The 252,858-nt window shown below is 44.8% G+C and overlaps 1 protein-coding gene across 2 annotated transcripts; it reads right to left on the bottom strand.

Moving 5' to 3' along the window:
* Nucleotides 1–15,037: 15,037 nt before the first annotated feature.
* Nucleotides 15,038–241,480, bottom strand: abcb6a (ATP binding cassette subfamily B member 6 (LAN blood group) a). 2 transcript variants are annotated; one of them, XM_068034765.1, is made up of 20 exons: nucleotides 241,459–241,480; nucleotides 232,824–233,355; nucleotides 226,064–226,201; nucleotides 217,377–217,566; nucleotides 204,214–204,306; nucleotides 198,077–198,269; nucleotides 190,463–190,584; nucleotides 182,679–182,788; nucleotides 168,387–168,452; nucleotides 167,327–167,452; nucleotides 166,876–166,952; nucleotides 164,441–164,504; nucleotides 161,448–161,533; nucleotides 129,376–129,433; nucleotides 127,127–127,231; nucleotides 70,809–70,983; nucleotides 67,432–67,544; nucleotides 64,611–64,705; nucleotides 36,640–36,708; nucleotides 15,038–18,991 (listed from the first exon to the last, which is right to left on the bottom strand). In XM_068034765.1, the coding sequence occupies exons 2-20, from the start codon at nucleotides 233,337–233,339 to the stop codon at nucleotides 18,844–18,846; spliced, it is 2,544 nt and encodes an 847-aa protein (XP_067890866.1). In that variant the 5' UTR covers nucleotides 233,340–233,355; nucleotides 241,459–241,480; the 3' UTR covers nucleotides 15,038–18,843. The 2 variants fall into 2 exon arrangements, with proteins under 2 accessions (XP_067890866.1, XP_067890865.1); XM_068034764.1 differs by lacking the exon at nucleotides 241,459–241,480 and adding an exon at nucleotides 240,729–240,864.
* Nucleotides 241,481–252,858: the final 11,378 nt, after the last annotated feature.

The raw sequence follows: 252,858 nt of genomic DNA, 5'->3' as shown, positions 1-252,858 counted from the left end.
CAACACTCCGAGTAAAGAAATTTCTCCTCATCTCTGTCCTAAGTGGCCTCACCCTTATTTTGAAATTGTGTCCCCTGGTTCTAGACTCCCCAACCAGGGAAACATCTTAGCTGCATCTACCCTGTCTAACCCTTTAAGTATTTTGTAGGTTTCAATGAGATCACCTCTCAATCTTCGAAACTCTCAAGAATACAAACCCAGTTTCCCCAATCTCTCTTCATAGGACAGTCCCGCCATCCCAGGAACAAGTCTGGTGAATCTTCGTTGCACTCCCTCTATGGCAATAATATCCTTCCTAAGGTAAGGGAACCAAAACTGCACACAGTACTCCAGGTGCGGTCTAAACAAGGTTTTATACAATTGAAGCAAGACTTCGCCACTCCTGTACTCAAATGCTCTTGCAATAAAAGCTAACATACCATTAGCCTTCTTAATTGCTTGCTGCACCTAGCTTTCAGTGACTTATTGACGAGGACACCCAGGTCCCTTTGTACATCTACACTTTCTAATCTCTTACCATTTAAGAAATACTCTGCACATCTATACTTCCTACCAAAATGGATAACCTCACATTTTTCCACATTATATTCCATCTGCTACGTTCTTGCCCACTCACCAAGTCTGTTCAAATCCCCTTGAAGCTGCTTTGCATCTTCCTCACAACACACATTCCCACCTAGTTTTGCGTCATCTGCGAACTTGGAAATATTACCTTTGGTCCCCACATCTAAATCATTGATATATATTGTGAATAGCCGGGGCCCAAAGACTGATCCTTGCGGTACCCCACTAGTCACAGCCTGCCAATGTGAGAATGACCTGCTTATTCCTACTTTCTGTTTTCTGCCTGTTAACCAATCCTTAATCCATGCCAGTATATTACCACCTATCCCAAGTGCTTTAATTTTGCTAACCAACCTCCTGTGGGGGACTCTTTCAAAAACCTTCTGAAAATCCAAGTATGCAACGTCCACTGACTCCCCTTTATCAATTCTGTTGGTAACATCCTCAAACAACTCCAACAGGTTCGTCAAACATGATTTCCCATTCATAAATCTATGTTGACTATGCCCAATCAGATCATTATTATCCAAGTGTCCATTTATTACATTCTTTAGAATAGATTCTAACATTTCCCCTACTACTGATGTAAGGCTAACAGGTCTGTAGTTCCGTTTTCTCTCTCCCTCCCTTCTTAAATAGTGGGGTGACATTGCTACCTTTCAATCTGCAGGAACCGTTCCAGAATCTATTGAATTTTGGAAGATGATCACCAATGCATCCACCATCTCCATAGCTACGTCTTTCAACACTCTGGTATGTAGAATATCAGGTCCTGGGGACTTATCAACCTTCAGCCCCATTAATTTCTCCAATACAACCTTCTTGCGAATCCTAATTTCCTTCAATTCCTCATTCTCCCTCGTCCCTTGGATCTCTAATTCTGGGAGATTCCTTGCATCTTCTTCAGTGAAGACTGACACCAAGTAATCATTTAGCTTCTCTGCCATTTCTCTATTCTCCATTATAAATTCTCCTGACTCTGCCTGTAATGGACCCACATTTGTCAAAGCCAAAAGTTTCCTTTTTACGTACTTACAGAAGCTTTTACAGTCTATTTTTATGTTTTTTGTTAGTTTACATTCATATTCTATTCTCCCTTTCTTTATCAGTTTCTTGGCCCTCCTTTGCCATAGTATAAAATCCTCCCAATCCTCAGGCTTACCTAATTGTGGCAACTTTATAGGCCTTCCCTTTTAATCTGAGACAATCCTTAATTTCCTTTGCTAGCCAAAGTTTGAGGTTTACTTTTGAGGTTTTTGCCTCTTAAAGAAATGTATAGTTGCTGTAAACCATGTAATAATTCTTTGAAGACTATACATTGTCTATGCACTATCATACCTTTGAATGTATTTTCCCAATCCACCTCAGCCAATTTGCCCCTCATACCTTCATAATTTCCTTTGTTCAAATTTAAAACCCTGGCTTCAGATTGAACAAACTCACTTTCAAACATAATATAAAATTCTATCATATTATGGTCACTCATCCCTAAAGATTCTTTTACAAAAAGATTATTTATTAGCCCTTTCTCATTACATAATACTATTACAAAGAACCATAGAGAAAGTACAGCACAGAAGGAGGCCATTCAGCCCACCGTGTCTGCACCGGCCGAATAAACTATCTGCCCAAACTAATTCCACCTTCCAGCACCTGGCCCATAGCCCTCAGGTACCACCTCAGGTACATGTCCAGGTACCTTTTAAAAGAATTGAGGTTCTCTGCCTCCACCACCAATCCTGGCAGGGAATTCTAGACACCACCACCCTCTGGGTGAAAAAGTTTCACTTCACATCCCCTCTAATCTTTCTACCAATCACCTTAAATCTGTGCGTCCAGGTAACTGACCTCCTCACCAGGGGAAACAGGTACTTCCTTTCCACTCAATCTAAGTCCCTCATAATTTTGTACACCTCAATCAAGTCAGCCCTCAGCCTCCTCAGCTCCAGGGAAAACAATCCTAGCCTCTGCAATCTTTCCTCATAGTTGCAAACTTCAAATCCTGGCAACATTCTTGTAAATCTCCTCTGTACTCTCTCTCGAGAGCAATTATGTCCTTTCTGTAATGTGCTGACCAGAACTGTACGCAACACTCCAGCTGTGGCCTAACCAGTGTTTTATACAGTTCCAGCATCACATCCTGCTTTTGTATTCTATACCTCAGCCAATAAAGGAAAGCATTCCATATGCTTTCCTCTTCACTCTATCCACCTGTCCTGTCACCTTCATGGATCTGTGGACATGCACTCCAAGGTCTCTCACTTCTTCTACCCCTCTCAGTATCCTCCTGTTTATTGTGTATTCCCTCGCTTTATTTGCCCTCTCCAAATGCAATACCTCATACTTCTCTGGATTGAATTCCATTTACCACTTTTCCACCAACTCAATCAAAACATTGATATCTTTCTGGAGTCCACGGCTTTCCTCCTCACTATTAACTACACGGCCAATTTTTGTGTCATCAGCAAATTTCCCAATCATGCCCCCCACACTTAAGTCCAAATCATTAATATATACCACAAATAGCAAGGGACCCAACACTGAGCTCTGTGGAACAGCACTGGAAATCACTTTCCATTCACAAAAACATCTGTCAACTACCCTTTGTTCCCTGTCACTGAGCCAATTCTGGATTCAACCTGCCACCTTCCCCTGTACCCCATGTGCTTTCATTTTACTGACCAGTCTGCCATGTGGGACCTTGTCAAATGCCTTACAAAAATCCATGTAAACCACATCCACTGCACTACACTCATCAATCCTTCTTGTTACTTACTCAAAAAACTCAATCAAGTTAGTAAAATATGACCTTCCTCTAACAAATCCATGCTGACTATCCCTGATTAATCCGTGCCTTTCTAAGTATCGTGTCCCTCAGAATAGATTCTAACAATTTACCCACCACTGAGGTCAGACTGACTGGCCTATAATTACCTGGCTTATCCCTCGCACCCTTTTTAAACAATGGTACAACATTCGCAGACCTCCAATCATCTGGTACCTCGCCTGTATCTAGTGAGGATTTGAAGATGATCCTCAGCGTAGCCGGTATTTCCTCCCTGGTTTCCTTTAACAACCTGGGATGCAATCCATCCAGTACTGACCATTTATCCACTTTCAGGGATGTCAGACCCTCAAGCACTTCCTCTCTCATTATGCTTATCAGATCTAATATTTCACATTCCTCCTCTTTTACTACAATGTCTGCATCAACCCTCTCCTTTGTGAAGACAGAAACAAAAAACTCATTAAGAATCCTCCTTCTGCATCCACGCATAAGTTTCCCTGTATATCTCTTATAGACCCGACCCTTTCCTTAGTTATCCTCTTGCTCTTACTGCACTGATAAAACATCTTAGGGTTTTCCTTGATTTTACCTGCCAATAATTTTTCATGTCCTCTCTTGGCTTTTCTAATTTCCTTTTTTACTTCACCCCTGCACTTTCTATACTCCTCAAGGCTTTCTAAAGTATTAAGATATTTGTGATCGTCATAAGCTTTCTTTTTTTTGTTTTAACTTACCCTGTAAGCTTTTAGATAACCAGGGGGCTCTAGATTTGGCAGTACCACCCTTAATCTTTGTGGGGACATGCCCACACTGTGCCCGTAGTATCTCGCTCTTGAATGCCTCCCACTGGTTTGCCACTGATTTTCCTTTAAGTAGCTGTATCCAGTCCACTTTTGCCAGGTCACCTCTCAATTTCATAAAATCTGCCTTCCCCCAATTTAGAACCTTTGCTTCTGTTCTATCTTTGTCCTTTTCCATGATTATGCTAAAACTAACTGGATTATGGTCACTATCTCATAGAAACATAGAAAATAGGAGCAGGAGTAGGCCATTCGGCCCCTCGAGCCTGCTCTGCCATTCATTATGATCATGACTGATCATCCAACTCAGTAACCTGCTCCCGCTTTCGCCCCATATCCTTTGATACCTTTAAACCCAAGAGCTATATCTAACTCCTTCTTGAAAACATACAATGTTTTGGCCTCAACTGCTTTCTGTGGTAGCGAATTCCACAGGTTCACCACTCTCTGGGTGAAGAAATGTCTCCTCATCTCAGTCCTGAATGGTTTACCCCGTATCCTTAGACTATGACCCCTGGTTCTGGACTCCCCCACCATCGGGAACATCCTTCCTGCATCTTCCCTGTCAAGTCCTGTTAGAATTTTATAGGTTTCTATGAGATCCCCCCTCACTCTTCTGAACTCCAGTGAATATAATCCTAACCGACTCAATCTCTCCTCATACGTCAAAGAACAAAGAACAGTACAGCACAGGAACAGGCCATTCGGCTCTCCAAGCCTGCACCGATCTTGATGCCTGTCTAAACTAAAACCTTCTGCACTTCCGGGGTCCGTATCCCTCTATTCCCTTCCTATTCATGTATTTGTCAAGATGCCGCATAAACGTCGCTATCGTACCTGCTTCCTCCACCTCCCCTGGCAGCAAGTTCCAGGCACTCACCACCCTCTGTGTAAAGAAATTGTCTCGCACATCCCCTCTAAACTTTGCCCCTCGCACCTTAAACCTATGTCCCCTAGTAACTGACTCTTCCACCCTGGGAAAAAGCTTCTGACTATCCACTCTGTCCATGCCGCTCATAACTTTGTAAACCTCTATCATGTCGCCCCTCCACCTCCGTCGTTCCAGTGAAAATAATCCGAGTTTTTCAAACCTCTCCTCATAGCTAATGCCCTCCAGACCAGGCAACATCCTGGTAAACCTCCTCTGTACCCTCTCCAAAGCCTCCACGTCCTTCTGGTAGTGTGGCGATCAGAATTGCACGCAATATTCTAAGTGTGGCCTAACTAAGGTTCTGTACAGCTGCAACATGACTTGCCAATTTTTATACTCAATGCCCCGACCGATGAAGGCAAGCATGGCGTATGCCTTCTTGACTACCTTATCCACCTGCGTTGTCACTTTCAGTGACCTGCCATCCCAGGAATCAGTCTGGTAAACCTTCGCTGCACTCCCTCTATAGCAAGAACATCTTTCCTCAGATAAGGAGACCAGAACTGCACACAATATTCCAGGTGTGGCCTCACCAAGGCCCTGTATAATTGCAGCAAGACATCCCTGCTCCTGTACTCGAATCCTCTCGCTATGAAGGCCAACTTACCATTTGCCTTTTTTACCGCCTGTTGCACCTGCATGCTTACCTTCAGTAACTGGTGCACGAGAACACCCAGGTCTCGTTGCATATTCCCCTCTCTCAGTTTATAGCCGTTCAGATAATAATCTGCCTTCCTGTTTTTGCTACCAAAGTGGATAACCTCACATTTATCCACATTATACTGCATCTGCCATGCATTTGCCCACTCACTCAACTTGTCCAAATCACCTTGAAGCCTCTCTGCATCCTCCTCACAACTCACCTTCCCACCCAGTTTTGAGTCATCTGCAAATTTGGAGGTATTAGAGTCATAGAGTTATACAGCACAGAAACAGGCCCTTCGGCCCATCATGTCTGTGCCGGCCATCCAGCATCCAACTATTCTATTCCCATTTTCCAGGACTTGGCCCAGAGCCTTGTCTGCTATGGCGTTTCAAGTGCTCATCTAAATACTTCTTAAATGTTGTGAGGGTTCCTGCCTCCACCACCTCTTCAGGCAGTGTGTTCCAGATTCCAACCACCCTCCGGGTGAAAAAATCTTTCCTCAAATCCCCCCTAAACCTCCTGCCCCTTACCCTAAATCTATGCTCCCTGGTTCTTGACCCCTCTGCTAAGGGAAAAAGTTTCTACCTATCTATGCCCCTCATAATTTTGTATACCTCAATCATGTCCCCCCTCAGCCTTCTCTGCTCCAAGGAAAACAACCCTCGCCTTTTCAGTCTCTCTTCATAGCTGAAATGCACCAGCCCAGACAACATCCTGGTGAATCTCCTCTGCACCCTCTCCAGTGCAATCACATCCTTCCTGTAGTGTGGTGACCAGAACTGTACACAGTACCCCAGCTGTAACCTAACTAGCATTTTATATAGCTCCATCATAACCTCCCTGCTCTTATATTCTATGCCTCGGCTAATAAAGGCAAGTATCCCATATGCCTTCCTAGCCACCTTATCTACCTGTGCTGCTGCCTTCAGTGATCTATGGACAAGTACACCAAGGTCCCTCTGACCTTCTGTACTTCGTAGGGTCCTACCATCCATTGTACATTCCCTTGCCTTGTTAGTCCTCCCAAAATGCATTACCTCACACTTTTCAGGATGAAATTCCATTTGCCACTGCTCTGCCCATTTTACTAGCCCATCTATATCTCCCTGTAATCCAAGGATTTCCTCCTCATTATTTACAACAATTTTCATGTCATTGGCGAACTTACTGATCATACCTCCTATATTCACGTCTAAATCATTAATGTACACTACAAACAGCAAGGTTCCCAGCACCGATCCCTGCGGTACCCCACTAGTCACTGCCTGCCATTCGGAAAAAGATCTGTTTATTTCTACTCTTTATTTCCTGTCCTATTCTAGTAAATTTGTCAAGCATGATTTCCCTTTTGTAAATCCATGCTGACTCTGTCCGATTCTACCACTGTTCTCCAAGTGCTCTGCTTTAAAATCTTTGATAATGGACTCTAGAATATTCCCCACTACCGACATCAGGCTGACTGGTCTATAATTCCGTTTTCTCTCTACCTCCCTTTTTAAATAGTGGGGTTACATGAGCTACCCTCCAAGCTGTAGGAACTGTTCCAGAGTCTATAGAATCTTGGAAGATGACCACCATTGCATCCACTATTTCTAGGGCCACTTCCTTAAGTACTCTGGGATGCAGACCATCAGGCCCTGGGGATTTATCGGCCTTCAATCCCATCAATTTCCCCAACTCCATTTCTCTACTCATACTGATTTCCTTCAGTTCTTCCCTCTCACTAAGCCCTGTGTTCCCCAACAGTTTTGGTATGATATTTGTGTCCTCCTTTGTGAAAACAGAACCAAAGTATGCATTTAGTTGGTCAGCCATTTCTTTGTTCCCCATAATAAATTCCCTTGTTTCTGACTGTAAAGGACCTACATTTGTCTTCACCAATCTTTTTCTCTTCAAATACTTATAGAAACTTTACAGTCAGTTTTTATGTTCCCCACAAGCTTACTCTCGTACTCTTTCCTCTTCTTAATCAAGCCCTTGGTCCTCCTTTGCTGAATTCTAAACTGCTCCCAATCCTCAGGTCTGTTGTTATTTCTGGCGAATTTATATGCCTCTTCCTTGGATCTAATGCTTTCTCTAATTTCCCTTGTTAGTCATGGTTTGGCTACCTTTTCTGTTTTACTTTTGCACCAGATAGGAATAAACAATTGTTGCAGTTCATCCATGTGCTGTTTGAATGTTTGCCATTGCCTTCCCACCGTCGTCCCTTTAAGTAATGTTACCCAATCCATCATAGCCAACTCGCGCCTCATACCTTCGTAGTGTCCTTTACTAAGATTCAGGACCCTAGTCTCAGAATCAACTATGTCACTCTCCATCTTGATGAAGAATTCTATCATATTATGGTTGCTCATCCCCAAGGGGTCTCGCACAACTAGATTGTCAATTATTCCTCTCTCATTACACAATACCCAGTCTAGGATGGCCTGTTCTCTAGTTGGTTCCTCAACGTATTGGTCCAGAAAACCATCCCATATACACTCCAACAATTCCTCCTCTATGGTATTGTGACTAATTTGATTTGCCCAATCTATATGCAGATGAAAGTCACCCTTAATTACAGATGTTCCTTTATCACCTGCATCTCTAATTTCCTGTTAATGCCATTCCCAACATCACCACTACAGTTCGGGGGTCTATTTACAATCCCCACTAATGTTTTTTGCCCCTTAGTGTTTCTGAGCTCTACCCATACAGATTCTACATCGTCAGACCTAACATCTTTCCTCACTACTGCGTTAATTTCTTCTTTAACCAGCAATGCAACTCCACCGCCTTTAGCTTTTTGTCTGTCCTTCCTATCTCCAAAATGTTCACCCACTGCTACTTCATCCACTTGCCCAGCATCATTACCGAAGACTAAATATAGAATTGCGCCCCCCTCTCTGAGGGTGGTTGGAATCTGGAACACACTGCCTGAAGGGCTGGTACAGGCATGAACCCTCACAACATTTAAGAAGTATCTAGATGAGCACTTGAAATGCCATAGCATACAAGGCTATGGGCCAAGTGCTGGAAAATGGGACTAGAATAGTTAGGTGCTTGATGGCCAGCGTGGACACGATGGGCCGAAGGGCCTGTTTCTGTGCTGTATAACTCTCTGACTCTCGTTGGGCTTGTTACGTGCTGGCTAAAAAAGTTCTCTTGAACACAGTTCAAGAATTTTCTCCCCACTGTGCCCTTCACATTGTTTGTATCCCAGTTGATATTGGGATAGTTGAAATCCCCAACTATTATTGCCCTCAAGTTTTGCACTCAGAAATCTGCCTCCATCATTGTTCTTCAATCTCCCTCTCACTATTTGGGGGTCTACAGTACACTCCCAGTAATGTGGCTGCCCCCTTTTTATTTCTGTGTTCCACCCATATGGCCTCGTTTGATGAATCATTTAGCATATCATCCCTCCTCAAAGCTGTTTTTGATTCCTTAACTAATAATGCTACACCCACTCTTTTTTTATCACCCTCTCTATCACACTTGAAAACTCTATATCCAGGGATGTTGAGCTGCCATTCTTGGCCCTCTTTAAGCCAAGTTTCCGTTACAGCAACGATATCGTGTTGCCATATGTCTATCTGTGCCCTCAACTCATTGGATTTACTGTACTCCTTGCATTTAAATATATTAACACTGCCAAATTCCTATGTTTCACACTTTTTAACCTTTGCTTCTTCTGCCTTTTAGAGTCACTGGCCAATTTTGCTAATTTTCTGCGTCCTGTTCCCTGCCCTGAAATTGTCCTATCTAAGACTACTTTCAGGTTCCCATCCGCCTGCCAGTCTAGTTTAAACCATCCCCAACAGCACTAGCAAACCTTCCTGCAAGGATATTTGCCCCAGTCCTGTTCAGGTGCAGACTGTCTGGCTTGTACAGGTCCCACCTTCCCCAGAACTGGTCCCAATGCCCCTGAATTCCGAAGCCCTCCCTCCTGTACCATCGTTCCAGTCACGCATTGATCTGGTGTATTTTCCTATTTCTATACTCACTAGCACATGGCCTTGGGAGTAATCTGGAGATTATTACCCTTGTGGTCCTGCTTGCTAATCTCTTTCCTAACTCCCTAAACTCAGCCTGCAGGACCCTATCCCTCTTTCTTGCTATATCGTTGGTACCAATGTGGACCACTACCTCCGGCTGTGTACCCTCGCCCTCCTGAATGTTCTGTAGCCGCTCGGTGATGTCCATGACCCTTGCTCCAGGGAGGCAACATACCATCCTGGAATCACATCTGCCACCACAAAAATGCCTATCTGTTCCTCTAACCATAGATCCCCCTACCACAATTGCTCTCTTGTCCTTTTTCCTCCCTCCCTGTACAGCTGAGCTCCAATATTGACTCTCACTGTAGTCTACAGAGGAACCCTCCTCACCATCGGTACTCAGAACTGAATACCGGTTAGAAAGTGGGATGCCTTCTAGGAACTCCTGCACTACCTGTTTTGACCTTCTTGTACGTCTGGCAGCTATCCAGTCCCTCTCTGCCTGTGCTCTCTTAAGCACCGGACTGACTATCACCTGAAACGTGCTATCCACATAGTTCTCTGCCTTGCAGATGTGCCACAGTGATTCCGGCCGCCGCTAGAGTTCTGAAACCCGGAGCTCAAGCTTCTGCAGCCAGACATACTTCCTGCAGATGTGTTTGTCAAGGACACATGGTGCATCCATGACTTCCCACATACCACAGGAGGTACATTCCACTTGCCGAGCTACTCTGCCATAACTTAGCTTTACAATCAATTATTGCTGGTGCAATAAATGCAATAACTTAACTGTTATTTGCAATCAGCTTTATCCCCTGCACTGTGGAGGCTGAAAAGGAAGAAAAGAGAGCGACCAAAGAGCACCTCCCCACCGAGCCGCGAAATCCCCCACACAACTCACAGCCTCACGATGTGCAAACAGCACTATTCCAGCTAGTAATCACTAATAAATTACAGGTAGCTATCCTAGGGCTTTATTTTAAAAAGAACATTTTATTTTACTCTGCTCTATCTAAGCTATCCACAGGCAACAACAGCTGCCACCCACTGACCAATCAGCCCACAGATTTCTGCTGATGTCACTAGTGTGTTTTTCCCCACGTATCAAACAGAGCGCGTGCCGACACAGCCAGAGAGCTCGCTGGTGACTGCCGCTGCCCCGGAATTCCAGTAATTGAGGGCCTCGAGCCCTGCTCTTTACACAGCCCCGCTCGGTCCCGGTTCCTCGCAGGTCCGCCACTGACTGCCGCTGCCCCAGAATTCTGTTAAGTGAGGGCCTCAAGCCCCACTCTTTAATTTATATAGCTCCGCTATACCCGGAGCTCAAGCTTCTACAGCCACTGACACTTCCTGCAGATGTGTTCATCTAGGACATGTGGTGCATCCATGATTTCCCACGTACCGCAGGATGTACATTCCACTTGGCCAAGCTGACCTGCCATACTGCAACCTTAAAAACTATTTATTACAAATAGAATTAGAATAACTTACCAGTTACTCACCAATCAGCTTCTTCCTGAATGGAGGGATGTGACTAGTGATGTTCTGCAGGGATCAGTGCTGGGATCTTTGCTGTTTGTAGTATATATAAATGATTTGGAGGAAAATGTAGCTAGTCTGATTAGTAAGTTTGTGGACGACACAAAGGTTGGTGGAGTTGCAGATAGTGATGAGGATTGTCAGAGGATACAGCAGGATATAGATTGGTTGGACACGGGCGGAGAAATGGCAGATGGAGTTTAATCCGGACAAGTGTGAGGTAATGTATTTTGGAAGGTGTAATGCAGGTGGGAAGTATACAGTAAATGGCAGAACCTTTAGGAGTATTGACAGGCAGAGAGATCTGGGCGTACAGGTCCACAGGTCACCGAAAGTGGCAACGCAGGTGGATAAGGTAGTCAAGAAGTCATACGGCATACATGCCTTCATTGGTCGGGGCATAGAGTGTAAAAATTGGCAAGTCATGCTGCAGCTGTACCGAACTTTAGTTAGGCCACACTTAGAATATTGCGTGCAATTCTGGTTGCCACACTACCAGAAGGACGTGGAGGCTTTGGAGAGGGTACAGAAGCGGTTTACCAGGATGTTGCCTGGTCTGGAGGGCATTAGCTATGAGGAGAGGTTGGATAAACTCGGATTGTTTTCACTGGAACGACGGAGGTGGAGGGGCGACATGATAGAGGTTTACAAAGTCATGAGCGGCATGGACAGAGTGGATAGTCAGAAGCTTTTTCCCAGGGTAGAAGAGTCAGTTACTAGGGGACATAGGTTTAAGGTGAGAGGGGCAAAGTTTAGAGGGGATGTGCGAGGCAAGTTCTTTACACAGAGGGTGGTGAGTGCCTGGAACTTGCTGCCGGGGGAGGTGGTGGAAGCAGGTACGATAGCGACGTTTAAGAGGCATCTTGACAAATACATGAATAGGATGGGAATAGAGGGATACGGTCCCCGGAGGTGCAGAAGGTTTTAGTTTAGGCAGGCATCAAGATCGGCACAGGCTTGGCCTGTTCCTGTGCTGTACTGTTCTTTGTTCTTGTTCCCCTGTACCGAGGAGAGAGGCCGCCACTGGAGACTGAAAACAGGTAGAAAAAGAAAGAAGAGAGCCCCGCCCTCACTGAATCCCCTCATGCACCAACTCACACTTTACACTCTGTGCACTCAAAGTAGCTCTCAGTACAGACAAATTTATTTTCTCTCTTAATTTATAGTTCCCCTCCTTATTGAACTCCCTCAGTTACCAAACTTGTTTCTTCACAATCAGTGCGACAAGCAGCACCGACAGTCCCCTGAATCTATACTCCCTGTAAACAATGCTGTGTCAGCTCTGCTTGAGCTCAGAAATCAGTTTAAGCTAGTTACCTAATTAGCTAGCTACAGCTACTCTCAGAGAGCTTGTATATCCTTGTTTAAAACTGTAAGAAATTTAACTTTCCTCTTAACTTAAACAGGAATTTCAATTAATTGCTAAATGTAAACAAAACAAAAACTAGACTTCAGAGAGATTAACCCATAAAATCCACTCACTTACCCAAACTCCCTTCTTCACGCTCTGCGCCTCCAGCAACACTCAGTGCAGACTTTGGCTAACACTCAATAACCAACTTAGTATACTGTATTCACTGCTCACAATGTGGTCTCCTCTATTTTGGAGAGACCAAACACAGATTGGATGACTGTTTAAGCTGAACACCTCTGTTCAGTCCACAAGCATGACCCTTAGCTTCTGGTCACTTGCCACTTTCAATTCTCCATCCCAGAGACCTTGGCCTCCTGCACAGTTCCAATGAAGCGCAACATGAGTTCGAGGAACAATGCCTCATCCTGTTATGAGGCTCTTTACAGCTTCAACATTGAATTTAACATTCTGTGATATTGAAAGGAATTGATAGGGTGGATAGAAAGAAACTTCTTCACTGGTGCAGAAGTCTAGGACAAGGGAACATAAATTTAAAATCAGAGCCAGACTATTCAGGAGAGAGGTCAGGAAACACTTTTTCACGCAAAAAGTGGTAGAAGCATGAAACTCTCTCTCACAAAAAGCAAAAGATACTAACTCAATTAATAATTTTAGATGAGATCAGTTGACTTTTGCTCGGTGAGGATATAAAGGGATATGGAGCCAAAGAGGATGGATGGAGTTAGGATACAGATCAGCCATGAATGAATGGCAGAACAGGCTCGAAGGGCTGAATGGCCTACTCCTGTTCTGAACTATTTGCACCTCCTCTGGACCCATCTTTAGTTTTCATACTTGTCCCATTACCACCGCCTTTTATCTTATATTTTTATCCCTTTGGTCAATGAATCATTCCTTCCCTCCACCCTATCACTGACCTTCCCTTTTGTTCTTTCCCTGCCCCAGTTTTTCTCCGGCTCCATACTTGTTTAAAAGCTGTTCATTTCTGGTTCTGATGAGGCCATCGATATGAAACATTAGCTTAGAATGTTGGCTGTTCCTCTCTCCACAGCCTGCTTACTGTTTTCAGCATTTCTAGTTTCATCTCAATAATTTCTGCACGATATGGCTGATTTTCCAAATAGATAATGAATCGCCCCAGGCCAGCGCAATCTCAGATACTGTGTCACCTGAACAAACAAGAAAATATAAGGATCAATTTTATGAATGTACACTGCTGTCTGGGAGTCACCTTTTGGGAGCACATGCCAGAAAACCACAAGGATCATAGCTTTCTGAAATTGAATCATCATGCTCCTTAAAAATGAAAGTTGCTTTTCCTGTGCATAATTCTAAACACACTGGGGGGAATTTTATACCCTCTGTCTTAAAGGTACAAAGCCATGGAAGAAAACAATGGAGTGGCTTCGCCAGGACTACTACCTTTGTCGATCTGAGCAAGTCATTGATGCGCTTGCGGCACTGTACCCATGCTCCACGAGTGACCACATGGTTCGAGACCACCTCTGTGGTGGTGGGGCGGTGGTCTCTGCACTCTATCTGCAGGGAAGAGGACTTCCTTCCTTTTCCTGATGGCCTGCAGCAGAACCTGCAAGGAGACATCACTGAACTGTGGGGTGGGATGCTGCCTGCTGGATGACATTTGATTCACTTTGGCTGCGGGTTAAATAAATGATGTGAAATTGGTGGTGACTTTCACAAAATAAGGTAGGCAAAACATTTTGATTTAAGTAAAAACTTCAGTTTAAGTTAGTCTAAAGATACATGAAAGGCTGCTGATCCTTGAGGCTGCAAGCACAGAATGTTTTATATCTGTGGCGATCATGGTGCTTGAGGCAGTGACGGTGGGTTCCACCAATGAAAGGCTGCCCCTGCCTCATGATCCCACGTGTCTCCCTGTGCTTGTCGCCCTACAGCTAATTTATATACAAAATCGCACAGGAAATGGGATTTGCGGTGGAAGTTATAACTCTGGTTCCATCATTGGGAATGCCGTGGTACTCATAAGATTCCACCCATTATTACAGATACCCCTCTGTAGTGTAAATATTGCAGTTAAACTTTTTTCTTAGTTTTGTTTTGCACGAAAGTACCCTTAGAACAGAAGCACAAAATATCGCCCAGTAAAGGCTAATCGATGTGACCCATTGGCACTTTCATGTCTGAGAGCATGAACTTTATCTACTCTTTTTAAAGTCACCGGAATTGCCTGGTTAAAGATTCAGTGAGTGGAAATGTTTTTAATGAACATCAGCTGATAACTTCCTTCAGAATATCAGGTCACAGACACATATGAGGGCTCATTTAGAGGCAGCACTCACTGTGCTTCAAAACAATTTATTGTACATGAAGCATGTTGAGATGTGGAAAATAACTCCTCCTGTGACCTGCACAAGTAACAGCAATAAAGCAAGCACTGGCAAAATTGTTTATTTCATTAATTTTTCCAAACAGTTTAGCAACAAAATACATAAATACAACCCAGACACAACCTCCCAGACACCTCGTTATATGGAACAGTTCACCATGAAACTGATTTTACATTTCCTTTTTTATATCTCCTTTTGAAACAAGTCACCCGATATTACACACATACATACAGTAGAGTTAGAGAAATCTTTATGTTGCCAGTGCAGCTGAGGCCTAATTGCTCTTGGATGTTTTCACTCAGCTTGAATTCTTCACCACAAATGCAATGGGATCTTCATCTGAAGGTTTCTTTTTAAATGGGATGTGTTTTCATACAGAGCAAGTCTCTGCACCAAAGCAATTCAATGCAGCTGAATCATTTTGGGGTATGAGTAGCCTCCTACAAGCCCCAGAGATTCTCCAAATTCTGGCTTCTTGCACATCCCCGATTTTAATCCCTCCACCATTAGTAGCTGTGTCTTCAGTTGCTGAAGCCCTAAGCTTTAGAATCCCTCCCTAAATTTCTTCCCCTCTTTCTCCTCCATTGTCACTCCATAAAACATACCTCTCTGATCCTTTGTTCACCTGTCCTAATATCTCTTTATGTGGCTCAGTGTCACACTGATTACACTCCTGTGAAGCACCTTGGGGCATTTTTCCTGTGTTAATGGCCCTCTATAAATGCAAGTTGTTGTAGTAGGTGCTATATTAATGAAAATCTTTCTTTGTTCAGAGGCAGTATGTCAGAACTAAAACATATCACTCTGTCCAATACCAAGAAAGCCTCGATGGTTGCTGTATCGGGACAAGCAAATGGCTCCAACAATACAAAGACTCAGAACTTTTCATGCTTTTCTAAACAAGATCGTGTTTCAATGTAATTTTGTGCACCACAGGAGGCTGCCTTGAAACCAGTTCTGAGGGTTCAGTCTGATATACGGGAGACACAATGGGGGAGAGGTGTCGTTTATTCAATAAGACACACTAGGACATGGGGTTTAACTGTTACTCAGTAACACGTAGGCTAAAATGAAATAGAATGGGCCTATATTCTCTGCAGTTTAGATGAATGAGCAATGTATAAAATTCTTACAGGGCTTGACAGGATAGATGCTGAGTGGCTGGTTCCCCTGGCTAAGGGTCTAGAACTAGGCGGCATGGTTTCAGGATAAAGGGTTGGCCATTTAGGACTGAGATGAAGATAAATTTCTTCAGAGGAATGTAAATCTTTGGAATTCTCTACACCACAGGCCTGTGAATGCTCAGTTGTTGAGTATATTCAAAGAAACAATGTCATGGGAAATATGGAAGAAAAATTAATTTATCCCCCTCTTCTCTATTATATTTTCTCACACACGTACAGCAGCCATTGCATCTTACATTCTGTGACCCCTGTCACTTTCTTTGTCTTCAGGTTTTTCGCTCTCTTAAGTTTCACTTCAACTTAAAGTTGTTGATTGGCTCCTAATTTTCCTTTCTATCTTCTCTGGGCTCAGACATTGCACGTTTTGTACCACTGAGCCACTCAGGCCTCATGTTTCTGTAGCCCTGTGTACTTATTTGTGTGTCAGCCTTGGCTCAGTGGGCAGCACTCTCATATTTCAATCAGAAGACTGTGGATTCAAGGCCCCCTCTGAAGAATTGAGCACATAATCCAGATGACACTACAATGCAGTATTGAGGGAGTGCTGCAATGCTGGAAGTGCCATCTTTCGGATGGGACTTTAAACCAATAGGCCTCATCTGCCTTCTCAGGTGGCCATGAAAGATTCCATGGCCACTATTCAAAGGGCAGGGGAGAACTCCACGGTATCCTGGTCAATATTTATCACTCAACCAACATCACTAAAAATGGATGATCTGGTCCATATCTCATTACTATTTGTGGGAGCTTGCTGTGCATTAATTGGCTGCTGCGTTTCCCACACTACAATAGGGGTTACCCTTCAAAAGTACTTAAGTGACTGTACGGTGCTGCTGGAGGTCCTGAAAGGTGTGTTGTAGAAATGCAAGTTCTTTCTTTTTTATAATGCTTACTGCCAGTTGCTGTCCATGGCAGGCAAAAGAACCCACAACATGTTGTGGTCTTTCTAACTGGCCCATTGACCAAACTTCACTGCAAACCTATGAGCCCCTATTTTAAGCTGAAAACATCAACTGCTGATAGGAATCAGAGGTATGTGGGCATTCCAGGGGTACCAAAGGGCTTATACAGGAATATGGCAGGTAGAGAAGAGTAATAGCCTCCCAGTGAATACTAAAATATTGGATGTCTTCTCCAGGCATGTCTGTCCAGGGCTTGTAGTTGTGCACCGTGGAGTTCTGCTGGCCACATCTAAACATTGACAACATAAACTCTGGCCTATGAATTGCATGATTAAATGCACATACAGTAGTTTCCCTTAGCCAAGCTACAGATGGATCTATCCTGGCCTACTCCTGCTCCTAATTCGTATGTTCGTATCCACCAGTGAGAACAGACCTTAAACAGCAAACAGGATAAACCCAACAGTGTAAGAAATATTAACAGGAGCAGAAAAAGCTTCACCAGGACTGCAGGCTATGTATGACACACAGTTTAGATATGCCAGGCCCACTGTTTGTATGGGTGATTAGCTCTATTACGTCATAGGACAATAGGCTTACAAAAAAGATGGATGCCTCTGTGCCTGCGACAGAGACACTATGCTGGGGGATTAGTAACTGAATGGGGGCAGACATTTGCCTTGGGTACTAAATGGGTGGTATCCCATCTGCTGTTCATTATCTTCCCTGCCTGATATTCAATCTCATTCAAACAGAACGGAATATTGGTTGGGGAGTGTAACAGGTGGTCGATGCGGTATTGTCTGTTTAGTGCTAATGCCGTAGCTGAATTTCTAGCTCATTGATTCTGTCCCTATTACTAACAGCTTGTTCCTTGCACCTAAAATTTTCTCTTTCCCCCCCCCCCCACCTTTACAAAGGTTCCAACCCCTGCTGGGTTATAGGCTCCACTGGTACTCAAGACACTATTCCTCAGCTATGAGGCTACTCAATTAATGTCAGTTCAATAGTGCAGCCACCGTGGTAGAGCCTGATCTGGTCCTCCTCTGGTGTCTGCATGCATGCACTTTCCAGAATGGGTTAATGGATGGCAATCAAAGGCAGAAATCCTGGCTGAAGTCGAAGCTCTTTGCCCTAGCTCAGGAATGCTGAGGTGACCATAATATATTTCCTCCCCCTCTACCCTGGCTGAGATCAGATAACTCAGTACATACCAAGGATGGAACCAGAGTCTTTCCTTGGTCTGGAGGTTGAGAACTGCAATAGACAGTGCATTAACGAATGGAAAAAGTAAGGAAGCTTTGGTAAAGTTTCGCAATTATATATGGATGAAGATGGCTCTTTGGCTCATTCTTCCTGCCTTCTTGCTATTTTCCAAGCTTTGCCAATACTTTACAAAATGTTCTATATTGGTTCCTCCCTGAATTACAAGCTCACCCCATCACAAGACACATGTGCCTGTGGATACAATTACACAATGAAATCCAGTAATAAATTTAGGAACTTGGCTATCACCTAGTTATACACTCATCAGAAAAATCTAAAGAAAAATCAATGGGATCTTTCCTTTCCCATTGAGGATACTCAGAAACTCTGTGACTATAGGAATCTGGCTCCATGCTTCAAGCGACATTGTTTTCAAGGCAAGAACAATCATGTGGCACACTGCGCTGACCGAGCATGCTCAATACATTGATGGCCTTATGTTGTGAAATAACCACTGGTCAGTTTCCAAGTTCATTGCCTGCTCGGTGGTCTCTTGCCTTCAGTCCTTCTTGCTGCTGGGTGGCTGCAGTTTCTCAGTGCTCTTGTCTTTGGTTTCCGTGTCAGACGCTGAATCAGGCGACTCAGCTTGTTGCTGTTTCATCCACATTCCAGCATAAACACCGCCTTTAGCAAGCAACACATCATGCCTGAAACAAAAATGGAAATAAATGATCAGGAAATATACTGTTAGGAAATTGATTGAATGTTGACAGCCATGGCTCAGTGGGTAGCACTCTTGCCTCTGAGGCAGGAGGTAGTCCAGGCGCACTGCAGTTTGAAAACAAAGTGAGCAGTGACATCACAGGAAAGCTACAAGGTGATTGGTTGGTGAGTAACTGCTGTTAGGCAATAACTCTAAATAGCTGGGTAAGTAAGTAAAAGTAAAGAGAAAGGTCTACAGTTTTTTAATATAGTAGGTAGTGGTTTTTTTTTAGGGAATCAAGGTCCCTCGTGTAAATAATCTAATTTTTGGGTAATTTAAGCGGATAAATTAAGGGTAAGTCATGGCAGGGCAGCTTGGCAGCATGGAGTGTTCCTCCTGTGCAATGTGGGCAGTCAGCGACACTTCCAGTGTCCAGGCCGAACACATGTGCAGGAAGTGTCTCCAGCTGCAGCTACTCGAAATCCGCGTTTCGGATCTGGAGCGGCGGCTGTAGACACTGTGGAGCATCCACGAAGCTGAGATCATCGTGGATAGCACACACAGGGAAGTGGTCACACCGCAGGTAAAGACTGCTCAGGCAGAAAGGGAATGGGTGACTGACAGACAGAGTAGAAGAACTAGGCAGGTAGTGCAGGAGTCCCCTGGGTCCATCTCCCTTTCGAACAGATTTTCCACTTTGGATACTGTTGGGGGAGATAGCCTCTCAGGGGAATGCAGCAAGAGCCAAGTCTGTGGCACCACGTGTGGCTCAGCTGCACAGGAGCGGAGGAAAAGGTGGGGAAGAGCTAATAGTGATAGGGGATTCTATCATAAGGGGTAAAGATAGATGTTTCTGTGGCTGCAAATGTGACTCCAGGTTGGTATGTTGCCTCCCTGGTGCTAGGGTCAAGGATGTCACGGAGTGGCTGCAGGACATTCTGAAGGGGGAGGGTGAACAGTCTGAGGTCGTGGTACACATTGATACCAACGACATAGGTAGAAAGAGGGATGAGGTCCTGCAACAAGAATTTGCGGAGCTAGGTAGCAGATTAAAAAGCAGGACCTCAAAGGTCGTAATCTCTGGATTACTCCTGGTGCCACATGCTAGTGTGTATAGGAATAGGAGGATATAGCAGATGAATGCATGACTGAGGAGATGGTGCAGGAGGGAGGGCTTTAGTTTCCTGGATCACTGGGTCTGTTTCTGGCAAAGGTGGGACCTGTACAAGTTGGACGGGTTGCACCTGAACCGGAACGGGACCAACATTCTTGTTGGGAGGTTTGCTAGTGCTTTTGGGGGGGGGGTTTTTAAACTAATTTGGCAGGGGGATGGGATACAGAGCGGAGATACAGTAGGGGGTAGGATGCACAGTCAAATGTAAAAGAGAAACTGAGTCAGCCTGGAAGGCAGAGCAAATATAGACGTGTTAAGGCACAAGTGAAAAATGCAAGGCTGGATTGCATCTATTTTGATGCAAGGAGTCTTACTAGTAAGGCAGATGAATTAGGGCAATGATTAGCACATGGGAATATGATATTATTGCTATCACAGAGACATGGTTGAGGGAGGGGCAGGACAGGCAGCTCAATATTCCAGGGTATAGAATCTACAGGCGAGACAGGTGAGGGGTAAAAGAGGAGGTGGCATCAAGGAGTCAATTACTGCAGTAAGGAGGAATGATATCTTAGAAGGTTCCTCAAATGAGGCCATATGGGTAGAACTTAAAAACAAAAAGGGGGCAATCACTTGGCTGGAAGTGTACTACAGGCCTCCAAACAGTCAGGGAGAGATAGAGGAGCAGATATGGAGGCAAATCTCGGAGAAATAATAGGGTAATAATAGTAGGGGATTTTAACTTCCCCAATATCAACTGGGATAGTCTTAGTGCAAAAGACTTAAAGGGGGCGGAATTCTTAAAATGCACAGGAGAGCTTTTTGAGCCAGTATGTAGAATGTCCTACAAGAGAAGGGGGGATACTGGACCTATTTCTAGGGAATAAAGATAGAACAAAGAACAAAGATAATTACAGCACAGGAACAGGCCCTTCGGCCCTCCAAGCCTGCGCCGATCCAGATCCTCTCTCTAAACATGTCGCCTATTTTCTAAGCTTCTGTATCTCTTTTCTTCCTGCCCATTCATGTATCTGTCTAGATACATCTTAAAAGACTCCATCGTGCCCGCATCTACCACCTCCGCTGGCAATGCGTTCCAGGTGCCCACCACCCTCTGCGTAAAGAACTTTCCACGCATATCCCCCCTAAACTTTTCCCCTTTCACTTTGAACTCGTGTCCTCTAGTAATTGAAACCCCCACTCTGGGAAAAAGCTTCTTGCTATCCACCCTGTCTATACCTCTCATGATTTTGTACACCTCAATCAGGTCCCCCCTCAACCTCCGTCTTTCTAATGAAAATAATCCTAATCTACTCAACCTCTCTTCATAGCTAGCGCCCTCCATACCAGGCAACATCCTGGTGAACCTCCTCTGCACCCTTTCCAAAGCATCCACATCCTTTTGATAATGTGGCGACCAGAACTGTACGCAGTATTCCAAATGTGGCCGAACCAAAGTCCTATACAACTGTAACATGACCTGCCAACTCTTGTACTCAATGCCCCGTCCGATGAAGGAAAGCATGCCGTATGCCTTCTTGACCACTCTATTTACCTGCGTTGCCACCTTCAGGGAACAGTGGACCTGAACACCCAAATCTCTCTGGACATCAATTTTCCCCAGGACTTTTCCATTTACTGTATAGTTCACTCTTGAATTGGATCTTCCAAAATGCATCACCTCGCATTTGCCCTGATTGAACTCCATCTGCCATTTCTCTGCCCAACTCTCCAATCTATCTATATTCTGCTGTATTCTCTGACAGTCCCCTTCACTATCTGCTACTCCACCAATCTTAGTGTCGTCTGCAAACTTGCTAATCAGTCCACCTATACTTTCCTCCAAATCATTAATGTATATCACAAACAACAGTGGTCCCAGCATGGATCCCTGTGGAACACCACTGGTCACACGTCTCCATTTTGAGAAACTCCCTTCTACTGCTACTCTCTGTCTCCTGTTGCCCAGCCAGTTCTTTATCCATCTAGCTAGTACACCTTGGACCCCAAGCGCCTTCACTTTCTCCATCAGCCTGCCATGGGGAACCTTATCAAACGCCTTACTGAAGTCCATGTATATGACATTGACAGCCCTTCCGTCATCAATCAACTTTGTCACTTCCTCAAAGAATTCTATTAAGTTGGTTAGACATGACCTTCCCTGCACAAAACCATGTTGCCTATCACTGATGAGCCCATTTTCTTCCAAATGGGAATAGATCCTATCCCTCAGTATCTTCTCCAGCAGCTTCCCTACCACTGACGTCAGACTCACCGGTCTATAATTTCCTGGATTATCCCTGCTACCCTTCTTAAACAAGGGGACAACATTAGCAATTCTCCAGTCCTCCGGGACCTCACCCGTGTTTAAGGATGCTGCAAAGATATCTGTTAAGGCCCCAGCTATTTCCTCTCTCGCTTCCCTCAGTAACCTGGGATAGATCCCATCCGGACCTGGGGACTTGTCCACCTTAATGCCCTTTAGAATACCCAACACTTCCTCCCTCCTTATGCCGACTTGACCTAGAGTAATCAAACATCTGTTCTAACCTCAACATCCGTCATGTCCCTCTCCTCGGTGAATACCGATGCAAAGTACTCGTTTAGAATCTCACCCATTTTCTCTGAGTCCAAGCATAACATTCCTCCTTTGTCCTTTAGTGGGCCAATCCTTTCTCTAGTTACCCTCTTTCTCCTTATATATGAATAAAAGGCTTTGGGATTTTCCTTAACCCTGAAGCCAGACAAGTGGTAGAAGTGTCAGTGGGGGAGAATTTTGGGGATAGTGATCATAACTCTGTACGATTTAAGGTAGTTATGGATAAAGACAAAGATGGACTGGAAATAAAGGTACTGAGTTGGGGAAAGCCGATTTCAATATGATAAAACAGGATCTGGCCAAATTGGACTGGGGGCAGCTACTTGTAGGAAAGTCTACATCAGACCAGTGGGAGTCATTCAAAGAGGAAATGGTGAGAGTTCAGAGCCAAAATGTACCCGTTAAGGTGAAGGGTAGGACCAACAAGTCCAGGGAACCCTGGATGTCAAGGGATATAGAGGATTGGATAAGGAAAAAAAAGGAGGCTTATGGCAGATTCAGAACGCTGAAAACAGCGGAGGCACTCGAGTATAGAAAGTGTAGGGAGGTACTTAAAAAAGTAATTAGGAGAGTGAAGAGGGGGCATGAGAAAACACTGGCGGACAAAATAAAGGAAAATCCCAAGGCGTTTTGTAAGTATATTAAGGGCAAGAGGATAACCAGGGAAAGCATAGGGCCCATTAGGGAGCAAAGTGGCAATGTGTGTGTGGAGCTGGAGGATATAGGTGAGGTTTTAAATGATTACTTTTCATCTGTATTCACTATGGAGAAGGACAATGTAGGTGTAGAGATGAGGGAGGGGGATTGTGATATACTTGAACATATTAGCATTGAAAGGGAGGAAGTATTAGCTGTTTTAGCAGGCTTAAAAGTGTATAAATCCCCAGGCCCAGTAGTGATGTATCCCAGGCTGTTATGTGAGGCAAGGGAGGAGATAGCAAGGGCAAAGACACAAATTTTCAAATCCTCTCTGACCACAGGAGAGGTACCAGAGGATTCGAGGACAGCGAATGTGGTACCATTATTCAAGAAGGGTAGCAAGGTTAAACCTGGTAATTACAGGCTGGTGAGTCTAACATCAGTTGTAGGGAAACTATTGGAAAAAATTCTGAGGGACAGGATTAATCTCCATTTGGAGAGGTAGGGATTAATCAGGGATAGTCAGCATTGCTTTGTCAGGGGGAGATCGTTTGTAACTAATGTGACTGCATTTTTCAAGGTGTTGACTAGATGTGTAGATGAGGGTAAAGCAGTTGATGTAGTCTATATGCACTTCAGTAAGGCTTTTGATGAGGTCCTGCATGGGTTAAGAAGGTAAGAGCCCATGGGATCCAGGGCAATTTGGATCCAAAATTGGCTTAGTGTCAGGAGGCAGAGGTGATCGTCGAGGGTTGTTTTTGCGACTGGAAGCCTGTGACCAGTGGTGTACCACATGGATCGGTACTGGGACCCTTGCTGTTTGTAGTGTACATTAATGATTTAGACGTGAATATAGGAGGTATGATCAGTAAGTCGCAGATGACACGAAAATTGGTGGTGTCGTAAATAGTGAGGAGGAAAGCCTTAGATTACAGGACAATATAGAGCAGTGGCAAATGGAATTTAATCCTGAAAAGTGTGAGGTGATACTTTTTGGTAGGACTAACAAGGCAAGGGAATATACAATGGATGGTAGGACCCTCGGAAGTACAGAGGGTCAGAGGGACCTTGGTGTACTTGTCCATTGATCACTGAAGGCAGCAGCACAGGTAGATAATGTGGTTAGGAAGGCATATGGGATACTTGCCTTTATTAGCCGAGGCATAGAATATAAGAGCAGGGAGGTTATGATGGAGCTATATAAAACACTAGTTAGGCCACAGCTGGAGTACTGTGTACAGTTCTGGGCACCACACTATAGGATGTGATTGCACTAGAGAACGTGCAGAGGAGATTCACCAGGATGTTGCCTGGGCTGGAGAATTTCAGCTATGAAGAGAAACTGAAGAGGCTAGGGTTGTTTTCCATAGAGCAGAGAAGGCTGAGTGGGTACATGATTGAGGTATACAAAATTATGAGGGGCACTGATAGGTTAGATAGGAAGAAACTTTTTCCTTTACTGGAACGGTCAATAACCAGGGGGCATAGATTTAAGGTAAGGAGCAGGAGGTTTAGAGGGGATTTGAGGAAAAATTTTTTCACTCAGAGGGTGGTTGGAATCTGGAACACACTGCCTGTAGGGGTGGTAGAGACAGGAACCCTCACAACATTTAAGAAATGTTTAGATGAGCACTTGAAACGCCATAGAATACAAGGCTATGGGCCAAGTGCTGGAAAATGGGATTAGAATAGTTAGGTGCATGATGGCCGGCACAGACACGATGGGCCGAAGGGTCTGTTTCTGTGCTGTATAACTCTATGGGTTTAAGCCGCACTCCAGGCACTTAAACACAAAATCCAGGCTGACACTCAGTGGTGTACTGAGCGAGTGTTGCACTGGCAGAGGTGCCAGCTTTCGGATTAGGTTCCATCTGCTTTCTCAGGTGTGACGTGAAAGATCCTATGGCAAAATCAAAGTACAGCAGAGGAGTTCTCCCCGGCTTGCCACTATTTATCCCTCAGCCAACATCACCAAAAAACAGATGATCTTGTCATTATCACATTGCTGTTTGTGGGACCTTGCTGTGCACAAATTGGCTGCCGTGTTTCTTACATTACAACAGTGACTACACTTCAAAAGTACTTCACTGGCTGTAAGACTGAGGCCCAATTTACTGCACTACATAATGGGCAGGGAGGAGTAGTTATTCAGGGAACTATTTCTGACTGAGTAGCTATGATCAACAGATTCTGCAGTTTCACCGTGAAGACAGGGCTATGAAAACCATTAATTAATGAGGCAAAAGTAAAATACTGTGAATGCTGGTAATCTGAAATAAAAACAGAAAATGCTGGAAATACTCAGCAGGTCTGGCAAGAGTTAATGTTTTAGATCTGTGACCTTTCATCAGAAGTCTGACCCCTGTGTTGCGAGCCTCTGACAAGTGGGCAGTGGATTTATGGTAATGCAAACGCTCTAGATCTTAGTTCTAAACTCAGTGATAGCCAGTGAGAGTCTTAGGGCTGAATTTTACTGTGGGTTTTGGGACCCTGACTTCAGGACCAAATGGAATGTGGTGGGAATGCATTCGGGAGCCATCCCAATGCGGCTCCCCACTATTTTTCAGGCACCCCTGCCTCCCAGCCTGCCACCCATTGGCCAGAAAAATCCTGTCCCTTGAGTCCCACAGCAGGACAAGGTAACCCAGAATTAACTCAACGGAAACAAACTGAATCCCAAGCTGCAGCGTCATTCTAAATTTCATACTTTGAGAAATACAATTCCCAGTTTCTGAAAGGTGCAATTAGTTTTAAGATTGGAGACAGACAGAGGTGATGTCTGAAACTTTGGATTAATCTGAAAACCAAATACAAGAGGTTCAGCTCCTGAAGAGTGAGGGAGATGGAGAGAGACAGAGAGAAAAAGAGAGACAGAGAGAGAGAGAGAGAGTGTGCAAGAAGAGGAGATATGCAGAGTATGCATACTTCCCAAGAGGACTGAAGGGATTTTGCTCTCAGGCTCAGAGGCAGTGGGTGTTGTGAAGTCTCAGTCAACCTGTGAATTGCACTAACCCAAGTGTGAAGTTTACTTTCTGCACTGTGTGCTAAAGTAAACAATGAGCCCATTAACTGTAGAGAGGGGAAGGCTAACGATCTGTCTGATGTAACATGGTCTGGGACAGGAAGTAACTAAATCCTCAATTTCAGAGACAAGGCAAGCCTTTGAAGGAGGCAGGAAATGTAAAGTTCATTAAAACCTTTCAGCAGAGATAAAAAGCTGAAGAATTTCAGACAAGACTGAAAACTACAATAGCTGTGTGAGGGTACAGCCGCTCTCTGGAGCGGGGATAAATCTAGTTTTGCGGCAGGTATGGAACTCTGAAAGGACTGAATTTCAGATATATGGTTCTCAGACGCTGAAAGTCCTGTGTTGGGAGAAATGCGTGAATCTTTAAGAAGATTGTCACAATCTTCAGTAAAACTGCTCGTCTGCTGACTTACTTAATGGCTGAAATTCAAGCTGCCGCCTAAGCAGTATAATTACGAGTAACGATGAATCAGGACTCAACTCTCGGTCTCTCCTCTCCGCATTCCTCCCTGAAGAATGACAGTCCTAGTTTTCAGCTAGGAATCCACTAGCTACATTTGCTCCAGGGCAGGCTGTAGGGAACACTGCGACAGAATGTTATGGCTTATCCTGCAGTAAGGGCATCCCAAGGACACATCTAACCCCCATTACTGGCCGAATAAAAGTAAAATACTGCAGATGCTGGAAATCTGAAATAAAAACAGAAAGTGCTGGAAATACTCAGCAGGTCAGGCAGAACTGATGAAAGGTCACTGACCTGAAACATTAACTCTGTTTCTCTCTCCACAGATGCTGCCAGACCTGCTGAGAATTTCCAGCACTTTGTTTTTATTCCCATTACTGGCTTGCCTGCTTGCCCACACCAGTTACAACAAACACATCCTGGTTAGGGTAAATAGCTAAAATTAACATAGGAGTCACAGTCTCGAACTGTTTATGACTTGAAAATGTTTAATCAAGTCATCAGGATAGAATCATACAGCAGCAGTTTTAAAGTAGTAAAACATCCCAAGGTGCTTCACAAGAATGTTGTCAATTAAAATTTGACACTGAATCACATAAGGGGATATTATGAGGAGGAGCAGGTTTTAAGGAGCACCTTAAAGGAGGAAAGAGAGGCAGCGAGGCAGTGAAATTTAAGGAGGGAATTCCAGAGCTTAGGACATTGGAAACTGAAGGCACTGCGGCCAATGGTGGAGCGATTAAAACACAGCACAGAAAGGAGGCCATTAGTTTCATTGTACCTGTGCTAGCTCTTCGAAGGAGCTATCCAATTGGTTTCACTCTCCTTGCTTTTTCCTCATAGCACTGCAATTTTTTTCCTTTTCAAGTATTTACTCAATTCTCTTTTGAAAGTTATGAGTGAATCTGTTTCCACTGTCCTTTCAGGATGTGCATTCCAGATCATTAAGAACTCGCTGTGTAAAAAAATTTCTCCTAGTTTACTCCTCTGGTTCTTTTGCTAATTATCTTAAATCTGTGTCTTTTGGTTACCAATCCTGTCAGTGGAAACAGTTTCTACTGATTTACTCTATCAAAACCTCTCATAATTTTGAACACTTCTATTAAATGGGGAGGCTATGGCGTAGTGGTAATGTCACTACACTAGTAACCCAGAGCCCCAGGCTAATGGTCAGTGGACATGGGTTTGAATCCCACCACAGTAGATGGTGGAATCTGAATTCAATTAATAAATCTGAAATTTGAAAAAAAGCTAGTCTACTGATGATCATGAAACCAGTGTCAATTGTTGTACAAACCCATCTAGTTCACTAATGTCCTTTAGGGAAGGAAATATGCTGTCCTTACCTGGTCTGGCCTACATGTGACTACAGATGCACAGTAATGTGGTTGACTCTTAAATGTCCTCTGAAATGGCCTAGCAAGCCACTCAGTTGTATCAAACCGCTACAAAGTCTAAGAAAAGGAAAGAAACCGAACAGCCCACCCGGCATCGACCAAGGCATCAGAAATGACAACGGCAAACCCAGCCCTGTCGACATTGCAAAGTCCTCCTTACTAACATCTGGGGGCTTGTGCCAAAATTGGGAGAGCTGTCCCACAGAATAGTCAAGTAAGGCTTTCCTCCTCACTATTTACGCAAAGGTCCCAGTACCACTGGTCACAGGCTTCCAATCGCAAAACCAACCCTCGACTATCACCCTCTGCCTCCTGCCACTAAGACAATTTTGGATCCAATTTGCCAAATTGCCCTGGATCCCATGGGCTCTTACCTTCTTAACCAATCTCCCATGCTGGACCTTATCAAAGGCCTTACTGAAGTCCATCAACTGCTTTACCCTCAACTACACACCTCGACACCTCCTCGAAAAATTCAATCAAATTTGTTAGACCCAACTCTCCCTGACAAAGCCATGCTGACTATCCCTGATTAATTCCTGCCTCTCCAAGTGGAGATTAATCCTGTCCCTCATTCAAAACCCCACCGATGTCCTCCAGCTCCACACACAGATTGCCATTGCTCCATAATGGGCCCTACTCTTTCCCTGGTTATCCTCTTGCCCTTAATATACTTATAAAACGCCTTGGGATTTTCCTTTATTTTATCCACCAGTGTTTTCTCATGCCCCCTCTTCGCTCTCCTAATTACTTTTCTAAGTACTCCCCTACACTTTCTATACTCCTCTAGGGCCTCCGCTGTTTTCAGCGCTCTGGATCTGCCATAAGCCTCCTTTTTTTCCCTTATCCAATCCTCTATATCTGTTGACATCCGGAGTTCCCTGGACTTGTTGGTCCTACCCTTCACCTTTACGGGAACATGTTGGCCCTGAACTCCCACTATTTTCTTTTTGAATGATTCACACTGGTCTGATGTAGACTGTCCTACAAGTAGCTGCTCCTAGTCCACTATGGCCTTCCCTCAACCATGTCTCTGTGATAGCAATAATATCATATTCCCAAGTGTTAATCAACATCCTCAATTCGTCTGCCTTACTTGTAAGACTCCTTGCGTTAAAATAGATGCAATCCAGCCTTGCATTATTCGCTTGTGCCTTAAAAGGTCTAGATTTGCTCTGCCTTCCAGACTGACTTAGTTTCTCTTCTATATTTGACTGTGCATCACCCCCTACTGTACCTCCACTCTGTATCCCATCCCCCTGTCAAATTAGGTTAACCCCACCCCCCAACAGCACGAGCAAACCTCCTTGCAAGGAAGTTGGCCCCGTTCCGGCTCAGGTGCAACCCAACCAATACAGGTCCTACCTTTGCCAGAAACAGACCCAGTGATCCAGGAAACTAAAGCCCTCCCTCCTGCACCATCTCTTCCTCCACACATTCATCTGCTCTCTCCTCCTATTCCTATACTCACTAGCACAAAAAGCAGGACAAATCGCCCTATCAGGCTACTCCTGATTATCAGCAAAGTGATGGAAGGGGTCGTCGACAGTGTTGTCAAGCGGCACTTGCTCAGCAATCACCTGCTCACTGATGCTCATTTTGGGTTCCACCAGGGTCACTGAGCTCCTGACTTCATTACAGCCTTGGTCCAAACATGATAAAGGGGTGAAAGGTTATCGGGGCAGGTGGTAATGTGGAGCAGGCTCGAGTGGCCTACTCCAACTCCTAATTTGTATATTCGCATGGACAAAAGAGATGAACTCCAGAGGTGAGGTGAGAGTGACTGCCCTTATCATCAAGGCAGTGTTTGATTGAGTATGGCATCAAGGAGCCCTAGCAAATCTGGAGTCAATGGGAATCAGGGAGAAAACTCTCCGCCGGTTGGAGTCATATCTAGCACAAAGAAAGATGGTGGTGGTTGTTGGAGGTCAATCATGTCAGTCCCAGGGCGGCACAGTGGCGCAGTGGTTAGCACCGCAGCCTCACAGCTCCAGCGACCCGGGTTCAATTCTGGGTACTGCCTGTGTGGAGTTTGCAAGTTCTCCCTGTGTCTGCGTGGGTTTTCTCCCACAAGCCAAAAGACTTGCAGGTTGGTAGGTAAATTGGCCATTATAAATTGCCACTAGTATAGGTAGGTGGTAGTGAAATATAGGGGCAGGTGGGGATGTGGTAGGAATATGGGATTAGTGTAGCATTAGTATAAATGGGTGGTTGATGGTCGGCACAGACTCGGTGGGCCGAAGGGCCTGTTTCAGTGCTGTATCTCTAAACTAAACTAAAACTAAACATCACTGCAGGAGTTCCTCAGGATAGTGTCCTCGGTCCAACTATCTTCAGCTGCTTCATCAATGATCTTCCCTCCATCATAAGGTCACAGTAGGGATGTTTGCTGATGATTGTACAATGTTCAGCACCATTCGTGACTCCTCAGATACTGAAACAGCCCATGTCCATATGCAGCAAGACCTGAACGACATCCAGGTTTGGGCTGATAAGTAGCACGTAACATTCGCGCCATACAAGTGCCAGGCAATGACCATCTCAAACAAGAGAGAATCTAACCATGTTCCCTTGACGCTCAATAGCATTACCATCGTCGAACCCCCCCCACTATCAACATCTTGGGGGGGGGGGGGGAGGTCACCATTGACCAGAAACTGAACTGGACCAGCCACATAAATGCTGTGGCCACAAGAGCAGGTCAGAGGCTGGGAATTCTGCAGTGAGTAACTCACCTCCTGTCTCCCCAATGACTGTCCAACACCTACAAGGCACAAGTCAGGAGTGTGATCATAGAATCACAGAAAGTGTAAGGCACAGAAAGAGGCCACTTAGTCCTTCGTGTCTGTTTGGCTGAAAATGATCCACCTATTCTAATCCCATCTTTCAGCATTTGGTCCGTAGCCCTGCAGCTTACGGCAACTGAGGTGCACTTCCAGACACCTTTTGAATGAGTTGAGGGACCCTGCCTCAACTTCCCTTTCAGGCAGTGAGTTCCAAACCATCACCACCCTCTGGGTGAAAAGGTTTTTCCTCATCTCCCCTCTAATTTTTCTACCAATCACTTTAAATCTATGCCCCCTCATCACTGACCTCTCTGCTAAGGTGAATAGACTCTTCACCTCCACTCTATCCAGGCCCCTCAAAATTTTGTAAATGTCAATCAGCCTTCTCTGTTCTCTGTGATAGAATACTCTCCACTTGCCCTGATGGGTGCAGCTCCAACAACACTCAAGAAGCTCGACACCATCCAAGACAATGCAGCCTGCTTGATTGGCACCCTTTCCACCACCTTCAACACTCACTCCCTCCAATACTGATGCACAGTGGCAGCAGTGTGTACCATCCACAAGATGGACTGCATCAACTCACCCAGGTTCCTTCGACAGCACCTTCCAAACCCGTGACCTCTACCACCTAGAAGCACAAGGGCAGCAGATGCATGGAAACACCACCTGCAAGTTCCTCTCCAAGCCACACACCATCCTGACTTGGAACTATATCACCATTCCTTCACTGTCGCTGGGTCAAAATCCTGGAGCTCTCTTCCTAACAGCACCGTTGGTGTACCTGCATCCCAAGGACTGCAGCGGTTCAAGAAAGCAGCTCACCATCACGTTCTCAAGGGCAATTAGGGATGGGCAATAAATGCTGGCCTAGCCAGTGACGTCCACATCCCCCGAATGAATAAAGAAAAAAAAATTCTCCCCTTAACCTTCTCTGCTCTAAGGAGTTACATCAAGTTTACAGCACAGAAACAGGCCATTCAGCTCAAGTGGTGGATGCTGATGTAAATGGCCCACACAAACCTTATCCTACACCTCTTCATCTAACCTCATCAGCATATCCTGCTATTATTCCTTTCTCCCTCATGGGTTTATCTAGCTTCCCCTTAAACGCATCAATGCTATTCGCTCCACATTCTCACCACTCTCTAGGTAAAGAAATTTCTCCCAAATTCCTCCTATTAGATTTATTAGTAACCATCTTCTATGTAAGACTCTTGGTTTTTGAATTCCCTACAAGTGGAAACATCTCTATGTTTACCCTAACAAGTGCCTTGATCATTTAAAGGTCTCATTCATTTTTTAAAAAAGAGACAAGAGCCTCAGCCTGTTCAGTCTTTGATGCTAGGTAAATTTCTTGTATCAAAATGTAAATTCACCATTGCTTCTGCATGGACACCAGAACTGTTCACAGTACTCCAAGTGTGATGTAACCAAGAATGTACAAGGGTTTAACAAGACTCAAGGAACTTTAACAAACTTAAGGAAAAAGCATATAACTGCACAAAGATGAGTGGCAGGTCAGATGATTGGTTAGAGAATGACTAAAAGGTTAATCTGGAGTATGAGAGGAAGCTAGCTAGAAATGTAAAAACAGATAGCAAGAGTTTCTATGTAAAAACAGATAGCAAGAGTTTCTACAGGTAATTAAAAAGGAAAAGTGTAAGTAAAGTGAGTGTTTGTCCTCTAGAGAGTGAGAATGGGGAGTTAATGGTAGATAATAAGGAAATGGCAGATGAAATGAACAAATATTTTGCTTCTGGCTTCACTATAGAGAATACAAAAAACATTCCAGTAATAGCTGTAAATAGGAAGTGGAAGGAAGAGAGAAACTTGGTGAAATTACAATCACCAGGGAAGCAGTACTGACCAAACTGATTGAGCTGCGGGCTGACAAGCCCCAGGTCCTGATGGGTTTCATCCTTCATTCTTAAAAGAGGTGGCTAAGGAGGTAGTAGATGTGTTGGTGTTAATTTTTCAAAATTTGCTGGATTCAGGAAAGGCTCCATCGGACTGGAAAGTAGCAAATATAACCCCTCTATTCAAGAAGTGGGGGAGGCAGAAAACAGGCACTATAGGCCAGTTAGCTTGACGTCTGTCGTGGGGAAGATATTAGAATCGATCATTAAGGAGGCTATAGCTGCGCACTTAGAAAAACTCAAGGTAATTGGGAATAGTCAGCATGGCTTTGTGAAAGGGGGATCAGTTATTTCCAATTTATTGGAGTTCCATGAAGGAGTAACATGTGCCGTGGATAAAGGGGAGCCTGTTGATGTACTGTGCTTGCATTTGACAAGATACCACATAAAAGGTTATTGCGTAAAGTAGGAGCTCATGGTGTAGGGGTTAACATATTAGCATGGATAGAAGATTGGCTGGCTGGCAGAAAACAGAGAGTATGCATAAATGGGTCATTTTCTGATTGGCAGGATGTGACGAGTGGAGTCCCGCAGGGGTCTGTGCTGGGGCCTCAACTTTATACAATTTATATCAATGACTTAGATGAGGGGAGCAATGGCATGGTAGCTAAATTTACAGATGACACAAAGATAGGTAGGAAAGTATGTTGTGAAGAGGACATAAGGAGGTTGCAGACTGATATAGATAGGTTGAGTGAGGCAAAAATCTGGCAGATGGAGTATAATGTGGGAAAATGTGAAGTTGTTCACTTTGGCAGGAAGAATAAAAAAGCAGAGTATTACTTAAACGCAGAACGATTGCAGAATTTCAAGGTGCAGAGGGATCTAGGTGTTCTAGTGCATGAGTCACAAAAAGTTAGTACACAGATACAGCAAGTAATAAAGAAGGCTAATGGAATGCTATCCTTTATTACGAGAGGAATTGAAAATAAAAGTAAGGATGCTATGCTTCAGTTATACAGAGCATTGGTGAGACCACATCTTGAATACTGTGTACAGTTTTGGTCTCCTTATTTAAGGAAGGATGTAAATGCATTGGAGGCAGTTCAGAGGAGCTTTAATAGATTGATACCTGGAATGAGCAGGTTGCCTTATGAGGAAAGGTTGGACAGACTGGGCTTATTTTCACTGGAGTTTAGAAGAATGAGGTGAGACTTGATTGAAGTTTATAAGATCCTGAACGGTCTTGACAAGGTGGATGTGGAAAGGATGTTTCCTCTTGTGGGTGAGTCCAGAACTAGGGGTCACTGTTTTAAAATTAGGAGTCGTCCTTTTAGGACAGAGTTAAGGGTTGTGCGACTTTGGAACTCTCTGCCTCAGAAGGTGGTGGAGGCGAGGTCATTAAATATTTTTTAAGGTTGGGGTTGTTCTCCTTGGAACAGAAAAGGCTGAGGGGAGATCGGATTGAAATGTACAAAATTTTGAGAAGCCTGGATAGAGTGGAGGTGAAGGGCCTATTTTACTTAGCAGAGAGATAAGCGACTAGGGGACATAGATGTAAAGTAAAAACAAAAAATGCTGGAACCACTCAGCAGGTCTGGCAGCATCTGTGGAAAGAGAAGCAGAGTTAACGTTTCGGGTCAGTGACCCTTCTCTAGTTCCGAAGAAGGGTCACTGACCCGAAACGTTAACTCTGCTTCTCTTTCCACAGATGCTGCCAGACCTGCTGAGTGGTTCCAGCATTTTTTGTTTTTATTTCAGATTTTCAGCATCCGCAGTATTTTGCTTTTATTATAGATCTAAAGTGTTTGGTAGAGAAATTTGAGGGGAGATGAGGAAAAGCCTTTTCACCCAGAGGGTGGTGGGGGTCTGAAACTCACTGCCTGAAAGGGCAAATGAGGCAAAAACCCTCAACTCATTCAAAAGGAGTCTGGATATGCAGCTCAAGTGCCGTAATCTGCAGGGCTACGGACCAAATGCTGGAAGATGGGATTAAAATGGGTGGATCGTTTTTCGGCCGGCACAGACACGATGGGCCAAGTGGCCTCTTACTGTGATTCTAGGTAGATATATTCTTGGTTGGCAAGGGAATCAAAAGTTATCGGAGGTAGATGGAAACGTGGAATTTGAGACACGAACAGATTAGCCATGATCTTATTGAATGGCGGAGCAGGCTCAAGGGGCCGAATGGCCAATTATTCTCCTAATTTGTATGTTCGTACATCCCTGCTTTTCAATTCTAGCCTTCTAGTAATAAATCTCAATGCTTGGCTTGCCTTTCTTATGGCCTTATTAACCTGCGTCTCTACTTTTAGTGATTTCTGTATCTGAGAAGAATCTCAGCATCTATAGTCTCTCCATATAACTCACATTACAAAACATTTTGGTAAACTGATGATCTTTTCTTTCTCCTCACTTTACCTCTCCTTATTGGGGTTTAGCTTCATTGGTACCCTCTGGTATCTTAGCCAAGTGGCCGTTATTCAGGTTTTATAGCAAGTGCTGGCAGGTTATTTGATCTTGAGAAACATCACAGCGCAACTTGATCTTGCCCTCTCCCAAATTCCATGTACATTTCCTTTGGGGGGGGGGCGGGTGGCATCAGACGCTGGAAACTTCAGCACTATCTCTTTCTCTGGTGCCAGCTATGGCTCAGTGAGTAGCATTCTCATCTCTGAGTCACAGTCACAATCCAAAGATGTGAGCATAAAATCTAGGTTGATACTCCCACTGAGGGAATGCTGCACTGTCAAAGGTGCTGCCTTTCAGTTGGGACATTAAACTGAGGCCCTCTCAGGTAGGTGTAAAAGATTGCATGGCACTATTCGAAGAAGTGCAGGCCATTTGGCTCAAGTGGTCTACGCTGATGTAAATGGCCCACATAAATCTCATTCCACACCTCTTCATCTAACCTCATCAGCATATCCTTCTATTCCTTTCTCCCTCATGTGTTTATCTAGCTTCCCCTTGTGACTGTGACTCAGAGGTGAGAATGCTACTCACTGAGCCATGGCTGGCACCAGAGAAAGAGATAGTGCCGAAGTTTCCAGCATCTGATCACTCCCCAGTGGCCCTCAAAGGAAAAGTATGTGGACACTGGGAAAGGGCAAGATCAAGTTGCGCTGTGATGCGTCTTATGATCAAATAGCCTGACAGTACTTGTTACCATGCCTTACACCTGAGTAACGGCCACTTGGCTAAGATACCAGAGGGCACCAATAAAGCTGGACCCCAATACAGAGAGGTAAAGTGAGGAAAAATACTTATCCCTCAACCAGCATCACGAAATCCAATTATTTGGTCATTGGTTGCTGTGTTTCCTACATTATAACAGTGACTATATTTCAATAGTACTTCATTGGCTGTAAAGCACTTTGGGATGTCCTGAGGTTGTGGAAGGCGCTGTAGAAATGCAAGTCAGCCTTTCTTTTATTTGACCAGAAGCAGCATCACAGCACAACCCATTTCTGTCCTCACCCACAGTCTGCACACTTTCCTATAGGGGGCACTGGCTAATGATCAGGAGCAGGAAACATGGCTGTTATCCCTTTCTCTAACTTTTGAATGTCATGGCCAACTACAACCATCGTAGTGTAGATCAGCTGATGGCGTAGACTGGGGACTGAAGCGAAGATCTCTTCCTGGTCTGCATGGTCTTAACCACCCAGGAGGCTGCACTGAATTATATTTTAAAAGCAGAATGGTTAAAAGCTCCGGTATTGTGGTGTTAAATGGGAATGGGAGTTCCCTGGTAAATGGATGCTTACCTTCCTCTCTCTACTATGCGCCCATCCTGAAGCACCAGGATCTGATTTGCGTTGACCACCGTTGACAACCTGAAGAAAAGAGCAAAGAAAATGTTCAAACTATTCCCTAGGAATAGAGACGAGGGTATCTACATGCCTTTATTGTCTTCTTCCGATCACAATGTACAGATCTGCATTCAGCACATATCTGCTTTCAGTTAATTATTTGCAAAACTCATTTTTTAATAACAGTTCTCAAGTTCTTTCACCAGGTGACTGTTAATTAACATTCACTCAGGTTAAAACAATCTCAAAAGTGCTGAGATTAACCTGCACTTCTTCCAAACAACTCAACTTCCTGGCAGCCCAAGGCTCAGCTTCGTCCAACGAGTGGAATCTATTACTATTTACCTTAACACTAAGCCAGACAGATCACAAGGTTCTGGGTTCGAGCCTTGGTCTGTGCCGAGTCCCAGCCAGGGCAGTGGCAAGGACGAGAGAACTAGGCTGAGCAATTCTGGGCCATAGAAAGGAAAATCAAACAGGGCTCCTGCTCCCAATTCCTCTTCAATCATGGCAGAAAAGCCTCCTCGCACCATATAACTCACTACAAACTTCAGAGATCTAGTAGGGTATCACAGAATCATTACAGTGCAGAAGGAGGCCATTTGGCCCATCATATCCTCACTAGTTCTCCAAAAGAGCAATTCCCTCTGTTCCATTCTACCCATCATCCTGCACATTCTTCCTTTTCATATAACTGTCTAATTCCTTTCTGAATGCTTCAATTGAACCTGCCTTCACCACACTGTCAGGCAGCGCATTCCAGACCTGAACCACTCGCTGCATGATAAAGTTTTTCCTCATGTCACTTTTGCTTTTTACCAAATACTTTAAATCTGTGCCCTCTCGTTCTTGGTCCTTTCACGAGTGGGAACAGTTTCTCTCTATCTACTCTGTCCAGACCCCTCATGATTTTGAATACCTCTATCAAATCACCTCTCAGCTTTCTCTTCTCCAAGGAAAACAGTCCTAACTTCTCCAACCTATCTTCATAACTGAAATTCCTCATCCCTGGAACCATTCTCATGAAACTTTTCTGTACTCTCTAGAATGCCCTCACGTCTTTCCTAAAGTGCGGCGCCCAGAACTGGACACAATACTCCAGCTGAGGCCGAACTAGTATCTTAAACAAGTTCAACATAACTTCCTTGCTGTTGTACTCTATGTCCCTATTAATACAGCCCAGGATACTGTATGCTTTGTTAACTGCTCTCTCAACCTGTCCTGCCACCTTCAATGACTTATGCACATATACACCTAGGTCCCTCTGCTCCTGCACCCCCTTTAGAATTGTACCCTTTATTCTATATTGTCTCTCCATGTTCTTCCTACCAAATGAACTACCTCCGTAGTGGACAAATTATTGGAATCTATTCTGAGAGACAGGATAAACTATCACTTAGAAAGGCACAGGTTAATCAAGGATAGTCAGCACAGATTTGTTAAGTGAAGATTATGTTCGACCAACTTGATCAAATTTTTGAAGAAGTAACAAGGAAGATAGGTGAGGGTAGTGCAGTTAATGTGGTCTACATGGACTTTAGCAAGGCTTTTGACAAGGTCCCACATGGCAGATTGGTTACAAATATAAGGTCCCATGGGATCTAGGGAAATACAGCAAGTCAGCTACAAAATTGGCTCAGTGGCAGGAAACAAAGGGTAATTGTTGATGGGTGTTTTAGCAATTGGAGGGCTGTTTCCACTGGCGTTCCACAGGGCTCGGTACTGGGTCCCCTGATTTTTGTGGTATATATTAACCATTGGGATGTAAATGTAGGGGGCATGTTCAAGAAGTTTGCAGATGACACAAAGATTGGCTGTGTGGCAGATAGCGAGGAGGACAGCTGTAGTCTGCAGGAAGATATCAATGGACAGGTCAAATGGGCAGAAAAGTGGCAAATGGAATTCAACCTGGATAATTGTGAGGTGATGCATTTGGGGAGGTCAAACAAGGCAAAGGAATACATGATTAATGGGAAAATACTGAGAAGTGTCGAGGAAGTGAGAGACCTTGGAGTGAATGTCCATAGATCCCTGAAGGTAAAGGTAGCAGGAGAGGTCAATAAGATGGTTAAGAAGGCATATGGAATCCTTTCCTTTAATAGCCGAGGTATAGAATATAAGAGCAGGGAGGTTATGCTGGAATTGTATAACTCATTGGTTAGGCCACAACTGTGTGCAGTTCTGGTCACCTCATTACAGAAAGGATGTAATTGCACTAGAGAGGGTACAGAGGAGATTTACGAGGATGTTGCCAGGACTGGAAAAATGCAGCTATGAGGAAAGATTGAATAGGCTGGGGTTGTTCTCCTTGGAACAGAGAAGGCTGAGGGGAGATCTGATTGAAATGTACAGAATGTTGAGGGGCCTGGATAGAGTGGAGGTGAAGGGTCTTTTCACCTTAGCAGAGAGGTCAGTGATGAGGGGGCATAGATTTAAAGTGATTGGTAAAAAATTAGAGGGGAGATGATGAAAAACCTTTTCACCCAGAGGGTGGTGGGGGTCTGGAACTCACTGCCTAAAAGGGTAATTGAGGCAGAAACCCTCAACTCATTCAAAAGGAGTCTGGATATGCATCTCAAGTGCCGTAATCTGCAGGGCTACGGAGCAAATGCTGGAAGGTGGGATTAGAATAGGTGGATCGTTTCTCGGCTGGCACAGACACGATGAGCCAAGTAGCCTCTTTCTGTGCCTTAAACTTTCTATGATTCTATGAATCACTTCACAACTAGGAGATAAAGGAGAACCAGTAGATCTAGTATACCTGGATTTCCAAAAGGCATTCGATAAATGGAAAAATTTACAGGGCGACAAAAGGTTAATAGGCAAATTAAGGGCTCATGGAGTTGGGAGTAATATATTAGGATGGATAGAGGATTGGTTAATGGACAGGAAGCAAAGACTGGGTATAAACCGGGTAATTTCAAGATGATAGGCAGTAATTAGTGGAGTGCTGCTAGGATCAGTGCTGGGGCCTCAGCTATTTACAATCTATATCAATGACTTAGATGAAGAGACAGAGAGTAATGTATCTAAGTTTGCTGATGATACAAAGCTAGGTGGAAAGGTAAGTTGTAGGAAGGACACAGAGAGGCTGCAAAGAGATATAGACAGGTTAAGTGAGTGGGCAACAAGATGGAGTATAATGTGGAGATGTGTGAAGTTATTCATTTTGGTCCTAAGAATAGAAAAGCAGAATTTTTTTGGGAAGATGTGAAACATGTAAATGTTCAGAGACCTGGGTGTGTTCGTACAAGGAACGCTGAAAGTTAGCATGCAGGTACAGCACACAATTAGGAAGACAAATAGCATCTGGCTTGTATTGCAAGTGGATTGGAGCACAGAAATAAATAAGTCTTGCTACAATTGTATAGGGCTTTGGTGAGACCACACCTGGAATACTGTGTGCAGTTTTGGTCTCCATATCTAAGGAAGGATGGCACAGTGAAGGTTCACTAGATTGGTCCCTGGGATGAGAGGGTTGTCTTATGCAAATTGCACCTATATTCTTTTCAATTTAAAGAATGAGGGGCGATCTCACTGAAACATACCAGATTCTGAACAGGCTTGACAGGGTAGATGCTGCGATTATTTCCACTGGTCAGGGAATCTAAAACATGGGGGCACAGTCTCAGGATAAGGAGCCGATCATTTAGGACTGAGATGAAGAGAAATTACTTCACTCATAGGGTTGTGAATCTTTGGAATTCTCTACCCCAGAGGGTTGTGGATGCTCTGTCGTTTAATAAATTTAAGGCTGGAAGAGACAGATTTTTGGTCTCTCAGGGATATGGGGAGCGGGCAGCAAAGTGGAGTTGAAGCCCAAGATTAGCCATGACTGTACTGAATGGTGAAGCAGGCTTGTCGGGCCATATGGTGCTGCTACTATTTCTTGTGTTCTTGTGACTGGACATTTAGGCGAGGTTATAGGGGCCTGTCAACCTCTCCTAACAGAATGAGGAGGGTAACAGGGAAAAGATCAGCAAAAGCATGAAGGAAATAAGAATCAGAAGATGGTCAATAAAATATTAGACTACTGTAGCACAGTGGTTCGAGAATAATGTAAAGGAGATCAAGAAACCGGCCATGAGGGCGGCACAGTGGCGCAGTGGTTAGCACCGCAGCCTCACAGTTCCAGCGACCCGGGTTCAATTCTGAGTACTGCCTGTGTGGAGTTTGCAACGTCTCCCTGTGACCGCGTGGGTTTCCTCCGGGTGCTCCGGTTTCCTCCCACATGCCAAAGACTTGCAGGTTGATAGGTAAATTGGCCATTATAAATTGCCCCTAGTATAGGTAGGTGGTAGGGAAATATTAGAATAGCAGGGAATATTGAAAGAAATATCAAGCATTTCTATGCATATGCAGAGCAAATAGGTGAAAAAGCACCTAAAGATCCTAAAGTTGTTAAGCTATCAAGTGACCCCCAGGATAGCAAGTATAGTAATTGAATTCTTCTTTCAGAGAGGAGAATGTGGGCTGTCTTCTTAGCAAGGAAGCTAAAGGAACAGGGTCACGGATAGGAGGAGTAAATGAAAGAAAGGCAAGACAGCTGTTTAGATGGACTTCATATCAGGGAATTTGCATGAAGAAATGGCTATCAAAATTTGTCTCATCCTTGCCCCTAATTTCGGTGAATCATCAGAAAGAAGAGTAGTGCCTGAGGATTAAAATATAATTAATGTAACAGCAATCCTTAAGAAGGGCCAGTTGGATGATCCAGGAAATAACGGGTCAGTGAGCCTAACAGCTATTGTGGATAAATTATTAGAAGGCATCCTGAAAGATGGATAATGATAAAACTGACCCAGGAAAATTGCTCATAAAGGCAAAGGGCTCAAGTAGTAGATGGTATCATTTAAAAATTAGAAGTATATAAGTAGAACTATTTCACATAAAGGGCAACAGACATATGGAATCAATTAAAGAAAATAGCACAAAGAGGGCTCAAAAGACAACTTGCTCTGATTCTAGAGAACTAAGGGACTGTGGGATCTGAGGGTATTTCCAGCAGTGTCTAACTCCCACTGGGAAACCTAACTCAATGGGAACACAGATTGGAGAAACACTGAAGTATTGATATTCTCGCCTGTAGCCTGTTGAGCAAAGTCTACAGTTGGGAGTGCTGAATTAACCCAATTGACAGAAATTCATCAAAACTGACAGCACAGAAGGAGGCCAAATAGCCTGTTGTGCCTGTGCCAGCTCTTTGGTGGAGCCATCCAATCAATCTCACTCGCCATACTCTTTCCCTGTTGCCCCACAAATTGTTTCACTTCAAGTATTTATCCAAATCCTGTTGAAAGTTACAATTGAATCTGCTTCCACCGCCCTTTCAGGCAGCACATTCTAGGTCATCATAGCTTACTGTGTAAAAAAAAACATTTCTTATGTCACTTCTGGTTCTTTTGCCAATTTCCTTAAATCTGTGTTCTCTGCTTACCGATTCTTCTGCCACTGGAAACAGTTTTTCCCAATTTACTCTATCAAAACCCTTCACGATTTTTGAACATTTCTGCCAATCTCCCCATACCCCTTTCTCCTCTGCAGAAACATAGAAAGATTTTTTGGCACAGTAGGAAGCCATTTGGCCTATCATGTCCAGCTTCTCCAGTCACTCTACATAACTTAAGTCCCTCATCCCTGGTACCATTCTAGTAAATCTTCTGTGCACCCTCTTTAAAGCCTTGACATCCTTCTTAAAACATTCGAGCTGGGGCCAAACCAATGTTTTGTAACGGTTGAGAATAACTTCCTTACTGTTGTACTCTATGCCTTACTTTGTAAAACCAAAGATTCTGTATGCTTTTTTAACAGACTTCTCAACTTGTCCTGTCACCTCCAAAGACTTGTGTACATAGACCCTCAGATCTCTCTGTTCCTGTGCCCCTTTTAAAAGTTGGGTGTTGAGATCATATAAACAGAAGCAGGGCCCTCTTGTTCCTAGAAACAGGAATAGACCATTTAGCCCCTTAAGCCTGATCTGCCATTCAACTGAGATCATGGCTGATCTGTGACCTAATTCCACTGACCTGCCTTTGCCTCCTAATACCTCTGGCTAACAGAAATCTATCAATCTCAGATTTATAATTAATAATTGATCTAGCATCAATTGCCTTTTGTGGAAGAGAGTTTCAAACTTGTGATTCCTAGTTTCACTCCTGAAAGGTCAGGCTCTAATGTTTAGGCTATGCCCCCTAGTCCTAGTCTGTCCAACCATAAAGTTTCCTGTATTCTGAACAGATAGTCTTTGCATACTATTGGTTGCAAAGGTGTCCAACCTGGAGAAGTTCCAAGGACATAAATCTGGGTGAAAACTGGAGGACAGAGATGCTAAAAATGTAATCCAGTAACTCGCTCTCCTGCAAATAAATCTTCTCGTGCATGTCAACCCTTTAAGATGGCTCTTAGGAAACAGGAGTTCAGGAGTTCCTGGAGCCTTTTGTTTTCTAAAAGGTTTGACTGGAGTCAATACATTAGCATGTAAGCCTGGTGCCCCTTTACAATATTAAATGCAACATGTGTAACCTACAGTTCTGGGATGTACAACATTGCAAACTGAGAGCAAAGACCACTTCATAACCAATCTTAGGAATGTGTCTTTAACAAAAGCAACTCAAGAGATACACAGTCCATTTATGTTTTACGCTAGAGAGGGGCTGGGGAGAGAATTATTTCTGGAATGCAGGATATTTCTGCCAACCACTTGCTCTGGTTCTTCCGCTTTTTCGAAATGGCTGGCCCAGAATCCGATTTCTTCTCGGGATCTTTGGTTTCTTTCTCCTTGATCAGTCATCGGGTTAATACACGTACTGTTGAACTCTCTCAAAGGCAAAGAGTCAATTAGCCTCACATTTGAAGAGTTTACAGCTGAGGAAATTAACACCTTTAGTCTATTAGCAGATTGTCCCAGTGGGAGCAATTTCCACTGCAGTAGAAAAGGGTTCCCTGAAGAGCAGGGATTATGCAATGCCCTGACACAACGAAAATACAAACAGAGCAGTCCAAAGAATGGGGCTAGAACCAACAATACTGCCCTGATGTTTCTCATGTTGATGCAAAACAATCAGCATTCCTGGTGCAGCAATTATTACTATAACAAAAGACTAGACATACTACCAGGTCTAACACAGAGTCTTTCAGCCTTTCCTATCTTTGTTGGCTCATTGTTACTTCAATTCAAAAATCATCCTACTACTTTGCTCCCTTCCCTTAACTCTGCTTATTTCTCTGCTATATTTAGATTCGACTATTCTGATACTTTCCGAGCCAGCTTCATATCTTCCACCTTCTGTAAACTTCATCTCATTCAAAACTCTGCTACCTAGATCCTAACTCGTACCAAGTCCTTTTCACCCATCACCACTTTGCTCACGTATTTCAGCACAGACCAGGAACTGAACCCAAGACTTCTCTGATCTCTATGTTTCAGTTACTCACTCACTGGGTGTTGTACAAGAGGACAAACCAGAACTCTCAAATTGGCCATGTTAGAATCTGTGACAGATGACAACACACTGGATTTATTTCTGAGCACTAGCTGAAAAATGGAAACAGATTTTTGGGAAGCAACACATATCTTCAAAGGAAAATATAATTGGTGCCCGTTCTCCTACTGTTAGTCAACCCATTCCACAGCATCCAGAGTCATGGCCTTCCTGCATGCTCGATGGTGATGGCTGCTTCACTGAGACTCAACTAGGTCAAAACGAGCAATTTTCCTGGACTTTAACTGAGCAGCAAAGGCAGGTGAAGAGGCGTGAGCAAAATATACTAACTCTTAGAGAATCTGACTAATCTTCATCTGTAACCAGAGAGGGAAAGGGAAAAAGTAAAATGTGATTCATAGTTATCCCCAGTGGTTCACTGAATAATCCAGCATACTGCTCTGCCCTAGTTTCAACCCTGGCTGAAATCCCATTTCAGAGAGTTCAGTACATAATCTAGGCCGATTCTGCAGTGCGGTACTGAGGGTGCTGTCTTTTGGATGCAACGTTAAACTGAGGACCCGTAAGCCATGTTATCAGGTTTCATGGCACTATTCTAAGTACAGCATGAAAGTTCTCCCAGTATCCTGACCAACATTTATCCCCACACAAAACCTAAAACAGATTTATTTAATTGACATTCAACAACATTACCATCGCTGAATCCCCCACTATCAACAAACATCCTAGGGGTTACCATTGACAAAAAACTAAACTGGAGCAGCCACAGAAATATTGTGACTACAAGACCAGGTCAGAGGCAGGGAATTCTGCAGTGAGCAACCCACCTCCCAACTCCTCAAAGCCTGTCCACCATCTACAAGACACAAGTCAAGAGTGTGATGGAATACTCTCCACTTGCCTGGATGCGAGCAGCTCCAACAACACTCGAGAAGCTAGACACCGTCCAGGTCAAAGCAGCCTGCTTGATTGGCACCCCATCCACAAACATTCACTCCCTCCACCACTGATGCACAGTGGCAGCAGTGTGTACCATATACAAGATGCACTGCAGCAACGCCTCCTTCGACAGCACCTTTCAATGCAGCGACCCTCTTCCACTAGAAGGATAAGGGCAGCAGACGAGTGGGAACACCACCAAGTTCCCCTCCAAGCCACACACCATCCTGACTTGGAAATATATCGCTGCACCTTCAGCGTCACTGGATCAAAATCCTGGAACTTCCTTCCTGACAGCACTGTGGGTGTACCCGCACCAGATAGACTGCAGCGGTTCAAGAAGGCAGCTCACCACCACCTTCTCAAGGGCAATTAGGGATGGTCAACAAATGCTGGTCTTGCCAGCAATGCTCACATCCCACGAAATGAATTTTAAAAAATTGCTGTTTGTGGGAGCTTGCTATTCACAAACTGGTTGCTCGGTTTCCTACATTACAACAGTGATGTCACTTCAGAAAGTGCTTCATTGGCTGTAACGCTATTTAGGATGTCCTGGGTCATGAGTGGTACTATAAAAATGCAAGTTCTTTTTATCTATGGTTTGGTAGCAGGTAGCAATGGATATTGCCAATCAAGTTACATATTGAATAAAGAAAGCAACCTTTGCCTATTGCTGGAGTGTCCATATTAAATAAAAGAAAAAAAACTTGTATTATTGTCCTTGGGATGTCCTAAAGCACTATGCAACTAATGAACTACTTTTGAACTGCAGGCAGGTACGTGGGCAAGCAAAGTAATAAGTAAACCATCATGTTAAAGAGTCATGCACGGAACTTTATCAAGTACATTTTATCTACTCCATAGCCACCCATCAAACACTTCTTCAAAGAATTCCAACAGATTCATGAGGCATGTCCTATTGCTTCCAATCTATGCTTTCTACTCTTTATGAACTCAATGTTCTGTTGATAATTCAGAGTAGCCTCCTGTTTAATTCTCTTAAGCATGTTCCCCACTACAAAAATTAGGCTAACTCCTTTATAATTTCTAGCTTCATATCTCATTCAGTTTCTGCACACATCAAGATAACATTTGCTATCCTGGCAAAGCCCCTGTTTTGCATTTTTCCTTTCTCATTTCCTTGACGAGATTTTAGAGTATATTCCATCTGGTCTCAGCACTCTGTAATATGACATACGGGGGTGGGAGTTGTCGGGTGGGGGTGGTGTTGTGGGTGGAGGATTTTAACATAGGTGAGCGTGTGGCCTTGCCAGTCCAGTTAGATAAACACGAGGTAGAAAGGAACAGAATGCTATACTGATAGTTAGATTTATTATGTAGAGTGGGAGAAGGCTGGTGTGGAGCATTAATACCAGCATAGACCAGTTGGGGCAAATGGCCTGGTTCTTTGTAATAGGTATGTGACTGTGTCAATTTTTGTTTGATAACACTTCACAAAGTGCCTTGGGACATTTTATGACATTACAGGTGCTGTATAAATGCAAGCTGTTGTTGCTCTGCTGAAATCTCTAATTCTCTAAATAGCTCTCTTTCCCATTGTTTACTTTGAGTTTGCTGCCAACAGCAGTTACCAGTTATTACTTGATTATGCATATTAAAAAATAAATTTTGAAAGCATTCATCAGATTCCAAAAGTCACATTTCAAAGTGTCAAAGGCACAGGAGAGCAAAAAAAAGGAAAGTATTACAGACTATTTCTTACCCAATTTTAAGCCAAAATTTTACAAAAACTTTCTAATCTGCAAATTTTCCTGCCTAATAGCAATAAACCTCTGGTTGACCTCAGACTCTTAATTGTTTACAGTGGTTCAATCTGTGACCTTAAGGGGGACAGACAACATTAAACATGAATCCACTTCAGCAGCACTATCTTGCATTGTGTTACATAATGCCTGTCAATATTTACCACAAGCAACATCATGCAGAATCATGAGCCATTGCTAATTTCTTTCGACTCTCCTCCTGTTATATCCATCCTTTTGACAGCTGCCATATAATCTTTCATCAACTTGCCACTGCTCCACTTAGGTTCACACATCTAGCATCAGGAAAGTATTTACCAATATCAACCAACATCACAAAAATGCAGATTACCTAGCCATTTATTTAGTTATTGCTTGTGGGAGCAACCGCATTTCCTATATTACAACTGTGACTGCACTTCAAAAAAGTACTTCATTGACTGTAAAGTGCTTTGGAATGTCCTGAGGTCACGAAAGGCGCTGCATGAATGCAAATGCATTCTTTCTACTGAGGTGAAGGCTGAAAAAGGGACTTAGAATTGCAAGCTAATCTACATATTTGCAAATCTGACAGCAAGACTAATTCCTGTTACAAGAGAAGTGTGTAATTGAGAGATCCCAGAAGAAGCAAAATGACCCTATTTATTAAAACCTGATTACAGATTAAATCTCGGGAGAACCACATGCTGCCATGTCTCCCATAATAGGATCAGCACTATCCATGCCCTCACTAGCTGCCATCGACTGCAGGAGAATTTTTACTGTGTAGCATTCAGCTTGTGCTGTTGCTATTCCCTGTTCTAAACAGTAATTGAACGGCCAGAACTTCCTGCACATTGCAGGATTCCAAGTTCTCTTTTCAGGGAAAAGTCTCCAGTGGAATTTAATCTGTTCTAAGCCCTTACCAGGCCTTTCATTGAAGACACTGTCCAGGACGTTCCCTTTACACTTCCAATTCTCTGCAGCCTCTTCTTGCTGTATACAGGAAACTGCTGTGCGGAGCATGTGGCAGCCTCGTGTTCCCACCAGCTGTAGCTGCTGCACTTCAAAAAGGTCAATTGATTGAAAACATCTTTGCACTAAAAACCATTAAAAATGTTTTCCATTATCTTCACTATTCCACTTGAGCTCAATGGGAAGTGGTCATCCATTGCCAGAGCCCTCGCTGTTCCCACCCTAGTGGCACACACGTTCCTCATAAAAAGACCCTACCCACATCAAAAAAGGTGGGGGGGGGGGGGGCACTGCTTTTATAGCTCAATAAGGTTGAGGATCAAAGTTGTCAATGGACGCACATTTAGTAGGAGATCAAAGAGCAGGATATGTATTTACAATTTGTCATCACACAGCAGGCCAGGGAGGACGCCACGGCAGGTTCCCAAGCTTTTGTTCATACCGCAGTTAGTTATTGAAAAGAAAAATAAAACAGCATTAACCCTCCGAGGGCTTCAAGGAGCATCTATGCTCACAATACGTACTGAGTAAAAGCCCTGTTCGTAGGGAACACAAAACTTTCTAACTGTATACAGCCCAATCTTTATCCCCTTATGGTACAAAGCCTTACAAGCTTTCTATGCAGTTGCAGACAGGACATTATCTTCTACTTTAACTTGTCCTGCAGGTAACGAAACACACCCTTCCCACATCTAGTTAGCAAATTAAAGGATTATGTTCAAAAACTGTCTATCCAGAGCTGATGTCCCTGAGCGAGTGGCTCTGTGCCGTGTTCACTGACCACCTCTGTGCCCTGTTTACTAATTGTACTATGTGGTTGTCTGAACGTATGTGACACAGGGTTCCCCAGAGGTCGGTACTAGGATCACTGCTTTTCTTGACTTAAATTAATGACCTAGATTTGGGTGTAAAGAGCAGAATTTCCAAAGTTGCAGATGGCGCAAAATTTGAAAGTATTGTGAGGAGGATAGTGATAGACTTCAAGAGGACATAGACAACTGGTGGCATGGGCAGACACATGGCAGATGAAATTTCATGCAGAGAAGTGTGAAGTGATACATTATGATAGGAAGAAAAGGAGAGGCAATATAAAATAAAGGATACAATTGTAAAGGAGATGCAGGAGCAGAGGGACCTGGGGGTATATGTGCACAAATCATTGAAGGTGGCAAGGCAGGTTGAGAAAGCAATTAATAAGGCATCATCAATTAATAAGGCATATGGGATTCTGGGCTTTATAAATACAGGCATAGAGCACAAAAGCAAGGAAGTTATGGTGAACCTTTTGTCATGCAGGCCCTCCACCTGTCAAGAATGAGGCACACATTATTTCGCCACATGAACATTAAAACTTAAAATTGCTGCTGGGAAGAAGAGGGCCTATCACTAGGAATTGCCAGGCCCTTCGCCGGAAAGACCTTTTTTGCATGCTAGCAGACAGTGTTGGAACAAAAGACCCAGTCCTTGCCTCTCCAATACACAGAAGACCTGGTCAGACCAGTTTAATCACATGACTAATGGGCTGTTTGAATTTGAACTTGCCACAGAGTGTTTGAAACTCAGAAAGATGTTTGCTCCTGGACTGAGAACACCTCTCTCCTGTCTGCTCCCATCTATTTCTCACAGAACTGAAGATCCATTGAAGACACATGAACCCCAAGAGAGAAAAGTCTCCTACAGTGAACAAGGTTTAAGAAGAATACTGGGCCTGAACAAGGTTTAAGAATACTGGGCCCGAACGGAAAGCAAGACTACTCACAAAAGGACTGAGTTCTGATGAAGGGTCACTGATCTGAAATGTTAACTCTGTTTCTCTCTCCACAGATGCTGCCAGACCTGTTGAGTATTTCCAGCATTTCTTGTTCTTATTTCAGATTTCCAGCATCTGCAGTATTTTGCTTTCATTATATAAAAGGACTACAGTGAGCTTGAAGCAAGAAACTCTTCTGATATTGCCTCAAACCTTTTTACTTTATTTTTTCTTCTGCCCTTTTCTGTCTCCATTTGCATGTGTGTACTGCGTGTGCGTGCAAGCGTGGGCGTGTCGTATATCTGTAGGTGTTAACCGTATTAGAGTTTAAGTTTAAGGTTTAATAAATTTCACTTTTCTTCTTTAAACCTAGGAAAACCTGATGTGCTAATTTCTTTGCCATATAATTGGAAAGCAGTAAACAAGGATTCGCCAAGGGGGAGCTCAAAACACTATGCGTTTAAAAATCTAAACCCTGTTACAATAAGACCAGAGGAAGACAGTAAAAAGACCCCTAGACGTACTTCTCACCTGGTCATAACAGGAATTTAGGGGCTTGTCTGGGATGTTCCCTACAGACAAACGAGCGAAATTGGAAGTGGGAAGCCAAGTTATTCCCAATCAAAAAAGGGCAAGATTAATACAGGTTTTCTTTGATGTGAGTGATTGAATACAAACATGTCTGCAACTGAAGTGAGTCGCTCTACAACACAGGGTGAAGTAACTTGGGATACGTTAAAACCACTGTCTATGTAGAAGTTGAGATAAATGGCTGAGCAGTGTGGGATCACTGTACGTGACATTGCTAGGAAGTCTGAACTCCTAAGGCTAGTGGCCAAACATTTTTCCCTTGAATCTGAAGAAGCAGGGTTAGAAGCAGACCCAGAGAGAGTATTGTTAGCAAAGATACAATTGGAACAAAGGAAACTTGAATTAGAGGAAACAGAGAGAGAGATAGAGAAGCAGGAGAGGGAGAATGAGAGAGCCTTCCAGAAAGAACAGGAAGAGAAAGAGAGAGCCTTCCAGAAAGAACCTGAAGAGAGAGAGAGCTGAAGTGGCTTGAGTTAGCTAGGGGGCGACAGAGTAACCCCAGTGAAAGCATGGCCTATATGGAGAAGCAGAATTCAGGGCTGGGTACAAAATTGTTATAACTCGCTCAATTAATTCCAAAATTCAATGAGGAAGATGTGGAAGCGTTTTTGTGTCTTTTGAGAAACTGGCAAAGCAGCTAAAATGGCCAGCTGAGACCTGGTCTCTCTTATTGCAAAGCAAACTAACCGGAAACTGTGGCACTTCGACTATTCCTTGTTGCCAGATAAGAGTTCATCAAATTATGAACTGACCAAAAATGCTATCCTCGGGGCATATGAATTAGTACCCAAAGCCTATCGCCAAAAGTTTAGAACCCTCAAAAAGCAAGCTAATGAAACTTAACTAAAGTTTGAAAGAAGGAAACTGCTGGATTTTGACCAGTGGCTGAGGGCTCAGTTATGAGACTCTCAGAGAAGTGATTCTGTTAGAGGAATTTAAAAACTCTCTTCCATTCTCAATAAAGACCCATGTAGAGGAGCAGCAAGTTCAGGGAGCCCGGCAAGTGGCCGTTTGAGACCCGGAGACCTGTGTGCTTCCATTGTAATATGGCAGGGCATTTAAAAGCTGACTGCTGGCAACTAAAGGGGAAACCTATAGGGTTAATCAGGGCATACCCGCTCAGTGAAGATGGGGACCTGATGCAAAGCGCAGCAGAACCAGCTGTGGCTTTAACTGCAGTAAGAGTGCCACCCAGGAAGCTTTCTACGGCCAGTGCAGGAAAGGTTAACAGGATTCCTGAAGGTTATCTGGGTTTTGTGGCTGAAGGAAAAGTAACCCCATACCCCTCCAGTAGGGCAAACAAGCCCATAGTGATTCTCAGTGACACAGGAGCCACTAGATCCCTTTTACTGGGAAAAGGCCTGACCTATCCCCCAGAGAGTGCAGTGAACACCAAAATGGTGGTGAATGGTACTGGAGGGCAGTGTATGCCTGTACCTGGAGTGCGACCTAGTTTTGGGACCGCTGACAGTAGAGATTGTTCCTAGTTTGCCTGTGGACGGGGTTGACCTGCTCCTAGCTAACGATCTGGTGGGTAGTAGTAAAAGAAAGACCACAGGAGGTCAAAGAGACAGGGCAGTGGCAGGAGACGGTTTCCTGCAGTTTGCCTGAATGTGTAGTGGATCAGGCCATGATCAAACCAGCTCCCCCAGAGGAGACTGCATTGGCACTGCAGGCACATGACCATGAAGTCTGCCTGTCTGAGACTTTCTTTGGAAAGTTAGGAGACACAGAGAATGAATTAAATGGATTTTCCCGAGCTGAGGCTCAGCGAGCTGACCCAGTATTGCGAGAGTTAGCACAGGCTGCCCAGTCTGAAAGTGAAGCAGAGGGAGTCCCTGACTGTTACTATTTAAAGAATGAGATACTGATGAGGAAATTGAGTTCTCCTCACAGACCTGAGGGCAAGGGGTGGACAGTAGTTCACCAGTTAGTGGTGCCACAGAGGTACCGGAGAGCAATATTAAGAAGTGCCCACGAGACTACAGTGGCTGTACATGCCGGTATACGAAAGACCTTCTTTCTTTTGGCCTCCTTATCTCGAGAGACAATGGGTAAGCAAGCGCCTGGAGGTGGTCAGTGGTGTGTGGAGCAGCGCCTGGAGTGGCTATAAAGGCCAATTCTAGAGTGGCTCTTCCACAGGTGCTGCAGAAAAATTTGTTTGTCGGGGCTGTCACACAGTTGGCTCTCCCCTTGCGCTTCTGTCTTTTTTCCTGTCAACTGCTAAGTCTCTTCGAAAGACCAAAGTTACGAAAGACCAAAGCCCGCATAAGACAGCAGTTTGACCGGCCAAAACCCCACAAAGATGTGGTGGAGTACTGGAGTTGCCACATGTGCCAGGTTGAGGGGAAACCCCAACCTAGTGAAACCCGCACCCCTAACTCCTATAACGGTGTTAGGAGGACCCTCCAGCAGAGGGCTGGTGAACTGTAAGGGACCCCCACTGGGAACAAAAGGAGACAGGCAGGCACATGGCTGGTAAAAGTTTAGAAAGAGAAGGGGAAAAAGTGACAATGAGGGGAGGTTAAAGGAAGTCCGGGAGGAATCCCGGATGAAAACCCCTACTGTCCTGTCAACCAACCCCGCAAAATGTGAAAAGTTAGACCCGACATCCTTCTATGTAAATGCATACTCTAGAGGCACCCCACCAGAGTTGCTAACAACATTTACAGGAACTTGCAGGGACAAAGAGAGACTTCTAGGGGGCACAGAAACCTTGAGGGTGATGCCCCTAAGTGCTCCAGGCATGCCTGCACAAATATCTGCAGGTAGGAATGTCCCAGAGAACAAAGGGGAGATTAACAAAGAATCCTCCGCCACAGTCAGAGAAAAAGGGAACCACCCTAGAGGCCTGCTCAGGGGCCTGGGCACAGTAGATAGAGAGAAACTGTTCCCATTGGTGGATTGGTCAAGAACCACAGGACACTGATTTAAAGTGAATGGAAAAGAACCAAAGGCGACATGAGGAAAGTTTTTTTACACACCAAGTGGTGAGGATCTGAAATGCACTTCCCGAGACTATGGTGGAGACATATTCAATTGCGGCTTTCAAAAGGGACTTGGAAAATTATCTGAAGAGAAAAAAATGCAGGGCTACTGGGAAAAGGCGGGGGAGCGGGACAAGCTGAGTTGCTCTTGTAGAGAGCTGGCAATGGACATGGAGGCCAAAGCTGGGCACTTAGAAAAACAAGGTAATCGGGAATAGTCAGCATGGTTTTGTGAAAGGGAAATCATATTTAACCAATTTATGGGAGTTCTTTGAAGGAGTAACATGCGCTGTGGATAAAGGGAAGCCTATTGACATAATGTACTTGGGTTTCCAGAAGACATTTGACAAGGTGCCAATAAAAGGTTATTGTGCAAAGTAGGAGCTCATGGTGTAGGGGGTAACATATTAGCATGGATAGAAGTATGCATAAATGGGTCCTTTTCTGATTGGCAGGATGTGAAGAGTGGAGTCCTGCAGGGAGCTGTGCTGGGGCCTCAACTTTATACAATTTATATCAATGACTTAGATGAGAGAAGCGATAGAATCAAAGAGTCATACAGCACAGAAATAGGCCTTTCGGCCCATCGTATCCATGTTGGCCATCAAGCACCGATCTATTCTAATCCCATTTTTCAGCTCTTGGCCTGTAGCCTTGTATGCTATGGCGTTTCAAGTGCTCATCTAAATACTTCTTAAATGTTGTGAGGGTTCCTGCCTCTACCACCCCTACAGGCAGTGTATTCCAGATTTCAACCACCCTCTGGGTGAAATTTTTTTCCCTCAAATCCCCTCTAAATTTCCTGCCCGTTACCTTAAATCTATGCCCCCTGGTTATTGATATCTCCGCTAAGGGAAAAAGTTTCTTCCTATCTACCCTATCTATGCCCCTCTGGCATGGTAGCTAAATTTAGGGATGACACAAAGATAGGTAGGAAAGTATATTGTGAAGAGGACATAAGGATGTTGCAGACAGATATAGATAGGTTGAGTGAATGGGCAAAAATCTGGCAGATGGAGTACAATGTGGGAAAATGTAAAATTGTTCACTTTGGCAGGAAGAATAAAAAAGCATATTATTTCTTAAACGGGGAACGACTGCAGAATTCCGAGGTGCAGAGGGATCCTGGTGTTCTAGTGCATGAGTCACAAAAGGTTAATATGCAGGTACAGTCTCGAGAGACAATGGGTAAGCGCCTGGCGTGATCAGTGGTTTGTGAAGCAGTGGCTGGAGTGGCTATAAAGGCCAATTCGAGAGTGACAGACTCTTCCACAGGTGCTGCAGATAAAATTGTTTGTCGAGGTTGTTACACAGTTGGCTCTCCCCTTGCGCATCTGTCTTTTTTCTTGCCAACTGCTAAGTCTCTTCGACTCGCCACACTTTAGCCCCGCCTTTATGGCTGCCCGCCAGCTCTGGCGATCACTGGCAACTGACTCCCACGACTTGTGATCAATGTCACAGGACTTCATGTCGCGTTAGCAGACGTCTTTAAAGCGGAGACATGGACGGCCGGTTGGTCTGATACCAGTGACGAGCTCGCTGCACAATGTGTCCTTGGGGATCCTGCCATCTTCAATGCGGCTCACACGGCCAAGCCATCTCAAGCGCTGCTGGCTCAGTAGTGTGTATATGCTGGGGATGTTGGCCGCCTCGAGGACTTCTGTGTTGGAGATACGGTCCTGCCACCTGATGCCAAGGATTCTCCGGAGGCAGCGAAGATGGAATGAATTGAGACGTCGCTCTTGGCTGACAAACGTTGTCCAGGCCTCACTGCCGTAGAGCAAGGTACTGAGGACACAGGCTTGATACACTCGGGCTTTTGTGTTCCGTGTCAGTGCGCCATTTTCCCACACTCTCTTGGCCAGTCTGGACATAGCAGTGGAAGCCTTTCTCATGTGCTTGTTGATTTCTCCATCGAGAGACAGGTTACTGGTGATAGTTGAGCCTAGGTAGGTGAACTCTTGAACCACTTCCAGAGCGTGGTCGCCGATATTGATGGATGGAGCATTTCTGACGTCCTGTCCCATGATGTTCGTTTTCTTGAGGCTGATGGTTAGGCCAGATTTGTTGCAGGCAGCCGCAATCCTGTCGAAGAGTCTCTGCAGACACTCTTCAGTGTGAGATGTTAATGCAGCATCATCAGCAAAGAGGAGTTCCCTGATGAGGACTTTCCGTACTTTGGCCTTCGCTCTTAGACGGGCAAGGTTGAACAACCTGCCCCCTGATCTTGTGTGGAGGAAAATTCCTTCTTCTGAAGACTTGAACACATGTGAGAGCAGCAGTGAGAAGAAGATCCCAAACAATGTAGGTGCGAGAACACAGCCCTGTTTCATGCCACTCAGGATAGGAAAGGGGTCTGATGAGGCGCTGCTATGCTGAATTGTGCCTTTCATATTGTCATGGAATGAGGTGATGATACTTAGTAGCTTTGGTGGACATCCGATCTTTTCTAGCAGTCTGAGGAGACCACGTCTGCTGACGAGGTCAAATGCTTTGGTGAGATCAATGAAAGCAATGTAGAGGGGCATCTGTTGTTCGCGGCATTTCTCCTGTAGCTGGCGAAGGGAGAATAGCATGTCAATGGTGGATCTCTCTGCTCGAAAGCCACACTGTGCCTCAGGGTAGACATGCTCAGCCAGCTTCTGGAGTCTGTTTAAAGCGACTCGAGCGAAGACGTTCCTCACTATGCTGAGCAGGGAGATTCCATGGTAGTTGTTGCAGTCACCCTTGTTCTTATAGAGGGTGATGTTATTGGCATCGCGCATATCCTGTGGTACTGCTCCCTTGTCCCAGCACAGGCAAAGCAGTTCGTAGAGTGCTGAAAGTATAGCAGGCTTGGCACTCTTGATTATTTCAGGGGTAATGCCGTGCTTCCCAGGGGCTTTTCCGCTGGCTAGAGAATCAATGGCATCACTGAGTTCCGATTTTGTTGGCTGTACGTCCAGCTATAGTAAGTAATAAAGAAGGCTAATGGAATGCTACCCTTTATTACGAGAGGAATTGAAAATAAAAGTAAGGATGTTATGCTTCAGTTATGCAAGGCATTGGTGAGACCACATCTCGAATACTGTGTGCAGTTTTGGTCTCCTTATTTAAGGAAGGATGTGAATGCGTTGCAGACGGTTCAGAGGAAGTTTACTAGATTGATACTTGGAATGAGCGGGATGTCTTATGAGGAAAGGTTGGACAGACTGGGCTTGTTTTCACTGTAGCTTAGAAGAGTGAGGGGAGACTGGATTGAAGTATATAAGATCCGGAACGGTCTTGACAGGAGGGGATGTTTCCTCTTGTGGGTGAGTCCAGAACTAGGGGGCACTGTTTGAAAATTAGGGGTCGCCCTTTTTGGACAGAGGCGAGGAGAAATTTTTTCTCTCAGAGGGTTGTGCGACTTTGGAATTCTCTGCCTCAGAAGGTGGTGGAGGTCATTGAATATTTTTAAGGCGGTGGTAGATTCTTGCTAGGCAAGGGAATCAAAGATTATCAGGGGTAGATGGGAGTGTGGAATTCGAGACAGAAATAGATCAGCCATGATCTTATTAAATGGTGGAGCAGGCTCGACGGGCTGACTGGCCTACTTCTGCTCCTAATCCGTACGGTCGCAGGTTAGAAATGTAATAGGTTTTAAGCAAGTGAAGCGGGGAGTCATGTTCTGAAATTATTGAATTCAACGTTCAGTGCGGAAGGTTGTAGAGTGCTTAATCAGAAAATGAGGTGCTGTTCCTCGAGCTTACTTGGATGTTCACTGGAACACTGCAGCAGGTCAAGGTCTGAAATGTGGGCATGAGAGCAGAGTGGTGAATTGAGTAAAATAGAGCTTTCTGTGCACAAATTGGTTGCCATATTTCCCTACAACAGTGACTGCACTTCAAAAGTACTTCATTGGTTCTAGCACGTTGGGACATCCAGAGGATTGAAAAGGCGTGAGAAAATGCAGTTTCTTTCTCTTGCACTCTGAAAAACGTAGGGAAAATGAATATATCAGCCTAAAACTTCCATAGGCCTGTTAAGGAGGCAGAAGAGCACTGAGAGACATTTCCACCTGCCATTTTTGTTTCCCATAATCAGGTCCCAAATCACAAGGATTAGTTCTTTTAAATATTCGGGTGGATGCCCTGCGCATATAAAGAAATCCAACCAGCTCTGCCACTCGAATCTCAAAGCGGCACCTTGCTGCTCTGAGAGGGGAATCCCATGGCTTGCATTGATCTGGAATATACGTAAAATTGATCAGTCATTCCTCACTCCAAAAGTGGTCTTTGGCTCCTCTTCCAAAGGAAATTGATCCTTCTGGCGTCTGTTAACTCACAGAAGACAGAGAATCGGGATTAATGGGTCTTTTTCAGGTTGGAAAGACATAACTAGTGGAGTGCCACAAGGATCAGTCCTATTGCCTCAATTATTAGCTATCTATATTAATACTTGGAGGAGGGGGCAGAGAGTAATATATCCAAATTTGCTGATGATACTAAAGAACAAAGAAAATTACAGCACAGGAACAGGCCCTTCGGCCCTCCAAGCCTGCGCCGATCCAGATCCTCTATCTAAACATGTCGCCTATTTTCTAAGGGTCTGTATCTCTTTTCTTCCTGCCCATTCATGTATCTGTCTAGATACATCTTATAAGACGCCATCGTGCCCGCATCTACCACCTCCGCTGGCAACGCGTTCCAGGCACCCACCACCCTCTGCGTAAAGAACTTTCCACGCATATCCCCCCTAAACTTTTCCCCTTTCACTTTGAACTCGTGTCCTCTAGTAATTGAATCCCCCACTCTGGGAAAAAGCCTCTTGCTATCCACCCTGTCTATACCTCTCATGATTTTGTACACCTCAATCAGGTCCCCCCTCAACCTCCGTCTTTCTAATGAAAATAATCCTAATCTACTCAACCTCTCTTCATAGCTAGCGCCCTCCATACCAGGCAACATCCTGGTGAACCTCCTCTGCACCCTCTCCAAAGCATCCACATCCTTTTGGTAATGTGGCGACCAGAACTGCACGCAGTATTCCAAATGTGGCCGAACCAAAGTCCTATACAACTGTAACATGACCTGCCAACTCTTGTACTCAATACCCCGTCCGATGAAGGAAAGCATGCTGTATGCCTTCTTGACCACTCTATTTACCTGCGTTGCCACCTTCAGGGAACAGTGGACCTGAACACCCAAATCTCTCTGGACATCAATTTTCCCCAGGACTTTTCCATTTACTGTATAGTTCACTCTTGAATTGGATCTTCCAAAATGCATCACCTCGCATTTGCCCTGATTGAACTCCATCTGCCATTTCTCTGCCCAACTCTCCAATCTATCTATATTCTGCTGTATTCTCTGACAGTCCCCTTCACTATCTGCTACTCCACCAATCTTAGTGTCGTCTGCAAACTTGCTAATCAGTCCACCTATACTTTCCTCCAAATCATTAATGTATATCACAAACAACAGTGGTCCCAGCACGGATCCCTGTGGAACACCACTGGTCACACGTCTCCATTTTGAGAAACTCCCTTCTACTGCTACTCTCTGTACCCAGAGGGTGGTTGGAATCTGGAACACTGCCTGTAGAATAGATTGGTTTGATGGCCGGTGCGGACATGATTGGCCGAAGGGCCTGTTTCTGTGCTGTATAACTCTATGACTCTATTGGCCAGGGCACCAGGGAGAAAGCCCTTGCTCTTGTTTGGAATAATGCCATGGAACATTTGCATCCAACTGAGCGGGCAGATGGGATCTTGGTTTAACGTCTCATCTGAAGTACAGCACCTCCGACAGCTCAGCACTCCCTCAATACTGCACTAGAATGCCAAACTAGATTATGTGCTCAGGTCTCTAGAATGGGTCTCACAACCAGAAGTGAGAGTGCTAGCTACTAACTGAGCCACGGCAGACAGTTAGATATAGCAGCTCATAATCAAACATTACGTATATCTATCCAAATGCATTACTGGTTACCTGAAGAAGTACTTCACCCTGGCACTTCACTTTAATACAATTTCTGTGTTGTGTTTTACAAAAATGTTTTTAAGATACTGGCAGCAGGATGCATTTCTTGAATATGATTCAGTCAGGGAGACATCTGCAACAATCTGATGTTGGATACATCTGTTACCCACATGGCCAATTACAGCATAAAACAGCCGGCACCTTTCATCAGTCCAACAATGTTGATTGGATCAATATGGGGCGTGGCACGATCGAGGCAAACAATCCCATCTGGGTTTAACAGATGGAGCAAGAACTCACTGTAAGTGTTACAGGGTCAGCACACAGCCCAGTTGTGCTCCATCATGGAACCTGAGATTTCCTGGACACTGGGACTGGCCAGATGGACTGAAAAGGTCATTTCTGGTTTTAGTTATTCTTCTTGTTCCTTCATTGAATTGACAGATGATGGCTGCATGACATTGCAAGATACCAGCCATTTACAAGGGTGCTTGTTCTCCCAGACATCCTCACCACTTTTCATCTGACTTTAATCTTTTGGATTTGGTGGTTATGGCATTGGACCAACAACCTAGTGGTCGTGAGCTAAAACCTCCACCACTGCAAGTTCTGAAAATTAATTCAGTAATTTGTGTTGGATTGTTGTAACTGGTTCAATAATGTCCTTCGAGGAAGAGAATCTGCTAGCTCTACCTAGTCTGGCCTACACTGATTAGTCCTCGTTAAATAGTTTACTCTTAATGTTCTCAATTGCTATGTAGAATGCAATTAAACACCATACTCTTAGGGAAATTAAGGATGGACAATAAATTTTCATCACGATTCACATCCCAAGAACAAAAACATTCATTGCACTTTCAAGAACTATTTGTTTATACGTTATGAATCTTCTTTCAGTTTGAAGCCAAGGTCCAATTGGAACTAAATTTCTCAGTAAGCTCAACTTCCACAAGGCCAATGCTTGAATTATCAGCAGCACCTTAGAGTTTTACTTGGATTTCCCACCAAAATCTCAAACTAAATTGCCAGTCCTGATCCTTGCCTTCTTTCACTTGTCATTTGTTCTATTGTGGTAGTGTCACAGTCTCAATTTACCCTATTAACAAATGTAAACCAAAACCAATATCTTATAATGCAATAAAACAAATGAGGTCAATGCGACCCTTGCATATTTACCTGGGACTGAGCGAGGAAGTTGCTACACTCCCTCCCATTCTATTTCCTTTTACAGATCGCTTATCTCATCGATTCTTTTGAGTTCAGCCTTGGCTCAGCTGGTAGTATTTTCACTTTGAGGTGTCAGCTGTTAGCTGCGCTCAGTGGTAGCACTTCTGAGTCAAAAAGTTGTGGGTTCAAGTCTCGCTATAGGATTAAAGCATAAAATTCAAGGCCAACACTCCAGTGCAGTACTGAGGGAGGGCTGCACTGTTGGAGGTGCTGTCTTTCGGATGAGACATTAAACTGATGCTCCGTCTGGCCCCTCAGGTGGTCTTAAAAGATATTAGCTCTGACGATGTGGAATCTGTATGGGTAGAGCTGAGAAACACTAAGGGGCAAAAAACATTAGTGGGGGTTGTATATAGACCCCCAAACTGTAGTGGTGATGTTGGGAATGGCATTAAACAGGAAATTAGAGATGCATACGATAAAGGAACATCTGTAATTATGGGTGACTTTAATCTGCATATAGATTCTCTCTCTCCCTTTGGCTTCCTTGTCTCGAGAGACAATGGGTAAGCGCCTGGAGGTTAATCTGTATATAGATTGGGCAAATCAAATTAGTCACAATACCGTAGAGCAGGAATTCTTGGAGTGTATACAGGATGGTTTTCTGGACCAATATGTTGAGGAACCAACTAGAGAACAGGCCATCCTAGACTGGGTATTGTGTAATGAGAGAGGAATAATTGACAATCTAGTTGTGCGAGACCCCTTGGGGATGAACGACCATAATATGATAGAATTCTTCATCAAGATGGAGAGTGACGTAGTTGATTCTGAGACTAGGGTCCTGAATCTTAGTAAAGGAAACTACGAAGGTAAACATTCATTCCCTCCACCACCGACGCATAGTGGCAGTAGTGTGTACCATCTACAAGATGTACTGCAGCAAAGCACCAAGGCTCCTTGGACAGCACCTTCCAAACCCGCGACCTCTACCAAGAAGGACAAGGGCAGCAAATGCATGGGAATACCACCACCTGCAAGTTCCCCTCCAAGCCACACACCATCCTGACTTGGAACTACATCGCCGTTCCTTCACTGTCGCTGGGTCAAAATCCTGGAACTCCCTTCCTGAAGGAACTGTGGGTGTACCTACCCCACATGAACTGCAGAGCGGTTCAAGAAGGCAGCTCACCACCACCTTCTTGAGGGCAATTAGGGACGGGCAATAAATGCTGGCCTGGCCAGCGACACCCACATCTCATGAATGAATTTTTTAAAAATGAGGTGCGAGTTGGCTATGACGGATTGGGAAACGTTACTTAAAGGGATAACGGTGCGAAAAGCAATGGCAAACATTTAAAGAGCACATGGATGAACTGCAACAATTGTTTATCCCTAAAATAAAAGCAAAATACTGTGGATGCTGGAAATCTGAAATAAAAACAAGAAATGCTGGAAATACTCAGCAGGTCTGGCAGCATCTGTGGAGAGAGAAGCAGAGTTAACGTTTCGGGTCAGTGACCCTTCTTCGGACTTCGGAAATATATATATATTATATATGATTGTTTATCCCTGTCTGGCGCAAAAGTAAAACGGGAAAGGTAGCCAAACCATGCCTGACAAGGAAAATTAGAGATAGCATTAGATCCAAGGAAGAGGCATACAAATTTGCCATAATAAACAACAGACCTGAGGATTAGGAGCAGTTTAGAATTCAGCAAAGGAGGACCAAGGGATTGATTAAGAAGGGGAAAATAGAGTATGAGAGCAAGCTTGCGGGGAACATAAAAACTGACTGTAAAAGTTTCTATAGGTATGTGAAGGGAAAAAGACTGGTGAAGACAAATGTAGGTCCTTTACAGTCAGAAACAGGGGGATTTATTATGGGGAACAAAGAAATGGCTGACCAACTAAATGCATACTTTGGTTCTGTCTTCACAAAGGAGGACACAAATATCATACCACAAATGTTGGGGAACACAGGGCTTAGTGAGAGAGAGGAACTGAAGGAAATCAGTATTAATAGAAAAATGGTGTTGGGGAAATTGATGGGATTGAAGGCCGATAAATCCCCAGGGCCTGATGGTCTGCATCCCAGAGTACTTAAGGAAGTGGCCCTAGAAATAGTGGATGCATTGGTGGTCATCTTCCAAGATTCTATAGACTCTGGAACAGTTCCTACAGATTGGAGGGTAGCTAATATAACCCCAGTATTTAAAAAGGGAGGTAGAGAGAAAGCAGGGAATTATAGACCAGTCAGCCTGATGTCGGTAGTGGGGAAAATTCTAGAGTCCATTATCAAAGATTTTATAGCAGAACACTTAGAGAACAGTGGTAGAATCAGACAGAGTCAGCATGGATTTACGAAAGGGAAATCATGCTTGACAAATCTACTAGAATTCTTTGAGGATGTAACCAGTAAAGTTGATGAGGGGGAGCCAGTGGATGTGGTTTATTTGGACTTTCAGAAGGCTTTCAACAAAGCCCCATATAACAGATTAGCATGTAAAATTAAAGCGCATGGAATTGAGGGTAATGTATTGCAATGGATAGAAAATTGGTTGGCAGACAGGAAATAAAGAGTAGGAATAAATGGGTCTTTTTCCGAATGGCAGGCAGTGACTAGTGGGGTACCACAGGGATCGGTGCTAGGACCTCAGTTACTCACAATATACATTAATGATTTAGATGAGGGAACTAAAAGTAATATCTCCAAATTTGCAGATCACACAAAACTGGGTGGGAGATTGAGTTGTGAGGAGGATGCAGAGAAGCTTCAGGGTGATTTGGACAAGTTGAGTGAGTGGGCTAATGCATGGCAGATGCAGTACAATGTGGATAAATATGAGGTTATCCACTTTGGTAGCAAAAACAGGAAGGCAGATTATTATCTGAACGGCTATAAACTGAGAGAGGGGAATATGCAGCAAGACCTTGGTGTTCTCATACACCAGTCGCTGAAGGTAAGCATGCAGGTCCAACAGGTGGTAAAAGAGGTAAATGGTATGTTGGCCTTCATAGCGAGAGGATTCGAGTACAGGAGCAGGGATGTCTTACTGCAATTATACAGGGCCTTGGTGAGGCCACGCCTGGAATATTGTGTGCAGTTTTGGTCTCCTTATCTGAGAAAGGATGTTCTTGCTATAGAGGGAGTGCAGCGAAGGTTTACCAGACTGATTCCTGGGATGGTGGGACTGACGTATGAGGAGAGATTGAGTCAGTTAGGATTATATTCGCTGGAGTTCAGAAGAGTGAGGGGGGACCTCATAGAAACCTATAAAATTCTAATAGGACTTGACAGGGTAGATGTTCCCAACGGTGGGGGAGCCCAGAACCAGGGGTCATCGTCTAAGGATATGGGGTAAACCTTTCAGGACTGAGATGAGGAGAAATTTCTTCACCCAGAGATGGTGAGCCTGTGGAATTCGCTACCACAGAAAGCAGTTGAGGCCAAAACATTGTATGTTCTCAAGAATGAGTTAGATATAGCTCTCGGGTCTAAAGGGATCAAAGGGTATGGGGCGAAAGCGGGAACAGCTTTTTGAGTTGGTTGATCAGCCATGATCATAATGAATGGCGCAGCAGGCTCGAAGGGCCGAATGGCCTACTCCAGCTCCTAGTTTCTATGCAAAAGATAACATGCCACAACTTTGAAGATGATCAGGGGAATTCTCCCTGGTGTCTTGGTCAATAATTATACCTCAAACAAAACGTAAAAGCAGATTGTCTGGACATTGACACATTGCTGCTTGTGGGAATTTGCTGTGCACAAATTAGTTGTTATGTTTTCTGTGTTACAACAATAACTAGACTTCAAAAGTATTGGCCATAAAGTGCTTTGGGACATCCTGAGGTCATGAAAGGTGCTACAGAAATACAAGTCCTTTTTTGTGGCTGATTCTACTGAATATTCATCAACTTCCTTCAAACTACAAACCCTCAGTGTTCACAACTTCCAGTTCTCTCACAACTCATTGACTGAATCACTATACCTCAATCTCCACCCTGCCTCTGATAGACTAAAGACAATCTAGAGCTTTCCAATACCTCAGAGAGATAATTTTGTTACATATCTTGCAAGTCAAATCAACAGCACCTCCTTCTTCACTTGGACAGATCCACCCTTAGTTCTTCTTCATTTATTGACACTCTTGACCTATCACTTACTTACCCACTCAGCAATAACATTCAATGCTGATGGAAGTATTACAAGTTTTGATAACAGCACTAATTTAGCATTTGCAATGGCTGTAATTGGTAACTGAGCAGTACACGTTTGAAAACTGAAGAATGTGATTTTGTTTTCACTAATACAACTCACTAAACATTAGGGTTTAGCTATGAATTCCAAATCAGCATAAATCCTTAATTAGTCTTTCCTGCAGCATTACCTGTGAGCCACAACAATTGTGGTCCTGTTGGTGCACACTCTGGCCAGCGAGGCTTGAATGTTCCTTTCAGTTTGTGTGTCTAAAGCAGATGTAGCCTGTTCAAATATAAGAAAGGTGATCAGGTATAACACTGAAACAGGACAGTGGAAAAAATCACTGGAAAAGTAGCTAACAAGTAGATTCAGCTGACGCAAAAGAGCAACTATTACCTACTGTACAAAATATCTGGTGAAATGTTTGAACAATCATTTTTTCTTACCTTGGAGACCAACTAGGTTCTTCAGTCAGATATTTCCCCTCAACAACTGAAATCAGTAGCGCTACACACACACTGTATGACATCTTAATATGCACAGGGGAGGGGTGGTGGATGAACACTTGCATCGATTACAAAGATCACAGATGGAGGAAGCTATCTGGCTCATTGTGCTTATCCTTCTATAGAAGCCTGTAATCTCCACCTCTCCTTCTTGAAGACACTACTTAAAACCTACCTCTGAGCAAGATTTTGGTAACCTTCTCTAATGTCTTTCTTTAGCTTGATGATGTTTTGCCTTATCATGCTCCTGTGAAGCGCCTTGGGATGTTTTACTATGATGAAGGCACGATATAAATGTGGGTTGTTTCCTGTGTGTCTTTAGGGTTAGAGTGTGCACCTGGCTCAGGAAATGTTTGGAAATAAAGTACAGGTACAAGAAAAGGTCACACAGGTCATCTTGAAGAGAACATACAACTTGCCCCAATAGTGACTGAACCCTACAACAACAAAAAAGCAAAATACTGCAGTGGAAAGTTAGAATAAAAATTGGAAATACTCAGCAGGTCTGGTAGCATCTGTGTAGAGAGAAACAGAATTAATGTTTCAGGTTCTGATGAAAGGTCACAGACCTGAAATGTTAACTCTGTTTCTCTTTCGACTACACCCTAACTGGTCAGATGGACCACAATTGGCCTCCCTGGTCTTTTCCATTCCTTAGTAATCCACTGAACTTCTCTGGCATCTTCCCTTCTGCTATTAAACAACTTGCATGTATATAGTGCTTTTAACAGTCTTTTAACAGTGCTCCACAGTCAGACAGAAAAAAAGGATGCTGAGACAAAGAGGAGATGCAGAGATGTTGAGCAAGGGAATTCCACAGTGTAAAGCCTAGATGGCTGAAGGCACAACCACCAATAGTGAGGTGAAGGGAGTGGGGATGCACAAGAGGCTTGAGTCAGAGCAATGGAAAGTTTGGGGTGTGTGGTTGTAGAGCTGGAGAAGATTACAGAGATAGGGAGCAGCATGACCATGCAGGAATGCAAATTTTAAATCTGAGGCCCTGGGATCGGGGGACCAATGTAGGTCAACAAGGAAGTGATGGATGAGCATCTTGAATACGGGCAGCAAAGTTTTGGATCAGCTGGAATTTATGGAGAGTGAAAAATAGCAAGAAGAGCATTGAAATATTCAGGATTACAAAGGCATGGTTGAAAGTTTCAGCAGGAGAGGGGCTGGAGGGTGGAGGCAGGGGCGGAGTGAGGCGATATGACAGAATATGTGAGTTCAGAAGTTCAGCTCAGCTTCGAATATAATGCCAAGACTGCAAATAGTATGGTTCGAAAAGAGCCAATGCTTGGTGGTGGAGAGTTAGAGCTGGTGTTGTCAGTGTACCTGTGGAAGTAGATCCCATGTTGTGGACAATGTTGCCAAATCAGGATGTAGATCTAGATGTGGGCTAAGCACAGATCCTTGAGGGAACTAGAGAGGTGACAGTGTGGGGGCAGGGAGTGAAGCCATTGCTCTGGTTAGGATAGGACAGCTAACAGTGGAACCAAGCACGGCAATCCCATTGAGCAGTGAAATGGAGGAGATGTATTGAAGGAGGACAGTGTGGTTGACGTGAAGGCTGTAGACTAATTGAAGAGGATGAGGAAGCATAATGTTTGCAATCACAGATGATGTCATTTATGACTTTTATTAGGGCCATTTCAGGGCTGTGGCAGGTGCAGAGATTCAAACATGGGAGCTGCAGAAAAGTTGGGTATGGATTTGGGAGGTGACAACATATCCAAGAACTCTGGAGAAGACAGGGAGGCTGGAGATCGATAGTTTGCAAAAACAGAGGGGTTGAAGGTGTTTTTTTTGAGGAAGGGGATGATGTCAGTTGTTTCGAAAGTGATAGGGACAGGACCTTTCCCTACCTAGTCCCACATTACAACAGTGACTACACGACAAAAGTAAATCATTATCTATAAAGTGTTTTGGAACATATTGAAGTTGGGAAAGGTGTTATATAAATGCAAGTGTTTTGTTCTTTCCGAGGAGAGGGAACATACATACATAGGAACAAGGAGCAGAAGTAGGCCATCCGGCCCCTCGAGCCTGCTCCGCCATTCAATAAGATCATGGCTGACCTGTTTGTGTTTCAAATTCCACACTCCCATCTACTCCCGATAACCTTTGATTCCCTTGCCAAACAAGAATCTATCTACCTCCACCTGAAAAATATTCAATGACCCCACCTCCACTACCTTCTGAAAAGCTATTTATGTCAGCTAGCATGATGGCCAAGAACAGAAGTTGTCACATAATCTCTTAGCAATAGAGGCATTCTTTCACCAAACATAGCAGATCTATCTTTTGTGAAACATTTTTTACCTTCTTAATGATCTTAAGCCCAGGTTCATTAACCAATTGCAGCCATGGTTCTGACAGTTTAAGAAGCAAGCTCTATTATTGCTAGTATAATATGGTACCAAGTTGGTTAGAGTGTTGTAGACAATGACGGCTGTTTTCATCTCTCAGACTTTGACGTTTCCTGTGATTTTACTTCTTACGTACCTCATCCAGAAGAACGATCTGAGGTGCCTTCAGGATTGTTCTAGCGATTGCCACTCTTTGTTTCTCTCCTCCACTGAGCTTCAGTCCTCTCTCACCCACTTGTGTATCATAACCTGAAGAACATGTCATTTTACAAACAGCTGGAGATGGTAATTGTGCTCTGTGACCTGATGATCTACAGCTTACAACCAATGCATTCCTTGTTCCTACAGGCTCCAGGAAATCTATACAAACTGCTTGCTTATCAATAATAACACGTATTTGTATAGTGCCTTTAAAGTAGTAAAGCGTCCCATTTTTGGCAGATAACAAACATGCAAGTTCCAAAAGATATTCAGTACACAAAAGGACATCTGCACCGTTTCACAAGAACATAATCAAGACAAAAATTTGACATTGAGCCAAAGATGGAGCTATTGGGACAGGTTGGTCAAAAGCTTGGTGAAAAATGAGGTTTTAAGAATATTCTTAAAGGATGAGAGAGAAATGGAGATGCGGACGACATTCTAGAAAATGGGATCAAGGTAGCTGAGGTGTCGGGGTGAAAATGGGGACCATTCTAGGCTCAAACCTATTGAAGGAGCTGGCTGTAGAGATAGTAGATGCATTGGTGGTTACCTTTCAAAGTTCTATAGATTCTGAAGGGTTCCTGCAGACTGGAAAGTAGCAAATGTAACCCCACTATTTAAGAAAGGAGCGAGAGAAAAAAGAACTACAGAATTGTTAGTTTGATGTCAGTAGGGAAAATGCTAGAATCTATTATAAAGGATGAGATAACGGGACACTTGGAAAATAATGATATCGTTCAGCAGAGTCAACATGAATTTATGAAAGGGAATTCATGTTTGACAAACCTGTTGGAGTTTTTTGAGGATGTTACTTGTAGCATAGATAAAGGAAAACCCGTGAATGTGGTGTATTTGGATTTTCAGAAGGCGTTTGATAAGGACCCACACAGGAGGTTAGTGAACAAAATTAGAGCACATGGGGTTGGGGGTAATACACTGCTATGGATTGAGAATTGGTTAACTGACAGTAAACAGAGAATAGGAATAAATGGGTCATTCGCAGGATGTTACTAGTGGGCTACTGCAAGGGTCAGTGCTTGGGCCACAGCTGTTTACAATCTATATAAATGACTTGGATTTGGGGACCAATTGTAATATTTCCAAATTTGCAGATGACACAAAACTAGGAGGGAATGTAAGTTGTGAGGTGGGTGCAAGGAGGCTTCAAGGGGATTTGGACAGGCTAAATGAATGGGCAAGAACATGGCAGATGGAATATAATGTGAATAAGTGTGAAGTGATCCACTTTGGTAGAAAAAAACAGAAATACAGAGTATTTCTTAAAAGGGGAGAGGTTGGGAAGTGTCGATGTCCTAAGAGACCTGGGTGTCCTTGTTCATGAGTCACTAATTGCTAGTATGCAGGTGCAGCAAGCAATTAAGAAGCCTTCATTGCAAGGGGATTTGAGTACAGGAGTAAAGATGTATTGTTTCAATTGTATAAAGACGACAGCTGGAGTACTGTGTACAGTTTTGGTCTCCTTATCGAAGGAAGGATATACTTGCCATAGAGGGAGTGCAACGGAGACTCACCAGACTAATCCCTGGGATGGCAGGATTATGAGGAGAATCTGCAGAAACTGGGTCTGTATTCTCTAGAGTTTTGAAAAATGAGAGGTGATCTCATTGAAACTTACAAAATTCTTACAGGGCGTGACAGGGTAGATGTGGATCGGAGGTTTCCCCGTGCTGCTGAGTCTAGAACAAGGGCCCATAGTCTCAAAATAAGGGGCAGGCCATTTAAGACTGAGATGAGGAGGAATTTCTTTACTCAGAGGGTGGTGAATCAGTGGAATTCTCTCCCCAAGAGGGCTGCGGAAGCTCAATCGTTGAGCATGTTCAAGACAGAAATCAACAGATTTCTGAATACTAACAACATCAAAGGATTTGGGGATATTGGGGAACACTGGCATAGAGACAGATGATCAGTCATGATCTGTTTGAATGGTGGAGCAGGCTCGAAGGGCCGAATGGCCTACTCCTGCTCCTATTTCCTATGATCCTATGAACCTTCGTGTGAATTGGCTGATCTTGTTCAAGGTTTCAGTAAGAACTGGCAGCGAAGATGCTAGAGCCATTGAGAGGCCCGGGTCTCATTTAAAAAGAACCGGTGAGCTGTAGGCACAAAAACAGCAGCTCGATACAGCTCATGGATTGGGCCGGTGCAATATCGGGCTGCTTTGAGGCCACCCAGCTGACAGCAAGGTAAGGCTGGGGAATGGTGAGGGAGTGACGAGCCCGGGAGACAGAGGCCCAGATTATTTTTGTGCTGTCCAGAGGAGCACTCCTGCTGCTCATAGCTCCACAAGAATAACTTAAAATTTACTCTTTTTAGGGCCTTTTCTGCTGTACTGTCAGTAAAACTGGATGGAGCTCCAACCAGTCCTAATATGGCCCTATGCACACCATAGGACTCAGCTTTATATTTTAAAATTCGCATCCTCATGTTCAAATCCCTCCAAGCCCAAACCCCTCTCTATTCCTGTAACCTCCTCTAAGTCCACAACTCTTCAAAATATCTGCACTCCTCCACTTCTGGCCTCTTACGCATCCCCCATTTCCTTTACCCCACCATAGCTGGCCGTGCCTTCAATTGTTTAGGCCCTAAACTCTGGAGCTCCCTCCTTAAACTGCTTTGCTTCTCTCTCCTCCTCGATGACGCCCCTTAAAGCCTACCTTGTTGATCAAGCTTTTGATCACGCATCCTAATGTTTCCTCCTTTAGCTCAGTACAAATTTTTGTCTGATTACACACCTGAGTAGCACTTGGGATGTTTTTACTACTTTAAAGGTGCAATATAAATGCAATTCATCGTTGTTTGCAATGTGATGTGCATCAGCAATCTCCCCCCCCCACCTCATACACAACCTTGTGGGGGAGGGTAGCTTTCCTCTATGCAGAAACATCTTTTTTATACTCTTCTCATAACAGAGAAGAATAGAGGGAATTTGTGGCAACACTGTAGGTCTTTAGATGTTTAGAGTGGTTTCTAAATATTGATACACTCCAGGGACCTCTGTCATAACTTTTGAAAGACAGTATCAGTTACCCAAAAGGAAATTGCGTTATCGTTGGAAGAAATGTTTATTAGTGTAAAGCAACAAAAATAACATGCCAGCAGCCCAACAAGTACAAAAATAAGAAGATCTTGGGGACCCCCAAGATACTTCAGTAAACACCAAACTCTGTGATTCCAGAGTCATTGGTTTGTAAACCTATGCTATTTCCTACCATGGATTTCTAGAAGCTGTAATTTGATACAGTGTCTTTCCCGTCACCAAATAAACCAAGGCAAAACACAGTCTCTTACCTTCAGGGAAAGTGATTATTTGCTCATGAATATCAGATGCTCGAGAAGCCTCCTCTACGTCCTCGTCACTGGCAGTCACTCTGCCATATCTTATGTTGTTCTTAATGTTCTCATTGAAGAGAACAGTGTCCTGGGGCACTACTCCGATGTGTGAGCGCAGAGAGCTCTGCTTCACCTGGGGAGGAAATTGAGAGTTTTCAGAAGAAGCCTCAGCACGAGTCAGGGTGCAACTCACATCGTCAAATTTGGATTGCCCAAGAACATAAGAAATTGGAGCTGGAGTAGTCTGCTCCCCCATTCAATATGATCTCGGCAGTATATTATTTGAACGGAGTGAGACTGTAGAACTCTATGGTACAGGGGGATCTGGTACATGAATCACAAAAAGTTGGTATGCAGGTACAGTAAGTGATTAGGAAGGCAAATGGAATGTTGGTGTTTACTACAAGGGGAACTGAGTATAAAAGTAGGGAAGTGTATCTACAGTTGCACAGGACCTTAGTTAGACTGCATCTGGAGTACTGTGTACAGTTTAAGTCTCCTTACTTAAGAAAGGATATAATTGCATTAGAAGCAGTGCAGAGAAGGTTCACTTGACTGATTCCTGGAATTGGGGGGGGCGGGGTGGTGGGCTGGGGTGATGCTGGTTAACTTATGAAGAAAGCTTGGACAGGTTGGGTCTGTATTCACTGGAATTTAGAAGAATGAGAGGTGATCTTATTGAAATATATAAGATCCTGAGGGGACTTGATAGGGTGAATGCTGAGAGGATGTTTCCCTTGTGGGGGACTCTAGAACTAGAGGACACAGTTTAAAAATTAGGGGTCTCCCATTTAAAACTGATGAGGAGAATTTTTTTTCATTCAGAGGATCATTAGTCTGTGGAATTCTCTTCCCCAGAGAACAGTGGAGGTTGGGTCATTGAATATAATGAGTTAGATAGATTTTTGATTGACAAAGGAGTCAAGGGCCGGAATTTTACACCCCACAAAGGAGTCGGCTGGTGGGGGAGGGGGGCGCAAAATTGATTGGAAGGCTTTGGGGGGGGGGGGGGGGGGCGTTTCTGACCCCTTCCCGTCCCCATTGCAATTTTACCAGTGGTGGTGGCAGCGACAACCGGCCCGCCCACCTGCCCCAGGCCAATTAAGGCCCTTAAGTGACCAATTAACCACCACTTAAGGGCCTTCTTCTGCCGGCGCTGGTATTTTACTAGCAGCTGGTGGGTGCGTTAGGCCCCCAGAATGCCTTCTTGCGGGCTGGGGAGGCCCTCCTGATTGGGCACCCTGTTGCCCATAGAGGGCCCCCAAAGCCCCAACCACCCCCACTAAAATAAAGACCCACCCCCCTCCCAAAAAAACCCCCCTTGCCTTGCCAGGGCCCGGCTGATTGTCCCTGGCAAGGCCCCAGAATTTACCTTGCTTCCAGGGCCTGCGCCCCTCTTGTTGCCTCTGGTGGCACTGCTGGGACTAAGAGCTGCTAGCCTGCTGATTGGGTGACAACTCTTGGAGGTGGGACTTCCTGTCTGAAAGAGGTGGAAGTCCCGCCCAAGTCCAATTAAGGGCCTGGGAGCATAAAATTCTGGCATGGCTCCCCTGGCCCGGTGAAGGTGGGCTCGCCCCTGACTTTTTGACCTGTGGGCAGGGCCTCACGCTCAACTTAAAATTCCGGCCAAGGGTTATGGGGGGAAGGCAGTAAATTGGAATTGAGACCACAATCAGATCTGCCATGATCTTATCAAATGGCGATGCAGGCTTGAGGGGGCTGAATGGCCAACTCCTGCTCCTAATTCTTGTGCTTTGTATGGCTAATCTTCGACCTCAACTCCACCTTCCCACACTATCCCCATATCCCTCAGTTCCCTTAATATCCAAAAAATCTCAATTTCTATCTTGAACAAACTCAACGACTGAGCACCCACAGCTCTCTGGGTAAAAAGTTCCAAAGATCTGCAACGGTTTGAGTGAACAAATTTCTTCTTATTTCGGTCCTAAATGCCCGAGACCTTATTCTGACACAGTGACTCCCCAGCCAGGGGAAACATCTTCCCAGCATCTACCCTGTCAAGACCCTTAACAATTTTATATGTATTCATGAAATCATCTCTCATTTCGCGTGTTTCTGACTATACTTGAAAAGTGCTTAATTGGCTGTGTAGCACTGTGGGACATCCTGAGGTCATGAAAGACGCTGTATAAATGCAGGTCTTTCATTTGATTTACTATCAAGTGAATCCTGCTAGAATGTCGACATTAAGTAAGGATAAATTATGGCTCAGCTGTAACTCTTCATGGTCAAGTAGCCTGTTGATATTCACTGTCCAGGATCATCTAGGTGACGAATCATACGCTAGAGAGAGTCAGCGCCATTAGGAGAGGAGAGAAAAACCAACTGTACCCTAGAATGAGTCAGTGTTTTCAGATGAGAGGAGAAAAACAACTGTACCCCAGGGAGAGTCAGCATCTTCAGAAGAGGAGCAAGAAACCAACCCTAGAGACAGTCAGAAAAATGACAAAAATAAAAGGCTCCCTTAGATTTCAAACAGCTTGATAAGCAACATCCTTTTGGACATTGAGTAAGTTTAAAAACTCAGCATCTTGTTCCATTTGCCCAATCAGAGAAACTCCCTGAGAAAGGCTTCTTCTGGACAGAAACTTCTCCCTTGGAGCTGCACCTATTATTGCAGTAGTCCTGAGTCAGTCCCCAAATTACCATCCTTTTCATGTCCTCCCCTCACCTGGGACTCATTACTCAGAGCTCTTTGCCTGTGCCTTAGGCATCCTTGCTGCACCAAGATGATCAGAGAGCTGTGAGCAGCCACAAGGAGCTGGAGGGGAAGAGATGCTATTTTAAGGAAGTAATCTGACACACCCACTCCTTGATGTTAATCTTGGTGATGAGTGCAAAATGCCCAGTTGGGAGGAGATGCAAATATTTGATGTACACCCGACACCAGCCTCCATATGCTGAAAAGCTCCTGCAAATGGTTCCGTCTTTTTAAAAATTATTTTTTAAATAGCTTGAACTACTTTACAGACCACTCTATGTTAACCAACCCCACCCTTCCCCGGATCCTTCGAAGCATCAATCTAAATGCAAACAGGACTTCCACCTTAGTTTTTTTTTCAACTGTTTTACGAAGGAAAGCATTTTGCATGGAATTTACAGAGGAGAAAAAGGCCATGCTGGCATTCATGTTCCACATAACTCTTCTCCCTCCCTACATCATTTCAGCGTATCGTTATATTCCTTTATCCATCACAAACCCTTCTCCTTAAGGGTTTCTCCTTAAATGCATCCATGCTATTTGCCTCCAATACACACTGTGGTCTCAAATACTTCATTTTAAAATCTAAAGCCAGCCATCCAATACCTTTATTTGGCACAATGCTCACTCAACAGATCATGTTCCCCAACCTTCCACCTTGAAATTATGATCTTGCAACCACCATTGCTCTTATAATCTGTTATTGGAGGCTGAAAAGAAGGCAATGCTATAGAGGTGACCCTATCCCAGCATTCATAGTGGTGGTTACAGGCCTCTAAATGGCCTGTCATTAAAGAGCTGTATGTGGGAGCTTGCTGTGTGCAAATTAACTGCCTCATTTCCTATTACAGTTGTGACTGCACTTCAAAAATACTTCATTGGCTGTAAAGCACTTTGACATGTTCCGAGAAGATGACAGGCACTGTAGAAATGCAAGCCTTTCTTTCTAAATTATATTCTATAGTACTGAAGAAATTATTGGAACTTAAAGTCAACAAATCCCCTGGACCTGATGGCCTGCATTCTAGGATTTTAAAAGAGATAACTACAGTGATAGTGGATGCATTGGATTTGATCTTTCAGAATTCCCTAGGTTCTAGAGAGTTCCATGGCTTGGAAGTTGGCAAACATAACTCCACTATACAAGAAAGGAGGGGGCAAGAAAACAGGTAACTAATAGAAATTGTGTTTGTCAAACCTGTTGAGATTTTTGAGGTTGTAATTAACAAGGTAGATAAGGGGAAACTAGTGTATGTAGTGTATTTGGATTTTCAAAAAGTTTTTGATGAAGTGCCATAGATGATATTACAGAAATTTAGGGCTCATGAGATTAGGATAATATATTAGCATGGATTGAGGATGAGCTAACAACAGAAAACAGGAGTAAATGGTTCATATTCAGTTTGGCAGCCTGTAACTAGGGGTTACTACAAGAATCAGTGCTCGAGCTTCAGTTATTTATAATCTAAAATAATGATTTAGATGAGGTGACCGAGTGAATCACAGAATGGTTACAGTGCAGAGGAGGTCATTCTGCCCATCATGTCTGCACCAGCTCTCCTAAATAGCATTTCATCGAGTGTCACTCCCTCGTCTTCTCTCTTTAACCCTGCACATTTTTCCTTTTCATATAATTGTCTAATTCCCTTTTGAATGCCTCGATTGAACCTGCCTCTACCGCACTCTCAGGCAGTGCATTCCAGATCTGAACATCATGTTGCGTAAAGAAGGTTTTCCTCGTGTTGCTTTGCTTCTTTTACCAATTACTTTAAATCTGTGCCCTCTGGTTCACGATCCTTTCACAAGTGGGAACAGTTTATCCTTATCTACTCTGTCCAGACCCCTTATGATTTTGAATACCTCTATCAAATCACCTCTCAGCCTTCTATTCTCCAAGGAAAACAGTCCCAAGTTCTCCAGTCTACATAACTGAAATAGACACTGAAGCAGTCCATGTAGAAATGCAGAAAGACCTGGACAATATCCAGACTTGGGCTCATAAGTGGCAAGTAACATTCGCACCACACAAGTGCCAGGCAATGACCATCTCCAACAAAAGGGAATCTAACCATCTCCCCTTGACATTCAAGGGCATTACCATCGCTGAATCCCCCACTATCAACATCCTAGGAGCTACCATTGACCAGAAACTGAACTGGAGTAGCCATATAAATACCACGGCTACAAGAGCTGGTCAGAGGCTAGGAGTCCTGCGGCAAGTAACTCTCCTCCTGACTCCGCAAAGGCTGTCCACCATCTACAAGGCACAGGTCAGGAGTGTGATGGAATACTCTCCACTTGCCTGGATGGGTGCAGCTCCAACAACACTCAAGAGGCTAGACACCATCCAGGACAAAGCAGCCCGCTTGATTGACACCCCATCTACAAACATTCACTCCCTCAATCACCAACGCAGAGTGGCAGCAGTGTGTACCATCTACAAGATGCACTGCAGCAACACACCAAGGCTCCTTAGACTGCACCTTCCAAACCCGCGACCTCTACCAACTAGAAGGACAAGGGCAGCAAATGCATGGAACACCATCAACTGCAAGTTCCCCTCCAAGTCACACACCATCCTGACTTGGAACTATATCGCCGTTCCTTCACTGTTGCTGGGTCAAAATCCTGCAACTCCCTTCCGAACAGCACTGTGGGTGTACCTACCTCACATGGACTGCAGCGGTTCAAGAAGGCAGCTCACCACCACCTTCCCAAGGGCAATTAGGGGTGGGCAATAAATGGTGGCCTGGCCAGTGATGCTCACATCCCATGAATGAATTTAAAAAAAATTTCATCCCTGGAATCATTCTCGTAAATCGTTTCTGCACCATCCCTAATGCCATCACATCTTTCCTAAAGCACAGCGCCCAGAATTGGACGCAATACTCCAGGTAAGGCTGAACTAGTGTCTTATACAAGTTCAAAAAAACTTCCTTGCTCTTGTACTCTATGCCCCTATTAATAAAGTCCAGGATACTGTATGATTTATTAACTGCTCTCTCAACCTGTCCTGCCACCTTCAATGACTTATGCACCTATGCACCCAGATCCCTCTGCTCCTGCACCCACTTTAGAATTGTAGCCTTTATTTTATTTTGCCACTCCACATTTTTCCTACCAAAATGTATTACTTCACATTTCTCCATGTGACTACTAATTTTGTCTGGAATTATTGTTTCTAGAATTTTCTCCATCACTGAAGTTAAACTGACTGGCCTATAGTTGCTAGACTTATCTTTGCTTATACCTTGACTGTGCCTGAACTATCTCTTCTTTGAATGTAGCCCATTGTTCATCTACCGGTTTTCATGCCAACCTTTGACTCCAATTTATTTATCCCAGATCAGTTCTTACCCTGTTGAGGTTGGCTTCCCCCCAGTTAATTATTCTTACTCTGGATCATTTTGTCATTTTCCATAGTCAGCCTAAACCTTATGATACAATGATGACTGTCCCCCTAAATGCTCTCCTTACTGATACTTGAATCCACTTGGCCCACCTCATTTCCAGGATCCAGATCCAGCAGTGCCTCTGTTCTCGTTGGACTAAAAACATACGCTGTTGAAAATTTTCCTGAATACTCTCTCAGAACACTTGCCCCTCGTTGTCCTTTACACTACTACTATCCCAGTCTATATTTGGATAAAGTCTCCCATTATAGCTATCCTATTATTTTTGCACCTCTCTGTAATTTCCTCTACATTTGCTCCTCTACATCCTTCCAATTAGTTGGTGGCCTATAGACAACACCAAGCAATGTAACTGCACCTTTTTTGTTCCTTAGCTCTAATCAAATAGATTCTTTCCTCGACCCCTCTAGAACTAGGCGGCACAGTGGCGCAGTGGTTAGCACCGCAGCCTCACAGCTCCAGCGACCCGGGTTCAATTCTGGGTACTGCCTGTGTGGAGTTTGCAAGTTCTCCCTGTGTCTGCGTGGGTTTCCTCCGGGTGCTCCGGTTTCCTTCCACAAGCCAAAAGACTTGCAGGTTGGTAGGTAAATTGGCCGTTAAAAATTGCCCCTAGTTTAGGTAGGTGGTAGGGAAATATAGGGACAGGTGGGGATGTGGTAGGAATATGGGATTAGTGTAGGATTAGTACAAGTGGGTGGTTGATGGTCGGCGCAGACTCGGTGGGCCGAAGGGCCTGTTTCAGTGCTGTATCTCTAAACTAAACTACCTTTTTCTCCAACACTGGAATGTTTTCCTTAATTAGTACCATCACCCCTTCCCCTTTTTACCTTTCCCGAATACTTAACACCCAGTCCTGCCCTTCTTTGAGCCAGGTCTCCGTTATAGTCACAACAATATATTTCCACATGTCAGTCTGCGCCTGTAACTCAGCAATGTAATGTGAAGTGTAATGTTAGGTAAAGTAAGCAGTAAGGAAGATGCAAAGAGGCTGCAAAGGGTTAAGTGAGTGGGTAAGGACGTGGCAGCTGGAATATAATGTGGGAAAGTGTGAAGTTATCCACTTTGGAGGAAAAATAGAAGAGAGAATATTTTTTCAATGATGAGAGACTGCGAAATCTTGGTCAGAGAGATCTGGATGTCATTGTAAGCAAATAACAGAAAGTTAACATGTAGGTGCAGCAAGCAATTAGGAAAGCATGTGGTACATTAGCCTTTATTACAAAGCTATTGGAGTATAAGAGTGAAGAAGTCTTACTGCAGTTGTATCGGGCATTTGTGAGAGAATACCAGGAGTATTGTGTACAGTTTTGGTCTCCTTACCTAAAGGAAAGATATACTTGCTTTAGAGGGTGTGCAATGCAGGTTCCCTGGACTGATTTCTGGGATGAGGAGAGTGTCCTGGATAGAGTGTCCTGGATACCATGCTTTCATATTTAGATGCAGAACAATGAGAAGACCTAACAAGGCTACTCACAGCATTTAAAAGAGTCTGTAGTGATAAGCCAGGATGTACAACCTTAGCGAGAACACAGCCCTGTTTCACGCCACTCAGGATAGGAAAGGGATCTGATGAGGTACCATTATGCTGAATTGTGCCTTTCATATTGTCATGGAATGAGGTGATAATATTTAGTCGCTTTGGTGGACATCCGATCTTTGCTAGTAGTCTGAAGAGGCCACGTCTGCTGACGAGGTCAAAGGCTTTGGTGAGATCTATGAAAGCAACGTAGAGGGGCATCTGTTGTTCGCGGCATTTCTCCTGTAGCTGGCAAAGGGAGAACAGCATGCCAATGCTTCTTTTCACTGCTGCTCTCACATACGTTCAAGTCTTCAGAAGAAGGAATTTTCCTCCACACAAGATCAGATGGCAGGTTGTTCAACCTTGCCCGTTTTAGAGTGAAGACCAAAGTACGGAAAGTCCTCATCAGCGAACTCCTCTTTGCTGACGATGCTGCATTAACATTCCACACAGAAGATTGTCTGCAGAGACTCATCGACAGGATTGTGGCTGCCTGCAATGAATTTGGCCTAACCATCAGGCTCAAGAAAACGAACATCATGGGACATGGCGTCAGGAATGCTCCATCCATCAATATCGGTGACCATGCTCTGGAAGTGGTTCAAGAGTTCACCTACCTAGGCTCAACTATCACCAGTAACCTGTCTCTCGATGCAGAAATCAACAAGCCCATGGGAAAGGCATCCGCTGCTATGTCCAGACTGGCCAAGACAGTGTGGGAAAATGGTGCACTGACACGGAACACAAAGGTCCGAGTGTTTCAAGCCTGTGTCCTCAGTACCTTGCTCCACGTCATCCAAAAGCGACATCTCAACTCATTCCATCTTCGCTGCCTCTGAAGAATCCTTGGCATCAGGTGGCAGGATTGTATCTCCAATGCAGAAGTCCTCGAAGCGGCCAACATCCCCAGCATATACACCCTACTGAGCCAGCGGTGCTTGAGATGGCTTGGCCAGGTGAGCCGCATGGAAGATGGCAGGATCCCCAAGGAAACATTGTATAGCGAGCTCGTCACTGGTATCAGACCCACCGGCCGTCCATGTCTCTGCTTTAAAGACGTCTGCAAACGCAACATGAAGTCCTGTGACATTGACCACAAGTCGTGGGAGTCAGTTGCCAGTGATTGCCAGAGCTGGCGGGCAGCCATGAAGGCGGGGCTAAAGAGTGGCGAGTCAAAGAGACTTAGCAGTTGGCAGGAAAAAAGACAGAAGTGTAAGGGGAGAGCCAACTGTGTTACAGCCCCGACAACCAATTTTATCTGCAGCACTTGTGGAAGAGTCTGTCACTCTAGAATTGGCCTTTATAGCCACTCCAGGCGCTGCTCCACAAACCACTGACCACCTCGAGGCGCTTACCCATTGTCTCTCGAGACAAGGAGGCCAAAGAAAGACAACTTTAGCCATACATGATGTGGATGTAGGGGAATCTGTTGCTATAAAACAGAATCCTTACTTCTTTAGTCCAGAGAAACAGGCCCAAGTTAAGCAGAAACATAGAAAGTAGGAGCAGGAGTAAGCCATTCGGCCTTTCGAGCCTGGTCCGCCATTCATTATGTTCATGGCTGATCATCCAATACATGCTGGAAAACCACCTAATTGAACCCAAAGCAGCTGGAGCTCACCATTAGTATTAGTGCCTAAACCTGATGGTTCAATTGGACTTTGCATAGACTACAGAAATGTTAGTGCAGTCACAAAGGCAGACTCATACCCAAGCCATGTTTTTCACAAAAACTGATTTGTAAAAGGATACTGGCAAGTTCCTTTAACACCCCACACCCCATGTTAAAGAAATATCAGCTTTCGTCACACTGGACAAGTGTTTCCAGTGCCCAGTGATACCACACAGGCTAACGGGTACCGCAGAAACTTCTCAGAGACTAGTGAACCTAGTGGTAGCCAATGTTACTGTAGCCAGGTTAATAGGGCTGTTAAGAAGGCATATGGTGTTTTAGCTTTTATTAGTAGGGGGATCGAGTTTCGGAGCCACGAGGTCATGCTGCAGCTGTACAAAACTCTGGTGAGACCGCACCTGGAGTATTGCGTGCAGTTCTGGTCACCGCATTATAGGAAGGATGTGGAAGCTATGGAAAGGGTGCAGAGGAGATTTACTAGGATGTTGCCTGGTATGGAGGGAAGGTCTTACGAGGAAAGGCTGAGGGACTTGAGGTTGTTTTCGTTGGAGAGAAGGAGGAGGAGAGGTGACTTAATAGAGACATATAAGATAATCAGAGGGTTAGATAGGGTGGATAGTGAGAGTCTTTGTCCTCGGATGGTGATGGCAAACACGAGGGGACATAGCTTTAAGTTGAGGGGTGATAGATATAGGACAGATGTCAGAGGTAGTTTCTTTACTCAGAGAGTAGTAGGGGCGTGGAACGCCCTGCCTGCAACAGTAGTAGACTCGCCAACTTTAAGGGCATTTAAGTGGTCATTGGATAGACATATGGATGAAAATGGAATAGTGTAGGTCAGATGGTTTCACAGGTCGGCGCAACATCGAGGGCCGAAGGGCCTGTACTGCGCTGTAATGTTCTAATTCTAATTCTAAAAAATTTACTTTGGTGATGTGCTGGTCTACAGTGACACTTGGAAGAAATACTTGAAGCAACTGGGGGCTCTGTTTGGAAGGTTGCAATTGGCTGATTTGGATAAGTTTTGTGGAAAAATTTAAAAACCAGAATGCCAGATTGTTCCGAAGGAGTTTACTACTACAGCACTCTCACTCAAAGACAGTCCACATTGCAGGCAAAAATAATGTCATTGCAGATGCTTTATCGCAAGTCTCACTTTGTTTGAGTCATAGCAGTGTAAAGATGGTACAAAGCAAAACTGTATTAACTACAGGTATAGAGTGAATGGGGGATGAGTGTGAAAATATATGTTTTAAAATGTTTTCAACTTTTTAATACATTGTATTGAAATGCATTTAAAAATGGCATTTCATTCCTCCAAGGGCAGAGGTATTAAGAGGGTTTCCATTGTTTTTGTTAAAATTTGTGAATCTATATTTTAAAACTGAAAAGAGATTCCATAAATGCTGGAAAAGGGATTCCATAAATGCTGGAACAGTAAACAGTTATTGGAGGCATCTGTTTTCTAATAAAAACACAGCATGGGTTGTTTTGGTTTGGAGAGATGTTTGCAGAGAAGCCAAGATTTATGGATATCATGAGACTGGACTACTGGAAAAGTTTTAGTGTCAATTTGAACTGTTAAAAAAGCCAGTTGGCCTGAAACAGAAGATGTTTGCTTCTTGACCTGCCAGGGGACTACAAGCCTATCTTTCTGTTGAAAAGAAATCCTGGACAAGAGATTCCTATTTCCTCCTGTATTTGAATAAAGCCTGCACGGTTAAAGAACCTGCATGTCAAATGTGTGTAACTGAAACCTTTTTGTTGCACTTCTGCTTTAAGACCTGACTGAAGCCTTCTGTAGCTGCATCTCTTGGAAAGCATACTCAAACTGATCTTCAACGTCACCTGGAAGGAACTGTTTTGGGAAGATCCTAGTGACAGCCGCCTATTCGCATTTAGGACACCTCAATGAGACAAAGGACATCTTTCCATACCTTCTTTTCAGCCTCAGTGTTTTTTTAAATCCCTGTATTTCTCTGTAATAGCTATAAACAAAATTCCCTTTTTACCCCCAGTTAACTGGTTGTGTATGTGTGATGGCTGGGATACATAAGGGGCTTTAATATTTCAATTTGTGTGTATGTTTTACTTTATTATTGATTAAGACTTGGTTCATAATAAATGGATAATTTTGTTGTTTATTAAAGAAACCTGGTTGGTGTGCTTTATTCTGGGGAAAATAGAGTATATGATTGTTTCAGTAAGTGGGAAATTTTAAATATATGTTGTGGCCTGTAGAGAAGCAGGACTGAATTAACAGTGCACTACTCCCGCCTCGGTCGTAACAGGCGACACTTCATAATTTTCAAGACAACGAGCATTCAGGCCTGTACCACTGAACAATTTCCTCCATAAAAGCTTCTAAAGGTTTTTTTTAGAACAACAAATGTTTTTACAACAATTGGACTCTAATTTCATTATACCCTCTACTCTATCTTTTCTTGTGTGCGTGTATGGGTGTGAATGAGTGAGTGGGTGAAGTTGTGAATATTTTTTGGTTATTGTGTAAAAATAATTTTTTTTTAACCTATGAGAAAACCTGTAGTTTGCTTATTTATTTGAGCCTTAAAACACTCAGGTACTAAAACACTATTTTCAAAACCCTATCTGCAGTCTGTTCAGAGGTGAACAGTGGAAGTCATTCACACCACTTGCCAATTGTCCGTAATACTTTAAGAGGAGAGCACTGCATAAAATGTAAAGATTTGAATCTGGATGTGCCTGTGATTGTTTACTGCTGCAGTTGATAAGGAAGCAGTCAGTAGTCAGGATCAATAATAAGCTTGAGGAGCCCTAAATGTAATCAGCTACAAGCTGCACATACTGCAGTCACTTTAGTGGCTCAGTGGTAACACTCTCAATGTCACAAAGCTCTGCCACCTGTATCCTAACTCACACCACTCATTCACCCATCGCCCATGAACTTGCTGACCTACTGAAGCTACCTGCACTTTAAAATTCTCATCCTCACGTTTAAATTCCTTCATGGCCTCATCCTTCCCCATTCCTGAACCTCCTCTAACCCCATAATCCTCCGAGAACTCAGTGTTCCTCCGACTCAGGTCTCTTGCACTCTCCCACTTCCTTCACTCCACCGGTCGGATGTGCCTTTAGCTGTCTTAGCCCTAAACTCTGGAATTCCCTCATTAAACTTCTACACCTCTCTCTCATCCTTTAAAACACTCCTTAAAACTTACGATAGTGGTCTGTCCTACCTAATCTTTCCTTGTTTAGTTTCAGTGTCAATTTTTATCTGTTGACTACTACAAAGCGCCTTGGAACTTTTTATGACATTAATGGTGCTATACAAAACACAAGTTGCACAAAATTCAATGAGAGACTGAGCAGATTAGACCTATATTCCATAGAGTTTAGAAAAATGAAAGGTAATCTCCTTGAAACATATAAAATATTTAAGGGGCTTGACGGGGCAGATTGTTTCCCCAGGCTGGGGAATACAGAACATAGGGTCACAGTCTCAGAATGCATTTGGAGTACTGTGTGCAGTTCTGGTCGCCGCACTACAGGAAAGATGTGATTAAGTTAGAGAGGGTGCAGAAAAGATTCACAAGGATGTTGCCTGGTTTGGAGGGCTTGAGTTACAAAGAGAGATTGGATAGGCTGGGTCTGTTTTCCCTGGAGCGAAGGAGGCTGAGCGGGGACATGATAGAGGTATATAAAATTATGAGAGGCTTAGATAGGGTAGATAGCCAGAGTCTGTTTCCCATGGTAGGGGTGACTAAAACTAGAGGGCACAGATTTAAGGTGAGAGGGAGGAGGTTTAAAGGGGATCAAAGGGGTAAATTTTTCACACAAAGAATAGTGGGTATCTGGAATGAGCTGCCTGAGGAGGTGGTGGAGGCAGGAACAGGAGCAACATTTAAGAGGCATCTGGACAGGTACTTGAATGAGCAAGGCATAGAGAGGTATGGAATTAATGCAGGCAGGTGGGATTAGTATAGATAGGCATTATGGTCGGCATGGACGCAGTGGGCCGAAGGGCCTGTTTCTATGCTGTACGACTCTATGACTCTAATATGGGGTTGGCCATTTAGGACTGAGATGAGGAGAAATTTCTTCATCAGAGACTTGTGAATCTTTGGAGCGTTCTATCCCAGACAGCTGTGGATGCTCAGCTGTTCAGTATATTCAAGACAGAGGGCAATAGATTTTTCGGTACTAAGGGAATTAAGGGATATGGGGCTAGCGCAGGAAGGTGGAGTTGAGGTAGATGATCAACCATGATCTTGTTGAATGGTGGAGCAGGCTTGAAGGGCCAAATGGCCTTCTCCAGCTCCTGTTTCTTATATTCTAATGTTGTATAGAGCTGAGAGAAGACCCCCAAGAAATGTCCATTCTTTATTTCTGGAGCTTCTAGACCAGCTGCAAGCCCTATTAATTGTAAATTGGAACTTTGAGGGTTAATTATAAACCTTTTCCTGGATAAGTCCAGTAACACTGGATGTGTGGAAAGGAAATAGTTTTTTTTTGTGTGGTTGATATCTAACAGGCATGCACTCACATGAAATGTTCTGTTTATAGTAAATACAACTGAATGATGAGGAGAGCAGTTGGTTTTAATTTCAATCAATCAGCCAGGTGTGCACTGCCCAAGAAGCACAGACGTTTCCACATGATGGCTACTTTGTAGTTAATGAGATGGAGTAGAGCTGGCCAGATGGGGAAGGGGTTTAAATTTCAACCTCTTCTGAGAAACAGGCTCACTGAATAAAGGTAACGGGGTTGAGTCGAAGACAACAGCTTATTTCTTATACTCGGGGCCTGGCAGGTTGCTGGTGATTGACAGTACTGCAGGAAACAGAACTCAAGCCCCATGGAGTCCTCTGGAGGACAGAATGGAAGAAAACGGGAAGTTTGGCAGGAGCAGGGAGGGAGAGATAATGTTTTGTCTCAAATGATGTCCCTCCTGTTGAAGGTTTGAACTAAAATATGTTAAATTAAAAAGGAACAAGTGCAAATAAATACTGGCAACCAGAAAGTGCTGGTCAGTTGGTATCTGTAAAGCCAGCACAGGTATGATGGGTTGAATGGCTGCCTCCTGTGCTGTATCATTTTAAAGAGAAAAGGCAGGTTATGGCTTTTTGAGCAGTTACATTATCAGACTGATGAAGGATTCATATCTGAAATGCCATCATTTGCCTTTTCTCTTCACCGACATACTTAGTATCATCTAACTACAGATAAGGCTGTTAAAAAAGTATCTGGGATCCATGGCTTAATAAACAGAGGCAAAGAGTATAAAAGGAAGGAAGCTATTGCTAAACCTTAAATAAAACTCTGATTTGGCATCAGCTGGAGTAGTGTGTCCAATTTTGGGCACCAGACTTAAGGAACGATGTCAAGATCTTACAGAACATGCAGAGGAGATTTCTTCTTCTTTGGCCTCCTTGTCTCGAGAGACAATGGGTAAGCGCCTAGAGGTGGTCAGTGGTTTGTGGAGCAGCACCTGGAGTGGCTATAAAGGCCAATTCGAGAGTGACAGACTCTTCCACAGGTGCTGCAGATAAAATTGATTGTCGGGGCTGTTACACAGTTGGCTCTCCCCTTGCGTTTCTGTCACTTTTCCTGCCAACTGCTAAGTCTCTTCGACTCGCCACTCTTTAGCCCCGCCTTTATGGCTGCCCGCCAGCTCGAGCGATCACTGGCAACTGACTCCCACGACTTGTGATCAATGTCACAGGACTTCATGTCGCGTTTGCAGACGTCTTTAAAGCGGAGACATGGACGGCCGGTGGGTCTGCTCACTGTACAATGTGTCCTTGGGGATTCTGCCATCTTCCATGCGGCTCACATGGCCAAGCCATTTCAAGCACCGCTGGCTCAGTAGGGTGTATATGCTGGGGATGTTGGCCGCCTCGAGGACTTCTCCTCGAGAGGAGATTTACTAGAATGGTAACAGGGATGAGAGACTTCAGTTATGTGGAGAGAAGCTTACAGGGTAAGTCAAAGCAGAAAATGAAAGCTTATGACGATCACAAAAAACTTAATACTTTAGAAAGTCTAGAGGCGTATAGGAAGTGCAGTAAAAAAGGAAATTAGAAAAGCTAAGAGAGGACATGAAAAAGTATTGGCAGGTAAAAGCAAGGAAAACCCAAAGTTGTTTTATCAGTATATTAAGAGCAAGAGGATAACTAAGGAAAGGGTAGGATCTATCAGAGATGTACAAGGGAACTTATTCATGGATGCAGAAGATGTGGGCAGGGTTCTTAATGAGTTTTTTGTCTCTGTCATCACAAAGGAGAGGGTTGATGCAGACATTGTAGTTAAAGAGGAGTGTCAGAAGAATAGAAAGGCAAATTATTATCGAAATGGAGAGAAGCTTCAGAATGCTGTAACCTGCAAGGCTAAAGACCAAGTGCTGGAAGGTGGGATTAGATTGGGTGGCTAGTTTTCTCGGCTGGCATAGACACGATGGGCTGAATGGTCTCCCTCTGTGCCATAATTTTTCTATGGTTCTATAGACTGGAGAAGCTGGGATTGTTCGCATTAGAGCTGAGAAGTTAACGGAGATTTAATAGTGGTGTTCAAAATTACGAAGGGGTTTTGATAGAGTAAATAGGGAGAAATGAATTCCACTGCCAGGAGAGTTAACAATCAGATAATACAGATTTAAAGTAATTGGCACAGATTTAGAGCAATTCGCAAAAGAACCATGGGAAGGTGTGAGGGAAATGAGAATTTTTTTTGAAACACAGTGAGTTGTTATGATCTGGTTTGTGCTGCCTGAAAGGGCAGTGGAAGTAGATTCAATGTAGCTTTCAATAAGGAATTGAATATATACTTGAAAAGGAAAAATTTGCCGTGCTCTGGGGAAAGAGCAGGGGAGTGGGACTAATTGGATAGCTCTTTCAAACAGTCAGCACGGGCACGATGGCAAATGACTTCCTTTTGTAGGATTCTATGAACTGACCAACAGGAAAGATTGCATTAAATCAAAGGAAGTGGCTTATAAGGTTGCCAGAAAAAGTGGTAAACCCGGGGATTGGGAGCAATTAAGAATCCAGCAGTGAAGGACCAAGAAACTGATAAAGAAAGGGAAAAGAGAATATGAATACAAGCTACCTAGAAACATAAAAGCTTCTTTAGGTATGTGAAAAGGAAAAGATGTGGGTCCATTACAAAAAGAGACAAGAGAATTTGTGGAGGAGAATGGGGAAATGGCAGAGAAACTAAATTACTTTGTGTCTGTCTTCATGGAGGAAGATACAGAAAATATTCCAGAAATATTATTAGGGAACCAAGGGACTTATAAAACTGAGGAACTGAGAGAAATTAGTATCAATAAAGATGTAGTACTCAAAAGATTAACTGGATTGAAAGTTGATAAATCCCCTGGACCAGATGAGCTACATCCCAGAGTATTGAAGGAGCTGGCTATAGAAATAGTGGATGCATTGTTGGTTATCTTTCAAAATTCTATAGATTCTGGAAGGGTTCCCGCAGACTGGAAAGTAGCAAATGTAATCCCACTATTAAAGAAGGGAGCGAGAGAGAAAGCAGAGAACTGCAGACCTGTTAGTTTGACGTCAGTAGTAGGGAAAATGTTAGAATCTATTATCAAGGAAGCGTTAACTGGACACTTGGAAAATAAGATGAGTGGGCAGAGTCAACATGGATTTATGACAAACCTGTTGGAATTTTTTGAGGATGTTACTTGTAGCATAGATAAAGGAAAACCAGTGGATGTGGTGTATTTGGATTTTCAGAAGGCTTTTGATAAGGTCCCACACAGGACGTTAGTGAACAAAATTAGAGCACATGGGATTGGGGGTAATATAATGCTGTGGATTGAGAATTGGTTAACAGACAGAAAGCAGAAAGTAGGAATAAATGGGTCATTCTCAGGATCGCAGGCTGTTACTATTGGGGTACTGCAGGATTAGTGCTTGGGCTACAGCTGTTCACAATCTATATAAATGATTTGGATATAGGTACCAAATGTAATATTTCCAAATTTGATGATGACACAAAATTAGGTGGGAATGTAAGCTGTGAGGAGGATGCAGGGAGGCTTTAAGAGGACTTGGACAGGCTAAGTGAATAGGCAAGAACATGACAGATGGAATATCATGTGAATAAGTGTCAGATAATCCACTTTGGTCAAAAAAACAGAAAGGCAGAGTATTTCTTAAATGGTGAGAGATTAGGAAGTGTTGTTGTCCAAAGGGACCTGGGTGTCCTTGTTCATGAATCACTAAAAGCTAGTGTGCCGGTCCAGCAAGCAATTAGGAAGGCAAATGGTATGTTGGTCTTCATTGGAAGGGTTTGAGTACAGGAGTAAAGATGTCTTGCTGCAGCTGTACAGAATCTTGGTGAGACCGCACCTGGAGTATTGTGTACAGTTTTGGTCTCCTTATCTAAGGAAGGATATACTTGCCATAGAGGGAGTGCAGTGGAGGTTCACCAGACAAATCCCTGGGATGGTAGGATTATCTTGAGGAGAGATTGCAGAATTGCCTGTATTGTCTGTATTCTCTCGAGTTTTGAAGAATGAGAGGTGATCTCATTGAAACTTACAAAATCCTTACAGGGTGCGAAAGGGTAGATGTGGATAGGATGTTTCTTCTGGCTGGTGAGTCTAGAATCCGGGGACACAGTCTCAGAATAATAGGCAGGCCATTTAAGACTGAGATGAGGAGAAATTTCTTTACTCAGAGGGTGCTGATTCTTTAGAATTCTCTACCACAGAGGGCTGTGGAAGCTCAATCATTGAGCATGTTCAAGGCAGAAATCGATAGATTTCTGGATACTAATGACTTTAAGGGATTTGGGGATAGTGGGGAAAAATGGCATAGAGGTAGGTGATCAGCCATGATCTGTTTGAATAGCAGAGTAGGCTCAATGGGCCGAATGGCCTACCCCTGCTCCTATTTCCTATGACCTGCTGTGTTTTATCAGCATGTAAAGCTATTTAATTTAGCAGAATAAAGTTTAGTGTAAGTAGAACTTTGTCTTCGAGAGACATACAGGGGAATGGAGAATGTGAGGGAATAAGCATGGATAGATGCACGTGCATTTGCAGTATACACGTGCACGTGGAAACACACACAGAGACACATACACATGCCTCCTGACCTTCTACATTAATTAAATGATGTTGTACAATACTTGGGACCTTGGTCACTCCCCGCCCGCTCTCATTTTTACTTGATTAGTAGCCATTTAATCTGAAGCTCCTAGTCCAAGTTATGATTAGGAGATTCTTCAACAGAGAAAAGACTCACTGGGGACACAACTGCATCTTGGCCAGGAGGTTAGAGAAAGACTGTGTAACTAGGTCTGACAGAAAGACAACGCCCACTATGGACTGCAGCTAGTTTGGCTTATACTCATGAGAACATGCGACAGGAAAGCAATGAGACAGACCTTCACTGCAAACTTGAGCTTTTCCACCTCGTCAGAAAAAGCACATAAATAAGGCCTCACTGTGGGGTGGAGCTAGTTCAGTTGGGGAGAGTGTAACTGGGCTGCAGAGAGACAGGTTGTGAGCATGGTTGATCCTGAAGACAATCAGATGGAAAAATATCAGACTGTGCTGAGTTTAATTGTTTGGAACAATGAGTTGTTCCCTGGTTTATGAGCCTCTCATCAATTACCATTTTCTAAACAGCTTTTACAGGTCTGAAACGTCATGCTCGGATCAGATTGTCAGTCACATGATCAAGATTAAAGCTTCATGCCTCCTACTGCTCTTTCACTGCATCTGTTCAGATTCTAACTCTTTCCCACTATTCTGCAGCATCCTATTCTATTTGGTAGGGATCATTTCCCCATTCTACCATCCAATGGCCTTGTAGCTGTCTTGTCCTGCCTTTGTTTTAAGATATATTATGATGGGAATTGCTTTCAGTTCCTTCATTCTGCATTGGCAGCTCCTGTTAGCCACTTCTCTATTCTTACAGTCCCTTTAAACTGTTTCCATTGCTGACCATCAGCAAAGGAGGTTTCAATCTAACTGATTACTGTCTAACCTTGACATCAGTGTCCACTTTGGTGCTTCATGATGTTGTAGATTAATGAAATCAATTATCTCAGACATACGGCAATCCCCCTCCCCCTTTCCAAATTCTTTGATTTCAAACAATCAATTTGGCTTCAGCCCGTGAGAGTTATCTTTGATCTTATGTTTCTTGATCAGCAGCACTCCACTACTTTGAAGCATCAGGCTGGAAAGGTCATGCCATTGTTAGGTGCCTCTTGGGCTTTATCTCCCCAGTTCCCCTTCCTCACTTCATTCTCGTTTGTGCCTCTCTGCTGCTGCTTTGTCCTGAGGCAGACAGAAACCAGCTGTAGCTCAGTGGGTAGCACTGTAGCCTCTGAATCAGAAGGTTGTGGGTTTGAGTCCCCACTCCAGAAACTGGAGTCCATTTAGGCTGACACTCCCAGCTACAATATTGAAGTGTGGCACTGTTGGAGGTGCCGTCTTTAGGATGAGAGATTAAACTGAGGTCCTCTCGGCTCATTCAGGTGAATACAAAATATCCCATGGCAATATTTTGAAGATGATCAGGGGAGCTCTGGCCCCATTTATCCCTCAATTAATATCACTAAAACATATTATTGACATTACAACATTGGCTATGCTTCAAAAGTATTTCATCGGCTATAAATGTCCTGAGGTGGTGAAAAGTGCTATATAAATGCAAGTTCTTTCCTTTCTAGAGGTATCTCCCAGTATTCAAATTTTAACCAACTTGGGTTTCATAAAGTGTTAAGAGATACTGAGGGAAAAAATGTTTAGTATAAACGAGGAGCCTGAGCTTTTTGGAAGCAGCTTTAGCATTTGGGGTGCTCCATTTGAGCTGAGAAAAAGGAGAGAGTGAATGTCAATAGATGAAGAAAGATCAAGAGTGCAACCATCAAAGGTGAGAATGGAATTTGACTTTAAGAACTGAAAGACACCAGATTTTTATTCCTCCATCAAAGGCCACAAAGCAGATGAAGGTTCAGCCACTGCACTGCGAAAGATAAGATTGCGCTTACTGAAGAAATGCAATCTGAAGGAAGTTCATCGATGTCTGGTGAAATCATCAATACGAGTGGGTAGGGTTGGATGACGAGTTGTGGAGGTTATTTCAAATTGTGTCTAGTGTCAGCTGTAGCTTAGTTTGTAGCACTCTCACCTTGGAGTCAGTAGGTTGTGGGTTCAAAAAAAATTTACACACTAACAGACATCGGAGGTGGGGGAGCCCGCATTCCAGGCTGACTGCTAAGATGGCCGAATACACAAATGGACATGGTAAAACTAGCTAATCACATGACTAACCTGCTGGGCAACCTGAGTTTTTTGAATTTGTACAAACAGTTTGGGCAAAAAAAGTCTGTTTTCTCCTGGACTGAGAAGATTTTTCTCCTGTCTGCTCCCATCTCTCTTTCTCATAAGCCTCTAAATACACTGAAGACACAAGAACCCCAAGAGAGAAAAGTCTCCTACAGCGAACAAGGTTTAAGAAGAATACTGGGCCCCAACAAAAAGCAAGATCTACCTACAATCAAGGACTCTAGTGAGCTCGAAGAACCGCAACAAAAATTCTTCAGATATTGCCTCAAACTTTTCCACTTTATTTTTCTTCTGCTCTTTTCTGTCTCTATTTGCATGTGTGTATCACATAAGCATGCTAGTGTGGGCACGTTGTGTATCACTAGGTGTCAACTGAATTAGAGTTTAGGTTTAATAAATTTAAACTTTTCTTCTTTAAACCTAAGAAAGCCTGTTTGTGCTGGTTTCTTTGCCTTACAATCGGAAAGCGGTGAAAAAGGATTCACCAAGGGGGAGCTAAAAACACGGTGTGTTTAAAATTAAACCCTGTTACGGTAAGACCAGGTGAAGACTGAGAGGGACCCCTAGATACCTTTTTCACCTGATCGTAACATTTATTTAAAGTATCTTGTCTGTTCTAGGATTACAAAGACGCTTTTAATATTTTGACTTGAAAAATCATGCATACATGCTTACAACTAATTTCACCCAATCTTTTGATCTGATTCAGGGGAAAAAAATGAAACTTGAGAATCAAAAATATGTCTGTCAAGAAAGCATATTACAAAGTATTAACAGCACAGAAAAAGACCAGTCAGCCCAACAGGTACATATGCGTGTTAATGCTCCACATGAACCTCCTCTCCCTTCTTCATCTAACACCATCAACACATTCTTTTATTACTTTCTGTCATGTTTTTCTCTAGCTTCCTCTGAATGCATCTATGCTATTCACCTCATCTAATCCTTATGGTAGCAAATTCCATATTCTCAACACTCACTGGGTAAAGAAGTTTCTCCTGAATACCCTATTGGGTTTATTAGGGGTTATCTTATATTTATGGCCCCGAGTTCGTCTAAGAGCGAAGTCCAAAGTACGGAAAGTCCTCATCAGAGAACTCCTCTTTGCTGACGATGCTGCTTTAACATCTCACACTGAAGAATGCCTGCAGAGTCTCATCGACAGGTTTGCGTCTGCCTGCAATGAATTTGGCCTAACCATCAGCCTCAAGAAAACGAACATCATAGGGCAGGACGTCAGAAATGCTCCATCCATCAATATTGGCGACCACGCTCTGGAAGTGGTTCAAGAGTTCACCTACCTAGGCTCAACTATCACCAGTAACCTGTCTCTAGATGCAGAAATCAACAAGCGCATGGGTAAGGCTTCCACTGCTATGTCCAGACTGGCCAAGAGAGTGTGGGAAAATGGCGCACTGACACGGAACACAAAAGTCCGAGTGTATCAGGCCTGTGTCCTCAGTACCTTGCTCTACGGCAGCGAGGCCTGGACAACGTATGCCAGCCAAGAGCGACGTCTCAATTCATTCCATCTTCGCTGCCTTCGGAGAATACTTGGCATCAGGTGGCAGGACTATATCTCCAACACAGAAGTCCTTGAAGCGGCCAACACCCCCAGCTTATACACACTACTGAGTCAGCGGCGCTTGAGATGGCTTGGCCATGTGAGCCGCATGGAAGATGGCAGGATCCCCAAAGACACATTGTACAGCGAGCTCGCCACTGGTATCAGACCCACCGGCCGTCCATGTCTCCGTTATAAAGACGTCTGCAAACGCGACATGAAATCGTGTGACATTGATCACAAGTCGTGGGAGTCAGTTGCCAGCATTCGCCAGAGCTGGCGGGCAGCCATAAAGACAGGGCTAAATTGTGGCGAGTCGAAGAGACTTAGTAGTTGGCGGGAAAAAAGACAGAGGCGCAAGGGGAGAGCCAACTGTGCAACAGCCCCAACAAACAAATTTCTCTGCAGCACCTGTGGAAGAGCCTGTCACTCCAGGCGCTGCTTCACAAACCACTGACCACCTCCAGGCGCGTATCCATTGTCTCTCGAGATAAGGAGGCCCAAAAGAAAAAAAAGAAAGAAAAGAATCTTATATTTATGGCCCCGAGTTCTGGTCTCTCCTGGAAGTGGAAACCTATTCGCTATGTCTATCCTATCAAACCTTTGCATAATCTTAAAGACCTCTATCAGGTCGCTCCTCAGTCTTCCCTTTTCTAGAGAAAAGAGCCCCAAGCCTGTTCAATATTTCCTGACAATCCTTTTCACACCTTCTCCAGTGATACTATATTCAAATATGTATATTTGTATATAAAATATAGGAGAATTAGTCACAAATTTGGAGAAATATGACGATGAACAAATTAACTTTAAACAGGAAAACCAGAGGGTATTTGTAAATGCAACGAGATTCAGATCTTATAGATAACTGGGCCAATTGATGACAGTTACTGTTCAAAGTGGATATGTTAAAGAGGAGCTAAAATGGGTTCAGAACAAATATGTTCCCACAAAGCAAAAGGGTGAGATTCACAAATCTTGACCTACCAACCCCAGATGTCAAAGAGCATACAGCGTAGGGTAAGACAAAAAATGCTGATGTTAGATGCCAAGGGTTAGAAAGCCTAGAGGAGTACAGAAAGGGGTGAAATTAACAAGGAAATTAGAAAAGCAAAGAGAGAGCATGAAAAATATTGGAAAGGAAAACCCAAAGATGATTTAGAAGTACATAAAGAGCAAGAGGTTAACTAAGGAAAGAGTAGGCCTAATTAGAGACCAAAAAGGTAACCTATGCATGGAAGCACAAGACATGGGCATGGTTTTTAAACGAATACATTGCGCCTGCTTTCACAAAAGAGTGGGTCGAAGTAGACATTGTAGTTAAGGAGCAGGAGTGTGAAATACTGGATGGAATAAACAATGTGAGGGAGGAAATATTAAGGTGTTTAGCATAGTTGAAAATGGATAAAGCACCAGGCCCAGAAGAAATGCATTCCAGGGTGCTAAGGGAAGCAAGAGAAGAAATAGCAGAGGCTCATTTTCCAATCTACTCTGGCTACAGGCGTGGTACGAAAGGACTGCTAACATGGTACCATTTTTAAAAAGGAAGGGATATCCCGAGCAACTACAGGCCAGTCAGCCTAACCTTAGCGGGGGGCAAATTGTTAGAAAAAAACCTCTTAGAGACAGTATATATCATCATTTAGAGGAGCACAGATTAATCAAGGACAGTCAGCATGGAATTTCTTTTGTTCATTCATGGGATGTGGGCGTCGCTGGCTACGCCAGCATTTAGTGCCCATCCCTAATTGCCCTTGAGAAGGTGATGGTGAGCCGCTGTCTTGAACCGCTGCAGTCCATGTGGGGTGTGTATACCCACAGTGCTGTAAGGAAGGGAGTTCCAGGATTTTGACCCAGCGACAGTGAAGGAATGGTGATATAGTTCCAAGTCAGGATGGTGTGTGGCTTGGAGGGGAACTTACAGGTGATGGTGTTCCCTTGCATCTGCTGCCCTTGTCCTTCTAAGTGCTAGAGCTTGCAGGTTTGGAAGGTGCTGTCTAAGGAGCCTTGGTGCATTGTTGCAGTGCATCTTGTAGATGGTACACACTGCTGCCACTGTGTGTTAGTGGTGGAGGAAGTGAATGTTGAAGTTGGTGAATAGGTGCCAATCAGGCGGGCTGTTTTGTCCTGGATGGTGTCGAGCTTCGTGAGTGTTGTTGGAGCTGCACCCATCCAGGCAAGTGGGGAGTATTCCATCACACTCCTGACTTGTGCCTTGTAGTTGGTGGACAGGCTTTGGGGACTCAGGAGTGTGAGCTACTAGCCGCAGGATTTATAGGAAGATAGGAAGAGAAGTAGGCCATTCAGCCCCTCGAGCCTGTCCTGCCATTCAATGAGATCATGGCTGATCCGCTGCCTAACTCCATATACCTGCCTTTGGTCTCTATCCCTTAATATCTTTGCATAACACAAATCTATCTATCTCAGATTTAAAATTAACAACTGTTCTAGCTTCAACTGCTGTTAGTGGGAGAGAGTTCCAAACCTCTACCCCCTTTGCATGAAGAAGTGCTTCCTAACATCTCTCCTGAAAGGTCTGGTCCTAATTTTTAGACTATGCCCTCCAGTTTTAGAATCTCCAACCAGTGGAAATAGTTTATCTTTATCTAGTCTGTCTTTTCCTGTTAATATTTTGAAGACTTCAATCAGATCACCCCTTAACCTTCTAAATTCTAGCGAAAACAGGCCTAATTTGTGTAATCTCTGCTCGTAACTTAACCCCTGTAGTCCAGATATCATTCTTGTAAACCTGTGTTGCACTCCCTCCAAGGCCAATATATCCTTCCTAAGGTGTGATGCCCAGAACTGCTCACAGTACTCCAAGTGGGGTCTAACCAGGGATTTGTACAGCTGCAGCATAACCTCTGTGTCTTTATACTCCAATCCTCTAGATATAAAGTCGTGCATTCCATTAGCCTTTTTGATTATTTTCTGCACTTGCTCCTGGCATTTTAAAGATCTATGCACCTGAACCCCCAAGTCTCTTTGGACATCCACTGTACTTAACCTCTTCCCATTTAGAAAGTACCCTGCTCTATCCTTTTTTGGTCCAAAATGGATAATCTCACAATTGCCCACATTGAAATCCATCTGCCACAGTTTTGCCCACTTACTCTGTCAATATCTCTCTGCAATTTTATGCTATCATCTAGACTGTCTACAATGCCGCCTAACTTTATATCATCAGCAAATTTGGATATATGACTTACTATGCCATTATCCAAGTCGTTAATGAATAATGTGAATATTTGAGGCCCCCAACACAGATCCCTGTGGGACACCACTAGTCACATCCTGCCAATCAGAGTACTTACCCATTATCCCCACTCTCTGTCGCCTACCACTCAACCAACTCCCTAACCATGTCAATAATTTGCCCTCAACTCCATGGACTTCTACCTTAGTTAACAGTCTCTTATGTGGAACTTTATCAAATGCCTTCTGGAAGTCCATATAAATAACATCCATAGACATTCCCCTGTCCAGTACCTTAGTCACCTCTTCAAAAATTTCAATGAGATTTGTCAGGCATGACCTTCCAGTCATGAATCCATGCTGGCCGCCCCTGATTAACTGAAATTTTTCTAGGTGTTCAGTCACCCTATCCTTGATTATAGACTCCAGCAACCTGCCCACTGCAGATGTCAGGCTAACTGGTCTGTAATTTCCTTGGTTCCCCCTTTCACCCGTCTTAAAAAGTGGAGTGACATGTGCAACTTTCCAATCCAGAGGGACCACTCCTGAATCTAGGGAACTCTGAAAGACTATAGTTAGGGCATCTACAATGTGCTCCCCTACTTCCTTTAACACCCTCGGATGGAAACCGTCCGGTCCTGCGGATTTCTCACTCTTTAGTTCCATTAATTTCCTTGTTACTGATGTTTTACTTACGTTAATTGTACTAAGTCCCTGTCCCCTATCGGCTATTAATTTTTTCGGGACTGCCGGCAAGTTATCCTCCTTTTCAACTGTAAATACTGAGGCAAAGTAATTGTTCAACATGTCTGCCATTTCCCCATTATCAATGACAATATCTCCAGTTTCAGCTTTTAGTGAGCCTACATTGCTTTTGACCACCCGCTTTCCCTTTATGTAACTATAAAATTTCTTCTTATTGATTTTGATGTCCCTTGCAAGTTTCCTTTCATAATCTCTTTTAGTAGCTCTTATAAGATGCTTTGTGACCCTTTGCTGGTCTTTGTATCGATCCCATTTGGCCGGATCTGTGCTGCGTTTTGCATTTTTGTAAGCCCTTTCTTTTTGTTTTATGCTATCCCTAATCTCTTTGGTTGTCTATGGCCGTTTTTTCTGTGAAGTGCAGCTTTTACCTCTCAGGGCTATATGCTCGCTCTGTATTTCGTTCAATGTTTCTTTAAATATTCTCCACTGTTCTTCAGTCGTTTGACCCATTAACAGATCTACCCAGTTTAACGTGGACAGTCTCTGTCTCATCCCGGGAAAGTCAGCCTCACCCAAGTCTAAAATTCTAGTAGCTGATTCGTGCTTTTAACTTTCAAATGCTACCTTGAATTCGATCATGTTGTGATCACTATTTTTTTTTTAAAGAGAGATACAGCACTGAAACAGGTCCTTCGGCCCACCGAGTCTGTGCCGACCAACAACCACCCATTTATACTAATCCTACAATAATCCCATATTTCCTACCACATCCCCACCTTCCCTCAATTCTCCTACCACCTACCTACACTAGGGGCAATTTACCATGGCCAATTTACCTATTAACCTGCAAGTCTTCGGCTGTGGGAGGAAACCAGAACATCCGACAGAAACCCACGCGGTCACAGGGAGAACTTGCAAACTCTGCGCAGGCAGTCCAAAGAATTGAACCCGGGTTGCTGGAGCTGTGAGGCTGCGGTGCTAACTACTGCGCCACTGTGCCGCCCTAATTATTCACGCACAGTTAGGCTACTAATTAAATTTGTCTCATTATTTATAACTAAATCTAATATTGCCTGTGGCGCAGTGGTTAGCACCGCAGTCTCACAGCTCCAGTGACCCGGGTTCAATTCTGGGTACTGCCTGTGTGGAGTTTGCAAGTTCTCCCTGTGTCTGCGTGGGTTTCCTCCGGATGCTCCGGTTTCCTCCCACATGCCAAAGACTTGCAGGTTGATAGGTAAATTGGCCATTAGCAATTGCCCCTAGTATAGGTAGGTGGTAGGGAAATATAGGGACAGGTGGGGATGTGGTAGGAATATGGGATTAGTGTAGGATTAGTATAAATGGGTGGTTGATGGTCGGCACAGACTCGGTGGGCCGAAGGGCCTGTTTCAGTGCTGTATCTCTAAACTAAACTAAACTACATCTAGGACATATTGCTGTAGGAAACTATCCCAGACACATTCCAGAAATTCACTACCTTTCTGACAGATGCTAGTCTGCCTCTCCCAATCTATGTGTAAGTTAAAATCCCCCATTAATACACTTTGTTACACACTTGCCTAATTTGTGCATTTATGCAATCCAACACCTCAGAACTGCTACCAGGGGGTCTATACACAACACCTATTACAGTTTTAGATCCTTTTCTGTTCCTCAATTCCACCCATAAGGTCTCCACTGGATGCTTTCCCCTCATTATATCCTCCCTCACCAATGAGGTGATATTATTTCTAATCAGTAAGGCTACTCCACCCCCTCTGCCATTTTCCCTGTCCCTCCTGTAAACTTTATAACCAGGTATATTAAGGTCCCAGTACTGACCATCCTGCAGCCACGTCTCCGCAATGGCCACCACATCATAACCTTCCATTTGAATTTGCACCTGCAGTTCATCTAGTTTATTCCTTACACTCTGTGCATTTGTATATAGAACTTTTATTTGGGCTATACCCACTAATCTGTCCCTCAGCACTGATGCTTTATTCGCCTGTTTATTATTTCTCTCTTCTGGTTTAACCAGTATACTTCTTGCAGTTTGGTAACAATCAGCTTCACCACTAACCTGCACTCCTACCTTCTCCTTTAACTCCCTGTTTTTCCATGCAACTGAACCCTCCCCCCCACTATTTAGTTTAAAACCCTATCTACAGCCCTAGTTATGCCATTCGCCAGGACTCTGGTCCCAGCATGATTCAGGTGGAGCCCCTCCTTCCCCAGTACTGGTGTCAATGTCCCACGAATTCGAACCCATTTCTCCCACACCAATCTTTGAGCCGCGCATTTAGCTCTTTAATCGAATTGACCCTGTGCCAATTAGCTTGTGGCTCAGATAGTAATCCAGAGATTATTACCTTTTTGGTTCTGCTTTTGAATTTAGCCCCTAGCTGCTCATATTCCCTCAGCAGAACTTCTATCCTGATTCTACCTATATCGTTGGTACCTACGTGGACCATGACAACTGGATCTTTCCCCTCCCACTCCAAGTTCCTCTGCAGCCCAGATGAGATATCCCAAACCCTGGCACCAGGTAGGGAACAGAGCCTTCGGGACTCTCGATCCTGGCCACAGAGAACAGTGTCTATGCCCCTAACTATACTATCCCCGATTACGACTACATTTCTTTTTACTCCCTCCACTTGAATGGCTCCCTGTACCACGGTGCTGTGGTCAGTTTGCTCATCCTCCCTGCAGACCCTGCTCTCGTCTACACAGGGAGCAAGAATCTCGAACCTGTTGGACAAGGATAATGGCTGAGGCTCTGATAGTACTACCTCCTAAATCCCTCTACCTGCCTCACTCATAGTCACACCCTCCTGTCCCTGACCACTGGCCGACTTCAAGGTCGTTAATCTAAGGGGTGTGACGGCCTCCGAAAACACACTCCCCCTCCCTGATGTGTTGCAGTGTCTGAAGCTCAGACTCCAGCTCATCAACCCTGAGCCGGAGTTCCCCGAGCAGCCAACACTTGCGACAGATGTGGTCACTAGGAACCACAATGGGGTCCACCAGCTCCCACATCATGCAGGTACAACACATGGCCTGGCCCTGCATCTCTTTTATATTTAATTAGATTTTAATTTGTTTTTTAAATTTCCGACTGGTCTTTAGTTTTTAATCTGTAAAATATTTCTCCTGTTCACCTTTAATCAGAAATTAACCTAGAATAGGTAATTCAAATTACCAGTTACTTACCAACCAATGAACTTGCGGTTTTCCTGTGACATCACTTTATTTTCACTCCGTTTTTACTCCCTTAAGTTACCCAAAAATTAGGTTTACACTAGGTACCTTGATACTCCCCCCAAAAAACATTACCTACTATATTAAAAAAGAACTGTAGACCTTTCTCTTTACTTTAGTTGCAAACCCAGCAATTTAGAGTTCATACCGAACAGCTATTACTCACCAACCAATCACCTTGCAGCTCTCCTGAGATCTCACTGTTGACTATTTTTCAAACCTCCAGCGCTGTCTGAGTGAACTCTCTCCCTCTCTCCCAGTCTCTTTGTGCTCCGGCTCCGCTCTCGCTGTTTCCCGCTGTCTGAGTGAACTCGCTCTCTCTCTCCTGGTCTCTTTATACTCCGGCTCTGCTCTCGGTGTTTCCCGCTGTCTGAGTGAACTCGCTCTCTTTCCCTCCCAGTCTCTTTATGCTCCGGCTCCGCTCTCGCTGTTTCTCGCTGCCTGATTCCTAGCCTCTGACCAGCTCTTGTAGCCACAATATTTATATGGCTACTCCAGTTTAGGTTCTGGTCAATGGCAACTCCCAAGATGTTGATAGTGGGGGATTCAGCGATGGTAATGCCATTGAATGTCAAGGGCAGATGGTTAGGTTCACTCTTGTTGGAGATGGTCATTGCCTGGCACTTGTGTGGCGCGAATGTTACTTGCCACTTATCAGCCCAAGCCTGGATATTGTCCAGGTAGGCGGTGGCATAGTGGTATTATCACTGGACCAGTAACCCAGAGACCCAGGGTATTTCTCTGGGGACATGGGTTCGAATCCCACCACAGCAGAAGGTGGAATTTGAATTTAATTAATAAATCTGGAATTTAAAGCTAGTCGAATGATGGCCATGAAACCATTGTCGATTGTCGTAAAAACCCATCTGGTTCACTAATGTCCTTAAAGGAAGGAAATCTGCTGTCCTTACCTGGTCTGGCCGACATGTGACTCCAGACCCACAGCAATGTGGTTAACTCTTAAATGCCCTCTGAAATGGCCCAGCAAGCCACTCAGTTGTACCTAACCACTACACCCGGCATCGACCGAGGCACCGGAAACAACAATGGCAAACCCAGCCCTGTCGACCCTGCAAAGTTCTCCTTACTAACATCTGGGGGCTTGTGCCAATTTTGGGAGAGTTGTCCCACAGACCAGTCAAGCAACAGCCTGACATAATCATACTCATGTAATCATACCTTACAGACAATGTCCCAGACACTGCCATCACCATCCCCGGGTATGTCCTGTCCCACCGGCAGGACAGACCCACCAGAGGTGGTGCACAGTGGTATAAAGGAGGGAGGGAGTTCCCCTGGGAGTCCTTAACATTGACTCTGGACCCCATGAAGTCTCATGGCATCAGGTCAAACATGGGCAAGGTAACCTCCTATTGATTACCACCTACCGCCCTCCCTCAGCTGATGACTCAGTACTCCTCCATGTTGAACACCACTTGGAGGAAGCACTGAGGGTGGCAAGGGCACAAAATGTACTCTGGGTGGGGGACTTCAATGTCCATCACCAAGAGTGGCTCGGTAGCACCACTACTGACTGAGCTGGCCGAGTCCTAAAGGACATAGCTGCTAGACTGGGTCTGCGGCAGGTGGTGGGGGAACCAACATGAGGGAAAAACATACTTGACCTCATCCTCACCAATCTGCCTGCCGCAGCTGCTTCTGTCCATGACTGTATTGGTAGGAGTGACCACTGCACAGTCCTTGTGGAGACGATGTCCCGCCTTCACATTGAGGATACCGTCCATCATTTTGTGTGGCACTATCACCGTGCTAAATGGGATAGATTTCGAACAGATCTAGCAATGCAAAACTGGGCATCCATGAGGCGCTGTGGGCCATCAGCAGCAGCAGAATTGTACTCAACCACAATCTGTAACCTCATGGCCCGGCAGATCCCCCACTCTACCTTTACCTTCAAGCCAGGAGACCAACCCTGGTTCAATGAAGAGTGCAGGAGGGCATGCCAGGAGCAGCACCAGGCATACCACAAAATGAGGTGTCAACCTGGTGAAGCTACAACACAGGTCTATCTGCATGCCAAACTGCGTAAGCAGCATGCGATAGACAGAGCTAAGCGATTCCATAACCAACAGATCAGATCTGAGCTCTGCAGTCCTGCCACATCCTGGTGGACAATTAAACAACTAACTGGAGGAGGTGGCTCCACAAATATCCCCATCTTCAATGATGGGAGAGCCCAGCACATCAGTGCGAAAGATAAGGCTGAAGCATTTGCAACAATCTTCAGCCAGAAGTGCCGAGTTGAGGATCCATCTGGGCCTCCTCCTGAAGTCCCCAGCATCACAGATGCCAGACTTCAGCCAATTCGATTCACTCGGCGTGATATCAAGAAACGACTGAAGGCACTGGATACTGCAAAGGCTATGGGCCCTGACAATATTCCGGCAATAGTACTGAAGACCTGTGCTCCAGAAGTTGCCGCGCCCCTAGCCAAGCTGTTCCAGTACAGCTACAACACTGGCATCTACCCTGCAATGTGGAAAATTACCCAGTTATGTCCTGTACACAAAAAGCAAGACAAATCTAACCTGGCCAATTACCGCCCCATCAGCCTACTCTCAATCATCAGTAAGGTGATGGAAGGTGTCATCAACAGTGTCATCAAGCAGCACTTGCTTAGAAATAACCTGCTCAGTGACGCTCAGTTTGGGTTCCGCCAGGGCCACTCAGCTCCTGACCTCATTACAGCCTTGGTTCAAACATGGACAAAAGAGTTGAACTCAAGAGGTGAGGTGAGAGTGACTGCCCTAGACATCAAGGCAGCATTTGACCGAGTATGGCATCAAGGAGCCCTAGCAAAACTGAGGTCAATGGGAATCAGGGGGAAAACCCTCCGCTGGCTGGAGTCATACCTAACGCAAAGGAAGATGGTTGTGGTTGTTGGAGGTCAATCATCTGAGCTCCAGGACATCACTGCAGGAGTTCCTCAGGGTAGTGTCCTAGGCCCAACCATCTTCAGCTGCTTCGTCAATGACCTTCCTTCAATCATAAGGTCAGAAGTGGGGATCTTCGCGGATGATTGCACAATGTTCAGCACCATTCGTGACTCCTCAGATACTGAAGCAGTCCGTGTAGAAATGCAGCAAGACCTGGACAATATCCAGGCTTGGGCTGAGAAGTGGTAAGTAACATTCGCCCCACACAAATGCCAGGCAATGACCATCTCCAACAAGAGAGAATCTAACCATCTCCCCTTGACATTCAACAGCATTACCATCGCTGAATCCCCCACTATCAACATCCTAGGGGTTACCATTGACCAGAAACTGAACTGGAGTAGCCATATAAATACCGTGGCTACAAGAGCAGGTCAGAGGCTAGGAATCCTGAGGCGAGTAACTCACCTCCTGACTCCCCAGATCCTGTCCACCATCTACAAGGCACAGGTCAGGAGTGTGATGGAATACTCTCCACTTGCCTGGATGGCTGCAGTTCCAACAACACTCAAGAAGCTCGACACCATCCAGGACAAAGCAGCCCGCTTGATTGGCACCCCAACTGCAAACATTCACTCCCTCCACCGCCGACGCACAGTGGCAGCAGTGTGTACCATCTACAAGATGTACTGCAGCAATGCACCAAGGCTCCTTAGACAGCACCTTCCAAACCCACTACCTTTACCAACTAGAAGGACAAGGGCAGCAAATACATGGGAACACCACCACCTGCAAGTTCCCCTCCAAGTCACACACCATCCTGACTTGGAACTATATCGCCGTTCCTTCACTGTCACTGGGTCAAAATCCTGGAACTCCCTTCCTGACAGCACTGTGGGTATACCTACCCCACATGGACTGCAGCGGTTCAAGAAGGCAGCTCACCACCACCTTCTCAAGGGCAATTACGGATGGGCAATATATGCTGGCCTGGCCAGCATCGCCCACATCCCCTGAATGAATTTTTAAAAAAAGGTCTAGCTGCATTTTGACGCTGACAGCTTCAGTATCTGAGGAGTCGTGAATGGCGCTGAATATTATGCAGTCATCAGCGAACATCCCAAGGTCATTGATGAAGCAGCTGAAGAAGGGTCTAGGACACTACCCTGAGGAACTCCTGCAGTGATGTCCTGGAGCTGAGATGATTGACCTCCAACAATAAGATGCATCAGCAGCAGGTAGATTGGGGAGGACGAGGTCAAGTGTGTTTTTCCCTCTTGTTGGTTCCCTCAACACCTGCTGCAGACCCAGTCTAGCAGCTATGTCCTTTAGGAGTCGGCCAGCTCAGTCATTAGTGGGCTACTGAGCCACTCTTGGTGATGGACATTGACGTCCCCCACCCAGGGTACATTCTGCGCCCAGTGCTTCCTCCAAGTGGTGTTCAACATGGAGGAGTACTGATTTATCACTTGAGGGGGACGGTAGGTGATAATCATTAGGTTTCCTTACCTATGTTTGATCTGATGCCATGAAGACACCCAGGGAAACTCCCTCTTGGCTATCTCCTACTGTGCCCCCACCTCTGGTGGGTTTATCCTGCTGGTGGACAGGACATACCCAGAGATGGTGACGGCGGTGTCTGGGACAGTATGCACAGTATGATTCCATGAGTATGATTATGTCAGGCTGTTGCTTGATTAGTCTGTGGGACAGCTCTCCCAACTTTGGCACAAGCCATCAGATGTTAGTAAGGAGAACTTTGCAGGGTCGACAGGGCTGGGTTTGCCGTTGTTGTTGCCTAGGTCGATGTCGGCTGGTCCGTCCGGTTTCATTCCTTTTCTTAGTCTGATACAACTGTGCAATCACAACTGAGTGGCTTGCTAGGCCATTTTAGAGGACATTTAAGAGTCAACCACATTGCTGTGGGTCTGGAATCACATGTAGGCCAGACCAGGTAAGGACAGCAGATTTCCTTCCCAAAAGGAAGGAGATTAGGTCATTAGTGAACCAGATGGATTTTTAGAACCATCGACAATGGTTTCATGGCCATCAGATTTTTTTATTAATTGAATTAAAATTCGACCTTCTGCCATGGTGGGATTCGGACCCATGTCCCCAGAGCAAATCCCTAGGTCCCTGGGTTACTAGCCAGTGACAATACCACTACGCCACCACCTCCCTTGTTAAGGGAAGACTGTGTCTGACTAACCGAATTGAATTTTTTGATGAGGTAACAAGGAGCATTGATTAGGGTAGTATGTTTGATGTAGTCTACATGCATTTTAGCGAGGCTTTTGATAAGGTCTCAAATGGCAGACTGATGAGTAAATTAAAAGCTCGTGGGATCCAAGGGAAAGTGGCAAGGTAGATCCAAAATTGGCTCAGTGGCAGGAAGCAAAGGGTTATGGTCAATCGGTGTGATGACTGGATGGCTGTTTCCAGTGGGGTTCTGCAGGCCTCAGTGGGTCCCTTGCTGTTCGTGGTATATCGCAATGATTTAGACTTAAATGTAGGGGTATGATTAAAATGTTTACAAATGATATGAAAATTGGTTGTGTGGTTGATCATGAGGAAGAAAGCTGTAGACTGCCGGAAGATATTAATGGACTAGTCTGGTGGGCAGAAAAGTGGCAAATGGAATTCCATCTGGAGAAGTGTGAGGTAATGCATTTGGGGAGGACAAATAAGGCAAGTGAATACACAAAAAATTATAGGATTCTGAATAGTGTAGAAAAACAGAAGGACCTTGGAGTGTATGTGCACAGATTCCTGAAGATAGCAGGACAGGTAGATAAATAAGGTGGTCAAGAATGCCTACAGAATACTTTCCTTTATTGGCTGAGACCCAGAGTATCAGAGCAGGGAGGTTATGCTAAAATTGTATAAAACAATAGTTAGAGGGCAGCTAAAGTACTGTTTACAGTTCTAGTTACTGCATTAGAGAAGAGGTGATCACACTAGAGAGGGTATAGAAGAGGTTTACAAGGACTTTGATAGGAATGGAGAATTTTGAAGAAATACTGGGTGCTTGTGATAAAGGGAAGTCAATAATCATGGGTGATAACCATTTGCCAGCACTTGGCCCATAGCCTTGAATGTTATGACGTGCCAAGTGCACATCCAGGTACTTTTTAAAGGATGTGAGGCAACCCGCCTCTACCACCCTCCCAGGCATATAAACTGGAAAAATCAGATTGGCAATAGTAGCCTGGATGAGGACTTCATAGAATGCTTTCGAGATAGTTTCTTAGAACAGCATGTTCCGGAATCAACCATCGAGCAGGTTATATTAGACTTTGTATTGTGCATCACAGAATAATCGTGCAGAAGAGGCTCTTCGGCCCATCGAGTTTGCACCGATGAATTAAAGACACCTGACCTGTCTACCTAATCCCATTTGCCAGCACTTGGCCCATAGCCTTGAATGTCATGACGTGCCAAGTGCTCATCCAGGTACTTTTTAAAGGATGTGAGGCAACCCGCCTCGACCACCCTCCCAGGCAGTGCATTCCAGACTGTCACCACCCTCTGGGTAAAAAAATTATTTCTCAAATCCCCCTTAAACCTCCTGCCCCTCACCTTAAACTTGTGTCCCCTCGTAACTGTCCCTTCAACTAAGGGGAACAGCTGCTCCCTATCCACCCTGTCCATGCCCCTCATAATCTTGTACACTTCGATCAGGTCACGACTCAGTCTTCTCTGCTCCAGCGAAAACAACCCAAGCCTATCCAACCTCTCTTCATAGCTTAAATGTTCCATCCCAGGCAACATCCTAGTGAATTGCCTCTGCACCCCCTCTGGTGCAATCACATCCTTCCTATAATGTGGCAACCAGAAATGCACACAGTACTCCAGCTATGGCCTTACCAAAGTTCTATACAACTCCAACATGACCTCCCTGCTTTTGTAATTTTTGCCTCGATTGATAAAGGCAAGTGTCCCATATGCCTTTTTCACCACCCTATTAACCTGCCCTTCTGCCTTCAGAGATCTATGCACAAACAGGCCAAGGTCCCTTTGTTCCTCGGAACTTCCCAGTGTCAGGCCATTCATTGAATACTTCTGTGTCACATTACTCCTTCCAAAGTGTATCACCTCACACTTTTCAGGGTTAAATTCCTTATGCCACTTTTCTGCCCATTTGATCATCCCGTCTATATCTTCCTGTAACCTAAGACACTCAACCTCACTGTTAACCACTCGGCCAATCTTTGTGTCATCCGCGAATTTACTGATCCTACCCCCCACATAATTATCTATGTCGTTTATATAAATGACAAACAATAGGGGACCCAGCACAGATTCCTGTGGTACGCCACTGGACACTGGCTTCCAGTCACTAAAACAGCTGTCTGTCATCACTCTCTGTCTCCTACACTAAGCCAATTTTGAATCCACCTTATCAAGTTACCCTGCATCCCATGTGCATTTGCTTTCTTGATAAGTCTCCCATGTGGACCTTGTCAAAGGCTTTGCTGAAATCCATGTAAACTACATCAACTGCACTACCCTCATCTACACACCTGGCCACATGCTCAAAAAATTCAATAAAATTTGTTAGGCATGACCTCCCTCTGACAAAGCCATGCTGACTATTCCTAATCAAATTTTGCCTCTCCAAGTAGAGATAGATTCTTTCCTTCAGAATTTTCTCCAATAGTTTCCCTACCACTGACCTACTCACTGGTCTGTAGTTCCCTGGCTTATCTCTACAACCTTTCTTAAATAGTGGGACCACATTAGCTGTTCTCCAGTCATCTGGCACCTCCCCCGTGGCCACAGAGGAATTAAAAATTTGGGTCAGAGCCCCTGCAATCTCCACCCTCACCTCCCACAGCATCCTGGAGATTTGTCCACTTTTAAGCCTTCCAAAACCTCCAATACCTTGTCACTCCCTATGACAATTTGCTCAAGAACCTCACAGTCTCTCTCTCTCTCTCTGAGTTCCATATCGTCATCCTCATTCTCTTGGGTGAAGACAGATGTGAAGTATTCGTTCAACACCCTACCAATGTCCTCTGGATCCACCCACAGATTTCCCCCTTGGTCCCGAATGGGTCCTACTCTTTCCCTGGTTATCTTCTTCCCATTGATATACTTATAGAATATCTTGGGATTTTCCCCTACTTTTACCAGCCAGAGCTTTCTCATATCCCCTCTTTGCTCTCCTAATTGCTTTCTTAAGCTCCATCCTACACTTTCTGTCCTCCACTAATACTTCTGTTGATTTGCTCTCCTTGTATTTGCTAAAAGCCTCTCTTTTCCTTCTCATTGTACCCTGAATGTTTCTGGTCATCCATGGTTGTCTGGGCTTGTTGCTCCTACCAATTACCCTAGAGGGAACATGTTGAACCTGTACCCTCCCCATTTCCTTTTTGATTGCCCCCCACTGCTCTTCTGTAGATTTCCAGACAAGTAACTCTTTCCAGTCTACCTTGGCCAGATCCTGCTTTATTTTACTAAAATTCACTCTCCCCCAATCCAAAACCTTTTTTTGCAACTTGTCTATTTCATTCTCCGTAACAAGCTTAAATTGTACCATGTTGTGGTCGCTACCACCAAAATGCTCCCCCCACCAACACATCAACCACCTGTCCGGCTTCATTCCCCAGAATTAGGTCCAGCACTGCACCCTCCCTTGTTGGATCCTCTACATATTGAGCTAAAAAGTTCTCCTGTATATATTTTAAGAACTCCACTCCATCTAAGCCCTTAACACGATGACTATCCCAATTAATGTTGGGAAAGTGAAATCACCGAATACAATTACCCTATTATTTTTACACACCTCGGCAAATTGCACACATATTTGCTCCTCAATTTCCCGCTGACTATCTGGGGGTCTATAATAAACACCTAGCAATGCAGCTGTCTCTTTTTTATTCTTAAACTCTACCCATAAAGCTTCGTTTGATGCCCCCTCCAAGATATCATCTCTCCTTACTGCAGTAACTGACTCCTTAACTAACATTGCAATGCCCCCTCCTCTTTTACCCCCTCCCCTGAAGATTTTCTATGCCAGGATATTGAGCTGCCAATCTTGCCCCTCCCTCAACCATGTCTCCGTGATGGCTACTGTATCACAATTCCACGAGTCAATCCTTGCCCTTAACTCATCCGTTTCATTTGTAATATTTCTGGCATCAAGGTACAGGCCATCCATCCTGGTCTTACTCCCTTGAAACTTACTTCCGCTGTATTCCCTCTCACTTGTTTGCTTTCCTGTGTTTAGCTGTGTCCCTATTTTGCTAGGAGGCTGCGTCCCCTCCCCCTGCCAAATTAGTTTAAACTCCTCCCAACAGCACTAGCAAACCCGCCAGCAAGGATGTTAGTCCCCCTCTGGTTCATATGTAGACCGTCCCGCTTGTACAGGTCCCACCTTCCCCAGAAACGGTCCCAGTGGTCCAGGAATCTAAAACCCTCCCTCCTGCACCAACTCTTAAGCCATGCATTCATCTGTGCTATTCTCCTATTTCTATACTCACTAGCACGTGGCACTGGGAGTAATCCAGAGATTACAAGACCTCATCTCTCTTTCTACCTACGTCATTGGTACCAACATGTACCATGACCTCTGCCTTGTCACCCTTCCCCTTCAGGATGCCCTGCAGCCGTTCAGTGACATCCCAGACCCTGGCATCAGGGAGACAACACACCATCCTGGAGTCATGTTGACGGCCACAGTAGCGCCTATCTGTTCCCCTGACTATAGAATCCCCTATTACTATTGCTCTTCCTCTCTTTCCCCCTTCCTGTGCAGACAGGCTGCTTGTGGTGCCAGAAGCTTGGCACTGTCCGCACTCCCTGGAGGAACCAGCCTCATCAGCCTCCAAAATGGAATACTGATTTGCAAGCGGGACCCCAGGGGTCTCCTGAACTACCTGCCTGTTCCTCTTGGACTGCCTGGTGGTCACCCATTCCCTTCCTTCCTCAAGTCCCTTCAGCTGCGGTGTGACCACCTCTCTAAACGTGCTATCCACGATGCTCTCAGACTCGCGATGCTCCACAGTGTTTCCAGCCGCCGTTCCAGCTCTGAAACCCGAGCTTCCAGGAGCTGCAGCGGGACACACTTCCTGCACTCATGTGTAATGTGACAGGATTAATTCTTGACCACAGAGTAAAGGCACCTCTAGGTAGTAGTGACCACAATATGATTGACTTTTATATCCAGTTTGAAAGACAGAAGAGTGGGTCTAAGACTAGTATTTTAAACTTGAATAAGGGAAACTATGTGGGCATCAAAGCTGAGCTTGCTGAAGTGAACTGAGTTACTAGGTTTGGAGATAGATCAATGGAGAAGCAGTGGCAGACATTTAAAGGGATATTTCAGAATACTCAGAATAAGTATATTCCTACTATAAAGAAAAATTCTAAGGGGAGGACCCACCAGCTGTGGTGAACTAAAGAAGTTAAGGAAAGCATCAAACTTAAGGAAAAGGCATGTAATTGCGCAAGGATGACTGGCAGGTCAGATGATTGGTCAGAATATCAGGAATGGCAGAGAATGACTAAAAGATTAATCAGGAGAAAGAAATTAGAGTCTGAGGGGAAGCTAGCGAGAAATGTAAAAACGGATAGCAAGAGTTTCTAAAGGTATTTAAAAAAACAAAAGAGTAAGTAAAGTGAGTGTTGGTCCTCTGGAGAGTGAGAATGGGCAGCTAATAGTAGATGATAAGGAAATGGCGAATGCAATGAACAAATATTTTGCTTCTGTCTTCACAATAGAGGATCAAAAAACATTCCGGCAATAGCTGTAAATCAGGAGGTGGAAGAAAGAGAGGAACTTGGTGAAATTACAATTACCAGGGAAGCGGTACTTAGCAAACTGATGGAGCTGTGGGCTGACAAGTCCCCAGGTCCTGATGGACTTCATCCTAGGGTCTTAAAAGAGGTGGCTAATGAGGTAGCAGATGCGTTGGTGTTAATTTTCGTAAAATTCGCTAGATTCTGGAAAGGTTCCATCAGACTGGAAAGTGGCAAATATAACCCCTCTATTCAAGAAGGGGGGAGGCATTAAACAGGTACTATAGGCCAGTTAGCTTGACATCTGTCATGGGGAAGGTATTAGAATCGATCATTAAGGAGGTTGTAGCTGGGCACTTAGAAAAACTCAAGGTAATCGGGAATGGTCAGCATGGTTTTGTGAAAGGGAGATTATGCTTAACCAATTTGTTGGAGTTCTTTGAAGGAGTGACATGTGCTGTGGATAAAGGGGAGCCCACTGATGGACTTAGATTTCCAGAAGGCATTTGACAAGGTGACACATAAAAGGTGCAAAGTAGGAGCTCATGGTGTAGGGGGTAACATATTAGCATGGATAGAAGATTGACTGGCTGGCAGAAAACAGAGTTTATGCATAAATGGGTCCTTTTCTGATTGGCAGGATGTGACGAGTGGAGTCCCGCAGGGGTCTGTGCTGGGGCCTCAACTTTTTACAATTTATATCAATGATTCAGATGAGGGGAGCGATGGCATGGTAGCTAAATTTGCAGATGACACGTAGATAGGTAGGAAAGTATGTTGTGAAAAGGACAGAAGGAGCTTGCAGACTGATATAGATAGGTTGAGTGAGTGGGCAAAAATCTGACAGATGCAGTATAAATGTGAAGTTGTTCACTTTGGCAGGAGGAATAAAAAAGCAGAGTATTACTTAAACGGAGAATAATTGCAGAATCCCGAGGTGCAGAGGGATGTAGGTGTTCTAGTGCAGGAGTTACAAAAAGTTAGTATGCAGGTACAAGCGGGTAATAAAGGAGGGTAATGGAATGCTATCCTTTTATTATGAGAGGAATTGAAAATAAAAGTAAGGATGTTATGCTTCAGTTATACAGGGCATTGGTGAGACCACATCTCAAATAGTGTGTGCAGTTTTGGTCTCCTTACTTAAGGATGGAAATGCTTTGGAGGAGGTTCAGAGGAGGTTTACTAGATTGATACTTGGAATGAGCGGGTTGTCTTATGAGGAAAGGTTGGACAGACTGGGCTTATTTTCACTGGAGATTAGAAGAGTGAGAGGAGATGTGATTGAAGTTTATAAGATCCTGAACTGCTTGATAAGGTGGATGTAGAGTAGTGAAGTCTTGCTTCAATTATATAGAACTTTGGTTAGACCACACCTTGGTCCCCCTACCTGAGGAAGGATACTATTGCCATAGAGGGAGTGCAACGAAGGTTCACCAGACTTGTTCCCAGGATTGCGGGACTGTCCTATGAAGAGAGATTGGAGAAACTGGGCCTGTATTCTCTCGAGTTTCAAAGAATAAGAAGTGATCTCATTGAGACCTACAAATACGTAAAGGGATAGACAGGGTAGATGCAGCTAAGACGTTTCCCCTGGTTTGTGAGTCTCAAATCAGGGGACACAATTTCAAAATAAGGGGGAAGCCATTAGGACAGAGATGAGGAAAAATTTCTTTTCTCAAGAGGGTTGTGAATCTTGGAATTCTCTACCCCAGAGGGCTGTGGAAGCTCAGTCATTGAGTATGTTTAAAGCGGAGATTGACAAATTTCTAAATACAAATGACATAAGGGGATATGAGGATAGTGTGGGAAAAAGGCATTGAAGTGGAAGATCAGCCATGATCGTATTGAATGGCAGGGCAGGCTCAATGGGCTGAATGGCCTACTCCTGCTCCTATGTTCCAATGGTAGGATTTGAATTTGTGTTTTCCGGATTACTAGTCTGTTAGCACAACCATTACATTACTATACCCACAATATTCATGTGAAAATATCCACGAGGAGCCACTCAGGTGAGGTACCAAAAGGAAGCTCCAGCCTGAGGAATCTCTTCTACCCAATGGTCAATGTCACCAGGTGAGGAAGGGAGAAAAACCAGGCAGGCGAAGGTTTGTGTATTTCCGTTGTTTAGTGACAGGAGAAACTTAATGCAATACAGGTCCAATGTCCAAAATCCGGCACCCTCTAATCTTGCCTCTGAGTTCATCCTCTTTTGTACTTGTTGCTGCTCGCTCCTCCAATGCATAAACATTGAAGTGTGTTAACCAGAACTGCACAGTGCCCTGGTGGAAGTCTGACCAGTACATTATACAGCGAGATACTTATACTGTAGTGTGTTGGCTATGTAATCATTTTAGCTTTAGTCTTGCTTTAGTTAATCTTCATAAAAATAATGCTACATTTTAGTCTTATTATAATAACCATTTCCTCTTCTTTATCAAACCTTTTACATACTCAATGAAAAGTTTAAAAATAAGAATTTATCTAAGCAAAATGGGTTTCCACTATTTTCAAAAATTGCCAGTTTTCAGACAATTATGTCTTTTGGACAGCTGGATGTTGGACGTCCGACCTGTAAAAAGATTCGCTCGCCTTAAGAAGTTTGTCTCAGCATCAACTTTTATATGAAATCAGCACATTGAAGGGAAATACTCATTCAAGTGATTTCAGGGAAGGGACAGGCTTGGAATGGTAAATGTCACTCACTTGTCCAATTAGTGCAATCACTTTTACTGGTTTTCGCATGAGACAGACGTAAACACAGCTTTTAGGCTGACCTAAAGCCATGATGTCTTCAGGAAATTTAAAATTGTTTGTGCCTATGTGTCTCCTTTCAAGTCCACAGCTACAGTAACAGACACCAGATAGTAAACCTTTTCTTCAGAAAAGCCTTTCAAAAGGGGAAAAAAAGTGTTTCACAGCACCAACTAAAGCTCACATTCCTGCTGGTCTTTCATCTCCCAATAAATAAACCTACATTTTACATTTTTAAAAAACTGAAACACTAATGAAACACGACCTAACATAAGCAAACAATTAAACATCTGCAGAGAGAGCTAGAGGAATAATCCCCTCCCCCACTCAACATTATCTCCAGTGTTTGCAGAAGTGGATTAGTGCTGTCCAGAATGAGACACCAATTTCAACTCCAAGTGGAAATATCAATGGCACAATTTGGTATTGAGTTCTTTTAAGTTATTGAAAGATGCAAGTACCACTATTAACTGTTCTACTTTTGGTCAACAAGGTTTAGACAGGTGTAGACGCTCACTGCTACGTTTAGGAGTCTCCAAACCATAATGTTGAGAAATGCACTTAAAATAAATAACTTGAGATATTATAGCGCCTTTCACAGGCGAGTGAGTGACGGGGTCGTTGACAGTGTTATCAAGCAGCACTTGCTCAGCAATAACCTGCTCACCGACACTCAGTTTGGGTTCCGCCAGGGCCACTCATTACAGCCTTGGTCCAAACATGTTCAAAACAGCTGTACTCTAGAGGTGAGGTGAGAGTGACTGCGCTTGACATCAAGACAGCATTTGACTAAGTATGGAATCAAGGAGCCCGAGCAAAACTGGAGTCAATGGGAATCAGGGGGAAAACTCTCCGCTGGTTGGAACCATACCTAGCACAAAGGAAGATGGCTGTGGTTGTTGGAGGTCAATCACCTCAGTCCCAGGACATCACTGTAAGAGTTCCTCAGGGTAGTGTCCTAGGCCCAACCATCTTCAGCTGCTTCATCAATGACCTTCCCTTCATCATAAGGTCAGAAGTGGGGATATTCATTGATGATTGCACAATGTTCAGTACCATTCGCGACTCCTCAGATACTGAAGCAGCCCATATCCAGATGCAGCAAGACCTGGACAACATCCAGGCTTGGGCTGATAAGTGGCAAGTAACATTCGTGCTACACAGGTGCTAGGCAATGACCATCTCAAACAAGAGAGAATCTAGCCATGTTCCCTTGATGTTCAATGGCATTAGCATCGCTGAATCCCCCACTATCAACATCCTGCAGGTTACCATTGACCAGAAACTGAACTAGAACAGCCACATAAATGCTGTGGCTACAACAACAGCAGGGCAGGCCAGAGGCTGGGAATTCTGCAGTGAGTAACCCACCTCCTGTCTCCCGAATGCCTGTCCACCATCTACAAGCACAAGTCAGGAGTGTGATGGAACACTCTTCACTTGCCTGGATGGGTGCAGCTCCAACAAATCGCTGCAGAATTCCCAGCCTGCTCTTGTAGCCACAGTATTTATATGGCTGCTCTAGTTCAGTTTCTGGTCAATGTTAGTGGGGGATTCAGTAATGATAATGCCACTAAACATCAAAGGGAAATGGTTAGATTCTTTCTACGTGGCTACAAGAGTAGGTCAGAGGCTGGGAATTCTGTGGCGAGTAACCCACCTCCTGACTCCATAATGCTTGCCCACAATCTACAAAGCACAAGTCAGGAGTGATGGAATTCTCTCCACTTGTCTGGATGAATGTGGCTCTAACAACACTCAGGACGCACGGCACCATCCAGGACACAGCAGCCCACTTGATTGGCACCCCATTCATCACCTTAAACATTTTCTCCCTTCACCACTGATGCACAGTGGCAGCAGTGTGTACCATATACAAGATGCATTGCAGCAACTCACCACGCCTCCTTCAACAGCACCTTCCAAACCTGTGACCTCTTGCACCTAGAAGGACAAGGATGGCCAACACGTGGGAACACCTGCAGCTGCAAGTTCCCCTCCAAGCCACACACCATCCTGACTTGGAAATATATCCCATACCTTCACTATCACTGGATCAAAATCCTGGAACTCCCTCCCTAATAGCACTATGGGTGTACCCACACCAGATGGATTGCTGTGGTTCAAGAAGGCAGCTCACCACTACATTCTCAAAGGCAATTAGGGATAGGTAATAAAATTGCCAGTGACGCCCACATCCCATTTAAAGAATGAAAAAGAAAAAAAAGTATGGCAGTGAATTATAAAGGAGACAGGTTACCAAATGCAGTCCTAACTGAGTCCTCTTTACATAAATCCCAAGTGTGAGGCAGGGAGTTAAAAGTCTCCAATTCTACTGATGAAAAGGCCATTACCCCCAGGATTCTCTTGCTCCACTCTTAACTCATTCGCCCAGGTTTTGTTGAAGTTGGGCACTTTTTCTCCACTTTCCTGCCCTATCCCCATATCCCTTGATTCAATTAGTATCCAAACATTTAGTGATCTTAGTTTTGAATATACTCAACCACTGAGCAGCCACAGCCCTCTGGGGTAGAGAATTCCAAAGATTCATAACCCTCTGACTGAAGAAATTTCTCCTCACCTCAGCCCTAAATGGCCAAACACCTTATCCTGTGACTATGATCCCTAGTTCTAGACTCTCCATCCAGGGGAAACAGCCTCTCAGCAGCTACCCTGTCAAGCCCTCTCAGCATCTTATATGTTTCAATGAGATCACCTGTCATTCTACTGAACTCCAGAATGATAGAGAAATACTGCACAGGTAGAAGAGAAGGGGGACGACAAGACAGTCCCTCCACCCACAATTCTGGCAAAGTGGCTGGTAAGTGCCCCCTGCTCCAATGGGACAAAGAATAGTTTCCCCACCCCTCTCAGAGAACAACACTGGCCATTAATGGGGTAACACAGGCCTTCCCAAACCATGCCCATTGGGAAGAGGGCGAGGTGATCCATCATATCCTTCAGAAAAGGGTGGGAAGATCCATTTCTAACAGCTGCAGGTCTACTATTACGGTTTATATAGATCAATCTTTTGGTGGCTGAAGTACGACAATGGGTTTTTCTGGCAGTTTATTGCTCGAAGAATGTCAAGGCCTTGGTGGATGTAGAAGAGATTTACTAGAATTGTACCAGGAATGAGGGACTTTAGTTACATAGATCCTGGTGAAGCTGAGATTGTTCTCCTTTGAGCAAAGTGGTTAAGGGGAGATTTAATAGAGGGGTTAAAAATTATGAAGGGATTTGAGAGTAGGCAGAAATGATTCCAGTGGCAGAAGGGTCAATAACCAGAAGACAGAGATTGAAAGATAATAGGCAAAAGAACCAAAGGGGACGTGAGAAGCTTCTTTTTTATGCAGTGAGTTACTATGATCTAAAATGCATGGCCTGAAAGGGTGTTGGAAGCAGATTCAATAGTAATTTTCAAAAGGGAATTACTTGAAGGGAAAAAATATACAGGGTTATGGGGAATTAGTTTTTTTTTACTCTTTCATGGGATGCATTTGCTGCCCATCTCAAATTGCCCTTGAGAAGGTGGTGGTGAGCTGGCTTCTTAAACTGCTGCAGTCCGTCTGATGTAGGAACACCAGCAGTGCTGTTTGGAAGGGAATTCCAGGTTTTTGATCCAGCAATAGTGAAGGAACAGCGATAGAAGTCTAAGTCAGGATGACATGCGACTTGGAGGGGAACTTGCAGATGAAGGTGTTCCCATGCATCTGCTGCCCTTGTCCTTCTAGGCAGTAGAGGTTGTGGGTTTGGAAGGTGCTGTCGAAGGAGGCTTGGTGAGTTGCTGCAGTGTATCTTACATACGGTACACACTGCTGGCACTGTGCATCAATAGTGGAGGGAGTGAATATTGAAGGCGGTAGGTGGGGTGCTGATCAAGCAGGCTGCTTTGTCCTGGATGGTGTCGAGCTTCTTGAGTGTTGATGGAGCTGCACTCATCTAGTATTTGTGTCAGATTAACTAGATACCTCCTTTAGAGAGCCACTCGAGACATAATGGGCCAAACGGCCTCCTTCCACCTGTATGATTCTATGATAAAGGAATCATGGTATACAATGCTGCTCAAATAGAAGACTTCAGAACATTTGATCTATTCAGATTACCAGGGAGTGACATGACTGCCAGCAAGATTCTTTCACTGTGAGGTGTTGGCTTTGGTTAAGTAAATGCATGTTGTAAGGCACAAAAAGTCAGCCCTATTCAAAGAGAAAATGCCTCTGAGGTTTGGAAGCAGATTAAATGGTCCCAACATTAAAAACACAAAGTTGCTCCAGTTACACATGTAGCCTTTTATCCAAAGGCTAAATAAATAAAGGGCTTGAACATAGAGTTCACCAACTCAGATCAGGACTTCCTGTGATTCCAAACACAAACAGCTGTGGACAGGAACAGATTGGCACATTCATCCTCAAGCTGCTGTTTAGTCCTTGTCTGGACATCAAACATCGATGCAGTTTACATTATCAACTATAAACCCACTGAGTAAACAAGAAAACCTCCAGCCCATATTTTCTTAAAGACCCCAATTATCAAATTAACCCTCTGACTGCTGGGTTCCATCCTGCTCCACACACACATGTGCACACGTGTGCACACAGGGAAACGCATACTGACCTACCTGCTTACCAGTGACTAGCTTACAGGAGGTGGCTGTTGAGTCTGAAGAAACTAACTCAAGCCTCCAATGTCTTTTGGAAATCCAAGTACATCATATCTACGCATTCCCCTTTATCCACCCTGTTTGCTACATCCTCAAAGAGCTCGAACAAATTTGTCAAACACAATTTCCCTTTCATAAAACATGTTGATTCTGCCTGATTGCATTAAGATTTTCTAAATGTCCTGCTAATACTTCCTTAATAATGGATTCTAACATTTTCCCAATGACAGATGATAGGCTAACTGGCCTATAGTTTCCTACTTTCTGTCTCTCTCCTTTCTTGAATAGAAGTATTATATTTGTGGTTTTCAAATCCGCTGGCACCTTTCCAGAATCGAGGGAATTTGGAAGATTACAACCAATGCATCTACTACCTCTGTAGCCACTTCTTTTTAAGTGCCTAGGATGCAGGCCATCAGGTCCAGGGGACCTGTCAGCCTTCTGTCCCATTAATTTTCCTCGTACTGTTACTCTGGAGACAGTGATTGTTTTAAGCTGTTTCCACACCCCCCCCCCCCCCCCCACTTTTTGCCTCTTGATTTTCTACTATTCTTGGAATGCTTTTTGTCTTCTACTGTGAAGACAGATATAAAATGCTTGTTCAAAGGCTCTGCCATTACCTTGTCTCCCATTATTAATTTCCCAGTCTCATCCGTTAAGGGACCAATCCTTACTTTAGCTACTCTTTTCGACGGGCCTTCTGTGCTGTATTATTCTATGATTTTATGAACACTCTAGTGTAATATTGAGGGAACAGTGTATATTTGAAGGTAGCTTTCTGACTTTTGTTTACTTTTGCTGATATTGGGCAAGGAAGTGATCGGAAGCAAGTCGGGGTGTGTGGAATCATCACGCAGGACAATGCACTCCAAAGACTTGAGCATATAATCTAAGGGGACACTTCTGGTGCAGTACTGAGGAAGTGCTGCACGATTGGAGGTGCCGTCTTTTGGATGAAACATTAAACCGAGACCCCTACTGCCCTCTCAGGTGGCAGTATTTCAAAGAAGATCAGGGGAGTTCTCCCTCATGTCCTGGAAAATATTTATCCCTCAACCAACATAACTAAAAGAGATTGTCTGATCACTATCAATATTACATTGCTATTTGTGGGATCTTGCTGTGTGCACATTGGCTGCCCTGCTTCCCTGCATCACAACAGTGTTTACACTTCAAAAGTACTTAAAGGTCTTTGGGACATCCTGAATGTGTGAAAGGTGCTGTAAAAATGTCTTTCTTCTTTCTTATGGTCTTGGTTAGGGTAGGTGTCTATTGTGGGCTATTTACATAATCAGAGCTGTAAAAATTTAACAGGAACGGGGAGGGTGAAAAACCTGCTTACAATTTAATAATGATGTTGAAGCATGGTTACATAGGGAGCTGGCTTCAACTAATTTTCATAGGCTTCGTCCTCTTGACCGATGGCATAAGGGGACCACCAAACATTGTGTCAAATCATTGCATGTCTTTTGGAAATCTAAATACACCACATCTACTTGTTCCCCTTTATCCACCCTGTTTGCTACATCCTCAAAGAGCTCGAACAAATTTGTCAAACACAATTTCCCTTTCATAAAACCATGTTGATTCTGTCTGATTGCATTATGATTTTCTAAATGTCCTGCTATTACTTCCTTAATAATGGATTCTAGCATTTTCCCAATGACAGATGATAGGCTAACTGGCCTATAGTTTCCTGCTTTCTGTCTCTCCTTTCTTGAATAGAGGTGTTACATTTGTGGTTTTCAAATCCGCTGGCATCTTTCCAGAATCGAGGGAAGTTTGGAAAATTACAACCAATGTATCTACTACCTTTGCAGCCACTTCTTTTTAAATGCCTAGGATGCAGGCCATCAGGTCCAGGGGACCTGTCAGCCTTTCGTCCCATTAGTTTTCCTAGTACTTTTACTCTGGATCTAGTGATTGTTTTAAGCTGCTCCCCACTTTTTGCCTCTTGATTTTCTACTACTCTTGGAATGCTTTTTGTGTATTCAAAGCGCTTGTTCAAAGTCTCTGCCATTTCCTTGTCTCCCATTATTAATTCTCCAGTCTCATCCTCTAAGGGACAAACACTTACTTTAGCTACTCTTTTTGATGGGCCGAATGGCCTTCTTCTGCACTGTATTATTCTATGATTCGATGATCACTCTAGTGTAATACTGAGGGAACGCTGTATATTTGGTGATGGTATCTTTCAGATGAAATACTGAATGGAGCTCTGCCAGCTCCAGTTGTTTGGCTGAATGAGATGGCTGAGGCAAGGTAGGAAGAAGGAGGAATTGGCACATCGGACTGAACGGCAAAATCAAAATTGAAGAAAAAGGCTTATAAGAGCCATAAGAATAATAAAAAAACTAAAGCAGAATATAAGAAAATAACTAAAGAGGTTAAGAGCAAGATAAAGAAGGCTAAGAAAGAATATGAGGAATGAATTCCAAAAACATTAAAAGTGCAGTGAAATATTTTACAAGTACGTGAGTAAAAAGAGAATTGTTAAAAGTGCAATGGGACCCCTGTGTGTAGACAATTATCAATTTATAGATGACCAGAAAATGGCAGAAATATTTAATAGGGACTTTGCATCTATCTTTACTAAAGGGAAGTATATTGCAGAGGAGGTGAAGTGGTGAGTACGAGATGAGCAATCTTACAATGGATAAAAGAAAAATTTTAGATAGGCTAAGGAAGACAGGGCCCAATGGGATAACGTCCTAGAATCCTGAAGTTGTTGGGAGGAAACTGCTAAGGCCCTTGTAATTCTACTTCAGGCTCTGTTGTGTGTAGCTGTGTGCTGGAGGACTGGAAAGTGGCCAACGTAGTATTTATTATTACAAAGAGAGACAGAGCTAATCCGGGTAATTACAGGAAAGTTAGTTTAACATCTGTGGTAGATAAAATTATGGAGTATTTAATTAAAAATGAAATTACCATGTGTCTAGTTAAAGATCAAATAGTTAGAAATAGTCAGCACAGATTTCAATGGGGATGTTCATGTTTACCAGAAATTATTATGCAGCCACATAGAAATTTTTAAGGATGGAACAGACATGGTGGACGGGGAAATGTAGAGACCCTCATAACATTTAAAAAGTACTTGGATATGCACTTGAAGTGCTGTACCTACAAGACTACGGACCAGCAGCTGGAAAGTGGGAATAGGCTGAATGGCTACTTGTCGGCTGGCATCAGACACGACGGGCCAAGTGGCCTCCTTCTGAATTGTAAATTTCTATGATTCTCTGATTCAGAATAGGAGCCATTATTCTTTAACTGATCAAAGTAAGCTGCAGTGGGATATTGATGAAATGGGAGAATGGACTAAAAATTGGGAGATGGAATTGAATGTCAACAAGTATGGGATGATAAATTTCAGTAAATAAATTATGTTGTGAACAGAAATAGGCTTGCTGCTGAGGAACAACAGACAGAATGGATGTAACAGGTTCATAGGACATTAAAGCAATACCTTGGATTAATACGGCTTAAAAAAAACTAATAGGTTTCATCATAAGAGGTATAGAATATTACAGAATCATAGAATCTTACCAGAGGTGGCCATTCGTCCCTTCTCGTCATAGCCTGCTTGTTAAAAGAGCTAAAAAGTGCTGGGTTCTGCTTCTCGCTCCACAGATACTGCCAGACCTGCTGAGTATTTCCAGCACTTCATATTTTTATTGTTAAAAGAGCTGTCTAATTTAGTCCCAGGCTCCAGATTTTTCCTACTAACCTTCCAAATGAGTCCTCTTCAAATACATGTCCAATTGCCTTTTGTAAGTTCCTAAGCTCACCATCACCTTCTCAAGGGCAATTAGGGATGGGCAATAAATGCTGTCCTAGCCAGCGATGGCCACATCCCATGAATAAAAAAAAATGGAATTATGCTTCCAGTAGGCTATCAGGTGGTGTGTTCCAGATCTAAACAAACTTCTGTATCAAGAAAGTTCTCATTTCCCCTCTAGTTCTTTTGCCAACTATTTTAAATCCAGGACCTCCGATTATTGACCCACTTGACAGAGGAAACAATTTCTCACTGATTGCTCTATCAAAACCCCTCATAATTCTGAACACCTCTATTAAATCTCCCCTTAACCTCCTCTGTTCTCAGGATAACAAACCCAGTTACTTCAATCTCTCCACATAAGGGAAGTCCTTCATCCCCAGTATCAATCCTGGTAAACCTCCTCTGTACCTTCTCCAAGGCCTTTATATCCTTCCTAAATGCAGTGCCTAGAATTGAACACAATACTCCTCCAGCTGAGGCCTAACCAGTGATCTGTAAGGTTTAGCATGATTTCCGTGTTTTTTAATTCAATGTCCCTATTTACATATATAAAAGGCATGATAAGGGATGATGATGAGCCTCTATAAAATGGGAACAATAGCATAGTAATGTTACTGGACAAGTAATCCAGAGTCTGATGCTTTGGAAACAAGAGTACAAGTCCCACCACGGCAGCTGATGGAAGTTAAATTCAATTAATTCATAAAAAATCTGAAATAATACCTAGTCTCAGTAATGGCGACCATGAAACTACCGGATTGTTGTAAAAACTCATCGTGTTCACTAACGCCCTTTAGGGAAGGAAAATCTGCCAATCTTATCAGGTCTGGCCTGCATGTGAGTCCAGATCCACAGCAATGTGGTTGACTCTTTACTGGCCTAGCAAGCCACTCAATTGTATCAAACTGCTACAGAAAAGTCAAATAACAGCACTGTGGGTACATCTAAACCACATAGACTGCAGCAGTTCAAGAAGGTGGCTCACCACCACCTTCTCAAGGGCAATTAGGAATGGGCAACAAACGTGGGCCTTGCCAGCAACGGTTACATCCCATGAATGAATTTTTAAAAATTAATAAGAACTCAGTTGAAGGACTGTATACAATACTAAGCTCTGCACTATAGGAAGGCTTTTGAGACTTTGGAAAGGGATCAATGTAGATTCACTAGGATGCTGCCTGCTGAGAGGACATATAAATACAAAGAAAAACGTGAAAAATTTGTTAGAAATGTTTAAAATTATAAGATGATGGAACAGATAGCTTGAATAGTTTCCAATACAAAGAACAAAGAACAGTACAGCACAGGAACAGGCCATTCGGCCCTCCAAGCCTGCGCCGATCTTGAGGCCTGCCTAAACTAACACCTTCTGCACTTCCGGGGCCCATATCCCTCTATTCCCTTCCTATTCATGTATTTGTCAAGATGTCTCTTAAATGTCGCTATCGTATCTGCTTCCACCACCTCCCCTGGCAGCAGGTTCCAGGCACTCACCACCCTCTGTGTAAAAAAACTTGCCTCACACATCCCCTCTAAACTTTGCCCCTTGCACCTTAAACCTATGTCCCCTAGTAACTGACTCGTCCACCCTGGGAAAAAGCTTCTGACTATCCACTCTGTCCATGCCGCTCATAACTTTGTAAACCTCTATCATGTCGCCCCTCCACCTCTGTCGTTCCAGTGAAAACAATCTGAGTTTTTCCAACCTCTCCTCATAGCTAATGCCCTCCAGACCAGGCAACATCCTGGTAAACTTCCTCTGTACCCTCTCCAAAGCCTCCACGTCCTTCTGGTAGTGTGGCGACCAGAATTGCACGCAATATTCTAAGTGTGGCCTAACTAAGGTTCTGTGCAGCTGCAACATGACTTGCCAATTTTTTATACTCTATGCCCCGACCGATGAAGGCAAGCATGCCATATGCCTTCTTGACTACCTTATCCACCTGCGTTGCCACTTTCAGTGACCTGTGGACCTGTACGCCCAGATCTCTCTGCCTGTCAATACTCCTAAGGGTTCTGCCATTTACTGTATACCTCCCACCTGCATTAGACCTTCCAAAATGCATTACCTCACATTTGTCCGGATTAAACTCCATCTGCCATTTCTCCGCCCAAGTCTCCAACTGATCTATATCCTGCTGTATCCTCTGACAATCCTCATCATTATCCGCAACTCCACCAACCTTTGTGTCGTCCGCAAACTTACTAATCAGACCAGGTACATTTTCCTCCAAATCATTTATATATACTACAAACAGCAAAGGTCCCAGCACTGATCCGTGCGGAACACCACTAGTCACATCCCTCCATTCAGAAAAACACCCATCCACTGCTACCCTCTGTCTTCTATGACCGAGCCAGTTCTGTATCCATCTTGCCAGCTCATCTCTGATCCCATGTGACTTCACCTTTTGTACCAATCTGCCATGAGGGACCTTGTCAAAGGCTTTACTAAAGTCCATATAGATAACATCCACTGCCCTTCCTTCATCAATCATCTTTGTCACTTCCTCAAAAAACTCAATCAAATTAGTAAGACCCGACCTCCCCTTCACAAAACCATGCTATCTCTCGCTAATAGTTGAGGAGTCAACAATGAGGGAGCACAGATTGTAGATTAAATACAAGAGATTTAGAAGCGAGGGCAGGAGAAAGTTTTTCAGAGTTGTGAGCCTATGAAATTCACTTCCAGGGTTAGTGGCAAAGGCTGAAAATATGTCAACATCCAAGATTAGATTAGAGACGTGGATGAAGGAATATGGGAATAGAGCAGGAAAGTAGAGTAGAGGGAGATCAGCCATGATCCTACTAAACGGCAGAGATAACATATGGTCTACTCCTGCTCCTATTCTTATGTTCTGATGGAACAGGTCAGGTAAGTATCGTCTGGATTATTTGCTTAGTTGGAGGGTGGCACGGGCTAGATGCAACGAATGGCCAATTTCTCGTGTTGTAAACATCATAGATTTGAACAAGTTATATATGCCACTGCTCATAAGCAGCTTATTTACTGGACACCACTGACATGCCAAATATTTGATTGCTGCTACACAATGATAGAAAGGACATAAACCAATTATTCTGCCACAATTCCTATTGTGGACTTTGGCTGCATGAATGAAGCAAATGCTCCAAGTACGAGGTGTGACTGCCTACTGTTGTCTTGCTGCTGGGATGGTCAGGTTGCCCAACTTGTAGCAGAGTTCATGTGAATTCTTTAAATCTAAGCACCCACAAAGTGAACAATGGAGGCTTGTTTTATATCTGGTAGAATCCATGCTGTGGAACTGGCAGTTTAGTCAATTGTCTGAGACTTGAGACATGTGGACCTCAAAAGGATCTGATAACATTGTTGCTGCCATCTATTCATGTAAACCAGCTAACAGCTAAAACACACATAAAGAGAGGGGCAGGAGTGAGTTAGAAGTACCCGACTAGTTTGTGGCTCATCACCTCTGCTCCTGCCTGTTTATAGAACTGAAGAACAAATTCAATTCCTAATCCCATGTCACTCAACGGCAATCCTCCAACGGACACTGTAGAACCAGAGTTGTTTTGCAAGAACATATCATTGCGAATTCAAAATCTTGGCAAAAACATTGGAACAATTTTTTTCCTCTGATATTTCACCGAGATAGATAATTCTGCAGGACAAACTATTTGTCTCACACGAGTGAAAGAACATCTTCAAAGGGATAAGGCCATTTACTAAACCGTCAGAGAGCACTTTATCAGTAGTCACTCCATCTCCCTGCTCTGGCTCTGCTCATTGTATTCACAATGCCTTTGTTCTCTCACACATTGAAATATATATAGACACTTGCACAGAAACATACAGGGATAGTGGGACAGTCAAATTCCATAGCTTTTTATGGAGTGCCCTGTCCAATATCAATACATGATCTTTTCACTTTCTGCTGTCTTCACACTCACCTGTATTCTCTCTATCCTCTGGTTCTCTCTACTCACTCACTCATTGTCTGCTTGCTCTCTTGTTCTTTTTCTCTTTCTTCTTCTGTCCTCCCCTTTTTCTCCTTCTGTTATATTTCATGCTCTTTATCCTTTTCTCGTTGATTTCCTTTCCTTCTCTCTCCGATCTTTCTTCTTGAATGTTTTCTCTCTCCAATCTCTTTCACCCATTCCACTCTTGTTTTCTCACTTCTCTCTGTTCTGTCCTCGCACCCATTTTCTCTCTCTATTGGGGCAGTTCCCTACAGATACAATCCTGCTTAAGGCAAACATGTGTTCTGCTCTCAGAGGGGGCAGATGGACACCAGGTCCCATTTGGGACAGACATGGGGCTGGATTTTGTGGAGGAGGTGAGGCTCCCAGTGCCAGGCCGAAAAGTGGAGGGAGCCCCGCCTTGGCCTTTTCACGCCCACCCGCGCTCCACAACCCCACTGCAATGTGATCCTCTGATGCTTCAGAGGTGATGTTTCCGGCGTCGGAATTGCCATCCCTTTAAAGACTGGGATCCTGCCTCCAACGGCTGCTGGCCAATCACAGGGCAGGCAGCTCACCAGTATTGGCAGCACTACCGGGAGCGGTGGCCACTGCCAAGAATGCAAAGACCTTGGACCCATGCCCAGCACTGGAATACCTCCGGTAAGTGAGGCGGAGTCGCTGGGGTCAGGCCAGAAGGGCCTGGTGAAGGTAAGGGTGGTCATAAAGTTCAGGGGTTGTGGTGTCCTGGGAGGTGCACTATTACCCAGTCGGGTCCCTCCGTGGGTCACAGACTGCCCATGGAAGAGGCTCCTCCCCCCACCCACTAAGGAGGATGCCTGTCCTCCCCACGTGACGGAGGACCCCCTGCCCCACCCCGCCACTGGTTAGATCACAGCAGTGGGGGTGGGGGGACGGCGGGGGAAGAGGCCCTCAAGTGGCCGTTAATAGGCCATTTAAGGGCCTCAATTGGCCCCCGGGTGGGAAGGCAGTCATCAGCCTATCCCGACCCCGGAAAAACCAGCGATGGGCCTTCCGGCACCACCACCTCCCCCACCCCCCCGCCCCGCTGCTTTTCTATGGGACTCAACCACGTCTTGGGGGTGGGGGGGGGGGGCCATAAAATCCAGCCCATGGTTTCAGTCTCAAAGCTAGACGCTGATCAAAGCTCTTGACTATCTTCTAGAATAAAGTATCTACTTTTACCTTTGAGATGTCTTGGCCATCAATTTTAATGCATCCTCCCCTCACGTCATAAAATCGGAAGAGCAGACGGATGATGGTGCTTTTCCCTGACCCAGAGGGCCCAACCTAGAGCAAAATACAAGTAACAGAACTGTTAAGCCAATAGGCCAAATGGCCACCCGTGCTGTAAACATGAACAGTTCCACAGCATGTTTGTAAGATGCGGAAAGCTGCAGAACAAAGGTTTGAGAAAGACTTTCAATGTCCTATTGGCTTGTACGTGTGTTTTAAAATAATTGTTTCAGCCTCTTCAAATGTACACAACTGGCATCTGCATTCTTCCTCCATCTCATTCACACTTGCTCCCCAACTCAAAAGACTATATTAACTCTGAAAAGGAAAATAGCTCCCTCAACGAAGGAAGTAAATACAGCTCCAGTTATAGCAGGGGTTACATGGCAGAAGACTTACTGAGAGCGAGGAAGGGACAATGCAGTGATAACAATGGGTGGGAGCAGAGCGACAACACAGGTGATTGGACAATTTGGTGGCGACAGAAAGAAAGTGCAGTGACAGGACAAGAGGAGGGGACAGTTAACTTATAAACTGCTTGCTAGCATGAAGGAGAAATGGCTGGGAACTGATTAGAAATTTGTGTTCAGTTGCAGGATCCATACTTTTCCATAAACTGATCTGAGCAAGAGCAGCAGCTGATAATAGGGATCCAGGGCAATTTGGATCCAAAATTGGCTTAGTGGCAGGAGGCAGAGGGTGATGGTCAAGGGTTGTTTTTGCGAGTGGAAACCTGTGACCAGTGGTGTACCACAGGGATTGGTGCTGGGTCCCTTGCTGTTTGTAGTGTACATTAATGATTTAGACGTGAATATAGGAGGTATGATCATTAAGTTCACAGATGACATGAAAATTGGTGGTGTCGTAAATAGTGAGGAGGAAAGCCTTAGATTACAGGATAATAAGGATGGGCTGGTAAGAGGGGTGGAGCTGTGGCAAATGGAATTTAATCCTGAGAAGTGTGAGGTGATGCATTTTGGGAGGACTAACAAGGGAATAGACAATGGATGGTAGGACCCTAGGAAGTACAGAGGGTCAGAGGACCTTGGTGTATTTGTCCATAGATCACTGAAGGCAGCAGCACAGGTAGATAAGGTGGTTAGGAAGGCATATGGGATACTTGCCTTTATTAGCCGAGACACAGAATATAAGAGCAGGGAGGTTATGATGGAGCTGTATAAAATGCTAGTTAGGCCACAGCTGGAGTACGGTGTACAGTTTTGGTCACCACACTATAGGAAGGATTTGATTGCACTGGAGAGGGTGCAGAGGAGATTCACCAGGATGTTGCCTTAGCTGGAGGAGAAGAGAGACTGGGTAGGCTAGGGTTGCTTTCTTTAGAGCAGAGAAGGCTGAGGGGGGACCTGATTGAGGTATACAAAATTATGAGGGGCATTGATATGATAGGATGAAACCTTTTCCCTTAGCAGAGGGGTCAATATACAGGGGGCATAGATTTTAGGTAAGGGAGTTGAGGAAAAATCTTTTCACCCAGACGGTGGTTGGAATCTGGAACACACTGCCTGAAGGGGTGGTTGAGGCAGGAACCCTCACAACTTTTAAGAAGTATTTAGATGAGCACTTGAAATGTCATAGCATACAAGGCTACGGGCCAAGTGCTGGAAAATGGGATTAGAATAGATAGGTGCTTGATGGACGGCACAGATACGATGGGCCGAAGGGCCTGTTTCAGTGATGTATACCTCTATGACTATAATGTCCTGGATAGGGCCTTCATTTTACTAGTCCTTTTCTTAAAAATTCATTCCCAGGATGTGGCTAGAATTTATTACTCATTCCTAGTTGTCTAGAGAAAATGGTGGTGGGCCTTCTCTTTGAACTGCTGCAGCCCTTGTGGTGATAATGCTTCCATCTACAATGTGTATTGTCCAGAAAAATCAAACATCAGTAGTTGCAGATCTATGAGAATGATTTGGGTTCTTCCTATAAATTATCCATGCACGAATGAATATCACTATCTGGTTATCAGGTGGCCCGCTACCTGTGTGAATAAATGGGACCTTCTACCCGGGTGAGAATTAGATGCGGCCCTCTGCCTAGGTGAGCATTGGGTTTGTGAATACTTGCCACAATCCGATTTCATTCCACTGATATTGAAGGTACGTGTATCAATTTGAACCAGGTTTGGCGGCACTCGAAACAAGAGACACATCACTAACACAATGCAGTAAACTTACTAGGGCCACCGTGTGTCCGGGTGGAACAGTGAATGATATGCCATGCAAGATTTCTTTACTGTAAGAGAAAAGGCACAAAATAAAACTTGTGTTAACAGGGTTAGGAAAGATAGACCATCTGGGGTTGAAGACTGCACTGTCCTACCCGCTTGAAGCTTCTGGGTGAGTACTGGGTTCATGAATATTTACCACCAAAATAAAGTAACGTTCTAATGGAATCCAAAGATCCAAGGTAATCATACAGTGAATTTCAGCGTACAACTTTACGAGCAGAAACTAACTGCACAGTTTTGAACAAACCTGTGGTCATTCAGTTTTTAAAGGGAAAATTTCTACTTGGGAGTCTGGTTCATTTCTACATTGGCTCTCCTATGAAGCACTGGTCCAAAAGTGAGGTGGTGAATTCTAGCATTGGCACAAAGGCTTTTTTTTTTAAAGTTACCTTCCTTCTTAAATTGTCCCACTCAACAATTCTTGTTCTTGTTGACCTACATTGGTTCCCAATCTCCCAAATTCAAATTATCACCTTCATGTTTAGCCTTATTTCTTTAGCCTAACAAAATTATTTAAAATAGGTAGTTAGCATAATCTTCTAGAGTTCTTCAAGGATGTGGCTAAACTAGTAGATGTTGGCTATCCAATTGTTATAATTTAATTAGACTTTTAGAAAGCATTTGATAAAGTTTCACATGTGAAGCCTTTAAACGACTGAAGCTCTTGGGATTAATTACAAATTAGTTACACATATTGAAACTGGTTTGGCAGCAGAAAACAGGGAAAGTGGAAATAAATAAATCTCTTAGTACTGAATACTTGTTGCATTATAAAGATTTGTTGATTACACCAAGCAATGTAGCCAGGTGACAAACGTGAGGGACACAAACAGCATTCTGGATTTATTAAGCAGATAGATACTTGGATTTAATTTAATGTAATGTAAAATATACATTGGAACAGGAAACAGCAAATGTGTACAAGATGGAAGGGTAGTCAGTGAATATGAAACCGATATCAACTACGCGATCAAATACTAGGTTACACCAAAGGGGCATTCGGCTGCAAGTCAAAATGAACTTTTTTAAAAATTCATTCTAGGAATGTGGGCACCTCTGGCAAGGCTAGCATTTATTGCCCATCCCTAATTGCCCTCGAGAAGGTGGTGGTGAGCTGTTTTCTTGAAACACTGCAGCCATATGGTGAAACAACTCCTACAGGGCTGTTAGGTATGGAGTTACAGGATTTTGAACCAGCAACGATGAAGGAACAGCTGATGTAGTTCCAAGTCAGGATGGTGTGTGACTTGGAGAGGAACCTGCACTCGGTGGTGTCCCCATGCACCTACTGCCCTTGACCTTCTAGATGGTAGAGGTTGTGGATTTGGGAGGTACTGTTAAAGCAGCTTGGCGAGTTGCGCCAGTTCATCTTGTAGATGGTACACACAGCTGCCACTGTGTGCTGATGGTGGATGGAGTGAATGTTTATGGTGATGGATGAGATGCCAATCAAGCAACTTTGTTCTGGATAGTGTTGAGCCTCTTGATGTTGTTGAAGCTACACTCATCCAGGCAAGTGGAGAGTATTCTATCACATTCTTACGCTTGCCCTTTTACCTCCTTTCTTCCCATCTTCCAGATTAAACAGCAATCTACTTGCACTTCATTCAATTAAGCATTCTGTATTTGCTGTTCATGATGTAGTCTCTTCTACAACGAAGAGACCAAATGAAGTTTGGGTGACCACTTTGCAGAACACCTCTATTCAGTCCGCAAGCGTGACTCCTAGTTTCTGGTCCCATCATTTTAATTCTCTGCACCACTCCCACTTTGACCTCTCTGTCCTTGGCCTCTTACATTATTCTAATGAAGCTCAAAGGAAGCTTGAGGAATCGCACCTCATTTTTCAACTAGGCACTTTACAGCCTTCTGGACTCAACATTGAGTTCAATAACTTCAGATCATAACCACTGCTCCCATTTTTTTTCCCACTCAGCAGCTGTGGTAATGATTCTGCTGTTGCCATTTACACCTTCTCTAAACCCATCTTTTATTTCTTTTCTTGTTCCGTTACCCTTTTTGCCTTGCACCATCAGCCCCTTTGCCATTCAGTCTCTTCTGCGTTCCATCCTATCACATAACCTTCCTTTTGTTCTTTACTCCCCTCCTGCCTTTCCCTGCCTCTGTACTTGCTTAAAACCTGTTTATCCCCAACTTTTTCTAGTTCCGATGAAGTCATCGACCTGAAAGGTTAACTTTATTTCTCTCTCCACAGACGCTGTCTGACTAGTTGAATATTTCCAGCATTTTCTGTTTTTATTGTATTTATGTAGTTCATTTCACATCTGCAGGACACCCCTCAAATGCTTTACAGGCAATAAGTACTTTTTATATGTGGTCACTGTTGGCATGTAGGAAATTGGGCAGCCAATTTGTGCACAGCAAGCTCCCAAGAAACATCAGTGAGGTCAGCTGTTATAATTATATTGGCCAGGACATGGGAGAGAACTCCCCTGCTCTTCTTCGAATAGTGCTACAGGATCTTTTACATCCAACTGAGGAGGTAGACAGAGCATTGGCTCAACGTCACATTGAAGATTCCACCTCTGACAGTGCATCACTCCCTCAGTACCAGCCTAGATTATGCATTCAAGTCTTTGGCTTTAACAGACAACTTTCTGACTCAGACAAGAGTGCTACCACTGAGCCACGGCTACTGAATGCTGAGTTAAAGGACACGAGTTTAAAGGACCAATTAGCCAACAAGTCATTTTTATTTTTATATATATATATATAGAATTCCAGCTGAGGGATCAATATTGGCTAGAACACTGGGGAGAACACCCCTGTTCTTTTTTGAATAGTACCGGGGGATCATTTACAGACAGCTGCACTCTCAGTATTGCACTGGAGTGACACTGCTCAAATCTCTGGCATGGGACTTAAACCCAGACTGGCTAATTCAAAGGCAACAGTGCTACCCATTGAGCCATGGCTAAATACTTGGGATTAAATAGTTGGGATTGGGTCCATGATGGGAATGGTGAAAGGAGTGGGTTTGATATGGCCAGAATAAATGGCAAATTGTAGGATCCAGTGTTGTCTTATGTTGCCCCATCACCATCAGTGGCATAGGGGGAAAAGCATTGATTGAGATAGAGGACTCTGTGTGCCAGAGGCACTAATGCCACCACATTTACATTACAGTGTTGTGATTGGAGTTGGGGTTGCTTGTCGTAACAAAAACTGCGATACAGATGTAGTGTGATACTGGTGGGCTGCAGTGAAAGGGTTGATTGAGCCTGATAGAGAGAGGGAGCAGGATTGCAGAGATGGAGTGAGTAACACAGGAACCTGGCTGTGAGTAGCTAAGCCTGATGAATGAGGAAAATTGATTATCAGTAGGTATTGATTAATTCCCAGTGACTACTATAACTATGCAGGTTGATTCAGTTCTTCCAGGCTTTTGAGTTCAGTAAAGCTGCTTCTGAATTTTGGGCAGATTTGTGCTGTGGATTCACATCTACTGGGAACTGCTTTAAAATTGCTCAAAACTCATTTCGCTTAAAACTTTTAGGAGCAACAGGGAGGGGAAATTTTCAACCCAACAGTCTGGATCAAGGTACCAGACCTGAAAGAAAAATTCTTTCTAACTCAATCATTCTCTCGTAATGTTTGACGCTTGGATTATAAGGCCCAAAAAACCGCTGATTCTCAGTCATTACGGCACAGAAGGCGGTCATTCAGCCCATCAAGTCTAGTTTTCCATTCCTCACCTGCTCAAAGGAATTGTATTATCTTCAGTTTGTGCAGGGAAGCAAATCTTGTCATCTAATACTGTGCTGAACAGAAAACTACAATATTGAGGTACTGTATTTACTACAATAAAACCAGTGTGCATTACTGCACCTACCGCACAAAACATACCAAAATGAGAAAACAACAGGTTGCAATTATGCAGCGCGTTTAACATAGTAAAATGCCTCAAGCCACTTCACAGAAGTATAACCAAATAAAATTTGACACCTATCCGCATAATGAGATATTAGGACTAGTGACCAATAGCTTGGTCAAAGAGGTAGGTTTTAAGGATTATCTTCAAGAGAGAGATGCAGAAGCGGAGAGGTTTAAGGAGAGAACTCCAGAGCTTAAGGCCTCGGCATCTGAAGACATGACCACCAACGGTGGAGTGTCTAAAATCAGGAATACGAAAGAGGCCAGAGTTGGAGGAATGCAGAGATATCAGAGGGCTGTAGGGTTGGAAGAGGCAACAGAAACAGGGAGGGACAAGGCCATAGAAAGATTTGAAAACAAGGATGCAAATTTTAAAACTGAGGCTGCGAGCCAATGTAGATCAGTGAGCGCAGGTACATGGAACTTAGTGAGATTTAGGATATGGGAAGCAAAGTTTTGGATAAGCTGAAGCTTATGGAAGGAGAAAGATGGGAGGGTGAAAGATGGGAGGCCGAACAGGAGAGTAGTGGAAAAGGTCAAGAAATGTTGTTTGAAGACAGAAGGAAAATTGGTTGAAACCTGATAAATCTTGATAAACATTAGGCTGTCTCTCAATAACTTAAAAATATATACTGATAGATTGGCATAAGTATGTGTACAGAATCACCAAGGTACATGGACATGGGTATACACGCCTTCTTGAACCGCTGCAGTCCATTTGGGGTAGGTACACCCACAGTGCTGTTAGGAAGGGAGTTCCAGGATTTTGACACAGCGACAGTGAAGGAATGGTGACATAGTTCAAATTCAGGATGGTGTGCGGCATGGAGGGGAACTTGCAGGTGGTGTTCCCATGTATTTGCTGCCCTTGCCCTTCTAGTTGATAGAGGTCGCAGGTTTGGAAGGTGCTGTCGAAGGAGCCTTGGTGCATTGCTGCATGCATCTTGTAGATGGTACACACTGCTGCCACTGTGCTTCGGTGGTGGAGTGAGTGAATGTTTGTGGATAGGGTGCCATTCAAGCGGGCGGCTTTGTCCTGGATGGTGTCGAGCTTCTTGAGTGTTGTTGGAGTTGCAACCATCCAGGCAAGTGGACAGTATTCCATCACACTCCTGACTTGTGCCTTGTAGTTGGTGCAGGCTTCGGGGAGCCAGGAGGTGAGTTACTCGCCACAGCATTCCTAGCCTCTGACCTACTCTTGTAGCCATGGTATTTATATGGCTACTCCAGTTCAGTTTCTGGTCAATGATAACACCCAGGATGTTGATAGTGGGAGATTCAGCGATCGTAATGAGGTTGAATGTCAAGGGGAGATGGTTAGATTCTCTCTTGTTGGAGATGGTCATTGCCTGGCACTTGTGTGGCATGAATGTTACTTGCAACTTATCAGCCTAAGACTCGATATTGTCCAGGTCTTGCTGGACTTCTACACGGACTGCTTCAGTATCTGAGGAGTTGCGAATGGTGCTGAACATTGTGCAATCATCAGCAAACATCCCCGCTGCTGTCATTGTTGAAGCACCTAAAGATGGTTGAGCCTTGGACACGACCCTGAGGATCTCCTGCAGTGATGTCCTGGAGCTGAGATGATTGACCTGCAACAAGCACAACCATTTTCTTTTGCACTTGGTATGACTCCTACCAGTGGAGAGTTTCCCCCCGATTTCCGTTGACTCCAGTTGTCCTCGGGCAAAGTCTGGCACTGTGTAAGCTCCTTGAGCCCTACAAACCTCCAAGATCTCTGCACTCCTCCAATTCTGGCCTCTTGTACATCCATTTCCTTGGCTTCACAATTGGTGGCCGTGCCTTACATACAAATTAGAAGCAAGAGCATGAGTAGGCCACTCAGCCCCTAGAACCTGCTCCGCCATTCAACAAGATCATGGCTGATCTGATGGTAACCTCAACTCCACATGAACGCCTACCCCCAATAAACTTTCACCCCCTTGTTTATCAAGAATCTATCGACCTCTGCCTTAAAAATATTTAAAGACTCTGCTTCCATTGCCTTTTGAGGAAGAGAGTGTTCCAAAGACTCATGACCCTCAGAGAAAAAATTTCTCCTCATCTGTCTTAAATGGACGGACCCCTTATTTTTAAATAGTGACCCCTGGTTCTAGATTCTCCTGCAAGGGGAAACATCCTTCTCACATCCACCCTGTCAAGATCCCTCAGGACCTTATATGTTTCAATCAAGTCGTCTCTTACTCTTCTAAACTCCAGCGGATACAAGCCTAGCCTGTCCAATCTTTCCTCATAAGACAACCCGCCCATTCCAGCTATTAGTCTAGTAAACCTTCTGTGAACTGCTTCCAACGCATTTACATCCTTCTTTAAATGTGACCAATACTGTACACACTACTCCAGATGAAGTCTCACCAATGCCCTGTATAACTGAAGCATAACCTCCCTACGTTTGTATTCACTTCCCCTCGCAATCAACGATAACATTCTATTAGTTTTCCGAATTACTTGCTCTACCTGCATACTAACCTTTTGTATTTCATGCACTAGGACACCCAGATCCCTCTGCGTCTCAGGAGCTCTGCTATCTCTTCCCATTTAGATAATATGCTTCTTCCTGCCAAAGTGGACAATTTCACATTTTCCCACATTATATTCCATTTGCCAGATCATTGCCCATTCACTTAACCTATCAAAGCCCTTTGTAGCTGATTGGGCCTCAGGCTGGAATTCCATCCTAAAACCTACCCTTTTGACTAAGCTGTCTGAATATCTCTATGCGGTTCTGTGTCAAATATTGTTTGATCCCACTCCTGTGAAGCGCCTTGGGACGTTTTACTACATTAAAACTGCAGTATAAAACTAACACTATCTGCACTTACATTAACAGAATTTCTTATCCACAACTGTTACATAAGTTTCTAAATTCACTTGAAAAAGCCCTTCAAAACACTCCTGCAGGGGATGCAGAGACGATGTGGGCCCACATCAGAGATGCCATCTATGACTCAGCAATGACCACCTTTGGCAAACGTGCGAAGAGGAATGCAGACTGGTTTCAATCTCACTTTGAAGAGCTGGAACCTGTCATAGCCGCTAAGCGCACTGCACTGTTGAACTACAAGAAAGCCCCCAGCGAGTTAACATCCGTAGCACTTAAAGTAGCGCTGTGCAAATGACTACTGGCAACACCTATGCAGTCGTATTCAGCTGGCCTCCGACACCGGAAACATCAGAGGAATGTATGATGGCAACAAGAGTGCTTTTGGGTCAACCATGAAGAAGATCGCCCCCCTCAAGTCTAAATCAGGGACAACGATCACTGACCAACACAAGCAAATGGACCGCTGGGTGGAGCACTACCTAGAACAGTACTCCAGGGAAAATGTTGTCACTGATACCGCCCTCAATGCAGCCCAGTCTCTGCCAGTCATGGATGAGCTGGACGAACAGCCAACAAAATCGGAACTCACTGATGCCATTGATGCTCTAGCCAGTGGAAAAGCCCCAGGAAAGGACGGCATTACCCCTGAAATAATCAAGAGTGCCAAGCCTGCTATACTCTCAGCACTCCATGAACTGACACAAAGATTGGCCGAGTGGTTAACAGTGAGGTGGAGTGTCTTAGGTTACAGGAAGATATAGACGGGATGGTCAAATGGGCAGAAAAGTGGCAGATGGAATTTAACGCAGAAAAGTGTGAGGTGATACACTTTGGAAGGAGTAATGTGACACGGAAGTATTCAATGAATGGCCTGACACTGGGAAGTTCCGAGGAACAAAGGGACCTTGGCGTGTTTGTCCATAGACCTCTGAAGGCAGAAGGGCAGGTTAATAGGGTGGTGAAAAAGGCATATGGGACACTTGCCTTTATCAATCGAGGCATAGATTACAAAAGCAGAGAGGTCATGTTGGAGTTGTACAGAGGTTTGGTAAGGCCACAGCTGGAGTACTGTGTGCAATTCTGGTTGCCACATTATAGGAAGGAAGTGATTGCATTGGAGGGGGGTGCAGAGGCGATTCACCAGGATGTTGCCTGGGATGGAACATTTAAGCTATGAAGAGAGGTTGGATAGACTTGGGTTGTTTTCACTGGAGCAGAGAAGACTGAGGGGTGACCTGATCGAGGTGTACAAGATTTTGAGGGGCATGGACAGGGTGGATAGGGAGCAGCTGTTCCCCTTAGTTGAAGGGTCAGTTACGAGGGGGTCACAAGTTTAAGGTGAGGGGCGGGAGGTTTAAGGGGGATTTGAGGAAGAACTTTTTTTACCCAGAGGGTGGTGACGGTCTGGAATGCCCTGCCTGGGAGGGTGGTAGAGGCAGGTTGCCTCACATTCTTTAAAAAGTACCTGGATGAGCACTTGGCACGTCATAACATACAAGGCTATGGGCCAAGTGCTGGCAAATGGGATTAGGTAGACAGGTCAGGTGTTTTAATGTATCGGTGCAGACTCGATGGGCCAAAGGGCCTCTTCTGCACTGTATTATTCTGTGATTCTGTGAATTGCTTTGCCTGTGCTGTGTTGAGGGAGCAGTACCAGAGGACATGCGCAATGCCAATATCATCACCCTCTACAAGAAGAAGGGTGACTGAAGTGACTGCAACAACTACCGTGGAATCTCCCTGCTCAGCATAATGCGGAAAGTCTTCGTTAAAGTTGTTTTAAACAGACTCCAGAAGCTGGCTGAGCGTGTCTACCCTGAGGCACAGTGTGGCTTTTGAGCAGAGAGGTCCACCATTGACATGCTGTTCTCCCTTCGCCAGCTACAGGAGAAATGCCGCGTACAACAGATGCCCCTCTACGTTGCTTTCATTGATCTCACCAAAGCCTATGACCGCGTCAGCAGACATGGTCTCTTCAGACTACTAGCAAAGATCGGATGTCCACCAAAGCTACTAAGTATCATCACCTCATTCCATGACAATAGGAAAGGCACAATTCAACATAGCGGTGCCTCATCAGACCCCTTTCCTATCCTGAGTGGCGTGAAACATGGCTGTGTTCTCGCACCTACACTGTTTGGGATCTTCTCCCTGCTGCTCTCACATGCGTTCAAGTCTACAGAAGAAGGAATTTTCCTCCATACAAGATTAGATGGCAGGTTGTTCAACCTTGCCTGTCTTAGAGTGAAGACCAAAGTATGGAAAGTCTTCATCAGCGAACTCCTCTTTGCAGACGATGCTGCATTAACATCCCACACAGAAGAGTGTCTGCAGAGACTCATCGACAGGATTGCGGCTGCCTGCAACACATTTGGCCTAACCATCAGCCTCAAGAAAACAAACATCATGGGACAGGACGTCAGAAATGCTCCATCCATCAATATCAGTGACCACGCTCTGGAAGTGGTTCAAGAGTTCACCTACCTAGGCTCAACTATCACCAGTAACCTGTCTCTCGATGCAGAAATCAACAAGTGCACGGGAAAGGGGACCGCTGCTATGTCCAGACTGGCCAAGAGAATGTGGGAAAATGGCGCACTGACACGGAACACAAAAGTCCAAGTGTTTCAAGCCTGTGTCCTCAGTACCTTGCTCTATGGCAGCGAGGCCTGGACAACGTATGTCAGCCAAGACTGGCGTCACAACTCATAGAAACATGGAAAATAGGAGTAGGCCATTCGGCCCTTCAAGCCTGCTCCACCATTCATCATGATCATGGCTGATCATCCAACTCAGTAACCTGTTCCCGCTTTTGCCCCATATCCTTTGATCCCTTTAGACCCAAGAGCTATATCTAACTCCTTCTTGAAAACATACAATGCTTTGGCCTCAACTGCTTTCTGTGGTAGCTAATTCCACAGGCTCACCACTTTCTGGGTGAAGAAATTTCTCCTCATCTCAGTCCTGAAAGATTTACCTCGTATCCTTAGACTATGACCCCTGGTTCTGGACTCCCCCATCATCGGGAACATCCTTCCTGCATCTACCCTGTCAAATCCTGTTTTCTATCCATTGCAATACATTACCCTCAATCCCATGCGCTTTAATTTTACACGCTAATCTCTTCTGTGGGACTTTGTTGAAAGCCTTCTGAAAGTCCAAATAAACCACATCCACTGGCTCCTCCTCATCAACTCTACTAGTTACATCCTCAAAGAATTCTAGTAGATTTATCAAGCATGATTTCCCTTTCGTAAATCCATGCTCACTCTGCCCACTTCTACCACTGTTCTCTAAGTGCTCTGCTATAAAATCTTTGATAATGGACTCCAGAATTTTCCCCACTACCGACGTCAGGCTGACCGGTCTATAATTCTCTGCTTTCTTTCTACCTCCCTTTTTAAATAGTGGGGTTACATTAGCTACCCTCCAATCTGTAGGAACTGTTCCAGAGTCTATAGAATCTTGGAAGATGACCACCAATGCATCCACTATTTCTAGGGCCCCTTCCTTAAGTACTCTGGGATGCATACCATCAGGTCCTGAGGATTTATCGGCCTTCAATCCCTTCAATTTCCCCAACACCATTTCTCTACTCATACTGATTTCCTTCAGATCCTCTCTCTCACTAAGCCCTGTGTTCCCCAACATTTCTGGTTTGATATTTGTGTCCTCCTTTGTGAAGACAGAACCAAAGTATGCATTTAGTTAGTCAGTTATTTCTTTGTTCCCCAGAATAAATTCCCCTGATTCTAACTGTAAGGGACCTACATTTGTCTTCACCAATCTTTTTCTCTTCACATACCTATAGAAACTTTTACATTCAGTTTTTATATTCCCTGCAAGCTTGCTCTCGTACTCTATTTTCCCCTTCTTAATCAATCCCTTGGTCCTCCTTTGCTGAATTCTAAACTGCTCCCAATCCTCAGGTCTGTTGTTTTTTCTGGCAGATTTATATGCCTCTTCCTTGGATCTAATGCTATCTCTAATTTCTCTTGTAAGCCATGGTTTGGCTCCCTTCCCCGTTTTATTTTTGTGCCAGACAGGAACAAACAATTGTTGCAGTTCATCCACGCGCTCTTTCAATGTTTGCCATTGCCTATCCACCATCATCCCTTTAAGTAACGTTTCCCAATCCATCATAGCCAACTCGTGCCTCATACCTTCGTAGTTTCCTTTACTAAGATTCAGAACCCTAGTCTCAGAATCAACTACGTCACTCTCCATCTTGATGAAGAATTCTATCATATTATGGTCGCCCATCCCCAAGGAGTCTCGCACAACTAGATTGTCAACTATTCCTTTCTTATTACACAATATCAAGTCTAGAATGACCTGTTCTCTAGTTGGTTCCTCAACGTATTGGTCCAGAAAACCATCTTGTATACACTCCAAGAATTCCTCCTCTACGGTGTTGTGACTAATTTGATTTGCTCAAACTATACAGTGGCGCAGTGGTTAGCACCGCAGCCTCACAGCTCCAGCGACCCGGGTTCAATTCTGGGTACTGCCTGTGTGGAGTTTGCAAGTTCTCCCTGTGTCTGCGTGGGTTTTCTCCGGGTGCTCCGGTTTCCTCCCACAAGCCAAAAGACTTGCAGGTTGGTAGGTAAATTGGCCATTATAAGTTGTCCCTAGTATAGGAAGGTGGTAGGGAAATATAGGGACAGGTGGGGATGTGGTCGGAATATGGGATTGCTGTAGGATTAGTATAAATGGGTGGTTGATGGTCGGCACAGACTCGTTGGGCCGAAGGGCCTGTTTCAGTGCTGTATCTCTAAACTAAACTAAGACCTTATCTCCAACGCAGAAGTCCTCGAGGCAGCCAACATCCCCAGCATATACACCCTACTGAGCCAGCTGCGCTCAAGATGGCTTGGCCATGTGAGCCGCATGGAAGATGACAGGATCCCCAAGGACGCATTGTAAAGCGAGCTCGTCACTGGTATCAGACCCACTGGCCATCCATGTCTCTGCAAACACGACATGAAGTCCCGTGATATTGACCGCAAGTCGTGGGAGTCAGATGCCAGTGATCGCCAGAGCTGGCGGACAGCCATAAAGGCGGGGCTAAAGAGTGGCGAGTCGAAGAGACTTAGCAGTTGGCAGGTAAAAAGACAGAAGCACAAGGAGAAAGCCAACTGTGCAACAGCCCCAACAACCAATTTTATCTGCAGCGCCTGTGGAAGAGTCTGTCACTCCAGAATTGGCCTTTATAGCTACTCCAGGTGCTCCTTCACAAACCACTGACCACCTCCAGGCGTTTACCCATTGTCTCTCGAGACAAGGAGGCCAAAGGGAGAGAGAGAAGAGAGAATCTATATGCAGATTAAAGTCACCCATAATTACAGATGTTCCTTTATGGCATGTGTCTCTAATTTCCTATTTAATGCCATTCCCAACATGTCCCTTAGTGTTTCTCAGCTCTACTCATACAGATTCCACATCGTCAGAGCTAATATCCTTCCTCACTATTGTGTTAATTTCCTCTTTCACCAGCAATGCAACTCCACTACCTTTTATTTTTTGTCCGTCCTTCCTAAATACTGAATACCCCTGGATGTTCATTCCCATCCCTGGTCACCTTGCAGCCATGTCTCTGTAATCCCGACTATATCACACCTATTTACATCTATTTGCACGAATAATTCATCCACTTTATTGCGAATGCTCTGTGCGTAAAGGCTTGTCTTTTTAATATTACTTGTCCCCTTCCCACTATTTTTCACTGTGGCCGTGTTTGATTCTGGCCCTTGATTTCTCTGCCTATCACTTTTCTTATTCCCGTTACTATCTTTTGTTCTTGTCTTTGATCCCCCCTTCTCTGACTCCTTGCAAAGGTTCCCATCCCCCTGTCATTTTAGTTTAAAGCCTCCCCAACCACTCTAGCAAATACTCCCCCGAGGAGATCAGTCCCGGTCCTACCCAGGTGTTACTCGTCCAGTTTGTACTGGTACCACCTCCCCCAGAACCGGTCCCAATGTCCCAGGAATCTAAAACCCTCCCCCTCACACCATCTCTTCAGCCACGTATTCATCCAATATATCCTGCTATTTCTACTCTGACCAGCACATGGCACTGATAGTAATCCTGAGATCACTACCTTTGAGGTCCTGCTTTTCAACTTACTTCCTAGCTCCCTATATTCTGCTTTTAGGACCTCATCCTTTTTTTTTTTAACCTATGTTGTTTGTACCAATGTGTACCACGACCACTGGCTGTTCACCCTCCCCCTTCAGAATGTCCTGTAACCGCTCTGAGACATCCTTAACCCTAGTACCAGGGAGGCAACATACCATCCTGGAGTCTCTTTTGTGGCCACAGAAACACCTATCTATTCCCCATACAATTAAATCCCCTATAACTATTGCACTCCCACACTTTTTTACTCCTCCCCTGTGCAGCAGAGCCAACCGTGGTGCAACGAATCGGGCTGTTGCTGCTTTCCCCTGAGGCGCCATTCCCCCCAACAGTATCCAAAGCAGTATATCTGTTTTGCAGGGAAATAGCCACAGGAGGTTCCTGAACTGCCTGCCCAGTCCTCTTGCTCTGCCTGGTGGTCACTCATTTGCCTCCTGCCTGTGTGGTCTGAGCCTGCGGTGTGACCACCTCTCTATACGTGCTATCCGCTATACTCTCCGCCTCGTGGATGCTCCACAGTGTCCCCAGCTGCCGCTCCAGCTCCGAAAACCGGGCTTCCAGGAGCTGCAGCTGGAGACACTTACGGCACACATTCGGGTCACGGGTACTGGAAATGTCCCCGGTTTCTGACATGGAGCACACCACGGCTTTGAGCTCTCCTGCCATGACTTAACCTTTTTGGAAGATCTTAATGTCAAATAATATCAATTACTCTAGGGCCCTTCTTCTCTGGTCCTCGTTAGTACAGAACTCCCTAAAAAAAAATACTTACTATATATGAAAAAAAAACTGTAAACCTTTGTTACCTTAGATATTTACCCAGCTATTTAGAGCTATTCCCTGACAGCAATCACCTTGCAGTTTTCCTTTGATGTCACTGTTGGCTTTTTTTTTCTTCTTTTCAAAACTCCGGCACGCTGGAAGAGGTCTGACTGCTCTCCTCTCTTGAAGGTAAATGAAGGCCCCGAGCCCCGTGCTGGGTTTATCCGCTCCCGGTTCTGGTTATTTCCCCACAGGTCCGACTGCTCTCTGCTCCTGTAGGTAAGTGAAGGCCCCGAGCCTCGCGCTGGATTTATCCGCTCCCGGTTCTGGTTGTTTCCACACTGGTCCGAGAATCTCCGGAGAATCCTTGGCATCAGGTGGCAGGACCGTATCTCCAATGCAGATGTCCTCGAGGCAGCCAACATCCCCAGCATATACACCCTACTGAGCCAGCAGCGCATGAGATGGCTTGGCCATGTGAGCCGCATGGAAGATGGCAGGATCCCCAAGGACGCATTGTACAGCGAGCTCGTCACTGGCATCAGACCCACCAGCCGTCCATGTCTCCGCTTTAAAGACGTCTGCAAACGTGACATGAAGTCCTGTGACATTGACCACAAGTCGTGGGAGTTAGTTGCCAGTGATCACCAGAGCTGGTAGACAGCCATAAAGGCGGGGCTAAAGAATGGCGAGTCGAAGAGACATAGCAGTTGGCAGGAAAAAAGACAGAATTGCAAGGAGGAAGCCAACTGTGTAACAGCCCCGACAATCAATTTTATCTGCAGCGCCTGTGGAAGAGTCCGTTACTCGAGAATTGGCCTTTATAGCCACTCCAGGCACTGCTCCACAAACCACTGACCACCTCTAGGCGCTTACCCATTGTCTCTCGAGACAAGGAGGCCAAAGAATAAAAGAAAGTTGTTGCTTCTAACCGGAGTGATTTTTTTAATGTCCTTTTTTTTGCAGGGGGGGGGGGGGTGGGAATATGTGATGTGTCTTGAAGACAGCAAAGGATCAGTACTGTTTTAACAAGCAAACCTCAGGAGTTACTGAGAAGGTGCATTTTGGCTGCTGTTGGACACAACCATACTGAGAGGGAACCAACCAGTTTCAGAGGGTGCATCCTGGTTGCTTTGGATACAGCCACTCAAAGATTGAGGATCGATATACAATGTTGTGATTGATTTTTAAACTGGCTTTTTATTGAGACAGATTGTTCTAACAGAGACAGCTGGGCCAGCATGAACTGAACATAAATCTCTGTTAATTTAAACTGAAGGAAGAATTTAAATTGACATTTTCTTTATTATCCTTCAAAATTCTAAAGCCAGATTGATTCTACTGAAAGTGGTTGCATGTTGTTGATTTGCTATGGTCATCGCTGGAAGAAAGAGAAGTTTGAAGCTTCGGAGGTCGGACTGTTTTCCTTTACTCATCGGACCCTGGAAGATTGCGAGTGGACTTTAATCAGAGGATTGTTCATCGGGAAGTGTAAATCTGCAAGGACACTAATTTTACTATTTTAAATGTTGTTTTTATCTTATTAGTGTTTAAGTATTTAGTTTTTTCTAATAAACAGTTCATTTGTTGATCTAAAGACACCTGCTTTGGTTCGCCTCATTCGGGGGTTAATGGATGGTTCAATTCAGTTGTGGTTTTCTTGAATTTGGAAAGTTTAAAGTGATAGGTTATGCAATCTGTGGAGTGACGGGACTGAATTGACAGTGCGTTGCTCCCACTGCAATCAGAATTATATATTTTGATTGGGGGCTTTGTGTTGAGCGGTCATGTCGTAACATATTAACTGGGGGCTCGCTCGTGACTGAATTATATTTAATTGAGTGACTCGCATCTGAGATCAGAATCAGACTAATTTGGAGGGCTTGCATTTGGGATCATATTAATTACTTGTCTCTTGGATAACATTTAAATTGGGGTCTTGCGTCTGGCATCATATTTAATTTCGCTCGCATCTGGGTATCATATCACTTGGAAACTCAATTGTTGGGATCTAAATCTAACAGCAATTACAAAAAAATAAAAGAACCAAATCTCTTGTAGAATAAGGTACAGTTTATACCATTGTAATGGCATTACTGGTTACAGCAGAGTTTTCGGGAAAGCAGAATGTTTTCCTGAGTGACTTGATAACTTTAACTAAGAAAAAATTAAAAGAATTGGCAGCGAAATTAGGGTTAGAATTGAAATTAGGTGCCAAAAAAGCAGAGATAATTGACAGAATAGCCAAACATCTGAAATTAGTAGAAGATGATGATGATGAAGGGGAATACGAAGAACAAGAAAGTAGTAGGTCAAAGAGTGATGTAGTGGTATTGGCTAGGATTCAGTTAGAAACGAAAAAACTTGAATTGGAAGACAGAGAGAAAGAGAGGGAATTTAAGTTAAAAGAGATGGACCTAAGACAAAAGGGTAGTCTTGATTCCAGGGAAAATTCAGGTCAGGAAGAACCTGAATTTAGCTCAGGACCCAGCGAAAAGTTTTTGAATTTATACAGGCTCTTCCTAAGTACGAGGAAAGGGACATAGAGGCATTTTTCATATCTTTTGAAAATATAGCCAAACAGATGAAATGCCCGAAAGAAAGCTGGATACTGCTTATGCAGGGCAGGTTGGTCGGCAGAGCTCATGAAGGTTATGCCATGCTTTCTGAAGAGGCCTCTGAAGATTATGAGATGGCAAAAAGTCTATTCTCGCTGCGTATGAGTTAGCCCCTGAAGCTCACTGTCAGAAGTTTAGGAACCGACAGAGATCGGCGGGCAGACATATTTAGAATTTGAAAGGGCGAAGCAAATTACTTTTGATCGTTGGATACAGGCATTAAAGATAGAAACCACATATTTGAGAATTGATTCTCTTAGCAGAGTTTAAAAACTCCATTCCTTCAGTAGTGAGAACTCACAGATAACCTTTTGAAAGCTAGGCAAGCAGCAGACATTGCTGATTATTTTCAGCTTGTAAATATGCCAACCTATTTTGTCCGTCACCCACATAAACCCGAGAAGGATAGCAAGTGGGAGAGTGAAAGGAGCCGGGGACAAGAAGGAACAGCTGGGAATGCCCCAGGATCACCTCCTCAGGTCAGAAAGGAAGGTGCTAAGGGTAGAAGTGAGGTTCGCAAGCCAAAGTGTTATTATTGCCACAAAACGAGTCATCTTTGCTCAGAGCGCTGGAAATTTCGAAGTAAACCCATAGGACTTGTTGGGGTATACAAAGCTAGTGCAGAGGAAAAGAGTCTGACTGAGAGTATAGCAGATCAGGCTATAGCTTTAATGACAGCTGTGAAACCATATGCTAAAACTAAAAGGAGTGTAGCGGTTAAGAATAAAATAGCTGAGAGTTATAATGAATTTCTGTCAAAGAGGAGAGTAACTCCATATCTTGTAAGTGAGGCAGGAAAACCTATCATTATACTCAGGGACACAGGAGCAACCCACACCCTCCTGCTGGGGAAAGATATAACGTTTCCACCAGAGAGCGCCTTGAACGCTAAAGTTTTAGTAAATGGAATTGGCGGGTAGCATATACCTGTACCTTTGTATAAAGTATGCCTAGAGAGTGACATAATATCTGTGATAGTAACTGTAGGTGTTGTCCACAGTTTTCCAGTAAAGGGAATTGATCTACTCCTCGGAAATGGATCAAAAGTATCAGTTTCTTACACAATTACTTACACAAACACACTTGCTAATTTTCATTTTAATTTGGTCAGCGAGAAGAAAACAAATCAGTACCACAGTACATCTGGAGCAGACACCATTTAATTTGATGCGTTTGGCTACAGTTTAAAGGCGAAGCACAGGAGTGAGCAGATACCCAAGCACATGCATTATGTATTTATTGCCTACTAGCTTTCCTCCTTCTGCTTCACAAGGTGTTAACTTTTACTGTGACACGTTCCACGGGCACCATCAGCCCTTCTGTACCTTGTCCATGTAGCCATTCTTCATGCGTGTGCTTATAATTTGACCATGGAAGTAATCTGAGCTAGACCCGATCCTGACCTCACAGACTACATACACATACCACAACAGCAGTTACTGCATAAGAGTCAGGAATGAGAACTCTGGCTACTTTTTCCCTTTCTTAGCCTAGGGCCACTGAAGCAACTTCAAGTACGCCGATTACTTCTTTTCCCAGAATGTAGTGTACCTCTGGAATGTGTTGTGTTGGGCGCTGACTCACTGCATTCCTTCAAGAGGGAACTGCACCGTTTCTTGAAAGAGGAGCTGCTAAGAAGCTGTTTCTCCTAGCTGGAGAATCCAGAACTAGGGGGTCACAGACTCAGGATAAAGGATCAGCCACTTAGGGCTGAGATGAGCAGAAACGTTTTCACTTGGAGAGTTGTGAAGCTTTGGAATTCTCTACCCCAAAAACTGTGGATACTCAATGATTGAGTATATCAAAAACTGAGATCAATAGATTTTTGAGCACGATGGAAATTAAGAGGTATAGAGAAAAATGGAGTTGAGCCATGAACTTACAGTATGGTGGAACAGGTTCAAAGGGCCCTACTCCTGCTCTAACTTCTTATGTACTAAAAGTGACTGGGACAGAGACTGCAGCATATACTGGAAAGCAAGGTGATTTTTGTTTTAATTCATTCATGGGATGTGGGCATTGGTGGCTAGGCCACCATTTACTGCCGATCCCTAACTGCTCTTGAGAATGTGGTGGTGAGCTGCCTTCTTGAACCACTGCATTCCATGTGGGGTAGGTATACCCACAGTGCTGTTAGGAAGGGAGTTCCAGGATTTTGACCCAGCGACAGTGAAGGAATGGCGATATAGTTCCAAGTCAGGAGGGTGTGTGACTTGGAAGGGAACTTGCAGGTGATGGTGTTCCCATGCATTTGCTGCCCTTGTTCTTCGAATTGGTTGGGGTCGCGGGTTTGGAAGGTGCTGTCTAAGAAGCTTTGGCGCATTGCTGCAGTACATCTTGTAGATGGTACACATTGCTGCCACTGTGCGTCGGTGGTGGAGGGAGTGAATGTATGTGGATGGGGGCCCAATCAAGCGGGCTGCTATGTCCTGGATGGTGTCGAGCTTCTTGAGTGTTGTTGGAGCTGCACCCATCCAGGCAAGTGGAGAGTATTCCATCACACTCCTGACTTGTGCCTTGCAGAAGGTGGACAGGCTTTGGGGAGTCAGGAGGTGAGTTACTCGCCTCAGGATTCCTAGCCTCTGACCTGCTCATGTAGCCACGGTATTCTCTGGCTACTCCAGTTCAGTTTCTGGTCAATGGTAGCCCCTAGGATGTTGATAGTGGGGGATTCAGCGATGGTAATGCTGTTGAATGTCAAGGGGAGATGGTTAGATTCTCTCTTGTTGGAGATGGTCATTGCCTGGCACTTGTGTGGCGCGAATGTAACTTACCACTTATCAGCCCAAGCCTGGATATTGTCCAGGTCTTGCTGCATTTCTGCACGGACTGCTTCAGTATCTGAGGAGTCACGAATGGTGCTGAACATTGTGCAATCATCCGCGAAGATCCCCACTTCTGACCTTATGATTGAAGGAAGGTCATTGATGAAGCAGCTGAAGATGGTTGGGCTTAGGACACTACCCTGAGGAACTCCTGCAGTGATGTCCTGGAGCTCAGATGATTGACCTCCAACAACCACAACCATCTTCCTTTGCGCTAGGTATGACTCCAGCCAGCAGAGGGTTTTCCCCCTGATTCCCATTGACCTCAGTTTTGCTGGGGCTCCTTGATGCCATACTCGGTCAAATGCTGCCTTGATGTCAAGGGCAGTCACTCTCACCTCACCTCTTGAGTTCAGCTGTTTTGTCCATGTTTGAACTAAGGCTGTAATGAGGTCAGGAGTTCAGTGGCCCTGGCGGAACCCAAACTGAGCGTCACTGAGCAGGTTATTGCTAAGCAAGTGCCGCTTGATGGCACTGTTGATGACACCTTCCAGCACTTTACTGATGATTGAGAGTAGGCTGATGGGGCGGTCATTGGCCGGGTTGGACTTGTCCTGCTTTTCGTGAAGAGGACATACCTGGGCAATTTTCCACATTGCCGGGTTGATGCCAGTGATGTAGCTGTACTGGAACAGCTTGGCTAGGGACGCGGCAAGCTCTGGAGCACAGGTCTTCAGTACTATTGCCGGAATATTGTCAGGGCCCATAGCTTTTGCAGTATCCAGTGCCTTCAGTCGTTTCTTGATATCCCGCGGAGTGAATCGAATTGGTTGAAGTCTGGCATCTTTGATGCTGGGGACTTCAGGAGGGGGCCGAGATGGATCAACTCGGCATTTCTGGCTGAAGATTGTTGCAAATGCTTCAGCCTTATCTTTCGCACTTATGTGCTGGGCTCCCCCATCATTGAGGATGGGGATATTTGTGGAGCCACCTCCTCCAGTTCATTGTTTAATTGTCCACCACCATTCACGGCTGGATGTGGCAGGACTGCAGAGCTTAGATCTGATCCGTTGGTTATGGGATCGCTTAAGCTCTGTCTATCGCATGCTGCTTAAGCAGTTTGGCATGCAGATAGTCCTGTGTTGTAGTTTCACCAGGTTGACACCTCATTTTGAGGTATGCCTGGTGCTGCTCCTGGCATGCCCTCCTGCACTCTTGAATGAACCAGGGATGGTCTCCTGACTTGATGGTAATGGTAGAGTGGGGGATATACCAGGCCATGAGGTTACAGATTGTGGTTGAGTACAATTCTGCTGCTGCTGATGGCTCACAACGCTCATGGATGCCCAGTTTTGCATTGCTAGATCTGTTCAAAATCTATCCCATTTAGCACGGTGATAGTGCCACACAACACGATGGACGGTATCCTCAATGTGAAGGTGGGACTTCGTCTCCACAAGGACTGTGTGGTGGTCACTTCTACCAATACAGTCATGGACAGAAGCATCTGCGGCAGGCAGATTGGTGAGGACAAGGTCAAGTATGTTTTTCCCTCGTGTTGGTTCCCCCACCACCTGCCGCAGATCCAGTCTAGCAGCTATGTCTTTTAGGACTCGGCCAGCTCGGTCAGTAGTGGTGCTACCGAGCCACTTTTGGTGATGGACATTGAAGTCTCCCACCCAGAGTACATTTTGTGCCCTTGCCACCCTCAGTGTTTCCTCCAAGTGGTGTTCAACATGGTGGAATACTGAATCATCCCCTGAGAGAGGGCGGTAGGTGGTAATCGGTAGGAGGTTACCTTGCCCATGTTTGACCTGATGCCATGAGACTTCATGGGGTCCGGAGTCGATGTTGAGGACTCCCAGGGCAACTCCCTCCCTACTGTATACCACTGTACCACCACCCCTGGTGGGTCTGTCCTGCCGGTGGGACAGGACATACCAGGGGATGGTGATGGCAGTGTCTGGGACATTGTCTGTAAGGTATGATTCCGTGAGTATGACTATGTCAGGCTGTTGCTTGACTAGTCTGTGGGACAGCTCTCCCAACTTTGGCACAAGCCCCCAGATGTTAGTAAGGAGGACTTTGCAGGGTCGACAGGGCTGGGTTTGCCGTTGTCGTTTCCAGTGCCTAGGTCGATGCCGGTGGTCCGTCCGGTTTCATTCCTTTTTCTTGACTGTGCAGCGGTTACGTACAACTGAGTGGCTTGCTAGGCCATTTCAGAGGGCATGTAAGAGTTAACCACATTGCTGTGGGTCTGGAGTCACATGTTGGCCAGACCAGGTAAGGACAGCAGATTTCCTTCCCTCAAGGACATTAGTGAACCAGATGGGTTTTTACAACAATCGACAATGGTTTCATGGCCATCATCAGACTAGCTTTTAATTCCAGATTGCACAATTACCACCTTCTCTTACACGAGAACACAAGAAATAGGAGCAGAAGTGGACCATATGGCCCATTGAGCCTGCTCCGCCATTCAATACGATCATGGCTGATCTTGGGCTTCAATTCCACTGTCCTGCCTGCTCCCCATATCCCTTGGTTCTCCGCGAGACCAGAAATCTATCATCCCACCCTTAAATGTATTCAACGATGGAGCATCCACAACCCTCTGGAGTGGAGAATTCCAAAGATTCGCAACCCTTTGAGGGTAGTAATTTCTCCTCATCTCAGTCCTGAATGATCAGCTCCTTACCCTGAGACTGTGCCCCCGCGTTGTAGATTCCCTGACCAGTGGAAACAATCTCTCAGCTTCTACCCTATCAAGCCCTTTCAGAATCTTGTATGTCTCAATTAGATCACCCTTCATTTTTCTGAACTCAAGAATATAGGCCCAATTTACTCAGTCTCTCATCATCGGACAACTTTCTCATCCCAGAGACCAATTTAGTAAATCTTCACTGCACCGCCTCCAGTGCAAGTATATCTTTTCTTAAATGTGGAGACCAAAACTGCACACAGTATTCCAGGTGCGGTCTCACCAACACCCTGTACAATTTTAGTAAGACTTCTTTATTCCTGTACTCCAATCTCCTTGCAATAAACGGCAACATGCCATTTGCCTTCCTCAGAGCCTGCTGCACCTGCATGTTAACTTTGTGCGTTCCTTGTACGAGTACCCCAAGTTTCTCTGAGCATCAACATTTATCAGTTTCACACCTTTTAAGAAAATTCTGCTTTTCTATTTTAATGACCAAAGCAAACAACTTAACACTTTCCCCACATTATACTCCATTTGCCATCTTGTTGCCCACTCACTTAACATGCCTATATCTCTTTGCATAGGAAATAGGAACAGGAGGAGGCCATTCGGCTCCTCCATTCAAACAGATCATGGCTGATCAGCTACCTCTATGCCATTTTCCCCACTATCCCCATATCCTTTGATGTTGTTAGTATTCAGAAATATATCAATTTCTGTCTTGAAAATGCTCAACTATTGAGCTTCCATAGCCCTCTGGGGGAGAGAATTCCACAGATTCACCACCCTCTGAGAAAAGAACTTCCTCTTCATCTCAGTCTTAAATGGCCTGCCCCTTATTCTGAAACTGTGTCCCTTGTTCTAGACTCACCAGCCAGAGGAAACATCCTATCCACATCTGCCCTGTCACGCCCTGTAAGAATTTTGTAAGTTTCAATGAGGTCACCTCTCATTCTTCGAAACTCTAGAGAATACAAGCCCAGTTTCTCCTCATAAGACAATCCTGCTATCCAGGGATTTGTGTGGTGAACCTCCGATGCACTCCCTCTATGGCAAGTATATCCTTTGTCATGAAAATCCTACATGCAAATAGGAAATATTAATTTTATCGGCCTGAGATTTTACTGGAAATTCTTACAAATAACTTATTGAAAAAAGTAAACTGGCAGCTAAGATGGCCACTGCAATTTACATTTGAAACACCAAAGGATTAGACAAATGACTGACTAAACCTAGCCAGAACAATGGGGTGCCCTCTGTTTGAATTACCTGAAATAGCTTTATCAACATGGTTGTCAGGAGCCATCTACACCCATTGTCTTTGAAAGAGCCAACCCCCACCAAGTGTGACTTGACAGCTTGAGGGTAGAGCCTTGAATCTCAGAGAAGATTACAGAAGGATCTCATTAACATTACAAAGAGATTTGGTAATGTCATGTGACTGCTTGTCCAGCTCTGGGGAGACGGTAAGATTTCTCACACAGAAAGCAGAGAAGAGTAACTGGAAAAGCCATCAGCGAGGCAGCTCACTCTCTCCCTCCAGTCAGACCGCCACAGCCAGCAATTAGGGGACAAGGACTGCACCCCTCTTCTGCCTTCAGAAGCCCTGAGAAAAGCGAGCCCATCATTGTGCACGTGGCCCAGCAAGGATTTCAGGAATACAGCTTCAGCTGACGACCTGAGATTTAAAATGGTATTTAAATTCCATTTATTCCAGATTCTACTCCAACCACCAAAGCTGTTTTCCCTCTGTAATCTATTTGTGTGAGTGTGACTGTTGTGTGAATGTGTAGCAAACTTTTAGTAATTTTAACCAGTTTGAAGTGTTAAGAGTAATAACCTTACATCTTTCTTGTTTAAACTCAAGAAAACCTGTTGGATTGGTTCTTTTGCATTTACATTAGAGGAACAGGAGCAAGCGCTCACTGAAGTGGTAAGTTCCATCACTGAGTTAAAAAAGGATAAACCCTGTTGCGGTCAAACCAGAAAAGGGGTGAAAGGGGGAGCCTGAGACCCCTTTCTCACCTGGCCGTAACACCTTCCTTAGATAAGGAGACCAAAATTGTACCCAATACCCAGGCGCAGTCTTACCAATGCTTTATACAATTGAAGCAATACATCTTTACTCTGGTACTCAAATTCCCTTGCAATGAAGGCCAACATACCATTTGCCTTCTTAATTGCTTGCTGCACCTGCATACTCGTTTTGAGTGGCTCATGAACAAGGACACATCCACACTTCCCAACCTCTTCGATATTGACAGGTTGAGTGAGTGGGCAAAAATCTGGCAGATGGAGTATAATGTGGGAAAATGTGAAATTGTTCACTTGGGCAGGAAGAATTTAAAAAAGCAGAGAATTACTTAAACGGAGAACAACTGCAGAATTCCAAGATGCAGAGGAGTCTAGGTGCTCTAGAGCATGAATCACAAAAGGTCAGTACGCAGGTACAGCATATCATAAAGAAGGCTAACGGAATGCTATCCTTTATTACGCAAGGAATTGAAAATAAAAGTAAGGATGTGATGCTTCAGTTATACAGGGCATTGATGAGACCACATCTTGAATACTGTGTGCAGTATTGGCCTCCTTATTTAAGGAAGGATGAGGAGGCAGTTCAGAGGAGGTTTACTAGATTGATACCTGGAATGAACGGGTTATCTTGAAGAAAGGTTGGACAGACTGGGCTTATTTTCACTGGAGCTTAGAAGAATGAGGGGAGACTTGACTGAAGTTTATAAGATCCTGAACGCTCTTGACAGGGTGAATGTGGAGGGGACGTTTCCTCTTGTGGGTGAGTCCAGAACTAGGGGGCACTGTTTGAAAATTAGGGGTTGCTCTTTTAGGACAGAGAGGAGGAGAAATTTTTTCTCTCAGAGGTTTGTGCGACTTTGGAACTCTCTGCCTCAGACGTGGTGGAGGTGGGGGTCATTGAATGTTTTTAAGGCGAAGTAGGTGTTTCTTGTTAGGCAAGGGAACCAAAGGTTATCAGGAGTAGATGGGAGTGTGGAATTTGAAATACAAACAGATCAGCCATGCTCTTATTGAATGGCGGAGGAGGCTCAACCGGCCGAATGGCCTACATCTGCTCTTAATGCGTATGTTCGTATCTTCACCATTTAAGAAATACTTTGTCTTTCTGTTTTTCTACCAAATTGCATCACTTCACACTTATTCACATTATATTCCATCTGCCATGTTCTTGCCTATTCATTTAGCCTGTCCAAATCCCCTTGAAGCCTCCTTGCATCCTCCTTACAACTTACATTCCCTCCTAGTTTTGCGTCATCCGCAAATTTGGAAATATTACAATTAGTGCCCATATCCAAGTCATTTATATACATTATAAACAACTGTGGCCCATGCACTAATACTGCAGTACTCCACGAGTAACAGCCCGCCATCCTGAGAATGACCCATTTATTCCTACTCTCTCCTTTCTGTCTGTTAACCAATTCTCAACCCATTGCAGTATATCAATCCCATGAGCTATAATTTTGTTTACTAACCTCCTGTGTGTGACCATATCAAAAGCCTTCTGAAAAGCCAAATACACCACATTCACTGGTTCTCCTTTATCTATGCTACAAGTAACATCCTCAAAAAACTCTACCAGGTTTGTCAAACATGATTTCCCTTTCACAAACCTATGTTGAATCTGTCCAATCATATAATTATTTTTCAAGTGTCCAGTTATCTCATCCTTTATAATAGATTCCAACATTTTCACTGATACAGACGTCAAACTAACAGGTCTGTAGTTCTCCGTTTTCTCTCTCGCTCCCTTCTTAAATAGTGTGGTTACATTTTCTACTTTCCAATCCGCAGGAACCCTTCCAGAATCTATAGAATTTTGAAAGATAACCACCAATGCCTCTACTATCTCTACAGCCAGCTCCTTCAATACTCTGGGATGTAGCTCATCTGGTCCAGGGGATTTATCAACTTCCAAGCCAATAAATTTTTCGAATATTACCTCTTTATAGATACTAATTACTTTCAGTTCCTCATTTTACAAGTCCTTTGGTTCCTTAGTATTTCTGGGAGATTTTCTGTGTCGTCCTCCATGAAGACAGACACAAAGTAATTGTCTAGTCTCTTCGCCATTTCCTCATTCTCCATCACAAACTCTCCCGTCTCCACCTGCAATGGACCCACAGCTTACCTTTTGTTACTACTGAGGCGGGAGTAATACACGGTTAATTCAGTCCCACCACGCCACAGGTCATAGCATATTAGTAAAGTTTCCCACCTACTGGAAATTAGCCAAATAAACACTTCATTAACCCCCAGAATAAAACACACCAAACCAGGTTTCTTTCAATCACAACAAATTAACTATTTATTAATAAACTATACTGAGATAAATCTACGCCTGAAAAGACTTCATAACTTCTTATTCCACCAACTCTCATGCACACACACATACATTCAAAAATCAATGGTTAACCAATTTTTTTTTTTTAATTATGTTCTGAATCAGAGCTGTCTCTTAGGAATAAAATAACTGGGTTGCATAGTCAGATGCCAGTCAAAGTCTCCAGGCGAATTTGATGAACAGTCTGTAATGGATATGCGTTCAAGGCAATTTGGCTACAGCAGGCGTCACGCAGATCTTTCAACAAAGAGTACAGCAACAGGTCTATTTGGATTTTGAATTAGCAGAATCTTTCCTGAGAATGCCAGAACTCCCAGAAAAACAAAAGGCAACAGGAGGTCACTCCTGAGGCAGAGAAGCTCTTCTGAACTACCAGAACAAACTGGTTCCAGCCAGTTTTACACGTAGTCAAACTGATACAATACGGGGGCAGTCGGGTAGACACGTTAAGTGTTCTGCGGGGGAGGCGAATTTAAGTTTTATTGTGGGGGGGGTGGAAGAGGGGCAAAAGAAACACCTTTATTTATTTTTATGTCCTTGCATTTAAATATTTAAATTTAACGGTAGGGCTCAAAGCTCTTTAAAAATGGCGTCAGTACCTGCACATAGGTAGCTGATGCCATTGCCGGGGACGGACAGCCCGCCCCCTTCCCATGATCGGGGGTGGGGCCACCCACCCTGGCTATTTAAATGAGCTGCCGCACTTAGGATCGCGGTGGCTTTGCGACATGCAGCCCGCCATTGTTTTCACCCGCCACTGAAAGTGGTGGCAGGCTTATAAAATTCAGCACTACATCTACTGGCTCCCCTTTATCTACCCCACTAGTTACATCCTCAAAAAATTCTAATAAATTTGTCAAACAGGATCTCCCTTTAGTTCGGTGGGCCGAAGGGCCTGTTTCAGTGCTGTATCTCTAAATAAATAAATAAAAGGGACCTAGGTACCGGAAACGACAACGGCAAACCCAGCCCTGTCGACCCTGCAAAGTCCTCCTTACTAACATCTGGGGGCTTGTGCCAAAGTTGGGAGAGCTGTCCCACAGACTAGTCAAGCAACAGCCTGACATAGTCATACTCACGGAGTCATACCTTACAGTCAATGTCCCAGACACTGCCATCACCATCCCCGGGTATGTCCTGTCCCATCGGCAGGACAGACCCACCAGAGGTGGTGGTACAGTGGTATACAGTAGGGAGGGAGTTGCCCTGGGGGTCCTCAACATCGACTCCGGACCCCATGAAGTCTCATGGCATCACGTCAAACATGGGCAAGGTAACCTCCTATTGATTACCACCTACCGCCCTCCCTCGGCTGATGACTCAGTACTCCACCATGTTGAACACCACTTGGAGGAAACACTGAGGGTGGCAAGGGCACAAAATGTACTCTGGGTGGGGGACTTCAATGTCCATCACCAAGAGTGGCTCGGTAGCACCACGACTGACCGAGCTGGCCGAGTACTAAAGGACATAGCTGCTAGACTGGGTCTGCAGCAGGTGGTGAGGGAACCAACACGAGGGAAAAACTTGACCTCGTCCTCACCAATCTGCCTGCCGCAGATGCTTCTGTCCATGACTGTATTGGTAGGAGTGACCACCGCACAGACCTTGTGGAGACAAAGTCCCGCCTTCACATTGAGGACACCGTCCATCGTGTTGTGTGGCATGACCACCGTGCTAAATGGGATAGATTTCGAACAGATCTAGCAATGCAAAACTGGGCATCCATGAGGCACTGTGGGCCATCAGCAGCAGCAGAATTGTACGCAACCACAATCTGTAACCTCATGGCCCGGCATATCCCCCACTCCATCATTACCATCAAGGCAGGAGACCAACCCTGGTTCAATGAAGAGTGCAGGAGGGCATGCCAGGAGCAGCCCCAGGCATACCTCAAAATGAGATGTCAACCTGGTGAAGCTGCAACACAGGACTATCTGCGTGCCAAACTGCGTAAGCAGCATGCGACTGACAGAGCTAAGCGATCCCATAACCAACGGATCAGATCGCAGCTCTGCAGTCCTGCCACATCCAGCCGTGAATGGTGGTGGACAATTAAATGACTAACTGGAGGAGGTGGCTCCACAAATATCCCCATCCTCAATGATGGGGGAGCCCAGCACATCAGTGCGAAAGATAAGGCTGAAGCATTTGCAGCAACCTTCAGCCAGAAGTGCCGAGTTGATGATCCATCTCGGTCTCCTCCTGAAGTCCCCAGCATTGCAGATGCCAGACTTCAGCCAATTCGATTCACTCCGCGTGATATCAAGAAACGACTGAAGGCACTGGATACTGCAAAAGCTATGGGCCCTGACAATATTCCGGCAATAGTACTGAAGACCTGTGCTCCAGAACTTGCCGCGCCCCTAGTCAAGCTGTTCCAGTCCAGCTACAACACTGGCATCTACCCTGCAATGTGGAAAATTGCCCAGGTATGTCCTGTACACAGAAAGCAGGACAAGTCCAACCCAGCCAATTACCACCCCATCAGCCTACTCTCAATCATCAGTAAAGTGATGGAAGGTGTCATCAACAGTGCCATCAAGCAGCACTTGCTTAGCAATAACCTGCTCAGTGACGCTCAGTTTGGGTTCCGCCAGGGCCACTCAGCTCCTGACCTCATTACAGCCTTGGTTCAAACATGGACAAAAGAGCTGAACTCCAGAGGTGAGGTGAGATTGATTGCCCTTGACATCAAGGCAGCATTTGACCGAGTATGGCATCAAGGAGCCCTAGCAAAACTGAGGTCAAAGGGAATCAGGGGGAAAACCCTCTGCTGGCTGGAGCCATACCTAGCACAAAGGAAGATGGTTTGGTTGTTGGATGTCAATCATCTGAGCTCCAGGACATCACTGCAGGAGTTCCTCAGGGTAGTGTCCTAGGCCCAACCATCTTCAGCTGCTTCATCAATGACCTACCTTCAATCGTAAGGTCAGAAGTGGGGATGTTCGCTGATGATTGCACAATGTTCAGCACCATTCGTGACTCCTCAGATACTGAAGCAGTCCGTGTAGAAATGCAGCAAGAATTGGACAATATCCAGGCTTGGGCAGATAAGTGGCAAGTAACATTCGCGCCACACAAGTGCAGGCAATGACCATCTCCACCAAGAGAGAATCTAACCATCTCCCCTTGACATTCAACGGCATTACCATCACTGAATCCCCCATTATCAACATCCTAGGGGCTACCATTGACTAGAAACTGAACTGGAGTAGCCATATAAATACCATGGCTACAAGAGCAGGTCAGAGGCTAGAAATCCTGAGGCGAGTAACTCACCTCCTGACTCCCCATAGCTTGTCCACCATCGACAAGGCACAAGTCAGGAGTGTGATGGAATACTTGCCTGGATGGGTGCAGCTCCAACAACACTCAAGAAGCTCGACACCATCTGGGACAAAGCAGCCCGCTAGATTGACACCCCATCTACAAACATTCACTCCCTCTACCACCGTCGCACAGTGGCAGCAGTGTGTACCATCTACAAGATGCACTGCAGCAATGCACCAAGGCTCCTTAGACAGTACCTTCCAAACCCGCGACCTCTACCAACTAGAAGGACAAGGGCAACAAATGCATGGGAACACTACCACCTGCAAGTTCCCCTCCAAGTCACACACCATCCTGACTTGGAACTATATCACTGTTCCTTCACTGTCACTGGGTCAAAATCCTGGAACTCCCTTCCTAACAGCACTGTGGGTGTACCTACCCCAAATGGACTGCAGTGGCTCAAGAAGGCAGCTCACCACCATCTTCTCAAGGGCAATTCGGGATGGGCAATAAATACTGGCCTAGCCAGCGACACCCACATCCCTGAATGAATAAAAAAATTTTTAAAAAACATGCTGACTTGTTCTAATCCTTTTATGCTTTTCCAAGTGCAATGTTAAGACTTCCTTAATAATAGTTTCCAGCATCTTCCCAATGACTGATGTTAGGCTAACTGGCCTATAGTTCCCTGATTTCTCTCGACCTGCTTTCTTGGAAAATGATGTAAAATTTGCAAATCTCTTAGGAGATACATGGCTGGGGTGGGGGGAGGAGGGTCAGGGTATAGATGTTCCAGGCATCATAAGCAGACTAGATGGACCAGCTGGTCTTTTCCATTTTTGTATGCTTGTATATGCACAGAGATACACGTTGCCTTGCACAAAGGCCAGTGTACAGAGGCAAAATCAGGTCACGTCAAGGCGTGGGGTTTGAAGTAATAAAAAGGGCGTCATGCAGGCCCCTACCTGCCAAGCATGAGGCATATAATTTCGCCACATGGCCATTAAGTTTCAAACTATTGTTGTAGTGAAGAAAGGGCTTGCTTTAAAAAAATTGCCAGATCTTGGCTGGAAAGATATTTCCATATTAACAGACAGGGCTTGGAAAGGACAAAGGACCATTCCCTGACACATTCAACCCACAACGGACTTTTGATCACCAGACATTGAAGGTGGGGGAGCTTGCATTCCAGGTTGACAGCTAAGGTGGCCAAATCCACAAACGGACATGGTGAAACCAGCTAGTCACATGACTAACCTGCTGGGTAACCTGAATTTTTTGAATTTGTACAAACAGTTCGGGCAGAAAGCAGAATGCTCCTGGACTGAGAAGATCTCTCCTGGCTGGCTTGCCACAGCCTCTCCTGTCTGTCTGCTCCCATCTCTTTCTCACAGAACTCCAAATCCACTGAAGACACATGAACCCCAACAGAGAAAAGTCTCCTAGAGCAAACAAGGTTTAAGAAGAATACTGGGCCCCAATGAAAAGCAAGATCTACCTACAATAAAGGACACTACAGTGTGCTCGAAGAACCACAACACAAAAAACCTCCTCAGATATTGCTTCAAAGTTTTCCACTTTATTTCTTCTGTTCTCTTTCTGCCTCTATCTGCATGTGTGTATCGCATGTGCATGCTAGCATGGGCACGTTGTGTATCCATGGGTGTTAACCGAATTGGAGTGTAAGTGTAATAAAATTTCAGTTTTCTTCTTTGAACCTGAGAAAACCTGTTGTGCTGGTTTCTTTGTCTTATAACTGGAAAGCAATGAAAAAGGATTCACCAAGGGGGAGCTGAAAGCATGGTGTGTTTAAAATCAAACCCTGTTACAGTAAGAGCAGGTGAAAGCTGAGATGGACCCCCAGACACCCTTCTCACCTGATCATAACAGGAACAGAAAACTGGCACCAGCCGAAACACTGTTGTAGTTAGGAACAGGAGAAGGCCAGTCAATCCCTTGAGCCTGCTCTGCCATTTAATTAGATCACTGCAGATATAACGGCCCTGAACTCCATTTACTTGTCGTTGCTCTTCATCTCTTGTTACCCTTACCCAACAGAAATCTATCCATCTCAGTCTTGAAAGCTCTAATTGCTTCTCAGCATCCTGAGCATTTTGGGGAAAGAGTGTTCTTGATTTCCCCTACTGTGTGTAAGAAAAATGCTTCCTAATTTCACTGCTGAATGGCCTGGCTCTAATTGTAAGATTGTGTCCCCTTGTTTCCCCTTGTTCTAGATTCTTGCAACAGAGGAAATAGTTTCCCTGTATCTACTCTATTCAATCCTTTTAATATTTTAAGCATCTTGATCATTCCATCTCTTATATTCAAGGGAATACAAGCCAAATCTTCATAATTTAACCCTCTAAGCCCCGGTATCATTCTGGTCAATGTATTCTGAACCCCCCTCCAAGGCCAATATATCCTTCCTGAAATGTGGTGCCAAAACTGAATGCAGTAACCCAGATGGGGTCTGACCAAGGCTTTATACATCTGAACCATAGCCTCACCCCTTGATATTCCAGCCCCCCCGCCCCGTGATAAAATCCAACATTCTATTAGCCCTTTTTGATCACTTTTGATACCCTTGTTCAGTACCTGCTGCTCCATGTCATTATTTATATACATTATTTACTTACCCATCGATGTAACTGAAATAAACATCGTCAAACTCCACCTTTCCAACTTTGAAGGCTAGATCTGCTGCATTGATGTCATCAGTAATCTGCAAGATACAGAATGATCATTTTCAGTTGGCATGTCTATTTTACTTCGAGAAAGTTTTTCTCTCTCTCTCCCTCAATGCCCTGCAGTATTCGACAGCTGAGAGGTTTAAACGAGGGTTTCTGCCAATGCTCAAGGATATGTGACTTGAGTTACCCCAGGGTGAACAACTTTCCCAATTTTCCTCCTTACCTGAGGATGGAACCTGAATTAGAGATAATTTTCTGACTTCTTCCTCCTGTCGGAAATCCTCCTGGCCACAAATGCACAGTGGGAATTCAGGAAGCTAATAGTCAGAATGCTTGAATTTCCGTTGTGTTCCTGGCAGAGGCAACAGCTCTCCTGGAGTATCAGGATTGAAATTACTCCTGTTGGTTCCTCCCCCAAAGGCTGAATGGCATTTTGCACAGGTTCAGGGAGCAAAAAGCCAGAAAAACTAAATAATGCAGGGAGAGGAGTGCTGATGCATGCATGACAGCTGGGAAAATCCCAGTGCATTTTTGGTGGCCAACTACAGCAGCTAAACCACTCTGTGATCAAATAAAAAAAGTCGGGCTTTTTTCTCTCGAAAATAGATCGAGGGGTAATCTGTTAGAGGTCTATAACAATGATGGGTTTAATAGGGTAGGCATAGGAGAGTCCAAAACCAGGGCCCAGAAATACAAGATAGTCACTAATAAATCTAATGGGGAATTCCAGAGAAACTTCTTTACGCAGACTGGTGAGAATGTGGAACTCACTACTACATAGAGATAAAGTACGTAGAGTGGGAGGAGGCTCGTGTGGAACATAACCACTGGCATGGAACTGTTGGCCTCAACTGCCTGCCTCTGTGTAATTCTATTCATCATCTTGAGCGGTACAGTGGCGCAGTGGTTAGCACCGCAGCCTCACAGCTCCAGCGACCCGGGTTCAATTCTGGGTACTGCCTGTGTGGAGTTTGCAAGTTCTCCCTGTGTCTGCGTGGGTTTTCTCCGGGTGCTCCGGTTTCCTCCCACAAGCCAAAAGACTTGCAGGTTGGTAGGTAAATTGGCCATTATAAATTGCCACTAGTATAGGTAGGTGGTAGGGAAATGTAGGGACAGGTGGGGATGTGGTAGGAATATGGGATTAGTGTAGGATTAGTATAAATGGGTGGTTGATGGTCGGCACAGACTCGGTGGGCTGAAGGGCCTGTTTCAGTGCTGTATCTCTAAACTAAACTAAACTAAACTTTTGATTGTGCACTGCAGACGTGGACAAAATTTGCAGCAAAAGCTCTTTTCATAATATTTGTATTTCAACAACAGGACTTTGAAGGACAATAGTCATCAGATTTATTTTTCACAGGATGTGGGCGTCATTGGCAAGGCCAGCATTTATTGCCCATCCCTAATTGCCTGCGAGAAGGTGGTGCTAAGCCACCTGCTTGAACTGCTGATGTCCATTTGAGGGAAGGTATACCCACAGTGCTGTTCGGGAGGGAGTTCCAGGATTTTGACCCAACGGCAGTAAAGGAATGGCGATATAGTTCAAAGTCAGGATGGTATGTGGGTTGGAGGGGAACATGCAGCTGGTGGTGTTCCTGTGCATCTGATGCCCCTATCCTTCCAGGTGGTAGAGATCGCAGGTTTGGAAGGTGCTGTTGAAGGAGCCTTGGTGAGTTGCTGCGATGCATCGTGTAGATGGTACACACTGCTGCCACTGTGCGTAAATGGAGGGAGTGAATGTTGAAGGTGGTGGATGGGGTGCCAATCAAGCGGGCTGCTTTATCCTGGATGGTGTCCAGCCTCTTGAGTGTTGTTGGAGCTACACCCATCCAGGCAAGTATTCTATCACACTCCTCCTGACTTGTGCCTTGTAGCTGGTGGACAGGCTTTGGGGAGTTAGGAGTGAGTTACTTGCTGTAGAATTCCCAGTCTCTAACCTGCTCCTGTAGACATGTATAGACATGGCTCCAAACGATCCCATTACAAATGCTTAGGTTGGAAAAAAAGGATGCAGCAACCACTGTTGCTTAACAAATTACTGCAAGTCAAGGAGCCAGTGATATTCAAACTGCAGACCTGCTCAGGTATCTTGGACAGACAGCACACACTGGAACTCCTGCTCATAGCACTTTGGTCACTTTGCACAATGACCACTGGGTGCATTACTTGGACTGAGCATCAGAACTATACATCCTCTCCAAAAATCCACCCTATGCTTATTGGTTCAATGGGCCTGAGATCGCCCACGCCATTCTGGGATAAATGCTGCCTTCTAATTAATATCCAAAATCACTAGCAATTCAACAATAAAAACAACTCACATTTATAAAGCACCTGCAATGTCACAAAACACCCCAAGGTGTAATCAGACGAAAAATTGACACCAAGCCAGAAGAGGTGACATTAGGGCAGGTGGCCAAAGGCTTGGTCAAACAGGTAGGTTTTAAGCAGCATCTTAAAAGAGGAAAGAGGTGGAGAAGCAAAGAGGTTTGAGGAGGAATTCCAGAAATTAGGGCCTAGAAGGCTGAAGGTATAGCCAGCAATAGTGGAGCAAAAGAAGCTGGGGATGCTCAAAGGCCAGAATTGGAGGAGCACAGAGGAAAGCCTCCAAATCCTCATTTTCCTGGAGCCTCACTATCTCATTAGCAGTTACACTTCTGTTTTCACATAAATCAGAGTTAAAACTAGACTAAAAGCAAAATACTGCAGATGCTGGAAATCTGAAATAACAACAGAAAATGCTGGAAATAGGTGAGGCAGCATCTGTGGAGACAGAAGCAGAGTTAACGTTTCAGGACAGTGACCTTTCATCAGAATTGAAACGTTAACTCTGCTTCTCTCTCCACAGAGGCTGTCAGACCTGCTGAGTACTTCCAGCACCTACTCTTTTTATTTTAAAACTAGACAGTTAGTTTTTAAAAAAACAGCAAGGTACCTACCTCTTGTTCCTCCCTGAAGAGCTCAAACATATTCTCCATGTCTATAAATGAACTCTGGATCATCCTGTAGGGCAGAGGGGAGAAAGATTAGACAATTGTACTTAATTTTTCAAAAAGGACAAAGGTCAAAGCAGTCACCGAATGTATCTGCTGCCAAGATATTTATCTTTCTGTGAGAGGTTTGGACTACTTCCCTGTGTGAATTGCTTCTGGAGTACTGTCAAGGATCTCTTGTCCAATAAAGCTATTCTATTCATGCCCTAGACAGAAGGTTATTCTAACCGCTGCATCTGCAAGCATAGTGCACATTATGGTTTGCACAGTGAGCAGCTGAACCATATAGAAGAGGAAAGTCCCAGGGCTGATCTCGAAGAAAGACAGACTTGCACTTCTATTGCATCTTTCAGGACATCCAAAGCAGTGAATAGTAGGGTGCCGCAAGGATCAGTGCTGGGGCCTCAGCTTTGAACCTGGGTCTTTCCCGGCCTGTGTCTCTTTAACAATTGAGAAGGTATTGGATTATTAAACATACAAGTCAGCACAGAATTAATTCCACAGTCTGAAACATGCAGTCTTATTTTCAGCCTGCACTTACGTGGCACCCTTACCATTGCAAAATGTCCCAAGGTGCATCACAGGAGCATAATCGGGCAAAAACTGACAGCAAACCAAAGAAGGAGACATTAAAATAAAAGCAAAATACTGCAGATGCTGGAAATCTGAAACAAAAACAAGAAATGCTGGAATCACTCAGCAGGTCTGGCAGCATCTGTGGAAAGAGAAGCAGAGTTAACGTTTCGGGTCAGTGACCCTTCTTCGGAGAAGGGTCACTGACCCGAAACGTTAACTCTGCTTCTCTTTCCACAGATGCTGCCAGACCTGCTGAGTAATTCCAGCATTTCTTGTGTTTGTGTTGAAGGAGATATTAAGCCAGGTGTCGAAGAGATAGGTTTTAAGGAGCTTCTTAAAGGACGAGAGAGAGGTGGAGAGGTTTAGGGAGGGAATTACAGAGCTTAGGGCCCAGGCAGCTGAAGGCATGGCAGCCAATGGTGGGTGAAGGAAGTGGGGAATGTGCAAGAGGCTAAAGTTAGTGGGATGCAAAACTCTCAGAGGGTTGTAGGTTGTTTTTGTCTTATTTTCAGTACTTCCTAGGGCCTACACCAATATGAACTCTTGTAGATTCCTCTATCCTGTACTCAGACTGAATAGGGGTCATCAGCTAGAAACCCAACTAACATCTGGGCAACTATTAGTGGGTGTGATAGAGACAAGCTGGACTGATGACAAACACATCTGCTTCTAAAACAAACATCCCATGGTTGTTGGTATGCCCAGTCATATTAACGAGGCAGACAAGCATTAGTTCCAATGTGGTTTACAGACAGAAGTAAAATACTTTGAATACTGGAAATCTGAAATAAAAACAGAAAATATTCAGCAGGTTTGGCAGCAACTGTGGAGAGAGTAACAAAGTTAATATTTCCGGTCGATGATCTTTCATCAGAACACTGTTCACAATGGTGAGGGGATCATCCTGCAATTTCTTAACAGTTTTCTCCATTTCTCTTAATGAGTTTGTCTGTTTGGAGCTCACATAGTCTGCTGCAGATGGTGCAGAGCACTGAACACACGTGCAGGGAATTCTTGGCTGCTCACTTGATTCCACAGGCATAGCTTTTCATCCTCAGTACTCTAAGGTCTCTACCTCAACTAGGAGCCGCAGTTGGGAGCCTAATTTCTAACTGAACAGGTGTGCTCTCAATTTTGCTCATTTCAAAAACAAGTTCCTGTAACTGAGACAATACAGTTACAGGAAGCACCATAGCGGATCCACCAATGTGAAGCAGAGACACATGCTTCACACCCTGTTGACTGAACATCTGTCACACCAAACAGTTACTGAGTCACCCAGAACAGTGATGGACCGAAGAATATAAAGCAGGAATGAGAAAGCTGCTAGCCAATAGACCTTTGCTTCAAGGGAAGTGTGAGAGAGTTAGAGTGATGAAGGCACGTGATAGTACGAGAGGGATAGAGTGAGAATACACAGCAGTAGGAGAGGGATACAGTGAGGGAACACACAGCAATACGACAGAGTTAGAGTAAAGCAGAAAGGTGCTTAAAGTGATGGAACACATGGTAGTACGAGAGGGTTAGAGTGGGGTAACGCAAGGCAGTGCGAGAGGGTTAGAGTGGGGTAACACAAGGCAGTGCGAGAGGGTTAGAGTGGGGTAACACAAGGCAGTGCGAGAGGGTCAGAGCGGGGTAACACAAGGCAGTGCGAGAGGGTCAGAGTGGGGTAACACAAGGCAGTGCGAGAGGGTTGCAGTGAGGGAACACATGGCAGTAAGAAAGGATTACACTGAAGGAAGCGGATGGGTGAAGGAAGTGGGAAAGGTTAGAAGAGGCAAACAACAATATCAGAGGCCACTAACCTGTAATAGGTCCCAAACCAGTTGAGGGGTGTGTAAAGTTGAATAATGTAAGTCCCAAACAGGACAAAGTCACCAACCTATGCAGCAAAACAAGAACATGCATTCAATTATAACACTGAGAAAGTTTAGAGATTTTCAACAATGGATCACAGGAGAGTACGAGGGATCGACAGGACAAGCGAGAGACAGATAAGAAGTAGCAAGTACTGAAAATAAGACATTAACCTACAACCCTCCGAGTGCTCTGCATTCCATTAACTCTAGCCTCTTGCATGGAACAGGAGAGACAGATTATCAAGACAGGGCATAAGTTGGAGACAACAAACTAAGATTTATGGGACAAGGTGTAAAGCACACAAATAGGGTGTAAAAACACAGAAGATGCCTTTATTGAAAATGGAAACTTTGATTTTATTTTCAACACTGGCCTAGAATGCGAGAAGCCACTTACCTGAAGTTTTTTCTCTGTGACAAAGTAGGCACAGAGCAGTGATCCAGTGAGAAGCCCAAGGCCAATGATCATGTTCTGTGTTTGGTTTAGAAGAGCGAGACTGGCACTTGTTTTCCATTCTGCCACCTAAATAGAAATAATATTGAGAGGCATGAGCAGTACATCCAGCTCCAGGAACCAGTATGAATGAACCAAGGATATTAATCCACCTGATGAAAGGTCATCGACTTGAACCATTAACTGTTTCTCTGCAGATACTGCTTTACCTGCTGGTGGTTCTAGTACTTTTGTCTTTGCATCAATCCAAATAATTGTCTGGCACTTGATGAGTGTTTCTAACATCTTGGTCTCTCAAAAGCTACTTTTACACTGGTCTGCATTAGTGTTCGATTCCATTGTTCAGTCCGTGACCCCCAAACACACTTCACATAGGTACCTTACGGAGGAGATTTCGAAACCATCAGTCAAGGCAGGATTTGATCTCAGGACCTGCAGGTGAATGGACTTCAGGAGCCAACAGGCACAACAGTAACTTAGTATATAGCACCTTCAATGTAATAAAACGTCCCAAAGCGCTTCACAGGAGCATTATAAAACAAAATATGACACTGAACCACATAAAGAGATATTAGGTCATATGACTAAAGGTTTGGTCAAAGAGGGTAGGCTTTAAGGAGTTTCTTACAGGAGGAAAATGAGGTAGAGAGAAGGAGAAGTATAGGGAGGGTATTCCAGAGCTTAGGGCCTAGTCAGATATCTTGGACAACAACAAAGTAAATATGCTTTGAGAAGGTTCTCAGCTTGGAAGAGAAAGCTTTAACAAATCTGGCAAGGTTTAATTTGGTGCAGTCAGTGGCAGCACAGACCAGCATGTTGTGAGCACCGCAGATCTGCCCTGCATGCCACAATCAGTGCAGACACACGAGCCTGGAGCCAGAAGTGGCACAGACCCATGTGCCGGAAGCTGGTGGCATGGCTGTGGAGCTAAACCAACATAAAAAGAGGTGAACTATTCTACAGCATTGTCAAGATTTTGATGCCCTTCTCCTGCAACTCTTACCTGATACTTCAGTATGGCATCATTAAAACGGTTCACCTCATAACTCTCAGCATTGTAATACTTCACCTGGAGGGAAAGAAAAGTGAAGTCAGTTTTGTGACGCCAACAGTGGACAAATAAGAAACATGACACTTGGGTTCTCGGCAGCAAGCAAATGGATTCAAATGCACTTTGCCTGAAGCAGTCAGATGGATCTTCAATTGGTGCACTGCCAACAGGTAGGCTATGAATACTGAACAATTTATTAGAACATAGAACATAGAAAAATACAGCACAGAACAGGCCCTTCGGCCCACGATGTTGTGCCGATCCTTTGTCCTCTGTCAAGGACAATTTAATCTATACCCCATCATTCTCCTTTATCCATATACCTATCTAAAAGCCGTTTGAAAGTCCCTAAAGTTTCTGACTCAACAACTTCCCCAGGCAAGGCATTCCATGCCCCGACCACTCTCTGGGTAAAGAACCTTCCCCTGACATCCCCCTTATATCTCCCACCCTTCACCTTAAATTTATGACCCCTTGTAACGCTTTGCTCCACCCGGGGAAAAAGTTTCTGACTGTCTACCCTATCTATTCCCCTGATCATCTTATAAACCTCTATCATGTCACCCCTCATCCTTCTCCGTTCTAATGAGAAGAGGCCGAGAATGTTCAGCCTTTCCTCGTAAGACTTATTCTCCATTCCAGGCAACATCCTGGTAAATCTCCTCTGCACCCTCTCCAAGGCTTCCACATCCTTCCTAAAATGAGGCGACCAGAACTGCACACAGTACTCCAAATGAGGCCTTACCAAGGTCCTGTACAGCTGCATCATCACCTCACGGCTCTTAAATTCAATCCCTCTGCTAATGAACGCTAACACCCCATATGCCTTCTTCACAGCCCTATCCACTTGAGTTGCAACTTTCAACGATCTATGCACATAGACCCCAAGGTCTCTCTGCTCCTCCACATGCCCAAGAACCCTACCGTTAACCCAGTATTTTGCATTCGTGTTTGTCCTTCCAAAATGGACGACCTCACACTTTTCAGGGTTAAACTCCATCTGCCACTTTTCAGCCCAGCACTGCAACCTATCCAAGTCCCTTTGCAGACGACAATAGCCCTCCTCGGTATCCACAACTCCACCAACCTTTGTATCATCTGCAAATTTACTGACCCACCCTTCGACTTCCTCATCCAAGTCGTTAATAAAAATCACAAACAGGAGAGGACCCAGAACTGATCCCTGTGGCACGCCACTGGTAACTGGGCTCCAGGCTGAGTATTTACCATCTAAGACCACTCTCTGCCTTCTATCAGTTAGCCAATTCTTAATCCAACTGGCCACATTCCCCACTATCCCATGCCTCCTGACTTTCTCCATAAGTCTACCATGGGGGACCTTATCAAATGCCTTACTAAAATCCATGTACACCACATCCACTGGTTTACCCTCATCCACTTGCTTGGTCACCTGCTCAAAGAATTCAATCAGGCTTGTGAGGCAAGACCTACCCCTCACAAAACCGTGCTGACTGTCCCGAATCAAGCAGTGTCTTTCCAGATGCTCAGAAATCCTATCCCTCAGCACCTTTTCCATCAACTTGCCTACCACCGAAGTAAGACTAACTGGCCTGTAATTCCCAGGGTTGTTCCTATTCCCTTTCTTGAACAGGGGCACAACATTTGCCACCCTCCAATCACCTGGTACCACCCCCGTCAACAGAGAAGATGAAAAGATCATTGCCAGTGGCTCTGCAATTTCATCCCTTGCTTCCCATAACATCCTTGGATATACCCCGTCAGGCCCGGGAGACTTGTCTATCTTCAAGTTATTCAAAAACCCCAACACATCTTCCCTCCTAACGAGCACTTCCTCGAGCTTACCAGTCTGTTTCACACCGTCCTCTTCAGTAATACACCCCTTCTCATTCGTAAATACCGAAGAGAAGTACTCATTCAAAACCTCACTTATCTCTTCCGGCTCAACACACAGTCTCCCGCTATTGTCCTTGACCGGACCTACGGTCCCCCTAGTCATCCTCATATTTCTGACATACGCGTAAAAGGCCTTGGGGTTTTCTTTTATCCTACCCGCCAAGCATTTTTCATGCCCTCTCTTAGCTCTCCTAATCCCTTTCTTCAGATCCTTCCTGGCCATCTTGTATCCCTCCAGAGCTATGCCTGTGCCCTTTTTCCTCAACCTTATATACGCATCCTTCTTCTTCCTAACAAGACTCCAAAATATTGTACTCCAAAATATCATTGTATATGTATATAGGTGGAAAGAGAGGAAAGACAGTGGAGAAGAAAAACGGGCTTGGATTTACACAGCATCTTATCTCACTATTGCAGTGTCCAAGTACTTCGAACAATTAACTATTCTTGGAGTACAGCAACTGTTGTGTAGACAAATGCAGTAAGCACTTTTGCACAGGATGACTCAAAATGCTTTACAGCCAATGAAGTACTTTTGAAGTGTAGTCACTGTTGTTACATAGGAAATGTGGCAGCTAACATGCACAAAGCAAGTTCCCACAAACAGCACATCTGTTTCAGATAAACAGATAATCTGTTTCAGTGACCAGGATATTGGGGAGAACTCCCCCTCTCTTCTTCAAAATTGTGCCTGTGGGATCTTTTCTGTCTACCTGACTGGGCAAACGAGGTATCATCTGATAGATAGCACCTCCAACAGTGCACGATTCCCTCAGAACTACACTGGCTGTGTCAATCTGAATTATGTGCTCAAGTTGGAGTGGCCTTCCGACTCAGAGGCGAGAGTGCTACCTGCTGAGCCACAACTGATACCTATCCTTTAGTTAGTGCTATGGGATCTTCAATATTCACCAAAATGAACAGAGCAGACAGAAAGGATTTCTAAGAAGCACTTCATCTGAAAAGGATAATAAGCAGACACACAGATGTGGACAATGCCTTGGGAGTTTATTCAACTTCTGTCCCTCAGAGCGTTGACAGGAAGTGAATTGATCCTCCTCATTCACTTTGTACTGTGCATGTGCAGGAATTGACATGGAGTCACTTACAAACCATAGAATACCAAGCGGAAGCGAATAATTTCCTTTTACCTGATCAGTACCATTTTGTATTGAAATATGCTTTGAAGTCCATTTGATCCCAGTAGCAAAGCAGAAAGTCGGGGGAAGAATCAGGAAGAGGTGGGAAATGTTAAAACCTTTGATGGCCTTCCAGAGTGCTGCGAGGCACAGGATTGTAGTTTGACAGCTAAAAGCACGGCTGCATTTTCTATGTCTCATCATGTTCTGCGGCTAACAGAGCAGAAAGTGCAATCCTGTGATGTTAAATATGTCGCTAATTAACTTCCTTCCAGAACCAAAGCAGTAACGAGATCAAAGGTAATTTAGGAGGGCCGCAATTCACGAAAGCCAGCAAAAGCCACAAGATAAGGCAGCGTTCATCTCAACCTCTACATTCGGACATTTTCATTAAAACATCAAATCCTATAATGTGGGAGAAGAATGAATCAAAGGTATCACTCTCACGGCAATTGGCAAGAATTAGTTCAAATCAGCAGTCTGCCCAGAGACACGGGGCAGAATATTAACAGACAGGCGGTGGGGTAAGCCAGCAGCACGTTGGGAACACGAAAGTTAGCGGAACGGGCTTTGTCATGGCTTTTTAACTCAGCCATGACAATGACTTTCATCATAAGATCAGAAGTGGGGATGTTCACTGATATTGCTCAATGTTCAGTACCATTTGCAACTCCTCAGATACTGAAGCAGCCTATGTCCATATGCAGCGAGACCTGGACAACATTCAGGCTTGGGCTGATAAGTGGCAAGTAACATTCGCGCCACACAAGTGCCAGGCAATGACCATCTCAAACAAGAGAGAATCTAACAGAATCACAGATTTGTTACAGCGCAGGAGGTGGCCATTTGGCCTGTCGTAGCTGCACTGGCTTTCTGAAAGAGCAATTCCCTCAGTCCCATTCCTCTGCCTTCTCCCCATAACCTTGCATATTCTTCCTTTTCATGTAACTGTTTAATTCCCTTTTGAATGCTTCAATTCAACCTGCCTCCACCACACTCTCAGGCAGCGCATTCCAGACCTTAACCACTCGCTGCGTAAAAATGTTTTTCCTCAAGTCACCGTTGCTTCTCTTACCAATTATTTTAAACCTCGATCCTTTCACGAGTGGGAACAGTTTCTCTCTATCTACTCTGTCCAGTCCCCTCATGATCTTGAATACCTCTATCAAATCACCTCTCAGCCTTCTCTTCTCCAAGGAAAACAGTCCTAACTTCTCCAATCATAACTGAAATTCCTCATCTCTGGAACCATTCTCGTGAATCTCTGTACTCTCTCCAATGCCCTCACGTCTTTCCTCAAGTGCACCGCCCAGAATTGGATGCAATACTCCAGCTGAAGACGAACTAGTGTCTTATACAAGTTCAACATAACTTCCTTGTTCTTGTACTCTATACCCCTATTATTAAAGCCCAGTATAATGTATTCTTTATTAACTGCTCTCTCAACCTGTCCTGCCACCTTTCATGACTTATGCACATATACACCCAGGTCCCTCTGCTCCTGCACCCACTTCAGTATTGTGCCCTTTATTCTATGTTGTCTCTCCTTGTTCTTCCTACCAAAATGAATCACCACACATTTCTCTGCATTGAACTTCATCTGCCATCTGTCTGCCCATTCCACAAACTTGTCTATGTCCTTTTGGAGTTCTACACTATCCTCCTCAGAGCTGCTTCCAAGTTTCGTATCATCTGCAAACTTTGAAATTGTGCCCTGTACACCAAGGTCTAGGTCATTAATATATATCACAAAAAGCAAGGGTCCCAACATTGATGCCTGGGGAACTCCATTACAAACCTTCCTCCAGCCCGAAAAATAACCATTAACCACTACTCTTTGTTTCCTGTTACTCCGCCAATTTCATATCCATGTTGTTACTGTCCCATTTATTCCATGAGCTACAAGTCTGCACATAAGTCTGTTGTGTGGCACCATAACAAATGCCTTTTGAAAGACCATGTACTCCACATCAACAGCATCGTCCTCATCAACCCTCTCTGTTACCTCCTCTAAAAACTCCAGCAAGTTAGTTAAATATGATTTTCCCTTAAGAAATCCATGCTGACTTTCCTTAATTAACCCGCATTTGTCCAGGTGACTTTTGATTTTGTCCCGAATTATCTTTTCTAGAAGTTTTCCCACCACCGAAGTTAAACTGACTGGCCTGTAGTTGCTGGGCTTATCTTTTTTGAACAAGGGTATAACGCTTGCAATTCTCCAGTCCTCGGGCACCAACCTCGAGTCTAAGGAAGACTGAAAAATTATGGCCAGTGCCTCTGTGATTTCCACCCTCACTTCCCTCAGTATCCTTGGATGCATCTCATCCCGCCATGGTGCTTTATCCATTTTACGTTCAGACAGTCTATCTAATACTTCCTCTTTATCAATTTTAAGCCCCTCTAGTGTCTGACTTGCCTCCTCTTTCAACATTGTCTGGGTTGCATCTTCTTCCTTGGTAAAGACAGATGCAAAATATTAATTTAATACCTCAGCTATAGCCTCTGCCTCCATGTGTAAATCCCCTTTATGGTCTCTAATCGGCCCCACTCCTTTTACCATTTATATGCCTATCGAAAACTTTGGGATTTCCTTTAATGCTAGTTGCCAGTCTCCTCTCATGCTCTCTCTTTGCTTCTCTTATTTGCTTTTTCACTTCCCCTCTGGACCTTCCACATTCAGCCTGGTTCTCAATAGTATTTTCTACCTGGCATCTGTCATAAGCACACTTTTTCTTCTTTATCTTAATCTCTACCTCTTTTGCCATCCAGGGAGCTCTGGATTTATTTTTGAAGGAACATACCTTGACTGTGCCCAAACTATCTCTTCTTTGAAGGTAGCCTATTGTTCGTCTACCAGTTTTCCTGCCAGCTTTTGACTCCAATTTATTCACCCCAGCTCCATTCCTACCCCACTGAAGTTGGCCTTCCCCCAGTTAATTATTCTGACCCTGGATTGCTCTTTGTCCTTTTCCATTGTTAGCCTAAATCTTATGACACAATGATCACTATCCCCTAAATGTTCTTCGACTGATTCTTGACCCACTTGGCCCACCTTATTCCCAGGAACCAGGTCTAGCAGTGCCTCCTTTCTCGTTAGACTAGCAACATGCTGTTGCAGAAATTTTTCCTGAGCACACTCTAGAAACTCTTGCCCTTTAGACTACTGTTATCCCAGTCTATAATTTGGATAATTAAAGTCCCCCATTAAAACTACCCTATACCTTTGTGCCTCTCTGTAGTTTCCTTGCAACTTTGTTCCTCCACGTCCTTCCCACTAACTGGTGGCCTATAGACAACACCGAGCAATATAAGTGCATCTTTTTTATTCCTTAGCTCTAGCCAAATAGATTCTGTCCTCGACCCCTCTGGGACATCCTTTTTCTCCAGCACTGCAATGCTCTCCTTAATCAATACTGCCACTCCTGCCCCTTTTTTCCCTTTTCTATCTTTCCTGAACACCTTGTATCCAGGAATATTTAACACCTAGTCCTGCCCTTCTTTGAGCCAGGTCTCTGTTATAGCCACCATGACATTCAATGGCATTAGCACTGCTGAATCCCCCACTAACATCATCCTGGGGGTTACCATTGACCAGAAACTGAACAGGAGTAGCCATATAAAGACTGTAGCTACAAGAGCAGATCAGATACTGGGAGTTCTGCAGCAGATACTCACTTCCTGACTCCCCAAATGCTAACCACCATCTACAAAGCACAAGTCAGGAATGTGAAGGAATACTCTCCACTTGCCTGAATGAGTGCAGCTCCAACAAGAAGCTCAACACCATCCAGGACAAAACAGTCCACTTGATCGTCACCCCAACCACCACCTTTTTTTTAGTTTAGAGATACAGCACTGAAACAGGCCCTTCAGCCCACCGTGTCTGTGCCGACCATCAACCACCCATTTATACTAATCCTACACTAATCCCATATTCCTACCACATCCCCACCTATCCCTATATTTCCCTACCACCTACCAATACTAGGGGCAATTTCTAATGGCCAATTTACCTATCAACCTGCAAGTCTTTTGGCGTGTGGGAGGAAACCGGAGCACCCGGAGGAAACCCACGCAGACACAGGGGGAACTTGCAAACTCCACACAGGCAGTACCCGGAATTGAACCCGGGTCGCTGGAGCTGTGAGGCTGCGGTGCTAACCACTGCGCCACTGTGCCGCCCTAAACAGTCACTCCCTCCACCACCGATGCACAGTGGCAGCGGTGTGTACCATCTACAAGATACACTGCAGCAACTCACCAAGGCTCCTTCAACAGCACCTTCCAAGCCTGCGACCTCTACCGCCTAGAAGGACAAGGGTAGCAGTGCAGGGAACACCACCAACTGCAAGTTCCCCTCCAAGCGCCACACAACATCCTGATTTGGAACTATATCGCCGTTCTTTTACTGTCAAAATCCTGGATCTCCCTTTCTAACATCACTGTGGGAGTACCTGCACCAGATGGACTGCAACAGTTAAAGAAGGCGGCTCACTACAACATTCTCAAGGGCAATTAGGGGTGGCCAACAAATTCTGCCCTTGCCAGCAACGTCCACATCCATGAAAGAATTATTTTAAAACTGGCATTCCTCTTTCGAGATTCCCGACCAATTTGAGCAGGCGGGCTTGATCATGAGCCACACCATTTAAAGGGACTCTGGCAGGGTCAGAATGGATACATGCTACAATTATCAGCAACGTCAATGATAGATAAGATAGAGTTTCAACGTGGGAAGGCAACCGCTCCCTCGACCAGCCCAGCCCCTCTGTTGTCTGAGGCATCCCTGGAGTTCATGAAGAGATATTCTTCCCAGCCGATGTGAGGAAGAGGCCAGCCTCTGAATTGAAGCACACGTGGCTGGAAGTGGCTAAAGAGGTGAGCTGCAGAAGAGTGGACTCGCGCTCACAGATACAGTATCGTAAGAGGTTCAATAACCTCTGGAAAGGTGACTGGCATACGAACATACGAAATAGGAGCAGATGTTGGCCATTTGGCCCCTCTAGCCTGCTCCGCCATTCAATAAGATCACGGCTGATCAGTTTGTCTCGAATTGCACACTCCCATCTACTTCTGATAACCTTTGATCCCCTTGCTTAACAAGAATCTATCTACCCCGCCTTAAAAATATTCAATGACCCTACCTCCACCACCTTCTAAGGCAGAGTTCCAAAGTTTCAGAACCCTGAGAGAAACAATTTCTCATCTCTGTCCTAAAAAGGTGACCCCCAATTTTAAAACAGCATCCCTAGTTCTGGACTCTCCACAGCAGGAAACATCCTTCCCACATCCGCCTTGTCAAGACCGTTCAGGATCTTATATACTTCAATCAAGTCTTCCCTCACGCTCCTAAATGCCAGTGAAAGCAAGCCCAGTCTATCCAACATTTCCTCATAAGACAACCTGCTCATTCCAGGTATCAATCTAGTGTCGTAAGTAGTGAAGTAGTTAGATTACAGAATGATATAGATGGGCTGGTAAGATGGGCGGAGCAGGGCCAAATGGAATTTAATCTTGAGAAGTGTGAGGTGATGCATTTTGGGAGGACTAACAAGGCAAGGGAATATACAATGGATGGTAGGACCCTAGGAAGTACAGAAGGACCTTGGTGTACTTGTCCATAGATCACTGAAGGCAGCAGCACAGGTAGATAAGGTGGTTCGGAAGGCATTTGGGATACTTGCCTTTATTAGCCGAGGCACAGAATATAAGAGCAGGGAGGTTATGATGGAGCTGTATAAAACACTAGTTAGGCCACAGCTGGAGTACTGTGTACAGTTCTGGGCACCACACTATAGGAAGGATGTGATTGCACTGGAGAGGGTGCAGAGGAGATTCACCAGGATGTTGCCTGGGCTGGAGCATTTCAGCTACGAAGAGAGACTGAAAAGGTTAGGAACAAAAACAAGAAATGCCGGATTCACTCAGCAGGTCTGGCAGCATCTGTGGAAAGAGAAGCAGAGTTAACGTTTCGGGTCAGTGACCCTTCTTCGGAACTGACAAATATTAGAAAAGTCACAGATTATAAACAAGTGAGGTGGGGGTTGAGCAAGAGATAACAAAGGAGAAGGTGCAGATTAGACCAGGCCACATAGCTGACCAAAAGGTCACGGAGCAAAGGAAAACAATATGTTAATGGTGTGTTGAAAGACAAAGCATTAGTACAGATTAGGTGTGAATATACTGAATATTGAACATCAGCAAGTGCAAACCTGAAGAACAACCTGAAAAAAACAGTGGGTAAGCAAACTGAACCAACTAAGATGAAATGAAATAAATGCAAAAAAAGATTGTAAAAAATGTAAAAAGGAATGCAAAAAAAAGGAAGAAAAAAATGACTAAAAATGAAAGTAAAGTGGGGGGCTGTCATGCTCTGAAATTATTGAACTCAATGTTCAGTCCGGCAGGCTGTAGTGTGCCTAATCGGTAGATGAGATGCTGTTCCTCGAGCTTGCGTTGATGTTCACTGGAACACTGCAGCAATCCCAGGACAGAGATGTGAGCATGAGAGCAGGGGGGAGTGTTGAAATGGCAAGCAACCGGAAGCTCAGGGTCCTGCTTGTGGACTGAGCGGAGATGTTCCGCAAAGCGGTCACCCAGTCTGCGCTTGGTCGGTTAGGGTTGTTTTCCTTAGAGCAGAGAAGGCTGAGGGAGATATACAAAATTATGAGGGGCATTGATAGGTTACATAGGAAGAAACTTTTTCCCTATGCGGAGGGGTCAATAACCAAGGGGCACAGATTTAAAGTAAGGGGCAGGAGGTTTAGAGGGGATTTGAGGAAAAATGTTTTCACCCAGAGGGTGGTTGGAATCTGGAACGCACTGCCTGAAGAGATGGTTGAGGCAGGAACCATCACAACCTTTAAGAAGTATTTGAATGAGCACTTGAAACGCCATAGCATACAAAGCTATGGGCCAAATGCTGGAAAATGGGATTAGAATAATTAGATGCTTGATGGCCGGCATGGACATGATGGGCCGAAGGGCCTGTTTCTGTGATGAATAACTCTATGACTCTAAATCTCCTCTGAACCATCTCCAACACATTTATATCCTTGCTTAAATAAGGAGACCAAAACTGCACACAGTATTCAAGATGTGGTCTCACCAATGCCCTGTATAACTTAAGTATAACATCCTTACTTCATTTTCAATTCCTCTCATAATAAAGGATAGCATTCCATTAGCCTTCTTTATTACTTGCTGAACCTGCATACTAATCTTTTGCGACACATGCACTAGAGCACCTAGATCCCTCTGCACCTCGGAGTTCAGTAGTCGTTCTCCGTTTAAGTAATACTCTGCTTTTTTATTCTTCCCGTCAAAGTGAACAACTTCACCTTTTCCCACATAATACTCCATCTGCCAGATTCTTGCCCACTCACTCAACCTATCTATATCGGTCTGCAACCTCCTTATTTCATCTTCACAACATACTTTCCTACCTATCTTTGTGTCATCTGCAAATTTAGCTACCATGCCATCGCACAGTACGTCAAGGAATTCCCCTTTATCCACGGCAAATGTTACTCCTTCAAAGAACTCCAATAAATTGGTTAAACATGATCTCCCTTTCATAAAGCCATGCTGACTATTCCCGATTACCTTGAGTTTTTCTAAGTGCCCTTAATGATCGATTCTAACACCTTCCCCACGACAGCCGTCAAGCTAACGGGCCTATTTTCTGCCTCCCCGCCCTTCTTTAATAGAGGGGTTATATTTGTTATTTTCCAGTCTGATGGAACCTTTCCAGAATCTAGTGAATTTTGAAAAATTGCCAATCACATCTACTACCTCATTAGCCACCTCTTTTAAGACCCTAGGATGAGCCCATCGGGACCCGGAGACTTGTCAGCCCACAGCTTGATCAGTTTGGTCACTACCGCTTCCCTGGTAATTGTAATTTCACCAAGTTCCTCTCTTCCTTCCACCTTCTGATTTACAGCTATTACTGGAATGTTTTTTATATCCTCTATAGTGAAGACAGAGCAAAATATTTGTTTATTTCATCTGCCATTTCCTTATTATCTACTATTAACTCCCCATTCTCACTTTACTTACGCTTTTCCTTTTTAAATACCTGTAGAAACTCTTGCTATCCATTTTTACATTTCTAGCTAGCTTCCTCTCATACTCTAATTTCTTTCTCCTGATTAACCTTTTAGTCATTCTCTGCCATTCTTTATATTCTGACCAATCATCTTACCTACCACTCATCTTTGCGCAATTACATGCCTTTTCCTTAAGTTTGATGCTTTCTTTAACTTCTTTAGTTAACCATGGATGGTGTGTCCTCCCCTGCGAATTTTTCTTTATGGTAGGAATATACTTATCCTGAGTATTCTGAAATATCCCCTTGTATGTCTGCCACTACTTCTCTATTGATCTATCTCCAAGCCTAGCAATCCAGTTTAAGGGCCTGCTCGGGTCTGCAAATGAGACCTGACCCGAGCCCGACCCGAGTCCTTCTATTTTTTCCCGCGTCTGACCGGACCATCAGTTAACCTACCTTCCGTTTTTCACTTTGTTCCTTACCTGCACAAGCTTAAAATAACTGTAGCAAAACCACCTTTAAAGTCCAAAAAGTAAATTCACATTAAAGTCACTTACCTGAGGTGGTAACAGAGCGTGTCCGATCTGGCCTGAACCGACCCGAGCCCGAATGCCAGACCAAGAAGTGCAACCCGAACCCTATATGTTGTCAGATCCCGTCGGGTTCGGGTCGGGTAGCAGGCCTTTAACCCAGTTCACTTCAGCTAGCTCAGCTTTCATGCCCACCTAGTTGCCCTTATTTCAGTTTAAAATACTAGTCTTAGACCCACTCTTCTCTCTTTCAAATTCAATGTAAAGTTCAATCATATTGTGGTCGCTGCTACCGAGAGGTGCCTTTACTCATTAATTAATCCTGTCACATTACACAATACCAAGTCTAATATAACCTGCTCTCTGGTTGGATCCAGAACATGCTGCTCTAAGGAACTATCTCAAAAGCATTCTATGAACTGCTCATTCAGGCTACTATTGTCAATCTGTTTTTTCCAGTTTAAATGTAGATTAAAATCACCCATGATTACTGCATGTCACATTCAAGTGTTAGTTCCCTCATTATGACTTCACCAGCCTTCTCTTTCACAGCACTCCTCAGACCAAGACAATTTGCTGCTCATTCTTCTCTATCGAGACACTTCCTCACATCCCCTTCTGACACTTACCCTCATCTTATTGTTATCTCACACCAATCCCTCACAGTCACCCTCATAAATGTTGTCCATCCATCCTCTCACGACAATCCATTTCTCATATTTAAACCACTTTCAGAAGAGAGCAAAAACTCCAGGGGGAGGCAGAGAACTGGGGTGGCCCTCCAGTAATTGCCACCCTGATCATGGGTAGGGAGGACAATTAGAAATCGGCAGACCATCGGAGTTCATGGCCATTGGAGATAGAGTTGGTGGCCTCCCAGATACCTCATGACAAAATTAAATCCTACACAGCCAAATGCACAAAACAATCACTCATGTTGATGTGATGTCACCTGTACCTGAAATATGATTACCTACACAATGATGACTTTGAATTCTGTCCCCTTTTCAATTCTAATTTATATCTTTCATCTCCCAAAAGGTCCTTCAAGCGTGACATTGGAGCTAGTGTAGGAGGAAGCTGAGAAGTCTGCAGATAGGTTGTGCATTCTGAGAAAGTACCATCACATGACTCAGGCGCACCATCCACCAGGTCATACAGCTTCCAAGGCAGGTAACTGATCTGTCACAAGGTGTCCCACATATCACAAGTGAACAGGAGGATGTGCTTGAGACAGACATCTGTGGAAAGCCTAGCAAGCCATTCAGTTCAAAGGCAATTAGTGGTTGGCAACAAATGCTGGCCGAGTCAGTAATGCCCACATTCCACAAACGAATAAAAAAAATCTTCAGAGAATACTTTTCTGTACAGTTAAATCACCGATGTGCCTCTCCCATGGGGGTTTCCTGCCTGTCTCGAAACACACGCCAGTAAACAGTGGAAGTCAGTGAGTACATGTCGGGTTCCCGTGCCCCGGCATTTTTTTCCTTCTTTAACGGTTCCCCCACCCACCTTTTAAGGTTAAAATACCACCTTCAGTGTTGCGCCTACTGCATTCTCCCTCACCTCTTGAGTCAGAGTCACGTGTTCAAGCCCCACTCAAGAGACCCGAGCATAAAATCCAACCTGTCCTTGGTGCCCTGGCCAATATTAATTGCTCAATCAACATCTCTAAAAACAGATTATCTGGTTATTTATCACTTTGCTGTTGGTGGGAGCTTGCTGTATGCAAATTGGCTTCTGCGTTTTCTACATTACAACAGTGACCACACTTATGGGGAGGTGTTGGCATAGTGGTAATGTTACTGGACTAGTAACCTAGAATAGCAGGCTTATGCTCAGGGGGCATGGGTTCGAATCCCACCACAGAAGATGGTGGAATTTGAATTCAATTAATAAAGCTGGAAGTAAAAAGCTACTTGAATGGTGGCCATGAAATCACTGTCAATTGTAAAAACCCATCTGGTTCAATGATTCCCTTTAGGGAAGGAAATCTGCTGTCCTTACCTGGTCTGGCCTACATATGATTCCAGACCCACAGCAATGTGGTTAACTCTTAAACGACCTCTGAAATGGCCTAGTGAGCCACTCAGTTCAAGGGCAATTAGGGATGGGCAATAAATGCTGGCCTAGCCAGCGCCGCCCACATCCCATGAACAAATAACAAAAACTTCAAAAGTCCTTCAATGGCGGAAAAATGCTTTGGAACATCCTGAGGTCATGAAAGGCACAAGTGGACAAGTTCTTTCTTTCTTTTTCTTTATCCCAGTACTGAGGTGAAACTGAAGCACGATGGCCACCAGACAGGAGTGAATTAGCCACGACTTGGCGCCGGCATGAACAAAACAAAGCAAGAATCAAAACTTTGGTAAGATAACCTGCTGCATCGCCCCATGCTCTCCTTCTTTCAGTAATTGCTTAGTAACTCAATCCTCTCCCTTCCATCACCGCAGCAACCCCTTAGCACCTCTTTCTCCTCTACCAGCCCTTCTACATTGTGTCTCTTGCTTCCACCCCACCTCTCCTAACATCCCCCCACCAAACCCCCTGCTACCCCCGCCCCAGTAGCGATCATTCAACATCTCCCACTCCCCTCCAGTGACTGCTGAACACCTGAAGAGCAACAACCTGGTCAAATCAACATTACCGTCTCAAAGTTGAGCAAAGAGTCAACAGCCTTGGACTTTGCTTCATTGTCCCTGGTATTCATTTCTCTCCTGTATTTTGTTCTCCATTCAGTTATCACAATGGTTATGGCTGCAAGTCAAAGGAACAGCACCAATTAACATGAAACAGTGATGTGGCTTTTGCCAGCAATGCCAACATCCTCCACTTAAACCCACAGGCTAGCAGCTCAGGTCTTAACATCAGTTACAATGAATGGAAATATGTAGACCCATCCCAACAAGGAACCTGATGGTGACTGTACTTGTCGGTGTCCAGATAATAACAGATAGAGGATGCAAGGAGGCTTCAAGGGGATTTGGACAGACTAAGTGAATGGGCAAGAACATGACAGATGGAATATAATGTGAATAAGTGTGAAAAAACAGAAAGACAGAGTATTTCTTAAAAGGTGAGAGACTGGGCAGTGTTGATGTCCTTGTTCATGAGTCACTAAAAGCTAGTATGCAGGTGCAGCAAGAAATTAGGAAAGCTCATAAGAACATACGAACATATGAATTAGGAGAAGGAATAGGCCACTCAGCCCCTCATGCCTGCTCCACCATTTAATAAGATCATGGCTGATCTGATTGCAACCTCAACACAACATTCCCGCCTACTCCCAATAATCTTTCAACACCTTGCTTATCAAGAATCTATCTTTTTTGTCTTAAAAATATTCAAAACTCTGCTTCCAAAGCCTTTTGAGGAAGAAAGTTCCAAACACTCACGACCTTCTGAGAAAAAATTTCTCTTTTTTTATTCGTTCGAGGGATGTGGCCATCGCTGGCTAGGCCAGCATTTATTGTCCATCCCTAACTGCCATTGAGAAGGTGGTGGTGAGCTGCCTTCTTGAACTGCGGCAGTCCATGTGGGGTAGGTACAACCCCACAATGCACAATGTTTTTAGGAAGGGAGTTCCAGGGCTTTGACCTAGCGACAGTGAAGGAATGGCGATATAGTTCCAAGTCAGGATGGGAACTTGCAGGTGGTGGTGTTCCCATGCATCTGCTGCTCGTCCTCTACGTGGTAGAGGTCATGGGTTTGGCAAGGTGCTGCCTGAGTAGCCTTAGTAAGTTGATGCAGTGCATCTTGTAGTTGGTACACACTGCTGCCACTGTGCGTTGGTGGTGGAGGGAGTGCCAATCAAGTGGGCTGCTTTGTCCTACCTGATGTCGAGCTTCTTGAGTGTTGTTGGAGCTGCACCCATCCAGGCAAGTGGAGAGTATTCCATCACACTCCTGACTTGCGCCTTGTAGATGGTGGACAGGTTTTGGGGAGTCAGGAGGTGAGTTACTCGCCGCAGGATTCCTCGCCTCTGACCTGCTCTTGTAGCCACGGTATTTATATGGCTACTCCAGTTCATCCACACTATTACCAAGAGCGCCTAGTTCCATCCCCAAAATTTCACTTGACTCCACCCTCTTCAGTTAAACTGTTGTTGAAACCCTCATCCCACACCTTTGTTACCTCTTGACTTGACTATTCCAAGACCCTCCTGGCCAGCCTCCCACCTTATACTGTCCTTAATCTGAAAGTCATTCAAAACTCTGCTGCCTGTGCTCTAACTCGCCCCATTCGCTCAAAACCCCTGTACTCGCTGATCTACATTGGCTCCTGGTTAAGCAATGCCTCGATTTAAAAATTCGCATCCTTGTTATCTCTGTAATTTCCTCCAAACCTACAGCCCTCCATGACATCTGCGCTCCTCCAATTCTGGCTATTGCGCATCCCTGATTTCCATTGTTCCACCTTCGGTCGCCGTGCCATCAGCTGTCAAGGCCCTAAGTTCTGGAATTTCCTCTCTAAACCTGTCCGCCTCACTTTCCCCCTTTAAGGCACTTTTTAAAACCTACCTGGCCATCTGCCCCAATATCGACTTGATTTCAATTTGTCTTGATAATGCTCCTGTGAAGCACCTTCGGGAGTTTCACAATGTTAAAGGCGCTATATAAACACAAGTTGTTGTTGCTGTTGATAGTGTGAAAGATATGCGGTGTGAAAGATATGTGGTGCAGGTTTAAGGTCTTTCTTTCTTTCTTTTTTTCTTTTGGGCCTCCTTATCTCGAGAGACAATGGATACGCGCCTGGAGGTGGTCAGTGGTTTGTGAAGCAGCGCCTGGAGTGTTTAAGGTACCCTGACACAAAAGTACCTTTAGAAATCCACCAAGAAAGTGTGCTTCACATGGCACAGCATTTTCTCATGACTTTAGCTGACTGTGAACAATTCCCATTATTGTTGTGTCCTGCGACTACCAGGATGATAGAAAGCAAAACAGATGGATCTTGGCCTTTTCCCATCTAGCAATTCCTAAGTTCCTGAGGCAAAGAGAAGCTAATTAATGTGCTCATTCAGTTCTCATTTGCTACTATAAACGATGTATGAAAGTGTCAGCTTACTGCCCTCGTAATGGTTTTCCTGACAATCAGCCCTTTGATATCAGACATTACAAACACAGCAAAGCGTGGCCAGGCACAACCCCCTCAATTACCTATTGTCGGGACAAGACACATTCTCTGCTTTCAGCTCTTTTGTCAATAAGAGGTGAAATGGTTCTCTTTCATGTTTTCTGCATCTCAGACATTAAAGACAAAATAGCCGGCTTTTCTAACAAAGGGAGTGATGTTCGATTACATGGAAAAGCCCTCGAGGTTGCACTTTGCGCTTCATCTGAGCAGACTCTCTCCCAAGAACACAGGATTTAATTATCAGCAGAAAGCATTTTTTTTCCGCTCCGAGGAGTGACTGAGTGATGTAAGAGGAGACCACTTTAAAAGCCAGAGATTCCATTGTGCTGCCGACAAACAGTAGAACACAAATCAAATAGCATCACATGACCTTTAATGAGACAGGAACTGCATTACCAACTATAAACTCTTAAAGTTACAGAGTGCTCTTCTTTTAGTATCTACACTGTACCATTAAGTACCTCCAGGGCAGGTCCAATGTGAGTTAGATACAGAGTAAAGCTCCGTCGGTCCAGTGAGATGCGATGACCTCTCCCACCGACAAAGGCAACCCGTGGCGCCCAATCTCTACGCCAATTGAGCTGGGCTTATAACCTGTAACTGCTGCCTTCTGTGTTGTTTTGGTCGCTGTGAGGCGACTATGGAGTGACCTCTCCATGGCACATGCCTGGGCAGATGTATGGAGGTTGTGAGTTGCCCAAGCGTCAAAACCCCCCTCTCGCCCTTTCCAGTGGGATCTAAAGGAGTGCAGAGCACGACGTTTGGCACCGGTATGGCTGCAGGAACTGCCGGAAACATGCCAAAGGTGACACATGACCGCCTTCGGGGTTCTGCTCCGGATTTTCTGTTAGGGTTTACTCCCTTAGCCTTGGTCTCTCCCGAGACACCCACAAGGCAGTGGGGTTGTTAGGGCCCCTGCTCAGGGGCAGGTGGATGCCGGTGGGGGGAAGGGGGTGTGAAGGGAGGGGGTGTGAAGGGAAGGGGTGCAGTGGGAAGGGGTAGAAGGAAGGGGGTGCGAGGGGGAGCTGGGAAGGGGACTGCAGGGGGGTAGGGGAGGGGGTGCAGGGGAAGGGGGTGAGGGGAAGATGGTGCGAAGGGGGAGCTGGGAAGGGGGTGCGATGAAAAGGGGGGGGTGGGGGAATTCCCAGCACAGCAACTCGATTGGATTTCATGGGTACTGAAAATGGGAGGTCGATACCTGTTTTTAATGGTTTGTAAACTTGTAAACGCCTGAAAGATGAAGGAGCGAGGTTGCTGCTCCCGAGCCGGCGGAAATCTCAGTTGTCCGTCCAGAGTGTCGAGTGTGAACGGCGGCGCGGCCATGTCCGGCTCCAGGGAGGAGGCCACTCCTCGGCGTCCCAAAAGCATGAGGAAAGATTCGAGTGCGGCGCCGCTGCTCAGTTCCCCCGTCATCGATGCCGGAGAAGCCGCAGCGCGTTTCAGGCGTTCACCAATAAATCCGGCATCGATATCGAAGCTACCGCCCGCCTCACACCGGGCTGCCCCTGTCAGTAAGGTTCTGTCCTGCCACAGTCCACCTGCTTCAATGGGTGCTTGGAGCTCAGGGTCATTGCCCGACAAATGGACTGTAACATTGCACCAAACAGCATGACAAAAAAAGGAAAGAAGGTACCAGCCCTTCGTTTTGCAAGCTGGAATGTCAGAACTCTGTGTCCTGGCCTGTCGGAAGACCTTACACAAATCAACGATTCTCGGAAGACCGCCATCATTAACAACGAGCTCAGCAGACTCAATGTGGACATTGCAGCACTTCAGGAGACACGCCTCCCTGCGAGCGGATCTCGAAGAGAACAAGACTACACCTTCTTCTGGCAGGGTAGGGATCCTGAAGAACCAAGATAGCATGGAGTGGGCTTTGCCATCTGAAACTCTTTGCTCAGCATGATAGAGCCACCCTCAAATGGCTCGGAACACATACAGTCCATCTGACTGCTCACTGCCTCTGGTCCAGTACACCTACTCAGCATCTATGCTCCAACACTCTGCTCCCCACCTGAAGCTAAAGACCAGTTCTACGAGGAACTCCATAATATCATTCGTAGCATGCCCAATACCGAACACCTGTTCCTGCTGGGTGATTTTAATGCCAGGATTGGGGCTGACCATGACTCATGACCCTCCTGCCTTGGGCACTATGCATTGGAAGGATGAATGAGAATGGACAGAGACTGCTTGAGTTGTGTATCTCTCATAACCTCTGCATCACCAATTCGTTCTTTCATACTAAACCCTGTCACCAGGTTTCTTGGAGGCACCCAAGATCGCGTCGTTGGCACCAGCTGGACCTCATCGTCACAAGGCGAGCCTTTTTAAACAGCGTTCAAATCACACGCAGCTTCCACAGTGCGGACTGTGACACCGACCACACCCTGGTGTGCAGCAAGGTTAGACTCAAACCAAAGAAGCTGCATCACTCCAAGCAGAAGGGCCGCCCGCGCATCAACACTGGCAGAATTTCTCATCCACAGCTGTTACATAGGTTTCTAAATTCACTTGAAAAAGCCCTTCAGAACACTCCGACAGGGGATGCAGAGACCAAGTGGGCCCACATCAGAGACGCCATCTATGACTCAGCAATGACCACCTATGGCAAACATGTGAAGCGGAATGTAGACTGGTTTCAATCTCACTTTGAAGAGCTGGAACCTGTCATAGCCACTAAGCGCAGTGCACTGCTGAACGACAAGAACGCCTCCAGCGAGTTGACATCCGTAGCAGTTAAAGCAGCCAGAAGAGCTGCACAAAGAACAGCCAGGCACTGCACAAATGACTACTGGCAACACCTATGCAGTCATATTCAGCTGGCCTCTGACACCGGAAACATCAGAGGAATGTATGATGGCATTAAGAGAGCTTTTGGGCCAACCATCAAGAAGATCACCCCCCTCAAATCTAAATCAGGGGACATAATCACTGACCAATGCAAGCAAATGGACCGCTGGGTTGAGCACTACCTAGAACTGTACTCCAGGGAGAATGTTGTCACTGAGACCGCCCTCAATGCAGCCCAGTCTCTACCAGTCATGGATGAGCTGGACATACAGCCAACAAAATCAGAACTCAGTGATGCCATTGATTCTCTAGCCAGCGGAAAAGCCCCTGGGAAGGATGGCATTACCCCTGAAATAATCAAGAGTGCCAAGCCTGCTATACTTTCAGCACTATATGAACTGCTTTGCCTATGCTGGGACGAGGGAGCAGTACCAGAGGACATGCACGATGCCAATATCATCACCCTCTATAAGAACAAGGGTGACCGCAATGACTGCAACAACTACCGTGGAATCTCCCTGCTCAGCATAGTGGGGAAAATCTTCGCTCGAGTCGCTTTAAACAGGCTCCAGAAGCTGGCTGAGCACGTCTACTCTGAGGCATAGTGTGGCTTTCGAGCAGAGAGATCCACCATTGACATGCTGTTTTCCCTTCACCAGCTACAGGAGAAATGCCGTGAACAACAGATGCCCCTCTACGTTGCTTTCATTGATCTCACCAAAGCATTTGACCTCATCAGCAGACGTGGTCTCTTCAGACTACTAGCAAAGATCGGATGTCCATCAAAGCTACTAAGTATCATCACCTCATTCCATGACAATATGAAAGGCACAATTCAGCATAGCGTCGCCTCATCAGACCCCTTTCCTATCCTGAGTGGCATGAAACAGGGCTGTGTTCTCACACCTACACTGTTTGGGGTCTTCTTCTCTCTGCTGCTCTCACATGCGTTCACGTCTTAAGAAGGAATTTTCCTCCAGACAAGATCAGGTGGCAGGTTGTTCAACCTTGCCCGTCTAAGAGCGAAGACCAAAGTACGGAAAGTCCTCATCAGGGAACTCCTCTTTGCTGACGATGCTGCTTTAACATCTCACACTGAAGAGTGTCTGCAGAGACTCATCGACAGGATTGTGGCTGCCTGCAACGAATTTGGCCTAACCATCAGCCTCATGAAAACGAACATCATGGGACAGGACGTCAGAAATGCTCCATCCATCAATATTGGCGACCACGCTCTGGAAGTGGTTCAAGAGTTCACCTACCTAGGCTCAACTATCACCAGTAACCTGTATCTCGATGCAGAAATCAACAAGCGCATGGGAAAGGCTTCCACTGCTATGTCCAGACTGGCTAGACTGTGGGAAAATGGCGCACTGACACGGAACACAAAAGTCCGAGTATATCAAGCCTGTGTCCTCAGTACTTTGCTCTACGGCAGTGAGGCCTGGACAACGTATGTCAGCCGAGAGCGACGTCTCAATTCATTCCATCTTCGCTGCCTCCGGAGAATCCTTGGCATCAGGTGGCAGGACCGTATCTCCAACACAGAAGTCCTCAAGGTGGCCAACATCCCCAGCATATACACCCTACTGAGCCAGCGGCGCTTGAGATGTCTTGGCCGTGTGAGCCGCATGGAAGATGGCGGGATCCCCAAGGACACATTGTACAGCGAGCTTGTCACTGGTATCAGACCCACTGGCCGTCCATGTCTCCACTTTAAAGACGTCTGCAAACGCGACATGAAGTCCTGTGACATTGATCACAAGTCGTGGGAGTCAATTGCCAGCGATCGCCAGAGCTAGCGGGCAGCCATAAAGGCAGGGCTAAAGTGTGGCGAGTGGAAGAGACTTAGCAGTTGACAGGAAAAAAGACAGAAGCGCAAGGGGAGAGCCAACTGTGTCACAGCCCCGACAACCAATTTCATCTGCAGCGTCTTGTCACTCTAGAATTGGCCTTTATAGCCACTCCAGGCGATGCTTCACAAACCATTGACCACCTCCAGGCGCTTACCCATTGTCTCTCGAAACAAGGAGGCCAAAGAAGAAGAAGAAAGCTCCGTCTGCACTGTCCCATCAAACACTCTCTGGGCAGGTACAGCAGCGCGTTAGGCACAGAGTAAACCTCCCTTTACACTGTCCGATCAAACACGCCCAGAGTGGGTACAGCACATGTTGGGCTTACATATGGAAAATGAATCTGTGTTTTTGCTCAACAAGGTGCCTTAATTCCAAAAGTGGAAGTAAAGATCCTCCTGTGCGAATGTACATTTCCATTTTCTACAACCTCAGTGCCCTCAGTCTCACCGAGTCAGACTGAAAATTGTAAGTTTTTAACTGCAGCAGTTGGCCTTGGCTGGATAAAGGAATTGTTAAGCATTTAGCCACTCTCAGCCCAAGTTTTAAAGAATGTGATGTTTCTTATTACGAGCATTTAAACACTAAATCAGCAACAATTTACTCTCAGATAGTATAAAAGAAGAATTTACTTGCTGGTTCGGACACTTACTTAAGTACAGCGTCATGCAAACAAAGACAATGAGCCCAAACCAGGCATTGAAGTTCGTGGTGAAGTAAATAATGCCAATGATGATGTCGGCAATTGTCGGGAAGATGCTGAAAACAATGTAGCTGGAAAATAAAGTTTAAGTTTATTTATCATTGGATGAAGCACGATTACAATTAAAAACTTTAAGCTTGAGTGCAGACTCTCACTGCATTTAAAAATTTGAGGGGCTATTTTACTGAACTTTTGCTATTTTTATAGTCACAAGTATAACGAATTCTTAGACAAAGTAGTAAAGAGTATCTTTTTTATTCCTTCATGGAATGTGGGTGTCGCTGGCAAGGCCAGCATTTATTGCCCATCCCTAATTTCCCTCCAGAAGGTGGTGGTGAGCTGCCTGCTTATCTCTTTATTTCTGCACTCTATACCTTATTTATGAAACCCAAAATACTACTGGCTTTTTATATAATGGCTTTATTTACCTTCACTTTCAGAAAATTTAGTATTCAGAGCCCTAGGTCATTGATTATTCACAGCCTTCAGTGTCTTATCATTGGTTATTTTTTTCCCTCCAAAGCCAAATGCTCAATTCTCCACATTCAAATGCATCTGTCACCGGTCTGTCTGCCTGCTAAGCAGCCTGTGCCTTATTACATCTCCCAGAAATACTGCAAAGTAGATCACATGTAATGAACTATGCTGTGCTGCGACTAATGGGTGGCGAAAAGCAGCTGTTATTTTCATAAAGCAAGATCTCAAAAACATCAACGAGGTGAATGACTAGCTAATCTGCTTTTAGTGGCATTAGTTGTAGGAGGAATGTTAGTTAGGAAACTACTGGCGAAGTGGTCTATATTGACTTCCAAAGGCATTTGATAAAGTGTCATATAATAAATAGGCTTGCCAGCAAAGTTGAAGGCCATGGAATAAAGGACAGTGGCAATATGGATACGAAGTTGGCTGAGTGACAGGAAACAGTGGTGAGCGGTTGTTTTTCAGACTGGTGTTTGCCACAGATCAGTACCAGGAACATTGTTTTTCTTGATATACATTAACCTAGACATAAGTGAACAGGACACAATTTCAAAATTTGCAGATGGCACAAAATTTGGAAGTATTCAACTCTTTGACTCTATTGTGAACTGTGAGGAGGATAGTGAGAGACTTCAAAAGGACATAGACAAGCTGGTGGAATGGGTGGACACGTGGCAAATGAAATTTAATGCAGAGAAGCATGAAGTGATACATTTTGGGAGGAAGAATGAGGAGAGGCAATATAAGCTAAAGTATACAATTCTAAAGGGGGTGCAGGAACAGAGAGACCAGGGGGTATATCTGCACAAATCATTGAAGGTGGCAGGGCAGGTCGAGAAAGTGGTTAGAAAAGTATATGGAATCCTGGGCTTTATAAATAAAGGCACAGAACACAAAAGCAAGGAAGTTACAACAAACCTTTACAAAACACTGCTTCAGCCTTAACTAGAGCATTGTGTCCAATTCTGGGTATTGCACTTTAGGAAGGATGTGAATGCTTTAGAGAGGGTGCAGAAAAGATTTAAGAGAATGGTTCCAGGGACAAGGGACTTCAGTTACAGAAGCTAGGGTGGTTTTCCTTAGAGATGGTTGAGCAGAGATTTGTTAGAGGCATTCAAAATCATGAGGGGTCCAGACAGAGTTGATAGAAAGAAATTATTCTCTTTGGCAGAAGGGTCGAGAACCAGAGGAGACAGATTTAAAGTGATTGGTAAAAGAACCAAAGGAGACATGAGGAAAAAAATTTTTACGCAACGAGTGGTTAGGATTTGAAATGGATTGCCCAAGTCTGTAGTGGAGGCAAATTTAATCGTGGCTTTCAAAAGGGAATTGGATAAGTACCTGAAGAAAAAAAAAATGCAGGGCTACAGGAAAAGGGCTGGGGAGTGGGACTAGCTAAAATGCTCTTCCAGGTTACCAGTAAGGGTACAATGGGCCAAATGGCCTCCTTCTATGCTGTAACCATTCTATGAGGAAACCAAAGTTCCAAGCTTATCTCTGAATTCTTTTCTTTCTTTTTCTTTTGGGCCTCCTTATCTCGAGAGACAATGGATACGCGCCTGGAGGTGGTCAGTGGTTTGTGAAGCAGCGCCTGGAGTGGCTATAAAGGCCAATTCTGGAGTGACAGGCTCTTCCACAGGTGCTGCAGAGAAATTTGTTTGTTGGGGCTGTTGCACATCTCTGAATACTGACAAGCAATCTTTAAATTCCAGGAACATCAGTGAACAGGCAATCAGGAATTCAGCTTAAGCTTTCATCCAAGCTATGGCAGTTCCGACAACACTGCACTCATCAGTACGGTATCAGGCTTGGTTCAGTGGTCACAAACTTGCCTCCGAGTCAGAAAGGTGTGGGTACAAGCCAAACTCATGAGATTTGAGCACATAGTTAAAGATCCTCTAGGGGGTAGCGATCAAAACACGGCAGAATTTCAAATTCAGTTTGAGGGCGAGCAACTCAGGTTTCAAAACAGTGTCCTCAACTTAAACAAGGCCAATTACAGAGGTCTGAAGAAAGAGTTGTCTAAAGCGGGCTGGAAAAATAGACTAAGTGGAAAGTCAGTGGATGAGTAGTGGCAGACATTTAAGCAGATATTTCATAACACTCAGTAAAAATTTATCCCGATCAAAAAGAAGGATTCAATGAGAAGGATGAACCACCTGTGGTGAACAAAGGCAGTTAAGGAGAGTATCCAATCAAAAACTAAGGCATACAAAGCGGCAAAAACTAGTGGTAGGCCAGAGGCTTGGGAATTTTTTTTTTAGGAACCAGCAGCGGATGACTAAAAAGCTAATAAAGAGGGAGAAAACTGATTATGAAAGTAAATTGGCAAGAAAGATAAAAACAAACAGCAAGAGGTTCTACGGGTGTGTAAAAAGAGAGTAGCTAAAGTGAGCGTGGGACCTATTTTTTATTCATCCATAGGATGTTGGGGATCGCTGGCTAGGCCAGCATTTATTGCCCATCCCTAATTGCCAAAGAGAAAGTGGTGGTGAGCTGCCTTCTTGAACCGCTGGAGTCCATGTTGGGTAGGCACATCCACAGCGCTGTTAGGAAGGGAGTTCCAGGATTTTGACCCAGCAACAGTGAAGGAACGGTGATATAGTTCCAAGTCAGAATGGAGTGTGACTTGGAGGGGAACTTGCAGGTGGTGGTGCTCCCATGCATTTGGTGCCTTTGTCCTTCTAGTTGGTAGAGGTTGCGGGTTTGGAAGGTGCTGTCTAAGGAGCCTTGGCGCGTTGCTGCAGTGCATCTTGTAGATGGTACAGTGCTGCCACTGTGCGTCGGTGGTGGAGGGAGTGAATGTTTGAGGATGGGGTGCCAATCAAGCGGGCTGCTTTGTCCTGAATGGTGTCGAGCTTCTTGAGTGTTGTTGGAGCTGCACCCATCCAGGCATGTGGAGAGTATTCCATCACACTCCTGACTTGTGCCTTGTAGATGCTGAACAGGCTTTGGGGAGTCAGGAGTTGAGTTACTCGCTGCAGGATTCCTAGCCTTTGATCTGCTCTTGTAGCCATGGTTCAGTTTCTGGTCAATGGTAGCCCCTAGGATGTTGATAGTGGGGGATTCAGCGATGGTAATGCCATTTAATGTCATGGGGAGATCGTTGGATTCTTTTTGTTGGAGATGGTCATTGCTTGGCACTTGTGTGGCCCAAATGTTACATGCCACTTATCAGCCCAAGCCTGGATATTGTCCAGGTCTTGCTGCATTTCTACACGGACTGCTTCAGTATCTGAGGAGTCGTGAATGGTGCTGAATATTGTGCAATCACCAGCGAACGTCCCCACTTCTGACCTTATGATTGAAGGAAGGTCATGGATCAAGGTGCTGAAGATGGTTGGGCCTAGGACACTACCCTGAGGAACTCCTAAAGTGATGTCCTGGAGCTCAGATGATTGGCCTCCAACAACACAACCATCTTCCTTTGCGTTAGGTATGACTCCAACCAGTGGAGAGTTTCCCCCTGATTCCCATTGACTCCAGTTTTGCTAGGGCTCCTTGATGCCATACTCGGTCAAATGCTGCCTTGATGTCAAGGGCAGTCACTCTCACCTCACCTCTTTAGTTCAGCTCTTTTGTCCATGTTTGAAGCAAGACTGTAACGAGGTCAGAAGCTGAGTGGCCCTGGCAGAACCCAAACTGAGCATCACTGAGCAGGTTATTGCTAAGCAAGTGCTGCTTGATGGCACTGTTGATGGCACCTTCTATCACTTTACTGATGATTGAGTGTAGACTGATGGGGCGGTAATTGGCTGGGTTGGACTTGTCCTGCTTTTTGTGTAGTGGGCAATTTTCCATATTGCCGGGTAGATGCCAGTGTTGTAGCTGTACTGGAACAGCTTGGCTACGGGCGTGCCAAGTTCTGGAGCACAGGACTTCAGTACTATTGCCGGAATATTGTCAGGGCCCCTAGCCTTTGCAGTATCCAGTGCCTTCAGTCGTTTCTTGATCTCCTGCGGGGTGAATCGAATTGGCTGAAGTCTGGCATCTGTGATGCTGGGGACTTCAGGAGGAGGCCGAGATGGATCATCCACTTGGCACTTCTGGCTAAAGATTGTTGCAAATGCTTCAGCCTTATCTTTCGCACTGATGTACTGGGCTCCACCATCATTGAAGATGGGGATATTTGTGGAGCCACCTCCTCCAGTTAGTTGTTTATTTGTCCACCACCATTCAAGGCTGGATGTGGCAGGAATGCAGAGTTTACATTTGATCCGTTAGCTATGGGATTGCTTAGCTCTGTCTATTGCATGCTGCTTACACAGTTTGGCATGCAAGTAGTCCTCTGTTGTACCTTCACCAGGTTGACACCTCATTTTGAGGTACGCCTGGTGCTGCTCCTGGCATTCCCTCCTGCACTCTTCATTGAACCAGGTTTGGTCTCCTGGCTTGATGGTAATGGCAGAGTGGGGGATATGCCGGGCCATGAGGTTACAGATTGTGGTTGAGTACAATTCTGCTGCTGCTGATGGTGCACAGCGCTTCGTGGATGCCCAGTTTTGCATTGCTAGATCTGTTCGAACTCTATCCCATTTAGCACAGTAATAGTGCCACACAACACGATGGAGGGTATCCTGTGAAGGTGGGACTTTGTCTCCACAAGGACTGTGCGGTGGTCACTCCTACCAATACTGTCATGGACAGATGCATTTGCAGCAGGCAGATTGGTGAGGACGAGGTCAAATATGTTTTTCCCTCACCACTTGCCACAGACCCAGTCTAGCAGCTGTGTCCAAGAGGGCCTAGCCAGCAGTTGCTACCGAGCCACTCTTGGTGATGGACATTGAAGTCCCCCACTAGAGTACATTCTGCGTCCTTCCCACCCTAGTGCTTCCTCCAAGTGGTGTTCAACATGGAGGAGTACTGATTCATCAGCTGAGGTGGATGGTAGGTGGTAATCAGCAGGAGGTTGCCTTGCCCATGTTTGACCTGATACCACGAGACTTCATGGGCTCTTGAGTCGATGTTGAGGACTCCCAGGGCAACTCCCTCCCATCTCTTGGAGAATGCGACTGGAGAATTCATAACAGGGAACAGGGAAATGGCAGATACTTTAAACCAATATTTTGCATCGGTTTTCACGGTGAAGGACACTATAAACATCCCACAGATATCAGATAAGCAAGGAGCGAATGCGCGGAAAGATCTTATAACAGTCTCTATCCCGAGGGACAAAGTATTTGACAAACTGATAGGACTAAAGGCAGACAAGTTGTCAAGACCTGATGGCCTATATCCAAGGGTTTTAAAGGAAGTGGCTGCAGAGATAGTGGAGGCATTGGTCGAAATATTCCAGAACTGACTGGATTCCGGGAGGGTCCCAGTGGATTGGAAAACCGCTAACGTGACGCCCCTGTTCAAGAAGGGAGGGAAACAAAAAGCAGGAAACTACAGGCCAGTCAGCCTAACATCAGTTGTTGGGAAAATGCTAGAGTTTATTATTAAGGAAGAAATTGCAGGACATTTAGAAAAGCTTAACACAATCAAACAGAGTCAACGTGGTTTTGTGAAATTTTGACAAATTTGCTAGAGTTCTTTGAGGATATAACAAGCAGAGTTGATAAAGGGGAGCCGGTAGATGTTGGGTATTTGGATTTCCAGAAGGCATCGATAAGGTGCCACATAAAAGATTATTGCACAAGATAGGAGCTCATGGTAATGGGGGTAGTGTATTAGCATGGATTGAGGATTGGTTAACTCACAGAAGACAGAGAGTCGGGATTAATGGGTCTTTTTCAGGTTGGAAAGATGTAACTAGTGAAGTGCCACAAGGATCAGTCCTAGGGCCTCAATTATTTACTATCTATATGAATGACTTGGAGGAGGGGGCAAAGTGTAATATATCCACATTTGCTGATGATACAAAAATAGGTGGGAGGGCATGTTGTGATAAGAACATAAGGAATCTGCAAGGGGATATAGATAGGTTGAGTGAGTGGGCAAAAACTTGGCAAATAGCGTTTAATGTAGGAAAGTGTGAGGTCATGCACCTTGGTAGGAAGAATCAAAAAGCAGACTATTATTTAAATGGAAAGAGACTCCACAAAAGTGCAGCACAGAGGGATCTGAGTGTTCTTGTGCATGAAACACAAAAGGTTAGCATGCAGGTGCAGCAAGTAATTAAGAAGGCAAATGGAATTTTGGTCTTTATTGCTAGGGGGTTGGAGTTTAAAAATAGGGAAGTCTTGTTACGGTGAGGCCACACCTGGAGTACTGTGTACAGTTTTGGTCCCCGTATTGAAGAAAGGATATACTGGCATTGGGGGCAGTTCAAAAGAGATTCACTAGGCTGATTCCTGGGATGAAGGCGTTGACTTATCAAGACTGGCTAAACAGGTTAGGCATTTATTTATTAGAGTCTAGAAGAATGAGGGTTATCTTAATGAAATGTACAAGATTCTGAGGGGGCTTGACAGGGTAGATGTTGAAAAGATGTTTCCACTAGTGGGGGAATCTCAAACTAGGGGACATAGTTACAGAATAAGGGCGCAATTTAAAATTGAGATGCAAAGGAATTTCTTCTCTCAGAAGGTAGTGAATGTCTGGAATTCTCTACCCCGGAGAGTTGTGGGGGCTAGATCACTGAAAGTATTTAAAGAGGAGGTAGACAGATTTTCGAAATATCGGGGAGTAGAGGGCTATGAGGAGCTGGCACGAAAGAGGAGTTGAGGTCTGGGGCAGATCAGCCATGATCTTAATGGTGGGGGAGGCCTGAGGGGTCGAATGGCCTACTCCTGCTCCTATTTCTTATGTTCTTATAGTCTAAGCTGATAGCACAGTGCAGTACTGAGGGAGGTGTCGTCTTTTGACGTTAAATCTCAGGTAGATGCATAAGATCCCATGGTACTATTTCATAGAAGAGCAGAGGAGTTCGCCCCTGTGTCCTAGACAATATTTATCCCTTTTCTTTCTTTTTTCTTTACTGGACTGGAATGTCAGACTAGATTAAGGGAACGTCATAGTTATAATTGTAGGAGAGACTATAACTATACACAAGGAAAGAAAAATAGGATCAGGCGCGTAAAACCCTGCTGAACGATCAAATGTGATAAAGAATGCTCCTCTCATTATCTCAAGTACCTAAGCAAGGAGTTGATGCTGCTGGTGCCACGGTCCACACTACGTAAGACCTCCCCAGTCTTCCTGCCCAAGTGCCAGCGAAGCGACAAGGAGTGCAGGTGAGCGAAGAGTCCAACCTGTACCTGCCGATTGGTAAATTGCTGGACCCGAATCCACGTGAAGGAACGTAGATTGCTTACGAAACCTGATGAGCCTGAACAAAAGAAATTGTAATCATACACAAACTTGCAGTGCACTTGGTAGTGCCCTCACCAAACAGGACAAAGCCTCTGGGAACTTTAACATAATAAGGAAGAATTATATTTCTTTACTACCTTTCACAACCAAAGGACGTCCCAAAGGACTTTACAGCCAATGAAATGCATCTGAGGTCTGATGATGATGGTAAATTCTTTGCATGCAAGGATTATGGGAAGGCTTGTCTCTGTGGTAGTTGGCATGATTGTTCCTGAGTGAAAAAACCAATTATTGATCTGCAGGCTCTTCAGCAATGGAGAACAAAAACTCCTGGTTTGGAGTGGCTCTGGTAAAAGCAGTCTCCTTCAGCTGTCTGTGCCTTTCTTCAGCAGCCTCACTGTAGATTGCTCTCCTAGTTGTTGTGTGCCAGCTGTCTCTGTTGCTCCCACGCCCCATTGGTCAATGTCAGCCAGAGACAGTGGTCTTTTCAGCAGGTCTTTCAAGTGTTTGCGAGATGCACCTCCACCTTGCTTACCGGAGCATAGTTCACCATAAACCACTGCTTTTGGCATTCTGGAATCCTCCATGCATGACACATGTCCTGCCCAATGCAACTGGCATTGTAACAGAATGCAGTCAATGCTGGGAATATTGACTCTGTTGAGGACTTCATTGTTTGTGATGTAGTCTTGCCATCTGATGTTCATGATGGATCAAAGACAGTGTTAATGGAACTACTCCACCAGTTTTTTTGTTTTGCATTTGTTTTCTGTACAGAACCCATTATTCTGACCCCGACAAGAGGGTGATGATGATAACCGCTCTGTATACTTGATTCCTGGTACAGATGCACAGTGAATGGTTTTGCCAGACGGTCAAAGGAGATGTTGACCTGGGACAGTCAATTTTCTATGTCCTTGTTGACAGTGGCATCATTTGAGATAATGCTACCGAGTTCGGTAAACTGTTTTACTGCATTGAGGTTGCTACTGCTAATGCTAATCTGCGGTGTATCGTAATTTCATCAGGGCCGTGGTTGGTACAGCATTTCTGTTTTCTTTAGACTAATAATAAGGCCAAAGGCATTTGCTGCCTCAGAGAAATAGTTTACAACGCGCTGCATTGCCTCCTGTGTGTGTGCCAGAAGGGTGCAATCATCAGCAAACAGAAGCTCTTCTATGGTTTTGGTACATGCCAGTAATCGTTGCAGGTTGAAGAGACTGCCGTCTGTTTGGAAGTGGATTGTATACACCGTTTGTCAAGCCTGCCCTTGCCTCTTGAAGCATCATACTGAAGAACATAGAGAAAAGGGTCGGTGTTGTCTGAGAGGGCTCCATTCCATTTGCCATTTGCGGTGCAGTCACTGTTTTAATGTGGTAAATGTAAGTGACTGCAGCAATCACAAATTCTGCAGCAGTTTCATGCATTAGGTATCAGCTGTGACTCAAGTGTGTATCAATCATGCCTCAGAGTCAGAAGGTCATGGGTTCAAGTTCCACTTAAGAGACTTGAGCACATATTCCAAGCTGACACTCGCAGTGCTGAGTGCTGTACTGTCAAAGGTGCCGCCTTTCAGATGATATGTTAAACCAAGGCCCTGTCCATCCTCTTAAGTGGGCATAAAAGATCCCATGATACTATTTTGAAGTTTCTTCCCACTCCCTGGGCCAACATTTATTCCTCAACTAACATCACTACAACAGATTACATTGTTTGTTGAAAGTTGCTGTGCAAAACTTGGCTACTGCCTTTCCTACGTTACAACAGTGACTACACCTCAAACGTATTTCACTGGATGTAAAGCGCTTTGGGATGTCCTTTGGTTGTGAAAGGTGGTAAAGAAATATAATTCTTTCTTATTACATTAAAGTTCTCAGAGGCTTTGTCCTGCCATCCCCTCCCCGCATTTCCCGAAATCTTTTGTCAGAAACTTAGCTTTGAGAGAATAGAAACAGATTGCCAAAGTGAGAGGAGAGGGAGTGGGACTATCACAGTTCTCATTAAGGGAGTGGGATGAAATCAGCTCTTTCACATCATCATCTTCTTAGCATCACTGCAGGCACTGTTTGCCTATAATTGAGGTTGATTGCTGTGAACTGTACTTCACAAGAGACCAAATCTGGAAGGCATCACAGTCATGGAATCTCCTTACTCACAATGATATCAAGAACCATTCAGCGTGGTTAATTTCAGATTACGACTGATACCTTTCAAACCACTGATACATCTGGGCGACATCCGCCAAACTCTACAGCATTCGAAAAGAAGGGAAGGCTGACAACAGGATATCCATACGTCTGCTCCATCTCTACTCATGAATGCTGACTTCACCAACCCAGTTCAACACTTGGTTATCAAAACAATTAGGAAGGATGGCCTTGCCTTGAGTTATGGTGAGTTGAAGGAGGCCAAATTGATGTGAGGTTGCTGCCATTCCAAGTACAGTGGACTATTTGTATCACTTAACCTGACAGTCAATATGGAAGCAGTGATCTGGATGCCTGGTTGAATTTTTTTTATATTCAATCTTGAGATGCGGTTGTCACTGGCAAGGCTTGTATTTACTTCCCATCCCTAGCTGCCCTTGAGAAGGTGGTGGTGGGCTGCCTGCTTACAGAGAAACATAGAAAATAGGAGCAGGAGTAGGCGATTCAGCCCTTCGAGCCTGAACAAAGAACAGTACAGCACAGGAACAGGCCATTCGGCCCTCCAAGCCTGCGCCGATCTTGATGCCTGTCATAACTAAATCCTTCTGCACTTCCGGGGTCCATATCCCTCTATTCCCATCCTATTCATGTATTTGTCAAGATGCCGCTTAAACGTCTCTATGGTACCTGCTTCCACCACCTCCCCCGGCAGCAAGTTCCAGGCACTCACCACCCTCTGTGTAAAGAACTTGCCTCGCACATCCCCTCTAAACTTTGCCCCTCGCACCTTAAACCTATGTCCCCTAGTATCTGACTCTTCCACCCTGGGAAAAAGCTTCTGACTATCCACTCTGTCCATGCCGCTCATAACTTTGTAAACCTCTATCATGTTGCCCCTGCACCTCCGCCATTCCAGTGAAAACAAACCGAGTTTATCCAACCTCTCCTCATAGCTAATGCCCTCCAGACCAGGCAACATCCTGGTAAACCTCTTCTGTACACTCTCCAAAGCCTCCACGCCCTTCTGGTAGTGTGGCGACCAGAACTGCACGCAATATTCCAAGTGTGGCCTAACTAAGGTTCTGTACAGCTGCAGCATGACTTGCCAATTTTTATACTCTATGCCCCGACCGATGAAGGCAAGCATGCCGTATGCCTTCTTGACTACCTTATCCACCTGCGTTGCCATTTTCAGTGACCTGTGGACCTGTACGCCCAGATTTCTCTGCCTGTCAATACTCCGAAGGGTTCTGCCATTTCCTGGATACTTCCCACCTGTATTCGATCTTCCAAAATGCATTACCTCACATTTGTCCGGATTAAACTCCATCTGCCATTTCTCCGCCCAAGGTTCCAACCGATCTATACCCTGCTGTATCCTCTGACAATCCTCATCACTATCTGCAACTCCACCAACCTTTGTGTTGTCCGCAAACTTACTAATCAGACCAGCTACATTTTCCTCCAAAATATGATCATTCATCATGATCATGGCTAATCATCCAACTCAGTAACTAGTTCCCGCTTTCGCCCCATACCCTTTGATCCCTTTGGACCCAAGAGCTATATCTAACTCCTTCTTGAAAACATACAATGTTTTGGCCTCAACTGCTTTCTGTGGTAGCGAATTGCATGGGCTCACCACTCTCTGGGTGAAGAAATTTCTCCTCATCTCAGTCCTGAAAGGTTTACCCCGTATCCTTAGACTATGACCCCTGGTTCTGGACATCCCCACCATCGGGAACATCCTTCCTGCATCTATCCTGTCAAGTCCTGTTAGAATTTTATAGGTTTCTATGAGATTCTCCCCTCACTGTTCTGAACTCCAGCGAATATAATCCTAACCGACTCAATCTCTCCTCATACTGTCAGTCCCGCCATCCCAGGAATCAGTATGGTAAAGCTTCGCTGCACTCCCTCTATAGCAAGAACATCCTTCCTCAGATGAGACCAAAACTGTACACAATATTCCAGGTGCGGCCTCACCAAGACATTGTATAATTGCAGCAAGATATCCCTGCTCCTGTACTCGAATCCTCTCGCTATGAAGGCCAACATACTATTTGCCTTTTTTACCGCCAGTTGCACCTGCATGCTTACCTTCAGCGACTGGCGTACGAGAACACCCCGGTCTTGCTGCATATTTCCCTCTCTCAGTTTATAGCCATTCAGATGCCTTCCTGTTTTTGCTGCCAAAGTGGATAACCTCACATTTATCCACATTATACTGCATCTGCCGTGCATTAGCCCACTCACTGGACATGTCCAAATCACACTGAAGCCTCTCTGTATCTTCCTCACAACTCACCCTCCCACCCAGTTTTGTGTCATCCGCAAATCTGGAGATATTACATTTAGTTCCCTCATCTAAATCATTAATACATATTGTGAATAGCTGGGGTCCTGGCACCGATCCCTGCGGTACCCCACTAGTCACTGCCTGCCATTCGGAAAAAGACCCATTTATCCCCACTCTTTGTTTCCTGATTGCCAACCAATTTTTTATCCATCGCAATACACTACCCCCTATCCCATGCGCTTTAATTTTACACTTATGTGGGACTTTGTCGAAAGCCTTCTGAAAGTCCAAATAAACCACATCCACTGGCTCCCCTTCATCAACTCTACTAGTTACATCCTTGAAGAATTCTAGTAGATTTATCAAGCATGATTTCCCTTTCGTAAATCCATTCTCACTCTGCCCAATTCTACCACTGTTCTCCAAGTGCTCTGCTATAAAATCTTTGATAATGGACTCCAGAATTTTCCCCACTACCGACATCAGGCTGACCGGTCTATAATTCCCTGTTTTCTCTCTACCTCCCTTTTTAAACAGTGGGGTTACATTAGCTACCCTCCAAGCTGTAGGAACTGTTCCAGAGTCTATAGAATCTTGGAAGATGACCACCAATGCATCCACTGTTTCTAGGGCCACTTCCTTAAGTACTCTGGGATGCAGACCATCAGGCCCTGGGGATTTATCAGCCTTCAATCCCATCAATTTCCCCAACACCATTTCTCTACTAATACTGATTTCCTTCAGTTCCTCTCTCTCACTAAGCCCTGTGTTCCCCAACATTTCTGGTTTGATATTTGTGTCCTCCTTTGTGAAGACAGAACCAAAGTATGCATTTAGTTGGTCGGCCGTTTCTTTGTTCCCCATAATAAATTCCCCTGTTTCTGACTGTAAGGGATCTACATTTGTCTTCACCAATCTTTTTCTCTTCACATACCTATAGAAACTTTTTTTTGTTTTTATGTTCCCCGCAAGCTTGCTCTCGGTACTCTATTTTCCCCTTCTTAATCAATCCCTTGGTCCTCCTTTGCTGAATTCTAAACTGCTCCCAATCCTCAGGTCTGTTGCTTTTTCTGGCAAATTTATATGCCTCTTCCTTGGATCTAATGCTATCTCTAATTTCCCTTGTAAGCCATGGTTTGGCTACCTTTCCTGTTTTACTTTTGCTTGAACCAGTAGTGGTTTGATACAACTATGTGGCTTGCTAGGGCAGTTAAGAGCCAACCATGTTGATGTGGGATTGGAGTCTCATAGGCCAGACCAGATAAGGACAGTAGGTTTCCTTTCCTGAAGGATATTAATGAATCAGTTAGGTTTTTACAACAATCTGTCAGTTTCATGGTCACACTTACTGATCCCAACTTTTTATTTTCAGATTTATTTTTTTTGAACTGACTTGAAATTCGCAAATTGCCACGATGGGATTGAACTCATGCTTTCTGGATTACTAGTCTGGTAACATAACCATACCAAATGAAATAACAACATTTGATATTCACTTTAGATAAATCTCTTACCTGCACCACCTCCCTGCAAGAATTTGAGGAAGACGTACATGCAGACAGTTATGGCCAGTGTCTTCCAGGAGGCTCCTCCACTCAGTTCATTTACTATGCAATAAAAAAAAGGGGGAATACATTAGTATGGCAAAGCAAGCTCCATCAAGGAAGTACATAAGCTCAGGTAATAAGCACAGGTAATGCAACCGACCCTCAAGGACGTGCTGGCTTGGACAGGGAAAATGGAAAAGATGGGGTAGCCTTTTAGTTAAAGATACTATTACAACATTAGTAAGAGAGGACATCGATTAAGGAAAGCGGAGACTCTATGGTTAAGAATGAAGGAATGAGAGGCCTTAAAACAGTAATGGGAGTTGTCTACAGGCCTCCCGAATGCAGCACTGAAATGGTGGAATGTCCTAATTCAGAGATTAGAGCGACTGATCGCAAAAGCAGAGGTGCTTTAATGGGAGATTTGAATTGTCATATAGGTTGCGAAGAACAGAATAGCTCGTCAGAAATAATCGAGTGCAATCAAAATAGTTTTCTGGAGCAATACATTCTAGGACCAACAAGAGGGCAGGCCATACCAGACTTAATAGTGAGCAATGAACCAGACTTAGTAAACAATTTAACAGTAAAGGACCACTTGTCGAACAGTGACTATAATATGATCAAATTCAAAGTTAGGATTAAAAAGAAGAAACTTAACACAGTTACTAAGATTCTAGATTTTGGTAAGGCTAACTTTAATAATGAGACAGAGACCGACAAACTGCTCAAAACTTTTATCGGGTAAAACTACATATAATCAAAGGGAGGTGTTCAAAAACAATTTAAGGGGAAGAGCTCTACAAATCAAATAAAACAAGCATGATCAACAAAGGAACAAAGGACGTGAGAGATAACATAAAACTAAAGAGCATACAAATGCGAAAAGGACAGTGCAGATCCAGGGGACTGGGATAGACACAAAGAACACCAAGGAAGATTAAAACAAGATAGGAAGTGCTGCAAAAAAGAATATGAAAAGGAACTTGTGAGGGATATCAAGATTAACACAATAAGATTCTACTATTATATTGGAAGAAAAAGGGTATTCAAGGGTAATGAGAGCCCTTTAAAAATAGATTCAGGTAATATTGCAAATGAAAACAGGGAAATGGCAGGCTTGTTGAATAATCACTTTATGCCAGTATTCACATTAGAGGAAGAGGATAATATACCTGACATTCCTGGGAAACTAATAACAAATCAAGGATTGGAACTCACTAAGGTTAACATAAGCAAGGAAATGGAAAAAATAATGACACTCTTCTTCTTCTTCTTCTTTGGCCTCCTTGTCTCGAGAGACAACGGGTAAGCGCCTGGAGGTGGTCAGTGGTTTGTGAAGCAGCGCCTGGAGTGGCTATAAAGGCAAATTCTAGAGTGACAGACTCTTCCACTGGTGCTGCAGATAAAATTGGTTGTCGGGGCTGTTACACAGTTGGCTCTCGCCTTGCGCTTCTGTCTTTTTTCCTGCCAACTGCTAAGTCTCTTTCACTCGCCACACTTCAGCCCCGCCTTTATGGCTGTCCGCCAGCTCTGGCATTCACTGGCAACTGACTCCCACAACTTGCGATCAATGTCGCGTTTGCAGACGTCTTTAAAGCGGAGACATGGACGGCCAGTGGGTCTGATACCAGTGACGAGCTCGCTGTACAATGTGTCCTTGGGGATCCTGCCATCTTCCATGCGGCTCACATGGCCAAGACATCTCAAGCGCCGCTGGCTCAGTAGGCTGTATATGCTGGGATGTTGGCTGCCTCGAGGACTTCTGTGTTGGAAATACGGTCCTGCCACCTGATGCCAAGGATTCTCCGGAGGCAGCGAAGATGGAATGAATTGAGACGTCGCTCTTGGCTGACATACGTTGTCCAGGCCTCGCTGCCGTAGAGCAAGGTACTGAGGACACAGGCTTGATACACTCGGACTTTTGTGTTCCGTGTCAGTGCGCCATTTTCCCACACTCTCTTGGCCAGTCTGGACATAGCAGTGGAAGCCTTTCCCATGCGCTTGTTGATTTCTGCATCGCGATACAGGTTACTGGTGATAGTTGAGCCTCGGTAGGTAAACTCTTGAACCACTTCCAGAACGTGGTCGCCTATATTGATGGCTGGAGTATTTCTGACGTCCTGCCCCATGATGTTTGTTTTCTTGAGGCTGATGGTTAGGCCAAATTCATTGCAGGCAGCCGCAATCCTGTCGATGAGTCTCTGCAGACACTCTTCTGTGTGAGATGTTAATGCAGCATCGTCAGCAAAGATGAGTTCCCTGATAAGGACATTCCGTACTTTGGTCTTCGCTCTTCGATGGGCAAGGTTGAACAACCTGCCCCCTGATCTTGTGTGGAGGAAAATTCCTTCTTCTGAAGACGTGAACGCATGTGAGAGAAGCAGGGAGAAGACGACCCCAAACAGTGTAGGTGCAAGAACACAGCCCTGTTTCACGCCACTCAGGATAGGTAAGGGGACTGATGAGGCGCCGCTATGTTGAATTGTGCCTTTCATATTGTCATGGAATGAGGTGATGATACTTAGTAGCTTTGGTGGACATCCGATCTTTTCTCGTAGTCTGAAGAGACCACGTCTGCTCACGAGGTCAAAGGCTTTGGTGAGATCAATGAAAGCAAAGGAGAGGGGCATCTGTTGTTCTCGGCATTTCTCCTGTAGCTGGTGAAGGGAGAACAGCATGTCAATGGTGGATCTCTCTGCTCGAAAGCCACACTGTGCCTCAGGGTAGACGTGCTCAGCCAGCTTCTGGAGCCTGTTTAAAGCGACTCGAGCGAAGACTTTCCCCACTATGCTGAGCAGGGAGATTCCACAGTCGTAGTTGCAGTCACTGCGGTCACCCTTGTTCTTACAGAGGGTGATGATATTGGCATCGCACATGTCTTGTGGTACTGCTCCCACATCCAGCACAGGGAAAGAAGTTCGTAGAGTGCTGAAAGTACAGCAGGCTTGGCACTCTTGATTATTTCAGGGGTAATGCCGTACTTCCCAGGACCTTTTCCAGTGGCTAGAGAATCAATGGCATCATTGAGTTCCGATTTTGTTGGCTGTTCGTCCAGCTCATCCATGACTGGCAGAGACTGGGCTGCATTGAGGGTAGTCTCAGTGACAACATTTTCCCTGGAGTACAGTTCACGGTAGTGCTCCACCCAGCGGTCCATTTGCTTGCGTTGGTCAGTGATTGTGTCCCCTGATTTAGACTTGAGGGGGGCGATCTTCCTGACGGCTGGCCCAAAAGCTCTCTTAATGCCATCACACATTCCTCTGATGTTTCCAGTCTCGGAGGCCAGCTGAATACGACTGCATAGGTGTTGCCAGTAATCATTTGCGCAGCGCCTGGCTGTTCTTTGTACAGCGCATCTGGCTGCTTTAAGTGCTACAGATGTTAACTCGCTGGGGCTTTCTTGTAGTTCAACAGTGCAATGCGCTTAGCAGCTATGACAGGTTCCAGCTCTTCAAAGTGAGATTGAAACCAATCTGCGTTCTGCTTCACACGTTTGCCATAGGTGGTCATTGCTGAGTCATAGATGGCACCTCTGATGTGGGCCCACTTAGTCTCTGCATCCCCTGTAGGAGTGTTTTGAAGGGCTTTTTCAAGTGAATTAGAAACTTATCTAACAGCTGTGGATAAGAAATTCTGCTAGCGTTGATGCACGGGCAGCCCTTCTGCTTGGAATGATGTAGCTTCTTTGGTTTGAGTCTAACCTTGCTGCACACCAGGGAGCGGTCGGTGTCGCAGTGCGCACTGTGGAAGCTGCGTGTGATTTGAATGCTGTTTAAAGAGGCTCGCCTTGTGACGATGAGGTCCAGCTGGTGCCATCGACGCGATCTTGGGTGCCTCCAAGAAACTTGGTGACAGGGTTTAGTATGAAAGAACGAGTTGGTGATGCAGAGGTTATGATAGGTACACAACCCAAGCAGTCTCTGTCTATTCTTATTCATCCTTCCAATGCCATAGCGTCCGAGGCAGGAGGGCCATGAGTCATGGTCGGCCCCAACCCTGGCCTTAAAGTCCCCCAGCAGGAACAGATGTTCGGTATTGGGGATGCTACTAATGATATTATGGAGTTCCTCGTAGAACTAGTCTTTAGCTTCAGGTGGGGAGCAGAGTGTTGGAGCATAGATGCTGAGTCGGTGTACTGGACCAGAGGCAGTGAGCAGTCGGATGGACAGTATGCGTTCTGAGCCATTTGAAGGTGGCTCTATCATACTGAGCAAGGAGTTTCTGATGGCGAAGCCCGCTCCATGCTATCTTGGTTCTTCAGGATCCCTACCCTGCCAGAAGAAGGTGTAGTCTTGCTCTCTTAGAGATCCGCTCGCAGGGAGGCATGTCTCCTGAAGTGTTGCAATGTCCACATTGAGTCTACTGAGCTCTTTGTGAATGATGGCGGTCTGCCGAGAATGGTTGATTTGTGTAGGGTCTTCCGACAGGCCAGGACACATAGTTCTGACATTCCAGCTTGCAAAACGAAGGGCTGGTACCTTCTTTCCTTTTTTTGTTATAATGTTTGGTGTGGTGTTACAGTCCACTTGTCAAGCAGTGACCCTGATCTCCAAGCACCCATTGAAGCAGGTGGACTGTGGCGGGACAAAACCTTACTGACCGGGGACTTCCCGGTTTGAGGCGCGCGGTAGCTATCCAGTGAGATCCGATGACCTCTCCCACTGACAAAGGCAACCCATGGCGCCCAATCTCTACGCCAATTGAGCTGGGCTTATAACCCGTAACTACTGCCTTCCGTGTTGTTTTGGTCACTGTGAGGCGACTATGGAGTGACCTCTCCATGGCGCATGCCTGGGCAGATGTACGGAGGTTGTGAGTTGCCCAAGCGTCAAAACCCCCCTCCCGGCCTTCCTGGTGGGGTCTAAAGGAGTGCAGAACACGACGTTTGGCTGCACGAACTGCCAGAAACATGCCAAGGGTGACACATGACCGCCTTCGGGGTTCTGCTCCGGATTTTCTCTCTCCACAGATGCTACCAGACCTGCTGAGTATTTCTAGCATTTCTTGTTTTTATTCCTACCTCAATGAAGTTGGCCTTCCCCCAGTTAATTATTCTTAGCCTGGATTGCTCTTTGTCCTTTTTTATGATGATACAATGATCACGAAATGCTCTCCGACTGATACTTGACCCACTTGGCCCACCTCATTCCCAAGAACCAGGTCTAGCTGTGCCTCCTTTCTCATTAGACTAGCAACATACTGTTGAAGCAAATTGTAGACATTTTCTGTAAAGTATGATTGATTCGTCTGTGGGACAACTCTCTCAAGTTTGGCACAAGCCCCCAGATATTAGTAAGGAGGACTTTGCAGGGTCGACAGGGCTGGGTTTGCTGTTGTCGTTTCCAGTGCCTAGGTTGATGTTGGGTGGTCTGTCCTGTTTCATTCCTTTTCTCAGACTTTGTAGCGGTTTGATACAACTGAGTGGCTTGCTAGACCATTTCAGAGGGCATTTAAAAGTAAACCACATTGCTGTGGGTCTGAAGTCATATGTAGGCCAGAACAGGTAAAGACAGCAGATTTCTTTCCCTAAAGGACATTAGTGAACCAGATGGGTTTTTACAACAATCAACAATGGTTTCTTGGTCACCATTAGACTTGCCCTTTCATTCGAAATTTATTAATTACCATCTGCCGTGGTGGGATCCGAACCTATATCCCCACAGCATTAGCCTAGGCCTCTGGATAAGTAGCCCAGTGACATTATCACTACGCCACCACCTCCCCTGTGATGGTGCCTGACTTGCTTTTTCTGTTTCAAATTTCCAGCATCTGCACTATTTTGCTTTTGTGGGATGAAAGAGAGCTTGGAGATGTCGTCATTTTGTAATAGCTGTGGAAGTGTTTAGCATTTTTGCGAGTCATTTGAAACAACTGCCTCTTTGCCGGACTCCATTCTCACCTCAACCAATACCAACAAAGCAACTTAACTTCCACCATCCAATTAATGAGACTGCTCATACTATCAGCACCAGAGCTATGCAGAAGCACTCACTGGTTACTTGCACTATTTTGGTGAGCCCCTATCTGAGCACCAGCCAGTCCCTTTGAACTTAATTTCACTCTATGAAGTCACTGATGCCTTTTCACTACAGATGCAGAATAAAAAACAAAAGCACAAACACATCCCATGTCAGTCTCCCATCCTCAGTGATCTCACTTTGGCAATCATTTACGCAAACAGACAAAAGGAGCCTTGTCCCAGCCAGTAAACCAGTTGGCATTGCCTTTGTTAAAGGAGCACTACCCTTAATCTTAACTGGCAAGAATGCTGACCTTCCCCTTTCCCCCACGTAAGTCGGCGAGCATTGAAAAGATGGCATTTAACACTGTCTCTTTAATGTGGCGCCAGTACATTTTTGTCAGGAAAAGCTCACAGGCTCTTTTGATATCCTTCGAAACTGGTTCAGGGAACAAAGGGGAAGAGGACAAGCAGCAAGAATTTTGTTTACAAGGCATTTTTGACCACTTTTTAAAAAAGAGAAACAGAAAAGAGGTTGAGTTTCCTGAGAATCTGTCAGAATCAGGGCGACGGTAGCTCCAAGTGGATGAGAAATTCCACAGCAAAGGCATTTGATGTCCCAAGTACTGGATGGGGAAGGTAAGCAGGATTGGTATCGATGTGAAATCTAATGGACAAATTTCTTTTAAGATCTGCTTTCAGAAAGCTACTCAGACTGGATTTCACACTGACAGTCAGTAATGTCGTCATTCATTAAGTAACCGGCTTACCTCCTTATTAAAAATTTAAACAAACCTGCTGGCTGGACACAGACCCAGCATTTTCCATTTTTTGATAATTAAGTTTGGGGTGAGAGATGGAAAATTAAGGGGTGGGGTGGGGGAAGAGACTCTGAAGTCTTGCATGTTTGAGTTAGATCCTGACTAGCTTTTCCACATGAACTTTCCCAGAGAGGGAGAGGTTCAATCGCTCAGCACAAGTAACTACAACTGGTGAACCCACACTTTATGTGGATGTCCTGGAGGAAGGGGTCAATGATAAGCATGACTGAACTCACATGGGTTTCTAGGACTAGATCATTGTGGCCTCCTGACCCCAGAACATGGACTGGACCCACAGGGGTTTCTGGGACTAAGACCTTGCTCCCAATTTAACCCCTCACATCTCTTAGAAACATCCCAGACAACTTCTGGGTAAACAAGTTACTGTGCGGTGCATGACTGTTATGTAGGCAAATGCAACAGCAAGATTCCATAAACAGCAATGGGATGTACAAGCAGCTAATCTGTTTTTTGGTGTCGATTAAGAGTTACACATGACAGTCGCTGAACTCCCTGCTCTCTGAATACTACCATGGAATTTTTAATATCCACCTAAACCACTGGAACAGGCAGATGATACCTTCATTTAGTTTCTCCACTGAAGGCTAAAGGTGCAATTTTTTTACAAAATGCAACTCTTTGATTTATATTATTTTGTTTCAGCCCAAAATACAAACCTGTTAGCCAGTTGTTCTGAACCATTTGGCTCTGATTTAGAGCATGGTTACCCGACCCGAACCCGTCGGGAGCCGACGACATGTGTCGGGTTCGGGTCGGGTTGAACTTTTGGGTCCGGCATTGGGGCTCAGATCGGGTTGGACCAAGTCGAACACACTTTATCACCACCTCCGGTAAGTGGTTCCAATGTTAATGTACTTTTTGGACTAGAAAAGTTGTTTAGTTACAGTTTTTTTTAAGCTTGTGCAGATAAGTAAAGTGAAAAACGGATGGTCAGGTCGGGTGCGGGAAAAATGAAAGGACTCGGGTCGGATGTGGTTCTGTCAGGCTTGGATCGGTTTCATTTGCAGACCTGAGCTGGCCTTTACTCTGATTAGTTACAGGGCCACTTTCCATCAATTGAGGAAACAGCTTAACTGCTTTGAGAAGCTTTAAGATGTGCAACTGAATTAAGATATCTTTCAAAACAGCAACAGCCTCTTTGCTATTTAGAGGCAATGAAACTTAGCTTTTTAATTAAACTGTGACAATCTTTGATCTCTTACTGTCTTGCTGCACACCCCCTGCCCCTCCACCTCCTCCTGGACAGGCCACTCAGTCTGTTCACGTGGGCTGAGAACCATTATGTTTGGAGATCAGAGGGTTAATACAGGACACTCTTTCAGGATAACAGACAGTGCAGAGCCCACAGTAGGAGATACATGTTGCACAGAAAGCTCAGTCTTCATGAGCTTATAGTCTTATCTTGTTCTATGTTTTCTTGCCCATTCATTGCCATGGGTCTCAAACAGAACATTGCCTTCTGAAAATCCAAGGAAATTATATCTGCAGGTCAGCTCTGGTCTTTCAGTTTGAGTTATTACAGTCCCCAACACTTCAAACACCCATATTTAAAACAGGCTGTCGCTTATATCGACCAACAACCATCAGCCTTTCGCATTAATATCAAATCCAAAGTTGCTGGGTATAGCATCGTTTGTGCTCATTTATTTCAGGCAGAAACAGCTGGGTTTACTCACCCATTCATTGCAGACACCAGATTGAACTGAGATTGTTACTCCTTTCTGATGCGTAATATAACTCACAAGGCCAAAAGAAATATAATTAACGTTTCAGGTCTGTGACCTTTCAACAGAACGGTTCTGATGAAAGGTCACAGACCTGAAACATTAACTCTGCTCCTCTCTCCACAGATGCTATCTGACCAGCTGAGTATTTCCAGCACTTTGTTTTTATTTCAGATTTCCAGCATCTGCAGTATTTTGCTTTTATTTTAGCCAAAAGAAATATATTAATTATGGTGCTAACTTAAAATGATAATGTTTAAGTCAATTTATCACAGAACTGCCTCCCTTGCTCCAGCCAATGGATCTATTCTGGTTTTTACCCAGTCCCAGTAGATACTGTAGGTTGTATTAGTCCAGCTGGAGGACCCTTCTCTTAATGCTTTCTACAGACATTATTGTATGAATCCTCCTCCTATCTGCTAACTCTCCTCCCTCGCGAGCACATTATAGACTCAAAGCAAGTTTGGAAGTGGAAAGCTCTGGGCTAATTGAGCAGTGTACAGATTTCCAATAAAGTACAACATGAAATCTTACTCTGTATATTGATAAAGTTGCTGCAAGACTGTCAGCACTAGTTCATCAATAGCGCTTTCAATCAGACTGATCTGACTATGGAGCTGGTGGCTGCTGTGGCCTTTGTCAGCATCTGGAACATGGGCTTGCTGAGGCCGGAACAGCAGCAAATCAGTCACTTGCTATGGGAAGCACTGACAGGCCATTACAGACATTATTGGTTTCCAGACATACCATCCAAAGGATCAGGATATTGGTGTATCCAAATATGTCATACGCCAGCCAGCACGTAGAGTGGGCAAATTGCCTTCACGTGGCTTGTTGCACATAAATCCATGCTGACTCATCCTTGTTTTCAAATTCCTCTGCAACCTTGCCCCTTGCTATCTCTGTAACTTTCTCCAGCCCATACAAACTTCCGAGATATCTGCATCTCTCCAATTCTGGCCTTTTGTGCATACCCATTTGCTCCACCAATGGCTGTGCCTTCAACCATCTAGGTCCTAACCTTCTGGAATTCCCCCCAAACTCTCCACCTCGCTCCTTCCTTAAAACCTACTTCTTTGACCGAGCACGTTAGTTACCCTCCTAATTTCCCCCTCTTCGGCTCGGTGTCAATTTGTGTCCGATTACACTTCTGTGAAGCAACTTGGGATGTTTTCTTGTTTTAAAGGTGCTATATAAAATGCAGGTTTTTGCTATTTCTTGACTGTTCTTTATGGCCTTTATGTTTTTTGGATGAAGAGTGACAACATACTGAAAAATGGTTCATTAGTTTCCCCATTACAGATGTTGGGCTTACCAGTCTATAATGCCCACGGTCCCAGGTCACTGCATTGTTGAATTACAATTATACAGTAATCCTTAGATTGCTCCCCTTAATACAAGAGCTATATACATATATATTTTATATATATAAAAATATATATGCACACACTTCATCATTCTCAGCCACAAAGATGTTGACTTTTATGAGAATACAGATCCATAGCCACTGGCAGCCTTCTGGCATTGGGATGTTCTTCACGAGCCCATATAAGAAATGCCACAGACTATGAGACTACACATGGCATTGCAGTCAACCACATGGACTGCAGCGGTGCAAGGCAGCGGCTAGCAGGAAGTTGTTAGGTGTGCTGAGGTCAATTGTGCCATTCTTACAGTATATTACCACTAGAACAGCAGTAATTATCAGCCATGGCAACGCATTTGCCTCTGTCAGATGGTCATGAATTCAAGCCCACTCTAGAGACTTGAGCGTATAATCTAGAATGACACTCCCAGCGCTGCACTGTAGGAGGTGCCATTTTTCAGATGAGACATTAAAGCAAGACCCAGTCTCTCCTCATAGGTGGATGTAATAGATCAAATGACACTATTCAAAGAATAATATAGAAATTCTCCCCAGTGACCTGTCTAATATTTATCCCTTAGCCAATAGCTAAAACTGATGCAAAAGAAAAATACTGCGGATGCCAGAAATCTGAAATAAAACAGAAAATGCTGGAAATATTCAGCAGGTCTGGCAACTATGGAGACAGAAACAGAGTTAACATTTCAGGTCTGTGACCTTTCACTGGAATTTAAGTTTTACACTTCAATATAAAATTATGCTTCATACTTTGGAAGCCTCAGCACGTGTGCTTAAGAAATCAATTTTTGGTGTTGAAGGACAGTTTCTTGTTGACAACTCTTTATATAGAAAAGACTGATTTGATCAGTTGAGACTGCCCTCTCCTGACTGTGAGGCAGTAGTGTCACTAGTTAGAAACATCTACCCAAGAGCGATAGAGAGAGAGAGCTGGGTCCAGTTTATTGCAATTCAAACAGATTACACAGAATTTACAGCACAATAACAGGTCATTTTGCCCAATCGGTCTATGCTGTTGTTTATGTTCCACACGAGCCTCCTTCTATCCTCAAATAAAAGCAAAGTACTGCAGATGCTGGAAATCTGAAACAAAACAGAAAATGCTGGAAATACTCAGCAGGTCTGGCAGCATCTGTGGAAAGAGAAGCAGAGTTAACGTTTCAGGTCAGTGACCTCTTTATCAGAAGTGGATTTTTTGTTTTTACTCCTCTTATCCTTCTTCATCTAACCCTAACAACATATCCTTCTATTCCTTTCTCCTTCATGTGTTTATCTAGCTGTGTATCTGTGCTATTCTCAATTACTCCCTATGGTAGCGTGTTCCACAATCTAACCACTCACTGGGAAAAGAAGTTTCTCCTGAATTCCTTATTGGATTTATCAGTGACAATTTTATAGTTATGATCCCTAGCTTTGGACTCCCCCACAAGTGGAAATATCTTCTCTACGTCTACTCCATCAATCCCTTCATAAGTTTAAAGACCTTTATAAATAACCCCTCAGCCTGCTCTTCTCTGGAGTAAACAGCCTCAGTCTTTCCTAATAGTTATAACCCATTAGCTATACTAGTGTGCAAATGTCTGTAACTCTTGAACCTCCCACCGATAACCGACCAGCTCTACAGTTAAATCAGAAGCAGGGTGAGAAGCAAATCCTTTTTAATCTGGGAGTTTATGGTAGAAACTGTTTTCTGTTCATCAACATTACAGTAAAATCTAATTTGCTTTTTTGTTTCATATCTTCCCACAAGGAAATGTCTCAGGTGGATTTTGACCTTGTGTGATTGCGTAAAGCAAGTGATCGTGCATCGACATCTCTCCCAATTTTTCGACAGGACCTTGGTTTAATGTCTCATCCAACAGTGATGCACTCCTCAGCAGTGCACTAAATTGCCAGCCTATATTATGTGTTCAAGTCTCAGGTGGGATTTGTACCCACAGCCTTTTGACTCAGAGGCAAGAGTGCTACCCACTGAGCCACGGCTGACAAGGGAAAGTGGACAATGTATGAACATTTCACACTCACCCCCACCCCACTGCACTTTATTAAAATCCAGGTGACAATATTACCTATGTTTAAACCAGAACAGGATGAGAACAACTTTCTATGTGCATGGAACACATTCCTGCCGCACCTTGGGGCAATCTCTTAGGCAGCTTGCAATGCCACCAAACTCCATTTCTATCACATACTGGGTAGCAAATGCAGTTGCGTTTTAATTCCGTGTCTTTCCTCAAGCCCTCCCCGATGCTGATCAAGCAGAGAATACTGCTACTGTCGTATACGTGTTGTGGGAAATATTTTCTCCTCTAGTGTTTACAGAACCTTCCCTTATCCTTCTCCCACCTCCAACATTCATTCTTTACATTCCGTGCAAGCATAAAAATCAGGTTTTCAGGGGAGCTCAAGAAAAAAAACCAAAATGACTCCTGACAACGCATTCGGCGCGCCGACATCATCAGAGCACTCCCAGCTGCACACATGCGCAGAATGGTCTCTTGCTGTCAGTGAGGTGCTGCGCATGCGTAGCCTATGTTCCGGCCAGGACTAATTTGTGCATGTGTGCGAAAACGTTATTGCACAGCCGGACTGGAACGTCATCCAGACCCATCACCCACGGGAACCCAACGTAACCCCTTCCCTCAGTCTCTCGCTCGTATCTCCCTCCCCTCCTCTGTCTATCCCTATCTTGCCACACTCTCTCTCCCCGCGGAGAGACTGGGGGGGGTTGGGAGAAGCAGGGAGGCAGGAGCGAGGGGCTTATAGGGATGCAGCGGTGAGGCCTAGAGCGTGTGGCCAATGACAGGGGGGTTGAAGCTGTGAGCAGAGCAAGTGGCTGATGAGGATGAAGCGGCATGGGGGAACAAGTGGCCAACAGGTGCAGACTGAAGCAGGAAGTGAGTGGCTGAGGGAAGGCAGTGGCGAGGCTGGGTGCGAGTGGAGAGCAGACGAGGATGGGAGGCAGCTCTGGAGAAGAGAAGCAGGATATCGTTTGGGGTTGGATCGCAGAGATCAAACTGCATTTGTTTTTTGTGATAAATTGAGCAGCGCCATCTTTAATCCTGCCAGCTGCCTAAAATGTTGCAGACAGTAACGTTTCAGTGCATGAGGCTGCATTTGCGCATGTGCAAGTACTGCGCCACTTAGTGGTTGCGTTCTCAGCAATCACAGCCCAAAAAAAAAAAAATCAATAACAAATAAATAGTTTAAGAACTTACCGATGTTTCTATAGTAGATGGGTACAAAAACATTGATGACTCGTTCTACTGCAAGAAGACACAGGCAGAACAGGACCAGGATCTGCAGCAAGAAATTCCCTTTGGGCCACATATATGGCACAAGCAACCGCACCTTCTTACGGAAGTCTTTCCACGTTGATTGACTGGTGTCATTCCGATTTAAGAGGGGCTGAAAAGAAAAGCTGAATTGTTCAGAGGCTCTAATGCAAAGATTTCAAAGTGGAGACTCCAACCCTTTGCCCAAGCCACCAGGTATATAAGGTTTTGGTAAGACCTGACCTCAAATGCTGGTTCTAGCATTTCTTGTTTTTATTATACTAAAATCAAGAGCCCCCCCCACTGAAAATCAAGTGACCCTCCCACTTCACTGATGTCACCACAGCAGCTGAAGAGAAAGCAAAGCCCAAATGGAGGCAAAATGGTTAAAGCAATATATAAACAGGTAATTTATATAATTTGTGACTGTACATATTTTTTTGAAAGTACTGGTTAGTTTGGAATGGTGGAGGGCTGGTGGCAGGGAGAGACTCTGAATAGGAAGGGGAACCTTTAGACTTTCTTAAATATGGGTATGTGTTTGTGAAGTGGACAATTTAGTTCTTGCATGGGGGAACAGCTATCTGAAAGCAATGGCTTCTTCTCTTTCTAATATTTATTTTGTTTTAAGGGATGGGTGGAGGGGAAAAAGCTTCCTTTCTTTGTTAAAAACTTGTTCTATATTCTGGAAGTTGTTAACTTCAGTTGTGTCAGTCCTAAAGGCCTCCACAGAACCTAGTGGATGCTACAAAAACAAGAAATGCTGGATTCACTCAGCAGGTCTGGCAGCATCTGTGGAAAGAGAAGCAGAGTTAACGTTTCGGGTCAGTGACCCTTCTTCGGAACTTCGGTTCCGAAGAAGGGTCACTGACCCGAAACGTTAACTCTGCTTCTCTTTCCACAGATGCTGCCAGACCTGCTGAGTGAATCCAGCATTTCTTGTTTTTGTTTCAGATTTCCAGCATCCGCAGTATTTTGCTTTTAACCTAGTGGATGCTTCCGGCCATATCTCTAGTCATCTCTCCTAATGCCTTGTCTTCCATTCTGCCTCTGTAAAGTGACTTAGGGCATCTTGCTTTGTACGTGGAAGTCATGCTTTGTTGTATTCTGGTACCAACAGTGAGGGGGCAGGGGCAGAAGAGAAGATGTATTCAAAGAAAGTTGTCACCACTGGTGGTGCTCAACAGCAGTGGCCGGGGCAGGCCAGCAGAGGACTCCCTTTACTCTGAAGTTACTGAACAGGCTGCTCCATGGTGACAGGATACTTTCCGAATTGTCAACTGCGAAGTACTTCACATGAATTTTCAACCAGAATGATTTTGTGGAGAAGGGGAGAGTTACTTAATATTGTCAGCTTCATCTCCCACCACCAACACACAATTTTTAATCTCTACCCTAAATATTTAACACAGTCACTTTAACTTTTCAGTGTTAGCTGTGGTTCAGTGGGTAGCACTCTTGCCTCTGAGTCAGAGAGTTGTGGGTTCTAGTCACATTCCAGAGGCTTGAGTATATAATTCAGGTGATGCTCCTAAGGGAATGCTGCACTCAGAGGTGCTGTCTTTTGGGTAAGACGTTAAATCAAGGTCCCATCCGCCCGCTCAGGCGGACTTAAAAGATCCCACTACATTACTTTGAAGAAGAGCAGTGGAGTTCTGCGCTGGATTGAGCATCTCTGGAGTCTCTAGAGTGAGACTTGAACCCACAACCTTCTAACTCAGAGGTGAGACCCATTGAGCTAAGCAATTAGGAAGGTAAATGGTATGTTGGCCTTTATTGCAAGAGGATTTGAGTACAGGAGTAAAGAAGTCTTGCTGCAATTGTATAGAGCCTTGGTGAGACGTGGTGGAGTATTGTGTACAAGTTTAGTCTCCTTACGTAAGGAAGGATACACTTGCCATTGAGGGAGTGAAACGAAGGTTCACCAGACTAATTCCTGGGATGGCGGGATTGTCCTACAAGGACAGACTGAGGAGACAGGGCCTATATTCTCTAGAGCTTAGAAGAATGAGAGGTGATCTCATTAAAGCATATAAAATTCTTACAGGGCTCAACAAGGTAGATGCAGGAAGGATGCTTCCTCTGGCAGCGGAGGTCCAGAACCAGGAGACACAGTCTTAGAACAAGAGTTAGGTCATTTAGGACTGAGATGAGGAAGAATTTCTTCACTCAGAGGGTGGCAAATGTTTGGAATTCTCTACCCCAGAGGGCTCTGGAGGCTCAATCATTGAGAATATTCAAAACAGAGATTGATAGATTTATAGATACTGAAGACCAAGGGATACGGGGATAGTGCAGGAAAATGGCATTGAGATAGAAGATCAGCCACGATCTAGTTGAATGGTGGAGCAGGCTTGAGGGGCTGAATGGCCTACTCCTCTCCGATTTCCTACGTTCCTAATTTCCTATGGGCCATGGGTTCCTGCTCCCACTGGCTATCCATGACAAAAAGTGCACAAGTTGGGGGAGGAAATGGCTTCAGGCCTGGCTGCGATGCCCTCTATGGCCACGTCGCCTGCTGATCCTCACTCAGCAGAGTCACAACTTCAAGGATGTGACTGTCACCAATGGAATTGCAACCTAGCAAAAGAAAGTCAAAGCCTTCAGGAAAAGAGGGAGGAAAGCAAAAAGTTGACTAAGACTGTGGCCAAGCCTCCCTGTTTCGTGTTGTCCAATATGTTAGCCACATGTGGCAAATTGGGAATCCAGATATGGCTCCTTGCCATATAAATAAACAAAAACTGAGTAATAGATACCGTCATTGGGCATGTGAACTCAATATTTGCACAGTGTATGCATATGAACTTTAACCTTTTAGTATTTTTGTTGGTACAGCGACAAAATGAAAAGCAGTGTGCGTGTTTATAGATCATTGCGACTGCTTTATTTCCTTAATTAATGAATAGTGGTAGATATTTGTTGAGCAGATATTCTGTGAAGTACATGTATTCACTAAGATATGGTTAAAATAATGTCACTGCAGCCACACCTGTGGCTTGTCAGCGATTCCTATGGGGTAACAATCTTTGCTATCTGCTGGCTGAAACTGCTGCACTGGGCAAACCTGCTGAACAAGATTTGGTGGCTACTGAGCTTTAAACTTCCTGCACACTGACGTTGACCATTCCACATACCTATCGCTGAGTGTATTCATTGCACGAGGAACACAGATGAGCTGTTTTAATGTGTTCTGTTACTTCCCGATTTGGAACACAAAAATGAAGCCTAAACGTAGCACACTAGCAGATTGACTGGATGAGAAATTAAATCGAGCCCCATCTGTTAACGAGATCCAATAGGGTAGTTGCACAGAAACTATTACCTCTGGTGAGGCTAAGAATAAGGGAACATAATCATAAAATGAGAGCCATTTAGGAGGGAAATCAGGAAGCACCTTTTTACACAAAAAATAGTCTCAATCTAGAACTCTCCTGCCTTCAAAAGACCGTGGCTGCTCGGGGTCAATTGGAGCTTTCAAGATGGAGAACAAGAGATTTTTGTTGGGGAAGGGAAACGGAGGCAAGGTGGGTTAATGGTGTTGAGGTACAGATCAGCTATGAACTAACTGAATGGCAGAGCAGGCTCCTGTTCCCATGTCTGCCTGTTTTACTGATTAATTTGAACATAAAAGGGTTGATTTTAACTCCCACACGATGGGCAGGACAGGGTTAAAAATCATGTGTCCAAACCATCATGTATGCACCTGCCATCATCTTTACAGTGGCGGGTTGCGTGGCATGTCGGTGTCCCCTCTTGGAGAGACGGAACACTTCAATATAATATTTAAATCAGGCTTTCACAGTGCAATTGCAAACCTGATTTAAATTTAACAGTTGCCAGCCTGGTTTCTAGAGTTTGGGAAACCCAGCAGCAAAATGGAGATGGAAGCAGCCATTTGCAAAAGCCAAGTGCTTTTCCAACACTGCTTGAAAGCCAAGACACTTCGCCCACCCTTCAAGGAACCCTTCTGCCAAACACAGCCTCTTGGTGTCACAACCTGCGACATCACCACCACTGACCCCCACCCTCCCGCCCAACCCCCAAATCGGAGCATGCTCGAAGAACAAGATATTCTACCAATGCACTGGCCAACATTCCTCATTCAACAAAAACCCCAAAAGACAATCATCGATCATTCATTTCAATATTTTTGGGACTTTGCTGTCCGCAAAATAGATGCTGTTTTTTAAAAAACTAGTTTGTGGGATATTGGCATCACTGGCAACACAAGCATTCCATTGCCCATAGCTATAAAACCCTTGAGAAGATGGTGGTGAGCTGCCTTATTGAACTGCTACAGTCCATCTGTGCGGATACACCCGCAGTGCTGTTAGGAAGGGAGTTCCAGGTTTTTGACCCAGAAAAAGTGAAGGAATGACGATATAGTTCCAAGTCAGGATGGCGTGTGATTGGCAGGGGAACTTGCAGGTGGTGGTGTTCCCATACATCTGCTGCCCTTGTTCTGCTAGGTGGCAGAGGTACGGGTATGGAAGGTGCAGCTGAAGAGGCCTTGGCAAGTTGCTGCAGTGCATCTTGTAGATGGTACACACTACAGCCAGGGGCGGTTTTGTTCTGGATGGTCCTGAGCTTCTTGAGTGTTGTTGCAGCTGTACTCACCCAGGCAAATTCCACCACTCTCCTACTTGTGCCTTTGTAGATGATGGAAAGGCTTTGAGGAGTCAGGAGGTGAGTTACTCCCTGCGGGATACCCAGCCTTGGAACTGCTCTTATAGCCACAGTACCTACGTAGCCGTTCCAGTTATGTTTATGGTTAATGGTGAGCCCCAGGATTCAGCAATAGTAATGCCATTGAATCTCAAAGAGAGGTGATTAAATTCTCTCTTGTTGGAGATGTTCATTACCTGACACTTGTGTGGCATGAATGCTTGCCTACAAAACAACAATGAATACTCTTCAAAGTAATGCATCATCTGTGAAGTCCCTTGGGACATTTTCACGGGACACAATAAGATTGCATATACCATGGCTGCAAAACAAAAGATGATCCCTGCACAGGCAAATATGGTAGTGTAGTGGCGATGTTACTGGGCTATTAGGTGTGGACTAATAATTCAGAGAATGAGAGTTCAAATACCACTGTGATAGTTTGAGAATTTCAATTCAGTTTAAAAATAAATCTGGAAATATCAGTAAAAGGGACTGTGTAGCTGTCTGTCATAAAAACCCAACTGGTTTATTAATGTCCTGTAAAAACGAACTGCATTTCTATAGCTTCTTTTATGATTTCAAGACATTTCAAAACACTTTACCGCCAACAAAGTACTTTCTTTGGTATATTCACTGTCATAATGTAGGAATCGTGGCAGCTAATTTGCACATAGAAAGGTCCCACAAAGAGAAGGGAACCTACCTTACCCGCTCTGACCTATATGTAACTCCAATCTCACACCAACATGGTTGACTCTTAACAGTTCTCTGAAGTGGCCTTGCAAACCAATCAGTTGTGTCAACCCACCAGCAATTCAAGAAGGCCCAGAACTAGGGACAGGCAATATATGCCAGCCTTGCCAGCGATGCCCACATTCCCGAGTACTAATATGATTTTTAAAAATCTTGACAGCTTCAGCAAGGGATGCAGTCAGATGGTAGAATATATGTCATGTTCAGCATTGGGTACCAGCAGACCCATCACTAGCAAAAACTTTATTCATGATCACTTTAACCAAGTATTAGTATAAGATAAAATGTGCCTGATTTGATGCACTTACTCTTCTGGGCAGAAGTTTGGGGATATAGGAACAGGAGGAGGCCATTTAGCTCCTCGAGCCTGTTCCACCATTCACTGAGATCATGGCTGATCTGTGACCTAACTCCATATACCCGCCTTTTCCCCATATCCCTTAATACCTTTGGTTAGCAAAAATTTATCAATCTTAATTTTAAAATTAACAATTGACCCAGTATCAATTGTCATTTGCAGAACAGAGTTCTAAGCTTCTACCACCCTTTGCGTGTAGAAGTGTTTACTAACTTCACCCCTGAAAGGTCCTGCTCTAACTTTTAAGCTACATCTCCCTATCTACCTAATCTGTTCCCCTTAACATCTTGAAAACCTTAATCAAATCACCCCCTTAACCTTCTGAATTCAAGGAATACAACCGTGGTCTGTGTAATCTCTACATGCAATTTAACCCTTGGAGTCCAAGCATCATTCTGGTAAATCTATGCTGTACTCCCTCCAAGACCAATATATCTTTCCTAAAATGTAGTGCCCAGAACTGCTCACTGGACTCCAGGTGAGGTCTAACCAAAGCTTTGTAAAGCTGTAGCATAACTTCTACCCCCTTGCATTCGCGTCTCTGGATCTAAAGGCCAGCGTTCCATTAACCTTTCTGATTGTTTTCTGTACTTGTTCATGACATTTTAATGATCGATGTACCTGGACCCCAAGTACTCTTTGGACTTCCACTGTTTCTATCTTTTCACCATCTAGAAAGGATATCCTTTTTAGGTCCAAAGTCGATGATCTCACTCGCCTACAATGAAATCCTAGTGCCAGAATTTTCCCATTCACTTAATCTATTAATACCTCTCCAATTTTATGCTTCCAACTAGATTGCTTACAATGTTGCCTATCTTTGTGTCATCAGCAAAATTTGATATGTGGCTTTCTATCTCATTGTGTAAGTCATTACTAAACATGGTGAATAGTTGAGGCCCCAACACAGATTCCTGTGGGGACACCACTAGTCGTATCCTGACACTTAGAGTACCTGCCCATTATTCCTACTATCTGTATTCTGCTATTCAGCCAGTTTTCTATGAATCTGACATTGGGAATTGAGCAAGTAATCTAGACTGACACTTGAGTACAATACTGAGGGACTGCTGCAACATTGAGGCAAAAGGGATCAAAGAATATGGGAGAAAAGTGGGAATAGGTTACTGAGTTGGATGATCAGCCATGATCATAATGAATGGCGGAGCAGGCTCGAAGGGCCAAATGGCCTACTCCTGCTCCTATTTTCTATGTTTCTGTGTTTCTATCAGGGATGCCTCCTTCAAATGAAACATTAACCTTAGGATCTATCTGCCTATTCATGTACAGGTAGAAAGCTGTAATGGGCATGTTGGCATTCTGGAAGAATTAAATCACCTGATATGATCCTGTGAATTTTGAGATTTTATTTACCCTTTAAAGGCAGAGTTTTTTTTAAAAACCTTTCTAGTGTACAATGTGCTATTAGAATGATCACTTCTTTGTTAGAGGATGACTTTCCTTGATATTATATAGCCACTTATCACATCTCAGAAACATCTCAAAGCACTCCACATACAAATAATTATTTTGCAGTAACAGGTTATATAAGCAGTCACTTTTCACACATCAAGATCCCACAAATTGCAATGCGATCATTTCTTTTTAACACTTTTGGCCGAGGGAGGGATGTTGGCCAAAACATTGCGAGAAAGGCGGCACAGTGGCGCAGTGGTTAGCACCGCAGCCTCACAGCTCCAGCGACCCGGGTTCAGGTCTGGGTACTGCCTGTGCGGAGTTTGCAAGTTCTCCCTGTGACCGTGTGGGTTTCCGCAGGGTGCTCCAGTTTCCTCACACAGTCATAGACTTGCAGGTTGATAGGTAAATTGGCCATTGTAAATTGCCCCTAGTGTAGGTAGGTGGTAGGAGAATGGTGGGGATGTGGTAGTGAATATGGGATTAATGTAGGACTAGTATAAAATGGGTGATTGTTGGTCGGCACAGACTTGGTGGGCCGAAGGGTCTGTTTCAGTGCTGTAACTCTAAATAAATAAATAAATTCCCGGTTCTTTTTAGTTTTTTTAGTTTAGAGATACAGCACTGAAACAGGCCCTTCGGCCCACCGAGTCTGTGTCGACCATCAACCCCCCATTTCATACTAATCCTACACTAATTCCACATTCCTACCACATACCCACCTGTCCCTATATTTCCCTACCACCTACCTGTACTAGGGGCAATTTATAATGGCCAATTAACCAATTCTTCTTTCAATAATGCCATGGGAACCAGTGAAACAGCAAATTAGACCTTGGTTCGATCTTTTTCTGAGGGACAGCGTCTGTGCTATAATAGTACTCCTCAGTATTGCAAAACAACCATCTCAGAAGCGAAATATTATCAACTGAACTGAGCTGCGAATCATGAAGATTTTTTTTAAAAAGGAAATCACAGGACAAAATAATCATACATGGTTTTGGAATAATTGCACCTAATCTAAGCATTTTGAGCCTTGGTTCATACACTCACCCTAGAGTCAGAAGGTTATGTTTTCAAGTCCAACTCCAGAGATCTGAGCCCAACATCAAGGCTGACATTCCAGTGCAGCACTGAAGGAGCTCTACACTGCCAGAGGTGCCGACTTTCCGATGAGATTGTAAACCAAGGCCCCGCTTACCTTCTTAGATGGATGCAAAAGATCCCATGGCACTACTCAAAGACCAGGGGAGTTCTCCTCATAACCCAGCCAATATATATCCCCCAACCAGCACCTAAAAAAGTTATTCGTTTAATTATCTCAATGATGTTGCTGGGGCCTTGCTTTGCGCAAATTGGCTGCCACATCTTGAGATCACAAAACATGTTATATAAATCCAAGTTTTTTTTTTAGTACTGTTTTTGTTCCACGTACCTCGCTGTATTCAACATCTCGTTCATCCTCATTAATCAAGAGCATATAAGGCCTGCGAGGCAAACCTGGTGCTTTCAGCCCAAGGACAAAGAGCAGAAATGTACAGATGTATCGGACTATCCACAGACCAAAGTGTACCTGGGAGACATAAATAAATGTCCAGCCGTTAATAGAGATGGAATAAGAACATATAATGTTTGAAACACATAACAGGGTCAGCAGCATCTGCAAAGGGCAGACTAACAAAGCAGTTAATAAAGCATACGGGATCCTGGGCTTTATAAATAGAGGCAAAGAGTACAAAAGCCAGGAAGTTATGCTAAACCTATATAAAACACTAGTTCAGCCCCAGTTACAGTATTGTGTTCAAACCACACTTGAGGAAGGACGTGAAGACTTTGGAGAGGATACAGAAGAGATTTACGACAATGGTTCCACGGGTAAGGGATTACGATTGCGTGGAAAGACTGGACAAGCTGGGGTTATTCTCCTTGCAGCAGAGAAGGCGACCAGGAGAATTGGGAGAGGTGTTTAAAATCATGAAATGTTTAGGTAGAGTAAATAAAGAGAAACTGTTTCCAATGGCTGAAGGGTTAATAACCAGATACCACAGATTAAAAGCAAAAGAACAAGACGTGACATTTTTATGCAACTCATGGTTAGGATCTGGAATGTGCTGCCTGATTGGGTGGTGGATACAGATTCAATAGGATCTTTCAAAAAGGGAATTGGATAAATACTTGGAATTGAAAAAATTGCAGAGATATTGGGAAAGTGCAGAGGAGTGAGACTAACTCAGTTGACCTTCAAAAGAACCAGCGCAGACTCAATGGCCAAAATGGCCTCCTTCTGTGCTGTACTATTCTATGAAACAAAATAGGATTCATGCTTCAGATACATGCCCTTCCTCAGAACTTCCATCTAAGAGGTTCCCTTCTCCGATTATTACATATAATATTACATATATGGTTCACACAAGAGCTTTAAACAGTTCCGAAGAAGGGTCACTGACCCGAAACGTTAACTCTGCTTCTCTTTTCACAGATGCTGCCAGACCTGCTGAGTGGTTCCAGCATTTCTTGTTTTTATTGCAGTAAGGTGCTGGTTGGGTTTTTATAGGATGTTATCATATCATTGCAGTAACAACTTTGATCATAACTCACTGTGTAAAAACAATTCTCCTTACCTACCCTCTGGTACTTTTTAAATCCGTGTCCTCTGGTGTGGTCCCGGAGTACTGGAGAACTGCTAACATTTTACTTCTGTTTAAAAAGGGAGCGAGGCACAGACTGAATAATTACAGGTCAGTCAGTCTAACCTCAGTAGTGGGCAAATTATTGGAATCTATTCCAAGAGACAGGACAAACTGTCACTTAGAAAGGCACAGATTAATCAAGGATAGTCAGCATGGATTTAGTTTAGAGATACAGCACTGAAACAGGCCCTTCGGCCCACCGGGTCTGCGCCGACCATCAGCCACCCATTTATACTAATCCTACACTAATCCCATATTCCTACCACATCCCCACCTGTCCCTATATTTCCCGACCACCTACCTATACTAGGGGCAATTTATAATGGCCAATTTACCTACCAACCTGCAAGTCTTTTGGCTTGTGGGAGGCAACTGGAGCACCCGGAGAAAACCCACGCAGACACAGGGAGAACTTGCAAACTCCACACAGGCAGTACCCAGAATTGAACCCGGGTCGCTGGAGCTGTGAGGCTGCGGTGCTAACCACTGCGCCACTGTGCCGCCCTTTTGTTAAGGGAAGATATTGTTTGACCAACTTGATCGAATTTTTTGAAGAAGTAACAAGGAAGATAGATGAGGGTAGTGCAGTTGATGTGGTCTACATGGATTTTAGCAAGGCTTTTCACAAGGTCCCACATGACAGACTGGTTAAAAAAATAAAACCACCATGGGATCCAAAGAAATGCAGCAAGGTGGATACAAAATTGGCTCAGTGGCAGGAAACAAAGGGTAATTGTTGACGGGTGTTTTTGCGACTAGAGGGCTGTGTGGCAGGGCTCAGTTCTGGGTCCCCTGCATTTTGTGGTATATATTAACGACTTGGACGCAAATGTAGGAGGCATGTTGAAGAAGTTTGCAGACGACACAAAGATTTGCAGTGAGGTAGATAGCGAGCAGGATAGCTGTAGGCTGCAGGAAGATATTGATGGTCTGGTCGGAAAAGTGGAAAATGGAATTCAACTTGGAGAAGTGCAAGGTAATGCATTTGGAGAGGTCAAACAAAGCAAAGGAATACACGATTAATGGGAAAATACTGGTTGAGGGAAGGGCAGCATTGGCAGCTCAATATTCCAGGGTATAGAATCTTCAGGCATGACAGGGGAGGGGTAAAAGAGGAGGTGGCATTGTACTGTTGATAAAGGAGTCAATTACTGCAATAAGGAGGGATATCTTGGAAGGTTCCTCAAATGAGGCCATATGGGTAGAACATAAAAACAAAAAGGGGGCAATCGCTTGGCTGGGAGTGTACTACAGGGGAAAGATAGAGGAGCAGATATGTAGGCAAATCTCAGAGAGGTGTAAAAATAATACGGTAATAATAGTAGGGGATTTTCAACTTCCCCAATATCAACTGGGATAGTCTTAGTGCAAAAGGCTTAAAAGGGGTGGAATTCTTAAAGTGCATACAGGAGAGCTTTTTGAGCCAGTACGTAGAAAGTCCGACAAGGGAAGGAGCAGTACTGGACCTAATCCTGGGGAATGAAGCCGGATAAGTGTTAGAAGCATCGGGGGGGGGGGGGGGGGGGGGGGGAGCATTTCGGGATGGTGATCATAACTCTGTAAGATGTAAGGTAGTTATGGAAAAGAACAAAGAGGGACCGGAAATAAAAGTACTGAATTGGGGGAAGGCCGATTTCAATATGATAAAACAGGATCTGGCCAAAGTGGACTGGGAGCAGCTACTTGTAGGAAAGTACATCAGACCAGTGGGAGTCATTCAAAAAGGAAATAGGGAGAGTTCAGGGCCAACAAGTTCCCATAAAGGTGAAGGGTAGGACCAACAAGTCCAGGGAACCCTGGTTGTCGAGGGATATAGAGGATTAGATAAGGGAAAAAAAGGAGGCTTATGGGAGATTCAAAGCGCTGAAAACAGTGCAGGCCCTAGAGGAGTATGGAGTGTAGCAGGGTACTTAAAAAAGTAATTAGCAAAGCGAAAAGGGGACATGAAAAAACACTGGCGGGCAAGATAAAGGAAAATCCCAAGGCGCTTTATAAGTATATTAAGGGCAAGAGGATAACCAGGGAAAGAGTAGAGTCCATTAGGGACCAGAGTGGCAGTCTGTGCGTGGAGCCGGAGGACATAGGTGAGGTTTCAAATGATTACTTTTCATCTGTGTTCACTATGGAGGAGAACGATGTAGGTGTAGAGATCAGGGAGGGGGATGTGATATACTTGAACAAATTAGCATTGAAAGGAAGGAAGTATTAGCGGGCTTAAAAGTGGATAAATCCCCAGGCCCAGATGAGATGTATCCCAGGCTGTTACGTGAGGCAAGGGAGGAGATAACAGGGGCTCTCACACAAATTTTCAAATTCTCACTGGCCACAGGAGAGGTACCAGAGGACTGGAGGCCAGTGAATGTGGTGCCATTATTCAAGAAGGGGAGCAGGGATAAATCAGGTAATGACAGGCCAGTGAGTCTAACATCAGTGGTAGGGAAACTATTGGAAAAAATTCTGATGGACAGGATTAATCTCCACTTGGAGAGGCAGGGATTAATCAGGGATAGTCAGCATGGCTTTGTTAGGGGGAGATGGAGTCTAACAAACTTGATTGAATTTTTTGAGGAGGTGACTAGATGTGTAGATGAGGGTAAGGCAGTTGATGTAGCCTACATGGACTTCAGTAAGGCTTTTGAGAAGGTCCCGCATGGGAGATTGGTTAAGAAGGTAAGAGCCCATGGGATCCAGGGCAATTTGGCAAATTGGATCCAAAATTGGCTTAGTGGCAGGAGGCAGAGGGTAAAGGTCGAGGGCTGTTTTTGCAATTGGAAGCCTGTGACCAGTGGTGTACCACAGGGATTGGCGCTGGGACCCTTGCTGTTTGTAGTGTACATTAAAGATTTAGACGTGAATATAGGAGACATGATCAGTAAGATGACACGAAAATTGATGGTGTTGTAAATAGTGAGGAGGAAATCCTTAGATTACAGGAAGATATAGATGGGCTGGTAAAATGGGCGGAGCTGTGGCAAATGGAATTTAATCCTGAAAAGAGTGAGGTGATACATTTTTGAGGACTAACAAGGCAAGGGAATATACAATGGACCCTAGAAAGTACAGAAGGACCTTGGCGTACTTGTCCATGGATCACTGAAGGCAGCAGCACAGGTAGATAAGGTGGGTAGGAAGGCATATGGGATACTTGCCTTTATTAGCCGAGGCATACAATATAACAGCAGGGAGATTATGATGGAGCTGTATAAAACGCGAGTTAGGCCACAGCTGGAGTACTGTGTACAGTTCTGGGAACTACACTATAGGAAGGATGTGATTGCACTGGAGAGGGTGCAGAGGAGATTCACCAGGATGTTGCCTGGGCTGGAGCATTTCAGCTATGAAGAGAGACTGAAAAGGCTCGGGTTGTTTTCCTTGGAGCAGAGAAGGCTGAGTTGGGGGGGGGAGACATGATTGAGGTGTACAAGATTATGAGGAGCATTGACAGGTTAGATAGGAAGAAACATTTTCCCTTAGCGGAGGGGTCTAGAACCAGGGAGCATAGATTTAGGGTAAAGGGCAGGTGGTTTAGAGGGGATTTGAGGAAAAATGTTTTCACCCAGAGGGTGGCTGGCATCTGGAACACACTGCCTGAAGAGCTGGTGGAGGCAGGAACCCTCACAACATTTAAGAAGTATTTAGATGAGCTCTTGAAACGCCATAGCAAACAAGACAACATCACTAAAACATTATCTGGTCAGTGTCTATTTGTTCATTCCTTTATAATGAAGATAGCATTACTCTTGGGCATCTGATAGCTCGCAATTAGGTTCCAGAGTGATCTCACTCCCAGTTATCCATTATATTGGTTGGGAGCTGCAGCTAGCACCAGGAAAAGTAAAATCTTGTGAGCTGAAGACATGCAAGTGAGTGACCTCTGGTAATTCTATTATTCCGCAACTATCTGCTGTAAGCTTTTCCACCAAGTTCATTAATAGAAAGCATCTGCAGCCATTTTATAATAATTTTTATCCAGTATATATTCAAGGGACTTTTTCTACCTTTGTCATTTGAATAATTTGAGACAGGATGTGTGATCAGTGTAGTGTGCTTGAGAGGAAAAAGGTGACTTTGCACCTGTGGTTCCCAAAGCTCTCCATCACTGGAGGTTTTCCTTGTCTCGTGTCTGGGCCCGTTGTAGACTCATTGCTAGAGCTTGATTGCTATGATTGGTCAACAACTCTATTATTGTTGTATCATGCGACTACCAGGATGTTAGAAGATGAACAAAAGGTACCTCGGTCTTTTCTTGTCTATCAATTCCTATGTTCTTATTTGATTTATTTATTTCACAGCAGTACTTCACTGAAGTGAAAATGGGGGTTGAATATGTAGAAACCAGCTTGGCAGGGGCCAGTTAAAATGCACCAGTTACTTACCCAATCCTATCCCACCCAGACTGGCTGACTGTAATCAGCAAAGACATCCATCAAAGCCAGTGTGGTCCCCTATAAATATGCAGATTGGACTCCGATGACTTGCTGCACCTTCATGCTTACTTTCAGCAACTGGTGCACAAGGACACCCAGGTCTCGTTGCACCTCCCCTTTCCCAATCTACACAGTGGCTAGCACCGCAGCCTCACAGCTCCAGTGACCCGGGTTCAATTCTGGGTACTGCCTGTGTGGAGTTTGCAAGTTCTCCCTGTGTCTGCGTGGGTTTCCTCCGGGTGATCCGGTTTCCTCCCACATGCCAAAGACTTGCTGGTTGATAGGTTAATTGGCCATTATAAATTGCCCCTAGTATAGGTAGGTGGTAGGGAAATATAGGGACAGGTGGGGATGTGGTAGTAATGTGGAATTAGTGTAGGATTAGTATAAAATGGGTGGTTGATGGTCGGCACAGACCCGGTGGGCCGAAGGGCCTGTTTCAGTGCTGTATCTCTAAACTAAACTAAACTAAACATCATGCAGGCTCAATCTGCTGTTTTAACCTCAGGCCTGAGAGTGGAGACAGTGGTGGCTTCCCTGCCAGGACAAACCTGCTGGGACCAGGAGATAGAGGAGGCCCCACAAGGTAAGTTTTTCATTTTTTTTTTAGTAATTTCTTTTTGGGCCATTAGGAGCAGGTAGGCTCCTCCAGGCTCCCTCCCCTACCCTGGACATCCCTTCTCCCCACCTCAACTCAGGATTCCCCTTCTGAAACACTTAGCCGTGCTGTCGCTTGACTTTAATGGCTGGTCAGCTGTTTCCCTGCCTTTCTTGCCATGAAATCAGTAAGTTGCATGTTAATAAGGCCAGTTCTGATGAAAGCTCACAGACCTAAAACATTAACCTCATTTTTCACTCTTCACAGTTGGTGCCTGAGCTGCTAAATATTTTCAGCATTTTCTGTTTTTAATCTCTAAATCAATGAGTTATTCTTCAAAACATACAAAATAAAAATAGCGGATACTTCCAAAAATAAAACAGCCAATCTTGTGTGGGTCTGAGAAGCAACCTTGCTGAGCTCAGCCCTTACAAACCAGATCCACCTTTTGCTCTATACTGTGGTATTCTCAGGACCTACCTTGTGATCAGTGCTGTCCAGTGACCACCACCACAAAGGACTTTTCCACGATACAAATGCCAGATTCTCAGCTGCAAAGGCCAGAGCCCAGAAGAGTAGTAGAATGGTACTGTGACCACGTGTCCTGTCCCGCACCAACACCCTGGTGCGTTCCAGGTGCAGCAAAATGATGGTACATGTCCACCCAACCACAGATAGGCATGAGTAGACAATCATGTATCCATACACTGTTCCTAAAGCAAAGGACTGCCATAGGATATAGATTCCAAACTGCAGTAGCAGGACCACCGATAGGAACAATTGCAGTAGGAAGAGACGAGAGCGAGGTACATACTTTGACTCCATTGTAGTGCCATACATATTGTAACAAGCACACTGCAATGCACCAAAGAGGAAGATGATGCTTAAGAGTACTGTTGAAATTAGGGTGAAATAAAAACATGGGAAAAGTCCTTGTTGTATCCATACTTCTGACAAGGATGCATTGCCTTCACAGAAACCTTCAAGAACGGCCATTGTATTGGACAATCAGCTGTAAAACATAAGAATAAATTGAGTGCATAGGAGACCAATTGCAACAACTAATAGAAACAGTTGTGCATTTAGCACAACTCAACACGTACATATCTGTAAGTAAATATATTTTTCTCTCTTGCTAGCACGCGACTATTTCTCCATGGCAAGAGCAATAAGCCTGGATGCAGGCTTGTTGCATGAGTCAAAGATCTGAAAGTGAAGAATTTTAGGAAATGGCAACAGGAGTAGGCCAAATGCCTCTCAAGCCTGTTCTAACATTCAGTAATATCATGGCTGATCTTCTGCACTAACTCCAATTTCCCTCTCCCCATATCCCTCGATTCCCTTAGTGCCCAAATATCGATCGATCTCAGTCTTCAATATACTCACAGATTGAGCACCCTCAGCCCTCTGTGGTAGAGAATTCCAAAGATTCACAACCCTCTGATTGAAGAAATTTCTCTGCATCTCAGTTCTAAATAGCCAACCCCTTATCCTGAGACTATGACCCTTAGTTCTAGGTTCTCCAGCCAAGGGAAACATCCTCTCCACATCTACCCTGTCAAGCTCGAAGAATTTTCTGCATCTCAATGAGATAACCTCTCATTCTTCTAAACTCCAGAGAATATAGGCCCTTTCTACTTAATCTCTCCACGTGGGGCAGTATCGTCATCCCAGGAATCAAATCATTGAATGTTCGTTGCACGCCCTCAAAGGCAAGTATATCCTTCCTTTGGTAAGGAGACCAAAGCTGTACACAGTACTCCAGGGGTCACCAAAGCCCTACATAAATGCAGTCATACTGCAACCACCTTCCCAATTGCTTGATGTATCATGTTAACTTTGTGATTCATGTACAAGGAAACCCAAATCCCTCCAAATCCCAAAATTTACTAGTCTCTCACCTTTTTAAAAAAATTCTGCTTTTCCATTCTTCCTACCAAAGTGGATAATTTTACACATCCCCACATCATACTCCACCTGCCACCTTCTTGCCCTATCACTTAACAGCCCTATAACCCTTTGCAGCCTCTTTTTAGCTTACTTTCCCACCTACATACTCATGTAAAAGTCAATCTTCTCTAAAAGTAGACCAATGACTTTAGGGCACAATATCTTGAATTTTTACTACATCTCATGTAAAAGCCGACCTTAACTTTCAGAGCGCAGACAAAACATACTAATCTAAATACCTGAACGTTCAGCTAGCACCCCTGCATATTTTCAATATGGCGCCAAGGAAGAACAACAAATACACCGCAGTTTAAACTAAAAGTTGTTGCACGTGCAGAGAAGGCAAATAATTGTGCAGCAGCATCAGAATTTAAAGTATCAGAGAAGAATGTCAGAGATTGGAGAAAGCTTCGCACGCAGCTCATGAAGATGCCAAAGAATAAAAGTTGCAGAATGGGTCAGTGAACGTCACCAGAATCGATACATAGTTTCCTGCACATCCATTAGACCCACGCCCTGAAAGAAGGAAAGAAAGAAGGCATAGCAGATTTCAAGGCTAGTGCTGGATGGTGTACCAGGTTCATGCAGAGACATGATTTTGTACTTCACCACAAGACTAAGATTTCAGTGTCTACCTGCTGAACTTGACAACAAGATCACCGAATTACACTCAGACATTGACAGAAGAAAGGCTAGTTTGGCAACATGGACGAAACTCGCATGAATTTTGATATGCTGGCAAATCAAACAGAGGACAAAATTGGAGAAAAAAATAGTACGTTAAGGCGGCTGGCCTGAGAGACTAGATTCACTGTCGTGTATCCAATGGGACAAAGCTCAAAGAGTCATAGAGCTAAAGTCAATGGTGATATTTAAGAGGAAAACCATTCCCAAACAGAAATTTCCAAGAGGCATTGTTATCCATGTTGATGAAAAAGGATGGATGGATGGATGAAGATGGGTGCAAATTATGGCTTAGGAAAGTGTGAATCCTCAATCCATGTTAACATTACCCCAATCCCATGAGCCCTTATCTTGTGCAACAACCTTTCATGTGGCACCTTCTGAAAATCACAACATACAACATCCAGTGGTTCTCCCTTATCTACCCTGATAATTATACTCTCAAAAACCTCTACAGGATTTGTCAAACTGTTTCCCTTTCATAAAACCATGTTGACTCTGCCTAATGATAGTGATTTTCTAAGTGTCCAAAAACTATGGCCTTAATAATCGTTGTCAGCGTTTTCTCCAACAGCTGATGTCAGGCTGACTGGCCTTTAATTACCTGTTTTCTCTCTCCCTCCTTTCTTGAATAGCTGGGTTACATCTGCTATCTCCTAATCCACAAGGCATGTTTTAGAATCCAGGAAAATTCTGGGAAATCGAAATCAATGAACCCACTATCTCTGCAGCCACCTTTTTTCAAACCCCAATATGTAGGCTGTCAGGTCTGGGGATGTGTTAGCTTTTAGTCCTGGAAACATGGAAAATTTACAGGATAGGACGAGACTATTCGGCTCATCGTGTCTGTTCTGACTGAAAAAAGCTATTCAGCCTAATTCCACTTTCCAATTCTTGATCCAAAGCCTTTAGGTTACAGCACTTCAAGTGCATGTCCAAGTATTTTTCTAAATGTGACGAGGGTTTCTGCCTCCCACCCTTTCAGGCAGCGAGTTCCAACCATTTTTCCTCAACTCTCCTCTAACCCACCTGCCAATTACTTTCAATCTATGCCCCCTAATTATTGATTTTTTTAAAAATTCATTCATGGGATGTGGACGTCACTGGCCAGGCCAGCATTTATTGCCCATCCCTAATTGCCCTTGAGAAGGTGGTGGTGAGCTGCCTTCTTGAATCGCTGCAGTTCACGTGAGGTAGGAAGGGAGTTCCAGGATTTTAACCCAGCGCTTTGTCATTTTGACAATTTCCAGTTGCCTGGTCCTAACTGTCTCCTCTTCACTATTGTTGTCCAATCTCTCTACACCTCCATCCCCCACCAAGATGGTCTGAGGGCTCTCCACTTCTTCCTTGAACAGAGGCCCAACCAGTCACCATCCACCACCACCGTCCTCCGCCTGGCTGAACTTGTTCTCACATTGAACAACTTCTCCTTCAACTCCACTCACTTCCTTCAAGTAAAAGGTGTTGCTATGGGTACCCGCATGGGTCCTAGTTATGCCTGTCTTTTTGTGGGATATGACGAACATTCCTTGTTGCAGTCCTACTCAGGTCCCCTCCCCCAAATCTTTTTCCAGTACATTGATGACTGTATTGGTGCCGTTTCCTGCTCCTGCCCAAGCTGGAAAACTTTATCAACTTTGCTTCCAATTTCCAGCCTTCTCTCACCTTTACATGCTCCATCTCCGACACTTCCCTTCCCTTCCTCGACTTCTCTGGCTCCATCTCTGGGGATAGGCTGTCTACTAATATTCATTATAAGCCCACCGACTCCCACAGCTACCTTGACTAGACTTCTTCACACACTGCCTCCTGTGAGGACTGCATTCCATTTTCCCAATTTCTCCAACTCGACGCATCTGCTCTGATGATGCAACCTACCATTACAGTGTTTCTGATAAGTCTTCCTTCTTTCTCAACCGAGGATTCCTCCCCCCACTGTGGTTGACAGGGCCCTCAACCGTGTCCTGCCCATTTCTCGCACCTCTACCCTCACTCCCAGAACTGCGACAGGGTTCCCCTTGTCCTCACTTTCCACCCCACCAGCCTCCACATCCAAAGGATTATCCTCCGCCATTTCCGCCACCCCCTGCATGATGCCACTACCAAACGCATCTTCCCCTCCCCTGTCTGCATTCCGAAGGGATCGTTCCCTCCGCGACACCCTGGTCTACTCCTCCATTACCCCCACCATCTCGTCCCCTTTCCACGGCACCTTCCCTGCAATCGCAGGTGGTGTAATACCTGCCCATTTACCTCCACTTTCCTCACTATTCCAGGCCCCAAACACTCCTTTCAGGTGAAGCAGTGATTTACTTGTACTTCTTTCAATTTAGTATACTGTATTCGCTGCTCACAATGTGGTCTCCTCTACTTTGGGGAGACCAAACGCAGACTGGGTGACCGCTTTGCGGAACACCTGCGCTCAGTCCAAAAGCATGACCCCGAGCCTCTGGTTGCTGTCCATTTCAACAACCCCCCCCCCCCCCCCCCCATTGAGTTCAATAATTTCAGAGCATGATGGGGCCCCCCTTTTTATTTTGAGTTATGTTTTATTTATTTTTTTATGTGTTTATTTTATTTTAGTCTGTTTCTACTGTGTCTACCCACTGTTTTTTATCATGTTTGTGCTTGGGGCCAGGCTGTTCAGTTTTCTGTCAATTAACACCCTCTCTGTACTAACGCTTTGTCTTTCACCACACCATTAACATAGGGGGGATATGCGTGGAAAGTTCTTTACGCAGAGGGTGGTGGGTGCCTGCAACGCGTTGCCTCTGGAGGTGGTAGATGCGGGCACGATGGCGTCTTTTAAGATGTATCTAGACAGATACATGAATGGGCAGGAAGAAAAGAGATACAGACCCTTAGAAAATAGGCGACATGTTTAGATAGAGGATCTGGATCGGCGCAGGCTTGGAGGGCCGAAGGGCCTGTTCCTGTGCTGTAATTTTCTTTGTTCTTTGTTCTTTTTATACCGTTTGCCTTTGCTCCATGACCTTCTGGTCAGTTATTCTCTGTGACCTTGTCCTATCAACACCTTCTCTTTTGTTATCTCTTTCCCCACCCCCGCTTTACTTGCTTAAAACCTTTTACATTTCTGGCTCTGCCAGTTCTGATGAAGGGCCACTGTCCTGAAATGTTGACTCTGCTTCTCTCTCCACAGATGCTGCCAGACCTGCTGAGTATTTCCAGCATTTCTTGTTTTTATTTATAATAGAAAAGTTACTCTTGTATAATCTCTCTTTGGCAGCTGCAACCAGCACTGAAGTAAGGATGCTCAGTCTGCTGTTTCAGATAAAGGCAGAGGAGCTCTTGCAAGCAGCTTAGACACCAGGAAATGAGGCAACAATGAAAAGGAGAGGGTCAGAAAGAACAGAAAGGCCAGGAGGGCAGACGATTGAGCTGAAAAACATAAGCAGAGAGGGGCAAACAACAATTTTCAGCCTGGGTTACAGGACAGCATTAAAATATGCAGTAAGACCAACAGTCTCGAAGCCCCAATAGGACATTGCAGCATTTATTTGGTGCTTTGACACTGCACACTTGGATGTCAATATACTTGGTGAAATTACACACTTGGTACTTTGACACTATACAACACTGCACACTTGATATTTTGAATCATACTATAGTTCAGCACAGAAGGAGGCTATTGAGGCTGAAACAGCTCTTTTGAAGAGCAATCAAGTTAGTTCCACTCCCCCACTCTTGCCCCATATCCCTGATTTTTTTTCTCCTTCAATTATTTATCCAATTCCCTTCTGAAGGCTACTATTGAATCTGTATCCATCACATCAGGGCGGCACAGTGGCGCAGTGGTTAGCACCACAGCCTCACAGCTCCAGCGACCTGGGTTCGATTCTGGGTACTGCCTGTGCGGAGTTTGCAAGTTCTCCCTGTGACCGCGTGGGTTTCTGCCGGGTGCTTCCGGTTTCCTCCCACAGCCAAAGACTTGCAGGTTAATAGGAAAATTTGCCATTGTAAATTGCCCCTAGTGTAGGTAGGTGGTAGGAGAATGGTGGGATGTGGTAGGGAATATGGAATTTATGTAGGATTAGTATAAGTGGGTGGTTATTGGTTGGCACAGACTCGGTGGGCTGAAGGACCTGTTTCAGTGCTGTATCACTCTATGACCCTATCAAGTAATGCATTCCAAATCCTTAACCAGTCATAGTGTAAAACATTTTTTCATTATGCCACCTGTTGATTCTTTTGCCGGTCACCTTGAATCTGTGCCTTCCTTGTCTACAACAGTCCAGGGAGCTGTAACCTCTTTTTGGCAGCAATTTGTATCCAGTTATTTGTAGGTCTGAACAAGCAGAACCAACTGTTCTTAATTCATCACAATTTGCACTAAACTGACAATCTTACTCAGACAAATCTCCAGTGCAGGATTGGAGGTTAGCCTTAAACTGCATTGGGGTTGTTTATAAGCAACTTTACCTTCTATCTAACCTCTGCTGTGTCTGATGTACTCATCCTCCCCTGGGCCCTGAGGAACCCATTTAATCACAAAGAATAGCTACATTATCCTCCAAAGTGCAGCCACTTTTACAAACTATTTATATGACAGATGCTATCTCAAGAAATTTTTTCCCCCAAAATATACATTATTCATAAAAAGTACATTACATAAAACTTCAAATTTGACATTATATGAAGTGCAATACAGATCAGTTTCTTTCAATACAGTACGAGATGCCTCACTACACTTACTATTACAAGTTATATTTACAATGTACATTTACATTTCATGTTAAACATTCTCTGGTGCATACAGCCAAGGGATTTTACAGGGGTTCCAGCCCCTTGGTGTACTATGGCAGAAGAGCATTACACAGTGGTCTTTCCCCATTCAGCCTTTGCAGTAGCTGTCCCAAGCTTTAGTTCGTCCTTCAGCACGTAGTCCTAAACCTCAGAATGTGCCAGTCTACAACACTCGGTTGTCAACAGCTTTTTGCACAGGAAGACCAGCAAGTTTCAGGCAGACCAAAGTGAGTCTTTCACTGAGTTGATGGTCCTTCAGCAGCAGTTGATGGTTATCTTGGCATGTGTCCTTGGGATCAGCCGGTAGAACACGGAATGCTGCATTACACAGCTGCTCAGAATGAACCTCAACAAAATCCAATGCATCTCTTTCTAGACCTGCTTTGCGAAGGCACATCCCATGAATGAATCAAAAAAAAAACTCCCAGTTGTCCTACCTGTGGGGCTCATTGATGTTCCAGCATGGAAGATCAACAACTTTAACACTAATTGGCTTCTGTCAGACCATAATGCTTAGTCAGATATCTAAACTTTGCAGTTACAATAAAATATTACTTCTCCACTGCAGAATATAAGCAGATCAGCATAAAACAGTACGACTGCTTCACTAGACCAAACTGTAGAGCTGAAATCTTCGTATTTTACTAAAATACATATCAGATCTCTCCCTGGATCAAACGAAAATGTTTGTACTGCTTAAATGTGAAGGCATCGGGAGCATGGGGAAACATAATATGTAACACAGTAAACGCTGTACTGTCAGAAGGGCTACATTGCCGGAGGGTCGTACTGAGCTACATTATGCACTGTCACTTTATATCGGCTGAGCCAAACATGGACGACACTGCTTTAAACCGACTTTTACTGTGCTTATTGCAGGAGCTGCAAGTTCCAATTCGACCCTCTAATTTCACCAAAACGCGTGAATGAAAAACACTTGAGGGAATTATACGCAGATAATAGCTCCTTATACGAACTCTCACCTACCTCTTACACACATCACTCCATCCACTGTATTTTTCTCTCTCTCGCCCTCAAGATTTGGAGAGATAAATGGGCAAACAAGTTAACCAACCACAACGACTCAACTCTGTCCTTGCTGCCCAGCGGACAAAATATGCAACACACCAAATGCAACGCACGCACTGGGTCATAGCGCCCACCAGCAACAGCACGTTCTGTTGCTTTCCAGAGCGTCTGGTTCCAGATTGGCCAAGACAATTCAGGAGCTCTGCTACTAAATAGTATTGTGGGATCTGGATCTTTTACATCTACCTGAGAGGGCAGGCGTTTAACCTCTCATGCAAATGATTGCATCACCGACAGTGTGAGAACTCGAGGACGATTCATGAAGATTGGGAAACTTTTAAAGATCAACAAAGGGTTACTAAAAAAGTAATAAAAAGAGCAAAGGTAAATTATGAAAGAAAACTAGCGCAAAACATAAAAACGGATAGCAAAAGCTTCTATAAGTATATAAAAGGGAAGAGAGTAGCTAAAGTGAACATCAACGCAAGCTCGAGAGACAGCATCTCATCTACCGATTAGGCACACTACAGCCTGCCGGACTGAACATTGAGTTCAATAATTTCAGAGCATGACAGCCCCCCATTTTACTTTCATTTTTAATTATTTTTTCTTTTTTACATTTTTTACAATCTTCCTTTCTTTTTTTTGCATTTATTTCATTTTATCTTAATTTGTTCAGTTTGCTTACCCACTGTTTTTTTTCATGTTTGCACTTGCTGCTGTTCAATCTTCAGTCCGTTAAAACCTTATCTGTACTAATGCTTTGTCTTTCAACACACCATTAACATATTGTTTGCCTTTGTTCCATGACCTTTTGGTCAGCTATGTGGCCTTGTCCAATCTACACCTCCTTTGTTATCTCTTGCCCCACCCCCACCTCACTTGCTTATAACCTGTGCCATTTCTAATATTTGTCAGTTCTGAAGAAGGGTCACTGACCTGAAACGTTAACTCTGCTTCTCTTTCCACAGATGCTGCCAGACCTGCTGAGTGGTTCCAGCATTTCTTGTTTTTATTTCAGATTTCCAGCATCCGCAGTATTTTGCTTTTATTTTGGCTAAAGTGAATGTTGGTCCTTTGGAGGATGAGACGGCAAAGTTAATAGTGGGGAACACAGAAATGGCAGAGACACTAAATCAGCATTTTGCCTCCGTTTTCACAGTGGAGGACACTAGTACCATCCCAACAGTAACAGGAAATGCAGAGGTTATAGAAAGAGAGGAACTTAGAACAATCATCATCACTAGGGAAAAAGTACTGAGCAAACTATTGGGTTTGAAGGCAGACAAGTCCCCAGGGCCTGATGGCCTACATCCTAGGGTCTTAAGGGAAGTGGCAGTGGAGATAGTGGATCCATTGGTTATAATATTCCAAAATTCCCTGGATGTGGGAAAGGTTCCAGTGGATTGGAAAAAAGCTAATATAACACCCTTATTCAAAAAGGTAGGGAGGCAGAAAGTAGGAAACTACAGACCAGTTAGTTTAACATCTGTCGTTGGGAAATTGTTAGAATCCATTATTAAGGAAGTAATAACAGGACATTTAGAAAGTCAAAATGCAATCCATCAGAGTCAGCATGGTTTTATGAAGGGTAAATTGTGTTTGACTAATTTTCTAGAGTTCTTCGAAGCTGTAACAAGCAAAGTGGATAATAGGGATCCAGTAGATGTAGTATATCTGGACTTCCAGAAAGCATTTGATAAGGTGCCGCACAAAACGTTAATACACAAGGTGTATTAACAAGGTGTATTCACATGGGGTTAGGAGCAATTTATTAGCTTGGATAGAGGATTGGCTAACCAACAGAAAACAGAGAGTCAGGATAAATGGGTCTTTATCTGGTTGGCAAGATGTAACTAGTGGGGTGCCACAGGGTTCGGTCCTTGGGCCCCAACTATTTACAAACTATATTAATGACTTGGATGCACGGATAGAAGGTACTATAGCCAAATTTGCAGATGACACTAAAATAGGTGGGATAGTAAGTTGCAATAAAGAAATAAGAAATTTACAAATGGACATGGATAGGTTAGGTGAATGGGCCAAAATTTGGCAGTTGGAGTTTAACGTGGATAAGTGTGAGGTTATCAACTTTGGTCGTAAGAATAGTAAGGCAAATTATTATCTACATGGAGAGAAACTTCAGAGTGCTTCGGTGCAGAGGGATCTGGGTGTCCTCGTGCATTAATCGCAGAAAGCTACTATGCAGGTACAGCAGGTAATAATGAAGGCAAATGGAATTTTGGCATTTATTGCGAAAGGAATAGAATATAAAAGTAGGGAAGTGTTGCTGCAACTGTACAAGGCATTAGTGAGACTGCGCCTGGAGTATTGCGTACAGTTTTGGTCCCCATACTTGAAGAGGGATGTAGTTGCATTGGAGGCAGTTCAGAGGAGGTTTACTAGATTGATTATGAAGAGAGATTGAGCAGTTTAGGCCTTTACTCTCCAGAGTTTAAAAGAATGAGAGGAGATCTAATTGAGGTCTATAAGATGATTAAGGGGATTGACAAAGTAGACGTAGAAAGGATATTTCCTCTGGTGGAGCAATCTAGAACGAGAGGTCATAATTTTAGGATAAGGGGTAGCAGATTTAAAACAGAGATGAGGAGAAATTACTTCTCTCAAAGGGTCGTGAGTCTGTGGAATTCACTACCCCAGAGTGCGGTGGATGCCGGGACACTGAGTAAATTTAAGGAGGAGATAGACAGATTTTTAATTAGTAAAGGTTTGAAGGGTTATGGAGAACGGGCAGGAAAGTGGAGTTCAGGCCGAGATGAGAGCAGCCATGATTGTACTGAATGGCGGAACTGGCTCGAGGGGCTGAATTGCCTACTCCTGCTCCTAGTCCTTATGATCTTCTGACTTTATAACCACATTTGCCGAAAATACCTCCAGTTGCTCAACTTTGAACATAGGATTTCTGAGCTTGAGGAGCAGCTGGAATCACTCCAGGACACATGGAGGGGGCGCAGGGGCTAAAGGTTTCCTCTATCGCACATTAAAGGAGGTGGTCAACCCTCAGCCACAGGAGGATAGTAAGTGGGCGGTCATCCAGTAGGATAGGAAGAGGCAAGCAGTGCAAGAATCCTCACAAACTGTTTTTCAGTACTGAATACAGGTGAGGGTGACGACGCCTTGAAGAATGGCATTGTGGGGCAAAGAAATGCACAGCGGGGCATAACAAAATGAGGAAACGGGGGCCATAGGGATTCTTCAGCGGAATGGCAAGTATTTTTGCAAACACTGATGCGAATCCCACATTGGTATTGAAGTACTGCAGTTAGAATTTCAAGAGACAAGAAGGATGTTAAAAAAACAGAATCTCAAAAGTGGTAATTTCTGGATTATGTGCTAGTGAATATTGGAGCAATAAGACAAGGCAGGCTAATGCGTGGCTGGCGAAATGAAGCAGCAAGAAGGACTTTAGATTTCTGAAGTGGAGCCAGTGCTGGGGAAGGAGGGACCTGTACAAGATCACCTCAACAAAGTTGGGACCAAAGTGTCTTCGCTGGAATGTTAACTAAGGCACCAGGATGAAGCATTAAAGAGGAGGTACAAGGTGCATAGAGAACTGGAAGAGACAAACAGACGGGAAGTGAATGGGATGCAAAGATGAGTTTGGAGTGAAAACTGAAAATGCTGGAAATACTCAGCAGGTCTGGCAGCATCTGTAGGGAGAGAAGCAAAGTTTACGTTTCAGGTCTGTGACTTTTCATTAGAACTGGCAAAGATTAGAAATGTGATAGGTTTTAAGCAAGTGAAGTGGGGGTGAGGGGGAAGAGAACAAAAGGAGAGTTGTGTGATAGGGCAGAGGGCAGGAGGGATTAACTGACTGGGAGTTCATGGGACAAAGGCAAAGGGTGTGTGTTAATGGTGTGGTGAAAGACAAAGCATTAGTGCAGAGCGAGTTTAATTGACAGAATAATGAACAGCTTTGTCCAAAAGCACAAACATTTATGAGTTTGGAGCACAAGTGCATAAAGAAAAATGAAAAACTTGCATTTATATAACACCTTTGACGACCACAGGACATCCCAAAGCACTTTACAGCCAATTGAGTACTCTTGAAGTGTAGTCACTATTGCGTTATTGGAAACAGCAGACAGTTTGCACACAGCAAGCTCCCACAATTAGCATTGTGATAATGGCTAGATTATGTGTTTTTATGATGTTTGAGGGATAAATATTGACCAGGACACTGAGGCTAACTCCCCTATTTTTCTTCAAGAAAGTGCCATGGGATCTTTTATATCACCTGAGAGGGAAGACAGGGCTTCGGTTTAACGTTTCATCTGAAAGATGGCACTTCTGATGGTGCAGCACTCCCTCAGTACTGCACTGGACTGTCAGACTTAATTTTTGTATTTTTGTGCTCAAGTTCTGGAGTGGAACTTGAACTCAAAATCTCTGACTCAGAGGCAAGAATGCTACCAACTGAGTCATGGCTGTCACACATGCCTGTCTGGAGCGTAGTAAATAAGGCTGATGAGTTATAGGGACAAGTAGCACATGGTGTTATGATCTAGTGAAAGAGGGAAGGCAACGCTGCTGGATCTAGTCCTGGGATATGAAGTGGTGCAAGTGGAGCATGTTTCCTTGGGGGAAGCATTTAGGAACCTGATCACAATATCATTACATTTCAAGTTTCCATGGAAAAGGACAAAGAAAAATTAAATATGACAATACACAACTGCAAGAGGGCTAATTCCAATGAGTTGAAAAGGGATGTAGCCCAGGTGGACTGGAATCAAAGATTGGCAGGTAAAACAGTAAATGAACAATGGGAGGCTGTCAAAGAGGAGATAGTTCTGGACCAGGGTTGTCCCACATACGGCCCACGGGCCAGAATCTGGCCCGCCAAATGTTTTCATCTGGCCAGTGGTGGTAAACTGTTCCCGGGGCCGTTCCTCATCCTCACCATGACTGGAGATGAGAAATTTCCCTTTGTCAGACCAGCTTTTAAACAAATGCACTGTCAGTTTCAAGGCTGACAGCTACTGACATCAGGAAGAGCAGTTTCCCAACAGACTCAGGGTTTTCCGGCAGGTTCTGCCTTTTTTTTTCCAAAGTCTTCCAGAAAACCCCGAATCTGTTACAAAACGGCTGTTCCCGATATCAACAGCTGTCAGCTATAAAAGTGACAGCAATCTTTTTTAAAAGAATTGCTGAGGTCTGCTGAGCGTTCCACACTCTAAATGTGTGAGAGAGTGTGGGATAGAAAGAGGGAGATTGAGGGGGAGAGACAGAGGGAGAGGGTGCAACAGAGACGGGGGGCAACAGGAAGGGGGGAACTGGGAGGGGGGAAAGGGGGAGAACAGGGAGGAGGGAAACAGGGAGGGGGAAACAGAGAGGGGGAAACAGAGAGGGGCAGGTCAGGGAGCAGACGGGCGTGACAGGGAGGGGGAGGGCCTGACAGGGGGAGAAGCAGGGGAGACAGAGGGAAAAGGAGGGGGGACAGGGAGAGGGGGTGGGTTGTAAGGAGTGACAGGGAGGGGGGAATAGGAAGAGGGGCAGGGAGAGATGGGGGGACAGGGAGGTATGGGCCGGGAATGAGAGGGGGGAGGAAGAGGGCGGAAAGAGAGAGAGAGGTGGGGGATACAGAGAGAGAGACAGAGGGAGAGAAGGGAGGGGGACAGAGAGAGACGGGAGGGGGGACAGAGAGAGACGGGGGGGGGGGGGGGACAGAGAGAGACGGGGGGGGGGGACAGAGAGAGACGGGGGGGGGGACAGAGAGACGGGGCGGGAACAGAGAGAGACGGGAGGGGTGGACAGAGAGAGACGGGGGGGTGGACAGAGAGAGACGGGGGGGTGGACAGAGAGAGACGGGGGGGTGGACAGAGAGAGACGGGGGGGAGACAGAGAGAGACGGGGGGGAGACAGAGAGAGGAGGGGGGACAGAGAGAGGAGGGGGGACAGAGAGAGGGGGGGGACAGAGAGAGAGAGAGGGGGGAGAGAGAGAGAGAGAGGGGGGAGAGAGAGGGGGGGGACAGAGAGAGAGGGTGGAAAGAGAGAGGGGGTGGAAAGAGAGAGGGGGTGGAAAGAGAGAGGGGGGACAGAGGGAGAGAGGGGGATACAGAGGGGGACAGAGACGGGGGAACAGAGGGGGACCAGAGAGAGAGGGGGGACAGAGAGAGAGAGGGGGGGAACAGAGTGAGGTAGGGGCGGCAGAGAGAGGGAGGGAGGACAGAGGGCGAGAGGGGAACAGATAGATGGGGGCCAGATAGAGAGGGAGGGGACAGTGAGAGACGGGGGACAGTGAGGGGGAGGAACAGAGAGAGGAGGGGACAGAGAGAGAGGGAGGGACAGAAAGAGTGAGGGGCGGACAGAGAGAATGAGTGGGGGGGACAGAGAGAGAGCGAGGGGGACAGAGAGAGAGAGAGACGGGGACAAAGAGAGAGCGGAGGAACAGATAGAGACAGAGAGGAGTCAAAGAGTCATTTGCTTACAACCCTGAAGGAGGTTATTCTGGCCATCGAGCCCATGCTGGCTATCCACAGAGCTATGCAGTCAGTCCCACACCACGGCTCGATCCCCATAGCTCTGCAAGTCTATTTCTCTCAGGTGGCCATCCAACTTCTTGAAATCATTGATTAACTACACTTCCACCACCCTCGTGGGCAACGTATTCCAGATCATTACCACCCACTTCCTCAACAGAGGGGGCGGGGCGGGGGACAGAGAGAGGGAAGAATAGAGAGGGGGGGGGGGACAGAGAGAGAGAGGGGACAGACAGAGAGAGTGGGTGGACAGAGAGAGGGGCGACCGAGCGGGGAGGGACAGTGGGGGACAGAGAGGGGGCAGAGAGGGGGGACAGAGAGAGAGATGGAGGGGACAGAGAGAGAGATGGAGGAGACAGAGAGAGATGGAGGGGACAGAGAGAGATGGAGGGGACAGAGAGAGATGGAGGGGACAGAGAGAGATGGAGGGGACAGAGAGGGGGGACAAAAAGAGGGATGGGGGAACAGAGAAAGATGGGGGGGGGACAGAGGGAGATGGGGGGGGACAGAGGGAGATGGGGGGGGGACAGAGGGAGATGGGGGGGGACAGAGGGAGATGGGGGGGGACAGAGGGAGATGGGGGGGGACAGAGGGAGATGGGGGGGGACAGAGGGAGATGGGGGGGGGGGACAGAGGGAGATGGGGGGGGGGACAGAGGGAGATGGGGGGGGGGGACAGAGGGAGATGGGGGGGGGGACAGAGGGAGATGGGGGGGGGGGACAGAGGGACATGGGGGGGGGACAGAGGGAGATGGGGGGGGGACAGAGGGAGATGGGGGGGGGGACAGAGGGAGATGGGGGGGGGACAGAGGGAGATGGGGGGGGACAGAGGGAGATGGGGGGGGGACAGAGGGAGATGGGGGGGGGGACAGAGGGATGGGGGGGGACAGAGGGAGATGGGGGGGACAGAGGGAGATGGGGGGGACAGAGGGAGATGGGGGGGGGACAGAGGGAGATGAGGGGGACAGAGGGAGATGGGGGGGGACAGAGGGAGATGGGGGGGGACAGAGGGAGATGGGGGGACAGAGGGAGATGGGGGGGACAGAGGGAGATGGGGGGGGACAGAGGGAGATGGGGGGACAGAAAGAGAGGGGGGGGAAACAGAGGGAGATGGGGATGGGGGGGGGACAGATAGGGGGGATGACAGCGAGAGTGGGGGTGATGGGGGATAACAGAGAGAGGGAGGTGACAGAGAGGGGAAGCAACAGAGAGGCAGGGGCACAGAGAGGGGGGACAAAGAGAGGGGGACATAGAGAGAGAGAGAGAGAGAGAGAGAGAGAGGAGGGGACAGAGAGAGTGGGTGGACAGAGAGAGGGGGGGACTGAGCGGGGAGGGATGGGGGGACAGAGAGAGAGAAGGAGGAAAACGTGAGAGATGGAGGGGACAGAGATGGGGGGGAGAGAGGGAGATGGGGGGGGGGACAGAGAGAGATGGGGGGGGACAGAGAGAGATGGGGGGGGACAGAGAGAGATGGGGGGGACAGAGGGAGATGGGAGGACAGAGAGGGGGGACAGAGGGAGATGGGGATGGCGGGGACAAAGAGAGGGGAGACAGATAGGGGGGATGACAGAGAGAGTGGGGGCGATGGGGGGGGGCAACAAAGAGAGGTGAGTGACAGAGAGAGGAAGCAACAGACAGGCGGGGGGACAGAGAGAGGGAAGGACAGAGAGAGAGAGAGAGAGGGGGACAGAGAGAGAGAGAGGGGGACAGAGAGAGAGAGAGGGGTGGACAGAACATAGAACAGTACAGCACAGTACAGGCCCTTCGGCCCACGATGTTGTGCCGAACCTTTAACCTACTCTAAGATCAAACTACCTACATACCCTTCATTCTACTATCATCCATGTACCTATCCAAGAGTCGCTTAAATGTCCCTAATGTATCTGCTTCTACTACCACTGCTGGCAGTGCATTCCACGCACCCACCACTCTCTGTGTAAAGAACCTACCTCTGACATCTCCCCGAAACCTTCCTCCAATCACCTTAAAATTATGCCCCCTGGTGATAGCCCTTTCCGCCCTGGGAAAAAGTCTCTGGCTATCCACTATATCTATGCCTCTCATCATCTTGTACACCTCTATCAAGTCACCTCTCATCCTTCTTCGCTCCAATGAGAAAAGCCCTAGCTCCCTCAACCTTTCCTCGTAAGACATGCCCTCCAGTCCAGGTAGCATCCTGGTAAATCTCCTCTGCACCCTCTCGAAAGCTTCCACATCCTTCCTATAATGAGGCGACCAGAACTGAACACAATATTCCAAGTGTGGTCTAACCAGGGCTTTACAGAGCTGCAGCATAACCTCGCGGCTCTTAAACTCAATCCCCCTGTTAATGAAAACCAACACACCATACGCCTTCTTAACAACCCTATCAACTTGGGTGGCAGCTTTGAGTGATCTATGGACGTGGACCCCAAGATCCCTCTGTTCCTCCACACTACCAAGAATCCTGTCTTTAAGCCTGTATTCCGCATTCAAATTCGACCTTCCAAAATGAATCACTTCACACTTTTCCAGGTTGAACTCCATCTGCCACTTCTCAGCCCAGCTCTGCATCCTCTCAATGTCCCGTTGCAACCTACAACAGCCTTCCACACTATCCACAACTCCAGCAACCTTCGTGTCATTGGCAAACTTGCTAACTCAGCCTTCCACTTCCTCATCCAAGTCATTTATAAAAATCACAAAGAGCAGAGGTCCCAGAACAGATCCCTGCGGAACACCACTGGTCACCGAGCTCCATGCTGAATACTTTCCATCTACTACCACCCTCTGTCTTCTATGGGCCAGCCAATTCTGTATCCAGACAGCCAACTTTCCCTGTATCCCATGCCACCTTACTTTCTGAATGAGCCTACCATGGGGAACCTTATCAAATGCCTTTCTAAAATCCATATACACATCCACTGCTCTTCCTTCATCAATGTGTTTTGTCACATCTTCAAAGAATTCAATAAGGCTTGTGAGGCATGACCTGCCCCTCACAAAGCCATGCTGACTGTCTCTAATCAAACCATGCTTTTCCAAATAATCATAAATCCTGTCTCTCAGAATCCTCTCCAATAATTTGCCCACTACCGACATAAGACTGACTGGTCTATAATTCCCAGGGTTATCCCTATTCCCTTTCTTGAACAAGGGAGTAACATTTGCCACCCTCCAATCATCCGGTACTACTCCAGTGGACAGTGAGGACGCAAAGATCATCACCAAAGCCGCGGCAATCTCTACCCTCGCTTCCCGTAATATCCTTGGGTATATCCCGTCTGGCCCCAGGGACTTATCTATCCTCATGTCTTTCAAAATTTCCAGCACATCCTCCCTCTTAACAACAACCTGTTCGAGCATATCAGCCTGTTTCACGCTGTCCTCACAAACGACCAGGTCCCTCTCACTGGTGAATACTGAAGCAAAGTATTCATTTAGGACCTCCCCTACCTCCTCCGACTCCAGGCACAAGTTCCCTCCACTACTCCTGATCGGCCCTACCCTCACTCTGGCCATCCTCTTGTTCCTCACATAAGTGTAGAGCGCCTTGGGATTTTCCTTAATCCTACCCGCCAAGACTTTTTCATGTCCCCTTCTAGCTCTCCTAAGTCCATTCTTCAGTTCCTTCCTGGCTACCTTGTAACCCTCCAGAGCCCTGTCTGATCCTTGCTTCCTCAACCTTAAGTAAGCTTCCTTCTTCCTCTTGACTAGCTGTTCCACATCTCGTCATCCAAGGTTCCTTCACCCTACCATCCCTTCCTTGCCTCATCGGGACAAACCTATCTAGCAGTCGCAGCAAGTGCTCCCTAAACAACCTCCACATTTCTGTCGTGCATTTCCCTGAAAACATCTGTTCCCAATTAATGCTCCCCAGTTCCTGCCTAATAGCATTGTAATTCCCCCTCCCCCTCCCCCAATTAAATATTTTCCCATCCCGTCTGCTCCTGTCCCTCTCCATGACTATAGTAAAGGTCAGGGAGTTGTGATCACCGAAATGCTCTCCCACCGAGAGATCTGCCACCTGGCCTGGTTCGTTGTCAAGCACCAAATCCAACATAGCCTCCCCTCTCATCGGCCTATCTACATATTGAGTCAGGAAACCTTCCTGGACACACCTGACAAAAACTGCTCCATCCAAACTATTTGCACTAAGGAGGTTCCAATCAATATTAGGGAAGTTGAAGTCACCCATGACAACAACCCTGTTACTTCTGCACCTTTCCAAAATCTGCCTCCCAATCTGTTCCTCCGTGTCTCTGCTGCGATTAAGGGGTCTATAGAAAACTCCCAATAAAGTGACTGCTCCTTTCCTGTTTCTGACTTCCACCCATAATGACTCAGTAGACAAACCCTCCTCGACAACCTCCCTTTCTGCAGCTGTGATACTATCCCTGATTAGCAATGCCACTCCCCCACCTCTTTTACCTCCCTCCCTATTCCTTTTGAAACATCTAAACCCCGGAACATCCAACATCCATTCCTGCCCCTGTGATATCCAAGTCTCCATAATGGCCACAACATCGTAGCTCCAAGTACTGATCCATGCTCTAAGTTCATCACCCTTATTCCTGACACTTCTTGCGTTAAAATAGACACACTTCAACCCATCATACTGGCTGCAACTTTGGCCTGTCAACTGTCTAACCTTCCTCACAGACTCTCTGCACTCTGTATCTTCCTGTTCAACAGCTACCCCATCCACTGATCCGTAGCTCCGATTCCCATCCCCCTGCCAAACTAGTTTAAACCCTCCCGAAGAGCTCTAGCAAACCTCCCGCCCAGGATATTGGTGCCCCTCCAGTTCAGATGCAACCCGTCCCTCTTGTACAGGTCCCACCTTCCCCAGAAGGTATCCCAATGATCCACATATCTGAAGCCCTCCCTCCTACACCAGCTCTGTAGCCACGTGTTCAGCTGCACTCGCTCTCGGTTTCTAGCCTCACTAGCACGTGGCACTGGTATCAATCCTGAGATTACTATTCTGCTCGTTCTGCCTTTTAGCTTCCAACCTAACTCCCTATATTCGCTTTTCAGGTCCTCATCCCTTTTCCTAGCTATGTCATTGGTACCGATGTGTACCACGACTTCTGGCTGCTCCCCCTCCCCCTTAAGAATCCTGTAGACTCGATCCGAGACATCCCTGACCCTGGCACCCGGGAGGCAACATACCATCCGGGAGTCTTGTTCGCGACCACAGAATCTCCTGTCTGTTCCTCTAACCATTGAATCTCCTATCACTATCGCTCTCCTATTCTCCCCCCTTCCCTTCTGAGCCACAGAGCCAGGCTCAGTACCAGAGACCTGGCCACTGTGGCTTTCCCCTGGTAGGTCCCCCGCCCCAACCGTATCCAAAACGATATACTTATTATTGAGGGGAATGGCCACAGGGGATCCCTGCACTGTGCGCCTGTTCCTTCCCTCCCCTGACGGTCACCCAGCTACCTTTATCCTGTAACGTAGGTGTCACTACTTCCCTATAACTGCTCTCTATCACCCCCTCAGCCTCCTGAATGATCCGAAGTTCATCCAGCTCCAGTTCCCTAACGCGGTCTGTGAGGAGCTGGAGTTGGGTGCACTTCTCACAGGTGAAGTCAGCAGGGACAC

This window comes from Heterodontus francisci, chromosome 7, assembly GCF_036365525.1.
Source record: "Heterodontus francisci isolate sHetFra1 chromosome 7, sHetFra1.hap1, whole genome shotgun sequence".
Classification (NCBI taxonomy): domain Eukaryota; kingdom Metazoa; phylum Chordata; class Chondrichthyes; order Heterodontiformes; family Heterodontidae; genus Heterodontus; species Heterodontus francisci.
Note: the sequence above shows the minus strand (reverse complement) of the source record. Positions and strands in the feature narration are given on the sequence as shown.

Excerpts from the sequence above, each read along its gene's own strand:
- abcb6a (XM_068034765.1), bottom strand. The coding sequence starts at position 233,339 with ATGGCCGTTCTTGAAGGTTTCTGTGAAGGCAATGCATCCTTGTCAGAA. Across the intron at positions 226,202-232,823 it reads TGGACAGCACTGATCACAAG|GTACACTTTGGTCTGTGGAT; the intron begins GTAGGTCCTGAG and ends TATGTCTCCCAG. Across the intron at positions 67,545-70,808 it reads AATAATCACTTTCCCTGAAG|GTTATGATACACAAGTGGGT; the intron begins GTAAGAGACTGT and ends CATGTTCTTCAG.